The sequence below is a fragment of the Zosterops lateralis genome (assembly GCF_965231275.1).
Source record: "Zosterops lateralis genome assembly, chromosome: Z".
In the NCBI taxonomy this organism is placed as follows: domain Eukaryota; kingdom Metazoa; phylum Chordata; class Aves; order Passeriformes; family Zosteropidae; genus Zosterops; species Zosterops lateralis.
This window is the reverse complement of record NC_139800.1, coordinates 44,054,145-44,293,401: the sequence shown is the minus strand read 5'-3', so window position 1 is coordinate 44,293,401 and position 239,257 is coordinate 44,054,145. Positions and strand designations below refer to the sequence as shown.

At 38.7% G+C, this 239,257-nt stretch overlaps 1 protein-coding gene across 8 annotated transcripts; it reads left to right on the top strand.

The window, feature by feature from the left end:
• Nucleotides 1-83,466: 83,466 nt before the first annotated feature.
• SLC44A1 (solute carrier family 44 member 1) lies at nt 83,467-230,033 on the top strand. Of its 8 annotated transcripts, XM_083883583.1 has the most exons (25): nt 83,467-83,547; nt 99,038-99,127; nt 101,223-101,365; nt 109,542-109,678; nt 123,509-123,602; nt 128,404-128,573; nt 130,386-130,475; nt 132,597-132,715; nt 133,766-133,952; nt 135,169-135,334; nt 139,663-139,819; nt 140,259-140,342; nt 141,377-141,514; nt 143,166-143,402; nt 145,000-145,080; nt 154,999-155,146; nt 201,493-201,699; nt 203,810-203,968; nt 204,837-204,961; nt 215,878-216,072; nt 222,076-222,166; nt 224,001-224,199; nt 224,772-224,869; nt 226,836-226,966; nt 228,996-230,033. In XM_083883583.1, exons 1-25 carry the CDS (start codon nt 83,521-83,523, stop codon nt 229,170-229,172), a joined length of 3,450 nt encoding a protein of 1,149 aa, XP_083739709.1. In that variant the 5' UTR covers nt 83,467-83,520; the 3' UTR covers nt 229,173-230,033. The 8 variants fall into 8 exon arrangements, with proteins under 8 accessions (XP_083739709.1, XP_083739716.1, XP_083739715.1 ...); XM_083883590.1 differs by lacking the exons at nt 154,999-155,146; nt 203,810-203,968; nt 204,837-204,961; ... (4 more) ...; nt 226,836-226,966; nt 228,996-230,033 and having other exon boundaries at nt 201,493-201,599; XM_083883589.1 differs by lacking the exons at nt 154,999-155,146; nt 201,493-201,699; nt 203,810-203,968; ... (5 more) ...; nt 226,836-226,966; nt 228,996-230,033 and adding an exon at nt 186,920-187,140.
• Nucleotides 230,034-239,257: the final 9,224 nt, after the last annotated feature.

The window sequence follows — 239,257 nt, the reverse complement described above, 5'->3', positions numbered from 1 at the left end:
CACATCCAGCTAAATACTTGGGTGGTAAAAATTCTTTGACTTTGACAGAAATAAACTGATTTTCCCAACCATGGACCTAACTTATAGTTTAAGGAGCAAGGCAAACATGTAGAGTTGCCAATTAAAATACTGTAAGTTTATATAAGGTAGCAGTTTTAATTCAGTATGAAGTATTTGCTTTCCTCAGATTCTCCAGGTGTATACTTCCTAATGGCATGCAGCATGAAAGTATTTTTAATGTTTCACACTTCCTCTGTGGAATTATCTAGCTTCTAAAAATTAGCCCAAAATAGGACTCCTGTGGAAATACTTCAGTGCACTTTACTTATGCATTGCCAGACAGGGAAATGGGGATAGGCTGGCCTGTTTGAGCCAGGGTTTCTGTGCCAGCCACGGGACTGAATGGATAGCTATGCAGAATGTTAAAGTTCAGTCTGAAAGCCTTCAAAAATTCTGCACTTCATCTCCCATTATAAATTTATATGCTAATAACATCCCCAGTGCATAGAAAAAGGAAGAAAAAATTCATCACAAAACAGAAATGAAGCCTAGTAGACATAGAACCTGATCAAATGCAAAGAAAGCCAAATAAAAGAATGGGATTATGTTTTTATTCAACCTCAGTTTAGGTACTGATGGGTGAATCTCCATGGATCATCCAAGATGTAAACTTCACTAAATTAAGTTCCTAAGATGTAAGTTAAAATGGTCAATTACCAAAACTGCCTTGAGGTCAGCCAAGTCTTATGACACATCAGCTGAATTACTTTAGTTTCTTAAACTTTAAATAAATAAATAATATCAAAATTTGTCTGTTTAAGATCCTTCATCAATTGTTACAGAACTCAATGCAACTTTTTCTTGAATAAGGACTCCTGCACTGAGTTTGTTAGTACAAAAGTTTCAGCCTTTTATATAAACAGCATAGATTTGAGTAGCCCAATTAAGTCAGTGGAGATATGCACCTGGGATTTTGACTGCATGGGCTAGCTGTAGATTTAAATGGAGGTGAAGTTAGTCCCTGATTAACGAAACTTCTTTCACCCACAGCTTTTGAGATGCAGACAAGAACATTCAGTGCAAATCTTAGTGGCAAGGGGACAAGTTTTAGATAATGACATTCCAGAAGTGAAGAAAATGCAACATCATGTGTTCAAAACCAGCCTGTGAACCAGAAGGAAAGACAGGATGGAAGTATTTCATAAGTGTACTGCTTCCTTCAGCACCAGCATGACCAGAGGCCATGAGGGAAAGTGTGTTGTCCCTCACCTCTGGTCTTAAAAGTTACACTCAGAGCAAGCCATCCTCAGGCCCTAGAAGGTTTTTACCTCGCTTCACTTCAATACACAGGCCAATGAACCTTGTGGTCTCCACACAAACAGAGCTGTGTTTTTAGGCACTCCATCAGCTTACCCAGCTCACACTGTATCCCTCTTGGGACCAGGAGTGCCTCAGACCTTCTGACAGCATCTCACACAATTGCACAATTAGTTGGATTGGAAGGCCTCTTGAGCCTATCATTCAGAAATGTCTCCAGATGCATTCTGAATACCTACACTAAAGGGCTCTGCACCATCTCTCTGCAACCTGTGCCCGTGCTTAAAAGAAGGGAGAATAAAGGCCTCTTGTCTAGCATAAACTACAGTTCCCTCAAAGAAGGAGTCATCCTTTCTTGCTGTTGTCAAAAGCATATCCTCCTCCCATCTCCTTGTCTCTACTGAGCTCATGAGTACTCCACATTATTGAGCTTTTCTGCATCCATGCTTACAAACAAGGATTTGCTTTCCAGGAGGCACTTCCGTTTTACAGAAAAGGACTGAGGTTTTGGTTCCGATATCTTTATACTCGTGGAGAAATATGGTCAGAAAGTGAACTTTAGGAGTGTTTCTTCAAATCATGAGTTTCCTCATACATAAAAAAACCAACCAACCAAACAAACAAACAAACAAATGCCCATAATGCAGAATGAAGGATTTCTATTCAAATCCAAATTTTTCTAGAGCTGCTTAGAACTGCCAGTTGAATTCCACATTTAGAGACCTTCAGTCTGCTCTGTAGAACCCAATTTGTTTTCCTCTAACTTGATTGCCCAGATTGGGATTTGCTTGGCATTGTTGTTGTGTATAAAAAATCAGGCAGCTTTTGAGTTCTTTTGGCCCACTGAAATATCTGCACTTTCTGAATATTTCCAGCACTTTTATCAAGGCAGTCAGTTTGACTTCTACATTTTTTAGCTGCTTTAGGCATCTGGGGCTTTAGGCATCCAGGGCTGGATCTTGGGTGTAGACAGCTCATTCTGGAGACACAGTCCTGTTCTTGACTTCAGGATGAGCCAGTTCCTGCTTCTGCTCATTTTGTCATTATATGAAGAACAGGTATCTCTCTCTGTGTCTGTTAGCTGTAGCATCTGCAGCGAAAGAACAAAGTCAAATTTAATCTTGCCTGATGCACCCTCTCCCATCCATTACTATGGCATCTTGTGAGGTAGTTGCAGAGACTAATGCTCTTGCTGTCTTTAACCTGCCACCAGTGTTGTTGCCAGAGTCTGTGCAGCCACTAGTGAAGAGATCAACAAACTTCCAGGGGATTCAATGGACTCACAATCTATCATGCCTTTCCATAGAGGCTCCAGTGCCTAAGCTATGACCTTTGCATTCTTGGTCAGTTTCCCTTTTTAAACCATGACATGCCCAAGTGAAATACTGTCTTGTGATTGTCCAGCATCCAAACTCACTGACTTCAGTATCCAGATCCTGCCCCTCCTTCAGAAGATGTTCTTTCTGTTTCTCTCCACCTTTGAAGATCTTCTCACATTGGTGCTTCTGCTTCAGCCTGTTTGGAGAAGGACAAAGCAATCAACCTCCATTTCTCTGTCCTCATGTCTTTACAGTCATTCTCTCCTGCTGCACATGCTCCTGGACATGCTAGACAGACCTTCAACAAAAAGTAAAATTCTGGGCGTTCTTGTTTCTCCTATTAGCTGTTTCCTCCATTTCTTAAACATCAAAGTATCACTCATAATTGTACAGGATTTAGCTATCTTTACTGACTCTACTACCTTAAAAGGAAAAAAAATTCTCTGGTCTTTTTTACCCCCAAGTCAGGATCTACTAGATCAGGGCTCTCCCAGGCAGTCATTAAAATGTTTTGGTGGGGTTTTTTGTTTGTTTGTTTGTTTGTTTGTTTTCCTTGAGAAAAGCAATGTCTTCAGCATTATCCCCACCAGAATTACAGAGCAATGAGATACTTGTCTGTTTTTCTTGATAGCTGTAAAAACTTGTTAATTTTCTTATTGCACATTCAGGGAAGAATTTTATTACAATTGCTGTATTCTGTGATCTCTGTCCAGGCTGCTCCCTGAGCTGCTAATCAGTATTGACATTTATATCTTTCTAAAAGTGTTTATTATCAGGGACAACCTTTTTGACTAAGATTTCCAGGACTTCTCTTTAGTGGTGGGTAATCTACTGAATCAGTGTAGCCTGCCAGGAAGAAATCTGCAGTAAAAAAGATGCCTAATAATCAGCACAAAAGTATTAGTTTTCAAAAGAGATGTATAAAGGAATGGAAGGCATGAGAAAATTTGGTATATAATGTTAAAAAGAGGGGATGTAGACTATACAGAAAGATGCAATACAAGGGGATTTTTTTGTATGATGCCATATAAAACTCTCTCAAGATTGCTAGCCATAAGATAAACATGCGTTCTAAGTTTTTGAGTATTCTACTTTCCTCTATTGAAATCAATTAAGCACTACCAGGACAAATATTTGGAATCTAAGTGCCAGTAAGGGTGTTACCTCATAAGAAGCTATGATCAAGAAAATTATCTATGAAACCTATACAATCTCATTTCTGTAAAAACATCTTTTTCCAGCAGTGCCCTTAAAACTTATATTGTGCTAATCTTAGAGAGATATGGAGTTAATATAGCTTTGTATAGCTTTCAATATAACTTCAGTGTTGACACATATTTAAGACATGGTTGTGATCACTTTTAGAAATTAATTAGTTGGACTTTATGCCTCTTTGACTCCTGCAGGATTCTATTCGCTCTAAACATACATTCTTCTTATTAAATGGGTATTACTTCAGTAGTTTAACTTCAGATACAGTTGTTTTTTGTGGTGGGTTTTTTTTTTTTTTTTTTTTTTTTTTTTTTTTTTTTTTTTCATAGAATAGCTTTCATGTTGAATCAGGCCCAACTGGTTATTATTATTCATTTTCTTTTCCCCATTCCATTAGCACTTTTTGGTCTTATAAAACAAGAATCTACATGGATTCTGTTAAAATACAGAGGGGTTCTCATTTGCAATAAATGTTTATGATCCACAGACTTCTACAAAAGTTCAGACTCTTCTTCAGATTCAACCTGCTACTCATTGGGCTAAATGTGTTTCTCTCAGGATAGAAAGATTCTGTGCAGTTCACCTGCATGTTCTGCAGTCCCTTTAGCACATAAAAGTAAAGCAGTTCACTGAGTCTGAAAAATAAACTAAGGCTGGATTTTAAATGCTGCCAAGTGGTTTTCATCCTCAATTAAGTGCTTGTCTGAATTTTTGCCACTTCAAAAAATCCATTCACAGTTACAGGTTCAGAAGTTCACTCTTCATCTCCAAGACCACTTTGGAAATGTTTGAGTTTGGATATTTGGGTTTCATTTTCCTATGTTGTTTTCAGTTCCATTTAAAGATTTTATGAGCCTTTCACAGGTGAGTACCTTTGAAGCTACCAACAATCACTAGAATTTCTTCGTGACACTGTAGAGTTACAGCTCTGGAGCCACAATGTCTCACCTGCTTTTGTCTTCTACACATTGTACTCAATGATTAGGGTGCTGTTCAAAGGTAATATTAATGATCAATTTATATATGTTCCAGTATGCTTTATAAATAACTCTCTGATAGCAGAAAGCTTATGCAATATTCCTCTCTGTGCAATTACTGTTTAGACATATGTTGTGGTTTGAAAGCAAAACGAGTGAGAGGCTCCAAGTCAGAGATATAATTTAATAAGAAGAAAGGTAAAAAGGTAAAAACAAAATAAAATAAATTCAATAACACAAAGGATCACTGACAAGGTCAGAATACAACCTGAGCAGGATGGTGGAAGCAGTCCAGGTGAAGTGCTCTTCCTGAAGCAGTGATCCTGTAGAAAGGTCTGGGAGCTCTGGTCCTCTGGGAATCCAGTGGGTAAGTGCTCCCTGCACTGTCCCACATACCAGCTTATATCCAGGTGAGAATGCTTGGCTCCTCCCCCTGGGCAGAGCATCTCACAATAGCATGAGAAGTGTGAAATGGGTCCTTGATGGCCCATTAACAGAGATAACCCCTGGAGGGAGTTACCCGTGACTCATGGGCCATTAGCAGATGACACCCCCAAAGGCGTTAATGGGCCATTAGCAGAAGACACTCCAAAGGCCATTAGCAGAAAAGGCAGGGGGCTTGGGAAAACACTAGCCCACCTGGTTTCAACAGTTCATGAAGATGGTGATAGAATAAATACTTTGTGTACATCCTACACTGCAACCCAGGACAACATAAAAGCACTTAACACTGCATAACAATCCTGTGCCCTGAACAGATTCCTGTAGATAAGATCATATATGATGATCTTATATACAGTGTGGTTTGTAGGGTATAGCTGGGAAATCTCAGGCTACATGGATAGAACAAAGGTTGTAGAAATAACTGGGGACAGGTTTTGCTGTCCCACAAACTAGCCTCGAAAAATAGAAGGTGGCTTTTCCAGCAATGTAAGAATGAAAAAAAAAAAAAAAAAAAAAAAAAAAAAGAAAATGAAAATCTGCTGTCTACTGAATTAAAAAAAAAAAAATTCTTACCCTTAATTCAAGTATGAAAGGACTCCATCTTTTCCACCTTCTTTATTCTTTCCTTCCACTGCCCTTGCTGCCATGGTTTCAATGGAATTTAAAACAAACAAGAAAATCTAGGAAGAGTGAGAAAGAACATGAGACAGCAAATGGGAAACACATTAAGAAGCACAGACTCTTCATTTTTGTATCAGCCACAGTTCAGAGCTTTCAGAGAATAATTATGGGTGGTTTTATTAGTTCTGTCTAATTAGCTTGTTCTTCATTAACTTGATGCACGTGGACACATAGAAACAGCAGTGATTGATGGATGCAGTGTGACTCTATCTAGAAAAAAACAAGATCTTTTTTTTTTTTCAAGGGTTTCTTTGAGTCATTTTTCAAGGAGAACTGAGCATCCTCTATGAATTGAGCAGGTTATCTACTTTAGCCCCAGTGCAGGTGCATCCCTGAAGGGTACAGCTGGATTATAGCCCTTCTTATATACTGTCACTCTGAGAAATGTACCACAGAATGATAGTAAGAAGCAGGAATCCATCTTGATTTACACTATGACCTTTATTTGCCTGTATCTTTGATTCTCTTAGTGCATCAACCCATGGCAATTTTTCACTTTGTACTCTGAGAAAATTTGGCTAACTATTCTATTAGGAAAACTTATGTTTAGTTGATCCTACTTTGGAAAAACATGATGGAAAAAATTTACTTCTTAAGGTACCTTCCCACCCTGTCTTTCCATGTTACTATCCCTGCAAAGGAACAAAGCACAACTATAGAGTACACCTGCACACTGCTATATCACAATCACACTCAGCTGCATACGCTGCCACAAGGGAGCTGGAGGACGTGTCAAACTGATTATGGTATCATGGTTAGATGCCCTGTTCTCACAGGAAAATATATAGTAAAAAATCCAACTATGTTGTAACTGATAGGAGGGGAACCAGCAGTCAGGAGTTTTGTGTCACCTCCTCTGCAACCTTGGTGAATGTCAGAGCAAATCTACTGCTTACTGTCACTGCTATCAAAGCTTTATGCAAGCCACTGTGTTTCAGGTTAAAATTTTCCAGCAGTACAGGAGTTACTGACTCCCCCACCAACTAGAACTGATTCTGGAGACTTGAGTGATGCAGTGCTGTATATAGATGCTCTCCCTGTTTTGGAAGTTGACCTGCCATGCACAAAACCCAAATTTGATGTATGGAACCCATCTGTTTGATATTAGCAAGTAATAGAAGTTAAACATACCTCTTTGTCACTTCAATTCCACATTTCTTGACCACTTACAATTCCAGAGAGTATTTTCACTGCCCAATTTTCGGGCATGTGTCTAAGATTTGAGGACATGTAGTCTTGGATGCCTAAATTGTTCCCTGAGGAAAACCAGTGAAGAAAAAGTAAGGCTGCTTTTATGGAAAAGAGCAACTGACCCCAAGATTAGCTCACTTTGTTAAGAGCATGGTGCAGTGGTAATAACAAAAAGATTTGTGGGTCCAGTCCCCATATAAACCATTTACTTAGAAGAGTTGGACTTGATGATCTTGGTCGGTCCCTTCTCTTCCAATTCAGAATCTTCTGTGAAGCAAACTCTAGTTTTTAACCAGTGTCTTCAATTATTGACAGTAATATACATTGCACTAAACTACATATTCCCTTACACACTCTGAGTTATCACAACTGTGTACAAATCCTGCATACACTTATTTTACCTGTGCTTTACTGAGAATCTCAAAACCCTGGTTCTTCCAGTGTTTTGTTCCTGGGACTGATTTGCAGACATCCATTTTTTGTATTTCCATCTTTTCACTTACAGTCCCTGGAAGCTCCTAGGTGGATGGAAGCTGCTGGCAGCCAAGCTCTGACATGCTGTTTGTTTTCTGTGGACTTTTGGCAGTGGTGGTACAGAGCAGATGGCAGGTTTTTTTCCTTTCTTCGAGATGTGCTGACTGACTTGGAGCTGTGGATGGCCATGAGGCAGAGCCTGAATGCAACCAGTATAGGAGAGAGGAGAGTTACACACAAATGACCCCACTTCTGACATTTCACAAATCACTGTCACCTCTGAGTCAAGCTTCTCCCTGCTTCTCTGGATAAGAGAAGTGATTCTTTCATATCAGTGGAGACTAGTTACAGACAAAATAAAGTTTTGCTCAGCTCTGTATAAACACAAAATAAAGGACAGTACAAAAATCAGCCTTTATCTTTCCTACAAAACCAAGTTCACATTCAGTTGATAAACCACTGGTAAACTTTATATCAGCCATTCATATATTCATGCATCAAAATGACAGTATTTTCTTCTAATTGGAAGTAACAGTTTTATCAGGTCCAACACTACCACTGATCTATATGGGTCTGTATTAGAGAACCCAGGCCTCACATCTATACATTAAAGGGAAAACCTTTTCAAACTTTTCTGTCAAACTGATCTAAATGAAAAACTTCCTTCTGCCACATAAAAATGGCATCCAAATCCTGCATGCCTATGGCTGCAGGATAATATTAGCTATGATTAAAAATTAATCTCTCATAGCAAAGTTTGTGCTTCTAAAATTTTCACAAGCTTAATTAATTACTCACATGTTAAATGAGCTTTAAATGAATGACCCCTCATCTGGTGGTGTTATTGCAACTATTCAAATTACCTGGAGCACCCTGTTTTTTCTCTTTGACAAGACTGGTTTCTAAACCATCAAATCAATATTTATTTTGAGGAAAAATGTAGTACCAAAGGAAATATCAACAAGCTTCCATGTGAACAGAGAGAGAATAATTAATGTGACTTACTGTTCATGCCAGTTGAGCCCTCACCCTCCCTTACACTTTCCTCCTACCTTTTTCCTACAAAATGAACCTAATTTCTGCCTATGCCCAGCCTGTACAAACATCCCTCACCAGTTAATAGCAGCACACAAAGGTGGAGTCTGTGAAAGGTTAAACCAGGGTGTTCTTAGCTACATCACATCATTCTAGACCAGTGTGAAAGCCTGGCTAATGTACATGGGGAGTTTGATTTTTGAAGTCAGCAAATCACTGAATTGCTGGGGCAGGCTGCAAATATGTCTTAATTACTGCAAGACATTCCTCCATTTCCATAGACCATTATACTGCTGGTTTAATCACAAACTGACTTAGAGCTTGTCAATACAAGGAAGCTACTTCTTAGTAAGGAAGAAAGTTAATTTACGGCTGAGTACTAGTCTTCTGTGGACACATTCAGTGTGCATGGAATAAACTACTATTCATTCAAGCTTTAAGCCAATATTTGCTCAGGATTCAACCCCTGAATACTATTCAGTTCAGTGAAGATCAGACTTGTGAGACCTAATTAAGACTAATCAGCCAAACACTGTGAAATATCCAGTTTTTAAGAAGTGATGAAAAAAAAACAGAAGAAAACCATAGGATTCCTTCCAAGTTATGTTTATCAACCACAGTAATCCATTCTTTATATGTGTCTGCAGCTTGCCAAACAGCTGGCAGGTTTGAAAGTTAACTCCTAAGCAGCCTAGGCAAAGGCTCTTGCTATATCACAGACACACAGGCACACACAAGTGCATTCTGCTGTTAGTCAAGAACTGTTAAGAGAACCATTACATTTTTCAAAAGGAAAATTAAGCCTCCCTGGTGCTTCATTTTCTTTCCATACTGTGCTGCAAAATCCATTGGCCTTCTACCATCTCTTTCCTAAAATCAGGATTTCTTTGTCAGCTAAACTCTTCTGACTCGTCTGGCTTTTCTATATTCAGCTCAACTGTTCTGCCCCTCAGCTCTTCTCTTTTCTATCGAATTTCATGTCCCATCCTTTTTGATTTAATATGGACTAAGGCAGGCAGTTAAACCTTCCTGAAACATTACAGAATAAGACCTATATTGAGTGGGAAGTGGATAATGTCAAGACACAGCAGCATGGTCTGAAAATATCTCTCTTCCAGTTGTATTAGTTACAGGTATCATGAGGACAATGGTCTGACAGCTTTGGAGTATGTAGACTCAGATTTCATAAACATTTTGCACATGGGGCTGCCTTTCTGAGTGATCTGTAAGTAATAAAAGATAAAGCTTGAGCTCCCTTGCCAACACTAGACTGTGACTAGTACAAATTCTTAAAGAGTCCCACACAGAGCCCCTGTGATTCTGGGATTTGCATGTACATTTAGATGCAAAAAGACAGAAGAAATTGTCTGATATAAATTACAATGAACATAATCTGATTTCTTCTGCCAGGAGAGCCATGGTATAGGTGAGCCCTAGGCATAGTGCAGACACCCTAATAGTGTAAAAGAAGATAGATTTAGGTCTATCCTTTACAAAGACCCTCAGTCCCCTACACCCTTACTCCTGACAAGACAAAACAAAAAACAAAAACAAAAACAAAAACAAAAACAAAAACAAAAACAAAACAAAACAAACAAACAAAAAACCAAAACAAAACAACAACAACAAAAAATCCCAACACTTTGTCCAGGCTAAAAAAGGGAAATTTAAAATTTTCAAAAAATGTCAAGAGAAAGTTCCAATTAACTTAGAAGAAGAAATGAAAGTATGTTTGTCCGTTCTGCACATGCACTTTTAAGCCATGGGCAAGGCCACTGTTTCTGAAAGCAGAGGTGGTGCAGGTGGGGTTTGGAACTGTAGGTCTTTCTTCCCTTCTCACAGAGATGTAGGTACTGATGCACTACAGAACTCAGAGGACAACAAAGGCTGCACTGTAGCAGACAAAGCTAAAAATGCTGCTATTTTGGGTCAGATTTTTTCATTATTTTTAACAGCCTTTTTTGTTGTTTTTCTCACAGTGGCTGAGCAGAAACATGTTAAATGCTTTCTAGAATGGGTGAAGACACGAAAAGCAAAGCAAATAATGTTTTTCTGTTTGTTTTATGTACAAAACAAAAAATGTTACGCTATTAAATGCAAAACATTGCTCACCAAAGGTTTGGGCATCACTTAATTCAAGATGGCCCTATGACCTAGAACTGGACAGAACTTTGCTTACAAAGTGTATGGCTACTATGGAAACAAAAACATAGCCCTCTGTCAGTGAAGAATCATCTGACAGACAATCTTTGTAATCCACATTCTCATATCCCCAGCCAGAAGTCAATACCCTTCTCTATATTTCTGGTAATCACAGAAAAAAGCTTCACAAAATTTCAGAGTAAGTAGAGTTGGAAGAGACCCTCAAGGATCATTACAACTCATGGCCCTGCACAGGACCATCCCCAAGAGTCACACCATGTGCCCAAGAGCATTGTCCTAACACATCTTGAACTCTGCCAGGCCGTTGCTGTGGCCACTTCCCTGGGGAGCCTGTTCCACTGCCCAACCACCCTTTGGGTGAAGAACCTTTCCCTGATATCCAACCTAAACCTCCCCTGACACAACTTCAGGCCATTCCCTGAGATCCTGTCATTGAGCACAAGAGACACAAGATCAGTGTCTGCCCCCTACCCTTCCTCACAAGGAAGTTTTACCAGTTTCTTCCTTCAGGCATGTTCAGGTGAGGCAAGTTTTCCTGGTACCAAAACATCTCCTCAAAACCCTTTCATTCTCTTCTTTGCAGGAAGAGGGTTTTTCCCTCACATTCCACAAAGTTCCAGGTGACTCCAAGGAGGCACAGCTGTAAAGGCTGCTTCTGCACTTTACCATAACTCTTTTTAACATGTTAGAGGCCAATTCAGAGAACTCCTTTGGTAGCAAGTGAAGAATGTCAAAAATCACTTAGGAATAGAGAACCTCTACATTGTTTATTACATAGGATCACAGCATGCAGTTCAGCAGCCAAACCCAGGCTTCTTGCATCCATTTGCATTCATATATTTGTTATTAATATCAGGCCTATAAAAATGTATATACTTCACCTTCCTTTTAATGCCACTGATGTCAGCACATAGGACAATTCTAGCCAAGATCCACATCCTGCATCTGAACTATATCAAGCACAACATTTAAGATTCATATGTCATATGTAATCTATGTCATATGTAATGTAAAGGCAGGAATAATGTGTATCCCCCCGGCCATGACAACTGAATAGAAGAAGGAAGAGCATACATTAAACCCACATGGTGTTTTTGTGGCATGGCCATTCTACCTTCATTTCATCTTTCCAGTATCCTTTAGGAATAGCTGAACTAATACAATTCCTGATAAAGTGTCATGAGCTGTGATGATTTCACACTGGTGTCAAGATGACTGAAATCAGGGGAAAAAGAGAAGGCTTGAGACCATTTGATAAGGTCTGTATTGCATTGCAGGCTCTGGGATAAATTAAAAAAGCCATATGATTCAGAATTTTTTTCAGGTCAACACACTAAAATGCCCAAGTTATATTTTTAATGGCAATCAGAAGAAAGAAAATGACCCACGCATTTCCAACTCCTAGACAGATGTATTTATCTTCTGTTTATTTCCTATCATGCTAAGCCTGCTACGGTTGTAAAGCTAGGACTCAAACCCAGGCAGCAGCTTTCAGTTACTGCTAACAGGTAACCATATTAAAAAAAAAAGAAAACAGCATTTCTTACACAGAAAGAATTGTTATTACATAGTGCCCAGAGCATGCTACAGGCTCCAAAGGGAAAGTTAAATAATGAACACATGATGTAAAGCAATAGTCCTGCTCTTACTGTACTAAAAATGAATGTGCTTGCTTACCTAGGCACAGGGCTGGTCTCCACATTAATTTTACTTCTGAAGTAGCTATGTGTTTTTAAATTGCTATGCTGAAGAGATTTGTTTTCTTTATTTTTCTTTTCTTTTAGTATTAAAATTCTCAATTCATCAGCTACGTAATGGAAGAGATTATTGAGTTCAGCACAGTTCTTGAAGTCAAAAAGAGTTACTTTTCTAAGAGGAGGGCTTTCGTTCAGAGCACAAGGCTGTTTAGACAGTGTAGACCTGTAAGCTGTAAGGAACAGTTAGTGCTAGAGAAATTAGCTTGTTCTTTGTGCTCATCAATGTATGTTACCATTTTGGCATGAAAAAAGAAAAGCTGCACAGTATTAATAGAAGAGTTATTTAAAAGGTAAGACACATCCATAGCCAAGCTTCTGCAGTTCACTGTTATTTCGAACCTGTACAGGGCCAATGATTGTGCTGACAAATCCCAAACAGTAGCTGGGCATGACCAAAAGACATTATTTGAATGCTCTGCTCTCGCAATGAAATGCAAGTGCACATGTACCTGCCGGTTCTCCATCTGTAGTATCTGTATGCACATTGCAGGACAGTCTGACCATTTAAAACAAATTTAAAAGGAGCTAATTTGAGAAAAGTACCCATATTTCTTGCATGCATAGAGAAATGTTCACCACTTAGTTTAATCATATGTTGGACATCCATTTGAAAACAAAGAAACAGAGAACTCCACTTTTCTGAGAGAGGAAAGCTTATGTTACAACAATTATTTGTTATGTTATGTATAACATAACAAGTTATGTTATAGATATAAGTTGTATAAGTTATGTTGCAACTTATCTTCTTTTTGACTTCACATTCTTCATAATATTTTGCTTTATTATTTTATCTCCATGCTCATACAAAAGCATTTATAATTTCATTTACTACATGTGATAGTTGCCACAAGACATTTTATTGTTTCGACTGTAGTAATGTATAAGACTTCCAGTCAGTAGTCGTGTACTGTGTAAGCACCAAACATGAAGACAGTTATTGCAGCATATAAGAATTTTTTGCATACCTGAAGCACTATATTTGTAGACTGTTAACTTTTATAAAAAATTAAGTCCTTTTAGCTCCATACCCAGCCTCATATATTTCACTAAATAATTTCAGAAATCTATTTATAAAATCCCAGTTACATGACCAAAGTCTCAGTTTCAGCCTGGAGAGGCTAATGGGGATATTCCTGCTAAGGGGAAAAAAATCTGACCAAAAAAATCCCGCATTTGAGATAAGAAAGTGTCCTTCTGGTTCCTAATGCTAAATTCCTAAATCTCAAAGGGAAGCTAAAAATGAAGACTTAAAGATTCTAACTGCTGTGTTTACTGCACAGGACTTCTACATGAGGTATAATTGGAGTTCTTGCCTTTGTAGGCCAGATTATGAATATTCCATTAAACAAGGCTCCATTTACACTTGCAAGGAAACTGAATTGGAAATCTGTGCTATTTTTAAAGACAATGCAGTTTACAATAAAATTCCAGCTCAACTGGCTTAGTTTCCAAGCTGACAAGACATGTCCAGTCTTGTCAGAAACATCACAGGGGCATGAGCTTTCTACCATCCAGTATAAGATATCTTTCTCAAGAACAGCTCTCTTACATTTTAAGCTGTCCAAATTACAAATGTAAAACCATCTTAAAATACAGTAGGAGAGGAATGATGTTTGAAAATGCTGTCTACCTGACACTGTGAGACACATTAAGTGATGTACTTGCCTGAGGCACAACATTTTCCACTGCTGCAGTCTGGGATTTCTAGCTACAAGTCTGAGTCACCACTGAAGTGACACAAGGAGGGACAGAGGTCTGGAGGGACAAAAAGTAAGGGCAGATGAAAAGGAAGCACAAAAAATGCAAACACTCACAAGCATAGACCCAGAAGACAATCCATGACAGGCAGGGTCTTCTGAAAGAGGCTGCAATACTAGATCTGGTATGCTTCTCTTCAAAAGATTGTTTTATCTACACCAATTTTAGCTTGTAATTCTGTCCTCCCAAGCATTCTGACACTTCTTTTAAAGTATGAAAACTGCTTCACTGGTATGCATGCAAGTCCATAGCTACTACAAAATTCAGGAGATAATAAAATTGTGTGAATAATTGTAAATCATATATAATCTCATTACCCCACTAGGGACACAAAAATTACAGCTTTGGTAAACTTTGTATTCATGAGGAAGTCAGAAGATTCACTTTTATGTTTAATGGGCCCCCAGACGGTTCAGTACTTAGTAAACAGCAATTGTGCAGTTTCCCTTAAATATCTCTGAAGTGAAAGAAAACAAATGCAAGTGGAAAATCTACATCAACAGCTGTGGGCAATGCAAGGGGAGGGGGAGGGGAAAACAACATCAAAGCTGTAAAGCTGATAGAATGGTTACACTCCTACCACCTCCCTTCATTTCCCATAGCAAATCAAAATTATTCTCCTCATTGTATTTGTGCCTTTCTGCAGGACAGGGATGACTAGTAAACACCTTCATCCAGCAACCTGGAATACTGAGACAGAGAGAAAGGGAGAGAGAAACCAATCAGTGCTTTAGAAGTGGAGGGAAGAAAGCCTGTAAAGGGACAATGGGTGGGATTCCAGTGAAAAACACACCAGGAAAAACCCCACAAGAGCAAGGGAAAACGTCATAAGTATTTATAGCAAATCGCAAAGCTGCTTCTAAGGGTGAGGATACATTCTTCCTCTTTACTGCTTCGTTTTACATTGCTGTCCAAATACCACAGTTTCTGCAAGTGTATGCCACAGCTCAAAGAGCTAAATAGGAGCAATCTTTAATAAAATTTCGTTCATTTCTTATATGTTTGATGACAAATTTTACTTGCAGTTCCTTTATGGAGTGGTAAACAAAAAACATGAGTGTGTATTATATTACAAATGCTTGCATTAAATTACCTTCAATTTGGTCTTTTCTAGACCAAGGAAGGACTCTAGTGTTGTGCTTTGAGAGCTTATCCTTCTGTTAAGACAGTTAAAAAGAGAAAAGTAATTACAGTGTCAGAAATATCTACAAACACTCCTGAAACCGACCTAGAAGTCCCAGGGATAATCTGCATCTTCAGTTCACAGGCCACTTAGGATCTTTATAGCATTGTGCTTGAAACATAGGTAGGAACAGTAGTATTTTAACTACCTACAATACAAACGAACAAACTCCTCACCTGATTTTCCTGACTAATGGCTGCAGGGTAAATTTATGGAATTAATACAAAAGGCCAAATTGAGACTGGGTAAGTTTTACGTAGAGGAAGCATGTATTTAAACCTCCTCAAGCACAAAATTCAACCCAGCTGCAGGATTCCCATCTGGTCTCAGTAAACACATTACAATGTACTTATTTTAGCTCTTTTAAAAACTGCTGTGCATGCCTCATCACTGTGGTTTTAACACTGTAGAGATATCCAGATCTTACAGAGCGAGCAAACATTCCAGTTCGCTCCTAGAAAAGACCTCAGAAAAGTATTCTTTTTACTGTTTTCTCCATCTTATACTGCAAGCGCAGAAAAGAATGGTTTGGTGTCAGTCTGGAGGTTTTGTAAGTCTCTTTTGAACACTTTTGGCTAATCCAAGATCAAAATTCTCAGTAGAAGTAATCCTTTCATGCTAAAATCCATACAGTATTGCTGCAAGCTTTGTGCCCAACAGAAGACTCATTCAAGCAGCGTTACCACTGGGACTACTGAAATCTACTTTGTAAGGTAATTGTGGTGCAGGACGGGCTCGCGTTCCGATTTTTCTCGCAGGGTTCAGAGGAAATGCAGCAGTGTGGTTTGCAGGCTCGGAGGCGCTGTGCAGGAGCGGCACACGCCCTGCGGCGGTGACCGGCAGTAACCCCGCTCAGCCACCCTCGGCGAGCTGCGAAAACATTCGCTCTCCTTGCCAGAGCTTGGGATGAGCAAGCTCCGGGGTATCCACAGTGGGAGTCCTGCGAACACACAACCTCTGGGCTGCAAAACAGGCGGCGGCCGTGGGAGCAGAGCGGGAGCCGAAGGGGCGCACACAACGCGCTCCGAGTGCACGGCGGAGCCCGCGCCCGGCTAAAGGGACACTGGCGCCCGTGTGGCTTCTCGGGGAAAGGCCGAGGGGCCCGGGGGCGCTGGGGCCGCAGACGGGCTCGGGTGTGCGGCAGGAGGAGGAGCGGGCCGCGGGAGCGGGGCCGGGCCCGGGACTGACCGGCAGTAACCCCGCCGGCAGCGCCGCCGCCAAGTGGGTGAAGAGTCACTCGGAGTCATCGCCCGCGGAAAGCGCCTCTTCCCCCGCCCCGCCCCGCCCGCACCGCGGGGACCGCACGGGCACGGGGGGGCTGCCCGGAGGGCGGCAGGAAATGCGGGGGGGCGGAACAGAGCTACGGACGGGGGATGGGGCGGCTGCGGAACGGGGGGTGCTGGTATCGTAGCACAAAGGAGCCAGAGTCCCCGATTTCTGCCGGTCCCTCTCCCCTCCCGAAACGCCTCTTCCAGGGGAAAAAAGTTGCTGGTGCGAGAGTTTGCTGGGGAGAAGGAGACGGGCGGGCCGGAGCCCTGTGCCTGTCCTGCCCGGTCCCCAGCCGTCCCCTGGCTGCTGGGTGGAGGTGAGGGGTGCAAAGGGAGCCCCCCCGGAAAAAAGGAAGCACAGCTCCGGTTCCCCCATTCTCCCACCAGCTCCTCCCTCTCGGGAGACCTGCCGCTAGTCCGGGCTGCACAAGTGTCGGATGCCGCCACGTCCCCGTGAGACACAAGCCGTGCTGCGGTCACATGTGCTGCTGCCGCTCAAAAACCCAAACCCACCCCGGCCCCGCCAGCTGCCTCTCCTTTGGGAGCCGCTCTCCGAAGACCTTTATGCTAGCAGTAAAGCTGTGTTTAGTAACTTCAATAAATTATTGGTATTTGAACAGATTTTCATCTCTGAAGTGACAGAGACAAGACAAACGGAGTCTCTTTAGACTCGTTTGTTAGTTGTTTATGATCTCCTTTAACGAGCTGTGGGTAGTTCATGCTGCTGCTAATCCAGACGGGCTCTGATTTCCATGTTAGTTTCCAGCATGTGAAAAAGGGCCATCAACTCTCATATACATATAATAGTGTGCATATATATGATTATGTGCATAATCAGCATCTTAAGTGCTAGACTTCATAGTCCTAAGCATCTTCCCGGCGGACTGTGGTTAGGGACTGAAAACTGTTCTGGGGAGAGGGGTGCCCCGGGCCAGCTGCTGTGGTGTCGCAGGGCCAACCAGCAGAGGTGTGACTGGGGCGACGCAGCATCCTTCCCGGGGCAGGACCGGAGCGCTCCAGCGGGGCAGCTGCCTGTTCTGTAAAGAGCCACACATGGAACTTAAAATCCTACAGGGACGCTAATAAATCTCCAACTTTCTTTGCTCTCTTCCTTCACGCAGTGCTGCAGGGGGCATTTGTTTTCTAAAACATTAGAAGGAGAACGGCTGTTGTCAATAGTGGCACAGCACAGGTGCTGTAATAGAGACAGGCTTGCAGCATCACACAGTCTGTCTTCATCTTCTCTCCCTCCTCTGGAATTTAATTCCTATTAAGTGTGAATAACTTATTCAGCTGTTTCAAGCTTCAAATGGTGTACAGTTAACAGAGCACAAAGAGCACTGGTATCCAATATTTTTTGAGCTTTCGGTATATCAAAAGATAGGAGATAGTCATTAATATACCCAAACAAAAATACAGTGCCAGGAATTCTGCAGGTGCCTTACAGCTCTACATAAAGCTGTATGAGTGAAAATCTTGGTGGGTTCATCCTACACCACCACCTCTGCCCTTTGTAAACACAACATGTAAGAGATTTTTGGGCAGATTTGTCCTCGAAACATGTTTTTGACTGCATATTAGGCCTTTACCTGATTAACTATCTGTCTCAAACTGAGTAGGTGTGGTTCCAGTAACTGCATATAGAAAACATCGTGCCATTACTCAATACAGTAGGTTTCTAAACCCAGGTATCAGTTACATCTATGTGACTTCCTTCCATACTCTGCTTTCAGTGAAGAGAGGTCATCTACTTTTTTTCAAAGGCTGACATGGCTGCATTTCTTCTATAATGAAAATTCACTGCACACTTGGCTTTTCTCATTCCTAGGTCTACTAATCTTCTTTGCAGATGCCTCAGAAACAATTGGTCCAGTACTATGCCAGTCCTAAGGAAGATACATGTGTTTAACCTCACAGAACAAAGTGCTCTCCTGCAACCTGAACATGCTGAAACAAAACACAGCTGCCTGAGAGGACAGCACAGGGGTCTGGAAGTATATTTCAGTAGAGGAGAAAAAATAAAGCCGGTATGAACTTTCACATTGTTAAAGGAAAGAATGTATTATTTCAAAACCCTTCATATTTGTCCAGGCAGTTGGACAATGGAATTCTTAAAAGCATACCATTTCTCTCTTACATCACCCTCAGAAGTGCTAGATACTTCACAGAAAAATTTGAAAGTAAGTTCTGGCTTGAAGTGTTTACTATTCATTTTCCTTAAAGTTGAGCAGGTGATGTTAAATTCAGTCCAAAGTGGTGAACGGCACACATTTTTGTATTTCATTTCAGAACGCTGGTTCAGAACTGGGTTTACAGAAAACTTCTCCAAGTGTTCACCTTGCTTTGCTCCCTGAATGCATGAAGCCAGTAAGAGAGGAGTTGATCTCATCCAATTTACTCCTAAAAATCTCAGTTATTAGGAATTGAAGTTTATCAGTTAGATACTAGTAAAGTTGCAATCTGACTTTACTGTTAGGACCTGATATCCCTGTTACACAGCAAAAACTTGGCCTGACCTCTCCTATTAAAATTAGACCTCCATTAAGTATGTTTAGTTAAAACATAGCTTTGTTTTCATTACCTTAAGATGGATCATGCCTCACTGCAGCTACTTAAGTGTCATGCTGCTGATTTTGCCTTCTGTCAAACTTACTTTTTCCTGCTGTGGCCTTTCCCACTGTTTTGACTTTTGGAAGGCCACTGGAACATAAGGATGATCTACTCACATGCCTGTCCTTTATATTGACAACTGAGTCAGGCAGTCATGGAACAATATTAGGAAAAACATGAGAAAGGAAGGTAAGCATGCAAGAGAGTCACAGAATGGAAATGAAATACAGGACTCAGTTCACATGTGGTAACTTAAAAGTCTTAGATTTTAGGCCTAGATCCTCATGCCCTGTTGAGCTCTGCTCACTGCATTATGAGAATAGAGGGTGCAGCTCTTTTCATATCCCCCCAACCATGCAGTTGCCTAGTGCCCAGCAGAGATCAACATGCATGAGAAATACAGCGATTTCATTTCCCTGGAACTTTTTAGTGCTGAGCTGTTAAAAAAATCTGTCCTACATAATGTAAATGTATTCTGCAACACAGCACATTATTCTTGATGAAGTCATATGGATGCTAGGCTGAAAATTTGCCTCTAATTTGCTCTGAGTATACCGCCTGCTTTCAAATATAAGGTGAATGACTTATTGTAACCCCAGATTGGTTTCAACACCAAGTGATTAAGCTGTGACATCGAGACAAAGTAAATTAAGGAAGTGGTTTCATAGAACAGGCTGACACATGACAGGCACAGAACTAATTCTGTAGCAAAAGAGGGGTGAGTCATGCATCTGCTACATGTGCTTTGGTTAAATTCTTGTGATAATCTCTTGTACATATAAAAACACGAAGAAAGGGACCAAGCTTTCACATTATGCTTGTATATAACAATACGACTGTAGCAGTATCTACTTTCAAACATTTCTCCCCATTGCACTAGCAGAGGAAATTGAACATCCCTCTTACCTTAGGGGAGCTGTAACTTTCCCCTCTCCTGCTGCTTTCTCACCACAGCTCCCTTTTGTTTAGCGAGCTGAATCTCCAAAATAAGTGTGCAGTGGCTCAGTAGGCCAACACTTTTCTTTAATGGTCATCTGTCATGTCCCAGAACTTACATGGGTTCCTTATCTTTCATAGTTTCAAAAAATGAGAACCAGATTCCAAAACCACACCCTGGTCAGCTGAGGGGGGCAGACTCACCATCATTACTTGAAGACTTAACTCATATCCCTAGTGAACTGCTGATGAAGAAAGAAGAAAAATAGGTAGAGGTAGTTCCATTTTGGAGAGATGCAAAACTGTCATCCTGTTGTTAGATATGAATAGATGAAGTCTGACTGATACAAATAGGTGGAGTCTGTTGAGCACATGCACTTCATATTCCTCAGTCTACCCCCAGTCTGTGCTTGCTGAGACAGTCATCTCATCTCGAGTGAGTTCAGTGTAGAAGAGGATTATGTTATGATACCCACTGATTAAATATCTCTTGGAGGCATCTGCTTTTTGCCTTTTTTTTTTCTTTCCTGATGTACAGTGTTCCTAGTACTGCAGCTACATGGGTATACCATGACACTTTAAGTAGCGAAGAGACTGGAATGCAAGTGACCAAACTAAGGGAGATGACAGAGTTAAGTAAAATGTCTCTATTGCCCTGACTTTGCTTCTTCCAGATGCCTGCTCACTTTAGCATTACTCAGGAAACAAGTCAAGGGAGCATGTTTCTACCTTTTCCCTGAAGTATTTGTACCATAATTGCAGCTGCTGTGTTAGATTATCTTCAGTTTATACCAGAAGGTCCTGTCAGACAGTCACAAAATGTGCTCTATAAAGGATCACTGAGCACTGATAATTCTGCAGTTCTCTGACTTTCACATACCTACTGCACTAGAAGCAGCTGTACTTCTCATTGATCTAGCATGCAAGTATCCACTCTGCTGCATCCACTCCCCACATTTTGCATGTCTGATCCTTCCAAGTTCTTCCCCAAAGACTGTGAGATCCCATTTGCACTGAGAACACTTGCTTTTACTGAATGGACTTAGCCTTTCTTCATCCTTCTTTAACAAAGCCCCCAGGTACTACCTGCTTTTAAATAGATTGACACTGAGCTTCTATTGGTTCTAGCTGTAGCCACTATTGCCAGGCTGTTGTTGCTCTTGTGCACACTTAGGGTATTTCTCTTTCTTAACTCAGCTCTCTTCTGTTTTTACATATCCTCTGTATTCTGCTGTTAAAGAACTTCCTCCATTTCAGCCTAGAAGTGGCTGCCTTCTGCTGGGCGATAAAGCACCGTGCTGCATTTGTGTAATATCTCTGAACTGAAGTAACCCCAATGGAGAATTCTCTTTCATTATTGTGAGTACTGGAAGAGACCACACAGCAGAACCAGATCTTCCCGCCCTGAGTCACAAAAAAAAAAAAAAAAAAAAAAAAAAAAAAAAAAAAAAAAAAAAAAAAAAAAGGGAAATGCAAAATCCTGTTTTGAGCATTAAACAGCCGAAAAAGGCATCTGATTTACAAGGTAGTACATGCTAGAGGGGGCAAGGGATGGCTGGGTTCTGAAATATGCTGGCATAATTTTGAAAGTAACAATCTAGTTGTTAGATGCAAAGGTAAGGAATTTTCCAGGAATGGAAGAGCCAATTTTTAAAAGCTATTTCAGTGTTACGGAAAATCTCCCAAAGAGCTTATCAGCCTCTTCAGGCTCCTAAACACTCGGTGCTTCCTCTCAGAGGCACATATGTTTCTCCAGCCTGGATATGAAGATACTCTGGCAAATGTGTTCCTGTACTTCTCCCTGGTGTACTAGCAGTATCGTGACATGATGCTCATCTTAAGAGTGCTTTCAGCAAATTTTTCTAAGAGTTTTGCAGTGAGTGAACCAACAGGACTTTACTGACACAAAAGCTTGTAGGTTTTGATTTGCCTGTAAAGCTGTGAGTGTGTTAAAGGCTCTTCTCTACAATGAAATCCAAAACTAGTTTGGGAGCCCGAGGCTTTTGAAGTGCCTTCTTTGCAACTGCAATAAACCAGGTAGGAACAGAAGGGCTTTTAAATATGAATGTTCACGTAATGTCACCTCAGGCAGAACTTTAGGCCTAAATTTACTGACTGCATTTTCTAATAGCAATCCTGATGAAGGCAGAGACCTACCAAATCAAAGTAACAGCTGTTTTCTTTGGAGTTTTTTCTCACTGTGTGATTTGCAAACAAACTAGAAGTACAGCCTTTTGAAAACTAAACAGGATTTGTGGAGAGAACTGTTTAGAGAAAGGTCAGTTACTTTGCTGGACTGAGTGATTCTGCTGACTGAAGGCACACTGCAACCAGCTGCCTGATCCTTGTTTAAAAAATAGAAGCTGTTTTCTTCAAGAAGTTCAAGAGTGCAACAGTCACAGGCACTGCCTTAATTATTTTGAGATTGAGGCTAAACTTTAGTTCAAAGACTCTGAACTCACAGTGCAGAGAGAAGTTGAATTCAAACAACCATGGCACACTGTATCCAGAAGAGGAGGAGACTGGTTTTACTTGCTAGACTTATATATGCCATCCCACAGTCATTTGACCTATATCCTTGCCCTCACCTCAGCCCAACACTCTCCTTGAAGTTCCAAACCCTCTTGCTTTAAATGGTGCAATGGACAATACCCACTAGTCCAAATATCTGAGTGCTCCCCTAAGTGCCTTTACACACTGATGAATGGTGGAAAGGGGAGAGCCATAAAATTTTGCCTGTCAACCAAGGGTTGACAGCATGCTGTTGCAACTTGGCTATGAGGAGACCCCTGTACCCTTCAGCCTGAGCTGCATGGGTGCATCTGGCAATTGCTGCTGGGTTTTATGATTAAATAAGCATCTGAATCACTGGTAGAGAATCAGGAGGTTGGAACAGGTGCACATATCTCTTATACTGTCCTGGTGCAAAGATGAGTAGTTAGTCTCTTTATTCCAAACAAAGCAAATTTATTCAAAATCCAAGTAACTGATAGCAAAGGTAAGGGAAGGTTTCATGCCCGAGTTCTTAGTGCAATACAACAGTTTGGGTCTTGCTGCAGTCCCTTGATACTTTTCTATTTCATGTATATGCATTATGGGATTACAGCATGCATTTAAACCTTCCTCTCTCAAACATAACCCTTTGCAGCTGCCAGCATAGAAGCATGCCAAAACACAGCCAGAGCCTCTAGCTACATATCAAGGTGGGCAGAAAAAGAGCCGCTTAACCATAAACACCAGAGCTGCCTTGAGCAACAAGTTCTCATGGATTTGTGCTTTTCTCTCTTCTGCCCCACCATGTGCTTGGCTTATTTCAAGCACAGAAACAGGCTTGGCCAACACACAGATATAGTTCTTTAAATGTCTATGAATACTAAAAAAAAAAAAAAAAGAATAGATTATAATAATTTCCTTCTCCTGAATAAATGAGTCAGTCCCCTAAAGCAAATTCCTATCACTCTTCATGTCTGGTTGCATTTATCTAAATATAATATCTGCAGCACTTACTATGTGCACATTATTATTCAGAGAGTTTTGTTAAAAAAAGTTCCATCTGTTAGTGTCAGCCTCATCGACCTGATGTAGGTGTATCATGGCTCGTTAATCATACATTAAAGACATGTGGGTGCGGTCAAGTTTAGTCCTGGAGCAGGTTCTACTTCAGTGGGTTTGAATGTCACCTCCCGTTGGGATCATTTATTTCCAGAGGAAAGCAACACCTTAGGCTTTTCAGGAAGTTTCATTATCTTTCACATTTTGTCCTTCACTTCATCTAAGTTTCAGTCATCCCTCCTCTTCGTGTTACAAACGTGTTTTCCCTGAAGTCATGGTTTGCGGCATCAGCCAGAAGGAGCACTAGAGAACAACTCGTGATGTTTTTGGCAGTCCAGCAGTATTGCTTCTGTGAAAAATAATAGGCTCACAAGCTCAGCTTCTGCACGTTTTCGACCTTAACCCTCAGAAGTAATTGTCATCTTTCAGAGTTTTATTCAGAGTCTCCAGAATACTTGGAGGGGGTGGGAGAGCGGTGAGGGGAGTGAGGGTGAGGGAGCAGGTGGCATGAATGGCATAGATCAGTTTCACAAATAATTTATATTTGCCTATTTGTTGGAGTCACACGTTCTGTCGGGGAACTTCTGCAGTAAAGCAACAAGAACACATGTCACAGATCTTAAATGACCTGAAAACCTGATTTTTTGGCTAGCATAGATTTGTGCTCATTGTAACAGATATTATAACAGATTCCTGATTTTATACACATATAGGGTGTGAAGTAAGTTCATCCATGTCTACCAGTAAGCAGGCCCACTAATATTCTGTGAGAACAGTTTAAATTACTTGTGTCATCCAGCTCTTAATTTTCTATTGTGATAAATAAACAAATAATAGATTTTACAAGTACTTACACTATGAAAATCTAACTGTGAGACTGTTTCTGGGAAGTGTTGTAAAAAAGGCTATGAATATGTCAAAAATTTGTTTTTCTTAGACCCCAAAGGTATACAATTCTGGAGTTTTTTTCCTGGCTAATAATTCACCTTTGGTGTTTCAGGAGAAAAGATTTAGGAACATGGGGCTCTCTAAGGTAAGTCAAAATACAGTGCACAGAACTGCATGTCTTGAGAACCAAAGGCTCCATGGATATTGTTGGATCTAAATGTTTCCAAATAATGGGACAGGACTGCCAGGAGAGGTTCCTCGAGCTTTTATTGCAACATCAGTCTCAATACAGGGTGAGAGACAATTGAAAGATGGCAACAGCTCAGATTTTGCCAACAGCAGCCAAAATTCTCTGGGTTACAAGGCCTTTTGAAAGTTTTCTAACCAATAGCAAACTGTTATGGTTTTCAGTACCTTATCTTTCCTTTGCTATTCAACTCGTCTCCTCTAACAGGACTGGCCCTGTCTTATTATTCTATACAGCAGCTAGAACTATGAGGGTTTTATTTAATGGGCTTCTCTATACAGGCCATCTTCAGTGGGCCTGTATACAGAGGATATATATATATATAATCATACAGACATTCTTTACAAGTTCTGTAGGAATAGTTTTATTATTGTTTTTGGTCAGTGACAGACAGAAAATACTAGAGAGACTAACTTCATCTAGATGTTCCCAGAAACAGATGCCATTAAGAGACACAAGAATTAAAAGCCTCTCTGTATTACTAGTAACCCTAAATAATAAAAGAAACAGTGGTACTCAGTCTTTTTCTAGTTGTGTGTAACATTTTAGGAAAAATTAATAAACAGAATGTTTAGGCTGAAGATATATTTTCATTTTGGGGGCTATTTCTCCTTCAGTGTTTTAGCCACAAAACTGATTAATGAAAATCAAAGTACTAAATCCCTGTACAATACTTCAAAAACGCATACACAAACATAGTACCTGGAAAACAGAATTCAGAATTTACTGACAACTAAATGGAGAACTGAGCCCACTCTGAGAGATAGAATCAGTATCAAAGAGAAGTATACAGGTACCTTATCACTCTCTACAACTCCTTGAAAGGTGGCTGTAGTCAGGTGAGTGTTGGTCTCTTTCTCCAGGCAGCAACGGGCAGAAAGAGAGGACACAGTCTTAAGCTACACCAAGGGAAATATAGGTTGTATATCAGGAAAAAGCTTTTTATGGAAAGAGTGATAAAGTACTGGAATTGTCTGTCTAGGAGGTGGTGGAGTCACCATCCCTGGATGTGTTTAAAAAAAGACTGGATGTGGCACTCAGTGCCATGATTTTGTTGAAGTGTTGTTAGGGCATGGCTGGGACTTGATGATCTTAAAGGTCTCTTCCAACCTAGTGATTCTGTGATTTTTACATTATGTATTCCAGGGAGTCTTCCTTCATAATGCTTGATAGGAAAAAAAGCTATAGCAGAAATCTGGAAGAGTCATGTGAGAAATTATTGCCATAATATTGAGCATATGTAAAATGACCTCCTTTGTTGTCACAGCAAGCAATTCAAAATTGCATTTGCCAGCCACTAAGAGATTAAAGATCTTCCTGTATCTAAGGAGTTTATTCTGGAATTCCAGGAGTGCATGGGGAGTCTCAACATAGGTTTTTCCTTGTCACATAGTTGAGGTTATGAACACGTAATGCCAGGCACAGTGTGTGAAATTCTGTTAAGGAGCCATGCCTAACCCAAGCTACGCTCAAAATCTTGCCTGAAAAAAGTAAATACATCTTATACGTAAAGATAAGGATTTATCAATAGTATAAATGAAATCTTAATAGGCTAATTAAAAATTATTATCAATCCATGTCTAATTATTGCCATGATAAAGAAGAATAAGAATGCAATAAGGAGAAAATTCTCCATAATAATACAGTTTAAAATGTTGAACATATAGTTCTTACTTTTTATCCTTCTCCGTAGTGTTACACTTGCTCTCTATTGCTCTTCTGGGTCCTAATGTAGATGGTTTCCACTTAGCTGGAGGAGAACAGAAGGAGTAAATCATCAGCATTCAAATTCCTTTGCCATGTTGATTTTGATTTCTCTTTTCTAATCTCCTTCATGTTTTTTCCCACATACATGTTTTACATGATACTTTCACACCTTATTCTTTCCTCACTGGTCAACAGCTCCATATTAAATTGGAGTTTGGGATGCTTTACTTGTTTTATGTGCATTAAAACCTTGTAATTTTTCCACTTTTCTAATCATGCAAAGAGCTTTGTTCCACCTCCAGGTCTCTGTTTCTTTAATTGATCACTGGTGGGCTGGGACCTTCAGAACCAGGCTGTGCCTCAGCTTATCATTCCATGCCCATATCCCTCCACTGCATCCTGTGTACCCTCTAGTCAAGGCCTCCCTCTCATATATCAGGCCGGCCTATTTAGTGCTCTGTAGGGCATCACTGTAGGTACAGTTATATCTTGCTTTACCCAGAACAACTATTTCATAGTGATACTCATAGTGAAACCCAGAAAAGAAAACTTCAGCATAATAATGATGAACTATGACAATAAAACTACTAGAAATCCATACTGACACCATAAAAATCAGGAAATTCTACAGTAATTTTGGTGCAGGATTCCATGCTCAAAGCTGATGAGGGATTGGCATACAGGATCATAGAATCTCCTGTGTTGGAGGGGGCTTACAAGGATCCTGGAGTCCAACTCCTGCTCCTGCACTCCCCAGGAGTCACACTGTGCGCCTGACAATGTTGTCCAAACACTTCTTGAAATCTGTCAGGCTTGGTGCTGTGACCACTTCCCTGGAAAACCTGTTCCGGTGCCCAGCCACCCTCTGGGTGAAGAACCTTTTCCTGATATCCAACCTAAACCTCCCCTGACACAGCTTCATACTCAACCCCAAATTTTAACTGTATGAACACCCACCTCATGAGCACTTTATCATACTGCTCTGCAGAATTTCTGAAGCAACAACATAGGTTGGTGAGATTTTTACAGCTTCTTTAGGAAAAAGAGAAAATAAGAAATATCACAACTATCACAAAATTCAGCATCTTCCATAAAGGAAATTTATTATTAATATTCCTACATTAATTATTATGCATGGCATGATGCATTATGTTAAGTTCTAAACTGGGAGTAGTTCTTTTCATTCATGAAATGGCATAATATGAGAAAAAACATGTTACAAATAGAGGCAAAGCTTAATTAGGAAATTTTTTTCCTTTTAAGCCTTGTCTTTTACCTGTTAGTCATTAGTATTCCTATAATGACTTTTGTTCCTTAATTTACAATCTAAGGAGATTTTGGTCTGTCTTTAAAAAGCAACCATTTAGTCTGAACATATGCCAAAAATTTAGCACCTGTCTTCTGTTTGACATAGATCAATGCAAACATTGCCTTATCTTTTCCATTTAAGACTGCCTATCAACTATCCCACTTCTTCAGTTTTAGAAATACTGCATATTCAAACTGCTTTAATAACTCTAAACTGAAAATTAGTATTGAATGAAATTGTAAAAACCAGTAAACTCGCAGTTATATAAAAATAATATTATGAGGAGAGAAATAAAGAATTTATCCACAAAAACCTTTTTAATGGCAAAATACAGTTCAAAAGCTAATATATTGGGAGAGAAATCTTTTGTTTTGATTCTATTTTTTCACCATAGAGTTTACCATTATATTATCTGGCCACCTCTATTAAAAGACAATTGTATAATAACAGGAAAAAAGCAATTATTTTTAATTAACCTATTTATTAATTTGAGTGAGAATAGCAAGATCAGATGAATATTCACTTTTTTACAAGTCAAAGACAAATCATCCTACAAGTCATCCAGGAGATAATGGTGAATTATATTTTAAAAAATTAAATAATACTCTTATTAATAAAAATTAAATATTATTTATAAAAATTATAATCTTCCCTCTGAAGACATACTATCAATGGATCTTCTTACTCTTTTACAATTAAATCCAAGTTTTCACCCTGTCTCAAACTATTCACAGGGATGAGTCTGTCTTGAGAGCATAATTCTGGTAAAGCCTGTAATACTAATCTATACATGCTATTTTAAAAGGCGAGTTGATTTTACTACAATTACTTGATTAGAAGGAAAGAACTTGGGTCCCCTCTACCCATAAAGTCTTTAAGAAGGGATGGCCTACCTAAGTCCCTGAACAGATTGTGCATTCTAAGTGCAGTTCTTGCATAACAGATAGTAATATATTGCAAAGGTGGAGACTCCTGGGTATCCAGGCCCACACACAATGCATGAAATGAGCCAAGAAGTGTTTCAGTGAGTTTTGAATTGCCTTGAGGTCCATAGGCTAAGGCATCCTAACTCCACCTATGGCCTAATCAGCTGCTGATGATCAGTATTATCATCTGCCTGAGAACAACCCTGGAAAACTCTGCCCTCTTGATCCTCCATGGTTGGTCTTGTGTTCCTTCTGTTTTTCCACCACATGAAAGCTGTTATGTGTCTCATGTAGGCTGGGCACCCCCTGCTTTCATCTTATATTAATTTGAATGACTACAAGATTTTTGAATTTACAAATCATCCCCTGAAAAAGTCTATTCATCTAACTGTTCCTTTATTTCCCCTTTCTGGAAAGATATCTGGGATAACTCTCTGCTGGTACTGATCTAGGCTGAATTTTCCAGCTCCTTTTCCTGATTCCTTGAAGTCTCTATTAAATAAATCCTTTGGGGTTTAGATTTGTTTTGTTTTGGTCTTATGCAGTTTTTTCCTTTGACTGGCTGGGTGGTTTTTTTTTTTTTTTTTTGTTGTTGTTTTTTTTTTTTTTGGTTTTTTTTGTTTGTTTTTTTTTGTTTGTTTTTTTTTTGTTTTTTGTTTTTTTGTTTTGTTTTGTTTTTGTTTTTGTTTTTTTTTTGTTTTGTTTTGTTTTGTTTTTGTTTTTGTTTTTGTTTTGGGGGGGGGGGTGTTTGGTGGTTTTTTTCCCCCTCAAGATAGAAAACTAAACTAATTCTCTCCAATATAAGGCATAAGTGTAATTTTGAAGGTAGCTCATTCTGTTCAAAAGCCAGCCTGGATAATACAGCATCAGGTGTGCCATATGTACTCTTTTAGTCATATCTAAGAAAGTTTTGCATGTTCAAAATAGCTATACGTGCACTTAGGCTAAGGCATGCAACACACCATTTCAGTGGCACATAAGAAAGTACTATGCTGGCAGGCTGGAAAAACACTGACTGCCATAGAAAGCAGTATCTGCCTTATGCCCACAGGGCACTGCATCAGTGTAGTGTGGATATAACCCCTCTGGTCTGGAATCCTCAGCAACTGTGAACATAACTCCACATCACTTGAACTGAAGGCCAGGAGCTGGATTCAGCCAGCAAGGAGATATGGCCAATAACTCTTCCCGTTATCAACTGACTCGACACTTCATCAAGCTTAACTTAGTACTGAACTTTACCAGTAACCTCAAATGCTTTTGTAATAAAGTCAGTGGAACACTGAGCTATGTGTTGTGCTGTAGAATCTGCCTGAAGGAGAAATGGAAGTTTCAGAGCTTAAACTGTACCTTGGATAAAACAATATCAGGTCTTACTCCAATCCTGTGCAGGAAAAAAAGGGAACTTGGTCTCTCATTTTACTCTGGGGCTTGCTTGCTGAAGCAAAGTGGAAGCAGTAAGTCTCAAAGCACATTTCTCAGTAGTAGTTTTCTTTTGATATTGTGTTTCTGCACTTGTTGAGGTGGTACATACCAAGATGAAACTGCAGCTGCTACTCTCAAAGTTTTGATGTCTGTAGTCTCCTGGTTCTTTAGCTTTAGTGTGGAATGACTTAGTGTATTGGTCTGGTCAGAATATGGTTGATTCCAGTAACAAGTAAATAAAATGTAACTCATAGTTTGCCAGTCAGTTCAGATCAGAACTTTGAAGACCTCCAAGTCTGTGTGTTAACAGAAGCACATAAGGATATATACATAAGTAAGATCAGAGCTCCATCTCACTCAGTGTCTGGAGGGCAGTAGCAGGCCCAAGGTTAAATGTGAAATGAGGGTAAGCATACAGTGGTACTTCCCTGGGACAAGCTCTCAGATTCCAGTGGCCTAAAACTCAGAGGTGTCAGGGTCTTCTTAAGATTAGGGGGAAAAACATAAAGAGAAAATAAGGTTTTGAGGTAATAGTCTAAAACCAGAAGATCCTCACTGGCTTGATGGCTGAATTTGAAATCTGCCTAGGCCTGTACTACTGACAGCACACACTGCAGTGATAATTCCTACCAACATATGACTCCTACATGAGGAAGTGGGTTTTCTGCAGGGATTTATGGACTTCACCTGTAACATCAAGGAGAATGAGCTGGCTCTGGAGTGCAGTTACAGAAAACGTTTTAAAAAGTGTATTGACGTGAAGATAAACAACTATGTAAGGTCTGGTTTGAAATAAAGACCTGAACTGTATTAAAAAGTCTTTATCAGCTCTCTGATAACTTATTTGCAAAGTGCAAGGAAGGTTTATTTATGGCTGCCTTCCAGGACTCAAGTTCATGTGTTGGCCTGCAGTAAGGTGTGTGAACTAGGTCTGAATGAAAGAGTCAGTCTAGAGAGACAGACCCTGCTCGGAGGTGCAGGGTTATTCCCTGGGAAATGGAGACCACATTATTCAGTTTACATCAGATCAATCTCCATCAAAGCATCAAAGAAAAAAAAAATTCAATCTCTCCGTGATTATTTTTTCTTTTCTAAAGGATGATTAATGAAGTAGTGATTAAAAATACCAGCAGAGATATACCCAGCAGGACTGTAGGTAATGATGTGCACTTTACCAGTGTTTTTTGTTTCTGTGATTTTCTATTCTGTTTGGTTCACGGGTCTCTAAAGCTTTCTCTATCAGAAGAGCTGTAAATATCCTCAGAAAAAAAGTATAAGTGAAAACTGACTGCCACTCACAAGAAACCTATTGTCCCTTTGATGACTGCATGTAATCTAGATCTCTTACAGTGTTCTTCATCCGCATATCTCAAAGTGTTTTATAAAACAGACTGTAAACATTGCCTTCATTTCATAAAAAGAGGCTTGACCATGGAAGGAAGTGTTCAAGGTCACACTGAAAATACTGATAGAGACAGAAACTAGACATCTGTCTTCCAAGTCAGGGAAAATAAGTAGTGGATTTTTATTTAATGATCACACCAAAAACTGAGGAAATAGTCACAGTAGTTCAATCCAAACCAAAAGACATTTTGGTAAATTAAGCAAATTCATGTTGAAATGCAAAGCACAACTTACAACATTTGTTGTTTTTCTAGCCAAAGCATTTCTTCAAACTCAATGCAGATTTGGAACTTTTTCATTTTCTACTTGATGACAATAATTATTTTTGCCAGTACTAGGTGAGAGCCACAGTTCAGTGTGTTACCTGGCCACAAATATCCCCAACACAGGATGAGTATAACATCACAACAACAAATGCTAAAGGAGAATGAATTACTGTCTCTTTCAAAGGATAATCAGAAAAATTACTATATATCATAATACTTTGATGCAAAGAGAAAGTGGACTATATCTTCCATATGAGCAAGTTTTCTGAAAAGAGAAGAACAAGCTATGTGTCAGAAGAGCACAGTGCATTCAAAAAGTTGTCTACAGAAACCATAATGAAAACTGTACCACTACAAAAGATAGGAGATATCAACAACAATGAAATTGCATCGTATACTAACTTCTAGGTACAGCTACAAATACAAGATATATTAGACAATGTGCATTAATTCAATATCTTGTCTTGCCAAAGACATGGGATTAGAAAAAAGAATACGAAAACAGGGCAATCATAGAATTTTTTTCACTGATACAATACTGTCTTTCAGTGGTCTGAGGTTTAAGAATAACGCGTATCCTCATCTTTGTGTTTAATAGTCTATGATGGATTTCCATTAATTCATCTAATGAAACTTAAACAAATTGCTATCAGAACTTAGGGGCAATGCAGGATGACCATTATGTAACATGTGCACACACTGCACTGCCAAATCTTCATACTGTTGTCCCAAATACGGGCTCTTTCCCATGCTGTGCTAGAAGCTGATCCACACACAGTCAAAATATTTATTTCATCTCTGTGCAGAGGTGAGTGTTGGGCGGTAAATCAACAAAGCTGGTACACCTTCTGTTTTATATGCTTCAAACAGTGAAACATTGGCATTTTCCATATAACATCCTGAAACCATAGTCACTGACCTTTCATTCTCTCGTCCCTGACGAAAGGTACACTGCATACTTATTTTACTGCATATATTCTGTAAGGAAGAGGCTTAGGAGAGTAAGAGGTAATCATATGGTGGGTATTACATTATTTAGTGACTAAGGCTAACACCAAGTTCCCTTCTTTGGCTTTGTAGTTTGATTTCTAGTGTCTCCTTGTTCTTACTTCTCAGGTCATGGCTCTTGCTTCCTGAAGGTTTGGTTATTCCCTCATTTTTCATAACCTTCTTTATTTACCCTGTACTATGCTTCAGTGAATTTTTTAGCTTTTCAAGGCACCTTTGTTCAACAAAATAGAAAAGGGCTAACAGTGCTATAATCCCATGTAAAACTGGAGCTGGTGCTAGAAACACCTTTACAAATAAAGGTATTACCCATTTTGCTGATAATGTTTTAAAGCTGTGCCTTGTCTGGTTGTTCTCGTTTTCAAAACAACTCACAACACAATGCTACCTTGTGACCTATGTTTTGAGTAACACATGAAAGGAACTGAAAGAGTATTGTCCTGTGGGTTGTTGGAAGCTACTGATCTGTGTCTACAGTTCTTTGCTGTGAAGTCTTCCTTTCCCCCAGCCTTGTTCCAACATAAGACAGATGTCATATTGTCAGCTAAACTGGGAGGAAATTATCACTACACTTCAATATGAACTCTGCCTTCCTTAATCATCTCTGGTGTTGAATCCATTTCCTTACAATGAAGCTTCTAACAAAAGGCCAAAGCACTTAAAGAAACAAATACTTATCAGACCAGTAATTCAGTTTCAAACTTTCAACAATTTGTCTTTTGACAGGGAAAACACTATCTACATTGGCAGAGATACTCACCTGTCCTTGGGCTATGTAAATGTTGGAAGGAAATATTAGTTAATCTCCTGTACTCCTAGTTTAATCCAGGTTGTGCCTGATACCACTCACGTTGAATTTACAAAATGCAGAAGCAAAGGATGAGGAAGCCCTTTGCTTTGCAGTGGAATTACTGCTGATTTTCTGAAAGATGGTCATGCTTTCAACATCTTTCTTGTACATCAGTTATGAGATGACTGACTAAATTTTCAAACCTTTAAAATGTCTTTGAATGTTTGTGTTTGGGGTTTTTTAAAAACTATTATTATAATTTTAAAGTATAAGACATTTTAACCAGCAAATATTTTTAAACAAATTATTCATGTTTCTAAGTTGGCAAATTAGAACATTACTTTATTGGCAGAAAGGAGCTAGTGGTCCAAAAAGTGTATTTAAAGAGACTGAAGGTTGCATAAACATATCTGATTTGTGCATGTAAGTATCAAGATATAAACACACTGAAAATATAAATATAATTTTTTAAGACTTTGTATGTAGGACAGGTTTCCAGAGCTGATGATTACATGTAGCTGTCACTAGCCTCTTTTGGAAATGTACATACTCACATCTGGAAATCAGACTGCTTCTGTTAATTTTTTTCAGCTTCAGGTCCTGGGCACTAGAATTTTACTGATTGTTCTATATATATCATGAAAACAGAGTGATGAAGCTAAGAAAGGGAAAAAATCAAATTGTTAAGCTATCACTGCAGGGCTTTTTTAAAACTAATTTTAAAAATAAAATAATTTCTAACAGGTCATGGAGTCCACTTCCTTTTCTTCAACTTCAGTAATGTTTTCAACTCTTAATTTTCCAGGGAAACACAAAAAGGTAAGTGCCTACTATTCCCAGGAAAACTTAAGGTGAGAGAATTGAGATTTTGAACAACATATTTATTATAATGAAGGGGCTGGCAATCCTGAAAGGGTAGGACAACACCAGAAAGAAAGCATCTCTTTTGTTGGTTAATTATTTTGCTGTAAACAGTATGACTCAGGGAATGAGCCACAATGAAAGCAAACAGTGCTACGTCCCTGTTGGCTACTGGGCCAATCTTTCAGTGGCTAGGAAAGGATGGAGCTTTCGACCTGGTTTTACCAAGGTTGTATTTAAAGAATGACAGCACTGTCTGTAACTGTTTCAGCTCTTGCAAAATTCTCATCTCACAAATAAAATGACAAGCAGTGATACTTGTTTCTTGCCTGCTGATCAATAAGCAGGTCTGAGTCTCCCTTTGAACATAAGCATCTGCTTGCCATTGAATCATTTACGTTCAAAAACCAGTGTCAAGGGCTCAGTGTTGACTTGCAGGACAAATATGTTGTGAAAACTTTGTTTAAAATACAAGTAGGACTTTCTCCATTTGTGCATGGGAGTTGGGATATGTGTGGTCAGAACTGTGTACCTATGATGGCTCCTGCTTATCGTGTTTAAACAGGGCTACATCTGTTTGGGATTGGCTGAGGCCATATTCTGATTATTGTTAATACTGCAAGCCATAAATACAAAATAAACTGCACTACTGAAGCAGTTTGGACATACAAACCAACAGAGAAATCCAGGCTCTTTCAAAGCAAAGGAGAAGGCTAGAGGCTACTGGTGCCTCTAGTACTCATGCACAGCTTAACTTGTGTCTTACAAGTTGGTAGACCTCAGCCAGGTATCCTGTGAAGTAATTCACAAGATTTGCAGATGTGACTCTTAAAGAAAATTGCCCACATCACTTCTCTCTCACCTTACACCAACAAAAGATGTCTTCACAGAAGGTTTCTTCTGAGAACTGTCGTATTTTCTCTTACTAGTGGTAATGTGTAGGCTACCTTTACTGCTGCTTGTGGTCACTTTCCTTCTAGCCTTAGTCAGAGCTTGTCTGCTCCATCTGTAGGATCATCCGTGGACAGCAGGGAGAAGGAATTCTGAAGACCTGAGATATTATATAAACACATGGGTTTATTGCAAGGGTCGTGGGTAAAAAGGGCTTTGCCTTCAGCCACCAGCCTCGGCTGAAGGGAAGCCCCAAAGAGAAAGAGAGAGAGAGGGGGTATGAGGTAAGAGAGGTAAAAGAGCTAAGCGAGCTAAGAGGGGTAAGAGAGGTAAGAAGAGTGCGGGAGTCAGAGCAGTAAGAGAGGGACCTTGTTACAATACATTATAGCTACCTTTGTGTTCAATATTCTAATTTACAGTGACCAACTGGCTCAAGATTCAAAACCTACAAACTTTGTATGTAGCCTATGAGAACTACTATATTACTGTATTATCCTATATTCTAAACTCTGAAGACTACTTTTCTTATCTACTTTTTCCCTGATGCCGTGGCAGGGTGGAGAGGGGCTACATCCTTGGATCCTTTTGTTTTCTGTCCTTCAACCTATCTCCAGCTAATCACCATCTTCCTGCCTGCCATGATCACATCTCAAAGCTGGCCTTCATTTCTATTTCACTCACAGGTTTTACATCTCCAGTATTTCTTACCAGGCAATCATATCCACAAGCCCTTTCTGTCCCATCTTTCCCGACATCCACCTATATTTGGGATTTGTGGCTGGTGTAGTCTTCTCTTTTTATAATGAGCCAAATCAGTTCATAAAGGCTGTGTCACTGCTTGTGTCAGCACAAGAGAAAATTGCAGGAGCATGCAGACAACAGCAGGAAGAAAAAGCAATTTCATATATATCATATCATATCCTAGCTCTACTAGAATTTTCCTAGTCTCTCCTAGTACAGCTTACTTTAAATCTGTGTTTTTAGCAGGGTTTGCTGCTTGAATGAGTGAGTGACTCCTATTTCCTAACTAGTAACCAATTTTGAATCTTTCTCAAGGCTTCCTCTGCCTGTGGATTTCAGGCTTACTTCATAGCTTCTAACAAGGGCCTTAAAAATTTAGAACTATTTAGAAAACTTTACTTCTTTATCATGAATGGTTTGTTACATCCTCTAGCCTATGTAGCTTGGCCTCACACCACAGAAGTCAGGGGACTCTGCTCTTTTATACTGTTGGGAGCCTAGCAGCCAAGGATCTCCACTGGTTTATCTAAGAATTTGATTTCAGAAGTAGGATTATAAAAGGCAGGACTATTTCAACCCCTATTATACTGTTCATGTCACAATGTTATGTAATTCTACGTCTAATGATTTGCTTCAGAGTATTTCCTTCACACGTTTTTTCTCAGAAAAACAATGTAACATGGGTGATTCTCCAGCCAAGCAGCTTTTCTGAACCATATAAAGAGCATAATTTTTGTTACCAGTATAGCTATTTTATTCCTTGGTTCTGTAAGAACTCCCAAATACAAATAAACTTCATCCAGTCCTGGCAAACATCCACCAACTCCTACAGTTTTTGTATCACATTTTTTTTAATGCCTCTCCCTGTGACAATGCTCCATCATCAGACCAACATCAGCATATCCTTTCCTTTGTTGTGAGAACTACAGCAAAATGCTCATTTTCATGCTGCCTTTTGATGTTCTCCCTTGATAGAAAATGCATACTTGTTCTGGATTATATTTATTTTTCCTTAGAGGATAAAATAAGGAAATAACAAACACAATGTCCAGAGAAAGAGTCCTCCTCCCTACTTCCATACTATGAGAAAAATGCCAGAGAGCTGGGGAACCAGAGCCCTGGCTATGGATACACAACAAATGCAAATGGTTCAGATGATCATTTAGTGTCATTTATAATCAGGCAGTCCCCATTGATTACCATTAAGTATCACTAAGTGCAAAGTACTGCCAAATAATTAGGAAGAGAAGCATATGTTTACATGGAGTTATTAATATCCAGAGATCTTATGTAATTTCTGGCATTTCCTGTTTCCAAGTGGACTATAAACAATGTCAAACATTTACATCTTCAAAGTTTTAATTGCTCTCCATAGGAATTCCAATAAGATATGTGCTGTACCCATTATTATCCATGTTTATGAGGAGCAGGAGACAGGAATGGTGAGCTGTACAAATATTGATGAGGAGTTCATGGCAACTACTTGTAAAAGAGGCCAGTAGCTCTTCTCTCAGCATAGGCTTTCTCCCAGCTACATCATCTATGTCACCTGAACTAAGAAACAAATGAAAGATATAAAAATTTTTAGGGTGTAAATATTCATTCACATGTGGGCTTAAAAGATATCATCCACTTAAAATTTATGTGGGATCTCATTACAACCAAATACTGTCAAGATGCCCTTCCCTGCCCTTGTATTCTTACTCAATATCTCTGGCAGCACACCTGCTGTGTAAGCACAATGACAGCTTCATGAGGAGGCTGCCTGCAGACTGAGTCTGGTGCACCTGTTCTGCTTGAACTTCATTTATATACTCACAGATACCAACAATTTGCAAGAGTTTTTGCTCCTTTCTTGGAAGCAGGAGCAGAGTTCTGATCAAAGAGCCTGCAGGCAGGTGTGCAAAGTGGTGAAGACAGGACAGGTGGTTTTTAACAGCACTCAAGTCCAGAGCACATCGCTGACTTTACCACGACAGGCCAAGGTAAAGACAGAGCCCTGGAAAGAAAGCGAAATCCTGGACTGAAGCTGGAAGTGGGCCCAAATGCCAAGTATCCCACTTTAGAGTACAAAACCCTTTTGCCCATATATATCTGTCTACGTATCCTGGTGGTGTCCTATATGAAACAGAATTTTAACAGTCTTCTGCTGCAGAAGTATGTGTTTTCTTTAAAAACTTCTGAACCCATGGTCCAATTACAGTCAAATTTGACAGAGAATGAAATCACAAAGATAGAGATTTTCTTCACATTTTATGAAAACAAGAGAATGGCTGACAGAGTCTCTCTCAGTTATCAGTATTCTCTCTAATGGAAAGGCTGCACAAAACACCAGCAAAAGATGCACATGGGACAGAGATTTTGATGCTTGCCTATCCATTGGAGAACTCCAGTCAGAGCCATACTTAACTAACCAGAAAAACTCACTCTGTAGTCTGTTTACTGGTGTCTACTAAGGACTGAGCTTTGACATAACAAAAAAATTCAAGCAACTGTAAGATGTAAATCTCAAGGAATTAGAATTTATGAGTTGTGCTATTTCTGGAACTAATTATTTTGATTCAAGAAATAGGACCTAAAGGGGTCAGCATCATATTTTACATCTATTTGAAAAACCAGCTCGATTCAGCATAAACAAGCACAAGCAGATAACACATCCTTGGTCAACTTTTAGTCACAAGAATTAAAATAATTAGTTACTGGAATGCCCTGGAATTTAGCACTTTTGACTCTTTTTTTTTCCTAAGTACACACACGAGCATTGTTTATAGTGTTCAAGACTTAGATGAACATAACAAAGTCTCCAACATGTGCACCTTGCATGGAATCTTGAAAAGGAAAAGTCTAAGATAAAATGTTATCTGAAAAACATGACATGACTCTCGAGTATCTGATGAACTTTTCAAAAAGTAGTTAAGAAGAAGATAATGTTCAGCCCTGCTAGTTCCATTTCCTTCCCCACCTTACAGAATTTCACAGGGTACCACTGATGTTTAGGTTCCTGCCAGAACTGTGCAGAATGACAATTATTTCCAGAAGTTTTCAAAAAGATCTAGATCATGATCTGGAATATAGTTTTTCCATGCAGGTGATCAACATGCATTCTTGCTATCGATTCTCTGATTTGGTAGCACTTACCTTACAAATGCAAAGCCCAACAATATTTTTCAATTTCCACATTATTATTACTACTCGAATTTCATTTTCATTTTAGTAAGTGTACTCAGATGTCTGTCCTGAGTTTGATTTGCTTTTCCCTACTTGAATCTCAAAATGGAGAGAAACATAGAGCATCTCTGAAATCTCACATGTTTAGTGAGTTAGTTTTTTAAAATAAATCTGTCTTTGGTGCAGTATTGTAAATGTATAAATGAAGGTTAAAACAAATCCAGAAAATATTTTAAGAACCCTCTGTGTCTCAAAAGGAACTCAGTTCCTATAGATTACCTTGTCAGAATTGTTCATCTTCTGCATGGGCTTTTCACTGATATTGTATTCCCTATGTCCATGCAGATCATCAGTAGCCAGGAAAGAGGAACACTGCTTGCCTGCACCTCTACAATGGTCCAAAGATATGATACAATGCAGAGGAGGTGAAAGTACCACCAGTTCAATCTTTTTGGAGGATATTCTCCCTGTGAGTCAAATATTTCCCCAACTACCCCAGAATGTTGTGAATAAATAGCCAATTTTCTGATTATACAGGTCAATTAAAGAGAAAAAGTAGTTGGGATTTGTGATTTAACAATTTTTTTTCTATTTCTATCTATTTCATCTATTTATCTTGTTCCATCCTACAGCTCCACAGCGTGATATGAGGAAAACAAATGTGCAGGGTAATGCAACCCTTAATTAAACTTCACATAGTTTAAGTCTAATTTCCTAACAAAATCCAGCTAATACTAAACCACTGGCTACCCATCTGTTTATTTCTACTGGGATGGATGTCAAAAGATGAGCTGATTCTTTCGTGGTCTAAGTCACTACACAGAGACATTACAGAGTAGGGTAGATGGCTAGCAGAATAGTACCATCTCCCTTTATGTTCACACTGCTTTCTCAAAAAAGCAGACTGACTTAGTATTTAAACATCCACAGTGAGGAAGGGGAGAAGGGTGTGTGTTTTTGTTGTGCTGGTGCTGACTCTGCTAAGTTGAAAATGGTTTGTGGCAGGCCAGCCTGCTACACTGGAGGTCTGGAACACTGCTGAGGTTTATGGGACAGGTACACAAGGTAGAGGTATTGAACATCAAAGATAAGGGCTTGAGTGGCATTTCTAGACCTTGAGAATTACTACCTCAGAAACTGGAAACTGCAGCATCAACCAACAAATGTGTCTGCCTCTTGTTAAACCTGAAGAGAGTGAATAGGGAGATTGCAGAAGTAATATCGAGCAAATTCCTTACTCCCTTAAGTGTAGATTTAGCTTCTTTTCTGCAAGAGAATTGTGCTATCTGCCTATATTTATACTGCTTTTGCATCTTGAAACTTAAGTGCCAAGCAGATGGGTCTTTGCTGTCTCCTACTTTTGCCAGTTTGTGAGCTTTTCTCAGGGCAGTAACATGTCAGGATACAATCACAGGAAACAGGAGGAAAGGGAGAGACCTTTGTCAGAAAGCTGATTTCTGTATTTTTTGTATTTAGACTGAGCAGGAATTGAGGGCTTTATTCTGTGCAGAGGTGGTGACACTGGCAAACTGAAAACAGCTCACAATAACTGGAGCCAAACTGCTGCCATGGACAACCATGAGCACAACCTCTTCACAATCTCTTTTGGGTTTTAAATTTCCATTGGAGATATAGGAGGTACGAAAATATAACTTTTCCTATGCACATTTAAGTAGTATTAAAAAATCCATAAAGAGGAGAAATTCTACAGTCCTAAACAGCCTCATATAGGTACTCAATAAACCATGTTCTCTACTCTCTGAAAAAGTAAAAACCATTGAGCTATAAACTGCCATCTAAGAGCTGCCAAACAGCTGTCATCAGTGATGGCCTGAACTATGAAAAAATCAGTGAGGAAACTTGTAGGAGACCATACAACTTACCAGGAGGCTTTACGCTTACTGTAATGCAGCAGTTCAGATGAATAATTTATACCAATTTCCTTATTTGACCCTTTAATTTGACTGCCTTTGGTAAAATATTGTAGTCAGTATTTTGGAGTCACTAGATTCTTCCTTGAATTCCTTCCTGGGATTTATATGCTGTGTTCAGGGAATAGCTTGATGCTGGAGATATTTTTTTATTACCAGCCAATGCTGGTGTTTGAGTTTGATTTGGTACTTGCATTACTTTAATCTTAAATAAGTTTTACCGAAAGGAGAATAACTTTGAGAAAAGGGTTTTCTTGACTTTTTGACTAGTCATTTTCATTAAATTGATCCTAGATTTCTCTTTTTAGCAGAAAAAATGTGAGTTAAGGCACTTGTAGAGGATTAGTGATCTCATACAAAAGCCTCACCAACACTCTTGATTAGACTTGAGATCTTGCTCTTTTAAAAATGTCAGTTGTGTCCTATACACAACTTTGCCTATAATTAAGGGGGAATATAACTCCAAATAAATGATTTAGCACCTAAAAATAACAACTAGCTGGGCCATGAGATAAAATGTGCTTCAGCTCCCTGTGGTTAAACCATTACCAAAAGGTGGACAAAAAAGAAATATTCTCCCTTGGCAAATGCAAAGCTTCAAAGACAGTAAGAGTCTGTCAATCTTCTAAGCTCAAGTGGCATCAGAATTGGAACTGTCAGGAACTGTGTTTTCTTCCACAGGAAAAGGTTTTCCACAGTAGACATAATATCATTGAAAACAGAGAAAACTTCACAAAAAAATAACAACTGACCAACCCATGGCACTATTATTCAGGACAAAGCATTCTGATTACCATGCTTGCCATCACACTCTTTTACGTATGTAAGTGATTACATGCCACTATCCTGTGGAAGTATAAAAGAAAGATTATCTGTTGAAATGTGACAACCTCTTTCAGTGACATCTCTTAATTGCAGAATAACAGAATAATTCAAATTGAAAGGGACCTTTGGAGTTCTTGAGTCAAATGTCCTGTTCAGAGCATGGTCAACCAAAAAAACCACCAGAATAAATGAGTAGGAAAAGTGGCCCAAGTCACTCTAGAGTTAATCTGTCTTTTAAGTCAAAAGCAGTACAAATATTATGCTGGAGCAATAGGTACTTAGGCAGACGGCTTTCTTTATCTGTAACAAGTGTATGCAGCAGGAGTTGTACCAGTCTTTTTGCAGTGGGTCACACATGGAAAGCACTCGGAAGTAGAAATGGCAGAATAAGGAAGCTTGATGGAAAGCAACAGAGCTTGCTGGGTTGCATGGTGTGACCTATGGAAGGATGTGTGCCAGTAAAAGAGGAAGTGGTAAAATCTGCTGAGTTTTGATTATTAAAGTGTTAAACTTCAGAAAACTGGCAAAGGTTTGTGCCTTTCCTGCCTCAGGCTAAGTCAGTAAGTCATTCACTGAAGACAGTCAAACTGCCAGGAGTTAGCTAAAGCCTCATGTGTGAGATATTTTTCATCCAACTGACTCAAGAAAACATCTAAATTCTAATTTTCTTCCGGTCTCTTCTCAAAGAAAGATTTTAAAAAATAGCAGTAGGATAAGGCAACATGGAGAATAAAAGAAAGGGCCAAGGAAGATATGTTTAAAGCAACAAACATGTGTAATAACTATAGATAAAGACGTGGGTGAGTCATGTTGAAGCTTTTGTGGATGCCATAGTTTCATCATTATCTGCTCTGCTACCATTGATCATGCTCCACCCTCACAAAAATTAGTAATGAAAACATGCAGGACCAAAGAAGCTATTCAAGTACACACTAACTGAATATCTGAGCCAAAAGTCAAATATTTGTCATCAACTTCGGTAAACTGTTATTTCCCATAAGGTTGATTTAGTGTTGTTTATTCCCAAGAACACTCATCATGTATTGTTTGTATTAGGTTATGGTCAAGAAGAGTAGAGAACCAATGTCAGAATCTCAATCTCTGTGGTTATTTTAGCCATAAATAGCAAAAAAAAATTCAGAGTAGATAGCAACAAAAATTCTGTGTACAACCTTGCAAATTTGATTTGGTTAGGATCAAGAACCTTAAATTTCTTCCAAACAACCCCTTAGTCTGTGAACCCAAATGCTATGTGACCTAAAGGAATAAATGTTTTGAGTAAGACCTCTGCCTTCTTCTATAAAACCTGTGCCTGTGACTTTATGGAACCATCCTGGGCCCCTATGTTGACAGCCCATGTTTTATAACAACTAGAGGATGGCTGTTCCACATGACAGGATGAACAGCCAGATAATCCTGTAAGGCAGAGCACCTTCTATCTCACTTGGAAGGCATTCCCTAAATGCAGATAACAGCTGTTTATTCTACAATGTGCTCTTGTTCATTTGGCAGCCAAAGCTCTGTGTCAATTGAGTAATCCATGCTTTCTGCAGGCCTTTGGTGAACTCTGGTAACCCTTCTGGCTGACACTGCTCACTTGTCTTGGACTATACAGGCAGGTTCGAAAATTCTCTTGTGGGCTGGCACTGCCTAGAGCCACAATTTTACAAACAGTTGTTTATCTGGGTGTCTTCCATTGCACTAGAATAACCCCATGACTGGGACAAAAACACCCATTGATAAATGCCCTCTCAGAGTAAATGCCCTCTCAGAGAAACCACATACACAACAATAGCATATGTTCTGCATTTAACTCCGATTTTGCAAACATTGCACTCATAAACACATCAGCTAAGCAATAACTGTAGATGCATGAACAGGCAATGTAGGAGTCTTTGTTAAAGAAAGAATATGTACTGAAAATTGTACCTACTAACTTAGTGCTTGCTTGCAGCTAATTACCATAACTTTCAGGGCGAGTTAGGACATGTCAAATCAATGATTTCCATTTGTGTTTTTAATTTTTTTAATTATTCAAATAAAATTTACATTAAATAGTATCTATATCTTTTTTGTGCATCAAATATGCAAACTGGGCACAATAAGAGGCAGTAGGCACCAAGAGAGTAACAGATTCAGTTCCAATGCTTCTAGCAATTAGGTAACATAACATTAATAAAATTAAATCAAGAAATGGTTCAGCAAGATCTACTGTTGAGGTCAGAGCAGCCAACACACCAAGGAGCTGAAAGGCCTGTACTAGTGTGCTCTTGTTAACAGAAGTTAATAAAGTATGTATATCTATCTATATATCTGTTTGCTTAACTGTGTTTTTGAACACAGAAATATCATCAAAATGTTAAAAACAGCATGAAAGGAATCCCAGTGAGGGTCATGGGATCATGGGATAATTTGGATTAGAAGGCACCACAGGAGATCTCCAGTCCAAACTCCTCATACAGGGTCTCCATGGGATCAGACCAGGGTGCTCAGTGTGTTGTCCCGTTACATTCTGAAATTCTCAAGGATGGGGATGACAGCTTCTCTGAGCAGCTTGCTCCACTGGCTGGCTGTGCTTATGGTGGTACAGTTCTTCATTACACCAATCTGGACCTCTCCTGTGTTGGATTATGCTTGTTTCCCACCCTCCTGCCATGCATTTCTGTCATCTCATTCAAGTAGCAAACATCAATCCCTAGGATTCTGGCATTAAACTCTTATCAATTTGCAGTCTCTCTATTTTCCCATCAAAAGTATAGATCTCTCTACAGTAAATTTAAACTTTATGAACAGGTGGTGATTTTTGGTAGTCCCCCGACAAGTTGTTGAGGATCACCACCTGGAAAACGCTGTCAAAATACATTCCCAGTTAAAGGCCTGTCAATTTTCAGCACAGAAGACTGGGGAGCAGAATGGTAGAGTGCCAGTCTAATTGGAAAGAAGATCCTTAGGAGCAGCTGGCTAGCAGTGAAGAAATCTTAACACCACCAGTGAAGTACATTTATTAAGGTGGAGATAAAAAAGTACAATAGAGAGAGCATAACCTCTTTTCACTAATGAGGAAGAGCTGGCACCCAAACTGTGGTGTAAATCAGTTTGAGCTCCAATTCTTTCAGTGGAGATGTGTGCCTCTTACACCACCTCAGGATTAAGCTTGAAGCATCCTATTCCCTAGGGAGCTATTCCTTGTCTCATTCTATGTATCATCTTCCATGTGCCACACATTATATACCAGCCAGGAGTTGCTTGTTTTATCTCTACAGTTATGCACTGCACGGTAATTCATTGCTCACTGACATGTCAGAAATTTTTTTAATGATGTGCTTCTGCTACTCCAAAATAGGGTGAACTTTGATTATGAAGTTTTATTTACATTAGGCACTCATTTAGATGATGTGGCAAATCCAACGTCGTTACAGCATAGCTCAAACTCCTTTTGACGCATTCCTTCTGTTTGAACAAATAATTAATAATTTTTCCCTCTTTGGCACAAGTCAAAGGTGGAGAAGGCATTACAAATACAAAGAGCTCTGTCAAGAAGTTTGTAGCATGTTAGAAGGCGCACAGGCAGTCTACTCGTGACACTTTAGTGAAATCAAATGAGTGCTACTTTGAACAGCTCGTATTTCTCTGTAGAATGGAAGGAAGAAGTGGAAGGATGGCATTGAGGTTTAAAATAAGAGCTCTCTTAAGGATGTGGCAGTGCGTAATTGTGTTCTAAGTCTAGCTGAATTTGCAATCTGATGTAATTGTAGTATCAGTCACAAATTCAGAAGTCATTGCATGATATCATTCTAGATCTTGAATTACAACCCCTGTCTAGGCAGGTATTTAAGTACATGTTAAACTCTCACTTCAACAGGATCACTCACACGCTTCCAAGTTAAAACACATGCTTTATTGAGTGTCTAGCTTAATCATGGCAAGGCCTGATGAATTCCTAAATCAAACCAAGTAAAGATTCTCACAGATAAAAGGAATTCAGACTGGCCCCTCAAACTAGGTGCAATACCCCATGCCAGGCCAGGTAAGGCGCAAGGGCTAAATAGAAGCATGACACAAGATGATTCACACAGTATTGATCTTTAACGAGGCTGTTAGGTATGTTATTCACTGTTGTAACTCTGACACAGTGCTCAGCAATGCTGACAAAACAATGTTGATAGGTAAGTGTTCAGATTTACTGGCAAAGTGGGGAGTGCAGAGGCGCACTGCCCCAACTCTTATCTCTGCCACTTCATGCCAATGAGGTACAACTGAAAGCCAATACAATAATATGTGTCTTCAACACAATAATACCTATTCACACATTCTCTGCATACCAAATGAAAAAAGGAGGACAACCTTTACTGTTGTGCTACTGCCCCTGGTGTAGCTTTTCCTCATTCATTAGTTCAACATCCAATCCATCTGCTGAATACCAAATGAGACCCAGGATTCTTAGTAATGTCTCAGCTATTACACACACAGTAAAGGTATGCAATTTAATTCTGCATGATTTGGCTAAACCAAACTGTATTTTCTTTCCATTGGGTTTAATGGATTATATCCATTCCAGGTTTCAGGTTTCTGGCTCCTCCTCTTGGGATGCTTTAGTCTACACATTTTAAAAATACACATTTATTTATAAATATGAAATCTAGAAAGAAAGTAATTTCATTGCATCAAGTTGTTTCTGTTCAAACTTCCGAAAGTAGTTCTCTCTCAAGCAGAATGCAGGTTCAGAAAAACTGTAGCTCTGCAAAAAAAGGAAGCAGTCTTTTTTTATTAGCTTTACCTCAAACTCACCTTAGATTTCAGCTATAACATGCATAGTATTATTATAATAGTTAGAAGCATTAAGTTCTGGCTTCATCTGAAGTATTCCAGTTCCATTGTGATTAGATTTGGGATGTGGAATATTGGGGGTCATTTTGAGGAAACCAGTATTGAAAGAAAATAAAAAAGAGAAAATATTTAGAGAAAAGTATTAGAACATTGCTGTAAGTGACGAACCTATGCCATCTCTTATAAATTTTGTCTCTTCAAAACTAAAAAATATATAACAGTTACAGGGCCTCAAGATATATGTGAAACTAATCTGGTGAGAAATGCAAGAAATGTATCTGTTTATATAAAGAACAAAAAGGAAAAACCCAAGTTGATGCTAAACCTAATGAAGTCATGACAGAGTTATAGATAATATACTTTAGCCACTCTACTCTTTTCTCAATTGTCATAAAAAGTAGTCACTACTGATTGTAAGGAATACAAATGAACAGAAAACCTCCATATTTTTAGTGTAGCTGGTGCTTGGTGCTGACACTCATGAAACATTTGTGACAAGGGCTTAACAAAACCTCTCAAAAGACCATACTTTGACAAGCCAGCATAGAGTTGCATATATTTCAAATTAAAAACTATAACCAACAGAAATTAGGCTTTGAAGTAGGAGGTTACGGTCCTGTTAATTCTTCTGCGTGTGGACCTCTGTATGCATTTTCATTACTGACTATTAGAAAGAGGAATTGGCCAGGAGAGGTATAGAAGACCCCATGACAACATTTTAGCCTCTTTTTCTTAATCCTCTTGCTATTATGTAGCAACTAGAAATCTAAATTGTAGGAAAAAGTTACTTTTATGAAAGCATAAACACACATGCTTAAACACAAATAAGAAAAATAATTGTCCCTTATTGGCAAAAAAGGGGAAAACAAATAGAGCAGTTTTCTCTACTACCCTACCCCTGATGCAGGCATTTTCACAGAATGAACAGTCTACTTTGAAGATTCAGGTCAGGCAGAAGCAGTTTTCAGGTATAGGAGGGAATGCAGAGCAACAGAGTTCAGCCTTCTATCTATATGAACTCCAACTTACAAGTAAGTACTAAAGCTTGTATAGATTTACCACACCTCTTAACTGCACCATGAAGAGGCCTGATACAGCAAAGGAGCATCTACACAGAAGGAACTTTGCTCCTGCAGATGTAGCTGTGTGGGCCTGATAAGTAAAAACTGAAGCCAGCCAACCTTGACATACCCCTTTTCCTTTGGTCTGCATTTGGCCTGTGAGATTATTGTGCCCTTGACCAACTTTCAGGCCTAGCAAGGCTTCCACAAAATTTATTATCTGAAAAAATAACAATGTTTCAGGCCTCAAAAGATGCTTATTTTGCTCCTCCTGCTGCCAGCTTTTTTATCAAGACTTACCAACAATTCTTTTTCATCTTGTTTTCCTGGCATGTGGTATCCAAAGAAGCAGAGAATTTATAGCTTCAGATGTTACTGGTGGAGTAAAATAGAGCAGTGTCAATTGTTCTTTACTAAATCCTACTTTACTCCTTTTCACTGGTTTTGTTTTTTTTCAAGCTGTACCTCATCTGATCTGCTTTGGGAATCACTCATCCCACTGCTTATGAAGCAATTAGGTGAATGGAGCTTGCAGGCTGACCCAGTACAGTTCTCTTCTCACTTGGCAATCATTTCTGTCATCACAAATCTCTCTCTCTAAACTGTTTCTGTTAAATAACTTAACAAACTTGAAAAGTTTTTTTAAAAGCACGTGATCCTCCAGCATGGTAGTCTATCTACTATTATAATTATATGAGATTGTCATGACTGCAGATTTGACATCTGCAAAAAAATACTTTCTCTGAAAGTAGATCAAAACACATTTTAAACTTTCTCCAGGGAGGCATTTTCTGCATAATTTTTAACTCAAGGCTTGTGGCATTCTTAAAATATTTTTTTAAATTGAGTTTTAAGAGTATTAGGAAACCTGTTGTAGTACCTATGACCAAAGGCCACAATCTGCTTTTGTATTTTCCTGCACAATTAAAAAAAGCTAAAAGCTCCCAGGTGTATCTCTGAACTGGTATTCTTCCTGCAACCAGAAAGAATGGTTTGTTTAAAAATAGAACCAAGGAAAAAAGGCCATTAGCATTTCAAATCATCTCTTGGCACTACTCTACAGATTTCCTTCTCTCTATCTGAGCCACATGAACTGTGTGTCTCTTCCTCCCACACCTAACACTCACCACACAACCTTGTGTGTTGGGCTCTTGAGCAGAGCTCAAGACACCACTGGACACCAGCCCCACTATGGGGCTTGGGTCTAGATCAACACAAGAGAGCTTACTGAAGAGCTGGGAGCTGGCGGCTGGCATAGTGTATGGGAGACTTTCTTTTCTTGGCTACAAATCACAGCAGCAAAAGTTTCAAACATCACCTGCCAAGGGGGGAGGGAAAGAGGGATGTGGACAGGGTTAATGCTAAGTATCATCAAGCAAAGCCTGCAGAAGACCTAGGCAGCTGCTAGGAGTCAAGCTAAGGACTTAGCTGAGTGAACATCCACTAAATCTGAAACTGAAAGCAATCTAAAGTTCAGACCACAAGTACAATTGCACTGGACCTGAAATATGCCAAAATCATTGGGAGAAAAGTGGTATCATTTCAGGACTTGTCATATATGGATGACTTGACATTCTAAGAGTATCCAAGTATTCCAGCTTGAAATGAAAATGTGTCTTTCCAAGAGTCTCAGAACTATGTCCCCCAGGCTCAAGCAGCCCACCTGCAAACCTTCAGACACCCAGTTTTAATTTTCAATAACCAGTTTTAATTTTCAATAACCAGTTTTAACTTTCAATAACCAAGCAATGCCTCTTGTCTGAGACTACAACAACAACCCACAGAGCAACAGCTGGAAATCTGTACTGGTACAAAGGTGATTTACCTACAGGGTGACAAGAGGAAAAATTTAAACATTTCTGCCTTTGGGAATTAAAATTTCTGTTGTATTGTGTGTGAAGACCTTGAGCACATGGGAAAGCTGGAGCCCCCAGTGAAGGAGCAAGCTTCCAGATTACAGCTGGAGCTGCAAAGACTGAAGCTGCAACTTAGCAAAAGAACAGACTGTCTTCAGCCACTTTCAGAGGATATGATGTCTTGCTGTATCTACAAATACAGGAAGAAAATTTTCAACTGGCGTACATCTTTATGACAATGATAACTACAAAGGACTGGCGCAAGATTCTGTAAAAGGGACAGTAATCTCAGTTTTGACAGACACCCAGAAAGGTCTTACAGCAGTAAAGATCACCTTCTCCTCTATTTGCATGAGTCTAACCACAGTGGTACTTGGACCCATATGTTCCCCCTATGCTGCAAGGGCAACTACTAGTAACAGTAGTAACTAAGAGTTCTCAGCTTCTAGCTCCATTTGCATTATAAGACCTACCCTGTGTCTTACAGAGCAAGGAGTACAGGCAAAGCTATTAATACTTCATCTGCAAGATACTATCTTGGTACTGTTATTTAGCTTTTACTTGCTATTAGATTTCTTCTGCTTTATATGCAAAGATGGCTGTAGTTTAGGCGGCCTCAATCAAGATTTATGCTCTCTGGACACCTGAGATAATTTACAGAATGAAGAAAGATAAACCAGACTCTCTTTTATGTGTTTATAATTTAGCATATGCTGATGATCTCTTGAGATATGTGTATGTGATTTTCATACCTTCTTTTTCCTTACCTATTACCCAGTCCAGATCTCTGATCTAAGTCAGATGTTTATGCCAGCACAAGAAAGGAATAGTTAGGAAATAGAGAAAATAGAGAAAATACCAGAATTGGTATATCCCCTGAGAAGGAGAAAGAACCATACAACACAGAAGTCAAAATGTTTTGGTTTTTTTGCTGGCACCAGTCTAGTAACATTTGCGATATCCTGTCTCAGCATACAAGATTTTACACCATTAAAAGCACTCAAAAGGCAGAAATGCAGAGTCATGTACAGCAACTTCTGATATTTTAGAATTTTCGTCTTCCCAAATAGAAAAAGTATAAGTAAATTTTTTTTCTGTAAAAAAAAACCTGAAAAAGAATCCCTTCTGGAATTACATGTATCTTACTAGGTTGAAGTGATCTGTTTTATCTCTGTTGTCTGACATGTTGCAGCATGTCATGGTATAACACATCAAACAGTATTTAGAGTCACAGAACCATAGACTTATAAAATGGTTGGCATTGAAAGGGACTTTAAAGATCACCCACTTTCAACCCCCTTGACATGCACCTAATGGACACCTTCCATTAGATGAGGTTGCACAGAGCCCCATCCAACCTGGCCCTGAACACTTTCAGGGATGAGGCATCCACAGCTTGTCTGGACACCTCAGTGCCTCACCAACCTCACAGTATGGAATTACTTCCTCATATCCAATTCAAACTTACCATCATGCAGTTTAAATCCATTCCCCCTTGTCTTATCATAACATGCCTTTGTAAAAAGTCCCTCTCCAGCTGTCTTGTCACTTTAGGTATGAAAGGCTGCTTTAAACTCTCCCTGGAGCCTTCTCCAGGCTGAACAGCCCCAACTCTCTCAGCCTGCCTTCATAGGAGAGGTGCTTCAGCCCTCTAACCATCTTAGTGGCCTCCTCTGTCATGCTGGTGGCCCCAGAGTTGGATGCAGTACTCAAGCAGAGTACAAGGGGAGAATCACTCCATTAACTTTCTGGCCATGCTGCTCTAGATGCAGCCCAGGATTCCATTAGTTTTCTGGCCTGCAAGCATCATTGCCAGCTCATGCTGACCTTCTTGTACAAGACTCATAAGTCCTCTCCTCCAGGGCTGCTCCCAACCCATTCTTGGCCAGTCTGTCCTTGGGCCTGGGATTGCCCATACCCAGGTGTGGGACCTTGCACTTGGCCTTGCTGAACTTCATGAGGTTTACACAGGCCTGCCTCTCAAGCCTGTCCAGGTCCCTCAGGATGGCATCCCTTCCTTTCAGCTTGACTGCCCTATACACCTTGCTGTCACTAGTGACCTTGCTGAAGGTGCCCTCAACCCCATGTCCACATCAGCAACAAAGATATTTTGGAGTATCAGCCCCAATATTGACTCCTAAGGGACACCACTCATCACTGGCATCATTGTTCATTGAGCTGTTGACTGTGTGACTATTTGAGTGTGACTATTGAGCCAACTTCTTATCTATTGAGTGGTACATCTGTCAAATCTGTGTGTCTTCAGTTTAAAGAGTAGGGGTGTCATGTAGGACAGTGTGAAATACTTTGCACAGTTTCAGGTAGAATAATGTCAGTCATCCACCACCCCTGCAACACCATCATAGAAGGCCACCAAACTTGTCAGGCATAATTTGCCCTTAAGTGAAGCCATACTGGTTGTCACAAATCACCTCTCTGTTCTCCATGTGCCTCAGCAGAGTTTCCAGCAGGCTCTGCTCCATAATCTTATCAGATACAGAGGTGAGACTGACCACCCAGTAGTTCCCTGGGTGTTCCTTCTTTCTCCTTTTTAGAAATGGAGGTCATGTTTCACTTTTCCAGTCAGTGGAACCTTCATCAGGCTGCCACAAGCGAGATCTTCATCCACCCATTCCCGTAGTACTCACAGCTGCAACTCATCAGGACCTCTGGACTTGTGCACCTTTTCTGACATGGTGTCAAACCTGACTTTCTTCCTACAGCAGGTGGTTCTTCATTCTCACAGTCCCTGCCTTTGTCTTCTGTGACTTGGGTGGTCTGGCTGGAGCACCTGCCAGTGAAGACCAGGCAAAAAAATCTGCTGAGTATTTCAGTTTTTTCCACATCCCAGATAACCAGGTCTCCTGTTTCCTTCCAGAGAAGGCCCACATTTTTCATAGTTTTCCTTTTATCACCAACATACCTATAGAAGATTTTCTTCTAGCCCTCTGAGATACCTTGCCAGATTTGGTTCTGTCAGGACTTTAGATCTCCTAACCTGATCTTTGGCTGCTTGGAAGGCAGTTCCTCACAGTCTCCCTGTCTTTCTTTCCATCCTAAGTAAAAATATCAAATGAAAGGTTCTTCCATCACCTAACCCCACAAACATTTCATGTCTTTCTCCCAGTAGCATTGGTTAAATGTTTCTGGCTTTGTTGAATTGAAACAAAATTGCTACGAAAAATTGTGCCAAGAATTTTTTTTTCTGCTCTGTCTTCTACTTTGGCTAGCAATTCTCAAATGCATAAAGAGATAACAAGTGGGTTTGATATGGCCTGAAACTGGAATGGAAGCCTTTTAGGCCCTGTTCACCCAGCTGTGGAGGACAATACAAGGTACAAGTAGAAAGGCTAGTGGGCCAGGCCTTCAATGAACTAATGTGCTTGAAAGGGACCAGGATGCAGCACAGTGCTGCTGCTAGTGCTGCTACCGGTTTGCTGAAAGCTGAAATAGCACAGTGCCAGGAAATACAAATTAGAAACATACTCGAGTATTGGGTGTTGACCCTCTGATTGTAAGTCTGATTTAGTAAAAGTTCAATGGTTTTATTATATCAAGTTAGGTTGATCTTACGTCGTAAAGATAAGTGTAGAAAGTTATCTTGCTCTGATTCTTTCTGGCTCATTTTTTAGCTAGTATTAATACTTGTTAGCTTTTGATATCCAAGGGCAAATTTGGACTTAGTTCTCTTAGAAGTATTGTCAGTATTGTGGACTGGACTCATGAAAAGAAGTGGGTTTATTTTGTCATAGATGAAGCTTGCAGTATCACAAAAGACAAAGTGCTTAAGCGGCAGGCTTAACCTGGGATAACTTACGTGCATCTTTTATTATCATCCTGTTTTCGTAAACAAATGAGCAGTGCAGCCTGCAAATTAATGTTCAGCTTTAATTGCATAGCATTATAGCTTTTGCCTTATCATACACAAACATCTTCATATATTTTTGCCTTGAATTAGTTCAAGGTTTTCTCATCTGTTATTAATTCAAAGGCTTTGTTACTACAGTCAATTTCATTCTCTCTCTCTTTCATCACCCATCACTTCCACTCCCACCCTGTCAGTCTTTGCCCTACCTCCCAACTGCAGGGAAAAAAAAGCCAACAACATTCTCCATACTAGAGAACACATTTTGAATGACCTAGATATTTCCAACTTATCTTGCAATATCTGTTTCCAAGGTGACTGTAATGAATACACATACAAATCAAGCAATCTCATTTTTTTCAACCTCATTTTTTTCACTTTACTTTTCTGTTTGCTGGGCATGATGAATTTTAATGTTTATGCATCCAAGAGCCCCACAATCATGTCAGGTCACAGCACAGGATCAATAGAGATGAACACTAGCTCAGCTGTTTCACTTATTGCAGTCTTTGTGTATCAGAACTGGAGCCTCAGAGAATGGGAGGAGTGTTCTTTGGTATTCAGTATCTGACTAGGATTTGGGTGAGCCCACACATTGAGAGGTTTCAGTCCCAAACTTTGACACTAGTTTCTTCTGTTTTTATGGGAAATCACCAAATCTGTCTATGGCATTGTAATGGGAAGTACCAATTCTGTCCATTGGATCTTGCAGGATCTTTGAGATAGCAAACAGGTTTTATTACTAGTCTCTACAATGCCAAACACAATAGAACATTTATCTAGATCTGCAAGAATTACTGTGTTACAAACACTGTAAATAATTGGAAATAGCCAGTAATACTCTTTTGTGTCATGGCTTACCTCAAATAGTTTCTGTTTTGTTGTCACAATGAAGGATCAGGTTAGGGCTAGATGTCCAAAGCTGTAAGCACAGAGAGAAAATAGCTTCTATTTCCCCACCTAAATTCCCAGTGAGGCTTTTATTTTCTGAAAACATTAAGGAGAAACAAAAGACCTGGGATATGCAAGAGAATGAGTTTATGGTTCTTTCTATGCTCTGCTGTGTAGGCATGCAGAAGACATACCTACACAATGGAAATTAAACCAGACAAGACTGGGACTGTTGATTTACCAGGTTAGTAGTTCTACTGAGGCCAGCTGTGTAAAAAACCCAAGATAGTAGTCAGCTGCACTTACCAGGTAAGTATGTGAGGCTTAAACAGTCATTGGCTATATAATGGCACTGGCTATATAGTAAAAACTGAGAGGAAATTCCTCGTTTAATTCCTCAGAAAAGCCATCACGTCATTAACCAGCAGCCATTTACATCTTTTAGCAGCTGCCTTTCATTCAGGAGTGATTAAAGCACTCAATAAATTCTCACCAACAGTAGCTGCTAAAAATACAGACCTTTTAAAACAAATTAAAAGAAAAAAAAAAAAAACCAAGAAAACCCAAAACAAACAAACAAACAAAAAACCAACCAACTAAAAGCCACCAAAAAAGCAGTCCAAAAGACGAAAGTAGAAATTTAGTAAAGTACAGTTATATATGAAAGTAGTTTTATATATGATATATATATACAGTAATTCGTGCTTAGAATCTAAAATTGGAAAATCACAATGGCTACTGGAGAAGATTGATTTACAATTGTGAGGCACGGGCGGCACTGAGGAAAATACGAATTTACAAGAGAAAAGAGTGGCTGCAGTCGGAGATGTATCGTTACCGGGGCTGGGTCGGACCACATCCTGGTGAATGATACCCATATGCATCTGTGATAAGATAATCAAAGTCATCAAAGGTGTGCATCCCAATGGAGAATTCCCGAATCAAGCTCTCATCCCTGCCTGGAAAACCGTTTCGGAGAACCAAACTCAGAAAAGAAAACACATGAATGTGAGAACTGAGCAAAAGCGGACAAAGAACCCTGCCTTAGGGGAAATAAACTGTATAAAACCTGACCCCTCAGCAGCCGGATTTGTGAACTGGGAAGGTTCTAGAGGCCTAACGGAGGTTCACCCAACACCGATCCCGTTGCTGGGATTGGCGTTGTCTCTTTTTATTGTGGCTTTCCGAGGTCGCTTTTTGTAGCAAAATAAAATTTGCTTTTGATTATTATTCTGGCTACCTCGTTTATAACAGTAGCAGATTATGAAAGTGTTGTTCATGTTCATAAGCTGACAGCATCATCCTCCCATCAATGCTGCATCCTGTGCAGCTAAATCTACCATCCAGATCTCTGAAAATCCATCGGACTTGAAAGAGCAGATGGCTCATCTTGGGGAAGTCTAAGGCAGTCTGCATAATGAAGCACTTTGAATAATTCACCATTCACCATCTTCCTTCTAGACCTGTATTATACAAGCACCATGCAGTTTGCCTCTTCCAGTGAAGCAGTGGCCTAAAACTCAGCTCAGTTTATCAATCAAATATCAAGAAAAAAAGATTTGCCAAAGTCACACAATAAAGCTGCTACTAAACTAACTGAATCCTTCCTCTTCCTAACTATAGTGGGGTGCTTCTTTGAGATACTCTCCCCTTTTGTTGAAAAGCTGACAGTTGTACAGGTTTTCTTGTTTCCTTACTCAAACGGCTGTTCCCTGATGATTAGCAAGAAGCCACACCCGTCCTGTCAGGCGCAGACTGAGCTAGACTGACCTGGCACCTTTGACTGCCGAGTCTAAATACTGTCAACTGTGATGCCTCAGCACAGAACAGATGCCTCTTGAAACAGTCAAAGCTGGTTTTATACACAACAAACCGTCTGTTCATGCAACACAGATGGCTAAGAACAGAGCAACTCAAGGCTTTGCTCTTTTCCCTGGCTTCAGGTCAAAATAAAAGAAGGGGTTTGATCTTCGTATTATAAGAGATTATTACTATTATTATTATTATATTATAACCTGTGGCAGAGGAAGGCTTTTGCAGCATGTCACAGTCAGAACAAACACAGTAGAGCAGCTGGAGAACACTCCAGGGGACTGTCCCATCTACCTGGGACATTCTCCCAGAGGAGAGCAAGGTGTCCACATAGCATACTGCTCCTCTAAGCACATGCACAGATAAAGAAACAATCTGCTTCTGGGGACCCTCAGATATATGGAGAAGGAAGTGTTTTTATGATCACATATTACAAAATTATGAAATGCTCAGATGCCATGCTTAGCAGTATCTAAGAAGAGAAGGATTTTTAAAAAGAAGCAAGCTGTGTAAATATTGAAAATAATATGGCTTGAAGAAGAGTACTGACTAGGCCTAGAAATCTAGAATTTAGGGCCCTAGAATCTTGCACCTCTCCTCTAATCCATAACTCATCTGGAATGCACTTAGCTGTCTGTGTTGCAATCTTCTATATTCTGAGGCTCCTATTTGAAAAAAACAGAGTTTGAGCAAGATTGAAATCTGTTTTCTGGTACGTGGATAATCTAGCTGAACTAAAGAATATAATTTATGTGCTAAAGAAAAGCAGATATATGCATATATGCCTTACTGAATAGAGATTAAAGTAATCAAGACATTTTCTATGCTGAAAGATTTGCCACTGATGTGCATGCATTGTGTTCCTGAAACACCAAGGAACATGTGATTTTTACTTCTAGCTTTAGAAAAAGACAGAAACTACAACTATGTAGCAAATGGATATATCATAGAATCATTGAATAGCTTAGACTGAAGGAGACCATAAAAATCATCTAGTTCCAACCACCCTCTCATGGGCAGAGACACCTGATTGTTCTACTACACCAGATTGTTCCTTGAACACTGGCAGGGGCTTCCCTGGGCAACCTGTTCCAGTGCTTCACCACCCTCACAGCAAAGAATTTCTTCCTGATATCTAATTTAAACCTATGCTCTCCTACTTTAAATACCTTTCTCCTTGTCCTGTCACTATATGTCCTTTTTTAGTATCTTTACATCTTTCTTGTAGCTCTCTCTCTCTTTCCAGGAGGTTTCCCTCCTCCCTCTGCTGTAGCAGCCCTTCCCCTACTGAAAGACTGCAGTTAGGTCACCGAAAAGCTTTCTCTTTTCCAGGCTGAATAATCCCAATTACATCAGTTTTTTTCTATAGGAGAGGTGCTCCATCCCTCTAATCATCTCTGTGCCCCTCCTCTGGACTCATTCCAACAGTTCCATGTCCTTCCTGTTCCATGTCCTACCCCAGAGCTGGGTGCAGGGTTCCAGCTGGGGTCTCACCAGAGCACAGGGGCAGAATCCCCTCCCTCCCCTGCTGCCCACACTGCTCTGGATGCAGCCCAGGACACGTTTAGCTTTCTGGGCTGGGAGTGCCCATGGCTGGGCCATGTCCAGCCTCATCCACCAGCACCCCAAATGCTTCTTAGCAGGGCTGCTCCCAGTCATCCTCCAGCCTGTATGGATACCTGGAGTAAATTAATGAAAACTGTTTGATGACTAGAAAAAAAAAATTACATATATGCTAAATCTTCAGAATTGTCATTTGAAATACCTAAATTCTGCTGTGACATAATACAGACAAAAGTGTACTCTTTGCTGAATTTTCTCCTATTAATGTATGAGGCCTGATGAGATCCTATAAAGACTGAAAATTCAAGCAGGACATGAAAAATGGTCCATATTTAAAAAGCTGCTGTGTGACTTATGTCTGGGTCTTAAAGATTTCCCCAGAGCTGTAGACGAACAGGTCTAAAACTATGTGAATGGTAATTTGAAAGGAACAGTAAGGGTAGATATACCAAACGTTGTTCCCAGTTCTTGCTGTAAATAGCAAGTAGCTCTCAGAATATTGCTCATTTTTAAATGAACTAAGTCCTATAAAAATGACTTCAGTTAGTTCTACTGTCATTTCACTTACATGGGCAAAGCAACATGACTTACCAGAAATTAATGACCTAATCTTACGTTTAAAAAATGCACCCACATACTAGATTTGTGTAACCTTGTGTCCTGGGTTGCAGTGTAGGATGTACACAAAGTATTTATTCTATCACCATCTTCATGAACTGTTGAAACCAGGTGGGCTAGTGTTTTCCCAAGCCCCCTGCCTTTTCTGCTAATGGCCTTTGGAGTGTCTTCTGCTAATGGCCCATTAACGCCTTTGGGGGTGTCTTCTGCTAATGGCCCATGAGTCACGGGTAACTCCCTCCAGGGGTTATCTCTGTTAATGGGCCATCAAGGACCCATTTCACACTTCTCATGCTATTGTGAGATGCTCTGCCCAGGGGGAGGAGCCAAGCATTCTCACCTGGATATAAGCTGGTATGTGGGACAGTGCAGGTAGCATTTACCCACTGGATTCCCAGAGGACCAGAGCTACCAGACCTTTCTACAGGATCACTGCTTCAGGAAGAGCAGTTCACCTGGACTGCTTCCACCATCCTGCTCAGGTTGTATTCTGACCTTGTCAGTGATCCTTTGTGTTATTGCATTTATTTTATTTTGTTTTTACCTTTTTACCTTTCTTTTTATTAAATTATATCTCTGACTTGGAGCCTCTCACTCGTTTTGTTTTCAAACCACAACACCCTGATATTCACCCTCTGACTTTGCTTTCCTAAACCTCAGCGTGAGACATGTTTAGGAGCTGCAGATTGAGTGTTTAAATGCCAGTACTTTCAAAAGAATGTCCTTTCTTGTTCTGTTCAGGTGAATTTGGGGTTTTGTTTATTTTTAACACCCTCTGTGTTCTGCACATCTTCACAAGTGTCCTCGGCTTACTCTAAATTAATTTTAATTTTCCATAGATCATTGTCATCTTCTGTCCGCAGCTGTAGCAAATCAAGTCTTAATTCAAAGCCAAAGCAACACTGCAGCTGATTGATGAGGAGAAAGTGTTCTGCAAAGTGTACACAGAGACAATACCATTCTGACTGTGAACTTTTTTCTAGAGCTACAAGAACTCATCTGGAAAAGCCATAAATAGTCAATGTCCCATTGGCTTTTATTCAGTAAAGACCAGAATTTACTTGAGAAATGGGTGACAAAATCTTCAGTCTAGTAGTCTAGAAGGTATCTGCTTATTTTTGATACTGTAGTTGAACACATGCATCAATACCACTCCTTAGGATGTGAATAGGGGTTCTGTAAATTGAGAATTTTATTGGAATGAGGGTATTTTGAAGCTCCAAAATCACTTCATGCTTTGACTGATCATGTCTATAATTTCCTTGTCTGTTTCTGAGATGCTGGTGTAAGTCCTTTCATTCTCAAGCCACACTCACAGTATCAGAACAGAAGATCACACAACTCAGACACAGTGAGACCCACTAGGAAGTAATCTCCCTCTCAAATGGACAGCAAAGATCTCATCACTCATTCTGCACTTATCACATATGCCATCCTTACTGATATTGCTTTTATTCTTTCATGAAAAAAAAATAGTGGAATGTAAAGCAGGAAAGACAGCAAAATAAAATTTATTAATCAAAAACCAGTGGTACTGAAGCTCAAGACTGTTCATTCTTTTGCCATGGAGCTTGTCTAGATTTGCCCCATATAATCAAGGTCAGTGTCCAGACAAACAGAAGAATGACTAGGAAAAGAATCAGCAGCAGCACAATGAGAAGAAAAATCATACCTGTGAATTGTAGCCCAACTTTCAAGTTACAATATATAGATGTTTTCTGTACACAGATGAAGTAGGAAACACTCTTTGAAATTCTCTGATCTAATGAAAATATAATTAACAGTAATGTTAATAGTATGTTGGAAACAAGAAGAGTTAATGAGATCTTTAGCTGCAAGTATCTTTGCTTTGGCGTTTAACTGCTACTCTTAAGACAAGAACTCCTAGAACTATGATGCCTAGAACTATGATGCTGTACCAGCCAGCATTATGCATATGAATCTTGTCAGATGAATCTTGTCCAATGCAAAAAGACATCTGATCAGATAATCTGCTGGTTTTCAGTGGCATTCTTCATTGTAGTCTAAGAAGAATTTATTTTGTGGAGACTTCCAATAATTAGGAATTGCTCTTCCTTAAAAATAAAACTGAAAGTACATCTAGGATGCTTTGTTTTACAAATAAGGTCTGAAAATATTTTCTTTTCCTGTGTCCTTGAGTTAACATATATTGTTTTTAACAAAAAGTTCTTTGGGAAATGAGTAGAGACTCTTAACCTGGTACTATTAGGAAACCTTACAGTCCTATGAGAAACAGACAAGAATGGGACAAGACTGTCAAACGAGTCTCCAACTTGAGACTAAACTTGTTCTGTTATATCTCAGACTAGTGACCTAAACAAAAGCAGTAAGATCTAATGACCCAATGCTTTTCTGTTCTTCAAAGAAGAGACAGTTCTCATTGCTCTTTCTCTGCTAGACCAACCTGCATGTTTGCTATAGCAAGAGAGGACAGTTGCTGCATCTGTTATGATCTTACTGTCTTAATTTGGTACTCTAGTCCCAAACATAGAGTTAATTTCTACTCTGTGAGTGTGTTTCTCAAAGATTAAGTCTTCCAAAATTTCAGAGTACTTAATATACTACACTATTTGCTCCAGCTGAATATTTATTGAAATCCCAAGATTTTGAATACAAAGAAAAGAAGTTCCCATTATTTTCTAAAAAGGTGGGACAAGAGAAAAACACTAATATATATTATGCACAAAGTAACATTTGACTGATTACTGACAAGTCAGCTTGGCAGAAACCCATAGACATGCGCATGGGAGGAAGGATGCAAAATTCAGGTGAGCACTCACAGTGTCCTGACTGGAATTGGCAAAAAATACTGGACAAACTGTAAGGCATTCAGTGGCGGACAGATATTTGCATAATAAACTAGCAACTGCCGCTAAAAAGATATGTTGCTTAGTTAATTTGCACAGGAACCTTCTGAGAATGACCTTCTGTTTTGACTGCTTTCCAGTCTATAGCTAGAAAACCAAACCTTTGTTCCCAAACACTGCTACCATCAAGAAGTACAGAAAAAGTGGGATTCAGAGCAGCCAACAATTCAGTGAATGGATTCCACCTCTAAATACTGCAAAAGAGAAGCTATTTCCTACAAGAGCATGTTGACTCTGGGGGCAGGTGGAAAAAATTGGCACCAGCAGAAGGTTTCAAGTTCATCAGAGTTGGTTATGAAGCAGAGTTTTATGTCTACAGCCAGGATTGGGCATAAATTAATGTGTAACTGTCATTTTCAGGTTTTTGAAGAGGTTAAAGTGTAGTGCTATTACATGAAAATGTATGTGTCTGGTCATCATAAGGTAAAATGAGATTAATTCTTTTTCAGGTTTAAGGTTTTTAACATAATCCTTTTCTTTATCCATTCCATTCTTCATGGATATTCCTACTGAATTCATAATGACATGGTACTATCAAAGACTGTGGTAGAAATAGGTAGAAACAAATACGAATAAATGGAAAGTAGAGACATGGACACAGCTATCCCAGGGATGGACATGTCCTCTTGTGCCATTTAGAAGAAATGTTGCTGTCCTACTATATTCAGCCACTAACTACCTTCATCAAGTAATTGATGAAGCATATGTCACTTTGGGAAAGCAGCTGGAGGTGTATTTAAAAGAAAAAAAAAAAGCCTAGATGGATGCTCTAATTCACTCTAAACCACTAAGGCACTAGTAGCTGCATTCTGTTCCTAGATACCCATTATCTAATGCAAGACTTACAAAAGAACCCATATATCTATTTTCTTCACTTTAATGAAGGCACTGGGCAGAACACAGGAGGCCTTCAGCTATGTTGTACCACATTAATCTATTAAGAGATTTATGAACAAGAAGAGCAAAGCAGTCAGTCGTGACTCAAGGAAAAATCACTTTTCGTCTTTTTTCTGGTTCTTCTCTTTCTGCTGTCTGAATTTATGGAGCTGATCAACATCTCTGAAGCAATTCACATTTTCTCTACTGTGTTCATCTGATACTGGCCATTCAAACCTAGCTTGTTGCGCATATTCCATCCCTTGACTTAGGTATAATACGGGGCATAAGCAATTAATTTGCTACCTCCTTGTTTGGCAGATGAAAAGCCAAAATTATACACCCAAAAGCAAGCCTGACTTTAGTTTTATACTGCCAACCCAAGACAAGGAAAATGTCTCTTTTATCTGTCTGAATAATTTACAGTTCTTTTTTGCAGTGCAGTTCTTTATATATTTTCTTGTTCATTTCCTCTTTGAGCTCTCCACTGCCAATTGCATGTCAGACTTTTCAGTCCAAGGCTATGAATGCATTACTGGCTTTCTCTGTTTTCAAAACTTGCAGTGAACAGGACGTGCTTCAGTTACTATTAAATGAATGCTCAGTCTTGGTCTAAAGGCCAGCAAAAAGAACAAGGGCAGAGAACAATAAGCCAAAACACCCAGAGACAATAAAGTTAAAAGTAGGCTGTCACATTCAGGTCTTTGTTGCATTCTCTTTTCATCAAGACCTTTGACTCAGGCATCTATAGCAGGGTTAGAATGAGTCTACCATTATTTTCATGGCACTGATTAATGAATTCGTTCTAGATGGGGAAAGTAAATATTATGATGTTTGGCACTGGATCCCTATAGCTTTGATGTTATTTGAAGTTTTCTGCTTCAAAGCAGAAAGAGCAGTGACTTATGCTATTGAGCTTACAAAGGCCTGCCAACAAGGGTGTAGCTCACATACTGGTATGTTAAGGTCCTCAGTGGCACTGTCATCTGGCACCCAACATTCTGCTTCATTCTTCCTCATGTTTATACAAATAAAAAAGCAGTTTTTTATTTGTGTAAACATGAAGACACACCAAGTGTTGACACTTTTGGGATCTTGTTGATCCAGGGCCTCCAAAGCACTTTGCAAAAGATCAAGGCATTCAATGTATACAAGAATCCCACTAAATCCTAATCAGTTTTACTGTTGTGGGCAGTAGTACCTTGTTATTATATGCTGACAGCTAGCTATGATAGACTAGCTCTAAAAATACCATCTTCCAAGAAATTACAGAGTAGGTTGCAGAATAGCTATTATGAAATTAACAGAGACACTGCTATTTTGTTCTCACTCAATGGAGCTCTCCGTTGCCTATGGTGAAGTGACTTCTCCTCAGTATTTTGCTGGCTTCTTAGTTTTATTATAGAAAAATGAAAACTGTTTATCAAACCACTGTTAAAGAAGCCCTTGATTGATCTGAAATGCATTTATACAGCTAAAGACATTGGTACTGAGCAAATCTTTCTGAAATTACACAGATTTAATATTGGGTGAATATTATGCAAGTAGTATTTCAGTGACAGGCAGGAGAGCTGTTAAGATCTTTGTCCTCACTGTAGAGATGGGTTTGGATGCATGTAGCTATGAAAACAGATGAAAAAAGCTGGACTATATGATGATGATGATGGTAACAGCAATATTAGTGTTAATAATAATGCCGAAAACCAATGCTTCTTCATCTGAATCAAACAGACAAAAATATTGAGCAAAGCTCTCAATTAAGATATTAGAGAAAGAGATATTTACCATTAACTGAAATAACATACATTGGAAGGAAATTGTTAATTTCCTTCCTGTAATTGGAAGGAAAAAGAGTTAAATGTGAAAATCTTTTTTAATTCTATACAGTCACCTTTTGAATGAGTCAAACTGATTGATGACTCTTTGAAATCAGCATAATAATAACAAAGTCAAACTTGACCTACAGAGTTTAATCTTAGCTCTCAACTTTAATCAATGGAGACAAGAGATTAATGTATGCAAAAAAATCTCAATGTCAGAACCACTGACATATCTCACTGCTATAACTGCCTCTAGAGACCTTGTCTGACACCCTCAGTGCCAAGCACTATGTAAAAACATTTTCTTTGATGTATAGTTAATGTCAACTATAGTTAACTTAGTCAAAATCAAGGAATAAATAGTGGAGAGAGAAAAAACAAATTTCTCAATTCCCAATCTTCTTCATAGCCATTATGCAGTATTATTGTCTTTGTGGAGTGTTTGTGGTTAGAATCAGATTTATTAGGAGATAAAAACTCTGGTACCAGATCATCTTCAGTCTGAACAACATTACATGAAAAGCCAGAATGTTGGCTGAAAGAAGAATCATATATCCAGTCCTCAGCTTCCACCAATGATATAATCTCTGACACAGCTTGCCAAAAATAATTGCAAACTGAAAGAAAGCACAATTGAATTTATTAAAATTGGGTTATCTTAGGCAATTTCAGCTGTATCATTCTATGCAAATGATCCCTGAATTCTGATCCACAAAACAAAAATCTCCAAATAAGAAACTAAATGCAGCATTGTGCTGGATAAATTCCTTAATGCTGAGAAAGACCAATCACATGCTGACAGGTTGTAGGTAGGCCTCTGAGAAGCTGCAAGACTCTTCAGCTTGCAGCCAGTATTTAATCAAGAAGATGGGGAACCCTTTCCCTCTTTTGGAATCCTTCCAACACTACTTCAGAGCTGGGAGCTATTACCAAGTGCTCTCTGGCATGGGAGCTGTATCAGCTGAATACACTAGGAAACGCCTGCACTATTGGTGGACAAGTGAAAAGAGGCAGGAGAGGAATTCCTACAAGCCTCTGTCTTAGTGACCTCAGTGACCAATGGACAGGAGAACCAGAAGCATTTCTGCTCTGCACAGAAGCAGTGACACTCTGAGAAGAGCACACCCTGCCCACAGCATCTCTCACAGAAGGAAATAACAAAAAGACAAGGTGTCTTGGGATTCCCCTTTTTTACACAGTCTGTCCTTGATACTCTGACCATTTCTGGAAGCGGTAAATGTTATACGTATTGTGAAACAGGAGAATTTGGCCTAAAAACATCTACAAGTTCTCTACACAAATACTTCCTGGCATCAGTGGAGACAGCTTGTTTCCAGAGTGGCTTTGTCCCCACTTCAAAAGCAAAAACAAGGAGAGTTTGTTGTGAATTCACAACTTACTTCTTCATCACAATGTGTTGTCTGTTGACAATAATTCAGCCAATTTTTGGGGTACTATCTCGTCTGTTATCCTAAAATAATTCAAGAATATATCATATAAATGGAAGAATTTAGCAAATTTATCCTTGAAAGGTTGATTTGCCTTTGAAATATGACCTTCTTTTACATTTCACCAGCCCTTACAGCTTGAATATTATCCAGGCTTTTTGAATGTGTACACATTTGCTTTCAGATGGAACAACTTCCACATCAAATTATACTTCAGGATAGAAAGACAGAGCTTACTAAAGGAAATGGGTTGCAAGTTTCAAAGCAAAGAGGTTACTCTTTCTCTATTATATTCTAAGGAACTTCTTTTACAGGATTTGTCATATAATGGTAAGCCTTCACAAATACTCAGTATTTCCATTTTCAAATATTGAAATATTAATTTACTTCAAACATTATGACACTTTAAAAACATTGGTTCTACTTGTATGTCTTGTAGCTTTAAGTTTTTAGGTGTTTTCTTTTTCTCCAATTAGAGTCAGTCCTTTTATTTTCAAAGCAAAAGTATTTGCTTCAGAAAGTCCTTTCTCAGCACCTATATGGACAACATACCAATTTGAAGGAGTGTATGTGGTGTGTGTCTGTGTGTTCAATCCCGAAGCAGTAGTCTCCTGTCTTTCCTTAAAACACAGATAGTCATAACTTCATCTTTTTCTTCTCTTCGGTGGGATGAAACAAAAACTGTAAGCTGACTCTGTCTAGCAACAGAAATAACTTAGGCCATGGAGGAAACACAGAATAGTTAAAGATTTGTAGGAGAAAAATCCCAATGGCCACATCAAGTTCTCTTAGTAGAATCTGGGGGAGTATTTAAAGATGTTAGTACATCCTGGCTTTTCCTAAACTTCTTCCTAAACATTGTGTTTTGGCTTGTTTTGAAAACATAAACTTAGTGTCTGACCAAATATAGCCCTTCTGTTCTTACAGAATAGGGCCGGAGGAGAGAAATTATGTGGTCCATCTTTGAAAAAGGGCAGATACATCTCTGGTTTAAAATACCCACTTTCTCAATCCACTTGCACACTTTAGTGTATTCATTCAGGGGTATGGAGTGCTGCTTTCTCCTGCTTTAATGCCTTGCATGCATGTCTCCTTTCTTTAGGATTCTGTAATCTGTTTACATGCTTTAGCCTGTGGCTCAGCAATGCCACCACTTCAGATAAGAAGACTGCTTGGACTGGAGAAGATTCTCTTCATTACTAACCTCAACGGAGCTTGCCCATCAGGCACTGCTCACTTAATTAAACACATGCAAAGGCTTTCTATGTGCTGACTTGCAAAAGCATTGCAAAATACAGGAAACAGAGGAAAGGCCATTGCCAATTTTGCTGACTGGACAGAAGACAGAGCCATCAGTCCTGTCTGTGAGAGCTACACCAATATGCATTGCTACTGAATATTTGCAGTGCAGTAAAACCACAAGTACTGAACTGCTCTGTAAGTTCTGTCATTATTTTCAGATAAAATAATGACAACTAGCAGGAAGCAGCAGTTCTGACAGATTTCAGTGGTATTGCAATACAGAACTTCCAAAGACAAATTCCCTCCTCAGAGAAGAGAGGCTTGAGTCACCTTTTTCACTAATACTCAAAATGTCCCAAAAGGTAGAAACACTATTCATGTATTCTGAGATTATCTATTTGATAGGATGTTCCAACTGAAAAACAGCCACTGGGCTAATATGCCTGAAGTGAGACCTCAGGCCTTTTGGCTGTTCCTTGAAGCACCAAGTTAACTGTGCACCAAGCAGACAGTTAACATTACACATATGCTTGAAGTCCATCATCATTCAGTCAAGCATTCAAGCACATGGTTGAAAATAACTACCTGTATAAAGGGCTTTGTTAGGTCACAACCTTCCATCCACCAAGATCTGAGACTGAGTTGTCCTACTAAGAGACGTCTGCAGGAATGTCTAGTGGGAAGACCTTCTCCTATAGTTATTTTATTACTTACTAAAAGTAAAGATTTTATTACTTACTAAAAGTAAAGTCACAACTTGTGGAGAGCAAAAAACCCAAAAAATTTGTGGGCAATGGTTTTTGACAACAACCACCTCTGAGAAGTCATCACAAGTTCTGAAACATGGTCTTCAAAATCCATCAATCAAAAAAACAAAGTAGTTTGTCACTCTATTCTAAGCTGAAAAGCCTCCTGTTCTGCAACAGACATAATATACGGATACTAAAATTTTGCCATAAAAACCTATTTTTAATACAGTAGTTAGCAACATTTCTGCTGACATCAAAATGCTGGATACTAAAAATACTTTCTATTTCAGACAAGAATTTTGTATGCATAAAGAAAAAGCTGCTGTCTTCTTCAAGCACAGTACAGGTCTGACTTCTAAGGCTAGACAAAAAAAAGCAGAATCCCAGGGCTGTGAGCTTACTTTTATACTAATTTAGATACACTGTTACTGCAGTTGTATAGCAAATCAGGTCTTTGAATACACAAAATGGCAAGATGGCCATGTCACTACAAATTCCGAATGAAGATAAATAATATTTTTACAACCTGTGTATATACATTGACCAAAATGTTGTAAGGTACCCTTTCATATTAATGAGAAAAAAGTATCATAAAATTTGAATACTAAAATGGGACTCATAGTATTTTCTCATATTGAACAACAATATTTTTAAAAGGTACTTATTCCCCTAGCCAACAGAAATTAAACAGTTGACTCCTGCAGTATTTCAGTCAAATTCTCTCCAACAGCTTCCGTATACGTTACAGCCAAAAATAAACCTTTTTCCCATTGCAAATGGGAAATGTTCCTGATTCTTAATGACAGGAACGATCACAATATGACTTGAAGTACAAAGATTCTTGCCTACCTCAATGGACAGGAAAGCAAACTTACTATACAATAGTAAGATTCCCTTCCCTTCCCTTCCCTTCCCTTCCCTTCCCTTCCCTTCCCTTCCCTTCCCTTCCCTTCCCTTCCCTTCCCTTCCCTTCCCTTCCCTTCCCTTCCCTTCCCTTCCCTTCCCTTCCCTTCCCTTCCCTTCCCTTCCCTTCCCTTCCCTTCCCTTCCCTTCCCTTCCCTTCCCTTCCCTTCCCTTCCCTTCCCTTCCCTTCCCTTCCCTTCCCTTCCCTTCCCTTCCCTTCCCTTCCCTTCCCTTCCCTTGTGATGGCTAGAAACATAACACAGGAGCTTTGCCTTGAGTTCCATGATTACAACAAGTGTCAGTCTGACTGTTGGGACATGATGCAAGCATCAGGCTATTGAAGTTAAGAAAAGCTGGTGTCTGATGTGACTAGAGTTTGGATTTCATCTTTTGCTACACATATTTTGAATTTAAGGGAGAGACAACGTCAAGTTTTCATGTGAATTTTCTTAATATATATCAAAGATGACACTTCCACGAATGTTAGGAGTATTTAACTTGAAAAAGACCTTTAGGATCATGAATCATAAACCTAATACTTCTAAGTCCATCACTAAACCATATCCCAAAGCATCCCATTCTAAATGTCCTTTTTAATACCTCTAGGGATGGAGACACAATTACTGTCCTAGGCAGTCTGTTCCAATGCTTCACAACCCTTTCTGTAAAAAAAATTTTCCTGATATCAGATCTAAACATCCCCTGGTGCAACTTAATGTGATTTCCTCTCATCATACTCCTTGTAACCTGTGACTGGCCATCAACTAGATTTACCTACATTCACCACCATGGCATGGTCATCCAGTCAGTTTTAAACCCAGAAAACAATGCACCTGTCCAAGCCATGAGCAGACAGCTTCTCCAGGAGAATTCAGACTGTGTCAAAGGCTTTGCTAACACTAAGTGAAAAACATCCACACTCCCTTCCCAACTAAGTTGATTGCTCTGTTGCAGAAGATGATCAGGTTGGTCAAGCAGGACCTGACTTTCCTAACCCTCTGCTGGCTGGGGACCTCATCACCTGCTTGTTCTGTACATGTCACATGAAGTTGATTGCTATCTCAAGATGAGTGCTATCGCTGCTTCAAAATCATCCCTGGCATGGAGGTCAGGCTGACAGGCCAGAAGTTCCCAGGATTGTCCTTCCTGCCCTTCCTATAGATGAGCATCACATCGGGTAGCTTCCAGTCACCTTGGCACCTTCCAGATTAGCCAGAACTGTTGTTAAATGATTGAAAGTCACTCAGAGAGCAGCTCCTTAAGAATAAGTGATCTTCCTGTTAAAGACTGGAGCAATGAAGGCATTAACCATCTCAGTAATATCCTTTCACATATAAGAAATCCCTTTGTTCTTGCTATGGCAAACTAGAAAAAACTCAGAGAAGAATGGTGACAACACACTTAAGTACAAAGACCCAAAAGAGCAGGAAGGAAATACAAAATCATGTGAATCGCCACAGAAAACCATTTTACTTCAGAGCCTTCAATACTCTTAGCTAGGGAGAATACAGCTGATGAAGTTTACGAGCATTGAGTCATGCATGCAGAATAATTTTCTATGGGCTTAAGACACTGGTTTCAAATCTGAAGACATTGAGATCTGGAAATATGGAGTAGAAGATTATGAAACCTGTGTAATCAAAAAAAAAAAAAAAAAAAGGTGCTTGATAATACCATAACTTCTTATTGCAGTTGAATTCCCCTCCAGAATCCAAAGATTTTGTTTCAAAGTTTTGAAATCTCACTCACCTCTGTGAACACTTGAAAAGAGTTTTCATACCAGCAAGCTCTCCTCAAATGCTGCTACTAATTTGATGCTACTATTTGAAAAAAAATGCAAGGGGAAACAGACATTCCTTCATAGAAACATATAATGGAATATTATATAGGTCCATGTATTGGAATGTTGTACTTCCTTGTGGACAAGCAGAAACTTCAGTGAATGGGTGAATTGTGCTCCTTCATGTTTCATTCTGTTTGGAGAATTTTGCAAGACTCTGTCTCCAAAGTATGTAGGACAACAAAATATGCCAATTATAGGATTAAAGAAAGTGCAGGAGCGTTTTTTTCTCTATGCTGCATGCAAGCATAAGTGCAGAGAAATTATTTACCCTTCCTTCAGCTATTTCAGAATTTCCAGATCTTCCAAGATAGGAAACAGCAGTCTTATTCCAGAGATCTTTTTCTCACCACTTGCTCCTTCTTCTGAGCAACCCATGCTATGGCCAAACACAGAAGATACAGCAACTTGAACATTAATTTATCAAACTAGAAACTGATTTGATCCAGTTTGATTTCATATTCTGTAGTTTTCCAAGCCTAAATTTTCTCTGTAAAATCACAGTCTTGTTAATGCATTTCCTTCACGTTCTTCATTTATCAGAAGAGTGCTTGGACTAAGAAACATTATTCAAATATTCTTTCTTTTTGTGACCTAGAGAGTCAAACAAACCTAAAGCACATTGACAGAAAGAGGTTACAGTTCACCAAATTTTTAAAAACAGTTTAAAAAGTTCACTGAACCTGAATATTCCAAATGTTTTAGCGTAGCTCAAAAGATATACCCTTTATGATCCCTTGTGATGTAGTCTGAGCTTTGATTTCCACTAGTGTTAACCAAAAACCCTATATGACATGCTTCAGAGACAGGTTCCTACTGATAAAAAGACCAAATATTATTCAGCAAATACAAAACTTCCCTGGAATCAGGCTTGAACCTCGCTTGAGACTGGCAAATCAAAGCCTGAAAGACTGCATTAACAAAATAATGTGTCAAATTTGCCTACGTCTTGAATCCAGCATAACTGCAAGTAATCCATCAGCTGCAGGACAGATAATTTCCCTGAGAGGGAGTCCTGCTTGTTCCTTCACACGGCCCCCTCTACCAGGACTTAGAACAGGACGTAGAAACTGATTTACCGGAACAGAGCTTAAGAAGTTTGCAAGCATCGGAGAAAAAAAAAAAAAAAAAAAAAAAAAAAAATCCCGCACGGTTTGACAACGCAAATTCTGCCACCTACTGACGACGAAAATGAACCTGCAGTTTACGAACAAGCTGAGAAGAGGCCCAGGTCACACAGCTGCTGGTGGGCAGGCACTGTCTTAACTCCACTGGCACCGTGGTTCAGCCAGGCACTCTGCCTGCATGCTTAGAGCATAAAAGGATGACTGTGTGCAGCGCAGCAGTGCATGAGAAGGATGACCAAACCAGTACGCACAAATCCAGTTCATTCATCACCACATGCTGGAACTTCTGCTGCCTCTGGATTTTGTCTTCGGAGAGCTCAACGAGCACATTCAGCTATTGGCTGCACAAAAGTACAGTGAAGAGGGAAAGGCAGCAGACACTGATATTCTTTCACAGTCCTTTGGTTTACTGGAGAGCAATCAGCACTCTCCATCTTTAAAATGTGTCAGCCACGCAGTCATTCAGTGAGATTTTGCAACTTCCTAAAATGTCAAATGGCTATTGTTATATATGAGACAGTTGTATTAACAAACAAACAAACAAACAAAAATAATTATTTTTCGCGTAACAGCGAACACGGAAAGCTACGATAAAAAGGCAGCTCCGATCCCGGGTCGGCAACTGGGTGAACGTATGGACAGGCTTCTATCGCACTTGTCCTCTATTGCACTTCGTTCACAAATCCCAGCACCATGAGTCCAATTTTTATAGTTTATTTTCCTCACGGCTAGATCTTTTGTTCACTATTCTGGGATGATGTATTCTTGAAATTTTCTTTTGAGGCTGTCCCCCTCCTGAATGGATTTCTGGGCAGAGTAGGTGAGTTGATTATTCTTTCTGGGGAGGCTGCATTGAGTGGGTCGAGTCGTTGAGTCTTACCTGATTCCACTCCTCCTTCAGTAGTTGCCGTTAACGGCCCATCTCCAGGGCAAGGAGCTCTCTTTTAGGTGTTGATTTCTATTATAATTTTGCTGGAGACACCTAATTTGAAATGCAAGCCTAGTTTTCTTAGAACGAGTGCTTATTCATTTATTTATTAAGATTTTGTTTTAGCACGAATTATTAAATGCAGTATATTCCCTATAACAGCTATGAACAGAGCCATATATAAAAAGGACATCATCTGAATCAGTGAAAATCATCATCCAGTGAAAATGTATGTATTTGTCTCTGCCCAAAATCTTCTCATCTTATTTTCATTGTCCTGTGTCTTATGTACTGGTTTTAGGAGAACAAAAAGCATTTAGGATAAAGGTTGCTGTGCCTGCTGTTACAAAAGGAAACATCAAATTGTGTGGTGTTTAGAAATGTGATTTCAGAGCAAAATCATATGAGTCAAAACATTAGCTTCTACATATCTTCCCTGGAAGCATTCCTAAACTAGATAGGTATAAACTCATTGCTACCTGCCACATTTCTCAGTGCTTACCTACAGCAAAATTGCTCTTCAAGCTTTTGTAAAGGGTGTGGCAAATGCGTAGAAAGCTATAGTTGAAGTAACAAAGAGGCAAAAAGCTATGCTGCTTAAAAGATGTGTTACTAATTAATAAAGTCTGCAATTAATCATTAAAATCTTAGCAAGGACAGACTGCAACAGAATCCAGGCTTGCCATCTCCATCTTCCTTATTCTAAGGACTTGAAAACTCTTTATCCCTGACACAGACAATTAGCTTGACAATTTCATAACTTAACTGCATCAGTACTACAGTTAAAACATTTGTAGTCCCTCAAATGTTGTAAGACTCACTTGGCCACACCTCAGGACTGGATAGAACTTTCCTGCTCCAGAGGAGGCACACTAGAACACACAGACACAGACGTGGTAACAATAAAAAACAACCATAATGACATCGTACTAATGATTTGATACTTCATGCCCATCTAGAAACACATAGAATAAATAGTGCAAGAGGTATTCAGTGAGATACAGGAAAGGAAAACACAAGAACAGTAGGAGGCGGTATCTTCTCTACTTAGAGTGAGAGTAGTTCATCCGCCTCATCTTTACCAATGTGTTACACATACTGTCTGACAACTGCTTAATAAGTTCCATGATGATAAACCCTGCTCACAGCAGAAGGGATCTGCACTATAAACCAAACATGGTTCCTCCTGCATGCTCACTAGCTGGGATAGAGATTATCTATTTCTCCAAGAAATTTCACAGTAAAATGCAGAATCCCAAATCCACTACCACTGAAGACTTGCTCTAAATGATGAAATGTAGTCAGCTCTCCTAAGTCTTTTGTAAGTTAGCCTATACCCCTAATAAAGGTAGAGCCACTCATTACAGGGGTGGAAGAAGTCCCCTCTTCCCTGTACCCTGCCACCAGTGCTAAGCAGCAGAATATGTCCTTTCAGAGATTTTGTGGAATTGGTGTCTTTGTTGAAAGAAAACTTTACTCTAGGAAGACATTTGTTTCAGGAAAGTCTCTGAGGTTGACCTGTTTGGCAAATGTGATGGGATAACACCTGAAAAAGAAGACAGGTCTCTCAATCCTACCTGAAGCTATTTGATACTATTATTTTATAATGACTTTTATTGCAATTGAGTTCTCTTATTGTTTTAAGAAATATTTTGACTAAGCAATTCCTCACTGATAAATGTAAATTCCTTAAATGGAAATTTCTTAGCAATGCAGAAATCTTTCCCTAAATCTGTCAGAAATTAATTTTGATATCTGAAGGGCAATATCTGATTTATACCAGACCAGATCTGATCCATGTCAGGCCAGAGTCTGTCCTTGGCCATTAATCCAAAGAGAACCAACTGTTTAAGGAGTGAGGCATTCATTTGAAAAATAAGTGAACAGCAGTGCACTACTTTTAGCAGCATTTGCATTATCTCAGTAATTAGATGATTAACTAAAAAAGTGGGAGGGGGGTATATTTTTAAAAGAAAAAATATAAATAATTTTTTTCCTATTGCAGACCAAACAACTACTGAAATCTGTCTTTGTGGCATGACACTGTTTATCACTGCTGAGGTTTTGTTAGGCAAAGTACAATGTCTAATGTGAATTGTCTGAAAACCTGTGTTTTCTCTATCTACTCATAAATCTTTCTGCCTTTCACTGTTTTCCTTCATTTGCTTTTCCTGTTTTGCAAGCACAGACTGGCCATACCTTCTAGCTGTCTCAAATGCACAGCACATTAGGAAGCAGTGAGAGAGGTGGGCTTGTAGCCAGGAGCCTTATTATGGCTCCTGTGAGTGAGGGTTTCACTAATAAGGAGCTGAGATGCAGAATGGTAAGTCTTAGTCAGGATCAGGGACAGAAACAGTGATCAGGCTGGAGAGAGCATCTCCCAAGGGAGATGAGGGGCAGGCCCTCACCTCTGGCCTTCTCTGCAATAGTTCTTACTAGGGAAGTAGCTGACCTTGGGCTCAGACACCTATATTTAACTTCACAACTAAACTTCTGGAATGTGGACATGTGCTGGACTCTACCCACTGAGGATCTGACGCAAGAAGGGACAGGTTTCCTCATCTAACCCTAAAACAAGAGGGTTTCCAGTAATGAACTATTGCAAGCATCCATGTCAATAGACTTGATGGATAGATGACACCTTTCTAACACGTACAGTGTTCCCACAGCACTGCTAAAAACCAGTTTTCCACATTTAAATTTTTTCCATCTTTCAAGTTGAAAACTGTCTCATGAAACCTTTGGAATTTCAAAGCGACACACTTCTCACTCTTCCACAATCTCTCCTACCAGAAATAGCTATAAAAGTGTCCATACAGACACTGCATCTTGCTTCAGAATTTTTCCAGTGACATGAAAATTAATAAAACTGCACTTTTTACCCAGGGTCTGTCAGGCACTCTGTGGTCTATGCCTAGCTAGCTGCCTTGGTCAGGTTTTTGGAACCTGGTCAGTGAGATAACAGGGACAGGGATAGGACAAATAACAAAAACCTCTTCAGTCAGTTATTAGCACTCTTTCCATATTACTCCACCTCCTGAGCCTGTTGCCTGTGTCCCTTCACCCCAATGTCTCATCACTTCTGTGTCATTAATCTCATGCTCACTAGTCCTGCAGCAGAAGTTAAACACTTCTGCTTGTCTGCCACAGCTGTGAAGAGGCCACATCAAAAGAGCTATTTCTCAGCATCACCTGCTCAAGAGTGATGTATCTTCTAGTGAAACAACAGCATGTTTGGCTTGTCAGACTAATACCTACAAGCAGACTCTCTCTGCTCTTTATTTTGGAAGCATTCTTCCACTTAGGAACTTGGACCAACTGTCAACAAAAGCATTAATAACAGGGAAAACTGATGCAGGTGACTAGAGGCTGCAGTTAGAATGGTAACAGGTAGAAGCAAAGAGCAACAAGAACATTCTGGAATACTGTTGAATAAACATTTTTGGGAAAGGAAGGGAAATATAATTCCTGCTGTCAAAGCCTACATGTTACAAAACAATATACTTAGTGTATGTTTTTACAGTATTTAGGAGGATATTTTGTCAAGTGAAAGAGAGGTAGCCAAAACAAAACAAAATAAACCTAAAAATAACATTGGCTGACTGTGCTCCTGTAAAATACTTTTTGAGTTTGAATGAACAATCAGAAGCAACTGTATCTCTGCAAATTCTGCAGGTGAGCCATAGCCTCTAGATAATCAAAGACCTGCTAAACAAAGATAAAGTGCTGACAAGAAAAAATGCTCAAAGAAGTTATTAGAACTTGCTCTTCTCAAGAATACTGTCAGCCAATGTTTTTTCTTTGGTGTTTATACTACAGTGGTAATTGCAGATGGGCAAGGTTTTTTTCCCCCATCCAAATTTTTTGTGGCTTTAGATCCTAAAGCTAGTTGTATGAGATGGCATCAACTAACATATGCCTGGTTCAAAGGACCTGGACAAGGCAGCCTGACAGCTGATACTGCCCAGCAGATGGAACCTACATTCACTGGAGAACATATACCGTTCATAGTACCATCCTGGTCTCCAGGACCAACAAGGGTGGAAACCCTCCAACTAGGCCCACAAGGTCACACAAACTCTACCACTTGCAATTATTTTCTTAAATAAGCAATATGCTTTTTTTCCCCCAAAAGAAACTCAGTATTAACAGGAGCTGATGAATGTGTAGAACTTCTGAGAGTCCCCATATTTTCTTTAAGCTAGAAAAATTAACACAACACCAGATTTTTCAAACATTCTTTTCATCACTTACAGGCTTTCACTAAGCAAAGTACTTGTTATGGATTTAAAGACAAGCATGTCTATATACAGAGGAAACATGCAGGCTGAGATTGTCAGTTTCAAATAGATCTTGATGCCTGTTTATACATATATATGTACTTCTTTTTTTTAATTGGAGAGGTGCCCATTGTATTAAAAAAAATTGCTTTTCAAATTTTTATTGCCCTAATTTTAAAGGTAAATATGACTGAATCAAAGAACAACTGATCATTGAGGCTGGGACCTTTAGAACCCACCCCAGAAGAAAAAAAATCCAGCAAAATTCAATGTGAAGGCCCTATTATCTTCTTTTGTTAGCTGTCATTGCCAGCTGTATTTTCTGTATACATACTCTCAGCTGCAGTACGGAGCTGAATTATGCAGACATCCTGACAGTTCCATATCTCTATCCACCTTTCTGGTTTAACTCAGCCCTAAAGTCTCAAAAGACTACTTTCAAGGACTCACACACAGGATATGCAACAATTTTTTGAGCTCTATCAGTGTCTATTCACCTACGGTGAGTATATGAATGAGTTTTTGTGTCCATGCACTCTTTGATCTTAAGCCTGCACCTGAGCAGAATGCCTCTTCTGAGCTCACTGCAAATATTCAGCACAACCAATAGTCCAGACCTGTGCCAATTGATCAATCATTATCTGGCAATCACTATAACTAAGCTAAAAAATCCTATCTCATAGATAGGAGTAGTAGGAGTAGAAATCTCTTTCTACTCCTATCTCATACAAAATACTATGCAAAAAGCCAGAGTATTGCAACATTTTGAATATAGCCATGTCTCCTTTCTTCTCTTACTCTGAGAAAGAGCTGAACCTTTCTTGATGAGTGATTCCTTGCATAACATTAAAGAGTGTAGAATGGAACAGTATCTCCTTCTATAGCCCCTCTTCACATCTTCCCTAAGAAAACAAATGGCAGGTCCCCTCAGCACAGGTTTTTTTAGGCAATGACTCTTCTCTAAGAGATTTACTGCAGCAGCCTTGTAAGAGATTTGTTGCAGGCAGTCCTCCATCTGTAGTCTTACATCTGCATTATAGGAGCCATAACTCTCCTGGAGTGAAATGACAGGAGATTGCAATAGCTCATCATGTATTATGATGGTACAGTCTCTAAGGAAGGATTGTAGTTGGCTTTGTATGTCTCTTTTGGGTAACACAAAACTTTCTCAAAAGGCTGAAATAAATTCTACAGTTTTGATTGCTACCATGCACACCCCATTCCCACCTCCAAGTACAAAGAACAGCACCATCCTAGCTATTTTAAAGAACATTTTTTGAAAAGTGGATTTTTGGGAGGTTTGGATACTGGATATGGAACATTTCAGCCGCAAATTGCTAGCATGATTCTGGCTCAGGCTGGTAATGATGTAAGCATGCGACAGGTGTTTTGCTTGCATGAAATGGTCTATTCATACACTTCTTCATGCACAGGTGATCTGATATTAGAATAAAGTCCAACAGGTAGGGGCAAATAGGCCCCAATAGGGCAAAAACTCCCATGCTTTAATATACAAAAAATATCCATTTTACTTTCATTATGGCATGAATGTACTACCATAGATAAAAAGCAGTACCTAAACTAAATATTTAGAAAGCAATTTTCTTAACATGCTAAAATGATAATCTTCTAATGAGTCTTGAATATTTTTGATAGCCTCCTACAGACAGAATCTCTACACTGTACACCTCTATTCTCTCACCAGAAAGTTACATCTCTAAGAGTACAATGCACCAAATTTTTGTTTCAGGCCTGGAGAAAGAAAATTGCACCTTCTTGACTCATTCAAAAAGCCCTATGTTCTTTCTCTTTCCTTAGAGTCTCCAGTTTAAATTGAAACAGACTTAATATGACTCATTTATGGGGCTCCAGTACAAAGTAGAATCACAATGCGTTTTCTGACTTTCTCAGAAAGTTTCCTGAATTGACCCATTCTTCTGTGGTCAGACATGCAGCAAGAAGAAAATCCCAGCCTTAACTGATGAGAGCTCAGACTTACTGAGCACTGTGCATCTTTGTTTAGTCAGCAATCAAAAAGTCTGCAAGAATTGTACTATTCTAATTCCAAAGAAGGATGCCTTGAATGTTTTTACTTTGACAAAAATTCACGACTGACAGGATTTTCAATATACAAGCTGCTTTTTTACTGGTGTCCTGTGGGATTTGACACAAGCTGCTATGCTGTAGTTCCACAGCACTTAAAAATGTGCAATGGCATGGTTTAACTTTTCAGAAAGATGATGGGTTCTAAGATATATAGTACCACAAGTGTCTGAGTAAGTCAGTGGGCTTTATCCTCTGCTCATAGAGACAGGCTGACAGCCTATTTGCCATGGCCACATTATGGAGTGAATATGTGTGGTTCTGTATTTAAATAAATTTAAAAAAACATAAAACCAAAACAATCAAAAAACCCAAAATCAAATAAAAACCCCTCAGGAATATGGAGGCTAAGCACACAGGATGGGATTTTTAAAAATTCAGAGTGGTTTCCAAGCACACATAGATGGAAATTTATTGGTAGGTGGAAGAAGTCCAGCAGAATGATAATAAGCAGAGTTTGTCAATCAGAAGAAAGAAGCAAACATACAGACTGCAACAACACCTTGCTGCTGCGATATTCAATTTTTAGTCTGCAACAATGCATTGCTTCCCATTTCATTAATGGCAAGACAAAGTTTTGACTACCTCTTGTTTGAGCACTTGGTTCAGAACTGAGCCTGTTCAAAAATTCCCTCCCAAAATTCACACTTAAGAACATATCTAAAAGGACTAAAATTAAAGAATTTTATCTAATATTATTTTAAAGGTATTTCTCTCATTAATATGGAACAAAAGGTATAAATTATATTGTACTTTGTAAAATCCTCATGTTTTTTAATATGGCTGAGTAAGGTCAAGATCTTGCACCTGGTGAGAAATGAAAAGATAAGTATTACCATACAATTAATGCTTTCTTGTCAGAAGGAGGAGTTTGGACATAACCTACAATTTTCTCAAGTACTAAAGGCATTTCTGTTATTGTGTCATTCTAGGGCCTTCTCTCTGTTGTTGTCTCTCTTTTCAGTATCAGATGGTACTTAAAAACTCTTACCTGTCATTTTGAGTCTAGCAATGAAATGAAAATACAGATAAAGCTCTGGGCCAGGGCAGAAGGGCAGACTCAAATCTGTTACGGAAAAATAGGTAGATTCTTATTAACAGTAAATCCGGACAGTCAGATTTGCTCTTTAGCAGCTTGTGATGTAACCATGCCTTTAAGCCTTTACATTCAGATTCAGAAAAGTATCCAAAAAGCACAATTCAAAAAATGCACTTAGACATATGCTTAAAGTTCAACTTCTGTACCACTGAACTAAGATTCAGCAAGCCTCATTTCAGCTCTTTCATAAAATACTAATCTAAATAAATCTAAAAGCTCATATAAATATGAATAAGCCAGAATATTTTAACTTTTCCTCTCCTTTGTATGACTGACAAGACAAAGTACAGTAAAACTAATGAGAACCAGGCAACTATCGTGCTGCTATTACTGCATCCCTACCAAAACCATAACTAATCCCCTTAGTCCAGAGGCAGAAATTCTGATGATTATTTCTAACACTCGTAGCTGTTCAAATAATTTTTACAGTTGCCACATACCTGCACTAAACCCCAGTTACGTATGCTACGGCTGGTATGTCTTTACAAGCTTTTTCATAAAGGCTCCCCGAGCCAATGAAGGACTGGCATTTTTTAATCACTATAAAATTACTACTGCCTCTCTGCAGCTGCACAAAGCTTTTCATTATTGGGTAGAATGTTGGTTTTTTTAAAGAGTCCACAAAACTGGGGGGCAGACACTGTGTTTCAATGCATTACTCTCTTCTGATAATCATGCTGAACATGTTTAGTCTACATGCTAAAAAGTAGGAGGCAGAATTCAATTTCCATGACAACATTTTGAGGTCCTAAATGAAACTATTGAAGAAAAAGTCCTAAATAAATAGACTATTTTAAAATTTTGAATTTGGTCTATTTAAGAGACTGACTAAATGACACCAATGGCACAGACCTAATACTTTTGATACCCAAGCAAACGGAAAAGAGAAACACTGGGACAAAAGTCAATTTTATAAATGGCAAAATGGAGGAACAGAGATTCAGATGGCTCCAAGGTTAAACAAGTATTGGCTACAAATTTCTTGTTATCAATTACTGTGTCAATCACAAAATAATCATTCCTTCTAGGGAGTGTTCCTGCAAAACAGTTCTTTGATGGCCACATCTTTGAACACCACAGAAATATTTGGATAGAATGAAGTGGAACAATGAATATAATAGCAATATACATGTAAACGGTAAAACACTATTTTAGCCAGATACTATCAAATCTGAAAATTTCAATGTAACTTATGAGTCACCAACCTTGGAGGTATTTAAAGGATATGCAGATGTGACAGTAAGGGACATGTTTTAGCAGTGGACTTTGCAGTGCTGGGTTATCATTGGACTTAATGATCTTAGAGGTCTTTTCCAGCCAAAATGATTCTGTGATTCTACTTGCCATTAAACTGACAAGAGCTAAAAAAACCCAGTGTGATTCACAACTCACCCACATGTCAGCTTCTGGGTTTTTTTGGAAGCCTAACAAAACTCCTTCTTTAGTCACAAGCTCTCTTTTGCCTCATTCTGCCTGTCACAGGATCATTTTATATTTAAGTTTTTGGAATGCTATTTCTAATAATGGATATTCTACTATATTGATAGAATAGTAGATAACTCTGTTACTGAGTTAAGATTCAGGAAAAAAAAATTATACAGAGTATTGCTTCATATATGTATATTGCTGTTCAAACACAACTGCAGGGCCAGTAAACATACCTTAAAAGGGACTGAGGTTAGCCAATGTGACATTCAACTACAAGGAGAGGATGGAGAATCTGGGAAACTAGAGGTCATGTCAGCATGACCTCAGTGCCCAGGAAGGTTGTGGAACTGATCATCTTGAGTGCGATCACATAGAATGTGCAGGACAATCAGGGGATCATGCCCAGCCAGCACGGAGTTAGGAAAGTCAGTTCCTCACTGACCAACACGATCTCCTTCTATGACAAAGTGATCCACTTACGGCATGGGGAAAAGGCTGTGGGTGTTGTCTATCTGGACCTGAGCAAAGCCTTTGACTCTGTCTCCCATAGTGTTCTCCTAGGGAACCTGGCTGCTCATGGCTTGGATGTGTGCATTGGTTGCTGGATAAAAAACTGTCTGGATGCTTGAACCCAAAGACTGTTGGTGAATGGCGCCACATTCAGTTGACAACTGGTCACTAGTGGTGCTCCCCCTGGGCTAAGTACTGAGGCCTCTGTAATATATTTATCAATGACCTGGACGAGGGGACCAGGTCCCCTTTAGTCAGTGTGCAGATGACACCAAATTGAGTGGGAATGTCCACATGCTGAGGGTAGGGAAGTTCTGCAGAAGGATCTGGATGTGCTGGGTTGGTGGGCCAAGGCCAAGTGCCAGGTCCTGCCCTTGGATCACAAAAATCCCAGGCAGTGCTAGAGGCTGGGGGGAAAGTGGCTGAAAGCTGCAGGGTGGAAGAGGGCCCAGGATTGCTGAACATGAACAGAGCCTGAACAGGATCGAGCAGCATGCCCAGGTGGCCGAGAAGGCCGATGGCACCCCAGCCTGTATCGCAATAGTGCGGCCAGCAGGAGCACGCATCACCCCCTGGTACTCGGCACTGTGGGGGCCACTCCTCAGGTTCTCTGTCCAGCTCCAGGCCCTGTAGAAGAAGGGCACACAGGTGCTGGAGTGTGTCCAGAGGACAATGGAGCTGGTGAAGGGTTTGGAGCACAAGTCCTCTGAGGAGTGGCTAAGGGAGCTGGGGTTGTTTAGTCAGGAGAAAAAGAGGCTCAGGGGTGACCTTATCACTCTCTACAACTCTCTGAAAGGAGGTCGCACCCTGGTGGGGGTCGGCCTCTTCTCTCAGGTAACAAGAAGTGGCCTTAGGCTGCTCCAAGGGAAGTTTATACTGGATACCACAAAACATTCTTCCACCATAAGGCTGGTCAAGCATCGGAACACGCTGCCCAGGAAAATGTTCGAGTCGCCATCTCTGGAAACGTTAAAAGAAGTGTAGAAATGGTGCTTGATTCTACTGTAAATGCGTATGTAGTACACGGTCATAAGAGCGGCTCCTTTCTTCCTCTGTGCGGGCGGGCGGGCTCGCAGACTTTTGGGACGCCCTGCTGAGCACAGCTTGGTTTCCATAGACAGCTGCCACTGCCCCGGCGCGCACTCCGCCGCGGGGCGAGCGGCGAGTGAAGACGGCAGCCCGAACCGGCCCCGCCGCCATTATGGGACCGGAAGGGGCGGGCGCGCGGGGGGCGCGGCGGGGGCGGGGCCGGGCAGGTTCCCTCGCGCCCTCCCCAGGCCCCGCCCCCCAGGCCCCGCCCCGTCCCCGTCCGGCCGCTGGGGGGGAGGGCGATGAGGGGGCGCCGCGGCGGCGCTTGCGGTGCAGCCGCGCTCGTCTGACAGGGCCCCGCGTCCCCGCCGCTTCGCCGGCGCTCCCTGCCTGCCGCCCTCCGGGCGCCCCGCACCCCGCCGCCGCCCGGGGCGGGGGAGTGGCGGAGAGTGGATGCCTGGCGGGCAGCCCGGGGCACAGACCCGCGGACGCCATGGGCTGCTGCAGCTCCGCCGCGCAGGTGAGTGGCCCGTGTCCCCGTCCCTTTTCGGACCCGCCGCCCTCCGCCGCGGGGCCCTGTCACGCTCGCCCACGGCCCCGCTGCCGGCACGGCGGCTTTACTTCCTCCGGCCCCGGCTCTGCCCCGCTGTCGCTGTCCTGTGGCTGCGCAGCCTCTTGTCGCCTCCCCAGCCGCGCTCTCTGGCGGCCGTGCCTCCATCCCCCTGTGCCCCTGGCAGCGCAGCTTCCCTCGGGCCAAGCACCGCTTTGCTATCTCCCACCACGGAGCCCCGCTTTCCTGTGGCACTGCATCCCCCTGGCTGCACCTGTGGCGCCGTTCTTCCCTGGCTGCGCCTCTCCCGCGTCCCGGTCTGTGATGGCTGGGAGCCCATTGCTTTCCCTGCCCGTTTCACGCTCCTGCACCAACAGCTCTGCCCTCCCCCGACTGCAACCACCTTGCTTTCCCCTGCCGTAGCCTTGCTGTTTCGTGGCTGGGTACAGCCCCCTCACATCCCCTCGCCCCAAGCCTTCATGCACATGAACGGTGCACCTTTTTTCTCCCTCTGTAGCCGTGCTTTTCCCGCTCGTGTCTGTGCACCGCCGTGTTTACCCCCCGCGGCCTTGCTCCTTACCATGCTACGCACTTCCACCCTCTGCGTACTGTTCTGTGTGATACTTCTCCTGTGGATCGTCTTCACCTTGCCCCTTCTTCCCCAGCCCTCCTTTGGCTATGCAATCTGTGGTGTTCCCTGCTTCACTTCTCCGCTGCGGCTGCAGCTGCAGACCTCCAGTTCTCCCCTGCCATCCTCGTAGTGCCTTTCCCCACTGTCCTGTGATCCCTACCCCACCTTCCCCCCGCTATGCCTCAAGTACATCTCCCTGGATAGCTCTGCGTGCCCTGCCCTTCCCTGCAGCATGTTCCCTGGGGTCCCTACTGCCCCACCCGACAGAGAGCAGCTGTTCCATGGGAGGAAAGTCATAAGGTCCAAGGCATCCCTCAAGTCCACTGCCTCTGGAAAAGGAGACAGTCCTAATCCCAGCCTCCTTCCCCACTCCATGGCCACGGGTTCAGGTGCCTCCCTACATCCATTTCCCTGTATGTGATTGGTCCCGGGCACAGCTCTTGTTTCCGAGGTCGGTTTTTCTTTCTTCCCCCTCCCCCTTCTCTCTGCTTTGCCCTTACTGACTCCTTTTTTTCCCCCAGAGTGGTGCTGCCAGGCAAGGCACAATCGGGAGCTCCACCCAGCGCTCCAGTTTGCGGCTCCGCTTCCCATATTAACTTTGCCTTTGAACAACACGGCCAAAGCTATGCTGGTTTTTTTTGCGTGTCTCTTTTCTGAAGTCTGTAGTACAAACGATCACGACTGATGCCTTGGCTGTGCTTTGCTCGCTTGTAAATGTTAGTTTCCTTTGGCTGTATCACTTGCAGTGGCTGAATCCAGCTTCCAGCAGACTGCTTATGTGGGAAAGTCCATCACTGCTGTCCCAGATGACTCATCACAGAGATGAGTTTTTGTAGCTCATCCGTTCAGGCAGACTTTTTCTTTTATATAAGAGCTCTGTCCTTCCAATGCAGAACACTGCGGAGAGCTGTCCAGTTGCAATAGGAAACATCCTTTCTGTATAGCAAATATGCTGCAAAGAGGAAGGCAATCAGCTTTATGGTGCATGAACAAAAGGTTTGAATTAAGAGAATGAGATATATGCTAAATGTTAGGGGTGGATTTTGAAATTTTCAGTCACTGCATTAGACTGCCAGAGGGTATTGTAAAGCCTGTATTGTTTGAGGTTTTCGGGGAAAAAAAAAGTGTTAGATAAACATCTGTCAGGAGTGGCTTAAGGAAAGCTGATACAGACTTGGAGCATTGAGAGTGAAGTTGATGTTTTGAAGTTATGTTTTGAGGTCTTTTCCAACCTTACTTTCTGTGATTCCTATCCAAATTGCTTTTCTTAAGTGTTTTGTAGGACCTCTCTAGCTCTTCTGTATGAATTTGAATTGCAGTTCACTGTTCTTTTCTTAAAGGAAAATGCAGGGTTGTTTGTGGGTAATATTAGTGGATGAGTTGGTTTGCATATCTGGCCTGTTCATGGCTTTCAGCTGACTGATTTTGGGTTTTAGTGAAATTTGTGTTCTGCTACCAGGTTGTATGATGTTAATGGTGTTCCACTAAATATTCATTTGCCTTCCTTATGCCTGGCAAGATACAGTACAACAATTGAACTTTGTACCCCATATATATATGTGACTGAAGTATAAAGAATGGCAGTTTATTTAATTTCCTAACCCTAAGCAATGCTATGTCTCCTCAAGAAATCCATATCAAAGGCTAGTTGCTGAATATTTTATCAGCAGTTTTGTCTGGTATATGGATTACAGAAACCTTGCTACATACTGGATAGCACTACATTAGGTCCTAATGTCTGTCCTATCATCCCTTTTATCATTAAAAATAAATGTTGTGTTATTCATCCACCATGGTCTTTGCACTTCTCCCTCTTACATTTTTCCTGGGCAGGGGTCCATCAGACATTCCTTCATGTTTCCTCACCTAGTTTTTGCTTCTCCCTTTGTAGCTTCATATTTGTCTTTGACATAATCTCTCCTCTTATCATGAATACCCTCATTCCTTGTGACTTTGTTTTTCAAGTAGATTTCTCATTAAGTTTATTTTTCAACTGTCTAGCCTATTTGATCTTCATATGCTAATCCCTGTTTCTGTTTCTGACAGAAATTATTACTTCTGTTTTGATTCTGCCAACCATCTTACCTGATTATTGTATCCCCCAGTCCCTTTCTCATGACTGCTACCTTCTTTCATTTCTGATAGGGCATCTACCTGTGGCTGATTGTTGAACTGGATAGATTACTTTGTAGTTTTATTCATAGCTTTTATTTCATACTCAATTATCCATTTCCTCTCCTAGATATGTTTCTTTGCTTTGCAGGCTGTCTAAAGGCCTCTATCTTAGGCCTTTTCCTATGCCTCTTCCCTAGCAGAATCTGAAGGTTTTCAGAGAAAAACTGATTAGCATTGACATGTTTACCTTTCTTCAGCACTATTGATTGCTATTTACAGAGATATATTCTTGTGTTTGTTTTCTGCTTTTTCTGCCTTTTTACTATCCAAAGCCCAATTAATCCAGTTTTTCTTCTGTTTTAATTTCAAATTTCAGGTTTTTACCTCCTGCTGCCATCTTATTCCCTTCCTAATTTTATTCTGAGTTGCTATTCTCTATCCTTAAAATAACAGCACTCTAGTCTGTTTTCCTTCTTTTCCAAATTCCTGAACAGAGGAATGTATGTTTGTTGTCACACATTCTTTCATCTTTCTTCATACTAAATTAATTCCAGTCCATATTCTGTGTTGTGCTGAAATTGTCTTCAGTTAATATCTCTACAGGCTTCTTGTGACCAACTTGCAAGGATTCAATGTCTTTCTTACCCTCCTTGGTCTCTGTTGCTTTCAATAGCATATGTTATCGCCTACCACATGGTATTTTATTCTCCTGGAATGTCTGTAGTGCAACAGAATTTTCTGAGTTGGAAGGAACCCACAAGAATCACTGAATCCAACTCTTAAGTGAATGGTCTGTACAGGGATAGTACTGTTGTTTTGCAATTGTTCACTGCCTTCTACTCTCTGATTATTGTTTATTTGCTACTACTTCTGTCTGTGGTTATACTTTCAGCCTTTTCCCCTGCCATTTGTTAACTTCCTATTTTACCAAATTTATCAGCTTTATCTGTTAAGAGTCATGTTAAATTAAACCTAATGCAACCATACCAGACTTTCTCCCAGATGAGCTAATTCCTTCTGTTGCTCCACTACTGTTTTGCCTGCTGAGGCAATTAGAACTAGAGTACTTCTTTTCCAGTTTCTTTCTTATTTTCATTTTGACTTTCCATGTTTGCCCAAAGTTCTTTCTCTTCCCTTGGTGTAGCATCTTCTGTGATCTCCTCTATTTCTTTATTATCACTAGAATTCTCGTTCACATCTTATTTCTTTTCAGTGTCACCAGTTGTTTCTCCTGTGTTACAAGGGTGTTGCCATCTTTTTTTCTTTAAAGGCTTGTGCAATTCTGTACTTATTTAGAGTTACTAAGTTGACTTTTTTTTGTGCTTGCTGTCTCTTTACTATCACCATCTTGAACCTTGAGCTTGTAGAGAAAAGCTTGTGCAATGTCAGCTACATCTTAGCAGTTGTCTTAAAGCATTCATGTTTACTTATTATTAGTTATGAACAAATCTTCCTAACATTTTTTTGAATTGTAGTTTAGCCAAAGTGTGCTATCCTATATGAGATGAAAACCTATAAAGGAAGGGACAAATACTGAGGTGAGATTTTATCTCCTGTCGGGTATTGCTGTTACTCATCAGTACCTTCATGTAGTTTCAGCCCACTGTCCTCTCTTGGCCATATCTTTATCATGAGATGGATGCTTTCACAAGGGGGGTGCTTGACATCTCTTTTGTCATGGATCTGCTGTGCAACAAAGCTTAAGTTTCTTCTTATTTTTGATGGAGGTAACTCTAGTTTGAGTTTGTGGGGGATTTTTTGTATGTTTGTGCTGTTTTGGAGGTGGATTTTCTCTACCTAAATGTAGGGATCTTCTTGAGCAAGTGGTGCAGAGGTTCTAAGTTGTTAAAATAATTAGATTTCTTTCAAATCTACTGAGGAACAAAAATGGAGTTGAGTGCTGGTGTTCTCTTTTCTTGCTTTTCATTTTTCTCCTTTTCCAGTGGTATTTTTTTATATGTCACAGCATCAATTCATTTTAAAACTGAATTTTCAGGAAGTAACTATTGAAGTTCATCACTCTTATGTTGCCACAACTGTTAGTCTGTGCTGTAAATCTGTTTGTTTGAACTAATCCGTACAAGTTTTTTGTTTGTTTTTAAGCAAGAAAACCTATTTTACAGTATAACTCAAATTGCTCCACTGACCTGGTTTATAGCACAGTTCTGTAAAGTTTGCATTGTAATAGCTGAGGGGACAGAAATTCATAGATAGTGAAAGGGAATGAGGTGTGCGGAGACGTGGACCTTAAACTGCTTTCTCCTGAAACAGTTTTAACACATAATCTATTCTCCCTTCCTGCTGTTCTACGATAGAAATAGCTGATAGTTAAAAGTTGTTTGCTTTGGCAACATGTTGTAGAAAACAAGGCAGTTTATTGAAATCTTAATGTTTGTGTTGCAACTGGGAAATACTGTGTGTGCTTAAAATAAACTGCTTTTTACATTAGTGACTTAATCTATGATATGTGTGAGAGGAGCTTGAAATGTTGTTGGAAACTGGAGGCATGACTAGGAAAAACAAAGCACATATTATTCTTGGTGGTTTTACTGGTGGCCTTGGTTTTTGAAAGACTTAAGAACTTCCCCATTATAAGAGGAGATGAAGCCAGATCATCCCTTAACTTTCCCTTGAGCATCTGCCATCAAAACAACATTGAATAAATCTAGAGTTCCTAATTTTTTGAAAAAAATGAGTAGTTCTGATGGAATGTCACTTCCAAACATTATGGGCAATGCAGATTACTAATTGTACATCAGCTAGATATCTTCAGTTGTCAGAGGTTCTCGCAGTCAAATGAGTTTAACAGGCATCAAAACATTCCTGTTTCATTTTGGGCATGGGTACCATCATGGAAGAAGACCAGACAGAAAATGGTGTTGAGGAAGGGAAACAGAATGAATTGTGAATTTTTCTTCCAGGAGATGGGAAGCTTGATTTCCCTTTCAATATATGCTGACAGAAGATGAGGCTTCTATTCTAGCCTCTGGTAAGCAGAAATAGTATGAAGGATAAAGTGTATAAGCAGGATCCAAGAACATGCTAATAAGGCATCTTATGGAATTGCTTCTGTATTTCTGGTCTGTAAGCTCTGTTAGTTTCTGTGAAGTATGAGATGGCCTTTTATAAATGCTCAAGTCACAAGCAACTGCACAACCTATGCAAATAATTTCTTTTGATCTTAACATAGAAATATTTCAACTACATAGATACTTGTGAGTACTCTATAAAATTAATTGAGTTTTTCCTATTGAGGACTAGCTGATCTGAGGTTCAGACTACCCTTCAGTTCTATCACTTCTTAAAATTTGTAGATAGCAAGTTATTTTCTTTACTTTGTCAGGTAGTTCAAACACCAACATTTTAAGAGCTTCAGGAAAGGATAGTTTATACTACGAACAAGCATGGGACATAGCATCCTTACAGTTTTGGTGGTTTTTTTTGTTTTGTTTTTTTTTTTTTTTTTTTTTTTTAATGAAGTGAAAACAGTTTTGGAGAAGACTAATTATCTTGCATTGTTAATAGTGAATGCGAAGTCCAAAGCTTATGTTATTGTAAGCTATTTGGCATCAAGACTGGTGTCAGCCATCAGAGTTTTAGGTTAATAATTGTGAATAAACCCAACTGATGGTTTTTCTTTGCCTTTATGAGGAAATGAGAGTGTTTGTTAAGTATTGAAGTTGTCAACTGTCTTTATGCTGCTTACTCTGAAGGCAAGTTTTGGCTGTAACTGCATGCCTTTTCCGTATTTGGGCTGACTATAATTTTCGTTGCTATGAACTTATCTTAGTGATTTCTTTTGTGAAAAGTAGAACTTGCAAACCAGAAACTGTGTATTTGATATTTTGTATTTCTATCTTTCTGCCTTTGGAGCAGCTTTTGGAAAATTGTGTAAATTTTATGCTTACCTTCTAAAAAATGGTTATGCAGTGTTGTCAAGCTACTGCTAACTGTTGACTAAACTGATTGCTAATTTTACCTTTGTTTTATGAAACTGTACTGAAATCTTGGTTATAATTTTTAGAGAAATAGTTTGTGTTGGTGAATATCTAATAGGGTTCTTTTAGGTCATCCAACTGCTTTCAACAGCCTCTAGAGCATCTGTATGTATATTTAAGAAAAGTGTCAACTTCATTTTGAAGTTCAGCTGTACAGTCCAAAAATTTAGTTTTTTTCTGCTTTAATATGATTTCAACACCCAGTATGGAATGCACTATAAAAGTATAAGATGATTGCTGGTATATTGGAAAGCTGATTCCATACTGCATTTTTACATGCTAGTTTCTAGCAGCTGCTATTTTTATCAATAGTGTTGCTAGACTGTGGTAGAAAGCATGATGAGCAGAACATGGTGACTTATACCTGATAACATATATAGTGCATGTTCTTAATTAGTGTAGTTAAGTAGCTGTCTGCAGCAGAAATGAGCATTGGACTGTTTTGGTTTTGTTTTGTTTTGTTTTAAATTCAAACCACTCTTGCTGCTCTCCAGATATCTTATTTGGCTGAGGAAGAAACCTCTGAATATTGTATACAGATCTACAGAATCAAAACAGGAAACCCGTTTAAGTACTTTGTTCAAGGTCACAATAACCATGTCCTGTGAATGCTTTGTCAGACTTCCCATAGTTTGCAGGGAAAAACTGCAAAATTATTGCCTAGTTATAAGGAAGTATGCTTATGTAATAAGCTAAGGGCTTGACATATTATTTCCTTTTCCATTCTCCCACCACTTTTTCTTACATAAATCAGATAGAGCTTTCTTAGTATTAGGTCCTGTTAATCTAATATACTTTCAGTGTCCTTAAGCGCCTCCCTCTTATTGTAATCCCAAGTGTTTTTCTTTCTTGTTATGCCAGGATTTTGAACCTGTAAGTTGCGAGTTTGTATTTAAGCAGCAGTGATTTTCACTTGGTAAACACATTTGAATATAGGATGCCTTTTGAAGGAATGTGTATCAAACTGCTATGAATGTCCCTGTAGGTGGCAACATGTAGTTCCCACAGCAGTGCTGTGCGGGCCATGAGCTCCAGATGAGCTGTGATGTCTTTGGTCTTGCATTTACATGAAGACAGTGCAAAGGACAGGGGCAGCATTTTCTATGGAATGTCCTCCACATCTCACGTGGAGACCAGTAACTGGAGAGTTCTGCTGTGGGATTCCTGGTTTTTTGGATATGTCTCAATGTCCTGCAATAAAGCTAACATTTGAAAGTAAAGTGTGTTTTTAATTGTATGTTTTACTAGTCCTGAGTTAGAAAATACTTTGTAATTTGGGATTTGCAGTCGGTAGAAGTAATAAAGTTTGAAATTCTGTGAAACAGCTTGATGAACAAATAGAAAATTTGAATGTAGTACAGTAACTTGGAATATACAGAATGTATTCAGAAGTGAAGAAATGTTTTGATGTTTTTGGTTTTGTGGTTTTTGGGGGGGAGTTATAGGTTTTGGGGGTGGTTGTGGCTTGTTTTGATTTTCTTGCTTTGGGTTTTTATTGTTTTTGTTTTTGTTTTGTTTGCATGACTAATTTTTTTATTGATGATTAAGAACCATGGAAGTACCAGCATTGCATTGAAGTAGTTATATTAAGCCCCTGAAAAATATTACTGTGATATTTGTAAAGTATCTTTATTGCTCATTTGAAATAAATGCTTAATAATGTATAATGAAGAAAAGAAACAATAACTAAATACTTTTGAGATTTTGAAACAGGGCTTTTGTCTGCAGATGGCCTGATCTCTAACTTCAAACTGCAGCAGGTGTGCTGATCATATCAGCTTTATTTCATCAGCTGTGTTATGTTTCAAGATAAATATTTGTTGATTGAGGCAGAGGTATGTAATCAAGGAGTTTTGAAGCAATGTTTAATATGAGTTGACTGTAAAGATGAATGGAAGATGATCTACAACACAAAATATGCTACATTCAAGGGCGAAGTTCCCATGCATGAGTTTTCAGGGTAAAAAAAGTGATCTCAATTTTGCTTACCTTATGTTAAAAACTTATAAATACTATCGCAGTCAGAGAACATCAGTGAAATAGAAGATGTGGAGGTACTGAATTGGTGGTTTTCTTAATATCTGAAGTAAAGCAAAATATAAATTAATTACTTTTGGTGGATAAAGCAGTATTACACCTAGTACTGTTTTTGAGTTTCATACTTATAACAGGCAGGTGCATCTCTCAGTGGACAGGGCATTGGAGAACAAATAGTGAAATGTGAACTTGTTAGGAAAATTAAGATGTGGGTGCCTATATGTAAAATACTGTTATATGGCTCTAGAACAGAAGTGTAACTAGTGTCTGTTTTGCAGTAAATTGAAAAATACACTGTTTTGTAATGAGATTGAAGCAGAAATCCCTCAAAAATGGATGTTGGACTCCACAGTGAGTTGCATGTCCTTTTATGCAGTCCCTTTTGGAATTGCCCCATGGTCTTTTGGCTTCTTTCTAGACATGATTGGATACTGCAGTAGTGTTACAGTGACAAGCTCCTTTGTCCCTGTAAGTGGGAAACATTGCTTCGGTTTTCTAAGTCTGCAGCAACTCAAGCTACTGCCTCTCATGAGAATGCAACCATTAGCAAGCTCACTGAGATTGGAGCACTACTCCTCTTCCCCAGAGGTAGATCCGGGCCAAGTCTACACAAACAATTATTTTAGTGTTCATGGAGGTATTTTAATTCCTACAATATAGTTCATTCTTCCAGGGATCTGGTCTAATTTAGTGGAGTAAAAGTTTGCACTTGCTGGTGCGTGTTCCTGCTCTAGTGGCAATGGAGGTGTACCAATAATACGCTGTATAAGCAAGTGTTATTAAGAACCTGAGAGATTGTCTGAACTCATGCTAGTGCTGTAAGCTGCTATTTAGTGCTTTGTCTGAAAACGTTATAGGTCACGCACAGGAAATCTGTAGGTAATGGTGAACATCTTAACTATGTCAGCTGTGTACAGTGTTCTTAGACTTCTTGGTGGAGTAAGCTAAGAGTTTTCATCATGTAACATTGTAGGTAATGTCATGAACTAAAAATGGGTTTAATTCTTCAAGACTTTGTTCTGCACACTTAAACAGTGGATTTGCCACATGAGAGTTTCAGAGAGAGAAAACTAGTTTACTGAGTTTTACTTTTGTTCTCAGAAGTGTACTTGTGTGGAGAACTGAGTGTCATGCTTGAGGTCAGGACTCGTGGTCTCTCTCTTTAGGCTCTAGGGTCGAGGTCTGTTCAGAGATGGAAGAAGTTTAATTAGAATGATATGCACCTGTTGCTAGTTCTTTTAAACAGCTGCATAATATAGAAAACTCTACTATGTCTTGGACAAAAAATGGCGTCTCTGTTAAACCTGGAAAATTACTCTCTTTCATTGGAAACAGTAAACTTGTAAATTATGGCTCTTCTTACTTGTAGGCAGAATGCTTCACAGTAAAGGTCAGCATGTGATCAGTATTATTCTTTAGCTTGCAAAGATGTAAAATGGGTAAAATAGCATCTCCTTAAATGGCCATTAGGAATCACTTATAAATGTTTCAAGAACTGTTTTTTTCTTCTGTGTGGGTATATTTCAAAAGCATTTGAAGGTGCAGGGTTAAACTTGGCTTCTGAACTGGATGACTTCTTGGTCATCAGCTTTTTAACCTGACTTGCCCATGTCCCAAGGAGCCATGCCCTTACCTGGCATTTGGTGGTCATTGGCACAGTATTGCAAACGGACCCTCCAATTTTGAAGGGTTGAACTTGCATCATAGGTGTAAAATTTATGTATTCTATACTCACAGTGCTACCAGAATAAACAAAATGCTATTTATATGATCAGTTGAATCTCTGGTGCTTTATCAGAACCAGTTTACCTTCTAGGAAAGATGGATATTGTGGCAGTTTCCACAAAAGATGCCAACGAGGATGAGAATCCTTTTTTTGCCTCTAAAAAGACATTTATTTATGCTGTATGCACACTGTGGCTGTTTGTCTTCTATGAAGATAGTTAGCTACACAATAATTTCTGAATTCTAATTTAAATAAACAAAGAGCAGTTATGTCTATTTATTCTTCTGTATTGGATTACAGTTGTATGTATTCTGAGTCAGGATGTTACATCAAGGTGATGAAACAGAGTTTAAAGATGTAGTTAGATGAATACGGTTCCTGGGATAGGGTTTTGTAACAAATTATCTTAACATCAATGTACTTAACTGTCTGAATGAAGTTCTGACTTTGTTCTTACAACCTTAGTGTATTGCCACCCGCCTCTGCCTCTGGCTAGCTCTTCTGAGGGCAGCGACCTTCCCTAGCGAGTTGCCTCGAGTAAGGCAGCCTCAGCCCAGGTGGTGCAGGGCACCTCGGCAGATTTCAGCTCTTTTGTGAAGTCCAAGACTATCAGTCCAGACAAGGCTCTAGCTGTTGGAGGCTGCTCTTCCTGAGGGGGGGGGTGATCCCAAGCGGCGCAGAAGGAAACGCGGGAGCCAGGGATGGTCTCCGGGACGCTTCTTTACTTCATCTCTGCCGACGGGCCAAAGACCCCGAAGGGCTCGGCTGTCAGGGTTTTATGCACCTACAAAAGGGGGTGGGGTTTTACCAACCGCCAATGGGGTTACAAACTGAGGAAATGGACCAATCAGGGAGAACATTAATAAACAAATTAGGGGATCGAAACTTGACCAATCAGGGAAGGATACAGAACTGACCAACCAGGGAACAGAACTGGGGTAGCCAATCCATAGCTGGGGGGTGCTCATGCACTATCTGCTCTCCGAGGGAGTGCAGGGTGCATGACCCTTTCAATGACCTCTTCAGAGGCAGGGGCCTCCACATTAGTGTTCATATGCAATAGGAATAATCCTATACTCTCCAGCTGCTAACTTAGACTCACAAGCTCAAGTGAAGCCTTGAGTCTAACCTCTAGGGTCTGAGCTGCAACTCCTTTTCATCCAGGAACTCATGCCAGTTTTTCACTGGGTTGTTCTTAATTCAGCCCACCTGCCTCACTATCACCTGAGTTTTTTTCTTGAAATGTGTCATCTGACCGCCACAAGACTTCTTTCTGCTTTCTGTACCATCCTGATGTTGCAACATCATCAGTTAATGGCAGATTCCATCTTTATCCTTATGTTATTCACATTTTTGCTACTTACCCACAGCTTGATTATCTGTATATGTAGTGCTGCAGATGTTCTTCAATAGGCTTCTTGCACTCCTAAATTTTACATTGTGTGAGACATGTTTTGTTTAAAATAAATTCTCTGTAGCTCCCTGTATCTGTAGTCTCCTGTTGAAATGCTGTGTTTTTTCATCTTTTTCTGCTCTTGTATGTGTTTTCCTCTGGTTATGGCACATGAGTACTTGCATGGCAGCATCCAGTACTGCTGTTACAGTTAAGAGTGAAAGTGGTTTTGGCTATGCTTATGTACAGGAATTCTGGCAATTCCTGCAGAAGTACATTGCAGTGTGCAGAGGAGACCTATTCTTTGGTGCCGCAAAGGTGTATTTTGGAAGTGGCAACAAGAAAGAAATCTGGAAGAGGGATTCCTGGTTTTGTTTTGGAGTGATTTGGTGCGATGAATACCAAGAAAATAACCTCCTTTTATTTTATATTTACATGAGGGTTCTGATTTGATTTTGAGTTTGCTAAGTCTTGTGCAGAATGGACAGATGTAGACTTCTGAACACACTCATTTGTGTTCTTCAGTAAATAACTCATCAAATCAGCGCAGAAAAGCTGTTATGACCAGGAAATATTCCCAACCTGTAAGTTTGCCTTGGAGAGAAACACTTGTTTGTCAGCCTTGCACTTCTGATTGAGTGCTCCAGATTCTCTGTGCTCTCTCATGACAGTACATGCTTTGTTTATGGCAAGAATGTCCTTAGAGAGCATAGCGTAAACTATGAAAGCTCTGTTTTAAAGGAAAACTTTGAAAGGAATATAATAATTTCCTTTTTTTTCCCCTCTAGCTTTCTTGCATAAGCAAATAGTGCAGGCTCCTAATCTATCTGGAAGAAAAGCTAAAATGAGTAGAAGTGCTGATTTAGGATTTCAGGCAAAGCGTGTCTGCTAAAATGTTACGGTGTTTCAGTCAAAATGGTGACAAAGCATAGTTTACAGACTGCAGAACAAACAACATTTGTTAGACCGTATGTTGACCATGGCTTAACAATTTATGTTGCCAAAGCATGGAAATCACAGTCTGAGTAAATGCCTAAGGGTGTAGAGTAGAGAGGGAGCAATCACTGGAGAGACACAGATGCCAATATGGAAGACAAGGATAAAGGACTGTGAAGCTATGGAAGAGGATTCATTGGGAATCCAGAATACAAGGAAGCAACTGGGAAGAAAATAATAGACAGATAATGGTAGCTGGCTTGGGTTTTAGTGAGGTCTGAGGACAACAAAGATTGGACAGGCTGCAGAAGAGGGTGTTATTTTAAACATATAGAATTTCATACCTTGTTACTATGCTAGGTGGTTACATTGTAAGTTAATAAGTATCTAGTACCTGTTGAGTTTCCTCCAAGGATACTTTTTGTTTAGAGTACCTTCCTAGTGTTTTTTTGTTTGTTTGTTTTGTTTTTTAATTTTGTTTTGTTAATTTTTAAAGGTTGTTTTAGCAGAGTGAGAACCATAGAGAATTAATCTATGTGTGTGTAACTTTCTGACACTGTTCTACATTATGGCATTTCAAGTTTCTTTTTGACATATAAATTGCAGTCCTCTTGGTAAGTAAAATGGATTACTTATGGTAACTGTGACTAGTCAGACAGCTGAAATCCTTGACAGAGCTATTCTAGATACTTTAAAAATCCTATTAAAAGATTTTGTATGCAGATGGTATAGAGAGGATAAAAAGCCCCAACAAAACAAATAGCACACTGCAGTGCATTTTGCTGCTCTCTCTTTTGGCTAAGGGCAGTTTGCTCTTAAGACAGCAGCTGTATCTGAAATTTATCTCTGCTGTTTATAAATAAAAGTAAATTCTAAAGAGTCAAGAGTTCTTGGAGTGAATTTAGGAATAGGAAGCATGAAGCCTTCTCTATTTTATGCAATTATGATTATGCTAATTATAACAACATAAATGTCACAATCTTGTTGTAAATGTTAAGTTTGAAGAGTGTGTTAGTTTCAAGTGTGAACTGCCAGGATCAGAAGATTCAGTTGTGTTGAATGTGGGTTGTAGAATGCGTAACGTGACCTTTTAGCACCTCTCACTGCTGATGGAGTAAAATCTAAAGAAGTTTGTTCAAAACCTAGAGTGAATTTTCATCTTGAATTAGAACAGTATTTATCACACCTGTAAAACTATATTTACCACATCTGTAAGTGGAACTTCCTTAATTAAAGATTGCAAAATTAGCATGGAATTCCCTAAGGCAAACTTGGGCTACTTAGAAAATGCGTTTTTTGAAGTGTGATGCGTGCAGGATTTCATTTGTTTACCCAGTTTTTAGATTTCTGATGGTAGTATTTTAAAAGGTTGCTTTGTGCTTGTGAATTAAAAACAGCCAAAGTCATGAATACCAAAAAAATCGCCTTGCTAATATCATGCTGTTGCTTTTTAAAAAATTAAAAATATGCAAAATAGATACTGAAGATAAAATATGTTGACATTTCATCTAGCCATTCTGTTTTAGTTCAGTACTGACATTTTCTGCCTTGTCATCAAAATCTTGAAGGTTCTTCAGAATCTTAAGAGAAAAAAATAAATTCAAAGTTTGAATGGGTTATCCCCTTTGCTCTGTCTCTGGAGAGAACAGCTATGTATGTAGTCCCCTTATATCAACCTCATTTTCTTCCTGAAGGATTAAAATAGTGTCTGCAGTTTTTGGGTCTCAGTTAATATATCTGGAGATTCAGTATTTGGGAGCCTGTTGAAAAAACTTGTCTGTGTAATTGTGTATTTTTAAAAGTAGCTGTAATCAGTATTTTTGTTATAACAAATTCTGATTTGGTGGTTAGTTTTGGATTACAGCTAGTGCCTATTCTTTTCCTGAAACCTTTTTGCCTAAATGACTATTTATAAGACACTAATTATCTTAGCAATGTATACATACTTGAGAATTTTTACCTCATGAGCAGCAAACTATCTGAATTGCTTACAACTACCTCCATCATTGAGTATTCCAATTCCATGTTCAATTATACAACTTTCCTTTCTGGCACCATAGCAATACAGATGAAGGATTCCTTCACCAAAGTGTTAAGCTCAACTGCCTTATGGAAGGTAGAAAACTGTTCCTTAAACAGCAGTTTATTGCCTCCTTTCTATGAACTTCAGAGTTCTTGTTCAGCCTGCCAACTTAGTGTTTGAAAACTTAGGGGTTTTGAAAAGTTTGATTTATCCTTCCTGGAAATCAGATTACTGAAAAGTAGCTGTGGAAGACTGCAATAGGAAATATTGTCAATTCCATGCCATTAATTTCTGTTTTCTGTTAATAGAAAGACAAGTGAAACTAACACATTTTGTGAATAAGTATTCATAAATTTCTGTATAAATTAACTCTTTTCTGGGTAAATAACTACTTGGTGATCTAGCTCCTGTGGAGGCACTCCTTTTGGAATTGTACATGAACCTACTCTTTAAGTCTTTCAACCAAGCTTCTTGAACTGTCTTGGCATTTAAGGATGGTTACTGCTGTAGGTAAATTACCTGTAGAATCATTTTCTACCTTTTTGTATTATGAGCAGACAATTAAAGTGGTTTTAACCTCATATCTCTCTTCTTACACAAGAATTCCAAGCGAGAGTGGAAGCCTCTGGAAGACCACAGCTGCACAGATGTACCATGGTTGCTCTTATTCGTCCTCTTCTGCATAGGAATGGTGAGTAAAACTCCAAAGATACTGTAAATGTTATATAGTTGAAGAGTTTGCATTAATAAGAAAGGAAATTTAAAACCTGTCAGTAACCTAATTACTGGCAAAGATCAGGATATATTTGCGTGGGAACCATCAGCTGCAAAACAGAAATGAGTAGTATGTACATATCAAAGGCCTTTGGTAGGGATCCATGATTTATTGTTTGTGCCAGTTCTTGCTCCAGCTTCTCTTCCCCTGAAACTGCAGCCTCAGTGATAAGTGATTTTTCAGCATGGCAGATTATCACTTGACTCATATTCCTTATGGGACTCTGTATATCCCAGAAATGATAGCTGGGAATCTGGTAAACAATTCCGTGAATGACAGTAAACTTCTTTGTGAGAAACAAAGATTCTGACTATCAAAAAATTAACTGGGTTTTTGTTTATTTGTTAATTTATTTATTTTTATTGTATACTTAGTAGAAGCAGCTATTGTTAACAACCGAATTACTAATGATAAGATCTTTCTTTTGAAGTTTTAACAGTCTGTCCTCTATGATGAAGCCATCACTGTTTTCAAGTCAGCCTCCCAATACTCTACACTTATTATTAAAAGACCAAACTTCCAAAAGCTGCAGATTAATGAGAACTAGAAGTACATTTCTTTCCATCTTGTTTTCTTTCATGGATCTATTTTTGCTACTCTTCTTAAATAGAGAATATCCATTGCTGTCTTCTACTGCTGAATTGCAAGTGAGTGTCCTTAGGGGAGGTTGAGACTTTCGTGCTCTCAGCTTTCTTTTCTGCTCTCCCTCAGTCTCTGGTGTTTGGAATAATTCCACTGAAAAACGTGTTCCACTTTCCCAAGGGTGGTTTTCAGTGGTTCTGCTTCAAATGTAAAAATTATAATGATTATTTAAAATCCTATGTATCACAGTGTCACCATAATGTGAGTATCTTAAAATTGCAGAAAGCACAGCACTTCCTGAAACAAATAGCTTTCTTTTGCATTTGTTTTTTTTTTTTTTCTGGTTTTGTTGATGTTCCCTGATTATTTGTTTATACATACCTGTTCCCCCAATTATAAATTAGTTTTCTGTGCATGAGTGTCCCAAATTTTCCAGTCTAAGCAATGCAATATACAGAGCAATCATCCACTTGGGTCACATAGTTACCATTCTAGGAAACTTCACTTGCAGTGTGAACCACCCATATTTTTACTGTTCCATGCCAACGTCATTACCTGTTGTCATCATTTCATCTGATCCTGCCACTGCCATTTGTTGCTCCATGCACTTGTCTCAGCTGTTTATTCCACTCCCACTTCTCAAATCTTAGCCTGTATCACATGTAAAATCTGTTTCTTGGTGGTAGCAGAGTGAGCTGATGGCTCATTTTTCCCTGCTAGTGATTTGCTAATGAAGCTTTTGAGCCAGTCTGTTGTTTGCACAATCATTTCCTTAATCTTGGTTTTGCTTGTGAAATATCTCTGGAATTTTGCAGCAAAACCTGCCTACTTTGGGTATTTTCCACATTACTTGGTCTGAACCATTTTGCTTTGCATCTGTTTCTTTCCTGCATTTAAAACTGTAGAAGCCTTGACCTGGTCACCTGCTTTAAGTTGATTTCCTTAAAAGAAACTTGTGTTAGATAGGCCTCTTCATTTTAGCTCATCTTTGAAAGTACTGAATTTAAAGGAAGGAAAAAAATATCTGTAAGCAAGAAAATCTGGATTGGTGGAATGGTCTAAGATGTGTAGCAATCCTTGGTAACTCCATCTCTCTTTGTAGCTCTCCTTCACTGCCTGCCCTTGCCCACTTGCTGACTTCTTCCTTCTGCTTCATGCTCACTTGCTGACAATATGACTTTCAAATAAACCATAAACAGGAGTGTTAACTGTGCTTGTATAATATCCAATGTTAGATGTCTGAGTCCTCTTTTAGCTTGCATTATGTTTTATTATTGCACAACAGTTCTCTGTGATCATCCTTGTCTTTCCTTTTCCAGTCTGAAAGAATTTTTAGACAACCTCTGCATAGAAATGAATTAATGAAACTGACTTTTCCCAGCTGTCAAACAGAGTATTGCTAAACTATGAGATTTTTTTATTCCTCCAGGGTTTTATCTGTGGCTTTTCAATAGCTACAGGAGCAGCTGCAAGACTGCTTTCAGGATATGACAGTTACGGAAATATTTGCGGACAGAAAAATGTCAAGGTGGAGGGAATAGTCAACAGTGGTCTGGACCTCACACACAGGAAGTAAGTATGTAATACAATTCTTGTATTTTGTAAACCAGGAAAGGCAAAACCTTTCTTTCTTTTAGAGTGGTTTTAAATAAATTGGGAAAAGGGATATGCTAACTCATTCCTACTTGTTCTTTGACACTTTTCTCACTTAGAGGACAGTAATCTTTTGTAACAACCAGCAACATTAGACTGTATGTTGGCAGGCATGCAATATAAATACAGCTAAGACATTAAGGAATTACTTTTTCTCAGTATCAGTTTCATGTAGGATATTGTACTAGGCTGCTGAAAAGTCTTTTTTGTTAGAGTTTCAGGTGTTACAAGTATTCTCAGATTTGGGAGCAGGCTTTGATATCAGTGTTTGCTTTTGATGTTGTATGCTAGGTTTCTGCCACTATGTGTAAGGGGGGATGAGGTATATCTGCCACATTAGAATAAGACTTTAAAATTTAAACTGTAGGCAGAATGTACGTATGTGACTTGTAGAGAAAATGCCCAAAACTTTAGAAGTGCACACAGCTTTGATTAAGCAGTGAAGAGGTGTCTTGTCTCTGCCTCGGCCAGCCCTGACACCTCGACAGTAAAGGGCACGGCTCGGTAGCAGGATGAACCTCACCTACCCCTGTGAGTTCTTGCTTGCCTGAAGGAGTGAAGCAACAACAGCAGGAAAAAAGAGGAGGCTGTTTTGGGTTAACTACTGGCTTTATTCATCAGGGTATCTGCCCCAGCAGACACCCCTCAGCAGAAGCAGCAGGGAAGAAAGGTGAGGGAAAAAAAGTAGGAAACCCTGAACATAACTCCTTTATTGGGGGGAGGAACTCAGGGATGGGTTTAACTGGGGACAAATCGGGGGCCAAGGGCTTATGGCTCTCCAGGTAAATGACATACATTGTAACAAATCAATAACTTGGGTGGGGAGACAGCTGAATTCTTGCCCAATTACTTGGGGTCCTTACTGGAACTTTCCAGACTTTTGGGAGAGACCCCAAAGTGACAGACAAGACCCAGGGGCTGTATAACTTATGATTGACACATGACTGGGGTTGGGGTGAAACCAATAAGGGTGGAACATGGGTGACATGGAACAAACCATTACAACTTATAAAATATAATTTAAAACAAGGAACAAATACATAAATAAAACTGGTGAAACCAAAACCACACCACTACAAAGCAGTGTCCTGTTAAAACTTGTACTCAAAATTCAGGTACATCCTATCTGTTACACAGGAAGACATCACGCTGCAGTAGTAGTACTAGAGCAGTGGCAAGAATTCTGCACTGACAGATTGAGTACCTGTGAATATCTTTTGAGGTTTGTCTTGTCAGTCAGGTGAGCTTCTATACAGCTTGGGTGACTTAAGAAAGTAAATGGTTTAACTTAGTACAGTGATATTAACTGACACAAAAAAAGTATTTTTTTCACTGTCAGTTATTTCAAGGAGCTAAAAAGTTACTGATTTCTGAGTAATATAGCCTTTTGCTTCACCCTTTCAGACAAACAGAAAATTGATGATTTTCATAAATTATTTTGGAAGCATGCTTTCCTGAGATCTGCTTATTTTGAGTTGCTATTCTAAAGACTTCTAAATATCTGATTTAAAATTTTATGTAGATGGATAATTGGTTGTTGGCAAAAAGATTTGAAGTAAATAAAACATCTGGAACTTTTTACAGATATCTTTCGTCAGAAGAATAATTTCTTCGTCTAGTTCCATCTTTCAAGAAAGCTGAAAGGCTTAGAGCTTATGTGGCATGATTTTCCTATTTTTTTACATAAACATTTTATCACTTTCTAAACCTATGTGTATATAGTATAAAACTGTGACACTAGTGTTCTGAGAAAAAATGCAAAATTTAAAATCATTATTTTAAGTTTACCTTTAGAAAGAAATAGTGTTTGAGTTCATGTGAAAATAGAGAAACTCAGACACCTTATTGAAATGTAATAATTAGTATTGTGATAGTATTCTATGTGTGGCATAAGTCAGACCATCATGTGAGGAAACATCTACCACTAAGTAAATTCCTCTTGTAAATGCAAGCCCAAAAGACAGCAGATAAAAAGAGAGACTGTTTTTAATGCAACTAATTGATAAACCCTGTTGTTTGTCAAGAAGTCTTAAAGAGGTTCAAAAGAATTATGCTTTTCTGACAAAGATGTCATGGCTTTGAGACTCTAACAAATTAATAGATACACACATATGAGTTATAGTCATCTCTGTTTGGTTAAGAGAAAACCCTCTGCTAAGGCAGATTATTCTTTAACTGTTCACATTAAGTGCCTGGTACAGCCCAGGGTGTCCAGTTTTGGAAGAGATTGGTTCTTATTTAAGTGAGTGATCCTTCCTTCTCTCGCACCCCTTAGTTTCTTCTGAAAAATTGCCAAGCAAATTTAAAAAGCTGTCTGCTTTGCATCTGTCTCTAGCAGATGGAGTTCCTACACTGTCTGAGGTGGAGTTCATGGAAGTATTTAATGCTATTTTTATAGGAGCACTTTGCAGACAGACTGTAAAAATAAACTCTTCTACCTGCCTGTACATTTCAGTTTGTGTAGAGGAAGAAAAGGCTTTTAAGCTCCATGAATGGGGCTCTGGAAACATGAAGTTATTCTCATTTCATTTTGCTTGCAGGGTAATTCCATTTTCATTTCCTAGTCCAAGGGCTGAAAAGCTAAATCATCTGTAAAAATTACATTTTCTTCCTTGTATATGACAGCAACCCATAGGCACTGTCATGTGGAAGTGAAATTGATGTGGTCCGTGTGGATATGGAAATCTGGGTGGGAAGGATGAAGAGCAGAGTTCTCACAGGGATATGATTTGCTCTGTACATCAGATATGCTGAAACCAGTGAGATGAAATACTGGGAAGGAGGATTTTACAGCCTGGTGTAAAGTGTTTATCAGGCATCCTTTTATTTTTACAAAGTAACCACAACACACTGTTTTCTAGAGTCACGCATAGGCTTATACTCTATATCTGGCAGTGAATTCTAATTAAACCTATCTGTTTCAAGTAAACTCCTTGCTTTACAAGTTCTGGTAGTTATAAGGAGTTAAAAAATGACCTTTTATTTGGAAATATATGATAATCACAGCCAAATATAAGTATCTGAAATGCTAGTTCAGTCTGGTTTTTGATCACCAATAAGTGTATCTGGACAGAATTCAGTTTGTGCTGTCTACTCAAGTGCTAGGAGACGTGCATATGATGCTATGGAGAATAGTTAGGGTAGTATTCTGCCTGAGCCATGCCTTTGACCCCAGGAAATGGTTGACGTTTAGGTAGTGGGAAAACCCAAGGATGGTTTGCAGCATGTACACAGAAAATTTGGTTGAGTGAAACTATATATTCCCTACTGTTGAAGATATTTTTGACACTAGACTCTCATCTCCATTAGATGGCATGGATCAAGTACGATATCTGGTAGCTCAATCTACATGCCTTGAAAAAAGAGAACCTGAACAAAAATACCTGGGGAATTGTTTCCCTTGCAGTTTAAATTCCCTCTCTCTTACATGATAGCCTGGACCAACAGCACTGTTAGGGCCTGCAGTGGTCTTGCTTTTCATTGGTTTACTGTTGTGTTACCAAGTGGTTGCCATGTGGTCATCCTCATACCCTCTTGGGCAGGTTTTTGTGGGGGTTTAGCTTGGTTGCAATATGGCTATTACAGCTACTGTTACATGCCAGATGGGCTGTACACTTCAGCTATTAATTTTTTGGTAATGTTTAAGATGCTAGCTTTGTCTAAGTGTTATTAATGTTCATATTACTAGCTCTCGGTTTCACCTTATTGCTCTACAGCTACCTGAAAGAATAAGAGAATCCATCTCCTCTCCCAGGTAACAGGTGACAAGATGAGAAGAAATGGTCTGACACTGTGGAAGGGGAGGTTTAGATAGGACGTTATGACAACTTTTTTTTTTGCCAAAAATGTTATCAAGCCCAGGGAAGTGGTGGAGTCATGATTCCTGGAGGTATTTAAAAGATGTGTAGATTTGGTGCTTAGGAACATGGTTTAGAGGTGGACTTTGCAGTGCATTTACAGTTAGAGTAGATGATGTGAGGGGTCTTTTTCAACAAAAATAATTCTGTCATTCTAATTCTGCCTTCTTTTCAAGCCATTCCCTCTTGTCCTTTCACTGTTTGCCTGTGTGAAAAGTCACTTTGTCTTTTACAGAAGCCCCCATAAGTACTGAAAAGCTGCCAAAAGGTGTTTCCACAGCCTTCTCCAGGATGAACAGCCCCAGCTCTGTTAGCACATCTTCATATGCTCCAGCCCTCTCACTTTCATGGATCTCCTCTGCAGCTGTTGTAATGGCTTCATGTCTTTCCTGTACTGGGCATTGCAGAGCTGGGTGCAGTATACCAGCTGGGCAGTATCCCCCTGAGGGCAGAGTAAAGCTTGTGTTGCTGGTCATGCTTTTTTTAAGAAGCCCCAGATACAGCTGGCTTTCTGGGCTGCAGGTGTACATTGCCGGGTCATGTCCAAATTTTGTGCACTGGTACCTCCAAGTCCTTCTCTACAGGGCTGATACTTCATAAAGATCATAAACGTGTGTATGTTGTAAGTCTGCTGTATTGATTTTCAAATAGCAAACATTTTCATTTGCATCTGTGTTAAAGCATCTCTAACAATATGATTACTTTGTTTACGTCAGTCTTTGTACTGCTGATATAAGTTATTTCCTTGTTGGAAAATTAGTCTATTGCTGATTGTAGATCACTGAAATTGCAGCACAAAGCGTGTAATGACATTCTTCTAGAGAGAAACGAAACCTGTCTTGTGGTGACACAGCATGGCATTTTCTGTAGTAAAATCATTTATTTTCTACACCTAAGCTTTATAAACAAAAAAATTTAACTTTTCTTCTGTAATGCTTGTTCCTAGAATTTTGGTTCTTGTTTTAGCTGCGATGAAGTAAAAATAATCTTACTTATCTTACTTGTGTCTTCCAAGGCCGCAGATTAAAGCCATAGATTTGATAGCCTGAAGTTTTCTGTGCAACTCCCTTACTGCTGTCAGAACTGTCTCTGTACCGTGCGATGCGGTGTTCAAATTACATGTGCTGTGTAAGGCTATGCCCACACTTCTGTCAAAACTGCATATGATGCTGTAATTGCATTGTATTTCTAAACTTCCAGGTTTGAGTTAGAATTGTAGCATTTATTTTACAAATATTCAGGCGATTGAAATGATGGCTTGACCCTTGAATTGAAATCACTGTAGAAGTGGGATGAGTTTTAGCTTGCTAATGGTGACATTTCTGATTTGGTTTCCTTAGGGAAATTTGGAGGACTGTCTTGTCCAGGAACTGGAGTCCAGTCCTACAGCTCCCAGAACTCAGGGTCTCTGCATAGGGTGAGGGATGTGGATGGACAGTAACATATGGGAGGGAGACATTGACGTGGCTGGTTACACACACTGGCAGTGACAAGGTCTTGCCTTCAATAGTGGTATTCACAAGCACAGCCAACCATGTCTCCTCCTCCTCACAGGATGACAGTGGCAGAAGGTCACTAGTGTAAGCATACGTGTGACACATTCCATATTCACAAGTTCACATACATTTGCAGATGCTCCAAGCAGCAGCGCAGCACCTTATCCACGTTATGGGTTCCCCCTGCTCAGCAGCTGATCCAGTTTGGTGCTGTGTCAAACACTCACACACTCATTCCACAAGCATTTCAGACCTACAGTTTCCTCCAAATAGCACCACAGACCCTCTGCCCACCTGACACTTCTCACCTAGAGCTCCCTGCTCACTATCTGATATGGCTGGGAGTTTGCTAGTGAGGTGGACTCAGTGATCCTTATGGGTCCTTATGGGTCTTTTCCAACTCAGGATTTTCTATGATTCTATAATTTGCATAGATCTGTTCTGGAGAAGGTACAGGTGCTCAGTCCCATCAACAGCCAGCACCACAAGGCCGTGACCACCTATGCTGAGTCTGTCACTTCTGTAGCTGCTTTTTTTGTGTGCACACATTGTTTCCACCCCAGCAGCTGATTTCCAAGTCCCCTCCCTGCCACTGGCATTGAGACCCCACTCACTTTGGTAGCTGACACCACAGTCCTGTGGCACCCACACCCAGGGTTTGATTCCAGTTGCTGGCACCAAATCCCTCACACCCCTGTCAGTCCACCCAGTAGCCGGCACTTAATCCCTACAGCACTTGCAGCATCCATGCATGTGGGAAAGAAACTAGAATTATGCAGAGTGAGTTACAAGCTTTAGTAATAGGACAAGGTAGACTGCAGTGATCAGTGCTGAGGTCATCAGATAATGTACTGACCAACATCAACTTGCATGTAACTCTTCCCTTTTACACCCTGTCTGCCACTCTGTCCCATGCACATTGCCTCAGATGCTGGCAGGGTTCCACTGACCCCTCCTACATTCTGCACTTAGGAGTTTGCATCCCTATCACATACAAAGTCCATATCTGCAGTTTCTCGATAACCCATTAATTGCTGTCATTGATCGCATTTGTTTCTGATGATTGTTTTTATTACAATTAAGTGGACAAGTTTTATGTCTGAGTGTCTCCCTTTTTTCCTTATCTCAATTTGTCAAGGTCCTTAACCAGGTAGTCATACTGAAAAATCACCATTTTCATAGTCCACATATCCTTACCAATTAGTGAGACTTACCAGGTTTGTTCCCATCCTAGCCTCCCTTGCCATATCAGGCAGGTTTGACTGTAGGTTTTGCATTGTAGCTCCTTTGACCAAAAACCCTCAAAGAAGTAGATACTCTCCTGCCATGTACCCTTATTGTATGGGATAACAACTGGAGGAACTTCAATTAAAACAGTTACTGTATGTCTTGGTACCAACTCAGGTGTATTTTCTTTGAAATAAGTGAAAACTATGGCTTATTGCTTGCATGCAGTTATTTTTACTGTCTGCATGAGAGAATTTTCATGTTCACACTTGTTTCTCAGACTCCAGTGGTCTGGAGACCCTAGAGGTGTAGTGTGTAATAAGTACAAAAGAAATAGGGGTGGATGATTTCACCAAGATATTGAAAAGAATAGAATGATTTAAGAATGCAAGTAATCTATTACCATGTTACAGTTGATTTAGACGCCATGAGTTTTGATGGCCTTTTAAGGAAGACTGTACTCTGTATTAATCATTCTTGTACACTGACACTGAGCAATAGAACAGTAGACAACAATTAGCATATAGACTGAAGGTGTTCAGGGAGGACCTAAATGCTTTTTAGGAGCAAAAGAAATTTTTACTGTTTACAGAATGAATTCCCATCATGAGGACTGCAAAAATGGAAATGGGATTTTATATGACAGATTTCTGGTGTTTTCATATGATAATGTTGGGTAATATGAAGAGAATATTTCAATGCATAGTACATCACCAGAATTGTGGGGGGTTTAAGAATTGTTCAACTTTCAAAGGGAAAAGCATCTCTATTATACTAACAGTGGAAATTCTGTAGGGTTAGTGTTTGTCATAAAGTGTCTATAGCCAGGAGATATTAGTTAAAAATCCATAACTTGTACTTCATTCATTGGATTTTTAAATCACATTCATTGTGAAAAGTTAGCAAATAGAATCTCCTTAAAATATTGCACTTAAACATTAGATAACTGTAGTTTAAGTATCTGAAGGAATTTTATTTCTAAGTAAATATTAAAGTAATTGGTTCAGTCATGACATGGAAAATCAATCTATACTAAAAAGATGTTCTTGATTACTGGTACTATGTGTATTCATTAATATAGTTGTAGACCTTTTCCTTTTGGAGAGTAAGAGTGACTTTATTTGGTTTCTTGGGTCTTTTTGGAAAAAAATTGGAATTCTCTAAGTCAAGTTTAAGGTTGGAATAAAGGTTTGTGAATGTTTGGACTCATATCTGTGAAGAGGTATGGTAGGACTACTGCTGTTTTTATGAGTAGCACTATTTGAATGGACTTGAATCAAGTAGACTTAAACATCCTCTCTATGTGATCCAGAGGTATATAAATACCCATACATTTGTTGTGCATATGTTGAGTACATAAATTCTTTCGATCCACACAGTCACAATAATATCAAATTTCCTGTGTTTCTGGACAGACTGAATCACTCAGTCTTGACTGAATCCCATAGTTTCAAATTTTGGTCAGTGTAATCGTTAATTAAAATAGAAGTAATTTACCTTTTTTCCCTTCCATAGGTATGTGTTCTTCTTGGATCCATGCAACATTGATCTAGTACATCAGAAGATTAAGTCTATTGCCTTGTGTGTATCAGCTTGCCCAAGGAAAGAACTGAAAACTCTGGCTGATATACAGAATTTTGCAGAAACTAATGGTATGAAAAAAATAGGTTTGTTTTTGTTTGTATTTTTGTAGGATCTGAAAGAAACCCTCATGCATTAGCTGAGCTAAAATGAAATATATATTAAGAAATATGAATAGAAATAATGCATTCTTTTCATTAAGTTAAAACATTACTGTCTCTTATAGTATGGTAGTATTCCACTTGTCTTGGGCAGCTTGGAAAGCTTGTTTTTAAAACAGGAGTACAAAATATAACAAGCACTTCAGGGAATGTCTGACAATATGATATGTTTTCAGCAATGAAGGAAATATTCTGACATTGCTGCTTAACAGTAGTGCTGTTGAAAAGTTCTTACGTACAGAGAGTTAGTGAGAGTTGTGGCACTTGTGGCACTGAGTATGGCTCTGTGTGTGAAAATATTCCTGCTTTTATTCAGTGCTATAGTGCAGTTCTTTTTGGTTTTGTTTTGTTTTCTTATGCTTTTCTTTAAAAAAGAAGTGTAAAGGAAACGAATTGCATTTACAAAGGAAATATTTTATCTTCTTTAAGAGTAGTACTTTTTTTCTGTAGTAGTAATACTGACATTACTAGTTTAGTTCCTATTTTAACAGTCAGTGGAATAAAATGCATGAGAAGTAACCAACCTTTGGACATACAAAATAAAATAAAGATATTAAAATAATTTGAAGAAATTTCAGCATCTTTTAGTTGCTCAAGTGGGAACATTTTCCTAATGTGTGTGCACAGTCCTAAAGTTATCTTATAAAATGATGCAATAATAGTTCTTTGCAAGGTACTTGACGAAAAATGATAGAGTCTGGATGACCCAGTTCAAAGCAGAGGAGCTGATTACTTTTCATAATAGAAACTGGGATGTTTACTTCTGTACTAGCACAGGTTATATGAGTACTCTCGTTTGAAAGCAGAGCAAGTTGAAATGGCACTGGGGCACTGTTAGTGCTGTTGGTCTCCCACTGCACTGTACCTGCACGCCTGTATGTCTGATTCCTGAAGTTCAGGAAGCTGAGCCACTCTGAGGCATCGCAGCTTTCATGGAGCTGCAAAAACAGCTTCCTCGTGTGATCTGTGCACCATTGTAAATTACAAGTGAAAATAGTCAATATCTACAGTTTTATTCTTTACTCCTTCTCTCAGCATGCTGTGTTTTTCTTAACTAATGCAGGCCAGTTCTTTGTTAGTATGAAGTGAAGGTCATTTGTAGTGGAGTTTAAGTACCTCTTCAAGCAATAGAATTCAGCTGTGTCTTTCTTTATCATCAACATTGTTTCTATGAGTCAAATATCTTATTTAATTGCCCCTGACATTTGTTCAGTATAACTATCTTTTAAAGTACAACAAAAACCACACTTCCCGAAACATGCTATGCTATGTCTTGCTCTCATGATTCTTTGTTCTAATTCTATTTTCCTTGGAGTTTTAGATTTTAAAACCTTAAGATATTTTTTTAAAAAAATTATTATTACAGGCAATTTTTTTCAGTTTCCAGAAGCTTGGTCAAAAGTATGAAATTCGGTGATGCAACAGAACATAATCACTAATGAGTTCAATTCCTAATTTTCATTATATATTTGGCTTATCAAAGACAGGTATTACACTAAACTGAGCTTTCCTTTTATAGATGAAGTCTGTGCATGACTGAAATCACACCATTCAGAGAAATATTGTCACCCTTATGGTTATATTTCTTCTTAAAGTTTCACCAACTTATGCAAATTCCAAAAAATGGTGTTTTGCAGCAAATGAACAGCCTAATTGTTGATTATTTTAACAGTTGCATATATATAGCAAAAGTTCAAGTGTGATTCAGCCTTTTAGCAGAGCAAGAACAGTGAATTAGTACCAAAATTATAATGCTAAGTAAGCAGAATATTTTTTCTGAGGTCCACTTTGTAACTATTGCAGTAGATTTAAATTAATTAATACTAGAATTAGGATTGGCAGTCTGTTTTAAGTGACCATTGACTCCACTGTAAAAATAGTAATAGTAATAATTAAACCTGAGGATCTTGAACATGACTGCAACGAGTTTCAGTTTCTGTGTTTGTATGATATATATTTAGAAAACAGAGTTCAGCTGTCAAGTTCTGAAGAAGGAGGGCACGTTGTGTTTGGTTTTGTGATAATTGGTACTGAATTTTCTCAGGCTTGCAACTTCTAACATTTGAAAATAAAACCATCTCATAATATTTTAAATTTATGGGTAAAGAATGCAATCAATTCTTAATTTTGCTCTGCTGAGCCATTCTGCAAACTTTAACCCTTCCTGCATCCTGAAAATAGCAATTGTCTGGAGACAGACTGTTGTTGCCTGTGCTTTTGTAGAGTTGGCCATTTTCATCTGTCTCATATGCTGTCCCTGAAATCATCTCACTTGTCCATGCACCTTGAAATTCTTAAAGGAATTACTACTTAAGAACCCTTTCTCAATGCAAAGAAACCACCTGTTGTGCCTCAGTTGCCCATGAAGAGGTGGTGTGGTAAGTTCAAATAAATGTGTTTTTTTAATCTAAACATCTTTATCAACAGCTGTGACATGTAAAACATACTGAAACATCTTTGTATTGACTAGTGATTTTATCAATACCACATATGAATTTGCAGGCTTAGCATTTGTGGTATTTTTTACTAAAAGGAGGCATGTGCTTGATTGCCTCAGCATAAAAGGACACAACTGCCAATGCCAAAGATTCGGAACACTTTCAGCAGAGCTCATGTTTGTTGTGCAGTTCTGCAAGCAGGATTATAAATAAGCATTTAGGTCAGAGAAAATGCTTGCTTGAGGCAAGAAGACCATTTCATGATAAAGCAGCCTTTTAGCTTTCTGAATCAGTAGTGATGCCCTTGCTCTTCTGCTCTAATTTGGGAGAGGAGCTGATTTTGTGAATAACACAGCACCATGTCAGGGCAGTAATTTCACTCCCATCCCTACCTCACTTGCCCTCTGACAGTCAGGTCCTGCATTTGCAGTATCTTCCCATCACGGAAGAGAAGAAGCCCATCCCTTGCAAAGCCAAGCTGATTTAAAGAAAACAAGAAAGCATGTACCTTTAATCTCTTTGCAGCAATTGCCACCCAGAAAACTGGAACCAACTGAGACCTTTTACAGGAGTAGGAAAAAGGGAAAGAGAAAGCTGGGCACTTGACCACTCAGATCTTTGACCTGTACAGAGGTGCAAGCTGTAAAATACAGAAGTACTCTGGAGCAACACCTGGGAGTGGCACAGGAAGGTGCAGTGTTGCCTCAGAAATGTTGCAATGCTGTTCTCAGCCATGCTAGTACTTGAGTTTATAGAGCTATCGGTTGGACACAACTGAGAATGTTATATGTTTTGAACTGACTGCTGTTGCTCTCCCCAAGATTTTGTCACCCAGTAGAACACCTCAGGTGCAGAGTACTTGTGATTCAATGTTTTTGTTGGTCTTGGCCCTTAAAAAGTTATGTATTTTGAGTAGCGTGACTGAAAGCTGTTTTTCCCAGAAACCAAATTGATGCTTCAAAACTTAATGTCCCTGAAATACTGCAGTGATATTTTCAAGGACTTGCTAAAGCATATTGAAATATCCTTGAAGATATAATTAATCTATGCCTGTGCCAGATGAATAATGAAAAGTCATTATTAAAGAGAAACACTAGACAGGTGGCTATAATTTCTGTTATGTTTAATTCAATGATAACTATAGTGATTACTCAGTGTGGGAACTACAATTCCTATTTATTGTTTAAATAACTGGATGTGTGTTTAGGAACCTAAAATGAAATTCTAATTTTGCAGCATCTTGACAGCTATCTCTGTTGTCAGAATTCTGTAGCTAGACCAGGCTAGTAGTGGTCTGTGTGGACATAGAGCCAGAGGGAATGCTGCATTAAGTTTGCTACAGACACTGACCTGAAAGAGATCAATAAAAGAAATCAGTCTGCTAAGTCAGAGCAGGTGATATCTCTGAGCTATTAGAAGGAACCTCAGGGGAAACAAAAAAGGATTTTTCTTTTGTCTGAAGATAATGACATCTTCATATGTAGTGAAGTACATCTTCACAGTTCCCGTGGCACTTGCTTTTGAAATAGCTGCTGTGTGGATCACTGTGAGCTTCTGACATTTTTTATCTGCTCTTGTCCCCCTGCCTTTCTTTTCAATGAAAGTATGCTGATCAAAAAGTAATCCTTTGTTCATGATTTTCTTGAAGTATGTTGTACTGTGTTAGTTACAGATACCTTCTGCATAAAGCAATTCTGCGCCCACACATCTTTGGAAACCTGGTTATGTTAATTTTGAGAGTGTCATTTTTTTAATTGACTAGAGTAAAAGTACATTATCAGCAATGTTGAGATACAGTCATCTACTAGTACTCTATCTTGTTACCAGAACTGTCCATCAGATTTGTGTTGTATTGGAAATGTATCTTCTAGTTAGAATGAAATTGTTTCCTCAACAGAAAGTGACAGCATGTGGAGTTCTCCAATAATGCTGTGTTGTGTTATTGATTACATTAATAAACCATTTAGAAAGGGGAAGAAATAGTGAGGTTATAAATCTTGTTGTGATTACTGCATTATTTATATGGAAAAAACCCCTGCTATCAATTGCAGGGGAATAAAATGTCAAATCAAAAGGAATGCCCCCAGAAGGAAGAGGTGGGCACCCATTGTTATGCATATAGTGTTTTAATTTAAAGTGGTCATAGATACTTGGGGAAGAGATTGTGAAACTACTGAGGATCACAGGAGGTTTTTGTTGGAGGCACAGCATTGTCTGAAAGTGTAATATTTATGTACTGTGAACAAGAACTGCATAGCAGGAGTGTAAAATGCTGTGTTCATAATCATAAAGGCTGTGTTCTGGTCCTTTCTTTACAATTTTTTTAAAAGTTGTACACTAACATGCATGTATATTCTCAGCATGTATTCACATACTGTATATATATACACATACTGAGAAGGGAAACAAGGATTATCATTATAAAAGGACCAGTGATTTCCTCTATCTGTAAAATAGAAAATTATCAAAAAGAATAGGTCATTAAAAGCAGAAATATCTTAGAGAAGGTTGAAAAATTATTATCCCTTCATCTCATAATCTGAGTAATGTGAAACTAGAGATCAAAAATGAAATCACTAAGCATAAAAAAATTTTGTGCACACAAGTTATGGTTAATTTACAAAACTTATTGCCATGAGGATATTTTAAAAACAAAAAAGATAAACTCTTAGGATAATTCTCTTAGAATAGAAAGTCCGAACTCTGTTTGGATATTTAATTAGCACTGAAGAACATCCTTAAGTTCTAAGTTGTGCAGAGCTAAAGACAGTAGGAGAAACATCTGCTACTTGATTAGATGGATTCTTAATTTGATTCCAGAAAAGCTAGTTTTATTTAGCACTGGAGGAAATAAGAGTGGAGGAATAGGTAAATTAATATTTTAAAACTCTCTGTATTGTTAATAAGAATAGGAAAAAGTGAATAGTATTGTCTTGTTTTTTTTAATTACACCTCAAAATACATATATATATATATATACACACACACACACACACATATAAATTTAGGATTTTCTTTCTTCCATATTCTTAGTTGTAACAGCATGTTGTAATATTTATCACAGTAGTTCTTTGTCTTTCTTCAATTCTAGAGACTTTTGAAGATCTAACTAGTAGGGTTTTGTGATGGATCTTTCTTGGAATATTCTTGCAGGCATTGGAGAATGCTTACTTTCACTTCAGCCCCATATTTATTTATAAAAGTACCTGTAATTTCTCCTGCCCTTTGATGCTCATTGTTTTAAAGAAGTGGTGGTATGTCTCTCTGCAACAACTAAAAGTGAAGATACATACAACCTTTACTTTTCTCCCTTTAAAACATACCCAGTGATTCTGGAAGGCAGCAGTGGGTAGATGTAGAGAATGCAGCTTTTCTTTTCTGAGAATAATTCTGTCATATTAATCTGAGAAGTCCTGACTGCAAAGTGGTCTGTCCTATGCCTTTTTGCTCATCTCAAGGCATCACTGTTTTTCTAGGACCCAGAAATCAGATTTCAGTGTCAAGGTTCAGCTCTATCCTTATTTGCTCTTCTGGCTCTGTTCCTGCTCAATTTGCAAAAGGCATAGCTGCAATGTTTAGCTATGTTTGTTTAATTCTCTGGTACTTCCACTTTATCTGATACTTCAGACCACATTAAAATCTCTGTCTAAGAGATAGAGTTCTTGTTTTCTCAGTCATTTCCAGTTCTGATGCTAATATATGCATAACTAAATGCTACTTCACTCCTAAATGAAGCGTCAGATGTGACTGCTCTTGGAATGTTTTCGTTGTTCTAAAATAGGTAAATAGGAAATTTATAAAGTCCTCAATTTTTTTGCTTAGTGCTTGTGTTCTGAATAGAAATTCTTTGTATAGTTGTAGATGGGTTAAAATTACTATTGGCAGGCCTAGCTGTCAAAGAATAAAGAAAATCTGGTCAATACAATGTAATTTGTTTCATGATGATCTGAACCATTTTCTGCTTGACAGGAGTCCACAAAGAGTCATATTATTACTTACCATGCTTTTTCCGGGGTCATGCAGCATTGTTCTCTTTACTGACAGAACTCGGTAAAGGAGAGTAACTACCACCTTCTGTGGATGCAGTATTTGGCATCCTACCAGTTATGTGGCTTTTGGCTCTGGAATTTGCAGCAGCCAGACTCATGAGACAGTGTTTTAAGCTGCTACTTTTCTATGCTGTGTTGCTAGTCCATAATATGCCAAGGTAATATCCAATTATTGGAAGTGTAGCGAGTGGTCTCATTGCATGGAGCTTTGAATGGTAGTATGATTCAGATTAATGGTTTAGAGCTGATAGAGTTTGACAGATAGGCAAGTTCTGGGGTGAAAAATGTAAAGTGTTAAGAATTTTATCCTTGTGAGAGTCTGGGAGCCTTGTCCTTCCTGAACTCCACCTTTGTCATTATCATTATCATACTCCAGCCTTTATTGCATGGTTGGTTGGTCAGTCAAGCATAATCATCTGTGAGTCATGTATTTACAGTGTTAACTAAGTTTTAATTTGTGAACTTAGTCATAAATACCCATAACTCAAGAGGAAGTAGGACTGGGCCGAAAGTCCAGAGTTGAGGAGCTGTGATTTTAACAGTCTCATTGCTGCTAACATTTCTGCACATTTCTGTGCCTGTAAATTTTATTCCCGTGTCAAAGAACCTAATGAAGTAATAGGTTGTTGTTACTTGTAAAGGAGATAGTGAAATAAGATACTAAGTTTCCGAACTATAAGCTCTGCTTCATCACGTAACTTTTTAGAAGTCGGTTATCAATATCTATATAATATGCTGAGTTGGGGAGACCCACAAGGGACTATGAAGTCCACTTTCTGGCCCTGCACAGGATACCCCAAGAATCACACCATGTACATGACAGTATTGTCCAAACACTAGTTAAACTCCGTCAGGCTGGTGCTGTGATTGCTTCCCTGCAGAGCCTGTTCTAGTGCCAGACCACCCTGTGGGGGAAGAGCCTTTCCACAATACCTAACCTAAACCTCTCATTGCACAACTTCAGGCTATTCCCTCAGGTCTTGTCATTGGTCACTGCAGAGAAGAGATCAGTGGCTGCCCCTCCTTTTTTCCTCGCAGAGAAGTTGCAGACTATGATTAAATCCCCCCTCAATCTCCTCCAGGCTGAATCGACCAAGTGACCTCAGCCACTCCTCACACAGCTTCCCCTCAAGTCCCTTCATCATCTTAGTTGCCCTCCTTTGGTCACTCATCAAGAGCTTAATATCTTTTTTATATTGTGGCACCCAAACCTGCCCCCAGCACTTGAGGTGAGGCAGCCCCAGTACAGAGCAGAGGGAGACAATCCCCTCTCTTGCCTGGCTATCGATGCTGTGCCTGATGCCCCCCAGGACATGAGTGGTCACCCTGGCTGCCAGGGCACTGCTGGCTCATGTTCAACTTGCCCTTGACAGGGACCCCGAGGTCCCTTTCTCCAGCAGTGTTCTCCATGGCCTTATTCTCCAGTCTTTCCATACATCCAGGATTTCCCTGTCCCAGGTGCGGAATCCAGTACTTGTCTTTCTTAAACTTCATACAGTTGGTAATTACCCAGCCCTGTCATTTGTTGACTCTTCTCTGCAAGGCCTCTGCCTTTGAGGAAGTGAATGGCTTCTCCCAATTTTATATCACCAATAAACTTAATTTGGATGTTTGAGTCTTGTGTCAAAGTTGTTTTTTAAGATGCTGAAGAGCACAGGGCTGAGATGGAGCCCTGTGGAACCTCACTAGTGACAGATAACCAGTCTGATGTTACCCCATTCACTGTAGCCCTTTGTGCCTGACTTGTAAGCCAGCTGCTCACCCATCACATGATGTGTTTATCCAACCAGCTGCTGTACATTTTCTCCAAAAGGATCCTGTGAGAGACAGTATAGAAAGCTTTGCAGAAATCCAAAAAGATCACATCAACTGGCTTCCCTTGATCAGCCATGTAGGTTACCCTGTCGTAGAAGGTTGTCATGGTGGATGTACAGGACTTTCCTCTCATGAAGCTGTGCTGGCTGTGACAATGGCTGCAGTGTCATTCAGGTGTTTCATTCAAGTGTTTTTCAGAACTCCCAGAATAATTTTCTCCATAATTCTACCAGGCACTGAAGTGAGACTGACAGGCCTCTAGTTTCCAGAGTCATCCTTCTTGCCCTTCTCCAACATTGAGACAACCGTAGCCAGCTTCTGGTTGGCTGGGAATTCCCCAGATACCCAAAACTGTTCAAAAATAATTGAGAGAGGCATGCAATGACCTCAACTAGTTCTTTGAGTATTCTTGGATGAATCCAATCATGAAGCCACATAGATAACATGAGAATCCAGCTGGAGCAGCAGATGCCACACAAATTTGGGGTCAGCTGGGAGTTTATCATTCTTCAGCCATGGTCCTCCAGCTTTGGGCACTGGGACCTTCTAAGCCCATCTGCAGTGTGAAAGACACAGACAAAGAAATCATTAAACATGTCACAAGTATCATGCCACATAAGTGCATGATACATGCACAATGTCAGACTCAGAATGGAAGTTCATAGTCTCTCAGGCTCAAAAGTTGTAGTCTCTCAGGCTGTGCTTTGCCACGTGTATGTGAGAAGGGCTGTGTTGCACTGCTTGGAGCTCTTTGTAACTAAAAGAACACACTCCTAAACTCCTAAGGTGACTGCTGCTCCTGATGCTGAAGCTATCCCTGTTGTCTCTGCATAGTTTTGTAATTTTCTGCTTAAATTCTTGACTCTAAATGAATCCGTTTCTAGGTCTGAAAGTCCTTGTTTTAGTTGCTGTTAATACATGTTGATAGATGGGTAGACACTGCTGAGTTCCCAGAATGGAATCCAAAATCCCTAGTATGTGTTCCACAACTGTAAGTCAGTCATATAAGTGTCATTGGTATCCTCTGTGGACTGCTCCTCTTATTGGATGACTTAGGGAATCTTACTATTTCTCAAGCTGTAAACTCTTGATAGTAATGCTGCTTTAGCTGGGCGTTGTTTGTTGGTTTACAGCAAAGCAAATACAGGAAGGAAAGCTGTACTGGAGCTCTGGTCTCTAAAAGTATTTTTACCTAACTACCTTTGGTTAGTTTGGAACGTCCTGTTTACTGTACTGCTGTTGAAGGCAGGGCATTATATCTTCTGTGCACTTTGTCTTCTGAGCACCTAAGATCTTCAATAGTTTGATTTCCTCATTTAGAAAAAATCTTTGATGTTTAAGTCCTGGCTGTCTACAGCATCTTTATATATGAACTTGGGCTAAATATAGCTATTTTCTAAGAGTGCCAGAGATAATGGCTGCTTAGCTCCTTACTAATCCAATCTCAGCAAAACAGAAAGGAGACTTAGAAAAGAAGTTCCTACAGCTAGGTTGGAACTTTGTCTTTTGAGGTACTTTGCTCCAGTTATGATTCCAGTATATTCTAATGGCTGGAGCAAGTCTATTCGTTGAGAAGAAACCATGGAACAGAAACTGTGGTATGTCTCCATGATACCACTTTGTTTGTGAAACCACCAAATACAGCATTCTGGGATCCAAGTGTGCACACGGGTCAGGCACACTACTGTGTGCTCACCAATAGCCCAAACACTGATGCTCTGCATAGTTTAGAAGTATTTTTTCTTAATGTTACAACATATTGGGATCTGAAATCCAGTACTTGTAGGACAGTTTGATGTCATTTGCCTAAGGGTTTTTCCAGAAGAAATATGTGCATTGCTGTAGGAAGCAAAGGATGTATTATTTCAGTGATCTTTTAGTTTGTTCTCTGTATCCTACTCATACTAGTTTTGAAAAATTTATGAGTGATAATTATTCATGGATAAAAGTAATGTCTTTGGTAAACTAATTATCTCAGGAAGGTAGATGACTCAAATATTTCCTTCAAAATTTTCAGGCCTTACCAACTTGAACAGCAACAAAAAGACTGGCTGTGCTAGTCTCTACTAACCCAGAGTAACTAATATAGAGTGGAATATTTGACAGTGCAGCTTATTCTTCTCTCTCACCTTAGAAAATGAAAACTTCTATAAAGTGATGCACACGGACTCTTTTGTTAAGAAATCAGTTTTAAGTTTAATGTAAAATGACATTGTTCAAGCACACTTTTGAATTCTAAAGCTCTCCTACAAAGTATTAGACAAGTTGGAGGGTTTTCAAAATATAAATAAATATTTATGGGAATAGTTTGAGTTTCTGCCTAATTATTTTGGACCAAAGGACAAATAATCTCATGGGCATTATTTCAGCTATTGGACTGGTAGTTTCTTTAAATATAAGATAGTTAATATTCTTTGTTTGACAAGCTCCATGAAAATAATTTTCTGTGTGGCTGTGACTAAAGAAGTGTGCCATGAGATAGGCATCTGAAGGGAAAAGATCCAGAGTAGCCCAAAAGCAGTTCCCAGGCAAGACATGGTAGTAGCAGCCTGAGTTGTCAGGCATGACAGGAGGGAATATACTGTTGACTTCCAGAGGGATCTGTCCAGGTGTCTCCAATTTGTTCTACAGCCAGGAGTGTATTGGGTTGCCCTACAAGTCTTACTTGAATGGCCTGTGACCTGTATGCACATTGGGGTCTGGCATTTGATTTTGCTATATTTACATTTGTGATCCAAACAGGTTTTCAGATGCACATTTGTACAAAGAGTTTCTTTTCCTGTCCATAGTAAATCCTACCCTTTTTCTCTACTGCCTGAACTGCTAAAAGTCAAAAGGGACCATGATCATACAGAGACCAGTCCTGTCCCTTAGGCTTGTTTAGATGTGGGAGCCTTTGCATGTGGTACTTAAACTGTAGTTTACCCTGGTCACTTGGCAGAATGGCCAAGCTGGCCCCAAACACTGTGTATCATGAATCTATATACACTTGTCCATATAACATATATCCCACTTCTTCGTATAGAGCTCCTTGTTCTCACCATAGAATCATAACCAGAGAGGCATTTAGGCTGGAAAACACCCTTAAGATCATCAAGTTTACCACTAAACCATTAACCTAAGCTCCATGTCTCAACATCTTTTAAGTACCTCCAGGGATGGGGGCTCAACTACTTCCCTGGGCAGCCTGTTCCAGTGCTTGATGACCCTTTCAGTGAAAAAATTACTCTTGATACCCAATCTAAACTTATTCTGGCACAGCTTGATGTCATTTCCTCTTGCCCTCTGTCTTGTTACCTGGTAAAAGAGGCCAACCTCCACCTAACCTACAGCCTCCTTTCCGGCAGTTATAGAGAATGATGAGGTCACCCCTGAGCCTCCTTTTCTGCAGGCTAAACAATCCTAGCTCCCTCAGCCACTTCTCATAAGACTTGTGCTCCAGACCCTTCACCAGCTCCATTGCCCTGGTCTGGACATGCTCCGTCACGTCAGGGTCTTTCTTGCAGTGAGGCATCCAGCACTGGGCAGAAAACTTGAAGTATGCCTCACCAGTGCTGAGTACAGGGGGACAATCCCTGCCCTGTTCCTGCTGGCCACACTGTTGCTGATACAGGCCAGGATGCCACTGGCCTTCTTGGCCACCTGGGCATAGCTGGCTCATGCTCAGCTGGCTGCCAACTATCTTTATAACTTATATTTTCATCTATATTCAAAGTAAAATAGATGCAAATATCTGCAATCTTCTTTTTCCTTCTGTTTTTAAGATAAACCTGTAACACTATCTACTGCTGGCCCTCCAACAGATGGAATTGTTAGTAAATGAACATGATCCAGGAGTTTTCATAGCCACAAGAACAGATTAAAAATTTTTGCAGCAGTATAGAGGTTTTTGTCCAAAAAGGACAAAATATTTTAGGAACTTCATCTACAACTAAGATCTAAGTAATGTTGTTTTGTCTGATACCTTTTTATCTCATGCCACATTTTCCACATAAGCAAGCAGAGGCGTAAGGATTCATACTAACAGTATAATTGAAGATGCATTTCAGATGTTTCACCTCGTAACTTGTCTTTGTCAGAAATCTAACTTTTTTTAAACAATGCATTTGGGGGTTTGGACTGGCTTCCAAAAAACTAATTTGTAGAAGTGGTCCTTAAATAGTGTTCCAGAGACTGCATTAGATAGAGAGCAGCTGAGGCAGCTAAGTATGCTCTTTGCTCTTTAAGACTGTGAATAGAAGAGGTCTCTTCATAGAGGTAGAAATGTAGCAATGATAGATAAAATTTCTGCAAATAGTATTCTACAACTAATAGTTCTGTTTGGTGTAATGCAGGCCAAGGTAACGCTGTTTGTTAAAATTCTTGGTTTATTTTGGCTAATAGTGTATATATATTATCCAGATCCAGCTTGCAGAGCTCTCTTCTACAAACTAGTCCTGAAGAGGAGACTTTAATAATGGAAAGAATTGAATGTTTATATTGGTGATCAAGATTAAAATAAATCCTTACTAAGAAAAGTTGTTAGTGGATTGCATAGGGGAAAAAGACACTAAAAGCTATGCATTAAAAGCCCTTGCACTTGGAAGTAAGATATCTATTAAGAAACAAGATTAGAAGGAAATTCTTCTTTGGATAGGTGGCTTATATAATTGGAGGCTTCCTTACTCCTGCAATTTCTGACATCCAATCTGATTTGGATGTTGCTGATTTCCTAGAAGCATTGGGTCAGATGTTCAGTGTCTTCATTATAGATAAATTGAAAGAAACCTCTCCTAGGAAAGTAATTTCCATTAGGTAAATGTCAGGTACAAAGGGAAACTTAATTTATGTTTTAATTTTGTTATAGGCAACTTGATCTTTACTGTGCTGTACCGATTTGTTTATGGAGAGAGATCAGCTTTTTTAGAAGCTTTGGATATGTAATGCAGAGTTTCTGTTGTTTCGCAGCCAACTTTCTAACTTTACCAGTTTGGGTTCTTGGTTTCTCTTCCTGAAATGTATTGACTAGTTGTGTTTTGAATACTCACACACAAAAAACCCTGCAAATCCAGGAATATTTTCTTTCTATCATGAATGTTATGTGATGTTCTTGCATTAAAAATGATCAAGAAAAATATGGTGGAATAGCAGGGAATGGGGAACTTCACATTTTGTGTCCTTCTCTTTTACACTGCATTGTGAATTAGTCTCTTCCACTCAAATACTCAAACAAAAAGCTAGATGGAGAGTGTCATTGTATTCTATTGATGACTGCATTGTACCTGATTCACCACATTACAGGAGGAACTGTAGCAAAGCTTTGTGGTAAAGACATGAGGAGGTACAGAATCAGCACCTGTATCAGTTTTAATGCTGTTTGCAAAGAATATGAATGTTTGATTTTTGTGAGGTTTGTTTGTTTGTTTTCCATACTAATATTTTTTTTTACTTTTCAACAGGATCCACTCTGTGTAGCTATGAACTACAGCCATCAGAATATACTACAGACCCAAGGGCTGCCAAGTTATGTCCTAAATTTCCTGTTCCAGAGAGGTAATATGATCAAGTTGTCTAAGTTGGGGTGGAGGGAGCAGAAATTTGTTTTGATCATGACAGTTCTTTAGAAAATACCAACACATGGCCACTCTTACCAGGTAGATGTTTTACTGTATTATTGTATATATTTCTAAAATTCTGGTTTTTTAAAGGTAATGAAAATAACAGTCAAAGAAAAAACCAAATTATCAATGTGTATGTTACTGAAACTATGGAGCTGATATCTTCAAATTCTTTTGTCTCATGTGACTGTTCTAAGTATCAGCTGTTTTACTGCCTTTCACCCTATCTATAGCCAGCTGCCTATCAGCAATGCAGATCTGAGATGATCATGGAACATTTTTAATCTTTGGGAGGAAAAATTATGTAGGGATGCACAGCTCTTAGCAGCATTCACTTATACCTTACCTCAGCCAGTCAGATTGAAGCAAATTGCTTCGCTTTTTACTCTTTTAGTCTGCAAATGACTAATATAAAGGTAGTCGAGTACCAAAAAGAGAGATGTATTTTATTAACAGATAATTTTGAGGGTTATTGTTTTAAGTGTAACATTAGAGTGCTGTTTGTGAAATAGGATTGGAAAGTTCATAGCTTCAAAAACTCTTTTAGCTATGCTGCCTAGACCTGTGGAAATGAGCATTGCTGAGAAAAGTGATCTGTTAGCATAGCCTTCTGTCAGTAATTGCACTAACTTGAGAAGAACCATGTTGTGTTTCCTCAAAATTTAGCTTCTCGAATATACTCACTAATGGGTGGTAACTGTGGAGTCTTTTCTTATGCATAGTTTTCTGTTACCTTTTTTGTAAATGTTATATTTATGTCAGTTCTACAAACTCTGATTTTAAGTCTTTCTTGTATACATGGTAGCCTCTCCACTCAATAATTTTTTTTATATTATAGTGATGATTAGTGGCAGCTGGAATATTAACTTTTTTTTACTTTTCCCTGTATAGATTAATATTCCATGCAGCTAGCCAGCTGTTACAGCAGTAATACAAAAACAAATGAAAACTTCAGTGCCAGCTTGCATACTGAAAAGGCTTGTTAGTCCTAGTTTTTGCCAGAATTATATTGACTTCTCATTGTGTGGTCCCATGTCATTCAGTCTCAATGAATATGGCTTAGTAAGAAAACAAGTAAGAAGGATAGAACAATATGTCAGGGCTCTAATGATGCTATATAAATTCCTCATAAAAACTACCTCGTGTTATTTTAAATAAGCTACTGTGTATGTGGAGTATTTCCCCTTTTTGATATGGTATTACTAAAATCTACGAGCATTTGAGCATTTTTGAGATTGAAAAATCTGAGCTTAATGCCCTAAGTCAAAAAAGGCCTACAGTGTATCTGTAAACCACTGGTTTTCAGGTTTTTTAGTTAAATTATTTGAGGAAGTGCATTTGAAGGAGAAATGGAATCCTGTTGAGATTTGAGATTTCACTTGAACCAAGTGAAAACCCACCATCCTGTACACTGAGGCATTCAGGACCTAACAGTCACATTTGATCTGTGTCATGGTTTAACCCCATCCAGCAACCCAGACCCCCACAGCCACTAGCTCACTTCCCCACCAGCAGGACTGAGGAGAGAACTGGAAGGGTAAAAGGTAGAAAGCTTGTGGGTTGATATAAAGATGGTTTAATAAGGGAAGGAAAATTGCACACAGAAGCAAAGCAAAACAAGGAATTTATCACTTCCCATGGGCAGGCAGGTGTTTAGCCATCTCCACAAGAGCAGGGCCCCATTACATGCAACAGTTATTTGGGAAGACAAACACCATCACTTCAAACATGTCCTCCTTCCTTTTCTTTCCCCCTTTTTACGTCCTATGCATGATGTTGTGTAGTCTGGAATATCTCTTTGGTCAGTTGGGGTCACCTGTCCTGGCAGTGTGTCCTCCCAATTTCCCATGCATCCCCAATGTCCTTGTCAGCATGGCCATATGAAAAGCAGAAAAGGTTTTGTGTCTGTGTAAGCACTGCTCAGCAATAACAAAAACATCTCTATATTATCAACCTTGTGTTCAACACAAATCCAAAACAAGCTCCATAGCAGCCACTGTGAAGAAAATTAACCCCTACCCCAGCTGAAACCAGTGCAATCTGTCAAGGGTTTTGAACCCTCTCATTCCCATTAGTTCCATGGGATGGAGGAAGCATATGGTATGGAGATTGTCCCATGATGTTTTCTCTTTGATGACCAGGATTCTCACAGCCTTCAGCTGAGGCTGTCGGTGGACTCCTACCATCCATCGTCAAGGTATTATGTCCAACTTTGACAGAGCAGTACAGTCTAGCAGTGCAGTTAGCAATATGTGTTACTTCCACACCCAGCTTTATATCAGCCTCTGCATGTTTAGAGGACCCTGGAGGAAAATCTATCCAGTCCCCTGCAGCATTTATTTATAAACCAGCGTGCTGAGCTGTGCCAAGGGACTGCCCTGTAAGACCAGCTAGCAGTGGCATTCCAATTGGACTCCCCCTCCCCTCACAGGTCACTGTACTACTCTTGTGTGTACACAGGGGTAGAAGTGAGAGGAAAAAACTCTTTGAAATCTAATGCTTGAGTAATCAGATAGGTCTCCAAACTTCATTTGAATTAATGCTTTAAAAGTAGAGCTTTTGAGACCATCTGCTGCCTTGAACTTTATTTGTTCTTATTTATAATTAAGCATCATGTTGCTATTCGTAGAAATTTGTAACTCCTTCCAGTAGGTAATATACCAAGATATAATGAAGAGTTCATATAAAATAGCCTGTGTCATGGAGAATAGATCTATTATTGTGGTTTTTATTAGGATACTTTACCTCACCTACTCATTCAGTCAGAACCACTGGAGCAGAAGCAGATCTCAAAAGTGGATTCTCAGGAGTCCCATTTACTCAAGAAGGCTTGTAGGAACCACTAACCTATTTCTTTAAATTATTATTTAAAACAAACTTAGCCATTAATTACTGCACATGAAATAGGTAACTTAAAATAGGTAGTGAAATTGCTTTAGGTTAAAGGATATTAGATGACTAATATAAACATTCAAAAAGCATGTTTTCTTCCATTAGGATGTATTTCGGAAGAATACTTTAATGCCATTAATGCCCTTTTCAAAGTGAATATTTTTGTATTTGGATGCAGGAATAACATTCTTTTTCCTACTCCCACCTCAAAATTTGGGCTTTCTTACTGGTGTGACAACTTGTAAATGCTGTAGGCTTGCTGTAAAGTTAACAATTAAATAAGCTTCTCAAATTTCAGTCTTTTTCAGTAATACAGCATATAATGAGCAGCAGTATTCCAAAATAGATTATGTTTTAAGAGGCTAAGAGGCTACATGGGCTGCCTTCTAAGTAGGGCAGTCATCATTATGGGCTTAATTTTTCTTTTAACAACTGTGACTAATGCACAATTACTTTGCTGTGCTTAACTGCTGTATTCATTACTACCCAAAAGCAGACTGTCAAGATGAGCATCTCCAAATGCACAGTACAGTACCTACTCAGCACAGTAATCCTAGAACTGTAAAATTTCAATCATCAGTGACTTTAAACAAAAACCTAGGATCTACTAATTACCTAGAAATGGCAGGTGATCATAATTTCTCCCAATTTCTTTACAGAAAGGTTACACATTAATGGTTTTCAGCATGTCATCCTTTTCCCCCAGAAAAACAATGGGTGGGAAATATGTGCCTAAGGCAGCTCGTTTATTCACTATGTGTTTAAAATGGTGATTAGAATTTTAGAAAGACATGGCCTTAAAAATAGTTATTGAGGACAGAAAATTGTTGATTTATAGGTCATTGCTGAAATGAGGAAACTGCAGAAGATTATGTTCATTGCTGCTACAGTCCACCGAAATGTTTCAAGTAAGGAAGATTGGGCAGGTGAAACAATAGAAAGGCTTTTTTTTCATTGGATCCAATTACAGGAAGGAACACATAATTCATGTCTGAAATGTAATTGGGAACTGATCAAATGATGTAATAGGCCACTTTGGGATCTGACATAGTTTATGAGTAAGACCGACTGCTACTAAATGGGAGACATTTAGAAAACAAAATTACCCACTTTTAAAGGAAAGTTTTTGCGCTCTTGTGTCTTTTTCTGACAGGCTCAATAGCAGGTTTTTTTGAGCATTCTGGAAAGTTTAGTGCATAGTCTCAAGAGATTTTTTGTGAGGGTGTTTCCAAAATGGTTCAAAGCAATAGAGACATCCTAGCATACTTTGCATAATTTTAACAAAGTTAATGAATTACACTGTGATTATAATATTCAATACAAGAACAAGCTTAGTATGGGGAAAGACTAGGAATAAATACATTTGTTTTGCTTGGCAGCAATTATGAATGCTGATGTCCTTTAGCACGAAATATATACTCTCAAGAAGAGTATTGTTATTCTGCAATTTCTTTTGCTGCAAATATGGACCAGTATTCCATTCTAGCATGAGTGAAAGGCATTGTTTCAGCTGCTGGTTCACCACCTGACACTTGAAAGAAAGACGTTTAAGTGGAAATAGGAACATATACTTTCTGCATCTTGTCATTTAAGGGTGGGAGGGTGATAATATTCTTTTGGAATGTACACTCCAGCCTCACAGAGTTATTTGTAAGAACTGCATCACTTTCCATTATGATCATCATCATTTCAGCAGCACTTGTGCATTAAACACATGGTTTCCGGTTATGATGTTATAAGGGTGGAATGATTGCATCTATTCACCTTTCATTTGTGTGTTGATGTGGCATTTATATTAAGTAGGAGTAATTTTTTTTTCTGATTTTTTTTTCTTGTGTCACCAGTGCACCTATTCCATTCTTCCATCGCTGTGCTCCTGTGAACATTTCCTGCTATGCCAAGTTTGCAGAGGCCCTGATCACCTTTGTCAGTGACAGTAGTGTCTTACACAGGCTGATTAGTGGAGTTATGACCAGCAAAGAGATTATAATGGGACTTTGCTTGTTATCACTAGGTAATTGTTTTTCTCATTACTAGCTATTTCTTAGTGTACTCCATTAGGAGGTTGTTAACACACGCTAACCACAATATGAACAAAACACACGTATAATAGCAACAACCCCTTAGAAAATGATTCAGAATGCTTTTTTAAAAATTTGATTTGAGAGCTGGGTAACTTATTCATAAGTAATATGTAATATGTTCCTCGTTTTGTTTCTTTTACAGTGATTACAAGATAGAGGATGCATGGCTAGTTAGCCAACATTAGTTTTGATATTTAAGTTAAGAGACCATCTGCTTTTTCTTAAGTTTTAGTATTGTATTCCCCTTTCCCATTTTTAGCAGTCGTCTTCTATCAACTCAAGTCCAAATAGACCCTTTACAAATAAAAAGGATGGATTAAAAAATGTACAATAGCACACTCCTGTTGGATATAGGGAATTTCATTTGTTTTATTTAACATACTTGTACAAAGATACAAGAACTTTAAGAGTGAAAACAAGAAAGTTAGGTGCCCATTTGATGCATTGTATGTTACTTCCTTCCTCCCCTTCCTTCAAAATTAAAAGCTTCAGGTCTTTGAAAAGCTCAGGCTTTTCTGAAGAGCTGGAAATTCCCAACAGTACAGAGGGGCTGAATAGTTTCTATAACTGTGAAATGCCTCTAGCCTATAGAGTGACACTTTGCAGTAGACTGAGGAGCTGTTTTAACAAAGTCATGTTGTTTGAGGTGGAATGTTGCCCACTGACATAAATACCTTTCCTAGTGAGTCTGTTTTACTCATACAAAGTATAAAGTCTGAATTCCTAACATGGGAGGATCGAGATACTAAGTATGCATATAAGCAGTGTGTTGTTTAGAAGGAAACACTGCAAAGCTGTATCAGATACAGGGGTCCTTTGTTTCCAATTTGCTTTTGTGACTAAAAAAAATGGGTGGGGGGAAGGAAGGGAGAAAGGGAAAAAAACCCCAAGAATTCTAGATACCATTAATCCCTCCCTAAACATGCACAGAAGACCACTGTGTATGTTTTCAACTGTAACTGGAAAGCTGTTTATTTTTACATCTTGACAGCTTCAGTATTCGGTAATAATGGTAGAAAAATGTTCAGAATCTGAAAGCTAGTGGCTGATTCGCAGTGCTACTGTTCAATTGCATTCAGAAGTTAGTACAGAATTTACATACAGTTAATTTAAAAAATAGTTTTTGTAATTTCATAGTTTAACAGAAATTATTTATTTTAAAACAGTGGGTTTAGACTGTGATTCAAAAAGCTAAATTCCAATGGCTTGCATGAAACTGCTGAACACAAACATGTATGTGTTAAAATATGAGTGGGTACTTGTACACATCATTCACTTAGCTAGCTGTATAGCTGTTTACTTATGACTGGCATGACATTTTGGAATACACAGATTTCATATTAACTGCACTTGTTTGACATGTGTATTTGAGTGCAGACTCTGCTCTGGTCCTCGGGAGGTGTGCTCATGTTACCAGACTCAAAGTACTGTCATGTCTTGCTGTCTGTTTGGTCATTGTCTAAGTACATCTCTGTCTGTATGCAAGCATTATGTCTTGTGTTTAATGTAAATGTAGTGTAAATGTATCTCTGCTTTCTTCGTTTTAATCAACATTACCAAAGCAGAAGTTGTAGAGGTGCCTAATTTTCTTAACTACCTATTCAGTGAGTTTGTAAGCCTCAAAAAAAAATCTGTCTAAAAATTCTATTGGAGGGCAGTTATTTTAGTGCAGCGGGAAAATTTGGAAGGCTCTATCTACTTGAAGTAATTAGTTTGCTTATTTTATTTGTCTTCTCTTGCAGTGTTGTCCATGATTTTGATGATTATAATAAGGTACATTTCAAGAGTACTTGTCTGGATTTTAACAATTCTTGTCATTCTGGGATCACTTGGTAAGTCTTGTTGGTTTCCCAGTGTGAGTGCTGAGTTCTAATCCTTGTGCTCCATGTCCTCAGCCCAGCTACATCCCACACAGATCTTGGATCATGCATTTCTCTTCAGCCTTTTTTTTGAGTCCCTTTCAAGATGCACATCAAAAATGCCACCTTAGTAATTGCAGATCTCTCAGAGAATACATTGGTCCTTGAATATTTGCACACCATGCTTGGCAGGCAGTCTTCATGTCAGCCTAGCTCACTAGACCCTACAGGTGTCAGTGCAGGAGATTCCTCACAGCACTTGTAGCACAACCCTAAGTGTTGCCTACTTCTTAACCTGTGTTCCACTTCAGCAAGGCAACTGAGCCTGGGTGTGTCTGATGGCACTCCCTCACCTCAGCTGGTGCTTGAAAAATTCAAAGGGCAACTATTGCTTATGCAACTGAATATATTTACAACTGTGACATGTTCACCAGCCCTTCAGTTCTCTGAGTAGCTCTTTAAAACCTTTTCTTGAGGAGAGGATGTAAAGGTGCTTGTCTAGCAATTCTAATAAAATCCTTCTATTTCCATATGACTCAGGAAGGCCTGCATGACCTAGCTCATGTGTGAAATGCTGTCTTGGAAATGACCAAAGGTTGTCTCTTTCAAAATGGTGTAGCTTGTGTGAAAATAGCTTTATTTTATCACATTAGCTTTTAAATTCATAAAACTAAAGTTTTCTACACTTATTACTGAGTAGCTAAGCCAAAATGTCTAGGCACATGACTGTAGGGAAGGAAAAAAAATAATCATATTAGGAAGCACTAGTGATTTAATTCTTGCAATTCGTGACTGCAGTGGATGGGAAAAACCAGCAGACCATCTATATTTTTTCAGAATCACTTTGATTTTCTGATTAATGGCCTCATGATCTATGACCAGGGAAAAGGAAAAATACAGAAATAGAATATTTTTCATTTATATTCTCTTTAGAAACTGAGCAACCATGTTGAGTGAAAGAGTTGAATGACTTATCTTACTGGCATCTGTTATTATGTTCTGTGTTCTAAAAAGTTTCATTGATTCCATGGCTTGAATAAAAACCTGTCTTTTATGACACATACTGCTTATTCTGTCTTGATTGTTTGTTTAGGAGATGTCAAAAGAGATTTTAGACCTGAACAGAGTATAATCAGAAAAAAACATGTGATCACAGAATCACAGAATGGGTAAAGTTGGAAGGAATCACAGAGGCTCATCTAGTCCAGCCTTCCTACTAAGCTTATGCATTTGATTCAGAAATACCAGCAGAACGGAGAAGGGCATTTAAAAGAGAAAGGAAATGTACCAGAGAGGAGAGGTTATCTCCCTGTGGGGCTGGAGACCTGTGTTCAAGAAAAGTTCTACCTAGGAAAGGCAGCTAGAATAGGAGAATGCTTTTTTGACCATAAGGATAGGGATTAACATAACAGGCATGAGAAGATAGTACCTTACATTTTATTTTCCTCCTGTGCCTTTTACTAATTCTTTTTCCAGTGTCCAAGACATTGTCTGAAGCAAGTGTAGCTACATATCATCAAGGTGCTGTTTCCAGCTTCAGGCTGGTGTTTCTTGTTTTGATTACTGTTCTCAGGAACAGTAGACTCCTTGTTTTGTTGTTCTTGTTATTTCACATCCTAATCCAAAGGTCCATCTTTGTTCCCCCTCCTAAGTTCTTACTCACTGCATTATTATGCACACATATACATTCATACATATAGCCTACCACAGAACTATTTATTCTTCCTTTTGTTCTTTTATTACCTGTCTAGTGGGACCTGTGCTGTTTATTGCTAGGGTTCCCCATGAAGTAGTCCTTCAGTGCAGTTTACCCTAAAACACAGAGTCAAGGTTCTGCAAGTCTCTTTAAGTGGTCAATAGTATGGTGAGACTATGAAAAGAGTATATTCACTTGAGAGGAGGGCAACAGAGGAGAAGTGGACACTTCTCCTTCCTCTCAAGTTCTGCTGGGTTGAGCATCAGCACTCTTGAGTATTCAGTACCAGGCTAGACTTAAAAAGAAGGAACTGTTTTATTTCTCTGGGACTAGGCAGTATGTATCACACAAAAGATGGATCATTCAGTTGTCCTTTTTGTTTTCTCACTAAAACATAGGTGGTACAGGAGTCCTGTGGTGGCTCTATGCTAAACAACGAATGTCTCTTGAGACCCAAGTAGCCAAAGACAATCTTCAGGCTCTCTTGATCTATGCCATTGCAGCTACAGTCTTCACGGTATGCTTTGCTAATGATTGTGTTTTTTTCTTTTTCTTGGCTTTCTGTTGGTCTCTAGTTTTTTATTCAGGTGAAAGCATTGTATTGCACACAATTTATTTCTGCCACAATTTCCGTTGAAGTGATTTTCTTTCATTATGTTATTTTTTTAACTTTCAGGAATTGTTCTCTAACACCTGATTATGAATCAGGGGAGACTTTCTAGGAACTGTTCTCTAATATCTGATTTTGAGTCAGGAGAGACTTTCTAACCCTGCAGCTACTTTCATCTACTGTAAAATGTCCACAGGGACTTCCAAGAATAGGTATGATATTGGACTGCAAATCCAAAGAGATTTTTCTTAGGTTCCCAGTTCAGAGGTACTTAGTAATTTCAGTGTATTTAAAAGTCCTTACCCTACTTCTGAAAGAAGTTGTTTTCGAATCATTGTGAACTGAAATACTAACACCAATTGAACCAATTTATCTTCTTTGGGGCTTGCTGTTCATTTCAGAGTCACTGAATTTCCTACCAAAAACTGACAATGTTTGACTAACTTCACAGGAATTGTAGACTCCCTGTTCTGTTCTTCTTGTTGCTTCACATCCTAACCCAAAAAAGTTCCTCTCCATTCCCTCTCCTAGATTCTTACTCCCTATGTGTATAATAACACATATATACGTACATACATCCTATAAGACCACCATGCCATGGTCAGATAATAAATTTTAAGTTACCTTTCTTAAAGGTAATTAAAGGTTAAAACTTGCTGATTTTAACAAAACATAATTGAGGATAGAGCCTGGTCTTACCAGCTTAAGATTGATGATGATTCCAAATACGTATTTACATTCCAAATACAAAATTATGAGAATGGAATTCCCCAGAAGTATAATTTGGAATATAATTTATCATCAGAAGAAGCTGATAGAGGTTTTACATTTTGATCTTGTGACCTTATAGATGGAGTATGTGTTAATTTAGCATGTTTGAATATCCTAGCTCTGCAAAAAATTATCTTGATTCTGCTTCAGTACTCTAAAATGTGATTTGGAAACTTCTCCCTCTAGGTTATCTTGTTCTTGATCATGTTAATTATGCGCAAAAGAGTAGCTCTCACCATTGCCTTGTTCCATGTGGCTGGCAAGGTCTTCATTCACCTGCCACTGTTAGTCTTCCAGCCATTTTGGACGTTCTTTGTGCTTATCCTCTTCTGGACATACTGGATCGCAGTCCTTCTTTTTCTTGGTACTACAGGTAAGCAGTCACTTACTTTAAATGAATTTCTCTTCTTTTTTGTATGATTTCCAAGCCGAATAGACTAAAAAGCCAATGGGAATCTTAAAGAAAAAAGCCCGGTTGTTGTGCTTTTATTCCTGTCTGCTTTACTGAGTTCAGAACACTTGTTTCAAGAAGGTTATTGTGCATGAGTCTTCATTCCCAGCATGGTTCTTTGTGTGTTAGGCTTGCTTTTTGATTTGATGCAAGTTGGCTTGCAGCAAACCATGAGACTCTATTAATAAAACTGCTGTAGCAAGTTTTAAAATACCCTCTAATTTTACTCACACAAGTTAAAGACAGCATAATCTTGAAGGCACCAAGTATTGTAGATAGTACTCACGCAGATGAGTACACAGTAAGGAAGGGCCATTGCACACAATTACTGTCCTCCACAGTGAAAATATTGTGATTTATTTTACAGTTGTTTGTAACTTAGGTGTCCAGTATTATTGCAGAATCATTAGGGAGATTTTTCTGCTGTTTGTACAGTGTATTCTGAGAGCAGCCAGTGTACTCCTAATTCTTGCTTGCTCTTCAATACATAGAAGGTGAAAGCTTTGTTTGTATTCGGGATCTGACAAGAGCTTCTAGAATTAATCAATCCTATAAGTCTAAATCTTAGTTACTTCAGCAAAAACCCCACAGCAGATGCTTTTTAAAAAGTCTGTTATTTTGCAGTAGGTTGTAGGCAACGGAGACTCTCATTCATTATTAAATGTCTTAAAATTTTGAAATGTGCTGTTTGCTACTGATCCAAAAGTAGCAGTGTTTCAAGTTACAAAGCTATTTCACAGTAATACAAGATAAGTATTTTTCATATCCTGAGTTGTTAGCAAGGGTTGCAGGCAATAGAATTCATGTGTTCTTGTTCTCATTACTGATGGAATTTTTAGTTTTCATTGCATGCTGTGCTATGTGCAGAAAATGGTCACCACTGAAATTCTCAGCCCTGTGCTCCACATTCTGAGTCAGACCTCTGCACAGGGCACTAAATTTGTAACAGAATGTAGTCTGATATTATAGTTCACTGCTCTATCTTTCTTAAGAGCAATCTTCCTAAATGTGGCATTTAAAACTATGAATAGAAACTAGAGGAGTTTCTGCTGTAACTGGTTATGAGCTGCTCATACCATGTGCTTCCTTATGAGTTGATGTAAGCATCGTTTTCTTTTTTACCGTCATTCATTTCTAGGTAGTCCTGTCCCAAATGAAGAAGGCTTTGTTGAATTTCGGATGGCAGGTCCTTTGAAATACATGTGGTGGTACCACGTAGTGGGACTCATCTGGATCAGTGAGTTTATCCTAGCCTGTCAGCAGATGACAGTAGCAGGGGCTGTTGTGACATACTATTTTACAAGGTAATTTGGGTGGCTCTATCATGAGTAGCCTACACATTGACTTAACAGAAATAATGAGCTACAGGGTTTCTTGGGAGAACATGTGTTTCCATTGTGAAAGCTGGGAAACAGTTAAATTGCCTTGACTCTTTAAATCATTTAAAGTCCTGAACTATCTGTTTTGCATTTATACACAGTGTTCTTGACATACAAGACTTGTAGTCTTATTTGCCTTGTAACCTGTGTACATTCTACAGGCATGGGTGGTTGTTTACAAAGTAGGATGCTCCTGAAAGGTAATCTATTTTGCTAGTAATTAATGCTGGTAAGATCTGTAGAGGTTAAAAAATTAATGAAAGCAAATGATTATTATTTTAATTGCAAAACAGTGCCCTTTAAATGATTTACAGTGCTTCATTAATCTTCATTAATTTTTCTTTCCAGGTTATTTAAGATCTTATTAGATTCATCATTTACATATACATTCTGACAAGATCATATAGAAATAAAAATTCATGTTAAATTTTAAAGCTCTATATTTCATTGCTGTATTTGTGAACTTAATTGCGTATCAGTTTTTTGAAAAATGTGTGCAGGTACTTTTCAAGTGCATGATTCAGATCACAAATGTTTAATTGGTTTGTCTTTTTAATTGAGGCTGTTACCTGAAATACATTTGACTCCTTTTCTGCCTTACTCTTTAAAACAATATCAAAAGCAAGGAATCAATTTACTGTGCTGTCAAAAATTTTGTTATTTTATTAATGATGAAGTTCTCCAGTCTACCAATGAAATACATCTATGAAGTTATTACAAGATGTTACAGGGATGTAATCTTGGGAATAATTAAACTAGATTGAGAATGGAATGAGGAAAATACAGAGGAAAGAGAATAACTCTGCATTGAAATAGATTGCTTACCAATGTGTATGCTTCATCTGTAAGTTTATGTATTTCCTGTCACCTGAGGGTAAATGATTTTTATTTTATCCATACCCTATAATTCCATAACAGCAATTTTATTTTAAGTTAGTAAATACTCATTTCTCTCTACTGTTATCTTCTTTTTGCATTTCAAGGTACAATCATAATTTGAAAAGGGACTTGTAAAAATGGAAAAGGCATTAATTTGCCCTTACTCATTACTTTGCATATGAGCAGCTTTCCAAATCAAATGAGATGAGGTTATCCATGGAGAAATGTTTTATATGTATTCACTGCTCATTCACCTTAGCCAGATGGATTCTTTTCAACTCAGGCAATAACAAGCCTCAAAGTGTTTTGCATTACAGACTTTGCCCTGAAAATGAGGAAGTGTTTGGATTGCCTGGGCATAACACTCAAGCAATTTATGTGATTGTGCCTAACAGGGACTAAAATTTGTCTTCCCCTAAAAGCTAATTGGAAGAAAATACACAGGGTAAACCTATTTTAATCATTAACATCTCAGGATTACATTATGCAGATATCAGTTTCATGGAAAGAAGAATCTACTTTTGTTATCTTTTCTGAATGAAGTTCTCATCTTTCCAAAGCTGGAGAGATCCTTTATTTTTTGACTGTTTCTTAATATGCTTATTATCACACTCTTATTTCTAATAAAGAATAAGAGCTGTTCTTTAAATGTTTAATTAGTGCTATTCTTTGAGAGAGATGTATAAGTGAGTTTCTTGGTAGAAAAGAAAAATGTCTTGAAACAGTTGAATGTGAGTATTTATCTGATAAATTTAAAATATTGTAGCTACATTGCATTAAATGACTTGTTTTAAGGTACAACCCTAGATACCTTGAGGTTATAATTGCTAAATCAGAAATGCAAAAAATCTGAGCATAGAGTTTACCTGATCAATTAGTAATATCCTCTCCAAAGTCTACACAAAGATCTCCAAAAGAACAAGAGAGGAGAAGGCAAGTTTATCGGTAGTCTGACTAAAAACATATTAGCAGTTTCTTACTGTTTTGGAAGGTTTTGAATTGCACACCATCCAATGCAACTTTATGGGAAGTGCCAGTTGTGAATAGTGGTAATGCAGCTAGTTGCTAGTAAGACTGCCTGTCACCAAATGGGTGTTTTCAGTTGCTCAGAGAATCATCGGCCAAGGTACTGGCAAAAGCAGGTTAATATAGAAGTTAAAGTGTGACAGATTTCATTGACAAGATTGACTCTACTACTTAGTGGATGATTAAAGCACACTTTAAAAAGGAAACATAGGACTAAAATCCATTAATCTAAAACTAAACCTAAAATTATTTATATGGAAGCTGGGGATTGGAAAAGGTTAGGGATGATAAAGGATAAGAATGTAAAGGAATGAGAGAGACCTTCTCTTTGAGTCACAAGGTTAAGAGTGGGCCCTATTGCCACTCTTAGCTCCAGATTGGCCAACAGTTTAGGCCTAAAGTGTTAAACAGCACTTAATATCACTTAGTCAATAGCGTATTTTAACAAAATTAACAAAAGTCTTTAGAATTTACTATGAGCACAACAGTAACTCAGTAACTTAGACCTGACTTACTTATCAATCTAATGTTCATAGTACATTTGCCATAGCGCATTCACACTCACATGTAGGTAGAAGGTATAGATAGGCCCATAAAATGTCTTCTCAAGTTCAGAGAAGTTCTCAGGTCAGATGCCGCTTGCAACTTCTCAAGAGGCAAAAGGTTGAGGCTTGAGGAGTGAGGTGTCAGTCCAGGCTCTGTCAGCAGCATTTGACGTTGATCCTCTGAGTATCACAAACTTGAGTGTTCAGTGGCTCAGAGAGGTCCCACTCAGAGGGAGGTGCTGGTCATAGCCCGCTGTGGTCCAGGAGTTCATGGGTTTGTTGTGAGAGAATTGGCTTTAGTCATAGTAATTTTCTGTCCTGTCCACAATTCAGGTCTGTAACTTTCTTTGAAGGTTCAATAACAGAAATTTTGTTCTACCTAGGTTGATATTTGGGCACAAAAACCAAGTTTACAAGGCTGTTTATTAAAAACAGGAGCTCCCAGGACAAGTTCCTGGGAGTAGACCATGTTTCTGACAAGTTTGAGGAGCTGAGCCCAGGTGCTCTTTGTCAAGGCAAGGGTCTAACAGGTGTAACAAGTGTTTCTGAGATCATAATGCAGCCCAAGGTGGGAAGGGGAAAAGGGGGTGCACCACCACACTACTTGTATGTGCTACGAATCAATTTAAACGCAGAAGAGCACAAAAAACTAAGTCTCCGTGAATAAAACAGATCAAACCCAGAAAGATTCAAAATATACTCCAAAACGTGATTAAAACCAAAGGAGGTTAGATGTTGACAACAAAAAAATGTATATTGATATATTGACATATTTTATTTAATAGTCAAAGAGACAAAGGGAAAGAAAGAGAAAAGAAAGAAAGATGTAGAAAAAGAGGAGGGAGGGGAGCAGGGAAAGGGGCAGGGGTTAGGTAGAAACATACCATCCTTCCAAGGGTCCCAATGATATCTCGTGGCTTCCCTCCATCTGGTTGTCCCTGGTGGTGAGGGTCCCCCACACCCCAGAAAGTATAAAATCCAATGGATTAGTATACATTTGCACCAGGTGGGAATTCCTAGAAGAGGGCAAGTTTGACACTGTCCCTTGCAACATTGTGGATTTGTTGCATCATGTTGCAGTGCTCTGGTGCAGGATCTGGGAGCTCCTTGTAGGGGGAACTTTTGATGGGCCATGATACCCCCTCTGCTGCTGTTCACGTGTATGTCCTGTAGATGCAGCTTTCCTGAGTGAAGAGGTGACTGCAGCTGGGCAGGTCTGCACGGCAGAGTATTGGCATTCACTGCCTCTGAACAGAGGATTTTTCACCACACACCCAAAACCTCTCCCTCCCACCCCCACGCTTTGGTGTGAGGATCTTTTCGAACTTGGCAGCTGATAGCCCTGGGCTGTGGTCTCCACCCCGAAGGTGTGAGGCTTAACCCTCCTGTGAATGTATTCTTTTCTCCCATTCCAGAACTGAGTGATTTTATGGTATCTCCATCAACTTGCAGTCCAGGGCCTCAGTCAGGAAGCTCATTCAGGGTGTGGTGGTCTTCCCTGCAGCTTTTATTATCAAGTTTTGCTATAAAGGCAAAAAAGTTCTTCAGAAAAATGATTAGCCCATAAACTATAACCTTTCAGTCTCACAGTATGAAATACCGCTTCCTTATCCCAGTCCTGCATTACAGACAAATCTGTGACTTACACAGATTGTCAGTGTAGAGTGAGCAATATATCCTGAAAGCTAGTATAAGGGTAATATATTCCTTTTGCACGTTATTTTATTGCAAATTTGTAGCACTTATAGATGATATCACATACATACTGATCATTCTACTTCATTTTTTTTCTCTTTTCAACAGGGAGAAAAGAAATCTGCCATTCACTCCTATTCTGGCATCTGTTAATCGCCTTGTTTGTTACCACCTAGGAACAGTAGCAAAGGGGTCTTTCATTATCACTCTAGTGAAGATACCACGAATGATTCTTATGTATATTCACACACAACTCAAAGGAAAGGTGAGAGAAATAGATTCCATTTTCTTACCAAAACTCAAGGTTTACTGATATGTTTACTTGTTTATTTAGTCAATGTGGGAGGTTGGAAGCCTTGTTTTGGAATAGATCAGGGTAAGAAGAAATTCTTCACTATGAGGGTGGTGAGACACTAAAACAGGTTGCTTAGAGAAGTTGTGGATATCCCATCCATGTAAGTGTTCTGGGTCATGTTGGATGAAGTTTTGAGCAACCTGGTCTAGTGAAAGGTGTCCCTGACTGTGGTGTTGGGAGTTCCTTCCAACCTAAACCATCCTATTGTTCTATGAATATTTACACTTTACAAAACCATGGGACTGATACAGATTGCTTAAGTTGGCAGGCTGAATATCAGCTACTGAAAGACAAGGCAATAAGGTTTCCAAAGAAACTCTTTGTTTTCCCACATTCTGTGCTATTCTAGGAAAATGCTTGTGCTCGCTGTATGCTTAAAGCCTGCATTTGCTGCCTTTGGTGTCTAGAAAAGTGCCTGACATACTTAAATCAGGTAAGATTTCCATATTTAAGTTTTATATAAGGGCTGATATTAGTATTTTTATTCCCAGATGCTGACACATAATGTATTGTAGTTTGGAACTGAACTTGAATGATAGTACTTCAGTCTTGTCTTCATTACTGAAATTACACTGCAAATCACAACATTGATCTTTGGAATATAAACAAGAACTAAAAAATAGCCCATATTCATCTTTGTGAACATGGTTTCTCAACTTTATAACAACGTGTTTAGTAGTTAGAGACATTCCCCCTTATGTCCACTCAGTCAAACTACATCTGAGTTTCAAAATAATTTTGCTATGAAAAGAGAATTAAGCATTTCTATGTGTAATATTTAAGATCCTCACAATGTGAAAACTATACAAAACATCAAATTGTCATCATCATCTTCAAAGGGGAAAAAGAGTTGCAAAGTGCAACACACTAACTGGTCCTTGTAAAAGACCCCTTGTAAAAGTGGGTTTATGGGCCATAAGTATCACATAAATAAGTATCAGATAATAGAGGATATCTTGTACATAATATCTCTTTCACTGTTCAGATTCTTTGCTTGTGGAAATGTAGAAATGCTTGTGCCCAAATATAATCCTTGAAAATTGTCCTCACTGACCTTGAATGCAGTCTAGTTAAGTATTTAGAAATTATCTTGGTTGACTTGTGTGACACTGAGTTTCTTTTATATTTCCAGATTTTTTTTGAACTATTTAATTTCTAGCTATGCTACTGTTCACCTCCTCCTGCAGAGAAATTGCAAATTCTGTTTAATGAGTTTTTTTGAACAAACTTGCTAATGCATAAATTATGAGCAAGAGAGGAGAAGAACAGTAATTCTTTACCTCATATAATCTTCTGTCAGCTGGTTCATATTGCTTGATTCAACAACTCTCAAGGGAATTTTTGTTCATTGAAATTATATGAGGAATGTGTCTTACTCAGAGGCTGTGTCTTCCTCCTCACCTTCCCCACCCTCCCTCTGAAATACCCGATCATTATATGAATAAATCTTCAATCTCCTTTTCTCAGAATGCGTATACAGCCACAGCTATCAACAGCACCAATTTCTGCACCTCAGCAAAGGATGCCTTTGTTATCCTAGTGGAAAATGCTCTGCGAGTGGCTGCCATAAACACAGTTGGGGATTTTATGCTGTTTCTAGGAAAGGTATGTCTGCTGCATACAGCTGTTACAAACCTATGTAGAAGCAATCTTCCTTTAGCAATGGCTTGAACTCTAGTTCAAAATGCCTTAAAAATGCTATTTCTTAGTGTGCACTTCATCGCATCTAGCCACATCATATTAGGAAGGATAGAAAGCATAAACAGATGAAAGGGATAGCTGAGGTTTGTGATGCTTTTTGCATTATTTTTTTAGGAAGTCGAGACAAAAGTGATTAGGAAGTCTAAAGGTTTTGATTCTGTGGTTAAGACATAAAATCGAAAGGAAGCTTTTCTTTTAAATTCTGTTTAGTATGGGCTTTTTGGGTTTGTGTTGAAAATTTGACAGATTATTAATCACCTTTTATGACAAAATCAGACTGGAAGAGTACAAAAGCCTACTATGAAGAACTGCCATCTTAAGCAACTAAGTTCTACTCTGACAATTAAAAGGAGACTAGAATAATTTCTGCTATCAGTCAGCCTTTTGTGTTTCCAGATAATGGAGATTTACTGTGTGGAAACATAATCCAGTGAATTATTTCTATCCTTTGAAGTGCCATAATTTACTGAAACAATTAATACCAATCTACTTAAATCACCTGTGCCTAAGTACATGGACACTGGTTGGACTGATCTGTATTCTATATTGCATTCCTCTACTTCTGTTAAATCAGAGTACAATGGGCTGAACTTTGAATCCAGTAATTAAGTGAGTAAGATGTGTGAAGGAATAAACACAGGGGAGATACAAGTGCTTGGGAGAGCCTGAAATTACATAACAAAGTTTTACTGAGGAATCTGAAAATGTTAGGAAACACCTTCTGAAAAGATGTCTCAAATTATTAGACAAATGTTCAGGTGACAGAAATGCTTAAATGAGCAGTGCATATAAACCTTAATATCAGGTAAAATAATGCTACACTATCAGCATCTCCTCTACTACTTTAATGTGTTGTTTTTATGAAAGCTGACCTATTTTATGATAGTGTTTAGTTGCAGTTCATAATAATACATTCAGAAATGTTCCAAAAGTTAAGTGGCAACACCACTTCAGTCTTTTTGGTTTTGCCAAAACCAGACTGGTACCCAGTGGAATATCTGTTAGGGCCTTACACATAGTGTAGTTCTGTAGAGACTGTTACATGAAATGCCTCATGTGAATTCTGTTCTACTTTCTCCTGTATGGAGAGGAAATAGATATTAAACAAGCTTGGAAGTTGTTTACACTAGCAAAATGAAAACCATACCATTCTCCTAATACCTAACTTTTCCCTTCAACCCAAATAAAAAAATCCAACTGTACATTAGTTGATGCATTGCATCTGGTCGTGGGGTTTATATAATTGGCAGGATAAAGTTCTCTTTTACAGGAATGTTGTATAACACTAGAATGATGACAGCAAAATATAAATGTAATTTTCTCTGAAAAATACTCTTTGTGCTGAATGATATTGAACCTGCTCAAAAATGAATTAAATGTCATTTATCCTCAGGGATGTGGGGAATCCAGGAGGTAAAGGTCTTGTTACCTACCATTTGTAACCTCTAGTTCTAAGCCTGCAGAATAAGAAGCATATTGCCTTAAAACAAAGAAACCAAACAAAAAATATCAAAAGGCTTCTGCCATTAGAGTTGTCTACCATTTTCTTCTTCAGGTCCTGATTGTCTGCAGCACAGGTTTGGCTGGCATTATGTTGCTGAATTACCAACGAGATTACACCATCTGGGTGCTGCCACTCATCATTGTCTGCCTCTTTGCATTCCTGGTTGCTCACTGCTTCCTTTCCATTTATGAAATGGTTGTTGATGTCCTTTTCTTATGTTTTGCCATCGATACAAAATACAATGATGGGAGCCCTGGCAGGGAATTCTACATGGATAAAGTTCTCATGGTAAGTTTCCCCTTACTCTCACAGTCTAAGGATCTGGTTCCATAAAATAGGTATTTTGGCAATGGAATGAATGCACCAAGTTCAATATGGGGCTTTTTTGGTTAGTTGTTCAGTTGTTTTTTTCTTTTTTTACATTGCTGTCTTGTTCATGGCTTGATCAGGAAACAGTGTCATCTAATAAGCATCAAATAAGTAACGATGCTTCCTTCTCATGATATTGGCATCTATTTGTTAGCTTTAGATGAGCAGTAATCTTGCAGAATCATACTCTTGGATATCATGTCTTGTGAATGACACAGTGCAGAATAGAAAGAAGCAAAACAAGGGGAGAAAAGTTGGTTTTTGTACTTTTTCTAAGAAGGACCTTGCTTTGGATATGAGAGAGAAAAAATAACAGAGTATTCTACCTCATACATAGATAGTGACCACAGTGGAGTTTTCATATAGACATCAACCAGAATTTGACTCCGTCGCACATAGAAATACCAGGCTTTATGTTCTATTCTGGAGACTACATGCTGTGTCAAGGCCTTTTGCAAGGCAAATTAATTTTGTCCATTTTTATTCCATGTTATTATCTGTTCACTATAACTAGAAACCAAGACATAAAAAATCTGCTTCTCAAGTCCCTCACTTTGTTGTTCTGTAAGAACTTTCTTGACAGTGTTTTTAAGTGGCAGGGTGTAGAATATGTCTTTGTAAAATGTACCTTCATCTCTAGGCTAGAGGAAGATTCTCATGACTTCTTAGCACTTTTTAAAATTTATTATTGTGGGAAAACCATGACAAGAATTTAGGGCTAATTTTTTGTAAACCCCTCTGGAATCTAGAGTATATAATAAATAAATCAGCTGCTAATTAGTTACTTTTTAACAGAGTAAGCGTAAAATGCAGCAAGTTCTCTCAGAAGAAAGCACTGATGAATTGTAAAAGCATTGTGAGTTTCTTTAGTCACCAGTCAATATCACAAAACCCCAGCAGCTAACGTTTACTGACATTTTCTGCAGAATTCTTGCCTTTAAGAGAAAAAAAACCCTTAAAATTTTATAGCATATTTTCTAATCTTCTGGAAAAGGAGACTGTGATTTGGTGAAAAATGTAAGAGGTTGAATTGAGGACAGAGAAATCAGCCAAACCTTGGAAGTAATTATCTCCAAGTCCTTTTGTTTAATGGAGTTCTAACAGTATGCACAGAATATAAGGCAATAAATGAGATTCTGATTTGTTTGGGGTTTTTGTTGTTGTGGGGGGGTTTTTTGTGTTTGGTTTTGGCTTTTTTTTGTTTTTTGAAAATCAACCTTTTTATATTCTTTCCCCATAAAGGAGAGCATTGTGTGGTAAATGCGAAAGTTGTAAGAGCACATAAGGCAAACATCTGTCTGGCTTCCTGAATTAAGTGAGGGAGACTTTTGTGGCTATTTGGCAGGCTTTTCTGATACCTTGTGGTCAAGTCTAAGCAAGAGAAGTGAGAAATGCAAATTGCTTAGATATTTTGAGTAGTTACATCCTGAAGTTCTGTCTTGAGATTTGATCTTTGGAGTCTGCTCTGTGAAAAGCTTATTCTGCTCTCACTTGTCATTTCGTTACTTTTTTTCAGGAGTTTGTGGAGAATAGTAGGAAATCTATGAAAGAAGCTGGCCGAGGAGGTGGAGCTGAGGGCAGAGAGCTAAAACCAATGGTAGGTGCAGATGAGGAGGTGGCGATCCTCCAAGAGTTTCACTTTTACTTCTTCTCCCTCTTTGTCTTTACTGACTGCACTTCTTCAGGAGAAGTTTTTGTTCTATGTATCACTCAAGATGTTCTGCTTTTTCTGTTTGTGAGCTTGCCTATCACCTGGATGGCAGAGTTTTTGTCACAGCTGAGACCATCTCCTGTAAAAGTAAGATGAAAGGAACTGTCTCATATAAAACAAATGCAGTATCATTTCATTAGGATTAGTGGTGCATGCCATGTGGTATATGCAGACAGCCCCAGTTGCTGAATAGTCTAAAAATAAGATGGCTTTGAGATTCACTGGGCTCTTCTCAGCCCTGAGATGAACAATTTTTGCTCATCTTACATTCACTGCAAAAACCTGAAATGAAGAACACTACTGCGTCCATCCATTCTTGCAAAGTAAGGCCAGGTATTTAAAGCCCTCACCAAATTATCTTACACAGTGCCAAGGAATTGGATACAGTGATTCCTTTCAACCTGCTCCAATGACATTTCTCCCAGTTGTTTGTTTTATTGCCAACTACTTATGTTGCTTGTCTCTTGTGTGCTCTTTCCATCTCACACTGTCAGATGCACAGACAGTGAACAATGCATCATTTATGCTTCTGCAGCCTGTTTTACTTATGGTGTGCCTGTTAGGAAGGCATTGCATGTCTAAGTAGCCTGGAATAAGAACACTATACATGATACAGATAACAGATAGGAGGATAAGTTTGGAAAGTGGAGAACAGAGAGCGTATAACGGAGAGCCAGGCTGGGCAAGGTATGATTCGTCATCGTACATTATGACTTTGTGAAATAGAATATTTTTCCATCATCACTTTCGCAGGGTGTTTGGGGTCTTACTCATTTCCGTACCATGGGGATCATTTTTTTTACCAAATGGAATCTAAATAAGTGGATGCTAACAGAAGAATTTCTTTTTTCAACTATGTATGTGAAGCCATGTTGCATGAGCATTTTTTGACTAAGCTGGAATGGGTTCCTGCTATAGACTGGATAGATGTGTAGCTTTGTGTGTTTTGCTATTTCATTATGGCATACCAGTTTCTAGATCTGCTTTATGCCTAAATGCTGCTGTGTTTATACATACAAAAAACTAATTCTATGCTCATTTATTGTTTTCTTCTGGGAGTAATTCTAGCCGGTCAAGCAGACACTAACATTGGGATTTTCAGAGCGAGCTAATTTCTAATTTTTCTAATTTGCTAATAAATGCAAATGTGCCATGAAAATGATTGAGAACTGGGTGTGCAAACTCTTCAATCATATGCACAAAAAATTAAGTTCAGAATTTTATGTTAAACTCTATTTCAAATAATTCGTTTACCATAAGTGGTTTTCCACTTATGCTGTTGTCAGAGCTGGCACAGACTGCTGCTTACACTTTTGTACCTGACTGCCTAAAGCTTGGATGTTAAAAAACTTTAATCACCCCCACCCCTTGTAAAAGTGCAAACCAAGTACTTGCAAACTAAAGGTGGTCTTACTCTTGGAGGAAATTTTTCCTAGGCTCTTAGCCTGGTACTGGCTGAAAGTCCTCATAGGATGGCTGGAGAAGATGCTGAGCACTTGAGGCTCAGAGTGGAAGTCATCTGCTGAATTACTCCCAGTTCTGCTGCTCATGTGATTGTTTCGTTTGGAACTGTTTGGGCCTTGTGGTTTTCCATATTTGGGAATTCAGCTCCAGTTGATTTGATTTTGAAATACTAGGATCTCACTTCCTGATGACAATGGGACACAGCAGTTAAACTTCTGATACCTTTCCCCAAAGTACTGATAGACAGCCTCAGTTATATCTAGAATAGGATCATTCATAAATCTATTATGTAACCGCAATGCCCATAGTCCCAAAATTGTATGTCTGAAAATTAGATTGATATTACTTTTTTCTCTTCTTTTGCAAACAGAATCTTTACTGATTGGCTTCAGTTTCCTTGAAATGCAGATATTTCTTAGATATGACAATTATTTCTTAAAGTGAAATTCTCTAAAGTGCAGTTGTATTTAAAGTAGATACTAGTAGCAGAGATGAGGAAACACTTAAGGAAGTTCTGTTCTTGTATCAGGGCACAACAAAAAGCCCCACCTTTTCATGCTTCTTTCTTTATGGCTTCCAGTGACCCCTTTGATTCAGTTTCTCCTTGTCCTTTGGCATCTGTCTAAGACTGTACTGTATGACTTTGTTTTCTAGGCCTCTGGAGCAAGTTCATCTTGAAACTAGCCAGCCATATTGGAACCCATTGACATTCCAAAACAGTATATATATACATATATACATACATACATATATATATATATAAAAATAAACAGCCAAAATCAGAAAAAAGGAACAGGGATTTAAAACTTTTTTTAACAATTATTTTTGTGAAACATGTACTCTTTTCATACGGGTGGCTTTTACAAGCAGCTTTATCATTGTTCCATTTCTTAAATTATTTGTTGTGGTCATGGAAATGTTGATTCTTATCTGCCTGATATTTTAAAATCTGGAGGAAGTATCATTGTAAAGATAATCTGAAATCATGACTGGATTTAGAGACAGATTTCCCATGACACTGCAATCTGCTGAGTGTTTTACTTGTTTAATTTCTTTTAAATTTGTATTAAATTTGGGACAGTGACATGTACAGAAAACCTTAAAATCGAGAAAAGTATCAAATTTATTTTTTCAAGAGGTGGTTTCAGCAAAAATTTGTTCAGTTCAATTGTGTTTGCAAGCAGTTACTTTACTTTACAGCCCTGGTAGGGCACAGTTTTGTTTACCAGTATCAGATATCACAATAACCAACTCCTCAGGTATTTAGGTGTGTGGGAGCCCTTGCATCTCCTGTTGAACAGAGCCTACAAAATGGGGACAGATAATTTTTATATGCAATTAACTTCCTGCTTTCCCTACTTTTACCTCTCATACCCATTGTCCTCTATCTTTCCCCCTGTGTTCAGTAGCCTCCTTCACACTTCAGCAGTGTTCCTTTGAAGGGTATGGATTCTCCATATGGGCAAGTGAAATAACAGATTGTTAAAGTTCAGTCTTAGCCATACTCATGATTAATTCATGATTAGATACAAAGATGCCGAGGATGGGTAGAGAAATGAATTGTACTGCTGTACCGAAAAAAGTACTGTATGCTTCTTTTAATCTAATGAGAGAGCTTTGGGAGGTAGAAGGGATCATTCCTTGCCTGTTGTTTGATCCATATTTGTACATACTGTAGTGGGTGGCTAAAGCCAGAAAGGGCAGAGAAACATTCCTTTGGAAGTGTAGCTGCCAGGATAGTTATCTGAAGTTATTAAATAATGACAAAAGTACATGCTTTTTTATGATTATTATATACATAAATATCTTTTCAGTCTGGAAGCTCACCAGATATGAATGCTAATATTCAATTATTCAGCATAGTGAAATGGTAAATGCTTAACTGTATTTGCTAAGAATTAATGATCTGTCTATGCTATATATTCCTTTTATCAACATTTTTTTAAGAAAACTATTTTTGTTATTGTAAAGTTTCAGAGCAGAATTTTTAAACTTATTGCACTAAATACAAGCTGTCTACAAATAATGATGCCTCAATGGTTCAATCACTCCATTCCAGAAAATCTTATAAAAGAGTAAGAGCCTTTCTACAGAAGCTTTATGATGGAATAGAGAGGTATGTCTGGTTAAAGACATGCACAACTCGTGCAATCAAGGTTCAGTAAGTAAGCAGTTAACTGTGCTTCCTTTCAGACTCTCAGAGTTCTAAATTGCTGCTGAAGGTTTAAAAAATTATGTAGTATCATTTAGCTAACTAGTGCTCTTATCTTTTTGGCAATAGTAAAACATTTCACTTTTGCTTCCAGAAGTCATTTGATAACTTAAATTTGTTACTTTTTTTCCTGTAAGCCAGTTAAAACAATTTACACTTTTCATATCACAGATCCCAAAATATTTGAACGGTACAAAAAGAAAGATACATTTAGAAAGGATAGCTGTTGGAGAGGCAAAGAGAATTATCCAGTCCTGGAAGCACTTACTCATTTAAGTAACCATATCTGTAACTCTACTAGCATCATGAGGGCTCTGTAAGTATGGAAATTGTAACATACACATCTGTGTAAGTGCTGACTAGACTAGAGCTTCAGCCTAGGGATTCAAACTGGAGCACAGGAGAGATCTGTCAGTGTAAGTTAGAGCTCGGACTTGTCCAGACAAAACTGGAGCAGCCTTACTTTTGTGGAGAGGAGACATTCCTGCAGTACCAGTATCTAAGATAGCAGTGGTACTCAACACCAGTATTTGTATAGATCAGAGGGGCTTAGCAACACAAAAAATGAATGCTAGAAACTAGTTTTCAAGGCTAAAAGACTTATCAAGTACCCAGTTTCTTCCAGATAATCTAGTTTTCATCTTGTTTGGAGGTTGTTGGAAGTGCTTAATCAAAGAAGCCTTGTATTCTGCTTATTTTGATAAAAATTTTCTGCCATGACTGGTTCCACAAGTTTGTGATCTCCACTCAGTGGAAGTCCTGAGTGGGAACTGTTCTCTGTAATTGCAACTAGGACTGCAGTTAGTAACAAATTTTGTATTTTTGTAAGACTTGATTGTGCACCATTTTTATAGCAGTTTATCCTGTCTTAAAAATAAATTTGTTTATTTACATGGTGTTTAAAAGACACAGGTAACACTTTTCTATGGGTAGTTGTAATGTTTAAGTGAGAAATCTATATCATGACAAAGTTCTTAATAAAAACGTGTGCACCATTCTTGAGTGTATATCCAGCATGCAGTGCTTTTCAGTCCTGCCAAAAAGGCATTCCATCCACATACAGGCTTTTCAGTGGCCCTTTAAAGCTTTCCAATGTCCTTTGAAGTTCATTTGCAACCAAACTACAGGCTGCCCTCTTCCAGCTCTCTTGTGCACAGAGATAAGCAGAAGACAGAATTCTGAAAAGACAACTTTTCAGGACAAATTTAGACTTGCCTTTCCTAGTGGGGATAGTGGAATAGGAGGACATTTTGGCATGTAAATCCCACACACAAATTTTGAAAGTAGGGGTGCTGGGATCTGCCAGTGATAGATTAAATTTTTTTTTTTTTTTTTTTTTTTTTTTTTTTTTTTTTTTGACTGTTGTTTATTAAAACTAGTGTATGGTCTGCTTTATGGGAAGCAGTCTAGACTAAGTAGAAAGTGATGCTGCACTGAGAATAACTATGCAGGAGGAGCAGATGAGACAGCTAAAACAGAGAAATCATCTCCTCAGAAAGTCCATTGAATTGAGTAGTGCTCAAAGACTGGAGATTTAGGCTGGATAGTTTGAATTTAGAAACAATCATTGGGATTACTGCAGCATTTGGTTTCTGCATCATAGCCTCTGACCAGCTAGATTTCAAACAGAAAAAAAACATACCATTCTTCCTTAAATTGTTAAATTCTTTTCTACATTATTTTTTTCCGTTGGGAAGTTGAACAACACTACCATGTCATCTTTACTGCTTCTTCCATCCCTGAAGAACTTTTTTTGTTGTTGTTTTTCTTTTGGGTGTCATTTCACCTTGCTCTCTTGAGTAAAAGAGTGGCAAGTGGCAGAGTGTCAGCTCCCCTTTGTCCCTTGATCTTACCACATTCCCTTTTACCTTCCCAAGGCAATGATTCAGGATATCACCTAGACTGAATGAGAGAGAGAGCAGGTGCCAAGCTGAAGTTCTGAGATAGGATTTTTGGGGGGGGTTTTTTGGGTCTGGTATTACTCCAGCAATGTGGTTAGAAGTGCAACCAATCACTTCTAGAGTTTCACTGCTGCTCCACAGCTAGACTTAACAAATAGGATGGCCAGCTTAGAATTAAATCTTCAGCTTTCCAGTAACTCTCAGCTGCCAGAACCAGGATGGGCTTCTAAATGTGGCCTTAGATTGGCATAATAAATGAAAGACTTTCTGCACTGGGAAAGTGTGTCCTAGAAGGGAAAACTAGCAGTGGAAAATACAGTTAAATGTTGCAGTGGGTTAACCATGGCTGTCACATACACTGCTACTCTATTGCTTGCTTAGTCCCTGCAGCAGGATGGGAGAGAGCAGTGAAAGGACAAAAAACATGGATATAAGTGCAGTTCATTAAGCAAATAAGGGGGAAAAATGCAAAGGCAATCATCTACCAGCAGACCAATGTGCATCCAATCTCCAAGCAGCAGCTGCTTTGGAACCACACTCACCCTAGTATGATTGCTGAGTGTAACATTATATGGTGTAGAATACTTCTTCAGTCTGTTCAGGTCAGCTGCCCTGGCTGTGTACCCTCTCATCCTTTTGCCTAACCCCAAACAAATGCTGGAGTCCTAGAGTGGAAAATAGAAAAGGCCTTGACCCTGTGCAAGCACTGCTCAGCAGCAGGTAAAGCTTTGTGTTAGCAACACTGTATTGGTTGCAGATCTAAAACACAGCACCTTGCAGGTTGCTTAAAAGAAAATTAACTCCATCTAGCCTAACCCAGTACACAGGCCCACTTACCCAATAATTAATCCAAGACTTACTCCCTGCATTTCTGTACAGCATCTTCTCAGGGTGGTTACTTCTTTCTGAAAGGGCTTTTTTTGCAGCAGGCAATTAGCCTGCTCCACAGTGCTCCCTTTCATGGAGGGAGCAGGGGATGTTAGCTCTTACTCTTTCAGCACATAATGGGGATATAAAGCAAAAATGAGCCCTTTCTGTATCAGTGTTCTGGCAATTGAGCAGCCAGTGTTGGAAACAATATACTTAATGTGCCCTCAAGGCATGCACTTTAGTGGTTTGCTCTGAGTGGTTATGATGTATTCTTTGAATGTATGTTATAGAGTCAGAATAAAATGCATGTAGCAGACATATACTCATCACTATCTAGTGAGTGTTTAGTTCAGAGTGCATATTACATGCTACATTGAATATGGCACAGTCGTTTTAAGAAACAGTCTTAGATTTATAAGTAGATACCTAACAGCATTCCTGTTTTTTAAATAATGGCTTGACCTGTGCAGATACCATTTACTAAATCTAAATATCACTAGGCCATTTTTCTTGAACAGCTTGTGTCACATTATCAACACAGAAATTCTATTTCATCTTTGTGAAAAAAACAACAAAACATCCCTCATTTTTCCCAACACAAACCCCAACAGGCTTATTTGAAGCATTTCTTGCACTCAGCTTCTTTGTTGGGATAATGAAAGTTTACTCTAAATATTTCATTTTCAAATGCTTTTCCAACTATTTTATCTCTGCTGTTATTCCCATCATGTAACAAGATTATGGAGACTAGTAAATCTATATTTCTTGTGTTCCATAGCAAATACTGTTCTCAAGGTATTTTTTTCTTTTATATTTAGAGAGATGAGAGAAGAGATGAAACTCATCTCTTTTGATGTGGGTCATATATAAAAAGCAAAATTTCTGGTCTGGAATGGAGCTGTGATGAGTCTTGCAATCTGATACAATCAAGCCAAAGCTCCTCAGAGACCAGGATTATGAAAATATTTCCAAGGAGAATTGGTAGCATGAATTGATCTGAAAATACCTATTTGGAGGCTAAACTATCTGGCATTATTTGAAAGACATCTGTTAAAATGGAACTACAGAAAACCAGCAAATGCCTATCAGATTCTATTCCCCTCTCTCACTGAGGTCAAGACATCATATTTGAATGTGATGAGCAGAATTTGGTGTTATAAGCATTTGGTACTTTCCTACAGAAACATGGGACTCCCCTTAGAACCAAAGTTGCAAGAATTCAAAGTACCAGCTGTTTTTGACAGAACTAGCCTAATTTTGGTAAAGTTAAAGGCAGCTATGGCTTCTCTAAGTGTGTGATTTATAAGTTGATACCAAATAGCATTCCTGTTTTATGCTGGCAGCATAGGCGGCTACCATTCCTGAAGTACCACCTCTCCACTCTGGGTTGAGTGGGAAAAGGGGCAGCTTATTTCAAAAAGGTGTGGTGAAATTAGGACGCTGACTAGTTATGAAACCCAGCAGAAGTTCTGCACTGACTAGAGTTCCCACAATAATCATGTTTTTTCACTCTCAAATACCATGTGTCCTCTGTGTTAGTATTAGTTGGGTCCCTCCCTGCTGCTCAAGCTGAAACAGGAGAATATCTCTCATTTGAAAAACAGCACCACAGATAATTTCATAGTGTCTCCTAGGGGAGTGAGGGAAGAGAAAACAGAAAGGTGATTTTGTTTCTAATACAGGCCAGAAAGCAGTTGCCAGAAGTTAGGTGGAGCCATGGAGAGCAGATAGAAAATATTCCACAGGATCTTCACAGTAGTTAAGAAAATTCGCATTCGAATTCAGACATCTCACAGCAACATCTCCCGTGTCCCACTTTAATTTTACTCTGGAGTTCTTCAGAGCAAAATGAAGGTGGAATACTATACCTATAGAAAATAATTATTTCTATATAATGAATTGTGTTGCTAATTACAGAAACTACCCTATGGAAAAAGGAAAATCTTCTGAACAGATTTTAAAGGCTTGACAGTACTTGCATTGTCATAGTCCATCAAAGCTTCATCTGGAAACAAATTTTTTATCCTCCTTTACTCATAATTCTAACAGGGCAATCAAACCCCTGGACTGGCTTAGTGATTTACATTGAATCAAGATAAACTAACAAGTGCTCCTTTTTCCAGTGGAATGCCACCTCCTTTGAGAATGGGAAAAGTAAATGTGACACTGTTTATTGTTGTCTTGAGAACCTGAACTATTTTATACTGCAAGCTGTGAATGCAGGAAGAGAAAAGAAATTAACAGTGCTGATCTAATCTTAGATTTTCTGTGTAAACTGACATTGTGCCAGGATACTGATGCAAAACTGTATTTTAGTCTAAGAAATGTATAGGTTTTCTAATGTATCAAAATAAAGTTTTCCTTTTAAGTAAGAAAGAAATTTCTGTATCTTCCATGTGGTGTGTGTAAGCCATGCTCTTATTAGCCATACAATCTCATATTCCTGAGAAGCAAGCCAAATTTTTGCTGAAGTTTTATTTTGTTCTGTGCCTGCTCTTTAGCTGAGTAGCTGCAGTAACACTGGACATACTGTCATGGTGCCAAGAAAAGCATTCCGATGTTAATGTTTTCTGAGATGAGTGTGTGAATGGGGTTTGGTAGAGGAAAGACAGGATATTTTTGCTGTCTTTCTTCTCACTGATCCTCTCTCTCACTGATCCTTCTCACATCTGCTCCTCAGCTTCTTTCCAGAGTGTTGGAAACCGCCCCTTTAGGCTAACAGTTTCACCCATCACCACATTCCTCAGCCTCTCTGATAGGCTACAATGTGTGCTGAAGGTCAGTTACATACAGAAGCAGTTAGAAAGTTCTTCACTCTGAAAGGGGAGGTTGTGATCACACATGATCACACACAGAAGAGTCCTTGCTCATAGGGCTGTCTGGAGTGTACTGGCTCATAAGATGTTTTGCCTTACCAGGACAGCTGTGGGGCAATGAACAATAGGGTGGCATGAAGGAGATCTTGTTATGCATTATGAGCCATGCAAGTTGCATATCCCAGCACAGCACCTCTTGTGGCACCATTTCCATGTTCTTCAAGGACCTGTACACACTCCCTACTCTGCACAACTGTCCTAACAGCTTGGATGTCTAAAGATGGATGGTGAATAGAAGCTATAACAGAGGCACATACAGTCACAAAGATTTCTTCCCCTCTCCTCTCTATCCCATAGAGACAGCATATTTCTGCTTTTTGCTGCCAAATTTTTACACTAATACACTAATGCACTAATAAGCCAAGCTGAACCATATCTTCTGCTTCTACTGTTGTTTACTGCAAACCACTTCAGCACTGTATTTGCATAAAGTAAAGATGGTTTACTTTATCGGGAAACTACTGCTACTTCTAAAATGGAGACTGATGCTGTTGTGATTAATCAGTCAATACCATCAGGAGGAAAAGGACTGGACAGCCCATCAGGCACAACCTCTGTACACAGGCAGGGTCCATGCTGTGGACCCAAAGTGTTCTGCTCTGTGTCAGTGTTCTGCAGTTCCACTGAAGGTACGTGCCCTTGGCTTAGAGTGTCTATTTCATGGTTTATTAACAGTGAAGCTACATGGCTAGGTAGGTTAAGTTGCGTGGAGCAAAAGAGACTCCAGAGATATCCTTCATCAGTAGAGGTGTTAGGGGCACGAGGCATGAAACACACAGGTTGTAGAAACCCTGTCTGGTTTCCACTGTATTTTGCTGGTGTCAGAACTGCAGAACAGGAGCTTTTTAGCTTTCTTTATCCTCTCTAGCAATGAGGGATTGAAGCACTTCTGCAGAGATCAGTGCTCTGAAACAAGGGTTTCACAACTTCCAGGAGAAAAAGAAAAAAGCACCTAAAGGTGTGCTGCAGAGGGGTAGTGAGAGAAGCATGCTGGGAGAACAGAATGGGACATGGGACTTAGAAGGAAAATTTCAGGTTACTCTGGTGGAGTGTGGAAGAAAACCCTGTTCTTCTGCTCTTAGCAGGGAGCTGGAGACAGGTCCTGGAGCTGCAAAAGCAGAGTTTTTCCTTCAGCTACACAGCAGTTCCCACTGCCAAGACATTCTTCATGCAGTGGGCATGTACCTCTGACCACTTAGCTCTGGGACTCAGCCCCTGACATTGGCAACTGCAGAACAGCACAGGCAGATGCCTTCTCAGATCCCTACTCCTGAAAAGCCCTGGTGTCCCACTGGAGATGAAGGACCAGTCTCCTTGAGAGCAGCACAGCACATGTCCTTGGCTGCTGAAGGAGCTCTCCTGCCATGTGTAAGGGATGGGACCCTCTGTATGCAGCATTTTGTGTGCAGCAGTCTCCATCTCTGAGCCAGGAATCCCAGATCCTGTGCTGCTGGACTCTGGCATTGCTCCTTCCCTCCGCTTTGGGCCACTGACCCAGTTTTAGTCACTGGTATTTAGATGTTTAATGAAGATTAGCTAGTGCCCAGGGAGCAATTATTTAGTATTTCTAATTACTATTTAAATTATGAATGTGCAAAATGGATGCAGTTTGGACTCCCTTACACAGAAAACCTAAGAAGACTGTTTTTCTGACACCTGCTGCCATAATCTTCATCTAGTGCTTATTCTTGTTTACCTTAGATACACTAAAAATAAAGTGGAAGAAAATTCAGTACCAGAGCAGATTTTCTGAGACTCTTAGCAGAGCAGTCAAAGCTAGAAATAAAGCCTAAGACAGAAGCTATTGAATTATATCTCACTACCACAGCTGACAGTAATCAAGTGCTAGACAAACAGGTGAGGAGGTATTTCACACTGCAGTCCTCTGAAGAAGAAATCACAGACCTGAACCCTGTGCCCTAGGGAAAAAAAAAAGTCTGCCACAGTCCCAGAAATAGTGATGTCTCCTGTTTTTAATTACTTTTCTGATAGCTCTTACTTGTATTCTAGTTTTAAAGATTAAGTCCTGAATACACACCTTGGACAAAAAAAGATTTGCTAGGCATTGGCAATGCCAGATAGAGCAGGGTGGTCTGGCCACTTCTCCTGGTTGAAGAATCTGCCATGTCCCCTAGTCTTTGCTTCCAGGTAGGAGAGGGATTTGCACACCTGCTTGGTATCCAAAACACACTGATGCTCCACCAAAAACTTCCTCTGTTGCCTGGGGTTTCTCACTTTCTGTCTCTGTGCCTCCCTTTCCTCTAAGATGGAGATGCATAAAGGCTGAGTACATTAAAGATCAGTCAGTATTCAGATACTGCAGGAGGATGGATGAATGAAATATAGGCAGGTAAGGCTACATGTGAAATTGGGATCTAAAAATGCCTTTGCAGTTGCAAGAGGCAATGAATTGAGTGGAATTTGCATCCTATGCAAGAGAAATTATAGAGACATGAACACCTCAGACTCATTCCTCTTCTGATTGTTAAAATATCTGAAAATTCAATCCTCCACTAGAAAATCCCCTCCAGTCCTTTAGTCGCTGGGTCTTGGTAGTTCACTGTGCCTGCTTTCTGCAAGAAAAAAAATCTACTTGTAGGAAGGTGTGCTGGATGTCTTTCAAATCTCTCTAAATTGCACTGCCCCTAGTAACACCGGCAAACCTAACTGTAGTACCTAATGTTGAACATTGCTGAATGAAGTAAAGGGATTTCAAAGCATGAGTTTGCTGCCTGTTCAGAAAGGTTGGGTAAAGGTCTGAAGAGGAGTTCTTCCTTCTTATGGGCACAGAAACCACACTGTCTCCAGGCAGGGAGCATCACAGCTTGCTTTTGAAAGCTGTAGTGTTGTATCTGTGCATTATGGGACAACATAAGGACAAGAAAACCTCAGAATGGTCTGTATTGATTGCAGCAGGAGACCAGCCTGCTAGAAGAGCTTGTGAGGTTCATGCTGTTTATGACGAAGATGAGACTTGACAGCTTTATAAAAATGTAATTTGCTCCCCAGTAAAACCAGCATAAGCACTTGCAGGTCTGAATTTCCCAGAAAATGAACAGCTTGAAAAGCTATTAAGCTTCTTAAAGAAATAATAAGGAATCAAAGCTTGAATGAAGAGTGTAGGAGAAGTATACACAAGCCTGAATTTCTGTTCACTTCATTGTATTCATGGGTCAAGGCCCCCCACCTTTCCATAATCACCATCTGAATTTACTTTAAGAATAGCACATAACAAGGCAAGCAAAAAGCACACATTGAGGTTTTGAGCCATTGCGGAAAACAAACTCTTGTTTGAAAAAAAGTACACATTTGTGGATGTGGCCACACACAGGGGTTGGGCTCCAGAAGGGCTCCAGCCATGGCATGGTGAAGGAAGTCGCGGGAAGGAGGGAATAGACTGATGACCTGACAAGCCAGAGGCATGATATCAATTGGGGTAAGTCTCAGCAATGGCAAAACCTTGTTTGTTGTCCAGGCTGCTGTGAAGCAGCCTTGTATTTGAACTTTGTAGCTGTGCCCACCCCCACTGAGATCCTGAAGATGTTTTCCAGCTAACCTTTCTGGAGGGATCAGGCTAGAAAAGCAGTAAGCAGGGAAAAGGCAGTGGAAAAGTTAATATGGGAAGGGCAATAAGTATTAAATGAGGTGCCAGAACTCAGAGACTCTCCTCCGAAGTGGGCTGCTGGAATCCAGCTCAGAGGGGATCCAAGAGCATTAAAAAAATTAGGGAGGCCAAAGCTCAGTTTGAACTCAAAATGGCAACTTCTGTAAAGGACAATAAAAAATGATTCTATAAATACATTATTGGTAAAAGGAAAGGTAAGGCTAACCTTTGCTCTCTGTTGGATAAGGAAGGGAACTTAGTAACTGCTGATGAGGAGAAGGCAGAAGTGCTTAATGCCTTCTTTGCCTCAGTTTTCAGTGGGAAGACAACTTGCCTACAGGACAACTGTCCTCCTGGGCTGGTAGATGATGTCAGGGAACAGAATGGTTCCCCCATTATCCAAGAGGAGGCAGTCAGAGAACAGCTGAGATGCTTGGATGCTCATAAATCTATGGGCCCAGATGGGATTCATCCCAGGGTGATGAGGGAGCTGGCAGATGAGCTTGTGAAGCCTCTCTCCATCATTTACAACCAGTCCTGGCTCACTGGTGAGGTTCTGGAAGATTGGAAACTGGCCAGTGTGACACCCATTCACAAAAAGGGTGGGAAGGAGGATCCCAGTAATTAGAGACCAGTCAGTCTGACCTCAGTACCTGGCAAGATAATGGAACAGTTTATACTGAGTGTCATCATGCAGCACCTACAGGATGGCCAGGGTCTCAGGCCCAGCCAACACGGATTTAGGAGGGGTAGGTCATGTTTGACCAACCTGGTCTCCTTTTATGACCAAGTGACCCGCCTGGTGGATGCAGGAAGGGCTGTGGAGGTTGTCTATTTGGACTTTAGCAAGGCTTTTGACACTGTCTCTCACAGCATACTCCTGGAAAAGCTGGCAGCCCAGGGCTTGGACAGGAGCACTCTCTGCTGGGTTAGGAACTGGCTGGATGGCTGGGCCCAGAGAGTGGTGGTGAATGGTGCTGCATCCAGTTGGGGGCCAGTCACCAGTGGCGTTCCTCAGGGGTCTGTGCTGGGACCAGCTCTGTTCAATATTTTCATTGATGACATGGATGAGGGTATTGACTCTTTCATTAGTTAGTTTTCGGATGACACAAAGCTGGGAGCATGTGTTGATCACCTGGAAGATAGGAGGGCTCTGCAGAGGGATCTGGAACAGTTGGGTCGATGGGCAGAGTCCAACAAAATGAAGTTTAATGAATCCAAGTGTCAAGTCCTGCACTTTGGCCACAATAACCCCCTGCAGTGTTATAGGCTGGGGACCGTGTGGCTGGACAGTGCCCAGGAGGAAAGGGACCTGGGGGTTCTGGTCAGCAGCTGAACATGAGCCAGCAGTGTGCCCAGGTGGCCAAGAGGGCCAATGGCATCCTGGCCTGTATCAGGAATGGTGTGGCCAGCAGGAGCAGGGAGGTCATTCTTCCCCTGTCCTGAGGCCACACCTCAAGTGCTGTGTCCAGTCTGGGCCCCTCAGTTTAGGAAGGACGTTGAGATGCTTGAATGTGTCCAGAGAAGAGCAACAAAGCTGGTGAAGGGATTGGAAAACAAGCCATATGAAGAACGACTGACGGAGCTGGGGCTGTTTAGCCTGGAGAAAAGGAGACTCAGAGGTGACCTTATCACTCTACAACTTCCTGAAGGTTAGTTATAGACAGCTGGGGGTTGGTCTCTTTCTCCAGGCAGCAACTGACAGAAGGAGAGGACACAATCTTCAGCTGCATCAAGGGAAATATAGGTAGGATATTAGGAAGAAGTTTTTCACAGAAAGAGTGATTAAATACTGGAACAGTTTGCCCAGGGAGGTGGTGGAGTCACCATCCCTGGATGTGTTTAAAAGGAAACTGGATGTGGCACTTGATACCATGACCTAGTTGAGGTGTTAAGGCTGGGTTGGACTCGATCTTGAAGGTCTCTTCCAACCTACACATTCTGTGATTCTGTGATTATCTGTGCTATGCTTAGTGGAAGGATGGCAGTGGAGTGTTTCTTTACAGGGTATTTGTGCTTTTGTGCTTGCTTTTACCAGTTAAAATTGCTATAATGAACTGCTACTGGGAAAAGAAAAAAAAAAGTTGTTTTGGCTAGAATTAAGCATTTACACGGAGGTGTTTTAAAAAGTTGTATGAAGACAAATGAGCCCTTGCCCATCTGAGCATCGTTGGATTTGCAGAAGTTTTTGGAGAGACACTCCCTGAAGTGTCTTACTGTCCTTGATGCCTGTTCTGGTATTGAAAATGTTAAGAAGGTTTGGTAAGAAATGATGCAGTGAAAATCAGGACTCAGAGCACTTTGGTGTGATAGTTATAACACATCAGGAACAGGGTACTGAGAATGAGTATGTCCAGATGTACCTATGATGTGCTTGTGCAGGTGAAAGCTATTAAAAATTATTAGCTACTGAAGTACTTTACTCAGGAAAAAAAAAAAAAAAAAAAAAAAAAAAAAAAAAAAAAAAAAAAAAGAGCAGCTGCTCTTGAGTCAAAGGGTTAATTTTTTTTTTTTGTATCACAAAACCCAGACAAATACAAAATTTTCGTTTTCACTCTTCCAGATGAGTCCTGCCAATTCGTTCAGCCTAAGGGCACAGCTCAGTACAAGGCATGGGCAGCATCATAAGCCTAAACAGTAATAGCTTCATCTGATATGCTGTTCCTTCCTTTGCAGTCACAGTAATGAAATCCAGGGAGAATTAAAAGTATCCTGGCTGCAGAGCCCATCAGCCAACCATTATAATGTGTCTGTGAAATACAGAGCCACAGACTAGCAAGCACAATTAGCTAGTAAGATTGGTGCTCCATCATAACCCCATTTTAAACAGGCTACTGATAGAGTAATTTTGACACCAAAATAGCGTCACAGGAAATGCATATTCACTGAAACTCATTGTGCCTTTTATTAAGCAACACTACAAAGAAGCCAACAACTGATTTTCACTGAGGGCTGTCAGCAGGAGCAATTTCTCTGCTCAGACCCATGCTGATGAGAAAATTTTCCATGCTCCCTTCCCCCAAGCAGAGCCAGAAGGGCATGGTTACACATGACAGCTGTTAAGGTTTTAGGCTGCCCACAGCTTCCCTCACAGACCTCAGCTGGGAGAAACACCACAGTTGTTCAGCAGCACACTAGCTCTGCCATATCCTCCATAAATAACTCAGCTTAGCTCAACTCAGTGTGTGTTGAGCCATATTTATTCCTGTGGGGCAGTGGGGCTGTTCTTACCCCTGTGCATGAAAATCAGGAGACCAAATGGACTGTGCTCGACTGTTTGAGTGAACTCCTAGAAAATGGAGGTAGCTTGGGCTGCTGGATCTCACCAGTAGCTCAGAGCTCATTAGTGAATGTAATTTAATGCCCTTTAATGCCCTGACAGTGTACAACTGCTTCCCACAGCATGCATGGATGCACAGCACTCTCTGGGTTTGGAAGCTCCCCAGCAATGGTGCTCTCAACTAGAGACTGAGTGCAGCTCTCTGAAAGGAAAAGGTAGCATTTTTTCTCCTCTAGTTTTTCCTGTAAGAACAAACTGCTCTCTTTTATATCTAGTCTAGGTTTTTAACAAACCAGCAAAGGGCAGTTTGTCTCCCTAGAGCCTGCAACATGAAATCTTTCACCACAAAAATAATCCTATTGCAGTGAAGTCTCCAGTCTTCAAAGGCACCTCTTGGGCCAGCTCCAGCTCTGGAAAGTCATATTCTGAGATGAGATGTGGTGCTGCAGCTGGGTGGTGTGGTTTCCAGTGACCCTTCCTGAGACCTGTTCTCTCAGTGCCCCCTCTGCCTTCTGAGCCTGTCCCATGAGTGGGCTCACAAAGAGCAAGGATTCCTGTGAGTTTTGCCAGGGACTATTGCCAGCTTGATGACCTTCAGACAGATGTCAACCCTTGTGCCCCTCCTCCAAGGTGGAGCCGACTTGTGTCAGCAATTGTCCCTCCCACAGCCTGTGGTGCATGCACCTCGCGTGATTTCTGTACTGAGCACAGCCAGCCTATGAGTGCTGGCAGAAGTGTGAACAGATGAGAAGCTCACCTCCTGACTGGCCCAATTCAGTCAGGACATGGTGCACAAAGCACTGGCATTGACACTACCTCACCTCCCCCAGCTCCTGTCCTTGCCTCCTCCTGCTGGCTTATCAGAGTACAACCCAAGGTGGTGCACCAGAGGTTATTGCTCTCCAGGAGGTGGCAGAAAATTAGTGTTTCAGGCAAAGGTGATCTGCTGCCTCTGAGTTTCAGTTATGGTAAGCGTAGGACAGGATTAGAACACCATTTCATTCATGCTCCCCAGCTTCTTGTGCTTAAGCAGAGTTACGGCTCATCAAGCCCAAAATGTGCTGTGGGTTTTTTTGTTTTGTTTTGTTTTGTTTTTGTTTTTTGGGTGTTTTTTTTTGGGTTTTTTTTGTTGTTTGTTTTTTTTTTTCTGCTCTGAATCTTCTTTTGCTGTGCAGCCAGAATTCATTGCAAGATCTGAGAAGTTAAAGGGTCAGATCCTTCATCCATTTCTGCTTCCTGACGTGGTCACAAAAATATCATTGAAAGTCACATTTCTGCACTTCTATGAAGGCAACATTGCGCAGAAATGTGACTTTCAACCCTTTTATAACTCTCTTCTTTTCCTTGAGGATCACATCCCTCAATCACCTTTTTTACCTCACCTTAATCACTGCAGTCATATTTTTTTCTATTTGAAAAGACAGTTGATCTTCATGCCACACACAAAATTCACCCTGTGCTTCTGCTGTCCACATGTTCAGCCACTTCCCATCTACCAGTTTACCTTACACTCGTTTTCTTCACTCACCCAAACATTGCACAGCTGTGCCTCCATTCAGTTCTCTGCTGTTCTCTGTGGTTTTGCAAAACCAAGTCCTTGGCCCCAGCCTTGAGTTTCATCTATAATCTAGATCTCTCCCCCATCCAGGCCTTACCTCCATGATACTTCTCTTCCAGCTTTCCTAGAACCTGAGGTGTCCCACAGTCATGGTCGTGCTCTGACTCTTGCTTCTGCCCCTGGAACAAAGTTCCCCATCTTTCCTCCTCTCTCCTTCTCTGTTCTTTTTCAAGCTAGATGTCAAATTTGAGTGTCTCACAGTTTAAACATCCTCAAGGACAGAAAATAGGAGCTGTGTGCAATGAAGGTAGGTAAATGGATAACAGCTCCAATCTCTGTCCTGCCTTTTACAGGATCAGTCAATGGCCATGTAGTTCTGCTGGTATTTTAAACTTTGATCCTCTTGATTTGTCTCTAATGCTAGCAACAAGACACAGATGTGTTGCTACCTGCTTGCATGTGCACCCTACAGTTCCTCTGTCTCTGTAGGTGTAGTGCTTGTTAGACCAGGAGTTTGACTCCAGTATAAAATGTTATGGTGGAATTTCAACTGCACTTGGCTCTGCCCCCCACTTACTTGCACTACAAGCAGAGTGGAGAGGAGATATGCGCAATCAAGTATTTTTAACCATGTCACCCTAAAATTATTTGAACAGGGACTCAAAGGACTTATGCATGGTATGTTTTGGTTCATTCTTCAAGAAGGTGAAATTGCTAGTTGCAGGGTCCCTCATTGGCACAGGCAACAAATCCATAAATGCAATCTTTCTACATTTCACTCGGAGATAGAATAGATAGAAAGATTCAGATCTAAAAACCTAAGGCTTTGCTTTAGAATGTGTTTGTCTTGAGTCCACTTAAAATTGAAACACTGTGATTTATTTGATGTGCTCACTTCGAGAAAACACGAGGAAGTTAGGCACTTCACACTTACTCCAGTAACACGTGAGGGCTGACATTGGTTTCTGGAGGATATCACTGCACTTTTCAAATGAAAACCAAGAGCACCCTGAAGTGACTACTGCTTTCAGTACATGGCATTTTAAAATTAAAATTTTCTTCAGTTAGTGATATTAGCAGAGCATAGTGCCATGTGTTGTTACCCACTTGTCTTCTAAGAGGCCACAGCTGTCAGGTGGCAGACGCCCACGACCCTGGGCACACAGACCAACATACATGCAGGGTCTTCTAATAGCAGGTGTGCCCCTGCAGCCATCTCATGGTGTTTTCTTCTGCACGAACTCTCAGTATCCCCAGCTGGGTGTGGGCTGTGGAGCTCAGGGCCAGAGAGGTGCCTGCAGGACCAGGGACACTGGGGCATGGTGGGGACAGGAAGGGCAGCAATGAGTGCTGCTGGTAGAAGCCCTGAGACAATGCAGGTCACAGCAAAACCAGCAAAAATAATTGCAGATTTATCACCTCCATCACTCTGCCTCCTCTCTGCTCTTCAAACCTTTTACAAAGTACTTCAAATGTCCCCAACAACTTTAGTAAAACTCTACTTGCCTGAGCAAAACTGTAACTATTTAAAAGAAGATATGCCTCTAGGAGGGTTCAGTAAAAAATGCTCTTAATTATAAATGCTTGTCAATGTTCAGAAAGCTACCCATTTGACAGCTGACCAGCAAATGGCAGGCTTTTTAAGCCAGGCACATCTAAATTGCAGTAGCCGTAGTCACCTGTTCCTGTGAAGGAAGGTGTACACAGTGCACAGATGCTTTCTCAAGCACTCCGACAGTCTGATTTGCATTGTAGGTGTCTGGCAACAGTTACACCTTCTAGAGGAGCATGCTGTGGAGCTTTTTCACTGATCAGGATAGCTGCCACAGGCATGGGAAGTCTCCAGCTAGCTGCGGCATGGTTCATTCCTCCCCCAGAAAGGAGGCAGATGCCATGGGGAAGTTGAACAGGACTGGCTGCATCTCCTTCATTCCTAGAAAGTGCTGACAGTGTTTTGCTGTAGCTGACTGTCCTAGAGAGGAAGGTGTGGGGCTGTCACTAGCTGCTCCTCAGGCTTTCATACCACCCACACCTCCCAAAAGGAGAGCCAGAATTGCTGTTGAAAGGAATAAGATAAATGTGTCTTTACAAACAGACTGTGTGAATCTACTTGTAGACAGGGCCAGGGACTTTTAGATAAGGAAATAACAGGAGAAATGATCAGTTTTCAGAAAATGTTACTAATTGACATGGACTGCTGTTCAGACAATGTCGTGCTAAACTCCTGAACTGAGAGAAGAAGACTTAATAGAATATGAATTACAAAAACGGGTTGCATATTAAGGGGGGTATACAGTAGGCAAATCTGGAAGTCTGTACCTTGCAAGTATTTCAGTCAATGGGAAGGAAGAGGGTGATGCAGCCAGGAAATTAGGAAAAAAGGGAGGCTGCATCCTCCAGCAATTTAAGAGACCCCATGGGGAAATGCTCCATGGCCCCTCCCTTTGTTCATGAATAAACTTACAGGACTCCTCTGTCTCCTTTCTGGGCATAAAACCTCTGGTGACATGAATTTTTCCACACACTGTCCCTGCCACAGCCTCCAGCTCTGTTGTGCCCAGGCTACGGTCTCTGCATGCACAAAAGCCTCCTTCTCTGCCAAGTTTTCAGATGCCAGCACCCTCTTCAGTGTTAACTAGAGGGTAAAAATGGCAGGTCATGGACTATGTTTGGCACTACAGCAATCCTTATAGGAACTGGATCACAGGCAGGTAACCCCCCACTTTCCCCTAGACAGGCAGACTGAAGAAGACACAGTGCCATCAGCTGGGCATTTGCAGCCACCTGCTCAGGGTCCAGGCTACGTTCCTGCCAAAAGGCAGGGCTTTCATAAAACTTGCCTTTTAGTGACTATAAGCTTTTTGTGGCAGACAACTGTGTGCAGAGTGTGTGCCTGTCATAGGTGAGGAAGGCAGTCTGCAGTGCAAAGGCAGGATTAGAAAGTGTTTAGTGCATTAAGAGGGCAGCAGCTAATTCTTGCTAAGAGGTAGATTTAGGGAGCCTTTTGTCTTCCATTCTGTGCCTTGCCATCCACCAGCACTTACTTGCTATATGAAGGCAGGCATGGCAGCAGCAGTGCCCCTGGCATGAGCAGCAGTGTGCCATGGGGGCAAAAGCCTTTGCCTGTAATTTGATTTGAGAACTTGCCGTGGTTTGAAAGCAAAACGAGTGAGAGGCTCCAAGTCAAAAATATAATTTAATAAGAAGAAAGGAAAAAAAATGTAAAATAAAATAAATGGAATGATACAAAAGACCACTGACAGAGTCAGAATACAAGCTGAGCAGGGTGGTGGAAGCAGTCCAGATGAGGTGGTCTTCCTGAAGAAGTGATCCCATAGAAAGGTCTGGCAGCTCTGGTCCTCTGGGAATCCAGTGGGTAAGGACTGCTTACCCACTGTCCCAAAATCCCAGCTTATATCCAGGTGAGAATGCTTGGCTCCTCCCCCTGGGCAGAGCATCTCACAATGGGATGATGAGTTGTGAAGTGGGTCCTTGATGGCCCATTAAACAGAGATAACTCCTGGAGGGAGTTACCTGTGAGTCATGGGCAAGGCATTGATGGGCCATTAGCAGAAGACAACCCAAAGGAAGGGGGCCTGGAAACACTGCTCCAACAATTGGATTCAACAGTTCATGAAGAAGGTGATAGAATACTTTGTGCACATCCTATACTACAACCCAGGACAGAACCTTTTAATGAAAGGGGAGGCAAGCTGGAAGAAGAAAATTCCCTAAGCTTTAACAGCTGGGAACTGCAACTGACTGTACAGCCCAGCAAAGTGCATGCAGCCCTGGAAACCTCATTAATTATGCTCCTTCTCTTCCACACTGTAACTGGTCTTTCCACTGAAGTATGCCAACACATCTCTCCCTGAAAGTGAGAGCTCATATTTCCTCCTCCCCACTTAGACTCCCCACTAAAAAAAAATCCTGGCAGCAGCAGAGCCTTTTTTGCAGGTGTGCTTGCCTTTATACCATGTGAAAAACCTCCCTTTTTCTGCTCTTTCTCTTGCTGCTGCCTCTGATCCTCCCGAGTTTATCTCCTTACTCTCCCTGTCTTCTTTCTGGTCCAGTCTGGCTGCAGGGCTTCTCAAAATCTGGTTTTAATATATGAAGTGACTTTTGGGCTGTGTGGCTCTGGGCCAAGCCTTCATAGGCAGTGGCTGAGAAAATGTACTTATTCACTGCTTTTTGACATGGTTAAAGCTTATTCCAGTAGACACTTAGGCATGAGAGGAGCAACTTCAGAAAATGACAAAATTATGTGATTTGAAGAACTCAGCCTTCATCTTCATAGAGGGATGACTCCTGAGCAATGTACTTTTTTCCCACATAATGGATCTTCTATTTCTTTCCAGCAGCTCTCATTAACTCCCTTGGCTCTGTTTTATTTGAGTGATGTGTAGGGGTGTATATCAATATATACTGTGTTCTGAGGAATTCCTTCTGTCAGAGTCGGGGAAGGAGCAGGAGGTGCATGAGTGGGGCAGAGAATTAAATTCACAGTAGTTAAGTGAAATTAAAGGCCAAATTCTAATCAGCTGGGTCCTTTTGAAACTTACCTCACCCAACAGAAACAGTCAGTATGAGGGGAACAAAATTCACAGTGGGGCAGCATCCCAAAGATGGCACAAGCCTGGTGATGCATTTTAATACCAGCACCATGGTCAAAGCTGCTATAACACCATAAAGCTGCATTTTAGCCCAGTGGCTGTTTTGTGGCTGTACCTTGTGTGAAACGCCGTCGTTATAAAATTACAGTTTCCTTTCAACACTGCGGTGTTGGGAATTTTTTTTTTTTTTTTTTTTTTTTTTTTTTTTTTTTTTTTTTTTTTTTAGAACTTGGGTTAGTGAGCTGTGTGATTAAGCAAACATGTATACAGAATACTTAGACACAGAATGCCTGGGGCTGGAAGAGACCTCAAAGAGCTCATGGCAGGACAGCACAGCCCCACTCATGACTGCAGCTGTTGTGATCCCACATGACACCCAGGGTATGGGCACAGCCTCCCCGGTGCGGGACACTCCAAAGTCGAACCAGCGGCTCCAACCCTCACAGCCTGCCCTCGCTCGCTTTGGCTACGGGCTCCGACTGTGCATTCCCAGCGGGCATCCCGGGTGAGGGATGGGATTGGATTGTGCTGGTGGCGGGAGCCTGCATCCCCGCGCCGCTCCGAGGGGAGGGCAGACCAGCTGTCCTGTCGCAGAATGTGGATTGTATCAAGATTGCCTTAAATCAGGACGTGCTTCGGTGTAAGATCTTTGTACACTTTTAAGGCTGATCAGCAAGAAAGGAGACCTGATCAGTGGAACTGGGAGCGGCCAGCATCGCCTAGTTCAGGACATCCGGGAGCTGAGGAGATTTGAGGATGTAATACATTGGGATGTTGATGTTTGTATGTTGCGTACATTGATAACTTGGCAATACACTTAAGGTCTATGTATCCTATAGCTGAACTACGTGCATTATTATACTTAAAGTCACGCCTGTAGAGTGAAGACCCTCCCCTCGAGCATGCGTAGAAGTTATCTGGAGTAGGAAACGTATGGAAATTTCTGAGCTAATCGTGATAGCGGGGCTGTACTAGGGAAGTCACTGACTCCGAACTCGTGCGTGTCAATAATGTAGCGGAAAGTCTGTCAGGGCGTGCTCCATCTCTGGAATACCACCAGGCTTGCGCAGCTCTAGAATAGACAACCAATACCTCTCTTGAGTGTTAATTACTGCCTTGTGGAGAGAAATCCGATTTTGTGGAGAGCGCTCCCGCGTCTGAGGAGTGAGAAGGGGAAATGCATTCTCAGATTTTAAAAGCAAGCATAAGGAAAACCACAAATTCACACCTTCCCGTGTGCTCCAGATCAGGATTGTTATGTTTCCCCAGCTTGCTGTGAAAAGCACAGTTATTGAAAGCTCCTGGCATTTTATTTTTTTTTCCTGTTAGAATGGTAGGAAGATAGTGATATGTACTCATAACAACTGGCTTGTTTTGCTTCTGCTCTGAGTAGGTGACCGTGTTAAACGGCGACCTTGTGAATTTTGGCTGCCACCCTGCCTGACCCCCGCATGCCTCCCTTCAGCACAGCACACATCTAAGAAGGATGCTTTTCAAGGGCTCGATTCGGATTGGTAGATTCCACTCGCTTGCAACCATGACTTAAACCAGGAACTTGTCAGTACCAGTCTCAAGATTAGTCTGTGTTATAAATGCATATTATAAAGTTGGCTTTTTGCAAATATTAGAATATCTATAATTGGACTGTATTGTGTTTTGTTAATAGAGTTTAGAAAGGTGATGAATGTATTTTCTGATTGTGACATAGTGTGAATAGTGGAAAGACTAGGGTTTTTTCTTTTTGACATCCAAAACTGACCATCCCAAAAATTATGGTGGAGGGGTTGTCACCTTGTAACCCTGCATGAAGGCTGCTGTATTTCTGGTTTTTTATCCAAAGAAAAATAACCAGAAAACCTCAGGAAACCAGACAGAGTGGAGCCACCCACAAATGAATCTATCAGATAAAATGATTAAAGACAACTCAAAGAAAATATTTAAATGATGCATATGTAACACAGCATCTTTAAAAGTAGAGGTCTGAGGGAGTGCAAGACGTGCTGCTGACTGACTTTATGCCAGGCACCCTTGGCCGAGAAATTTTTGCTTGTTCTGTCTCTCAATTGTCTATTTTTATTTTTATTAAACTTATAAATTTTTAAAAGAGAGTGGAGCTCATTTTTCACAGTCTGGTTCTTGGCTTTATAGGCCTATTATGGAAAACCCACCCCCTGGAGACAAGCGGTGAGAGGACAGCCCATGCTGGATGTCCTAACTAGCGCAAGGTTTTTCCTCCCAAATTTGTTGCTGAAAATTTTCCCCAAAAGGAAAAATCTAGGGTGCTTGTAATGATCTCCTCCAAAAGGCCCCTGATCCCAGTATCACACCACAGCTTTCTGCTTAGAAAGGAGATGTTCTGCTGGCCCTATCAATGCCACCACTGGGTACAGTGTTCTTGGGACCCCAGGGACATGATCAATATCTTATTTTAACCCATGAATTTTACTTGGGATTTTTTTCCCCTGATTCTCCTTGCTTTCCCACCAGGGTGGTGGGAGGGTGGAGTGAGTGAACAGCTGTGTGCCGCTTAGCTGCTGGCTGTGGTTAAACCATGCCTTGTTATTTTGTGTTCTCGGTATGGAGGACCATCCTTGTAAACACACAGATGAAACAACTGTTGGCAGAGCAAAATTGCAAAGAGAACTCTTCCTGGGTTTAATATTCCCCTCCTGCTAGACAGGACAAAGGGGACATTTTTCTGGGCCCTGCAAATGCAAAAGGTCCTTGTGCCCGTCTTCCCAATCCAGTGGGGCTGTAGAGAGGAAAAACCCTGGCTTTAAAACCAAACAGGCAAAAAGTTGCTGCAGAGACTGGCCTGAAATGTCTGGATGAATTTGGTTCTCCCAGTGAGGTAGACAAGAAACATTGAGAATGTCAAATGTGGGCTGTCACCTCACAAAATTTTAAAGGGCAGACCATTGTGGCCAACTTACAGAGCATCTGTCATTCCCTTGCAGTCAGACTTCAAACTAACAAATAATGCAGTTCTAAAATAAAAGAGAAATGTTTGAAATAATACCTCTAACTGATTCTAAAATCCAGAGGCAAGAACAAGTGACAGGACAGCCCATCCTACACAGACATGGATCTTGGGAATCCCAAGGTAATGCAAAGGTTGTTGTAAACTGTATAGTTGATCAAGGGAAACCAGTTGATGTGATCTTTTTGGATTTCAGTAAAGCTTTCTATACTGTCTCTCACAGGACCCTTTGGAGAAAATGTCCAGCCCAGAGCTCGATTAACACATCATGTGATGGGTGAGCAGCTGGCTCATGGGTCAGGCACAAAGGGCTACAGTGAATGTGGTGACATCAGACTGGTTATCTGTCACTTCTGGGGTTCCACAGAACTGTATCCACAGTCCTGTGCTCTTCAACAGCATCCTTAATAAACTAGACATTTGAAAAAACACTAAGTTTGTTAGTGAGGCTAAAATGGAAGGAGCCATTGACTCCCTGGGAGGCAGAGCGGTCCTGCAGGAAACCTTGACAAATCAGAGGTCTGGGCAATCAACAACCGTGTGAATTTTTACAAGGGAAAGTCCTAGATTTTGTACCTGGGATGGGGCAACCCTGGATGTATTTGTAGACTGGGAAATGAGCTGTTGGAGAACAGTGCCATGGAAAGGGACCAGGGAGTCCTTGTCAAAGGCAAGTTGAAGATGAATAAGCAGTGCCCTGGCAGCCAGGAGGGGCAGCTGTGTCCTGAGGTGCATCAAGCACAGCATCACCAGCTGGGCAAGGAAGGGGATTGTCCCACTCTGCTCTGCACTGGGGCAGCCTCACCTTGAGTGCTGGGGGCAGTTTTGGGTTATACAATGTGAAAAAATATATAAACCTGTTGAAGAGTGTCCAAAGGAGACCTATGAAGATGATGAAGGGTCCAGAGGGGAAGCCCTTCAAGAGCAGTTGAGGCTACTTGCTTATATCAGCCAAGAAAAGAGGACACAGCAGAATGCAACTTCCTCATGAGAAGAAGAGGAGGAGCAGGTGCTGATCTCTTCTCTCTGGTGCCCAGTGACAGGACCAGAGGGAATGGCCTGAAGTTGTGTCAGGGGAGGTTTAGGTTGGATATCAGGAAAAGGTTCTTCACCCAGAGGGTGGTTGGGCACTGGAACAGGCTCTCCAGGGAAGTGGTCATAGCACCAGCATGATAGAACTCAGTAAGTGTTTGGACAATGCTCTCAGGCACAGGGTGTGATTCTTGGGTTGTCTTGTGGAGGGTCAGGAGTTGGACTTGATCACTGTGGTTCCCTTTCAACTCAGGATATCCTAAGATCCTTTTAGAACTTTAAGAGTCAATTATATACTGTATATCTAATCTAACCTTGCCTTCTGTCAGTGTGAAGCCATTCCCCCGTGTTTTGTCCTTACATGCCCATGTAAAAAATTCCTCTCCACCTTTCTTGTAGGTACCCTTTAGGTACTGAAAAGCTGCTCTAAGATTCCCCTGGAGCCTTCTCCCTCCTGAAGAACCTCAGTTCTCTTAATCTTTCCACATAGGAGAGATATTTCATCCCTCTTATCACTTTTGTGGCACTCTTCTGGACTTGGGGAAGAAGTCTGTGTCAATGAGTATGATGGTTACTGCAGGCACTAGGTTTGTGGGGTTTTTTTGTTCAGATGATGGAGAGGTACTTGGTAACTGCAGCAATAGCCTGGTTAGCCAATATGGCTTGTATTGAGGATGGATTCAGACCCCTGATTCTCTGAGAGGTCAGTTGAAGGACCAGGGACCTCTGCTTTACAATATGGAATTTTGACTTTAGGTGGGAAAGAAATTTTCAAACCAGAAATGTGTTTCATTCAAAGTAGTTGCAAAGTAGGGCTTCCCATTAGATTGCATCTTCAGAGGTGATGTACTTGATAGTTAAAGTTATCAGTTATCACTGCCTTTAAAAAAATCTGAACAAGTGTTCGGAAAGATGGGACAGGACGAGCTTGCAAATATGACAAGCCTGTCTCCTTACAGCAACCCAAGGGCACCACATGTTCCAAGAGCTGATGGCGTTGCTGTTCTCAATCTCTGTCTCACTTCCAATTACTTGTTTCCTGGCAGTCCAGTGGCATCTCTCCTGAGCAGTGCAGCTGACCAGACATCCATCCCAATGGAGTAACAAAACAAAAGCTTCGGTCAGGGTATAACTGTCTATTTTAGAGATGGAAAAATGGTATCAATTTATAGCTCTGCATATTCGATTAATGCAAAAGATAAATCAAGGATTTCTATAGGTTAAGTATTTTTAATAGATGTATATAAATATATTAATACCTTTTTCATAAAAAGGGATTTACCAAGATCTGTTCCTTTTTAAATTTTTTGTTATTTTTGGTTTTAGAGTTTTACATTCGACTTTCTATTGCATTGTGCAGGGAAGTAAGAACAGGCAGTGATGGCACAAGGACTGTAGCCGTTGCAGTGGATCTGTAAATGTAGGTTCTGGTTAACATACAACCTGGTCCTGCAGCCTCACATGGCTATTTCTTAGGCTTAGCCTAGATTGTAGTCATGATCCTAAACTTTCTTTTGGGAGTATCTTGCCCAACTCACTTTTTTTTTTTTTTTTTTTTTTTTTTTTTTTTTTTTTTTTTTTTTTAACTGAAATTTGAATCTCTTCCAAACAGACATGAAAAAAATCACAACATAAAAAAAAAATCTGTTCTGTGGGAAGAGTAAAATGACATGTCATCTTATGACTGGCTCATCACAAACACCATCTTTATTACGCTCACATAATAAAGAACTACATAAATAAATGTAGTTTATGTTTTTATATAGATACATATAGTAGATTAAGTGTGTAAGCAGGCATAGCAAGCAACGTCAATCCTTGCAATAAAAACCTGAGAAACATGCTCATATGCACACAATAGAGCTGTACAACTCACAAGAAGTTGAATCCATAAACTCTCTGTCCTGCATAGCCTGCCGGGGAGGACAAGGCTAAACCTTGAAAACCCAAGGATCAATTAAAACAAATAAAAATAGCCTCCCACCCTACCAACGGACCGCAGTCCCTAAACGACGCACACGACTGTTGAATTCCACACCGCCTCTCTTTCCCCGTGCCCGATGAGAGCAGTTCGCAGTGCGGGGCGCTGGGGGCCGGGCACCGCCTGCCCTGAAGCCTCCGCTTTTGTAAGCCCTTCATACTTGATTATTTCATATTTACACTGCTTTGCTTCATTTGAATGGGGCTTGCTGTGATTTATTTCTAATATATTTTCAGAAACGTAGCCCTGGCCTGCCAACGCGTACAGGATTTACACAGGCTGTGGTTCCATCACAGATGTTTGTTTACTGTTGTTGTAGTAAGCAGCTGGTTACATCGTGGTGCTTTTTGCTCTCTTTGTGTTGGTACGAAAGCAGAGCCTGCCCGCTGGGGATTTCGGGAACCTCCCCCGGTGCAGGTGTGCAAGGTGTGCCAGGTGTGAGCCGCAGGCTGTGCCCTGGACGGTAGGAAGCCAGCCGGGAATGGGAGAGGACTCTACGTCTAACGAAGGGCACAGGCCCTGAGGAGTGGGGATGAGGGGGAAATCATCCCGAGGCTCTGCAGGAGCCAGTGGACACAAAGGGATCTCGGACCGAACCCCAGCGTTGGAATGCGCGCCACAGCCCGAGCCGTCCTCGTGTCGCTGCGGCAGATTAAAAACACTCCAGAAAACGAGACGTCTGGGAATGCGCCGTGGAAATCTTGCGGCCGAGCCGGTGAGAGGAGCTGGTCTGAGCCGGGCATGTGGGGTGTGCCGGGACACCCGGCGGGTCACCGGGGCCGCTCCCGCCGGCGGCTGGTCCAGCTGCGGCCGCCTCCGCCCCGCCGGAGCTCCGGTCACCCAACCGGATCTCCCTCCCCAACCCTAACCCCAGCCCTGCGGCAATGCGTGCCCGGCCATTCCCATCTCCCAGCGCTTATCTGTGCGTCCAAAACACAGCGCCGGGCGCTAATTGAAGGGAGCTTATTACCATACATTCTCTCAGTACTAATTAATGAATATTTGCACATGTGTAAATTCCTTTTAAAGGGGATAAAATAATTTTTTTTAAAAAAATCAAACTTTAAAACCCCCAGAACACCAAGAACAAAAAAAAAAACAACAAAAAAAACCAAACCAAACCAAACCAAACCAAACCAAACCAAAAAACAAAAACAAAAACAAAAAAACAAAAAAAACCAAAACAAAACAAAAAAAAAAAAAAAAAAAAAAAAAAAAAAAAAAACAACAAAAAAAAAACCAAACAAACACCACCACCCAAAAACAAAACAAAAAAAAGTCCCTCCTCGGATTGGAAGGGGAAGGGTGGTTGGTAGAAAGACTGGGAAAAATTTATCCTCAAAAGAGACAAACAAAAATAAGAATTTCCCATGCAAAAGTAGATATAAGGTAAAATCAGTCTTCAAGGTTTCCAGCAGACTACATGTAGGCTCTTTCTAAAATATGACTTGCAACCGTGGTTAATTTGGTTTGTGAAAAACAGACACACTGAAAGTCATTCTTCTTAGCCTCTGACTGACTCTAGAAGAAATGCAGAGGCCCAGTGGCTTTCACTTGATTTTGGTTAATTTCTTGTTTGCTGAAAGACCTTAGGGAGAGAGGTTTCTAAGACTATGCAGGGAATTATTTAATTTTTGCATTACTGAGGAGTTCTTGTATTTGTTTTGGGTCTTTTGGTTGGTGTTGTTGTTGTTCCCATCCCCCCCCCCCCCCCCATTTCTGCAAAGAAAAGCCTCACTTATTAAGGTAACATCAAGGAATCATTTAAATGGAAAATTTCAGGAACCTGTATTTATAATACATTTTAATTAATAAATATCTTTTAACTAAACTTTATTATTATTATTAATATTGCAAATTTTCAGGTAGTTACCAAGAAAAAAAATCATGCTAGCTATTCCATTTGAAGCAGTCTTGCTTGGTAATGGTGGAACGCTATTGAGACCTGGCAGCTACAGCACAGTCTGTGTGAAATGACTGGCTCTTCCAGGTGTGCTTTGTAGCACAAGTGTTGCCAAGTGAGAGAATGAACTGGGAAACTTAATAGCAGACTGAGCTCAGGAGCCAAAACCTAAATGATCTGGAACTGGGGAAATGGGAGTAGCAGTGTGAAGAGGAAATCAGGTACATTACAGATCAAGAGGAAAAACTGCTAATCCGCGGCCTGTTTCAGCATGAGAATAAAATTAATTGTTTGCTACATTGAAAACATTGTAAAAGTGGTACCAATACCAGAGAACATTCTGTTTTGAACTTTTGCCTTAAGGTAGCCACATTTTAAATGAGATTATTTTATATCCATTTCTGCTCCCAGACACTACTACTGTGTGCAGACCAACTTGCTCATGAACTGGCACTTGAAAAGCTGCTTTGTGACAATTGCTTGCACAATATTATTTTACATTTATCACTGATACGAATTATTTTTGTCTAGGCCACCAGAATCTTAAGTTAGCTGAATATTTTACTCCTTTAACTCATAGTACTGATTCTGCTTTTAAACTGCATAAATTATTTGATTAATAATGTCCTAGGCATTAATAAAATATAAAACACACAGCTGGAAACATAACCAAAATACTTCACAAGCACTGCATATAGACTACAGTTCAATGTTTTTTAATTGTATTATGTCATATTTAATTAAAATATTTTATGTAATGCTCAGTATTAGATTTTTTGTGAAAAATAAACATTCAATGTAGTACAGTTGTAGCATTTAGTGATCATTATTTTCCACAACTTAAACCAGAATTAACACGTATAAACTGTTTGCAAAAATTCAAAAATACTGGCACACTTTTTTTTCCTTTACTTACCAGTTGCTATATTGCTGAAATAGAGTTCTCATGAAAACTGGACTGAAATTATTGTAAATTCAAGCTTTTTCTGGAATTGAACACCCTATTAAAAGGTGCTATAAAGCCTTGCAAGAAGAAGCAGATCAGAGAACATTACCACACCTGCTGGATGTATTTTCCTTCACTGCACATATCTGATTACATTTAAAAATTAAACAGTTCCACACTTATGTGAGGGAAAACTGGTCTGCTCTATATTCTACTGTGTTTTTCCCTGAATTCACATGATCTTTTGTCCAGATGGATAAAATAAGTATTCTATTAACCTAGTTCTTGTCCCATTTGGAGCTCATTTTGCAGAGATGTTTCTTTAGCTATTTCCCTAGGATGAGACTTACTATCTCTTGATTTTCAGTCTGTGCTGTCACTACCAGTGCTAATACTGCCACTACTGTCATAATGCATTGAAACACCATTAATAATAATAATAATAATAATAATAATAATAATTACTAGTACTACCTTTACCTAGGGTACATTGACATCTTCCAAAGGTTTCTGAATTTGGAGTGAGTTTTTAAAAGAGCAATGTTTGTTACATAATCCATATAAATTTACTAATCTCCAGAATCATTGAGTCCAACTCCCTGCTCCTTGCAGGCCTATCTAAACCATATGAATAAGAGCATAATGCAGATGCTTTTCTAATTATCTGTTGCAAATTAATTAAACTAAAACAACCTAATCTACTGAAAGAAAATACTTTGATAGTATTGAGGAACAAGAAAAGCACTTTGAAATCTTGTTTCAGAAGGTGTGTGGACACTACATGTTATTACAGACCATGCAGATAAGGAGATGAGCTTCAGAGCACGGTCAGTATGCTCAGTCATTTCAGCCGCCACAAGGTGGTAGCATTTCTGAACATTACTCACACTGGCTGCTTTCTCTACTACTTCCATACAGATTTCTATAAAACAGCAGTAGTCTGATTTCTAATCACAGAATGGTTGAGGTTGGAAGGCTCTGGATGTCTTCTGGTCCAATCCCTCAACCCCAGCACAAACACTAGAGCAAACTACCCAGGTGGGTTTTGATTATCTCCAAAGAGAGAGAGTCAACACCACTCTGAGCAACCTGCACGAGTGTTTGGTGACACTCAGATAAAAAAACTCAAATTCATAACATTTTCCTTATGTTGTTATTGTTAATATTAACATATTAATGTTCAGAGAAACCTCCTGTGTCTCAGTATGTGCCCACTGCCTCTGGGCACTACTGGTAATATCACAGCTCCACCTTCTGTATGCATTGTGTTCAGGTATTTGAACACTGTGAGGTGATTCCACTTGAGCTTTTTCTTCTCCAGACCAAACGGCCCCAGCTTATTCATCTTTTCCTTATAGGAAATAGAGATCCATAAAGATCTTCATGCTGGCCTGAACTCTCCCTGGTATCCAGAATACTCTCCATTTGCTAACAACTAGATGCAGCATTACAAATGTGGCATTAATAGGGCTGAGGAAGGGGGAGGGAGAACCTCCCTTGGCCTGCTAGCAAGACTCCCCCTAATGCAGGACGTAATTATTTTCTAATAATAAGGATAATATTAGAGAGCTCCAGGAAGCCCAGAGAAAAGTCTGGTCACTGATCTGGCCTTATTCTCACTATGAAGATGTAGTAGCTGTCTGCCCATTACTGTCACCATTCTTTCTCACGCTTTTCCTCCATATTAAATTATTTTCCAACAATTACTCTTCAGAAAAAGTTAAAATAAAGACAACAATTCTTCTCCTGACTTCACAATAAAAAGCCAGTATTTTGTTCCTCTGCATATGTGAAGAACAAATTATGTTCCACTTCGCCTAAAAGTGTTTATCCTTGATGTTTTCAAAATGCCTTAAAAATTACATTACATCTCTTTTGATTACGGTTCAGTTCAAAATTGTATTTCAATTTCTGGTTTAAGGAACAAAAGATATGCTAATAAATTCCTTTCTGTCAATGATGGAGCTACCTTTTTTTGCTACCAGTACAAATGCCTTGATAAACTAGGGAAGCAATAAGATGCAAAACAGGTAAGGAACTAAATGCAGTAAGGATGGAATTGTACCTACACAAGAGGAAAATTATTAATGAGCAACTTTGTGAAAAAAGCTGCATTGAGTAGAGTGATCAAATCCAAGGACATGACTTCCAAAGTCAGCACACACAAATCAAGGCTGTTTATTCTCCAGCAATTCTCCAGCAGGCTGCATAAAGCAAGCTCCCACTGAGGTTACCCTGGGTATGAAGCACAATGGCCAAGATGATTTTACCTGCACAAAACCTGGTTCTTTTTGCAAGTCTAAGAGCTTCCAGAATAGTGTAGAGCACAGAGAGGCATTCAGCTATGTTTGCATTCCTCCATGAAGATGCAAACAAAAATGCTGACAGGTAATTTTAATGACTTCTAGCAGCAACAGCACATTCCACCCACCCAATTAAGCATGGCAGCTGATTCTGGAAGTATCAGTCTCTTCCTACTAATGATAAAGTTTTCAAACCTGAGTGTTTTGAGTTGCACTTTTATAAGATGTACAGACCACAGTGAAATGAAAGTTCTTAAAAAGGACTTCATTTGCATATGGGTCTCCCTTCACTCTCCCCTGGGCCTGCAAAGGCAGAGACTGATCACACACTTTTGTGAGCAGCAGAGCCTGCTTCAGCATACAAATATCTCTGGGTGAAGAGCTCTCAATGTCCAAACAGTGAACCAAACTATATTTCCAAGGTCAGGAGAGCTGGGCATTGGGAAACACTTTCATACACCAATAGGAACTCTTGGAGTGCTGAGGAGGCTGTGAAATAAATGCTGTTCAAAGGTGTTTCAGAAAAAATTATCTCAGATGTGCCCTAAGCTTCTTGCCACTGTATAGCTTGTTATGGAGTTAGTTGAGAACATTTTACTGTACTTCAAAGAAAGCAGTCATCCAGCTATGATCAGCATTCACAGGAAACCACATTTCACACGGCACATGGATTGTTTGCATATGTTGTTATCACAAGCTGTACGTGTTGGTGAAATAAATATACTTTATACTTTATTTACTCCTGAATTTTTTTTAAAGTGAAGACATACCAGATGACTTCTTCTCCTCTCCCCACCTATATTTTGTATTTTTGCTCAAAAACAGGAGGAATTTTATCTCAAGACTAAAAGTAATCTCCTCTGTATGCATCAATAAGGTCGAGGTGACCTGCCAAAATTCAAGATATGTAAGGTTATTGTGGTAAGAATAAGAAACAGATTGGAGAGTCAGGTATTTTTCCATACACTTTCATCTGCTTCACAGTTCAAAGACTTCAGTCACCTCCCAGTGTTAATCTTTCTTTCATGTTTTTTCTTTCTCATTTAGTACTTTCTGTAATGGTATCAAACTTCGGCATCTTGTCTGGGTTTTTTTGCATTGTTTCTTTCTTGTATCATCAAATACCCAGTTCAAAACAATATCAGTAACATCTCTTCTTTTGTTATTTAAAACTTGATGACTTTGGTTTTGTTTTAGAGCAAGACATGCACTCAATTTTGAAAATTATATTATTTCATAAAGGAATTCTGTCATGAACTGTAAAAAGCCTTAAATTACAATAGTTGAAACTCAGTGTTTAAACCTGAGTCAAATCACCACTACAGATATTAATGCCAAATATTATACTAAGAATTTTTAGTACTGAAAAGCTTTTAAATATATAATTCAGTAGCCCATGTCACAGATGGGTGTGAAACAACAGTACCCTATCAAATAAGAAGACCCTTGAAGGAATTAAGGCACTGACGATTTCATATGCAGACCACAGTATTTCTAGCAATAGGAAAAAAGTCCTATAAAAGACAAAAAAATTCTTCACACATTAACAATTTCAACAATAAATAGGGAAGGCACTAACTTCTCTGTTCGAAGCCTGGAAGCCTTTTAGGTGCAAGGATACCAGGACTTTAATCTGCTAATAGTGCTGAGTCTTTTTTTGAGATCTGAGTAAGCAGGGTGATACTTACATGCTTTCACCATGCAAGGAGCACAAAGAGTCACCTCTGGAAAGAAGTTTGGAAGTAATTTTTTAGTATCTGAATATATGAACTACAGCAGTATTTATATAAGTGCCTATACATACCACAAGTGATTCAATCTATCACCTTAATGCTGCCTTGGGTTAAGCTTGTGCATCAGAAAGACAGAAAGAGAGAGCCATAATTTGAATGCAAGCAAACTATTTGACAAAGACATGCCTTGCCATTTTCTCTCAAGAAACGTATAAAATTTATACTTCTAAGATTTAGAGCTTGTTCTTGCCACTGGTCACTTCTACCTATATAACACTTCAGTGCTGATCAGGTTCTGTGGTCTGTCTTAGCAGCTGAACACATTTCCTACCATCAGTGTTCCTGCCCAAGCTGGTGTCATGTACAGAAAAGTCCTGCAGCCCCCAGAGAATCCTTGTATTTGGGGTGATGTGCAGCACCACAATTTCATTATTCTGCTTTTCCCTGTACATGATCTAACTTGCACATGAACCATCACTGCCGATGAATAAATATTTTCTGAGTTGAAAAGCAAGTTAAATATTCAAAAGGTTCTCTCAAAAGAGAGAATATTAGATAAGGGAGGGAAGGTGTTAAAAGAAAAACCAGCCCTCCCATTTACTCCTCTAGAAGATACTGAAGTAGAAGTTTCTTGATATTGTGAAAAACGAGGTTCACTTTCTTGGTAAATTTTAAGAAAATTAGGAGATAGAACAAAAGCAAAGTACGGCCGGGCAGGTGACTTGGCATTTAGCCAAGTCCACCCCCTGCTATATCAGAGACATTCTTTAAATACCTTTTCTATTGCATCAGTCTGTTGCATATTAATATTCTTCCATAAACTAGTTTCCATATTCCAGGAATTGTTTTGCATGGCCGCTCCTTGGGTCTGCCTTTTTAGAGCATGCATTTTTTGTGGCTGTGTCCTCGTTATCACCTCCAACTGAGGCCTTGGTCCATGCTTTCTTCAGATGGGAGATGCTGAAAGTTGTATATCAATAGCAGAGTCTTCTTTTCATGTTCACTGGATGTTATCCTGACCAAACAAACAGTTTAAGCAGACTATATCAACTACTACCACTATGCCTAATTTTCTTTACTAAAAGTAGAAATAAAAAAACTTATATACTTACCACAACATTGTTACTCATATAGCACACCTCTTGCAAAAAGCCAGCTTTATAATATACATTTATAACAATATCCAGCCACAAATATCTGGACTCTTGACAGCTAAGCAGCACCTGAAAACCTTGCACACCCAGAAACCTGAGAAGTTTTTAACCTCTAGAGATATTGGGCAGTGCAGGACCTCCAAGTCTCAAGAAGGTAAACAAACTGCCAGAAAACAAGCCCATGTTAAAAAAGTTCAAGGACAACTGGGCGGTTGCATGGCATTCTAATCCCCATTCTATGTGCTGATTTCAAAACATTCTAACAGTTTTATGTGGCATTGCTAATTTTATCTGGCATTGCCAGTGTTCCCTCAGGCCTAAAAACAATTGTTATTTGTGGAGTCCCTTCAGCCACTCAGCGTAATCCCCAGGGTCTGGCCTTGGCAAGGCAGACCCGGCTACCCCTCCTGCCTGAGGGGACACTTCCCTTGTCTCTGTACACAATGGTTTGGTCAGTTCTGCCCCGCCACACACACCCAATGACCTTGGCCATGTGGTTCCTTCCCCCTCAGTGTGTCTCCACTGGCTTCAGGTCAATGCCCTCACCTGCCCTTTGCCCTGTCCCCAGACCCTCTACCTAAGGGGAGATGGGGGTGGGGTTCCCTCTCGCTCTCTCTCTTTTTGCCTTCTCCTCCCTCCCTGGCTCTCTGTTTCCCTCTATAACCTTCCTGGACAGGATGAACACTGTAGCCAAACGATGCAATAGTTACTCTGTTTTCCTTGCTTGGACTAGATTAACTATAAAATTCTTACACATGTCAAAAAAACTTGACTTCTTCCAAAGCTTTCTACAAGTAGGGTTTTAATTAAAAGAATGGTTACACTGATGAGAATGGTTAATCAGATGAGAATTCTGTTACTGTTGGCATGTTATACAGAATGTGCTATTTTAAGTCAAAAGCAACACAAATACAGGTGGTTTCAAAAGCTTTAAAGAAAAATTATCACTGAGAGGCAACAAAATATATTTATATTGAGAAGAAAAAAAGCTAAAACATTCCTTTGCATCTTGTTAAAAGAAAAATTATATGCTGTTTTGAAGAGTACCAATAAGGCACATGTTACCACCTGCATCATGACTAAACTTTGACAGTCAAAGGAAGCTGCTGGGAATATATCAATGTCTTTCACACACAGCAGAGAGGAATAGGGGTGAGCAAATTTCAGTCCAAGTATTTTGACCTGTTTGTACTTAAATATACCGAAATAGTACAAATATAAGATTTAAAAGTTTTAGGATGAGAGATCTTCCCTTAATTGCAGATAGGCTAATCACAAACAGACATAAAGAAAGAATTTTCAAAGTAAAGTGCTTGATATTTCTTTACTAAAGCTTCTATTCAAGTATCATATTTATACTATCCTTAGAGGTCCTACAGATACATCAAATTTTTGAAACTCCTCAAGTCAAAGAGAAAGGTTAATGTGACTTTTAAACTGATCCATGTTTCTTGGTATGCAGACTTAACACTTCAAAAATTTTAAAATATGGGGATATTTTAAATATTGGAGTGTGTTTAATGCTGGATAATGCTTGCTTTAGTGTTTGTTTTAACAACATTTTTGTTGTTTTTCCTTGAGTTTCAATTTTTCTTGGAGTATTTACTTGAATTTTATAAAATTCAATGTAATTCACCACAGGCTTCTTTCAAAAGGCTTGAAAGAATATATTTAAATTAAATTGTGTTGGCGTTCTGTAATGTGAATAACTACATACATAGATAGTCTTAAACAAGATCAGCCTGGAACATGGAATAATGAGTAAAGCAAAGTGTTCACAAAGTCATTCAGCGCCTTCTAAATACCAGAAACCTGATAGCAACATGGCTCCTATTATTATTTTACTACACAGGTAGATTGTCATATTCTTTTATCTTCCACATAGGAATTAAAAAATTTCCTGAATTTTTTCAAGAAACAAAACTTTTTCTCAAAGCAACACTGTCCTCAAGTTTAGAAAGTCTTCCAAAATTACTAATTTTTTTCACTTTTTTTTCCTTGACCATTATAAAAATAACAATTGCCATATGAAGTTTTGGGCCCTTTTCATAACAGATACTGATTTTGTCTTTGATATCTTCTGCATCTTAGAGCTCACACATTTCTGCATATGGTGACAGTTGTAGCTCTTGAAATAGAAGTCCTGAAGAAATGTAGATTATGTTCTAAAACAATCTACAGTAGACTGCTTCTTCCTTTAAGGCACATAATATCCTACAGTCCTGACTTTAAATTATAAACAGAATTGCAAGGATTAGCAGTACAAACTTCCTACATTGATAAAAACTGTTATTTACTTGTACAAGATAGATTATATAAAACCCTTGCTCTGTGTAGAAGCTTATTTTCTATATACTTTTTCCTTCTTGTTAGTTGGACATCTACAGTCCTACATAGAGATGAATAATGCATATGCATTGTATGCAGTAAAGAGAATGCAGTAAAGAGAATCCTTATCAAAAAATCCTTATCAAAAAACTCCAGTGCTTTTACCTCTGGACATAAAGAAAAAGAAAGCAAAAACGTAGCATGGATCTACTTATCTGAATAAGAAAAACAGGAAAACAAAAAAATAATAATGAGGAAAACCACCAATATCAGTATCAATAAACTAAGAGCCTTGCCACACTGAGGTAAATTTTTAAATATATGGTATTGACAAGCACACACAAAAAAATGAACAGCGATAGCTAACCCTAACACTTCCACTTAACACACCACTTCCATTTCCAAACCCCCTACTCATTTTATAGTTTGCCTTGAAGCACAAGATATTTTTTAGAAAGAAGAGTAACAACAGTATGGCAAAGAAGTTAAGGGCTTTTAAGAGACAGAGATACTTACACAGCCTTACAGTGGGATTTGTGAGAAACATGATAGGGATGATTATATGTGGCTTATTCTGCTTCTGAGTGTTAGAGACAGTAAATTGATATTTAGAGTCTGCCTGTTGGGAGGAGGAAGGGAAAATAATTTTATTTAGCAGTAAGTCCATATTATCTTTTGCCAGACCTTTCAAATGTCTCTTCTACACCTGCAGCAGTATTTAGCAATTTCAACTCACAATACCTTAAAAATATGCTCCATGTAGAAAAACTGTTTAAAAAATAACTGAACTGTTCATTGTGGAACCCTTAATAGCATATTAAATGGCTGATCCTTTACCTAGATTATATTTAGAGGTACCTCACACGTAATTTTTCTGGTTTTGAAGCTTCAAGGAGATGATTTTGGAATTTTTACTAAAATTTACTATGGAAACCTTCTTCAAAATACTTCAGTAACCACTAGTTTATGAATATGATATTTGCAAAGCACACAAATGAAATAGTTTTGTTGTTAAATAAACACAAAGAAAGATGGAGTAACCAGACTGTGAGTACACCCCAAACTCCTTTAGAAAAGGATTTTTAGCAACTTCCAGACACATCCTTTTTCACATTCCAAGGCAAGAGCCCAAAATTAATAAGGCACTAAAGCCCTTCAAAAAATTGATGCACACAAATACCTTATTTCTGAAGTATACAGGCATAGTAAAGACTTCTGAACTTTAATTTCAGGCAAACAAGTATTCAGTATGAAAGTTGGAATAACTCTCAGGCTGTATGGTGTAACTATGGCTTTTTGTGTCTGTCCTTACCACCACTGCACTGACCTTCCTTGAGTTATCACAGTGCAAAGAGCCTATACTCAATGTTTGGAAAGCAATGGAATGCTGAGGGGAGGCCACAGGAAAGGGGACAGGATGTGCAGCACATGACTGGTGCCTCTGTCCTTCCTCCTGCACCTTACCCCTTTATCTTCATTCTTTCTTGCCCCCACTGTCAGAAGATGTCTAAAAAAAAAAAAAAACAAAAAAAAAACAAACAAAAAAAACCAAAACAAAACAAAAAAAAAAAAAAACCAAAAAAAAAACCAACAAAAAAAAAAGGGAGAAAAATTAAAAAAACCCAACCCTCCAGCTCTTCCTGTTTTAACAAGTGAGAGGTCTTCACTGAGCTACTTACAGAAAAGAGTTCATGACAGAAGAGACTTATTGCCACACCTGTGCCTGTGCAGAATGCTGTAGTCACTGCTATCACAAAAGTAATACTCTTCTACAGTTTGTGTTTTTCTTGCTCCAGCTAGGCAACTCTCTGCTTATTACACAAAAAACTTTCCTTCCTTGGCATAATATTGCAATTGCAAAAGCAACTTGTGTGTAAGATGATTTCCACAGGCTGTTAGTTTTCAGTTATCATGGTTTTCAGATGAATTAAAATGTAGGAAGACATATTAACAACAAATTATTCCAGTAAGACCATTTTGGCTGGTCATTTTTGTACATCGTTTCATGATCAGCTGACCTTGAGAAATCTTCCAGAACTTCTTTTGTTTTTAGTGGAAAGTAGAGCTCACTACCTTATGTTAAAACCATTTTCAATGCTGTTGACACAGTACCTGAGCAAACAGTAACCTAGTGGAGAGAAGACAAAATGGGATTATCTTGACTTTTATTGTATCGCACTGACCACTAACACTCATGCTGCAGGTGGTCTGTTAACACTATTGAGACAAGACCGTGAAGTTGCAATAGCCAATAGGCCAATTGTTATTGGGTGGTTAAGGGATTAGTGTGCAACACAGGCTACTAATGCAGATTTCAGCAAGTCATTTATTTAAAAAATGGCCCCTGCACACAGACATATCCTTAAAAATTTCCTTTTCAAAACAACTTCTTTTTCTTGGCATGGAACCATTTTGCAACAAGATAATTCATCTAGATATAAGAAGTTATTCAACTCCATCCAGATGAAGTTTTTGGCAAGAAAGTCCCTTCCAGAAATAAAGGCATAGTTATTTACTCACATAATGCTGACTTTAAAAGTGCCCGTACTTGCCTTGTGGTTACCATGTTCTGTTTTTCTTTTATTACCAGACTAGTATTTGAAGATACCTACATACTTACCTCCTCATTTTTAAGATAACCACTTAATAACACAGACATGCCCCAGGCAGTTAGAAACTAAGAAAATGGCCAATTTGTCTGAAAAGTTCATGGTTTAAATCTTACAAACACCATAAAATGGCACATACAAAAGATATTTTCTTTGTAGTAGAGACTGTATCACTAAATGTGAAGTTAATGATATTAAAGTATGTGATTTAGTCACCTTATTTGTTCCTCATTAACTTTTTTCCTACATTTGTTTCCCAGTAGCCTTGTGAGGTTTATCAGTCAAGGTGATATGCAGATTTCATCTGCAGTTCATATGACAAGTTACCTGAATGAACATAAAAAGGTTTTGCTTTTTTTTTTTTTTTTTTTTTTTCAGAAACGCCTCTTAGAAAACTGCTAAAGATATGAGGTTTCACCAGCTTCATAGAGCCAAGTAGCAGGTAGTGACATAAATTTGCTCTTATGGCCCTGACCAGCAATCATTTGGGATGTTCTCCCCTCCACCCAAAGGCTCCAAAGGACCAAAGTTCAGGTCTGGGCAGCCTGAATTTACCTGAACTGAGCTGTCCTGCCCTGTGGATGGACATTATTGTATCATTGTCTCTAGTCCTACCTCTGGCCTCATCTCCTGCCCTGGACCTGATCCATTACCATGCCATCCTTGTCTAGGATGGCTGGCAGCTCCTATATTGAAATACCCCAGACCCCAGTGTATCCAGGTGCAGCCAAACTGCCCTCTGGTCAGGGAGAGTGCTTTTGCCTGTGTTAGGGGCATCCTCAGCACCTGTTTTGTTCTTCAGACTGTTGAGTAGCTCTGCTGTTGCTGCTTGGTGACACTGACTACGTACAATGGAGCCACAGGAATAAGAATAAGTGGGTTTTCTCTTTGTCATCTCTCAAAGTAGGCTGCCTTGTGCAGGAGAAAAGGGGAATACCTGGAAAAAAGGAAAGCATTAAGAGCATGTCAAACATTGCTTCAAGCAAGCAAAACTCGTATATGCCTGAAATGGTTGTTAGCTCTGTTATTACTACAACAACACACCAACTCAATCCAGCAAACTTAATACAAGATCACTTCGATTTACAGTCACATTGAACAGGATCTACATAGAAGATGCTTGAAGAATGAGTCTCTTGCACCACAAAAATTACTATGGTTTCAGGATTCAGTAGTGCTGAAATATGCACAGAGAAGTACAAGTACCTTAACTCTTAAGTACACTACATTCTTTTTCCCCCTCTCCTGTTGTAAGTTGCTTCTTGGGCATTTGAGAGAGTCATTTTCTCTCTTCATTTCCATACCACAGAAAAGGAAATGTGAGAAGAAAGCTAAGAAAATTAGTGAAAGTTTTTGCTACTGAATTTAAAGAAGGCAGTATTTTAGCATATATCCCAGTTGTACCAGAGGGCAAAGTATTTCTGAAAATGTTGTTCCATTTTCTTCTTCAATAGAAGACCCAAGTTCTCCTAGGTTCTTCTTGGGTAAGAAGAACCTAGAGACAGTATCAGAAATGGTAGCACAAGTACAGGGAAGTACTGCTAGGAAGGAGAGGTCACAGGAATGAACTGTTATACCAGCTAACATTGATAATACTATTGTCATGGTCATCAGATAAAATTTCAAATGCAATCAAAGAACAAAACAATGAAAGCACTAATAAGGGGCAGATATTCTCTGGCATACTGTTTAACTGTGTTGCAAACATGAAAGCTCAGAAAGCAGAGGCAAGTTGAAAACTATCTTCTGTATGCCTGAAGGCACAGAAAGCAAACACCCTGTTCTAATCCTTTGAAAGATGAGTACAGCGGCCCTTTCACCTAGAAATTCAGCACGATAATGAAAACATCTAATAGTTCTAACTGGTACTTACTGAAAACACCCTGATCCGAAAGATGCTTATTTTTTAAAATTTCCTTTAAATTAAAATTTCTCTCCCTAGCACATACCCACAAAGCAGAAGCAAGCAATGGATTTGGTAGGAATCTAGCTCTTACATGATTTCTTAGAGATAGTTACATACTGTTGAAGTTTTGCTCATGATTTTCATGCCTCATCTGCTCCATACTGTTTTGACACAGGCCAACATGCCAGAAAATTTCCCTGACAATCACTGCAAGATTTCTTCTAGACTCTTATGTCATCCTATTCCAAGCCAGCTAAGATTGTGTAAAAGAATGCTTTTGTTATTTGACATGAAAAGAAAAATTAATTGGGATACTATGCTCTGCAGTGTAGTCTAGAACAATTTTAAGAATAACAAAAAAATTAAGGTGTAGAACTTTCAATAAATCTTAAGGTATTTTCAAATCACCCATAACATGAGTCAAGTTAAACTAGTGGCCAACAAAGTGTCTGTTCAAAGAATGTGAAAATAATGACACCTCATACTGGGGAGAAATCTGTTTCCTTCTCTATTTCAGTTCATATCTTGTCTGGGGTTTCATGATGCTTTCAAATTTTCTTGTTTACCTTACACCCAAGATGGCACCAGAATATCCTTTATAAAGGATTTATACTCAGATTCTACTTTACATGTGGCTCTTATTTCATCTTTCTGTATGAATGATGACCTATTCTTTAGAGCCGTGTAAAATATGCATCCTTTTGGCAGATCAGTGCCATGTTTTATATCTGAAAGCAAGGCAGGAGCTGAAATTAATAAAATCAAAACCACTGGTTTGAGGCTATCAGACTCCAATGTGAAAACTTTCTAGGACCAAAAGACTCACTGTTTTGAACTCATTCCATCAGCAGTCCACAAAGCTAGGAGGAGAAAATTTGAATAGGAATTTGAATATTTCAGTATGCTTCTTTGGAAGCTTGTAGCTAAATTTTACTAGAGTGCTAGTGCATATGGCTCCTAGTACTAACACATTTTCATTAATTCAGACAAAACTACAAATTTACCTGTAGGACCTATTCAAAGTTAATAAAATCAAAAATAAAAAGTGTGCGTGTTTTTCAATTATCTATTACATCAATAGTAAAGCTTTCTGATAAAATGTCATCTACCAGAGATATATTTCTCTACATCTTTGAAAGGTTGCCTCAAGCCTGTAGTGTTGACATGCTGTAGTGAATGACTTTGAGACAAGGCACTTTATGTAATGTAAGTATTTCAAATGAATGTCCTCACATGACTACAGAATAAACAAGCATTCCAAAATATTATAAAAATTAATTTAATTTCCTATGGATTTGAACCCTAAATGCTTTCCTATGGTGAAAAACTTCATAATGTCTGGTCTGTGCCATGACAACAACTTTAGATTTTACCTCCTCAGGTCTCAGTACTAACTGTAGTATGACAACACCATTCATTCCCTAGATTCTCATGGGACATTATTAGTAAAGAGTTAGTTTTGTGTGACTGTTACAGCATTATGACTTGCTTACTGGCCACTTGGACATCAAATTCCAGTTTGCTTATTACTTGTTTAATTTTGGATTTAAGGTTTTAAACTTCTCCAGATGTATGTTTCACAGCCAACCTGCGGAAGTTAATAGACACAATTACTTGGACATGATTGTTTTACTTTAATGGTAATGGAATTGAAGAATGAGCTGTGAATATCTGGAAATTGCATTTTAAAGGTATTTTTATTTTTTATTTAATCTTCTGGATTATATTTGAAAATAGAATACATATTTTAAATATATTTATTTTGAAATATAAAAAAGGAAGAATTCAATAATGGTGAAAATTTTGCAAGACATGATGCTATTTTCTTCTTCTTCCGTATTACAGCATTCTGATACTCTGAAAAGCCAGGAATCTATCTTTAAATCACAGACTTTTTTTCTTGTAGGAATTTCTATTTAATGTCTTTCTGCTGTAAATTTCAGATCTTCTATTTCAGATAAAAAAGGCACTATTTTAAAATTACTTTAATAAGAAATCAGAAAATAGATGACACTTCAGAATTTATGCTATTATTTCCCCTGAGGAGCCACAAAAACTCAATACATCAAAAAAATCTTGTTTAAAATATGTCCCCATGCCCCGCAATACTTATGTCACTATAATAGTGCAAGCAAATTCCCATGGGCATATTAGCCAGATTCAGTCAATAAAATGTATGTACAGCACCATATTGTGTTATATGGATATTAAAAGGCACAATGTGTCAAAATGGTAACATCAAAACTACAGGTTTTTATGCTACAGAAGCATTTTTGTAATCAGTGCATATTTTCTTGCAATATCGAGATTTTGGTACAGGGAAATGCTTTATCTAACCACATTAAGAAAAAGTCTTCTCACATATGAGTTTCAGAAGTAGAAAATTAAACTCCTTTACATTTCACTACTGGGTTGTAGCATGCTCTCAGGCATCAGAATGTTTTCTGTTGAAGCAAAATTGAGCAGAATAACTACAGCGTATGAAATAATTCAGGGCTCGGTGGTTTGTCTGCGGTACAAGCTTATGTGTCCTACATAATGTCAAAAGTAAATTGGATTTCAGCTCATGACATTTAACAAGAACCTGATAAACAGGGAATTTCTTGCTATAGTTTTGGGCGTTTGTTTACTGTAAAACAAATATCACTACATTTAAAATATGAGAAGTTTCCAGAGATTTTTTTGAGTTAACCTTTGGAATAGTTTTACCTGAGGTTTCTTCACAATATGGATGTATCACTTGCAAGTACATGGTATGTTAGTAATTTTATTCTCATAATAAGATACTTTTTTTTCCCAGTCAACTATTTTTTCCAACCACTTATTCAATGTATATGGCAACTCATGTTCTCTTAACTGTTCGTATGTTACACTCAACAACCCATGCATGCAGATAATTGCACCTTCACTGCTGATATTAGCTAGTTAACAAGAAAAAAAATAATTTGAGCATTCAAATTCTATGTTGTTTACTTTTAAAAAAATTACAAATGTGCATGTATTTCCATTGGATTAAGAACCAAAACTATAGAGAGCAAAAATATTGAAGGTGAATTTGACTGATTTCTAACTCACCTCCTAACTTTAGGTGCTAGACTAGCTGCCATTTCACTTAGCATAGAATAGAAACTGCAGATCCTTGTGTCTTAATCTATAGTTGCTTGTATAACATCAAACCAAGGTACTGAGAGGGCATCAAGGTGTAGGGTTAGGCATGTGGCTTGACCAAATAACCCAGTTTGAGGACGTTGTAAGAGATTCATCCAATGTCCCAAAGGAATTCTGGCACAGACGGGTCCAGCACGGCTTCACCTGAGTTACGTAACTTTTCCATTGCTTATTGATATTTCTTGGCTCATCTTATCTATTTTTATAACAGACCAGAAAATTACTGGAAAATAGCTCATGTATTAGAGAATTGTCCTGACTCCCTTCAGGAGGATATATGAAGTAAGTTATTGCCTATGTTTACAAGAAACTTGGATACTGAGTAGAGAGAATCAACATAACTTTTATGTAGAGTTAACAGGAAAAGGGACAATTCAGAGACCACAAATCTATGATTTGGATTTGAAAATGCATATTTCAGAATACCAGAGTCTTCATGTTAAGGTCTAACTCATCATTTCAGTTCTTGGGAATTAGCAGCACTGACAACAAAATTCTTCCTCTCTGTTCTTGTGGCATGTGGGGACATACTAATCATTAGTCACTTTAGTAAATGCAGTGTTGCCTGGCTGATTTTTAGCTCACAGCACAGAATATTTAAAGTACATCTCTCTTTTCCACAGCCCATTCTGTATTATCTTACTTTTGTGCTCTATCAATTACCTATTGCTTTTCCTCTCACTCTCATCATAACCAGAGCTTTTCACTGACCTGGCCTGCTGTGCCTTCTGCTTTCTTTCTGCCTTCTTCAGAGCAATTGTTTGCAAACAAGAATATCTGTCAATCTCTACCTTCCTTCAAATCAACACATAAGTATGCATCTTCCTTATGAGTCACAGCCTTTCCCTTCATACATTATTTATGCACATTTCTGTAGGAGTTAACACAGCCATACTCCAGTCAGTCAAATAACTAGAGTGAGTTTTTGTATGTTAAGCACAGGTTAATGCAGTATTTAATCTACCTGTTAGTTATTTTTAAGAAATTTTGAATAGTGGCCCTTTAAGTTATCTCCACTTAAGAAAAGTAAGCTAGAACTCTGTATTCTCACAGAATGTCTTTCTGGAATAAGTGATTCTCATCAGCTGAAAACCTAAATATTTCTTTCTTCCTGTAAATGTACACCTTGCTAGGACAGACACACATCTACTGAACTTTCCAAGTAGGAACACTACAGTATCAATAAAAACCTGTCAGTCTACTGACAGTATCACTTTTAAAGAGGCATGAAATCTACTATAATCTAGTTTTGCACTACTTAATTTGTTTGAATTTGTTTTCAATGCGTGTCCAGTCAGCGCTCATATACCAGACCTGTGTCTATACACTCTTAATCTAATCAGTGGTGAAACAGAACAAAACAGCGCTAAGGAGAGCTGGGAATACAACTCACCTCTTCAATTACTTGCTCCCCTCCGCTCCAGCGGGGCCGAGCTCCGGGCACCAGGGGGCATCGGGGGGTCCCGGGCTCGGCGGGCGGGGCGGGGCGGGCAGGGGGAGCCACCTGGCCCCGGCACCGCCCCCGCCCTCCGGGGCTGCGCCCGGAGCCGCCGCCTGGCCCGGGGCGAGGCTTCCTGCGCTCGCCGGGAGCCAACCCCGGGCTGCGGCCGCCGGGCGGGGGAAGCGGGAGATCGCGCCTTATGCAACCGGCTCAGGGCGCGGCCGCCGCCCCGCGCTGTCCGTGAGCCCCGGGCCGAGGGGCGGGAGGCGTCCGACCTCACCCGCGCCGGGCAGCGCCGCCACTCCGCCCCGCTCCCGCCGGGCCGTCCCGTCCCGTCCCGCAGCCGCCGCGAGGCTGAGCCGGGCGGTGCCGAGCCGTGCCGGGCGGTGCCGAGCCGTGCCGAGCCGTGCCGAGCCGTTCCGTGCCGTGCCGTGCCGTGCCGAGCCGAGCCGAGCCGAGCCGAGCCGTGCCGTGCCGTGCCGTGCCGGGCGGTGCCGAGCCGTGCCGAGCCGTGCCAGGGCTGAGGCAGACGTCGTCGGAGCTCCCCGTCTCCCTTGCCCGTGAGCGGTGAGTGTCCTGCTGTGGAAGGGAAGAGAGGAGTCTCCGCCCGTGCCGCCTTCGCCCCCCGCCCTGCCCGGCCGTGCGCCCGGCGGCGCGGCTGCGGGGAGATGCTCGGCTGGGACGACCTTTACCCGCTCCCAGTGCCTCCCTCTTGGGTACCGGGGGCTGCTGTCGGGATTCTTTCCTTGCACTTCGTCCAGAAGCTCCTCTTTCCTTACTTCTGGGCCGACCTGAGGTACCTGCTCAAAGTGATGACCTACGGGCTGAGAATGGAGATGTACCGGCTGCAAGGGAGGGTCGTCACCGTCCTGGACAAGTTTGTGAAGCTGGCAGAGAAGCAGCCGCACAAACCGTTCCTCATCTACGAAGGGACCGTGCATACCTACAGGGATGTGGACCGGAGGAGTAACAGGATAGCGCAGGTCTTCCTGCAGCACGAGGCTCTGAAGAAGGGAGACACGGTGGCCTTGCTGATGGGGAACGAGCCAGACTTCATACACGTGTGGTTCGGACTGGCCAAGCTGGGCTGTGTGGTGGCCTTCCTCAACTTCAATGTCCGTTTCAGATCTCTCCTGCACTGTGTCAGTAGCTGTGAGCCCAAGATACTGGTTGTGGGAGCAGGTAGGGTGTACTCCTCATTCCTACATCCAAAGCTTTTAATGTTTATTGGAAACGTGGTTTACAGATGTAATGAAAAGAAACAGAGAATGAAAGAAACACAGGGCTGGAGGAGGCTTCAAGATGTTATAAAGCATCAGCCTCTCAGGCAGAATCAATAATATCCATACATTGTGAACATCCATTTCACATTTTCTTTGAAAATGTATACTGCAGGAGAGTTTTCAACATCTGAGTACAGCCTGTTCCAAGTGTCTAATTGCTTCAGTAGAAGCTTAAAGTGCCTCTGAAAGCATTAAAATTACCTATTAAGAATAATTTTCCATTACTTCTCAAACAGTCAGATTTAATCGTGTGCTTTATTCTCTTGTACCGCATCCCCACGTTACTATTGATCAAACACACTACAAAACTGGAAGGTCTTAGCTTGACTCTACATCCTCTGCTGTTCAACTGTTTGCAGAGGTACAGTAGAGTTTTCCAAGGATAAAGTTTGGGGAGTAGAGTACACAGGAGGTTGATTCATAATAACTTACTGTTGGCGTTGGATTGTAGAAGAAATTGCTGTGTTTTTGAATAGGGATGATAGTGTGTGTGGTGCAACTTTCTGGAATATTACATTTTTATTAAATGCTTCAAAAGAAATTAAAATCTTGTAGGCATCCTGGGCATTGTATGATCAAATTTGGCTTAATTAGATAGATGTATAAACTGAAGACATCAAAACATAAACTTCCCATAGCATTTATGATCAAGTGAAAAAGGACCCACAAGGCTTGAAGACCCCACAGAAGCTTGGCACTTGATTGGAAGATATCTACCTACCTACCTACCTACCTACCTACCTACCTACCTACCTCTGTAAATATTTCATATTAATGTTGTCCTACCTCTCTGCAGTATTGTTTCAAGTCTCCTTTGCCTTTTTTCTGTTGCACACCTTCTTGCTTTATTCCTGTTACACAAGTTGTGGGGTTTTACACCCATGATGCCTAAATAATAGAATTTTCTTCCATCTGTTCTCTACTGCTGTGTTTTCAAAAATGCATTTAAGATTTTTTTCCCTTGCACGTTTTTAAATTATACATCTTGTCATTCTGATTCTACATGGTTTTCTGGTTTGAGATGTTTGGTAATTAAAACAAACCAATGAAACAAAAGCCAATTTCAATATAATAATCCAAGTACATGATTACCGGGCTTCTGAACTGACAGCTTTTCATTTTGCTGTCTTAATTTAAAACTTGTTTAGCTCCTTCTTATGAACATGTACTTTGGAGTGTATGGGTTGAGGAAAGGAATTAATATTCAGGAGCCTCCTGCTCATTGACTGCGGTGAGGGGAAACTTTGGATAAAAGCTTGTATCTGAGAAAAGCTTTTTATTTAAATTAGAGGTAACTAATGGATAAAAAAAGCATTTGCAGAGCAGGGCCAGGAATTGTGTTTCTCCACTCTTAATTTGCTACCAGCAGCTGATAGTAAGAGCAACTGTGTTGAACTTGGTTCTTCTGAGAGTCTGCATCTGCTCACATGGGAAGAGCTGTGTGCAGACTACTGCTACAACAGAAATACCAACAAATTAGTCTCTCAGCTGGTATTTTACCTTTTGGGGTTCTTACTTTATTAATGGCTTTTAGTCTCTGCTGTAAGTCTGTCAGTCCCATGAGCCTTCTCAGTGTTTTTCTTCAGGACTTAGAGCCTCTTTTTTATTTTTATCTGTGAAAGAAGTTAAAGTTACTAAGTTCTCAGCTATTGACCACATCACACAGGAGCCTCTCCAAAGGAGCCCAGATTTAGCAACTGAAAGTTTATACACAGACCAGTGACCGTGAAGCCTAACTCATACCACTCTTGAAAGAAACATATTGTACCTAATTATTACAGAGAATAATTTCTTCCTAATGTTTATAAAAATTGCAGAGCAGTGTTTAATACTGGGGTCACACAGTACATTTACGTAATTCTTAGATGTCTATTAAACATCTTTTTATGCAGTGTAAATTTGAATATCAATGGAATCTTCCTCATCAACAGACATGAGTTTTTGTGGCACCATTTTCACAGAAGTGTGGATAGTTTGAACATGATATATATATATATATATATAAAGTATTTACAGTAAAAGCAATCATCTTATGATCTGATATCTATCATTGCCATAGGCATCGTGTCTGGTAATTAAGATGGGTGTTTTAAAATCAGAATAGCATGCAATGGCAGTATTTCTGGATAGTGAAATTCTTTAAAAAATATGTAGGTTTTTCACCCTTCACAAAAAAATGTGGGTTAACTCAGCAGTTCTATTACTTGCAATAGTTACAAACTATATCTTCTGTTTTGGATGACCTTTGGTCTTATTCATAGTCTGTAACACAGCAGAAATTATCCCCTTAACAATTTGACTGCCTGTGCTCAGCAAGACCAAATGTGCTCTTGAAATCCTTTTCTGTAATAGCACATTAGTACAGGAACCTGTGCACAGGTTCTACTTTTATATCTTAATGTATATCTAGTTAATATTATCTAGCTTCATTTATCCCGAAGGGAACCTTCCACCTTCATCTGCTGTCCGAAATAATTCTCAGTGATGAGTGTTTATGGCTAAATCTTCCCTGCTCAGAATAGTGATGAAAGCCTCCCTTTGTGTGAGATGATTACATCTTGAAGCTTTTTTGTACCTCATTTTCAAAAACGCTTTTATTTTTTACAAACATGATGCCTCCATACAATTAGACTTGATACTATTTATGGTTGCATTTTTTTTCATACCTTGTTCCATTTTTCATAGTGCCTCTTATAAGATCACTCTTGTGTGCCCTTTTTTACTCCTCACTTTTGACGTGTGCTTGCATATTTTTCAGGCATCGTGGTTTGGTAACCTCATCCAGTTAGTATTATGTTGTCTTTGCTTCAGCACTTGGAACCAGGCTTTCTTCTGATCTGACAATTCTCTCATACTTGGATTGCTTTTTCTAACTTTAGTTCAGAGTGTTTCAGTAAGATTTAAGTTTTGTGGGTTTGATTTTGCCTTAATATATTATATGAACTCAGCAACTGAATGTTTTGTTCTCAAGCCCCACATATGTTACAAAACCTTCAAGGTTTCTTCCTCTTGATGGTTTTTTATATGTAATGGCTATCTCTAAAAGTCTGATTTTTTTTTTCTATGACACTGATGCTCTTTTAATTAACTTAGTGCGATCAAGTAAATTTTTTTTATCTTCTCATCCACGCTCAGGTTAAAAGGCAAATACAAATTCTATTATTTGCCAATATTTAGTCTTTCTGTTCCTTTCCAGTAATTCCATTTGCCTTTGCGTGAGAGTTTTTTACTTTAACTACTCTCGTTTGTCTGCTATGTTCCCAGAGTATTTAGCTCTTGCTTTAATTTGTTACTTAACCTTCTCACGCTTTCATTCCCAGAACCATTTTCTCCCACCACTCCCATTTTGGGGAATGTTTCTTGAAAGTGATTCAAAAGCTACAGTTTCAAACTGCATTTTTAGTAAAACACTAGTTAACTAACTTGTAAGTCAATGAGGAACTTGTAAAAGAGTAAGAAAGAAACTGTATGCTCTTCTCTTTCAAAAGATGTTCGGTCTTACTACATCTGTTACCAGACTATGCCAATCTCTAGTTGTTTAAAATCTGCTGGTTAAACAGAGGAGGTAAGGCACTGCTAAAAATGAAGATGTATTTTAAGGCTTTATGTCCTTTTTGGGGAATATTTCTATTGATTGAAGTCTTGATAGAAGAAGGGATTACATTACATCTGCTGTATCATAGTATCTATAGCAGTACAACAGCAGTACTACTAAACAACACATACAATTTGGTGACCCACCAGAAATGCAGAAGTGGAATTTATTTGCCAGGGCATCTCTACTCTGTTTGTACTGGGAAGAGTTCAGCCCAGAGCAGGACATCCCAGATTGCCATCATGAGTTCTGATGCAAGGATTCAGCTGTTAAAGGATTGCTTTCTAACCTGCATGAGATTGATTTACATCAGACCTGATAACAAAGGCTATTAAGGGAGTGTGCATGCTGCACGGACACGTGTGGGCAGCCTGCTCTACGTGGCTCTGCTTGAGCAGGGAGATCAGACTGAGGTGACCTCCAGAGCCCCTTCTATTCACAGCCTTCTTGTGATTTTAGAGTTCTGTACAGAGGTATGTCTCCTAGCTGTATTGCAATTTTCTGGCCAGGATTCTTTACTTTTGAGACATTAGCAGTGCTAGCTGAGTGTATTCTGAGCTAGACAGAGCCATGTCTACATCCCAGGGAAAGAGAATAAGCAAAGTAATTTTTGGTGTTTGTAAATTAAAGTAATTTGTGTTACATACAAGTAGAAGTCTCATCTATCATGTTAGTAATTGAATGAACAAAGAATGAATTGTATCAAAACAACAATTTCTTATCCATTTGGAATAAAAAGCTATTTAGACCTAAACATTTAGTTCAAGGGGACTGTAGAAAACCTGTCCAGGACACCTGCTCTATTAGACATCATATCTCTTTGATCATGTGCTCTTACTCTGTCTAGTCTGTGTCTTGTCCCAGATGGGCTTTGAGTGAAGAAAGAGCCAACTGTGATTTGCAAGGTAGTTTATATTTTATTACCTTTAATGCCTTCAGCAGCTCTTCAAGATACTAACACTGCTCCTGAGCCACCACTGACTTTTCTATTATAATTTTGTGAGAAGCCATGCTGATTCACTTGGGGGATCAAGTACAAGTAACAATTATTTTCTAAGGCCAGACAGTGTGGGGAAGAGTTTGGACTTGATATAACTTCCTGAGCATATCAGCCAGGGTACACATCAAAGTTATGTAAGAACCATTTAATGGAGTTTTCTTTCTGAGTAACTTTCTGTTCAGTACAAACTGATGTCATAATCTAATGTATTCCTTTCATCAGCGTGGGACTGTGTCCTTGCCAACAGCCTGCATGATCTCCCTGCTAGAAAATAACATAAAAACCTTTGTGCAACTAAAAGCCTAGGACAGTGGTTCAAAACATATTTTCCTTTCTTTCTCAAAAGATGTAACTGTATGTATTCATGTGAATATAAAGTAACAGTTTCACAAACTTTTGTTGAATAATGCTTTAAAAGTTGGAGGAGAAGAAAAGCAGACAGAAGTGGAAAAGCATATTCATCTTGATCAATTCCAGAAATTTTTTCCCAGTAGGAGCCAAATAGTTAGCAAAGAGCAAACATTTGTATACAAGCAATGTAGGCAACACAGATGGAACTTGCCAAATTTTCTATAAGGAGACATTTCTCCCAAAACAAGTAACCCAAAATCTGTATATACTTTCATAGCATAAAAACTAAATAAGTACCTGAGTGAAACACCAAGTTTAAATAGCTGAGTTGCTTTAGTGTGATTGCTTTTCTGTATGAAGTGCACATACAGAGTACCTCTAGAAAAATACAAATGGTAGCTTTTCCAAGAGGGCTGTGCCTTCCTGACAGGTGAAAAAGATGACATATAAAGACTACACAATGTCTGGCATAGAAGATTTCTGTTTGAGGAGCAAAATGTTAGTTGACCATCATTAGAATTATTATTCGGAAATATGTTAATACAACTGGAGTCATCTCCAAACACCTCATCTCATGTGTGTTCCAGAAGTAACTTTCAGCTTCTGGCACTTTGAATACAGCTATTTAAAACTTACCATTTTTATTTAGGAAATCATTTATTGTTTCTGCTGTTCTCTACTATCTACTGAGAAGTTTCTTTCATGAGAACTTTTATACCATGTTTTATGCCATAATTATATAATATGACAGCAAGACAGAATTAATATGCCAATTAACCTTGACATTCATGGCATCAGGTTTCCTACAGTTAATACTACTGTTCTTAACATTATTTTTTGTTCATTTTTTCACTCTGTTTTTGTCTTTTATTGGGACTGTACTCCAGTGATTCAAACAGGATGCTTCCTGTCTGAAAGACAAGATCTGTCTTTCAGATTTTAAAAATTATTTGGGTGATTCCTTCCTAAAATCACTCTGCAGTACTAGGAAATTAGAGCATAAAGTTTTTAATGTTACACTATGTCAGATCTATTTGAAAAATATTCATAAAAAAGTATAAAACCTGTACTCTAAAGCTTAGGTTTGTGAAACATGTTTATTTGATGATAGTACACTGTATATATGCAATATATACATGGATTTGTATGTTATTAATTAAAATAGCTACATGCGTCTGTCATTAGGAAAGTAGATTTCTGGAAGATTAAAAACCTTCAGTTATTTTGGCATAAAATTTATGCAGATGGTATCCATATTTATTATTTGTGAAATGAGTTTGCAGTTGACATCAGGATTTCAAATGCTGGCTCTGGCAATGCTTCATTGTGATGATGTTCTGGGTGAATCATGTCAACTTTGTTTATTCATTTATAAAAACTGATATAATAAATTAAATTTATACCCACAGGAATATTTGCAAGATTAATTACTTAGGCTGAGATGTATCAAAGCACTTAGGTGTAAATGAGTTCTATTGAAAGCAGTATTGTTCCTTTTCTTGATATGTTTCCTGGATTAGTACTTTAATGACTGTGAGTCTTCTGAGAAAGTCACATTGTAAAAATGCTTCAAAATATAAATACTAAATGGATTATTTAAGGGTTGGCCTCTCTATATATTTTCTTTTTTATTTACTATAGGAACTTCTCTCACTGTTTCTTTCCTGATAAGCCAACAGAATGAACCTTAATTAAAGGTTAAATAAAACCTTAAACCTGCTGTTTCTTTTTAAATTAGTTACTTCTATGCTTTTGGAAAAAAAAAAAGTGGTTCTCAATGGGAGACTGCTGTTGAGGGCATCCAAGGAAACCTGTACTCTAATTACCAATTATGTATATATCTGCATTGCATGGATTTCTTCAAGATTTTTTTGAAGTTGAAACTTAAACACACTTCATTCTGTCTTAACCATGACTAAGGGTTACCAAAAATCATGTGGGCATTAGGAACTACTAATCACAAGTTTGCCCTGAGAGCCAGTTGACCATTCAACTATGTGGGATCAGCAGTATTTTTAGCACATTATATCAGGTTTTCAGTGGATTTTCATTCTAGTTCATTGTTATTTTATTGAATCCAAATCCATGGAAGTGACTTGCATGCCTCTTTCTATTATAAAAAGTAAAACTTTAAGAGAAAAACTACTTTATTCTCTAGTTTTGTGAAGACATAATGGAAGTAACATTATTTCATGTTAATTTTTAAGATTTGCTTGGGACATTAGAAGAAATTCTTCCTAAACTTCAAAAAGATGTTAGTGTTTGGATAATGGCCAAGGACTCCGCATTTCCAGATGTGCATACCCTTTTAGACAAAATAGAAGCTGCATCTGAAGACCCTGTTCCAGTTAATCGATGCTCTGCCAACAGCCTCAAGTCACCTGTTTTATATATATTTACTTCAGGAACAACAGGTACAGATCTGCTAAAGAGTATGTTTTCCTTCAGTTTTCATCTAGAAACTTGATTTTTCTGAAACTCTAATATCTCAATATCAAAATGTCACGTTTCTCATCCATAAGCATTACTATAGAAAAACATGTATTTCTTGTAAATAAGTGTTTCTATTCAGTGGTTTATGGGTTTCTCTTCTTTATTTTTTTCCTGCCACATTGTACAAATACTGTGAGAGGCTTTACCTCCTATTACTTCACAGCTAAGGTGTTTATAAAACATTGCTTTTTTTGTTGGTTTACAATCATGATATATAGTATTTTGTGACCACATAACACTGCCTAGCTAAAATTATGAAGATTTTACCTAGAACTTTAAAAAAAGGATCCTGAAACATGCAAATAGGCATTTGTTTTTCTTTCATTAAGTCATGTTTTATGCAGGTCACTGTAGAGACCAAAAATAAGATTAAGTTACTAGCCTTTTAGTTTAGAAACAGATGTCTGAATTGTGCTCCAGCAGCTAAGAGGCGAAGACTTAAAAAAACCTGATCACTGACATGAAAAGCAGCATTGTTTTTAAGATTAGTGGATTGGCATTCTCATTCAGTTGAACACAACAGCTTAGCCACACAAAGATTGAAAATGCATGTTTGGACTGAGGCTTTGTTCCTTCATACAAATAATAATTTATTTGCTTCAAGTTCTCAGGAAAAATTAGGAAATAACATCAGTCTCCAATAAAAAAGTTAGGAGATTATAAATATTGTCAAGAGATGAGGTTTTATTTGTAATAATGCTAATAGAAATATGGTTAAGCTTGCTGGTTAAGAGTTGGGAGTTAAAATTAGCTAAAAAAATATTACAGAATTATCCAGATGGGACGATTTTGTTCCTACAAATAGAATATCCATGTGATGTCTCAAGTTTCAGTTATGTAGAATTTAAAATCTTTTTGAAACTTTGTATGTAATACATTAATTTACATTGAATTTGTATAGGTATTATGTAACTAAAACCATAAGGTTTATTTAGTCTGAAGAGTGTGGAATAACTAATTCTGAGTAAATGACCATTTTCACATATTTTGATACACCAATTACTGATAATCTTAGTTAAAGAAAAGGAGTATTTTGCACAATCTGTAGTAGTCTCTCTGTAAAGGCAGAAGTAAAAACTCAAGACTGTAGAAAACGTCTTGCTGTAAGCAATTTATTTGCAACCTAGGCATATTCTCTTTTCTCTTTAGTGTAGAAAAGTGGAGTAGCCTTGAGCACAGACTGCACAGATTACACTTCCAGCTCTAGCTAAGTCTTCAAATGAACAATAGCTTTGCTAAAATAGGTGGGAAAACTTTATGAACCATTACATTTTTTGAAGAATTGAACAGTTCTCACTGTTCATCATCAGCCTGACTCAGACTGAAATTTGTGTGTGTGTTTGAGAACACATATATTATGCAAGATCACATCCCCTACTCAGATTAATAGGTACCAGCGTAGTAGCCCAAGAAGCCCTTGCTTGTGAGTCTGCATGTTGCTGAAGAAAAATGCCGTGCTGCACTTGAAGAAACTCATTCAGAAGAACCTAACTGATGTGATCTTTTCACTGAATTTTTTTTGTTAATCCATCATAGACTTCATAGGGTTCTAAAACAAATAGAAAGATGAATGATTCTTAGGTAAGCACCCGCTGTGTGATTTACTCCACGCAGAACCGATACTTTTCTTATTTACCTTATAGTCACTGTGACTCTTGCCTTAACAAGATTTGGTGTGATGCCTCTTTATGTTAAAAGAGGTCCGTATCTAGAGTAAATTTTTTGTCCCTTCTTGTTCATTATAATATGCTAGCAGGCAAACCAATGAGTTTCTTCATGTTTCCACTTACTTGAATGGATGTGCCATCAAACTAAATAGCAAAGAGATGAAATAACAAACTGGCTAATCTTTAGGTGTACAGAAACATGCAATATTGTATTAAACAGCCAATTGTCTATTTATGGCCATCTAAAAAGAGGATTGACCATTTGGTTACAGAAGAAAGAATTGGTTCTTTTATGATTTAAGAGACTTTATATACAGATTCTCTTTAAGAAATGCTTTAATGCATTATTTTGATTTTATTACAGGTCTTCCAAAGGCAGCAGTCATTAGTCATTTACAGATTCTTAAAGGAGCTGCTGGATTGTGGGCTTTTGGTGCTACTTCAGAAGACATAATTTATATTACTCTGCCTCTTTATCACAGTGCAGCTTCCCTTCTTGGCATTGGTGGATGCATTGAACTGGGTAAGGCTTGTTTGCTTTACTTGTTAGTAGAGAATTCATTATTATAGAAATGTATAAAACACACTTAAGTTCACTACCCTTGGGAAACTAATGCTTTGCTCAAATTCAATGGGAATAGCTGTATATTTTGGAGAAAGGGGATTTTTTGTACTAACAAAGGATCTCTAGAAGATCTCTTTGTAGCATTAGTTATCATAATTTGCATCACAAATGTTTTGGCTTCTTTATATTTAGGTAAAAAGGAAGTTAAGGGCAGATGCAGTATTTTGACTTTTTACCCATTTAATTTATATACTGTTTTGACACTGGCAATAAATCACATGTATTACTGAGGCAATGTAGATGTCCTCAAGGACTCTTTTAGAAAAAAAGATTTATTTGGAACTATTTCCATGGAACTATTTCCATGGCAAATATTTTCTGTTTCCTTATGCATCAAGTACAAGTCAGAGCAAGAGAAAGATCATTGTGCTATGGGTTAATTCTATCTGAATCTGCATTGATGAATACTTCCTTGAGAAATAAGGCTTCAGTGATACCCAAATGATTTACTAACCAGCCTGAAGCTTCTGGATATTTTCAGTTAAACACTTGAACCCAAGAGTTCCGGCCAAATGCTTAAAATAATTTGTAACACCAACAGTGCTGTAAGAAGAGAAGCTGACTTCTTGTTTTTAAGTCTCAGCCAGAGGCTGATTTCCTCTCCCTTCTTTGGTCTACCAGGTTTGAACACAGATCTTCAAATAAAACAGCTTAAATACTGCATAGTTCTCTGAGCAAGGCTGTCTTAATGCCTCAGACATTCTGTTTCATAAGCTGCCACACAGAGCAGTTGCTTAATTTCCTTTTCCTTACTGCCTCCATAAAGGTGCAACCTGTGTGTTGAAAAAGAAGTTCTCAGCTAGTCAGTTTTGGAGTGATTGCAGGAAGTATAATGTGACTGTCATCCAGTATATCGGAGAACTTTGCCGTTATCTTTGCAATCAGCCAGTGGTAAGTGGAATCAAAGTGATGCCTATTTGTCTGTCAGTACATTTATTGTTCTTCATATGGGTATGCTAAAAGGGAAATTAAACTGTTGAGCATGTTCTTCTGCACCTCCTTTTATGTGAGATTCTGCAAATATTTGGTGATATGTAGATGCTTAATAAAAATAATGACTTGAATCATGCAGATATACTAAAAGTATTATAAGTAACAATTTTGAGACTAAAAACTGATTCAGTATCATTTAGTGAAAAAGTACTGTTTCACAGAATTTCACAAGGTAAGGTCAAAAACCCAGGATTACTTTTCAATGCCTTTTCTGAATTTTCAGGACTTTGTTTCTTGGTGTCTGAGTGTGTCAGAGGTCTCAAGTTTTGTATGCTGTGTTTTAGCACTGTTGTGTTTTGTGGAATGTGCATATTCTGACACCATCTATATTATGCATTTAAACCTGGAAGGGGCTTGGTCTGGTTTAGCAGCTTTTTGTTCAAGGTGAAACATTCGCATTTTACCAATGATGAAACTATCCTAGAGAAAAAATATTTAGGAGAACAGAAAGAATTTTGTGAAAATGTACAGAAGTTGGATGCAATGCAACTGTTATCTCTTTGAAAAGCCTCTCTTTGCCACTATCATAAGTTCATTTTGTTATTAAAAAAAAATTAAAAATCAGTTTATTTCCTTTTCAGTGAATTTTATTAAAATTATTCATCTCTTAGGAAAAGGTACCAGTAACTCAGAGTATTTAATCTGAAAATTATTAACATCATCCTTAAGCAGTATTCTAAAATAAGAAAGTGCAAATCAGTCTTGTTTTCCAACAGAATAATAATTCACATTAATATCTCTAGTTGCTCACCAAAGAATGGAAAAGGTCATTGGATTGCTTTTCCCTTAGGAAAATTTTCAAGAGTATGTTTAAGCAATGTAACTGTGGGTCATGGATCCTACTGCATTATCCATGTGTGCCTCAGTAAAGTAGAAGTTCTTGAATTAAAGGGAGCATGGATGATGGCCCTGTGGAGACCACTGGCACTAATGAGAAACGAGAATAGTGATACCTTCTCTGTTTTTTTGTTGGGTTGGGTGGGTGGTTTTGGGTTTTTGTTTGTTTTTGTTATCTTGGGGATTTTGTTTTGCTTTCATTTTTATTTGGTTGGGGGCTTTTAACTTTATAGTAAAATAAACAAAAAGTTACTGGATCAAAAAATCATGTTATAGATTGTAAGAAAAATCAAGGGATCAGAGAGGTGTGGTTTTTATAGATCGTGATTTTTTTAACTTCATTTTAGGCTAACTTTATTTCTGCAAAGTCATTTCCCTTCTCTCCAAAGCTTCACAACTTTTGCCATGTTTGCAGTCTGAAATATTAATTGTTCCCCTTTTCTGTTCTCTTACTGTACAGGGAGAGCATGGCTTCTTTTCCCACCCCTTTTTATCTTAAAGCGCAAATTATAGATTAATATACTTAATTTCTGAAACAAACTCTTCCATTTTTAAGTCCTTACCAAGCCACCATGAAGTTAAAGCAATTTTAGATTGTGCAAATAAAGTAATTTATACCATCCTTAACTATTTATATGCTGCATACAACAGTTATACAATCAAGTTATTTATTAACTGTATAACTATTCTATTCATTAATTTATGTGCATACTTTCTAGGAGCTGACATATCTTAATTTTCCTTCTTCTGTGAGGCTATCCATTTTATTTTTTTCGCTTGTGTGTTTTGTTTTTGCTTGCTTGCTTGCTAGGCCTTCTCAAGAAAAATTAAAATTATAAAACAAATCATTTTGACTGCTAGATACTTGAAGGAAAATATTAAGTGTCTGTCATGTTAAAACTGGAAGAGAAACATGTTCACACAATTAAGTGGAACGTTTTAAAATATCTTATGCAATTTACTCTTAGTTTTCAAGTAAGTAAAATAATTTCCTGAGTTGGATTCTCTATTTAAGATTAGTTCATGTAGAAGTACTATATATGCTAGCAGCATGAGAAAGATATGGCAAGTTTTGAAGTTCTGTCAGGATATTATGTGGGCAGTATTGGTGAGATTAAAGTGCTACAAAGCCCTTCTGATTAACCCAGATTAAATCCATAGCAATTAGCTTATTTTATTTGTTTCTTTAACACTAAACTTAAAATAAATGGTAGTATATTGCTTACAGTTGGAGTCCACACTGTGGCCTCATATTTCATAAATTCTGAATTGAACTTTGGGCAAGTCTCTGTAGCGTATAGGCTCTTGGCTGAGCTTTCCTTATTGGTTTTGTCTTGTTTGATCGTTCTGCCTCCCACTCACATCTGCAACAGCTCTTGAAGACTCTTGCAGGAGATTTTTTTTTCTGATGTTATTCTGCATCCAGTTCGGTTTAGTAATCTGTTGTCTGGAAAGAACATTTGTTAGAAAAGGAAGTTGTCTTTTTTCCTTAAGTACGAAAAGATCTGGCATTATGTGACATTCATGAATTTTGCTGGGTTTCTAAGTGAGTAATCCTTAGAAACCTGCCCTCTTCCAAACAGTTTTCCTGCAGTATTTTGATTGTAGTGAAAATACAATGATCAGCATTGGTGGCTAATAGCCATTAGTAGCTACAAAATGGATCATCTCTAAGATACTAGCATGACTACTCGAGTGAAGAAGAATATTCAGAAAATTGATAAACTGGTCTTTCTGGCTGACATTGCTCCAAGTCTCTCTTAACAGTGATCTGAAAAACTACAGGAGTATAGCACAGCAGAGCTCCTTGTATTGCTTCTTAGTGAAAGCCTTGGAAATACTTCTCTCCTAATCTGTGGATATATTTTCCTTAGAGGCTTGCAACTAATTTAAAATTTAACATCTGAACTGTAAACTAAACCTTTCAAAAGCAGTTGCAGATTTATTTCTAATTTGATGTAATGATCTATTTAATAATGCATTGCATCATGAAGCTTTTGGAAAGATGGAAATGGTAATGCAGCATCTCTTTCCTGCTTTTCTGTAAAGAAGACCTGAATCCTGTTACAAACAGAGGGTAGAAATCAGTGTCCTCAATCATTATGTCCTGTTTTCTACTTTCATAAGCTGTGATGCAGTATGACCGTATTTGTATGATTTATGATATCTTGCATGAAATAGGTAAGCTATTAAAACTAGAGTTCACTTCTGCTTCTATTCAAAGTCTGTGTCACAAATAATTGTATCGTTGCTTATAATTTCCCATTTAATATGTGTCCTGGTTTATGTCCACTTGGTATTGAGATAGTGTTATCCTCTGGGACAGGTAACATTTCTTATTTCCTTGTGGTTACTTAAGTATATAAGACCCTGCTTATCAGCTTTCAGGCTTTGTTTTGCTAAGCTCAGGCAAGACAGTCTCTCTCTACTGGATGCAGTTTGGCCAGTGGTTCTTTGGATGGGATTAAGCTCTCTGAAGTGACTTCAGAAAAGGTGCTTAGGGATTTATTGTGTTAAAACTCTTCTGTGTTAGAACAATAGTAGCTCAGATGGAGCAAATAAGGAATTCAGTGCTACTGGGATAAGGAAACAGAATGAATATTTATTTCCCTGCAGTTGACTCAAGTATTGTGGACAGAGATGTAAGGATGGGGTTTATGTAGTTGGGATAGTACTGTCTCTCACCAAGAACCAGTTTTCCTTAAAGGAAGGGAATTTGGTCACATAAGCAAGGAAAAATTAGTCAGCAGGCACTTCTCTACAATGCAGGTTTTACTTGTAATCACATTTTATTTCTCATTAAAGTTTAGCTCAATTTACGTTCAGTACTGGAAATCATTGTTTCTGATGTTCCTAAAGTGTGGAGTAGAAATTTGTCAACCCCTTTGCAAGTTTTTGGCATAAATATTTTATTGAATATCCTAAACCAGTAATGTGACACAGTTAAAAACAACAACATCTGCACCTTCCATGGGAAGGCTCCTAAGAATCTCTACATGTCATTAAAATTTAATTTACGAAGGGAATTTTTGCAAATTATTTATTCTTCTAGTGACCTATCCTTTTAAAAAAGTCTGAAACCATTTGCATATAAGAAGACATCATTCTTAATCCAAGGTGTTGCTGATTTACTGTAGTATCAACAGTGCCTAAAATAAAATTGAACACTGTTTATACATACTGTTAGAGAAAATTGAACTTTTAGAGTAAGAACATATCCAGCAATCTGAAATCAAAGCTTAGAAAAGGCCATGAGATTTGGAAGCTTGTATTTTTTCCGTCTAGACTGTATCATTTGACCTTATAAAAAACAGACTGTATGTCACAGCAAACATTTTGCTTTCAACTTCCACAGCTACAACAGTTACTATTTTTGAAAAGTGGCTTTAGAACAGAATATAAACCCACCTGTTTTTCTACTGTCTTCTGATACTTATATATACTGGCATACCTCTCCTGGTACCCACAGATGATCCTGTGTCTGTTTTCTCCTTCTCCCTACTAATAATGGTAAATTATTTGTGGAAAAGGTCTTCTGTGACGTCCTAGGAAGCATTACTTTTTCATATTCAAAACAGCCCTGAAGGCTAGTTACAATGTCAATTACTAGTTCTAGCATGGTGCATCATAACTTAAGAGGTCATGCAACTTGACCAATTTCTCTCCGTATAACTTTCAGTTTTTCCTAGGCTCATCTTTTAGGTTGTACTAGTGGAGTCATGGAGAAAATGTGCTTATATTAAAGCCTGGAAATTAGAATAGTTGTTTTACAAAGGGAAGCTTCATATTGCTCACAGAATAGTGTGTGTAATATGCACCACAAAAAAATAATCTGCATGGCTTCAATTCTCTGAATTTGCCTTCTGAAAAGTTTTGTGGGATTTGTTTTGACTAGTGCCCTCCTGGTACAATCACCAAAAATACAATTATTTACTTCATATTACTGGGTGGAACACAGACAAAAGTGAATTTTTTTTTTTTGTTGGTAGATATGTTCTGAGGAGGTGGGAGTACAACTAAACAAAACATTTCCTATTAGAGGAGCTAAATGAAGAAAGCTTTTTTAGAATATATTTCTTATAGATTATCAGGAGATTATTAAAAATGGGGTGAGAGTGAGCTATATTAAATAGCAAGCAACCACTTTCTGAATTAGAAAGATGTATCCTTTTCCTACTTTTCCTGTCCTTTCTTATAGTGCATCTCTTCACACCCTTCCCGTGTTCTTTTATTTGTATTTTTAAATTTGGGTATGTGTTTTGCTCAAAAAATCTAGTTGCAGTTTATAATTAGGCATTACTAAATAATGAACATGGATGTGCATCTTGAAAAATGTTTTGTGTCTATAATAGTGGGATATCTCCCATCTTCTAGTCTAATAAACTGCATGATGCTTCAGGGCTAATGTATCAATAGTGGAACTGATGAATGTGTTGTTATATATACACCTTGTAAATACTTGAATGCAAATCCTGTGTCTTCTGTCCTATCATATTTTATATTCAACAGATGTTTGCATTCCTGGGCCTTGAGACTGCTTTCAGCTTCATCAAGGCCATGATACAGAGAACAATTCATGCATTCTTTCCTTGAATTATCTTTCTTCTCTCCATTTAGATTTTCCTCATGCAGAAATAATAAAAGAAGGGCAATGAACTTGTTTTCTTTTGTTTAAAGCAGCTGCTCAGCATGTTATTATGTAGCTGCAGTCGTGAGTCCTTTCTGCACCAGTTAGTACACCATTGATAGCACTCTAAGAGCATTTAGCAGCAGCATAATCACGTAGATAGTCCAAGTAGTTTATTGAGAACACTTAAGGAGAAAAGACTGCTGGATGAAAAATCCCAGGTATGTGGTATTTAATGCAGTAAGGCAGATCTTGACTTGTCAATTAATTAATATACAAAAGAAACAAGCACGCAAGATGGAGACAGTGTGTCAAACTGATTTATGATGTGTGCAGATGTTTGGTACACAGTTCAAAGATCTTGGCAGAATGAATGGAAAAAAATTCCAGGTGTACAGTAAGAACTGTTCTTGCTTAAAAATGCATTGATGTCAATGAAAAGGGTGTTGAAAAATGCTTCATCTTTACTGTTAGAAATAAGTGGATGTAAACGAAACCCCATTTTATTTAAGAATTACTCTGAATTAAGAAAATAAAATCACAGTGCAGGAAAATAAATAGAAATTTTTAGAAACCTTGGAAAGATGTTACAACATTCCATTATTCAAAAATCTCTTGTCCTAACTATCTATGGAGAGCCATTAGTAAATCAGAAACACAAATCATAATTGAATTATCAGAGGACATGGAATTTGAACTTATTTGAATTTATTTGTGGTAAGTGACCAGGGGAAGGCGCTCAGTCCTTTGTAAATGAGATATTGTGAGGAAACAGAGCTTTTAGTGTAAGAGGTGTTAATTTGGTACAGTGTTTTTGCAGTGGGCTAAGAATACACATGCACACAATTGCTACGTACCAGCTGTTGCAGGGCAGCTGGCTCACGGGCCACAACTTGATCAGGTGTCAACAATGGCACAGAGATAACAGAGCTTTTCTGCTGGAAGAGACGTATGTACTAGGTGACTCGTTGGAATTCCTTCTGCTCCCATATTTTTATTTATTATACCAAAGGTAAGCTAGTTGATGAAATGCCATCTGAAAATGGCAGAAATTCAAAGCCTATTTGCTCTAGTCAGTTTGAAGTATAAGTTTCTGCATATTTATTTTATTTCTTTTTTTCATTAGAACACCCTAAGTGGTCATCAATCAAACACGTTTTTGTAATTTAGTTAAATTATCATCTCTTTTCCTTTTCTCCTCTCCTCTCCTCTCCTCTCCTCTCCTCTCCTCTCCTCTCCTCTCCTCTCCTCTCCTCTCCTCTCCTCTCCTCTCCTCTCCTCTCCTCTCCTCTCCTCTCCTCTCCTCTCCTCTCCTCTCCTCTCCTCTCCTCTCCTCTCCTCTCCTCCCCCCTCCCCCCTCCCCCCTCTCTCCTCTCTCCTCTTCTCTTCCTTAGCATTTTGTTTACTGCATAACTATTCAGCCACAGTGCCCATGGATACCATGCCTGTCCTAAGAGTTGGACTTTGGCAGTGATCTGGACAATATTATATGTGATGATATTTGATGTTAAAAAGAGATGACAGTTGTTAGAATAGCTAACTCTATTTTATTTGCTGTGGGTCTCTTTACATTGAAAGTTAGTTACACATAAAGCTGACATAAACTATTGTCATATATTAGTTATAAAAAAGATAAAAATATTGCTATATTAATTTGCTCACATGTAAAACTAACATGAATTAAACTCACTGCTTGAAGTTTCCCTAATATTAATAATTTTCTTCATAGTTATTAAACCTACTGGGAGATGAAATTACATATAATTTTCATTCTTACAGTTGAAAGATTGCTAAATGCCTGAGAGTGTTAATGTCTTCACCAAAAAGCCCTGCAGTACTCTTCAGGAAATCTTGTGTCAACAGAGAGGTACAACTGCGGTGGGGCTGACTAAATCACAAATATGGCATTTGCAGCAATGCTATCTAACAGTGGATCTACCTTAGTTGTGAAGTGAATTGCTGCTCTACCTTTTAAGAAATCTGCTTTCCATGATCAGTTCTTGATAACATCATATACCTTCTTTGTATTTTTGCTAAAAGCCTGAGTGCTGTGAGAGCACCCTTTCCTAAAGTGAGGTGGCTTTTCATTGTATTGTTGATGTTGATGATAGGTGTTAACATTGCAAGCAAAGTGGGATGATGACCTGTCAGGACTACTCTGCATCTTTTCCACTAGAGAAACAATGTTGTGCTGTATTAATAGAAACCAGCCAAAGTAATACGAATAACTGAATTTACTGGGTTCTTTTGAGAAATTACCCAAACACCATAAGTCATATGTGTTCACTGTCTTCTAGTTCATCCTAGAAGGTGAACTAGACTAGGAAAAAACTTATCTTTCAGCAGACAGCTATCAATGCTTTTATTTTTCCTAAAACAAAAACAGTAGGAGCAAAGTCTTTTTATTAGCTTGGTCTCTAGAGGTTTTGAATGTTCCTAGCCTGATGACTCAATTACTGTATGTATATATGTGCATATGTTTGTCTCTTCTGTTCATTGTGGAACGAAGAATTTCCTTGAAAGTATCTCTTGAGCTATTTTTTGTATCTTCGCAGAGGCAGTATATTTGAATAATTCAGTGGCATCAGCACGAGATAACTGCTGTTCAGCTGGACACATTCATTTCAGTTTAACGTTGAAGTTGCAAGGAAAATAACACACTTTGAAAATTTTATGTTGAGCTGACAGGCATATTCTAAAAATGGTGAACAATTTTCTGGGATGGGGGAGAGGGGAAGCATTAAAAGCTTTCCTGATTAAGTTCAAAGTAACATTGAAACATTTTAGCTTAAAAAATAAGAATATTATTATTGTTCATTGACAATAAAATGAATTTGAATATGTAATGTAGCACAAGTTATTATTTCAAATATGTAAAAACCTACACTGTTGCATTGTGATAGTGGGTCTGAAGTTGGAAAAACAAACCACTGTAAAAATGGCATTTGTGGGCAATTTTTAGATACTTCATTCCAGGCTATGTCCATGTCAGATTTGTAGTGGTATGTAATGCAGCACTTAATGATTGTTAATAATGATTTGGCATGAATTCAGTCATGTATGTGCTTATGTGTTTAGAAATTACTTTCACATCTAAAGATAGAAGGGTAAAAGCAGGAATTGGGTTCTTGTAAAAACAGTTGTTAGTGACCAGGGAAGCTGGTGAGTGATGTAGTTTTGAGGTAAAATTGTGGGATGATGCCTCAAATTGTAATCTGCCAACACCTATCTGTAGCTAGTGAAATAAGTGCTGTACTTGCTGAATCATCAGCAAGACAACTTACTTTGCAGAAGGGAGAATCTAAAGATTAATGAATACATTTTTATCTGTCTGTAAGTTACTGGTCTTGAAGAGTGAAGAAAAAAAAACATAGTGGGTTTTGTGATTTAGAGGAGCTTAAAATTCCATTGTATCTGCAACTTTTTGTTAAAGGAGGAAGAATTCACTTCCTCATAAAAAATTTAATTTGTCCAAGACATAAGCCTCGGAGGAACATTGCTTATGGTTCTTCCCAGCTTGTCTCCCGGCCAGCTTGCTCTTCAGATACCATGTAAACGAGTTTGTCCTTTGGGTCCAGATTTCAGACAAAGACGTGACTTTGCTTGGAAGAAACGGAGCAGCTCACACTTGGTGGTAAAAAAGGTGTTTATTCAGGGCCAAGCCCAGGGTGCCAGAGCGTGAGTGTGAGTGAGGGTTTTGGCTCTCCCCTGCCCTTAAATACAGGTCGTTACTGATGGAAATAAGGGGGCGTGACTTAGGTGCAGGGGGCATTGACATTGCCATTTTGGGCCAAAAGGGGTGGGGGGATACCTGAAGCCTTGGCTGAACCATCTGGCTTTGCCAGAGCCGTCAAGTACTAGGAAGTGTGAATGGATAAGGTACAATAGAAGGTACAACAGACTGGGAGAGGGCTATTGAGGGGGTACAGTGGGGAGGGAGAGGCCTGTTGAGGAGATAATGACAGGGATTAGGGAAAGGGGATGGGAGTAGGAATGAACTATTACAGAAACTCAATAACAGAAATCATACAGAACATTAGAAAACCCAAAATGAACATGCAACAACTGCTGTATATGTACTCAGTTGGTGCTTTACTGTTTCTAATATCCAAATTATTCAAAAAACTTGTGTTTCACTCAGCTGATCAGATCTCTTCACAAAAATAATTTGCTGTGATTTTATGTGACACTAAAGATGTTTAAATGGATTTTTACTATAAAGCCATAACTAATTCATACTGGTTTGGTGGGGGGGTGGGGAGAGGCATAATAGAAAAGTAGAAGATAGGGACTCTCTGTTTTCTACAGTGTATGTATGTGAATGTGTACATATATATTTATATACATGTATGAAAAGAATGTGAATATGTGCAGATGTGTGCGTTTGCACACATATATAGGAGTGTAGGTAGGTAGAGGTAGGTAGTTGCAGTGGCAGAGTGCTATGAAATTCTGATGGTATGTGGTAACAAATTGTACCCATGTTTATTTTGAGCTCTCTCACTTCTAGAGCATTCTGAAAGGATTGAAATTATTGAAAATGGTGGAAATTATTGAAAAGGGAGTCATATTTTAAACTAGGTGAAATGAAAAGAAAATAAACCCAAACAAATCCAAACTGTATAGATGTTTTGCCTTCTGGTACTTAAACTTAAATAATACTGTATTTTAAAGGTGGTCCATCTCAATCTCAATGTTTGGGAATGTAGAAATAAAATTAGAGCATCTTGCTGAACTGGATGCATACTATCATGTTTGTTATGGTAAGCATGGAGCCTTGCAAGAGTAAAGATTCAAGATCACTAAGAAACAATGTATTCCAGTAACATTGAATAAAACCTTGTGAGTTGTAATATTGAAAAAAGTACGGAAGATGGATCATACGCAATATGTGGGAAGAAAAATATTTTACAAATGTGTGAGATCTGATTATGAGGAAACAATCAGTCTGAAGACAGAAGAAAGTAACTATTCATCTCTTCTGATTTTAATCCCCTGACAGAAATAATTCCTGTCTTTCTCTGTTCTCCCCAATTTTTTAAATTCCTCTGCGGAGAAATAGACTGAGACAACACAACTTCTAAAATATGAAAGTGTTTATATACATAATTTATTTTTCAGGAAATAATTTTTGTTCAACAAGATAATAGGTTTTAGATTGCAGCTTAGTACTTTGCAGCTGTCCACCACCTATGCCAGCTTTCTTTAACTTCTTGATTATTATTTTTTCTTCTTTTTGTTTTTCACTGGATGTATTTCAAATAAGGTATTTTTTCCTGCGATATATGCAAGAATCAAATGCAGTTATAGATATACTATATTTTAATTTTTTTTTTCTTTTTTTTTACAGAAGGAAGGAGAAAAAAATCACAAAGTCCGACTAGCAGTTGGAAATGGAGTAAGAAATGATGTGTGGAGGGAATTCTTAGACAGATTTGGTGCTGTTAAGATCTGTGAGTTCTATGGTGCTACTGAAGGAAACATTTGTTTCATGAACCACACAGGAAAAATTGGATCTGTTGGACGCACCAATTTCTTCTATAAGGTGACTATTTATTTGCATTCTACTTAGTAGTAGTGCTGAAAATTTTTTTCTTAGTTTGGTTACAGTCGTAAGTCCAAGACAAATTTTCTAACTTGGTTATTGCAAGTTAATTGGCTCTCTGTAAAATCTTGGCACCCAACCCAGCTGTACTCTCAGGAGTAACACTGAGATTTTTCACAGAGTTCACAGGAGTCAAAAAGACTTTGGCTCTCTTCTGATAGTTTTGATAATCTGACAGTTGGCAAGTATCTGCCAAGTATTCAGGTCTCTACTACATTAGAGGACAAAAGAAAGGTTGGATTTATTTTAATACCTAAGAACTCCTCATCACTGAAATAAGGATACAAATTTCTATTCTGATTTACTGCTCTACAGGTTATTATTAGAGATGTGTTTATATAGTATTCTTATATTGCATATTGCTATGTAAATATTTGGCATAAATGGGAATTAATAATAATTAATATATTATAATAATTACATGCAGTCACATATAGACAAATACAAAATTGAATAGATATTTTATAGCTACATGCAAATAAACATAATTCACTCAAACTGCATCTAGCCTGTATCAGTATTCAGAAATGTCAAAGACAATACAATACATATATAATCACTGTTGAGTTATTGTGACAGAGAATATTTGGCAAGAATATTAATTCTAAGATGCTATACACATTTATCCATAGTCTATTGTAGGTGTTTGCTTTGTTCTAGGTTTCTGAAACTAGGAAAAAACCTGTTCTATATTTCATCAGCTTTGAAAATGGCAGTCATATATCTTGGGAAGGAGGATTACATGTTATTTCTATCACACATTAGGACTTTCCTCCACCCTTCTGAGTAAATGAAGAATTTATTTCTGATTGAAAATCACAGATAGACTTTTTCTTTTGAACCTGTAGGATTTTAAATATTTTGAAAATCCCGAACAAAGTAACATGCGTCCCAAGCTTTAGCTAATAATATGAAAGATGTCCAGCATTTTTGCAAGGAGACTACGTATTTATCATTATGTTGTTGTTTATGCCAGTTTACTCTTTGTGAAGTAAATAGTTCCTCATGCATTGCATAGAATTTTAAATTGAGTGATATCTATCTATCTACAAGTCCTGTTGACTTAAATTACTTAAATTTGTGCTCCTTAGGAGAACTGATAGCAAAATGTCCCAAAATATTTAGCAAAATAGCAAAACTTTTTAGATAGTGACATAAAACCATTGTTCAGAAATACAACAGAGGTATCTTCTCATGCCTTGTAAATAGGTTTCTAGGCAGCATATGTTCCAGGGTCCTCAACTTCAATACTCTATCACCACAGTACAATCACTACACAGACTGCTTTATACATCGGGCCAGAGGAATTCTTCACTTCTTGTACAGGAACTCAGACTGCAGGATTCTGTGACCACTCAGAAAACACCTCAAGAGCTAGTGTGTTTCTCAGAAACCACTGAGAGCTCAGGAATTAAAGCAGATGACTCCACTGATGCTCTGATGTGTCTGATGCTCTGTAGCAGGCAGTGACCATCTGATGCTGTTGGATGTCTCCAGAAGGGTCCAGAATGCTACAGGAAATCAGAGATCTGGAATTTGGGGAATAGTAGGTGAACTAGGAACCTTACAGCTGATGTTAATTTCTGTTAAATTGGGAATAGAAAGAAAGAGAATTGAGAAAGTAGGAAAAAGAGGTTTGTGTATTCATATATGTGATACACTAAAGGAGGAGGAAGAAACTTGCTCTCTACCTTCAGCACAATTGCACAGCTGGCAACAAAGTAAATGCAGTACAAAGCCCTATACATACAGGTATATGAGAGAAACTATAGAGGGGAAAATAGCAGAATGTTTCCAAGCATAATATTTTTAGCTGGGGGCAGGGAGGGGTGAAGTAAAAAAAATAGGAGTGTATTCTTTTGTAGGTACTGGCAATAGCACCGTTTGTAAGGCTGAAATACAGATTAAAATTACAGCTTTAAGAGGCTCAGAATGTGCAAAGTGACTTTTCTGACAGTAACTGCTAAAGGCTGGGGATAAATGCTTATGATAAATATTAAGGTTCTACAGAACGTATTTATTTTCATAAAAATATTGGAAGACATAAGGTAATAGGAAGAAACAAATGAATGTTACAACAGTTGGCAGAAATCACTAACCAAATAACTTAATAACCAAATAAGTTAAGATCTTAACTAAAAGCAGTGCTCTTGTTTGCACTTGTTTCTTTTCACACTGTGTTCCTTATATAAGAGGAATTGGTTCATGTGCTTGAAAGCCTCCCTGTTGAATATGAATAAAACTTTTAATAAAGATGTTTACATAGAGTCAATGAACAGAAAAGTAGAAGCCTCTGAATACCTTTTCAGCTGGTAAAACTTAAAATGTTTTATAAAAAAGAGTCCTGATTAACACTGTTTAACACAGTAATGTAATAAATTACTGTTTAATGTAATAAATTACTGTTTAATATTTACATTTGACATACATATGTCTCTAGCTAATGGTAATAATCAATTATGTTACATATGACATACATTATGTGTGTATTTGTATAAATACAATGTGGAAAAAATCCTGAAGATCCTCAATTGTGTCTATCAACTGTGTATATATATATATATATATATATATATATATATATATATATATATAAAATCCCTTTCTTATATTGAAATAGATTCTGGGTGAGGGCAGACAACAAAGGAGCTTGGGATTAATGAGATCCGAGAAAGCTTTTAAGAAGGGCTAAAAATAACCCATGGCACATTCACCTGGAAAGCATTATGGAAAAAAAATCCAAACTTTATTTGTAAATGTAATTTTTCATTATTTTAAGCAAGGTGTTCAAACTATCACATGAATCCATATCTCTTATGCAAAACTGTATTGATAAAAATCAGCTTTGAGCTGAGAAACATTTAGGTCTTACAATAAGTCTTAAATAATTTCAGTATATGAAATGGCTTTCACACAGCCATTCAGAATTAGTATTATGTACTTCTTCATACAGTCGTGGAACTTGTGGCAGAAGACAAAATTTTTAGTTTAAAAATAAACAAAGTTAGTTTTAAGCAAATTTTAAGATCCCAGAAAACTGGGTTCAAAGAAAGAATACTGATGTGTAGATCCAAGCAATGGAAGCAATAGAAGCTCCTAAGTTCATTGAACAGTGAAAATTAATATTGTTTCTTCTCCTTTGACTAATTTTGAGCTAAAATAATCTGAAGTACTACAAGTGTTTTCTAAGGTATTGTATTTTTATGTGTCATAGTTCAATTAATATCAAACATACCTTAAAAGATTTGTTTCTTGGTTGTGTTTATTTTAGCTAATAAAGTTGTGTGGAGGACCTACGCATCTGCTCTTTACAGCATAAATAAGGCATTTCAAGTATATTTTTAAAACTGTCTCTAAAATGCAATGACACTATGTTCCAAATTTTTATTTTCCTGCATTTTAGTTTTTAAATATGTTTGAAACTACATCTAGTATGTGTAACACTTTGTTTTAGAAACCAATAATTTCCAAAAGAATTCAAAAAAACTCTATCCCTAAAATCAGTATTAAAAAGCTTGCTATTTCTATTTTCTGATAAAGATTCTTTGAGCATTCACTGAAAGCTGAAACTTTAGGCATGTCACACTACTTCCAAAACAAAATTTAAACTCACATATTTCCAATCAATTAAAAAAACCCAAAGCAACGGATGAGGGAAGCCGTTAACTAGGTAATATCTGGCCAGCATAGTAGTGTACAATATTGCACATTTTCACACTTTCACACATTTTCATTTTCAGCTTGCAAAATGATTCTTTTTGTTTGCTACATTTATATGGTGCTTCAGGGAGTAAAATGTAGATTAAAATTATGAATGTTGCATGCAGTACTCTGCAAAAATAATATTTCAGTTATAATACTTCAACAGCTCAGGTCCTCATCCCATTAGAATTTAAATAATGAAGTGAACTAAATGTTAGTTTGTGCTCAGACTAAATACTTTGCTCTGGAGCTTTCGTTTTCTAGTATTTAATATGAGAAGCAAGCTTCCTAGAATCACAGAATGATTTAGCTTGGAAAAGTCTTTAGGACAGGCACAGCTGTTTGCACAGACTCTGTATAGTTCTGTTATGCATATTTATTACAAGGTGTGGTATTTTCTTTTAATTACATATTTTCATGATTATTATTTCAAAAACCTAATTGCAATACACCTCATTAATACTCTGAAGTTGTAGGCAAAAAATGTATATAACATAGTACAGTCATATATAATAGTCTCAATAGTTTTTAGATGACGTCAGATACTGAATTACAGTTTCTGAGGGTTTATAACAACCTAAAATAATTCTTCATTCTTTCAGAGCTCAAAATACTCTGTATTATGATGCATTATTTTAAGCTATTCTAATCAGACACAAAAAGAGAATAACAATTAATTTTATACAATTTAATTCTTAATACTTTCATTACTCATTGTATTTGGTCGTATGAAACCTATTAAAGTAATAAATATCAATGTAAAAAAAAAAGAAATTGAAAAAGAGTAGCATTTAAATGTAGACAGACAAAAAAAAACCCACTCCCACTCTGTTCCTCAAGAATAATCAATTATTTTCGAATTGAGGCAAATGTTTTGGCTCTCAAATTCTTGACTTTGGTAAATGGTTTAATCTAAGGTTAATAAAAATCATTACCCTTCACTTAATTAAAATAGTGTCCCATTCTTGAATCATTATTTTGCAGGCTATGACCTTTTTCCTTTGATCAACTGTTAAAAAACATCTTTTTGTTTCATACTTAGGACAGAAAAAAAACACAGTGCTGAACACTGAAGGGACTCAATGAATCAATTTTGTCCCTGTGAGATTGAAATTGTGGGATTCATGTTGCTCTTTATTCAGATTTCTTTGAGAAAAGTTATATGATGTATTTGCAACAACATTTCAAATTAAAATAAAGATGCAACTCTTCATCCAAGTTAGTGGCAGAAAAGGAAAGAAGTTTATGTTTCAACATCCTACTCTTTATTCAGTCACTTTCATATAACCCTCCTTAAGTTATATTGCATTTGTTTATTGTGAAGAGTGCAAGTGCATATTCATGTTTTATAAAATTGTTCCCCGATTGCCAAGAATTCTCAGGAGAAGATAATTACCTTGGTTTCACTAGTTGTTAAAGAGTGCTGATAAGATTTCTTTTTGAGAAGGCAGCATAGAATTCCAGGCCGGGCAAATAGTCTCTTTAGAATAATAAAGAGACAATTTGAACCACTGCAAATACAATTGTCCAAATAGTGTAAGACAGTGTCTCTTAAAGGTCCAGTTTGGATTCATACCACAGCAGAAAAATGAAGCAAAATAATAGTGAAATGCTGTATATTGACCAGGGAAAAAAAAAAAAAAAAAAAAAAAAAAAAAAGTATTGCAGTTGCTGGTTTTTATAGGAGTATCTTGTCCTCTCCTTGAGTTTGCTTGGAGCCATGGGAGTATGTACCCTTCTGCTGGTGCTCACTTCCCACCACCATACAGCAGCCTGAGAAAGCAAGAGGGAAGAACTGGGGCTAGTTAAGCAACAGTAAAGCCCAACAGGAAGCAGATTTTCATTTGTGAGGCCTTTACCTTGCCAGCTGTTTCCAGTGCCAGAAGACCCCAAGAACATGTCATATCAGTCACCACCATTAATTGTCACTTAAATACTAGAGATAATGCTTCTCTTACGCTGACTCACATTGCCCTTTCACTGATGATGTGGATCCTATAACTTACTTGTAAGAAAATTAACAAAAAGACAGTTCTATGTCTTAATTTACAGTAAAAACTGTTTTGATGTTGCTTACCTCCAGGAAATGGCATGAATTTACATAGAGTAGTTTCAATTTTAAATGAAACTGCATTCTCCTTTCAGATGAGCATGACTGGAGCACAAGTTCCCTTATGTATATTTGCTGCCACCAGATGTCACTGTGTAGATGAGTAACTGATGACTTCTTCCCTTTTTTAGCTTTTTTTCCCATTTGATTTAATCAAGTATGATTTCCAAAAAGATGAACCAATTAGAAACAAACATGGTTGGTGTGAAAAAGTTAAGAAAGGTAAGTATATATTTTAATAGGATATTACAGCGTATTGATTTTAATAAAAATACTTCAGAGAGTTGTTTTAAGAAGCCTTGCTATTGTGTTACTGTAGTTTACTAAATAAACTATTACTCTTCGCTCTGAAAAAAAAAATATGATTTTTGATCTCAGATAAAACACCATTAAACATACCAGTGTTGATATCAGAAGCACACAGGAGATCCTTGGATATATTCACAGAAGAGTAGTGTTCAAAAGTGATGCTATGGTATTATCTTTGAATTAATATATAGTGACATCTGTGTTTTTTAAAGGAGGTTAACATAAGGAAATGGTTGCCTAAGAGATCTACATGAAGGACTGGTGGATTAGAGCAAATGCTTTTTGATGAGAGATTAAGTGTTTCTGACTTAGTGATGTGATTCAGCTTAATAATTTAAAAAAACCCAAACAGCCCAACCTCCCCCCCCCAAAAAAAAAAAAAAAACAAACCAACAAAAAAACCAAAACCAAAAACCCAACAAAAAAAACCCCAAAAGTGCCTGATTATAGCTGTCCTAAAAATTTTTATCAAAAATCACAATTACACAATTTTTCAAAGTGTTATCAGATACTGGAGCATGCACTGAACTGTGGGAAGGTAACAGCTGAAAGTGAAGCCAGAAAAACTCATATTAAAGGTCAGGCAGACAGCTTTAATAAGGAGCTGAATCAGATTTTTCAAAGGAGTTATGAGATTCTCTAACAGTTGGTGATGGCCACTTTGAAGACAATATGTCCCCAAAAGCTGAAATTTTATAGGAATTTATCTCTAAGGATGTCAGACTGACCTGTGAAGGGAACACGTGCTCTGATTAGACACTTGGTCTAATTTTTTTCCAACTACACCACTCAGTCTAATGAAAAGTATCATCTCTGTCTATAATCTTTGTCTTACCCATGTCTTATTTCTTCAGAGCATTATGGCTGCAGTGATACTACCAGTGAACTAAATACTTTTACTTTAAACACTACCAGCTTATGGAAAAAAAAGACACAGCATAGAGGCAATCTTAAATTAAAAATTGTGCCTACTTTTGGAAGCATTTTCATATATTAGCCTATTTATAATTCTTGTCTCTGTTACAAAGTAATGGAACTCTTAAACTATATTGTTCAGAACTTGCTTCCAGAAAGGTTATTTCATGCAATTATTCCATATTGTGCAAATGAACATCCTGGTACTCTACATGCATAAGAGGATAATCCTTTCCCCTAATCTCTGTACTTTTTGAGGAAAAAAATAGTATTAAACTTTTATATTTTATACCAACAAGTAAATTGATGATGCTGTATCACTTTAATTATTTTTAAGAAGTTACAGAATCATAGAATATTCTGATTTGGAAGGGACTCACAAGGATCAAGTCAAACTCTTTAAGTGAATGGTCTCCAGAGAGATTAAACCCACAAGCTCAGTGCTATTAACACCAGGCTCCAGCCAACTGAGGTAATTTCAGTGTTCTCAGAACTTCTGAAAAGAGATTAAATAGGGACATAGTGCCTGGGCTGAGCACCTACTTTTGATAGACACTAGTTTTTCATTAGGATGATGATAAGGCTGACACTCATGGAAGTAACATGTGGGGAGTCAATTCAATATTAACTTGAATTGTGCACTTTCAGAGGGTAATAAACTGCTAGTGAGTTTACAATTGATAGATGATTGTTCTGGGAGAACACTGGTGAGTCACCAGGAAGAAATCCAAGTGACTGAATTTGCGTGGACAATATGGTAAGTAATGGTAATGTCAGGTACAGAGTGTCCAGTGATATTTTAGGTTTATATTCTTTCATCTTCTCTGTATAGGTGAGGCTGGTCTTCTGATTTCCAAAGTCAATGCGAAGAACCCCTTCTTTGGTTATGCTGGCAATAAAAGACACACAGAAAAGAAATTACTCTGTGAGGTATTTAAGAAAGGAGATCTTTATTTTAATACTGGAGATCTAATGGTTCAAGACCATGACAATTTTCTGTATTTTTGGGACAGGATTGGAGATACCTTCAGGTACAGTTATTGTTTCTTTTCATATTTCTTCGTTAAAGATCTATAGAATAAAATAACGTGGTTATATTTGTTTTCAGCTGGAACTGTTCAATTTATTGCTACTGCAATATGATTTATGATGATTCTGAAGTGGATGATACAGGCTTAATTTTTTCACAAGTATTCCATGAGTAATAATCCTGTGGAGTTGAATAGTTCATTTTCAGAGTAGTTCCTAGGAATTCCACCTCTTTGAACATGCTTTTCAATAAGCATGGAACTAGTGATGGATTTGCTATGAGCAAGGAAGTCCAATACTGATGTGGAGAAAAATGTGGGAAATAGCAAAGATTGGTCGCATTTGATACATTTATATACAGGTAAAAAGCTTGGAAACTACCGATCTTCAATGGCCCTTACAGTGTTAAAATACAGTTTAATTGCAACATTGTTTTCTTGTGATCAAATTCCAATGTGACAAGTATGAAAGAATGTGAGGAGGTAGTGTTAGTCTGAAATGAGTGGAGTTTCTACTAAAGCTTTTTTTAAAAGGTAGGTGTCATGGGACTTAATTATTTTTTCACACATTTTAGATGGAAAGGGGAGAATGTTGCCACTACAGAAGTTTCTGATGTCATTGCAATGTTGGACTTCATACAAGAAGCAAATGTGTATGGTGTGTCTGTGCCAGGTAAAAGCTTGAGAAGCATTTTGCTTCTCCCAGATTCATTGTTAACCTGCATAACTCTTTCTGTTTTGTGTTTTAAACATGAATCATGTTTGACTGAGTCATCTGCTTAATACTCAGCTAAAATGTAGATGCAGATAAAGAAAATACCCCCCTATTGAGAATGGATGAGTGAATCATGCATTTTTATCTATATGCAATGAGGAGTATTTTTGAAAATCTACCACGCATGCACTGTGATAGCAACATAACATAAATTAAAATATAAAGATTTAGTAAATTCACATCTGTGTAAAAGCCAGACATATGTCAAAATAAAATGTCAACAAGATAATTCTAAAGTAACTCCAAAGGAAAATATGCGAAGACATTTTTCTGTCTTACTCTACTTAGCCTCATAAAATAATTGTAAACAGTTAAATTACAAAACCAGGAAGAAAAAAAAAAAAAATTCAAAGAGAAAAATTAATTTGTAAGGAAGAATATACATGAATTTCTTTTTAATAGGGTTTTTTATTACTTTTCATGAGATCATATGGACTTGATTCTCATTCATGCTAAATCTTTTTTTAAAATATATGCTTGCTCTCACTGGGATAAAAATAAGTTTCTATATGGGAGATTGTTCAGTGCTCTGCTTTGCATTGGTGGCTAAAACAGTGCTGATAACTTAACAGTGCTTGGGTACTGACCAGAGCTTGTACAGTACTAAGGCTTTCTTCATACATGAGAAGGCTGGGGACAGCAAGAACTTGGGAGCAGATGTAGGTGGTACTGTGGTCTGAAACTGACCAAAGGGATATTCCATATCATATGACAGCCATGCTTAGTTATTAAAGCTAGAGGAAAAGAAGTGAAGGAGAGGTTTGTGATTATGCTGCTTGTCTCCCCGCAAAAAAGCTGCATGCTCTGAGTGAGGCTGTGCCTGCAGGAAGTAGCTGGGCATCTACCTGATGATGAGAAATATTAAATGATGTCCTGGTTTTGCTTTGCTTCTACATGTATCTTTTGTCTTCCCTATGAAACTGCCATTGCCGTACCACTTGAGCCTTGCTTTCCTTCACTTCCCATCCCATGACAGAAGGGATTGAACACAAATCTGGCTGGATGTTTGGTTGTTGGCAAGGATAAATCCAACACAAAAAGATAAAGGAGTTTAAAATAGAAAAAGTGTCACTTACTTGTATTTTAAAGCTATAAAACAAGAAACTTCATAGAACACTGACTGAAAATCAGAAGTATGAGAGACACTAATTTCCTATACAACACTTACCTGTTTACCTACTCAGTTTATGTGACTGTCATGACAATTGCACTTAACAATAAACAAATCAAATTCCTTACAGATTTTGTAGCATTAGCAAAAAAATTAAACCGAAACAAAGATAAGGTTGGCAGAACATCTCTGCTGTTACTACTAGCTGATGGTTAAAATAGTTAGTTACTTTTGATAGCTGAAGTTCACTGCTTTTACTTTTGCCCATTTTGTTCTTTCCCAAAGACCCACAATGCTCTCCTTTTCCAGACAAAGCAGTAAGAACTTTTAATTGCCCTCTCTGTTAGTTCAGATCCACAGTTTTGAGAAAAGATACTGGCAAAAGAAAAAGACTAAAACAGAAATGAAGACATAATTAGTTACTTCAGGAAAGAGGCTCTTCACTCTTGTTTTCGAGAGAGGAATGTTGTCGATGTTTATCCCATTTACCGATTATATCGAGCATAGGATTCCATTTAGTCTTACCTGCCACACTCATTTACAGCATTATTGCTTAATTTATCACTTGAGTGATCTCCAAGTACACGTAATACCACATGAAATATGAATGAGATCTTGCAGCTTTACTGAAATTCAGAATGTGATATATGACTCTTGGTTTGTTAATGTACTACAGGATATTTTGGAAGGTTTATCATTACTCATACTTATTATTCATGTTACAAAATTCTCATCTCACTTCCTTTCATGCAGATCATGAAGGAAAAGCAGGAATGGCTTCTCTTATTTTAAAGCACAATGCATCATTAGACTTGGAGCAAATGTATAAGCAAGTAGTGACTTATCTACCAAGTTATGCTTGTCCCCTATTCTTAAGAATCCAGGTAAGCTGCATTATTATTGCACTGTGTATACAAACATCTACATCATTTAAACACAAGATAGCTAAGTGAATAACAAAAAGTGCTTGTTTATGTATCACGAGATTAGTTTTAGACCTGGTCCTATTTGTGGTCTCCATTAATGGAATCCTGGAAAAGGGATTACACAAAAAGTCAGTGAATTTGCAGATTATGTTTAAATGGGAGAAGCTGTACAAATGAGCAAGGACAGAGATCACACAAAAGGATCTGGGGAGATTAGAAACATAAGCATGGTGAAAGAAAAAGATTCAGATTTAAAACTATGAATAATTGCATTGGAGAAAAGAATCTAAAATCCATTTTATTTCATGAAAATGAGAGAGAAATACAGCTAAAGCAGGAGACAGTGGCTGTGCACAAAAAAATGAAATGTTATTTTTTGTGTAATGATGACAAATATTAAAGTGCTTGAAAATATGCTAGGTAAATTGGAAAGGTGAATAAAAATGTATGTTATTGTTGCCATCACAGTAATCACTGAAGTCATCCTTATTAGTGCATTATTTTGATCTAGTAACTGTCCAGTTTGGGGGAAAAATTGTCTGTCCTGCAGAGTGTAGAAATGTAAATATAATACAGTGGACTACATAGAGCTAGAAAAAAAAGTGAGAATATCAAAAGCACACAATATTGATGATAATGATAAATGAAGTCTGATGTGCACTTGCATTTCTGGTAAAATAAAAATGAACAGAAGAATGTTTCTGAAGATGTTTATGAAGGAGTCCCCTAAGTTCGAGTAGCAGATGAAAAAATAGTCATTGTTTAAAGAGAGAAGTTATGTTATGGATGTTGGTATCGTAGACCACCCAGAGATTGAAAACTGGTTCAGAATAAAGAGGGAAAAGAAAAAAAATCTGTGAAAGATTTTGAAAGTGAAATATGTGTGTATGTATCTATCAATCTATCTCATAAGTCCAGGAAGATATCTTGCAGCAGCATTCTGATGTGAGCAAGCAAGATTAGGCTTAAGAATATTGCAGTAGTCAGTTTATGAAATTATGAGAACCTAGTCTAGATGCACTCCTATACGGCTGTACAAAAACACCTTTACACTGGACAGAAGCAATCTGAATCTTGGGTATGCATGGATATCAAGTATCCGGAATTTAAATTAAAATTTAAATGCCTTCATTGCAGATACATTGCTCTTGGTACAGCTGTCATTAACCAAGAAAGAAGACAGTAGGTGGAACGTCGAGAGAAAGAAAATAAAACCTTATTATGCTTGATCTGACATATAGTCATACTTTAGAAGATGTCAGAACATTTCTTGACCAACTAGAGCAGGTAGATAAAATCTGTAGGCATGCCTGGAGTAAATAAAAGGGCTCTTTGACATTTTTGTTGAATATTGTTTCAGAGGTTGTTTCCATATATTAAAAAGTAAAAAGGCAGAAGAGAAGATGGAGAGAGGTCATAAAGTTGGGCTGAGTAGAGGTAGTTAGAATAGAGAAGACTGATATATTACAGATGCCTTGCACTGATTTTCCAAGGGATACCGTAGCACTGGAGCAGTCTGAAAACAAAATATATGGTCAAGATCCATCTTTCTTTGCATCTGGCTTTGGAATATGAGTATGGCTGATTTAGTATGTGAGTCTTTCAACCCCTTTTGGGAGATGACAGTAGTCACAGATATAGTAAATTTCCTGAGTTTTATCATTAAGGAGTTCTTGGTAATAACGGATACTACTCTCAGAAGCTTCATGGTGTGTAGTTTCCTTTTATAATGTGCACAGTGAAGAAGATTGGGCATACTGGGGCTACATACATGTGACACTAAAGAGACACTGCACAGGAATGTAGAAAGAAACGGGCTTTTGTCACCATCTGTCTTGTGTGGGTCTGTAGCAGCACACAAGCTCTAGTTTTTCCACTCATGAGAATAAACTGACTTACATCAAGTAAGGCTTTGAAAAACAAAGGCAAATGTGAGCAAAAGAAAAGTAGCTTCTTTCGGAATAATGTGTCTTTCTCTCTACTGCAGGAAAAAATGGAAATGACAGGAACATTCAAACAACAAAAATTTCGACTCGTGGATGAAGGTTTTAATCCATCTGCAATTACTGATCCTCTTTATTTTTTAGATAATTCTAAGAAAGCATACATCCTGTTAACTAAAGAATTACATGAAATGATCTTATCTGGGAAAATGAAGCTTTAATTAATTGACCAGATAATAGGCTATTAAGAAGCAGTCTGTACAAGCTATTGTATGAGAAAACAATGCAATTTATTACCAGTATTTATGCCTAGTTATCCAGAAAAATGTTTTTTTATATTTGATATTTGATATCTTATACCTTTACTCACTCGATCATTATTTTTCACTAATCACTTTTTACCTCTTCAGGCAAATTTCTAAGCAAAGAACCTGTAAAACATAACTGAAATCTATTTTATATTAACTTTTGAAATATAAATATTGATTCTGATACTTTTTCTTAGTACTAAATGAACATAAATGAACATAGTATGATACATGGTAAAAAAAGAATCAACATATAAAGATATTGTGTCACATGTTGTGTTTAAAGGGAAAATATATGCCACATCTTTTTTTTTCTGTAGTTTACATACTTCTGAATATGTTTTGTAAGAAGTAAAGGCTTGACATTGGTTGGAAGAAAAAAATCTTTTCTGCAGAGGACTTTTCTGATGGAATATAAGATAAAAGAAACTGAAGCAGAATAAAGTCTTCCAAATAAACCCAAATACTAACATCATGGCTGAGATTTTTTTCTGTCATAATCTGTGCTCTTTCATTTGTAAAACTGGCTCTTTGGAGTATCAAGTTCTGAAGACAAAGCAAACTTTCTTGAAATATGTAGCAGCAGATCAACAACAGGCAGAGAAAATCTGCACACTTAATGGGGAATATCATTTATATAGCATAAAAAGAATTATTGCAGCACTTTATGTCATGCATATTGAGTAACAAATAGCTTCCATACTCTTAGTAATGACTGCTAGAAATCATTATTTTATGAGCATAGAATATAGCTGAATTTATAAAACATTAGATTTTATGTTCTAATAATTGCTTTTTCTAAGTTTTGAAATAAAGTATAAGGTTATTTAAACCAAATACCATTCTGTCTCAGTCTGATTTAAGTCTGATTGCATAAAGTCTGTTTTCCAGCCTGTTTTGATACTTGATTTGCACAGTGCCCTCTTCAAATACAGTGTGATGTCTACTTTGATCAGCCAGAGGCAGGATCAGAGAATACTGAAAGGGTGACTCACTCCAACACTGGGCATCATAAGAATCTCTTCCATCATAACAGTGGTATGAAACTAGGTTCTCATTAAAGTAGGATATAAGACACTTTAAAAATAATTTTCTTGTCTTTCTACCATTTTCATCTAACAAGACATTAGAACCTGTGTCAATTTTTGAATCTTTGATTATTGCTTTAACCGATTTTCTTTAAAAACCCAAACCAAGGATGCAGTGAAAAATATGTAAGGATCATTACTTACTTATATTTTTGAACACAATATTCCTTATGGGGTTGCCAGTATAAATAAGGAAGTTTACTATTTTGCAATTTACAAACCAGTGAGAGCTAACAAATACTTACACCAACATCATGCCTTATGGTAGATGCTAATGTAAAGTACTAATGGGTAATGAAGAGAGCTATTGCATAAGGATGGAAGAGGCTCACTTGATCTAGCAGTCCCTGAGCAGTCACACTTTTTCTGTTTCTTTGGGCATGGCCCAAATGGCTGGCTGTAGTTGAAAGGGGGGATGTTTGCCACTTACTGAGACAGATGGAAGTGCCATTACCTAGTCAAGAACTGCAAATTTAAGAATGATGTATTTATTGTAAAGTTAAACCCAACTTTGCATGTTAGGCAGAAATTGGAGCAAAGGATTGGTTGTTGAAATCAGAACTACTTTAACTTTTACATAGGTATATGCTGAATATACTTCAGAGTCCCTTTTATTACAACACTAAAAATTACATCCTTTCTATGGAAAATAATTATTTTCTGATTTTTTTTTCAATATGGCGCTCTGACATCCACAGTATCAGGTTTAATCTTGTAGTAATATACTAAAGAATTTAGTGAGATCAATTGCTTAGCTTTGGTAACATATTTAGCTCTTCTAAAATTTATTTAGCTTTATAATACTTGATCCTATATGCGAGTAGTGAAAAGGTTCTACCACTTAAATGCAACAAATGCAAGAAATAAGAGGGAAAAAAAGACATGAAAAAAAGAAAAAAAACACTTCTGCAATTAAAAAAAAAAAAAAAAAAAAAAAGAGAGAGAGAGAAACAAAACCCAAGAGCTTTTTCATGAGTGTCAGCATTTGGTTGGTTCTTTTGTAAAGTATCTAAGATGAAGAAAATTGTTTCTGTGAGCAGCGGTTGGGTCAGAGAAAGCATCAGAGGAAGAACAATATCTGTGTGCCAACTTTCTGCTCTGTCAGGATCCGCCAACTGGTGTTTCCAAACTCTTGGGTACATTTTTAGCAGCAGTGGAATCTACAAGTGCTTGCTTCCCAGCTGTGAGCACTAGTGAAATACAGAGTTCCAGCTCTCCCATGTTTTCCATAGTGTAACCAAGATAGCCTGGGCAATCTGCCTGTTTTCAAAGGCAAGTAGAATCCATGCACTATCCCAAGAAATAGGATAACAAAATAACACATAGGCTCTGTATTTCCTAAGGGGAAAGCAGTCTATTACTCTCAATCCAGTAGTTTTCCTTTTCTTAGCCAGTAGGTTGAGTGACAGCAGAAGCACTGAAGCATGTCCCAGCAGAATGTCACATTCCTCATGGATGCCTAAGTACCAGGACTGCAGTTAGGCTGAATAATGATGGTGCTCATGACAGACACCACACAGGGTCTTCTTTTCAGAGTGAGAAAATATTCCTTTTAGAATGAGAAAATATTTGGACTAACCTGTTCACTTCCTACCTTTACACAGATCAACATTTGGACTGGCTGAGGTATGAAGCAGATGAGGGGATAGCTGGGGTGTGGATGGAGATTTGCACTACTAACCTCATATATTAAAAATAGAATGGAGAGAAAGATCAAAATAAATTAAGGTAATTATTTTGGAGATTTAATGTATATATTTTTTCCTTCTGCATTTAAGAAAGGTTGATGATGAAAGAAATGTTTATTAATAAAAAAGAGTTACCATTTAGAAAATGTAAAATTCTGGAAGGGTAAACACATATCCACTCCCTTGTCTTGGTGAATCTGATACAGTTAGTACAGTTTGAGTCTGTATTAATTTTCAATAATCTTTCTCAAGATCCCCAGAAAACAGTAAGTAAAAAAAAAAAAGTAAAAAAATTAAGATGATCATGGCCTGAATTTTATTCTCCTCACCCAAGGCAGATAAATAGAGCTTTTAAAGAGAATTCTCATGCCTGTAGGATCCATGAAGCAACAGGACAGTCCATGAAGAATGTATTTCAAAACTGACATACAAATTTCCTGCAGATGACATACAGAAAACACCTTCCACTGTTGACTTTCCACCTTTTTTGGAAAAAAACAGAGGTGAAAACAGGAGGAGCGCTTTTTCTTTTTTCCTGCATTTTTAAAATCTAAAAATACTGGATGGCTATGAGAGAGAAGACAAAAAAGTCACTCTTCCCAAGGAAAAAAAAAAAGAAAAAGTTCATTTTCAGTAGCCTGTCCCCAGCTAACAATGCAACTAGTAATTTGATGTGCATTATCACAGCAGAAATAATGACACATACCAGTATGTATGAAACTTATTTAGTCAAGACTAATTTCAAGCAAATAATGTCTTTCTGTTTAATATCTGTGATGGCAAAAATTAGATGTAAAGACAGCTAAAGAAAAGTTGCATGTGAATAGCAGCAATATTAGAAATAATTTCAGTGTGATGTGTATTATTAGCAGTATTGTCAATAACTGACAGCATAATGTGGCAATTAATTTGGCCATAAAGGTAACATCAGAAGATCATTTAATTGTGTCCTGATACTCAGGAATTAATACCTTGCACATTATACCCTTAATTAGACAAATAGATTATATAATTTATGCCATGATAATTTTAAATAAACTGGGTCATTAGCAGAGTGAAATGCAATTCCTATGCCACTGGCAAGTCCACAAGTCTGGGAATCTTTTACCAAAGTAGACTTAATTGAGTTTCTCCAAAGACTGCAGTAAGCACAACCCAAATCAAGGTGAGGAATTGCTTTTGCAATACAACAAAGCAGTCCTTGTTGCTGTCTTGCAGTAGGAGGTACACTGACCTATTCCCATTTGGAGCTGTTCTGGCACCATGAAGTTTGCGTACTTCCTGTTATTCAATAGTCCTGCATGATTAGTCCATAGTGGGAGGTTTTGCATTATGTCAGTTGGACCACACATGCATATTTATAAATAGAAAGGGCATTTAGACTGGCGGAAAGCCTCTTGTTATTGTGTCTCCTTTTCTTCATGTAACTGATACTGCTATGCTGACAAAAAGAATGTTTCTTACAAGTATGTATGGACCATGGTACCCATATAGGACGGTCCAAGTCTAAGATGCTTTTTGTGGTGGTTCTGGGTTTAGAACTCAACTAAATATCTCTGTTCATTTAAAAACCAACAAATCAACCAACCAACCAACTAAAACCCCAAATAATCGTAATAGCAAATAAAGAGTATTTAATTACTTGAAATATATCTTGCAAGAAGGGAGTCAATGTCTTGATGGAAATTCTAATATGAGAAGAGTCCTGCTCATTCAGTGCAAATTGCTAAGTACAGATAGGCAGAATTGTCAGTCTCTTACACAGTGCTTATGCTATGGAAGTGCATATATTTGATTTTAAAATACTTTGTAAACATGTGGATTTGATCCAAACCCACACAACTTATTTCAGTAAATAGTTATTTGCCTGATAGTGTTCATTGCTAATCTGTTTTTGCAAGGTTTTCAGGTATCATTGTTAACTATATGTGGCCAACATATGTAGCAACAGGTGCTCCTATGGGATATTAGATGACAGAAAAACTAACTGATGGCTTCGGGAGTAATGACAGAAGTGTTATCTGTGATTCAAGAAAAAACATGGTATAGTGATCACCACAACTTCCATTCATTTTTTTCTGTTTATTCTGCCTTTCTTGTTTATTCTTTTCTCTTTTCTAATAACAAAACATACTTGCATTCCTAATTTTTTTGAATTGCTAATAGTAAGTGAGGAAGTCATTGAAACTAGTCATGTCACATGTCATGTCACATTAGAATTCTGTTGAATCAACAATGGGTACTGACTTTCTCAGCACAGTTTTATACTCTGTGTGTGAAATGTTACTCAGGAGGATTTAAAACAACATTGGACTTGTTATGTTCTTGGTGTCTTTGAAAGCATAGAAATTAAATGTGCAAGCTTTACCAGGCAGCAACCTTTGAAAATCTAGGAAATTACTCAAATTTTTCTCCAAACACAGGATATAATCACAGTAATTTTAAAACCTAGCCAACTATGAGATCATTAAACACTTGCCTAGCTATCCAATCATTTCCAAACTTTTTTTTCCAAGTAATTTCTACTAGGCAGCTTACAGTAGTTTTCTAAATACATGTGTCTTCTACTAAATGCTAATAATTTTCTCTACTTGGTGGGCTGCTCTTTAATAGTAATACACTTGATCAATAATACTCCTTTTATTTTATTTTATTTTATTTTATTTTATTTTATTTTTAACTAGACATCCTTTTTTCACAGCTTTTGCAGTTTAGGCAGAAACACCTGTGCTATACCAATCCTAGGTCATAAGAAACTCTGAAGGCAGATTAATTTGTGTCAGACTGTACTGTCAGGATTCAATTTTCTGGTATGGAAAAGCACAAAGATGAACCTCTAGGGAGGTATGCCTGAGCATTAGCTCACTCTGGCAACTTCTTGTCCTGAAGGTATGTGGGAATAGAATGCTACCTCAGATCTTGCTCTAGTTGTATTTCAATGATAAGACTTCTCAATAACTTAAGAAAATTCATAGGCAGAAAAATGGACATGAACATCCAAATTGCCTTCTGCTATTCAACTTTTTTTATCACCGGCTGTCAGCTTTAGCGTGTGCATAAAGAAATAATGATATCATTCATTCAAATATCAAAATTAAAGAGTATTTATTTATTTGTCAGCTTCTAAAACCAGCATGTATTTTGCCTTTCACTTCATTAACATTACAATGAAATTCAATACTTCGAGAGTACAATTCTGTTGTGGCATTAAATGAATACCATGAACAACGCTGCTTTACACCACAACAACACAGACTCCAAGATTTAGAAGGCTGAAAATTACTTCTTTATTTTCGGGATGTGTTTCCTTTTTATACTGTTTTACACAGACCAGTTTGATTGGTGAAACAAAAGCAAACTTCTTCAATCACACTGGTCAGACCAGAGGGACATCAAGAAGTCCCTCCTAAGAAAAGAAATTAATAACATAGTTACAGTTAAAAAAAACATTTCTCCTGTTTACAGAAAATTCCCTGAAAAAAAAAATGCAGAAAACCAAAACACATCAGGCATGGAATTAGGGCTACACATGAGTGTGGCTAAAAAAGCCATCTCTTAAATACCTCCATCAGCTGCACTTCATGGTGCAAACTTTGGAAAATTTTTCCTGAGTTTTTAAAAATAAAGATTTTAAAGAAATCCCAAATTAGCAGTAAACACTGTATATCCCAAATGAGACACTGCAGTTTAGGGAGTTGGAGTGGCTTAAACCAGATAGAGTGAGATACAGGGAGAAAAGATTAGGTTTCAAACACTGTACAATGTTCTGGTAGAAACTTGTAATTTTCCCTGGCTATGTAAATTTTTGTAACAAACTGGGATTAAGTCCTGAGAAATTTTTTCTTTTTTAAAGCAAGAAACAAAACACTAGTTATGAAAATGTGGACTCTACTTCAGATTTGTGAGTAGATCTTTATTTTTGTAATAATCTAAAAGAAAATCTTGCATACAAAGAGACTAAGATACTATCGTTTTGGAAAAGTTTGGATTAAAATTCCAAAGGTATGGCACATTTTGAAGTCCTAATACTCAGAGCTCTCCCACTTGTAACCTTCAATCTTTACTATATTTTTAATTGTTTTAAGCATACACACATATATATATATTATTGTTTTAAGCATACATACATATACACACACACACACACACACACACACACACACACACACACACACACACATATTTTCACACATGTGTAAGCCTGGAGAAGAACAGCCTTTGGAAAGATGTTATAGAAGCCTTCCAGTACCTGAATGAGGCTAAAAGAAAGCGTGGAGAGGGATTTTCTAAAAGGGCATGGAGTAATAGGACAGGGGGGCATGGCTTTAAACTGGAGGACCATAGATTTAAATTGGGTATTAGGAAGAAATTTTTTACTGTGAGGTGGTGAGGCACTGGAACAGTCTGCCCAGAGAAACTGGGGCTGCCCCATGCCTGGAAGTGTTTATGGCCAGGTTGGATGGGGCTCTGAGCCACCTGGTCTAGTGGGAGGTATCCCTGCCTATGGCAGGGGCTTGAACTAGATGGTCTTTAAGGTTCCTTCCAGTGCAAACCATTCTGTGATTCTGTGATACTAAACAAGAGAGATCTGAGTTCCTGCTTCATTTGCAGCTATCATGCTTCAGGAGCAGAGTTGCTCATTTCACAGCTGAGTAGCTGAAGGAAATGGAGTTGCTGCAGGCATTGTTTCAGTGCCTAGCTCAAGAGCTCAAATGCTGAGTGAAATTCACAGGACATCATGACAGAGCCTTAAAAATGTAAGGGAAGAGTTATATGCCTGCAAATAAGATCCACAGAATTCAGCTCAAAAAGCAAGAAATGTCTAAATTGACTGGTAGAGAACAGTGAGAAGATTATGTCTTAAATCCATCTCCTGTCAGCACGTAGGCATCTAATTCTCATTTGCTGGGAGCACAGAGATAATTGAGCTCTCACCTAGAATTACATTAAACCAATTTTTTTTTTCAAATGCAAAAAAATTCTACAGATTGTCATGAAAAATGTAGCCATATACGTTCAGCTCAGTTTCTATCCAAGCAATTAATGTATTAATTAATGTATTAATTTGATGTATAATTAATTAGAATAATACATTAAAGAGAGAAAATTATTTCTTGATAACATGTGAAAACCCTGCAATCAGTTATATATCTCTGCAGTAACAAAGGCAAATTCTGTCACAAGTTAAGGAGAACCTCTTTTGGAGTATAAAAAATATAGCTCCATTTCCATTCTGCTAGTCACAAAAATGCAATTTTCATGAAGAGAAGCTTACATCTACCCAAATGCCTGTAATCTGCCATTAAAAAAGAGGTTTTGTTGGGAAATTTGCAGATCAAAACAATATGAAGTATGATTCACCATTGTCTTAGTCTGGTTTTGGCAGATTTCTGCTACAACGAGTAGTCCCTATGCCATTTTTCAGGTATATTCTGAACTAGCTTGAGGTAATAAGTTTTCTCCAGAGGTACAGACTACTACCCTCCTCTTTTGCTACATTAAAACTACATTTCTTTAGAGAAATATGGCACACAGAAAGCAAATTTTTTGGAAATATTTTTGAGATCTCTCACTTTGTTCAGCTAGCTTATAATATTAAATACTACCTAACTAAAATGTCGATTCTATATTTTGTATTTTTCTTGAACCTCTCTATGTGATGCTCAGTACAAGTTCCTCCTAGACAACTTTTGACCTAGTTAAGATAATCTCTGCCTTGCTCTAGTATAGAAAAAATACTGTCAGAAAAGGACAGTTTCCAGGACTGATTGAGAACAGTCAGGAATTACCAATAGCTTTTTATTTACACAGCAAATACCCTCATGTTAGCTGCACTGTACATGTTTCGTTGGCAATTTCCACAGTTCTGTTCAGAACCTGTATATTCAGGCATATTCAGAATTTAAGTGGAATTCATTCTTTCTGCTACCCATAAATCACAGTATCTTGCTTTCTGTCACCACCATCCTGTCTTTGTTTAAAAAAATGAATATTCTAAGTATAGGAGCCAGCAGTACATTAAAACTGCACAGTGAAATCAACTGAAGCAATACACTAGATAGCATTGTTGCATTTAATAACAGGCCTGTTGCATTCAATAATATATTAAAATAAAAAATGTATGAGTAATTTTGATGATAATCTGTTGTAAAAACAGTTCTACATATATGTTTCTTAATCTGCAAGCAAACTAGGTATTTGCTGTGACATTAAGATTGGAGTCACTAATAAGCAGCTATTTGACGACACTATGTTGTTTCCAAAACTGCAGGTTTTAGAAACCTTACTAGAAGTTTTTCAAACAAATAGGATTTGTGTTATACCTGCTAATTCACGTATCTGGCAGGTGGTGGTCACTGCAGAGGTTGTCACTGCAAATTCTCACATTACACCAAGCAACACAGACAGCTCAAAGCCATAACCTTGCATTTGGCACTAGAGTTCTGCTTTCTTTCCCTTTTCTGAATCTCAAACCACACACATAGTTGTTCCATTTTGACATAAACCCCTAAAGATTATTAAGAAAAATAGAAAGGATTTCAGCTATTGAAACTCTAAGTAACACTGAGGATGCTGTTCAGTGCAACCCACTGAAACACACACAGGAAATAATATTATCCCTGCATATTCCACAGCATCATTCTTTGTTAGTAAGACCCTGTCCAAATTAATGATTTTTTTAGTCTTAACTTTCAACAAATACTAATTTTGCAGCCCATCATTGAACAAAGCCACAGAAACCCTATTCCCAGTGGTAGAAATCTCTGCAAAGACAAAGAGCTTTAAGAAAAACAAAAAGCACCTTTTTTTTTTAATTATTCTTGCTTCAGCTTTTATTTGGGTGTTACTGCAATAAAGCCTGACTCCAGGAACAGTGTTGCAACCACTAAAGGTCTCATACACATTTATGTATGTGTTTGCAAATTGGGTCAACTGTCAGGCAGCTTTGCTCATATGAATATGATCTATTAATTGTGCAGGTGGCAGCAGACCTGGAGTCACAATGCGGCTATTCATCCTGATCAGAGATACTTACAATAGATGCTAGCTAAAAATATCTGTGTTCTGGACCTCTTCTTCCTCCTATATTCTGCGTTTTTTTTAAAAAAGTTACTTTTAAGGAAACAGAAGGCAAAGGATAATTTTTTGTTAATGCAAAATCACTCACAGATTAAGGAGTCTTGGAATTAAACCTGTGAATCTCCTGAGAAATGAAAACCAC

Bases quoted from the DNA above. Each gene is read 5' to 3' on its own strand.
- SLC44A1 (XM_083883583.1), top strand. From the start codon at position 83,521: ATGGGCTGCTGCAGCTCCGCCGCGCAG. The intron at 99,128-101,222 runs GTGAGTAAAACT...TTATTCCTCCAG, and splicing joins TCCTCTTCTGCATAGGAATG to GGTTTTATCTGTGGCTTTTC. The intron at 133,953-135,168 runs GTAAGCAGTCAC...ATTCATTTCTAG, and splicing joins TCTTTTTCTTGGTACTACAG to GTAGTCCTGTCCCAAATGAA.